This window comes from Oryzias latipes, chromosome 24, assembly GCF_053564925.1.
Source record: "Oryzias latipes strain Hd-rR chromosome 24, Olatipes_Hd-rR_3.1".
NCBI classification, from domain to species: Eukaryota; Metazoa; Chordata; class Actinopteri; order Beloniformes; family Adrianichthyidae; genus Oryzias; species Oryzias latipes.
Genome location: NC_136260.1, coordinates 17,624,945 through 17,913,302, shown reverse-complemented (window position 1 = coordinate 17,913,302; position 288,358 = coordinate 17,624,945). Strand labels below are relative to the sequence as shown.

The window sequence follows — 288,358 nt, the reverse complement described above, 5'->3', positions numbered from 1 at the left end:
TTGCTAAAATGGCTAAAAGTACTAGCATTGGAATCAGCATCATCAACTGACTCCAAAAAACACGTTGTTTGAGAGTGTTATATTGGTAAAAGCTACATGTTCTAAGTTGATAAAAAATCCACTCTATTCAAAATGGCGGCTTTTCTATTGATTTTATCTCCATAGCAACCATTTTATGTTTGGGTCGCCTGGAGATGAGGAACAAATCAACGTCGGTTTCAGATGAATCGGAAAAAGTAAATTTTTGGACGTCCTTAACAACGAGCTTTGTTTGCTAACCACGCCCACATTCCTTATATGTCCAGATCCAGTGAATTTCAATATGTTCAGTTCCAGCCATGGATGAAGTTTATTGCAACATTTGCTTCAGATTTTGTCAAAAAATGCCCACCAAACAGTAGGTTGTGTTGCCATCCCATAATAATTTCAAAACTTATGTTGAAGTCCAAAGCCTTGTGAGCATTTCAATGTTTGAACGGTGCCTCTAGCTGAAAGCTTGTTAAAGTTATAATGCTTGAAAGCAACAAAGGTTTTCAAGGATTCTCCATGTATTTAAATGAAGCAAAAATCTTGGAAAATCCTGGAAAATCTTGGAATATCTCGAAAAGTTCAAAGATTTGAAAGACTAAAAGTCGTAGCTGAAAGGAATAAGCTGAAAGGGTTGAACATTGTAATAGTAGAATGGTAAAAATAGGTGAAAGTTTGAAGAAGTTTAAAATTGCCTCACATTTTGGCACAAAATGGCCGCCAAACTGTAGGTGGTGTTGCCATCCCATAATAATTTTTAATCCTTATGTTGAAGTCCAAAACCTTGTGAAAATTTCAATATTTGAACGGTGTCTCTAGCCAAAAGAATGTTAAAGTTACAATTGTTTAAAGAAGCAAAGGTGTGGCCAATGGAGCAAAAACATTGGAAAATCTGGGAATATCCGGGAATATCTGGAAAAGTTCAAGGATTTGAAGGACCAAAAGTCATAGCTGAAAGGAATAAGCTGAAAGGGTTGAACATTGTAATAGTAGAATGGTAAAAATAGGTGAAAGTTTGAAGAAGTTTAAAATTGCCTCACATTTTGGCACAAAATGGCCGCCAAACTGTAGGTGGTGTTGCCATCCCATAATAATTTTGAGCCTTATGTTGAAGTCCAAAACCTTGTGAACATTTCAATATTTGAACGGTGTCTCTAGCCAAAAGAATGTTAAAGTTACAATTGTTTAAAGAAGCAAAGGTGTGGCCAATGGAGCAAAAAGATTGGAAAATTCAGGAATATCCGGGAATAAATGGAAAAGTTCAAAGATTTGAACGACCAAAATGTCATAGCTTGAATAAGATGAAAGAGCTGAACATTTTCATAGTCGAACGGTTAAAATAGGTGAAAAATTGTAGAAGGAGTTTAACTGTGAACTTCTGAACGAAAAATTCTCCATGTATTTCAATGGAGCAAAAATTCCCGGAAAAACTGGAATATCTTAAAAAGTAAAAGGATTTGAAAAACCAAAAGTCATAGCAGGAATAAGCTGAAAGAGCTGAACATTTTAAAAGTTGAATGGTTAAAATGGGTTAAAAATTGTAGAAGTAGTTAAACGCCAAAAAACGGCGGAAGATACTATAAGATACGATAATAATAACTAGAAGGAGCTGCATTTCCAGAAGAAAATGCAGGGTTGAATGCTGTATTGCTGAAAGAAAGCTTAATTTGTAAAAGAAATGGCTGAACTGAGCTGAAAGAGCTTAACATTTTAAAAGTAAAATGGTTAAAATAGGTGAAAACCTGTAAAAGAGGTTAAGCACAGTGATTCCCTATGTATTTTAATGGAGCAAAAAATCCTGGAACATCTTAAAAAGTTCAATGATTTGAATGACCAAAAGTAATAACTGTAATAAGTTGAAAGATTTGAATATTTTCAAAGTTGAAAGGTAGAAAATTTTGAAGCGTCCGAACCGGGTGTCGAACCGCGAACCTCATGTACCATAAGTTCCCAATGCATTTTAATAGGGCAAAAATTCCCGGAAAAACTGGAATATCTTAAAAAGTACAAGGATTTGAAAAACCAAAAGTCATAGCTGGAATAAGCTGAAGGAGCTGAACATTTTAAAAGTTGAATGGTTAAAATAGGTTAAAAATTGTAGAAGTAGTTAAGTGTCAAAAAACGGCGGAAGATAGTGTAAATAATAATAAAGAAATAAAGAGAAACAGGAAAACAAAGGGTTGAATGCTTTACAGCATTCAACCAAATAAAGAGAAACAGGAAAACAAAGGGTTGAATGCTTTACAGCATTCAACCAACTAGAAGGAGCTGCATTTCCAGAAGAAAATGCAGGGTTGAATGCTGTATTGCTGAAAGAAAACTTAATTTGTAAAAGGAATGGCTGAACTGAGCTGAAGGAGCTCAAAATTTTAGAAGTAAAATGGTTAAAATAGGTGAAAACCTGTAAAAGAGGTTAAGCACAAGAATTCCCTATGTAATTTAATGGAGCAAAAATCCTGGAAAATCTTAAAAAGTTCAATGATTTGAATGACCAAAAGTCATAGCAATAATGAGCTGAAAGAGCTCAAAATTTTAGAAGTAAAATGGTTAAAATAGGTGAAAACCTGTAAAAGAGGTTAAGCACAAGAATTCCCTATGTAATTTAATGGAGCAAAAATCCTGGAAAATCCTGGAATATCTTGAAAAGTTCAAAGATTTGAAAGACCAAAAGTAGTAGCTGAAAGGAATAAGCTGACACGGTTGAACATTGTAATAGTAGAATGATTAAAATAGGTGAAAGTTTGAAGAAGTTTAAAATTGCCTCACATTTTGGCACAAAATGGCCACCAAACTCTAGGTGGTGTTGCCATCCCATAATAGTTTTGAGCCTCATTTTGAAGTCCAAAGCCTTGTGAACATTTCAATGTTTGAACGGTGTCTCTAGCTGAAAGCATGTTGAAGTTACAATGGTTAAAACAAAAAAGGTTTTCAAGGATCATCCTTGTGTTTAAATGGAGCAAAATTCCTGGAAAATCCTGGAATATCTTAAAAAGTTCAATGATTTGAATGACCAAAAGTCATAGCAATAATGAGCTGAAAGAGCTCAAAATTTTAGAAGTAAAATGGTTAAAATAGGTGAAAACCTGTAAAAGAGGTTAAGCACAAGAATTCCCTATGTAATTTAATGGAGCAAAAATCCTGGAAAATCCTGGAATATCTTGAAAAGTTCAAAGATTTGAAAGACCAAAAGTAGTAGCTGAAAGGAATAAGCTGACAGGGTTGAACATTGTAATAGTAGAATGATTAAAATAGGTGAAAGTTTGAAGAAGTATAAAATTGCCTCACATTTTGGCACAAAATGGCCACCAAACTCTAGGTGGTGTTGCCATCCCATAATAGTTTTGAGCCTTATATTGAAGTCCAAAGCCTTGCGAACATTTCAATGTTTGAACTGTGTCTCTACCTACAAGTATGTGGAAGTTATATTGGTTGAAAGAAACTACAGTTTCAAATTTGAAAAACACAAAATGGCTGCCATGCAGTTTCCATCCCATAATGATTTCAAACTTTGATGTAATATTCCAAAGCACTAAGAATTTGACAGTGAAAGTACGGTCACTTCCTCCAGAAAGGGGCATTCTGTCTTATGTTCAACCTCATGACTAATTCTCTCAACTTTGCATGGGTCATGAATCTTAGCATACTCATCCATGTATAATTGAGAGCTGTGCTGATCATCAGCTAGATAGCTGGATGACACAGCATTTTATTGTCTTTGAACAACTAACGTGTGGCGTAACAACATGATAGTCAATTCTCGTAACAGCCACCTAACTCATGGTTTGGGAATCAACACTTCCCATGAGCCTTAGCGGCCGTGGGCGACGCTTGTTCACAAAATGGCTGAAGCACATGTTTGAACTGCAGCTTCCAGCTACGAGGAGGAAAATAAAAAATACATCAAAACTAACTTAGATTTGCTCCCACTGTTTTTTCTAACATACATTGAAACGTCAAAGCTTATGAGTAACCCCACCTCAAAGAAATTTCTTCCATGTAACGAAATATAATTGAGTTAGTGGAACTGAATTTCATCAAGAAAGGCAAGGTAAAAAAACATGCAGAAAAAGTCAGATGCTGGATTCGAACTCAGAACCTCAGTATTGTAAGACCACTTTCTAAGCCATTGAGCTAACATTTCTGTGACGACACAATGCAGCCGGTATCTATTAATCAAGCTTGTCGTATATAGTCTTATTGGGAGAAGCTGAGTTGAAACGATTTCATGCCACAGTTCGTTTTTTACGTGGAAAAAACGAACGAAAATTTTCACTTTTGAAAGGTCAAAGGATTTGAAGGACCAAAAGTGGTGGTAAAAAAATTGTGTAGGTACAAAAATTGTAAAAGGAGTTAAACAAGGCCCTAAATTGTTGAAAAAATGGCTGAATTGTTGAAAATTTGAAGATTTGAAGGAAAGGAATGGTTAGTACAATGGTTAAAGTAGGTAAAAACCTGTAAAAGAAGTTAAGCACAAGGATTCCCTGTGTATTTTAATGGAGCAAAAAATCCTGGAAAATCCTGGAATATCTTAAAAAGTTCAATGATTTGAATGACCAAAAGTAATCACTGTAATAAGTTGAAAGAGCTCAACATTTTAAAAGTAAAATGGTTAAAGTAGGTAAAAAACTGTAAAAGAAGTTAGGCACAAGGATTGCCTGTGTATTTTAATGGAGCAAAAATCCTGGAATATCTTAAAAAGTTGAAGTATTTCAAAAGCCAAAAGTAATAACTGTAATAAGTTGAAAGATTTGAACATTTTAAAAGTAAAATGGTAGAAAAAATATTAAGGGTCCGAACTGGGAGTCGATTCGGCAACCTTGTGCACCATAACTTCCCAATGCATTTTAATAGGGCAAAAATTCCCGGAAAAACTGGAATATCTTAAAAAGTACAAGGATTAAAAGTACCAAAAGTCATAGCAATAATTAGCTGAAAGAGCTGAACATTTTAAAAGTTGAATGGTAAAAATCGGTTAAAAACTGTAGAAGGAGTTAAGTGCCGAAAAACGGCGGAAGATGAGCGTAATAAAGAATAAATAAAGAGAAACAGGAAAACAAAGGGTTGAATGCTTTACAGCATTCAACCAATAAATAAAGAGAAACAGGAAAACAAAGGGTTGAATGCTTTACAGCATTCAACCAAATAGGAATGCTCTAAGGAGCCATGTCGCTGCTGGCTACCACTTGAGCCTTGCTCTGACTACAACTTTGGGCACTGAACGAGTCAAACGTGTTGTCTTCATCAGGAAGAGTGGAACTCAGGATGACTAGTAAACGTTTAGTTACTGGAAGACCTGCACTACCAGCCGTGTTATTACCCAGGCTGTAATAATGTGACTAATATAACCAGTTACTAGCCGGTTTCCTACCTTGGGCTAGCAGAGCCACTGCGCACATTCCAGCAAGTGACGGAGGCGTGTACCAACAAACAGCACGTGCATGTATTTAAGCATGTGCCAGTGTATAATCAATTTACACTTCGTCACTCGAGGTAGGCAAGGCCTACCTGCCATGATCAAAGAAAGCATGCTAGGTTATAAATACTAATCCCTCATGAAAGCGTAAAAATCCAGGTAGGACTGTGTATCTACAAGGTCCAACAGTCAGCAGCTAACAGTTGATAGTCAGCAGACTGTCCTTCAGACAGACTTAGCAAAATCCTGTTGCGACTTTGACCTCATGTGAGGACAAATCAGATAAGCACCTCAGGTAAACACAAACACTGAGAGTAGGGAAAACAAGGCTAAGATGATAAGTGATTCACATGCACACACACATCCTTTTCAGGTGACTTGTGCCCTGAAAAGAATTAAGTGCTCATTAATTGCTAAGATTCCCATATCCGCTCAAACACACACAGAAGGACCTGGAAGGCGTGACCTATCACCTTTGATTGTGGCACGGTGAGTAATGATCTGGGATTTGCTTTGACTAAATATGTTTAGATTTAAAGAGTTCAGTGGAGGTTCAGATGATTAGTCACACACAAACCTAGAGGGATTGATGTTTTCTTGTTCCTACACAAAGGAAGTAAATACGTACACTGATAAACATCCATTTTCAGTCCATTATCTTCAGCTTATCCATTTTTATATTGTAGAGCCAGTAGATTGGGTGGGTTTGAATTGGTTTTCCTGCATTAGACATGCCTACAACCCTACAAGGAAGGGATCAAACATGCATTCTTTTTCATCAGTGGAGAAGCAAAATCTCCAAAACCAAAATCCTTACCCCGCTGTTTAGCTTTGAAAGGATGGTCTTTGTATAGACCTGTACTAAAGTTGTCATTGTTTTATTAACTCAGCTAAATCGTTGTAGTGGTAAATGCTTTTATCCAAAGCAACTTACAAGTGAGAGACTTAACAACGAGAAGCAGTCAACACATTCCAGTTTAGGGTTCTTCAGAAAAGAATGTCTGAACTTTTAAAGAGGTTTTCCCGGAACAAACCCACTGTTGCATGTCTTTGCAACAGTGGGCACGTTTGATAAATCAATATGCTCCTTGATGGACCTGTGCTCTCCAAGCAGACTAGTAAGTGAGATGTCTTGTGTTTGAACAATGAGTGTAGCTGCTAGGCTTCTCTTCTTTTGACAGAGTTACCCAATGTGTTGCCACACATTCTGCACTGGTGACGGCGAGTTCTTCTCATGACGCCGCCGGAGCCACCCATTTAGTTCCGCCTTGGCTCTGTACACGCACAAGTTCATGGGGTCAGAGAGCCAAGAGACTTGACTCTGTGTGTGAGCAGTTATGAAAAGCATAGAGTGTATATGACATTTAACGCTTGTCTTTGATCTGCTCAGCTCATCCTTGTGCAGAGATGTAATGTCTGATATTGGGCACAGTGGCATGCAGTGTCTACCAAGAGAAATATGACTGAATGTGATCTCCAAGACCAGAACACATGAGTTCAAGTCTCCAGAAGCACTGAAGCCCTTCTGTTGACCTTCCTAGAAATCAGCAGATGTAGAAAGAGTTTTGTGTGGGTTTGTGTTTCGATGTGTGTGCTTGCCTGTGGCTGTTCCCTCACCTCCACTGACCCTCAAGAAAAGGCTCAAAGGTGCCCCACACAAAATCCTGTCATGACTTCCCATGGATAACTTGGGAACATGCTCCGAAATCAAGAGCAGGGGGGGGACCTGCTTGGGTTTTAGGTCAGAGATTATTATTCTTTCTTCTTTTACATATGACTGACTCTGTTTGTGTGATGGTTTAGTAAATCACAGAGTGAGGAATTCCTACTCTGTAAAAGGCAGAATCCTTTAATCAAGGCAGTTTTGAATTTGCTGACCTACTTTTTCGGTAGATTTTACAGATGCAAAAACGGTGCAGTTCTTTGACGTTGGGAGGTTAAAAATACAAAGATGATATGGAGGCAAATAAAATTTCAAACTGTCTTTCATAGTTACTGACTTTTTTGCGCAAGATTGTGCCTGCAGCTGCTGAGCCAGCAACACCCAAGAGCCTCTCCTCAGCTGATTACCAGAGAAAACAAGTTGTGTACCTGTGAGACTGTCAGTGAAGACACACTGCTTGCTGTGCTGAGCCTGAGGTCTGGCATGCAGCTCCCAAACTCACTTTTTATGGTGCCTTCAAATCTGGTAACTCATTTATTATGTAAACCTATTGCAAAAGTTGACTTTTTGGCATTTTAAAGATGAAATGTATGTGCCTTTAGGTGTGGCTAAGACTAACTGAAAAAAGGGTAATGTGGGAATGTGGAAATACATAATTGCTTTTGTTTATCTCTTTTTATTATCCCAGATTATGTGGGCGTAATCTGTGCGTCCTTGCTAGTGTATGCATGTTTGCGCTGTCTGGCGAAGGATCTGCACACACAGTGTGGGACTGGAGTTTGGAACGGCAGCCGCAGAGATGGGAATGAAACTGGCACAAGGTCATGTAGTGACGCAGCATGTTGCGTAAAAAGTAGAGAAACAAGCTTCGGGAATCAAAACACACTGAGAGGGTGAAAGAGGGTGTAACGGCACGAGGGAGTGAGAAACACACAGAGGATGCTTTCACACAGTCAAGCTTTTGATTTGCACTTGATGGAATGATATAGCTATCAGCAAAATGTAGTATGGCTTACTTACTGTTATTAGTTAAAAAATACAACATCTCATTTTGTCTCAGAGGTCGTAGCTTCTAGTTCATGTAGTTTATAATAAATAATAATGCTTGGATTTATGAACCTTAATCTTACATGTCAATGTATATAAAAAATCAGGATAGAAATCTAAACAAAGCATCGCTACTCCCATCTATAATAATAATTTAGGGTTGTAGAAAATAAAAGTGCTATTTAGAAAAAAATCTGAGACAGTTTCAATTTAATTTTGAAAGAAAAGCCTAACAAACACTTTGATTAATCAAAACATGAAAAGAGGAGAAGAAGAGCTCATGAGTCACAAGAAGAAAGTGATGAACAGGTAAAACCAAAGGGATAACCTACTGATGAATAATCAAGCATCAGCTGTGTAATTGATCCCAGGTGAGAGTGATCAACAAAACAAAAGAGCAGACAAAACCAAAGCAGAAATACACACAAAAAAGTCAACTTTAAAAAATAATAGCTGGAAAAAAAATAAAGAAAAGCATTCTTAGATCTGTATAACAGTCCAAACAAGTCTTAGATACAAGTTAGAATAATTTTAATTATTTCTATCAAATGCAAAGATTGGTTCTTAATTCAATGGCTGCCATTGAATATATATATATATATATATATATATATATATATATATATATATATATATATATATATATATATATATATATATATATATATATATATATATATATATATATATATATATATATATATATATATATATATATATATATATATATATTTATATTTGAAGATATCAAATAATCCAAAATCCCAGTCTGGCCAAAATTTGTATAAATCTTATTGAGAAGTGATGGAATCCGCTATATATATATATATATATATATATATGTATATATATATATTTGAAGATATCAAATAATCCAAAATCCCAGTCTGGCCAAAATTTGTACAAATCTTATTGAGAAGTGATGGAATCCGCTCAGACTGCACGTCCTGTCCCCTGTCACCCCTTGTGTGCTCCACAGGGCCTCCGCTTCCTTCCAGGGTTAAAGCCCAGGATTTGGCCTTTCACCAGGTGGCTCCTGTCTGGTCACCCGTCTTTCACGACCCACTCTGTCTGGGATACAAGACACCCAAACATGACTCCCCTCAGCTACCTTTTTTCATGTTCTGCAAGACCTTCCGATTCCTGAAGGATAATGTCTTTTTTATGATCATTTTCTTTCATTGTCTTTCCAATAGCAAGTAAGAAAATATGAGACCACTTAAGCTTGATGTTCAAACAGTTAAAAAAGGAAGCTGGGCTGGGCTGTGCAGTGGTCTTAAACCACACCCTTTATTTTGTAAAGGAAAAAACAAAGGCAAGAATTAATTTCAGTCATTCTTGGCTTGGACTTCTGATACTTCCGTTAAATATCCAGCAGTTCTGTCTTCCTGCATCTTTGTTATCACCTCCACTAACTTCCATTCTCCTTCAAACCCAGCCATGGATGTCTGCACATATTTAAATACAGTACTATATCAGGAAATTGTATTCTCTGTGAGAACCTGACTTATGTTTTTCCATTGAACACATACAGGGAATTAGGGCTCCTGTGTCTGCACACGTGTGTTGCATTAAAAGGAAAGGCCAGGGCGGATGTACAATGACTCCTGGTCCAGATACCTCATGAACAATCAGAGGGTTTTCACTCAGTTTCCTGCTTGACTTTTTATTGGTTGTGCAGTCATCACCAAGAGGAAGTGCTGCACTATAGCATGATGGACAAATGGACAGCCAGATTAAAAACATGAGGGGAGAATGAGCGGATACACTCATTGATCTATTTAAGGAACTGAACATAAAACCACAAACACATATAGACTAAAACACACACCCACACACACACTGAGGATGCTTTTCTTCCTGGCTCATGCTATCAGTGGCTGGGGCGTTTTCACTCTTGGCTTGTATTTGTTTTGAATACCTTTCACTTTGCTTTAGATGTTGTGATGGCATAGACTCTGCTTTACGTGACGCACAGCATTTACTCCGTGTACAGAGTTATTCTAACAGATTTCTTTAAGAAAATGTTTGGTTTGAAAGTGAAACAAATGCCAATATTTTAATTTTTACTTGAGCCAATTTAAGTCCAAAAACACTACTCCTTTGTATTGCCATTTAAAGGTGCTAAAATTTCCCCTTATGCATAGAAAAGTTTAACATAAATGCTATTCAAGTATTTTTGAATTATTTCCATGGCTGGGAGGAAGCACAGGACCACACATGACTTCCTGACTTCTTCATCAGCAGAAGATTGTGTCTGAATGAACCTGCAAAGATTAGATTTCCTTTCAGTGTTTCCAAAATGTGTTTATTTTGAAATTCATACTATTATAGTTTAACTTGTTTATGATGTTAGTAAAAATAGTAAAGACCCACTCTGTTGTGTTTTTAACATGTGCTTGTAGCATTTTTCTGATGATGGAGGACATACAATATAGACCAAAAGTTTGGACACACCTTCCCAATCCTTTGAATGAGAAAGTGTGTCCAAACTTTTGGTCTTTACTGTATATCAAGATAATTAAGCATAAAAGTGCATTTTTGAGTACATGTTTTTATTTATTCAAAGCGTTGTAAATCAGAAGCAGACAAAAAATTCTGATGCATTCACTTGTGGACGGGACGACTAGATCTATGTGCGTCTTTGTTTTCCTCGACCGAGCTGGCATCCGGCTCGAAACTGCACGGCTAGATAACTCCAACTAACCCCTAATGTTAGTTTGAGTCTGAGGGGCTGTAAGCTAGTGCTAGAGCAAGTGAACAGAAAGCTCTCAGTAATTGGGGAGGGGAAGCGGGTCGGGATTGTTCCACGCCAACGGTCGCTTTCTTAACTCAGAGGCAAATTTGTAATGAAGCTCTACAGAAACTATTTCCTAGAAAAACCATAATCCTAATTAGACAGCCACAGGGAATGCTTTAAAAATAGCTTCATAGATGATTGGAGTGGGACTAAGTAATTCCTTAACTTTCTGACACAAATTGAGCTCCATCATTTAATGGAGCTGACATTTCATCAAAGCTAACAAAAAAAAAGAAAAATGGATTCAAGCCAATTCTTATAGTTGTGGACCATAGGAAAAATCAGTAGTCTTGGCAAGCTGATCAAATTATTTTAGAGTTTGTTTTGGATTGAGGTTGATGTTGGTGAAAGCTTGTGAATCACTGGACTGTCAGCTTGCATAGTTAAAGACACAAAACTGTGAGAAGAAAATGCACATTTCCTGACAGCTTCGACCTTGCGCAAATGCTCCTCAAGCACCTGAAAAAATTACCTGGAGATCACATACTTGTCACACAAATACGTAAAAAATGCACAGGCTATAATCAGTCAAATGTTTTGTTGCATAGGTCATTGACCCCTCACAAAGATGCCCTGGACTTTTATTGTTGGAAGCTAAATGGAGAAGAATTTGAGAAGCCTGCAAGACTCTGTGATTACCTTGAAAGAATATTTGTTGAGCTAGTAAAATACATCAAAACTCCAAGAACCTGAAATATTTTGAGATCATTTGGAAACTCCATTGTAATTATTATTTGCTATCTGTAACAAACAATTTCAGCCCTGGGCTTAAAATACAATTACATTTTACAGAAACTTTTTTTTGGCATTCAATTCAAAACTTTAAAAGTTTTTTTTTTTTGCTGGTTGTTTGAAAAGACATGCTTTTTGAGTAGAACCAGAGGTGTATTTTGTATTTAAATGAACATTTTGTCTTTGATAACATTTGCTCAGACATTATTTTATTTAGCGCTACATCAGTACTTCCACTCCTGTTTTCTACAAATGTGTTTTCTCAATTCTTTCCACACTTGCCTCCCATCTCCCACTCCTGTTCCCAGCGGAGCTTCAAGTAATCAGTGCTCCTTTGATGAAGAAGGAGCACAAGGAGAGGCACAAGGGATTATGAGTGAAACAGCCGGAGCTTTGGTTGCAGCCGTTTTGTTTTCCAAGCCGGCATAAAGGCAATCTGGGAATTTTCCACTGAATTATAGAAACATGGATGGAAAGGAACAGTTGTAATCACAGAAATGTGCCTGGTGAATTTGTGTTCTTTCATGTGGAAGAAGAAACATGCATGAAGTAAACATTTGAACAGCTGTACAACAATGAAAAAAAAGAGGTCATCTGTAACTCCTTGAAGAGTTTTATCCGTGATGCCTCACTTCCAGTCTGTAATTTTGAGGAAACGCTAAACATAAATGAATGTTCCAAATCAAAACTCTGCACGTTTAACTCGTCAGTCTTCCTTCCTTCAGTCTTCCCTCTTTTCCTCCCTTTTCATGATCATGAGCACATCCTGACAATTCCCACCAAAGCCCTTAATAATAAACATTCCCAACAGGGATGAGTTATTATAGATCTCTCCATCGCATCTTCATTTTGAGCACTTTAATTCCCCCAAAGAGTTCATCTCTCACATAGCCACGCTGGTGTGAGCTGGATATTTCATTACATCATGACCTTTTTTCAGGGGCTCATTAGCCTGCTTGTTTTCTCATTAGCAAACTGCGTGAACCTCGTTAGCACCTGCAAGCTCCGGCAGAGTGGTGCTGGTTAACACTTTTCTATTTGTTAATAAGATTGACTTCTTGGATATGAGAATGATCCAGTTTTTCTTTTTTTTTCATTGAATCAGATGGATTTTTTTCTCTATAGGAAAGTAAACTCAGCTGGAGTTGCACTCATCATCTGGCTAACCCATTGCTGGAGCTTGCTTCCACAAAAGTCAACCACATGCCTGAGTCACTCGTGTTTTGATGGCTAAAAGGTATATTTAACCTAATAGATAGCAGCTCCTCTTGTGTTGGCAACAAGAAAAACGCAAATAAGCTCAGAGCTGCAGGAAGTGAGGTTTCGCCTTCAAAAGCAAAAGAACCAACAACCCAAGATTTCCTTCCAAAGAGCTTGTTTGAATTAGGCTTTTATTTGTGTTAGGTGTGCATGTGTGGAAGTGGACAAACTTGCAGTGGACAGCCTGAGGATAAGAGGAGGTGGGGGTTAATTTGGCCCTGTTCTGTTGGTGGTCATGCTCAAACAGTGGATTGCCCAGAGGGACTTGCTGGTTTGGGGTGATGTGGGGTGCTTTCTTAGTCAGAGGGGACAAAAACGCACAGAGGAAACACTGGTAACACTTAAGCAAAGCCAAATAAACAATTTCAGTCCAAATGATTCACAGGTGTGGTGAGGCCATCTATGGCAGGGCCTGCGGTGGCATGACCTCCCCCTCCCCATGACCCACCAACGCCACCGTGGTGGTACGGTTGGTCTGCTGCAGGACTGTGATTATGTAATTGCTTCAGCTGTCGTCAGAGCTCAAACCTAACCCCAGAATGGGTGCTGTCGACTTTTTAGTGAACTGTGTGTGCATGCATGTGTGGAATTCGTGGAGTCTCACATGTTCAGAGTTCTCACATTTCCTGTGTGTTTCAGGGATCTGCCATGCATATACTGTTCTCGACAACTGCCGAGTGGAAGTTTCACAATTCCTTACCCCGTAACTGTTCTGCTACACCAATGTCTTAACCATGAACATGCTAGAATTTTCACATCAGGGTGAGAATTTTTAAAGAGAGCAAACAAAAAAGGTCAATTTTAAAATCTTTAAAAGTCAGTCTGCAAACATTAGCGGGGTAAAAATCAGCTCAATCGCTTTAGTTCGTTTTGGTGAAATGGTGACCTCGCTGATAATACACACACACACTTAGCAAGCACTAAAACTAAGCTTGGCATGGGCAGCTGCCAAAGCCAATCAAAGTCCTTTGTACATCCCGGGAGCAGCTGTCTCCTCCAGTCATAGCTGTACGTGTGTCATCTGCCTCTGAATTGGAAATAAAGTTCAGCATAAGACTAGAAGGCCATTATCATAACTCCTGTGCAAGGATACTTTTGTAAACATTTTAATGATCAAATTTTTAGGTCTCATTTGGAAAACATGCATTTCTAGGTAAATAAGGTCAAAAAGGATATAAATGGAAACACGTTTCCTGTATGTGGAACATATTTAAAACCTATGCCGGGGATTCATTTAAATACATTTTGACAACAATTCCAGCTCTTTCCTTTCAATTTTCTATTAAAAAAAAATCCAACCTCAGAAATGAAACTGATAACAGATTATTCTCTCTCAGATCCCCAGAAGGCAAGGGAAGTTCATTTTCCTGTTTTACCTGCAGTTACATTCCATCATAAGTCTTCAAAGACCCATCCGTGCTCGCGGGGAGCCAGGCGGACTGCAGTGACCTCAGGTGACCCCTGTGTGGATAAGTTCCCGTGCCCAGAGGCACTCGTGGGCTTACGACTTGCCAAAGGTCACGTTAAAGGGGGGCTGAGACACACACATTCACAGTGAGAGGGTGATGGGAAAAGAGATTTTAAAAAAGATGGAGGTTGCCCCTTCCAACATCCAAATGGAACTCAGTTCAGATTATTTCAGGATAAACAACTGAGGTGGAAGTGTTCTCCAGAGGGAGTTGGGATAGAGAGGAGCCCTGTTTCTTTGGTAGCAGAGCACAAAGTGTGTCTGTGGTGAGGTCTGCTGGTGACAGCTGAACGCTGCAGATCTGTATACCTCAGCCAGCCACTGCTACACATGCTTACTGAAAAGGCTGATTCATGCATTCACGTTGGTGGCACACTGATTCACAGCTAGCCTGCTCACACACACTCAAACACATACTAGCTACAGAAACACACTTGGACCCCAAGCAGGGGAACGAGAGCTCCCAATACAATCACCTTTTCTTCTTTGTTGGAAGGAAGGAAAAACAGTGGTGCGACTTGGCGGCTTCTCTGCCCATGTGGAACGACTCATTGGAGATTATTACAGCGTAGACTGGGCCTGGCCAGAACAAGGCTCCAGCTGTTGAACAGGAAGTCACCTCCGGCATGGCCCTGTGCCTCCAGCAACCCTCCTTGCTGCCTGGTGGGCAGTCGGAAAAGGGAGGAAAGTCAAAACTGACACAGATAAAACAAAATCTCCAGACTCAAGAAAGCTCCCAGTGTGCTCAGGTTGCGAGTGTGTCAATGCAAAAAAAAGGACAGGAGTGGGAGAGTTAGATGCATGAGAGGAGGGGAGGAAGTGTTTCAAGATTGATTATTTCTCAGGTGGAATAAATTCTGTGAAGGTTCTTGGAACCTGTGGCGGCAGAATTATGACTTTACAAGGAGGCATTTAATACTGGTGTGAAATATGAACTCAAGGGGGAAGCTGCACATCTGAGTAAGTGAATGCTTAATCGGAGAAAACGGGGCTGTTTTCCTCCACAGTGCACATCTGATGTCGCATTGATAAAAAGACAGTGACTGTCAGCACTGTGTCACATTCTGCACTCAGCTGAGACATAAGCTGCTTTCGAGCTTTGATGCAGTTTCGCAAGCAGTACCCACGCAAGCGCAACTCTGAGAAAAAAGTAAAAAACGAAGGGAAAAGAAAATCATAAAAAAAAGAACTCTGAGGGGGAAAATGCATCTTCTCCTTGCTGAAGAGAGAAACACAGTCGCTCTGTCATTAGCCTTGCAGATGCTGCAGATAGGAAATGTGAAAAAACCTCATGCATGCAGTTTGAATCCGGGCATTGTCCAAGAAGCGTGCAGCAGTCTTGTTGTGTTCTGGAACGTGGGAGTAGAATTGGGATCCAGAAGTTGGAATTCACTGTGGATATGTGTGGGATTCAAGGCTTTCCTCTTATCACAGCCAAATGTCAAAGTGAGGATGTAGTGGCGTGGAAACAGAATAAAGCATAGCAGGAATACTTCTCAGGCTGTGTCAGCGGGATGCCTCACATTCACTCGCCGACTCAAGTGAGGCACACTCTCTTCTGAACTTTTAGATCTCCAGCTGATATGTTAATATGACAGCAATATGGAGATAAAGCGTGTGAAAACAGATTCTCCCAGTTTCTCTTCCCAGGAGCAAACCTGCATGCACAGAGCTTGCACAACTTCATACTTCCAGAACACTTCTGGTTAATGATTGCTCAACATGACAGTTCAGATATTTACAATTTTCAATTATAAGCATGGCTATTCTTGGGTGATCAAGTCTGATAAGTTGGTAAAAAGCGAGGAAATCCCCTGTAACAAGGTGACAGGACAGGCTGCTCTTTTTCTGGTTGCCTCCCTGATCTCCCATCCGACACGATCAAAAGGAGCCTAACAATGTTAGCTCTGCCCTTCCCACAACCTAAACTCCCTCATGACCCCCATTAAGCGTCCATATCTGTTCATTGCACGGTTCATCAGCTCTGTTTGAAGTGTGTGCGTGTATGTCACTGTCGCCTCCGGCTTTGTGACAGATGACCCAATGACCGTGTCCGTTAGAGGAAAAAGGATCAATAAATACAAGAGCTGCTCCAGCTATCATCAAACACGCTGCATGTGTTTGAATACGCAAATGTGATTACACATGTACACACTGGACTTCTGCTCAATCCAACACAATTGGGATTCTTATCGATCCAGGGGTCTGTGGGTGTGTTTAAACGTTTAGAATTAAACACATTTATTGAACTCAATTGTTTGCGCTCAATATTCCCAAGTGCACAGTGGTAAAGATCCGTGACTGAACTCTAGAATTAATATTGAAATTAACTTAATTATTATAAAGTGAGGAACAGGTTTTTTGTAAGGTTGGCTAGAATTGCTGGTAAACAAAAAAATAAGCAACATACTTTGGGTGGAAGCGCAGCAAATGTGTAAAAAAGTGATTGAAAATCTGAATTTTGTTTATACCTATGGAAATAAATACTATTATGAGTAATAAACATGTAAACATGTTTGGTTTACATGTAAGACGTCTTTCCAGATAATACATCAAATGGGTGAAAATGTGGTATATGTATAACCTACAGTAAGATTTTGGATATTGTATGGTATAAAAACCTAGCATGTGATTAGGAAGAAGCAGAAATACTGTATTTTCTGAGGTTTTAATGAGTATCAATCTGCTAAATTTGCTAAATGAAACTGCCTCTGTCTGTACTTTTGAACTTTGTTCTTTTTCTTCTTTCTCTTTCGGCTTTTCCCATCAGGGGTCGCCACAGCGAATCATCGTTTTCCACCTCACTCTGTCATGGACATCTTCTACCCTAACATTAGCCAACTTCATGTCCTCTGTTAAGACATCCATATATCTCCTCTTTGGCCGTCCTCTTGCCCTCCTGCCAGGCAGCTCCATCTCCAACATCCTTCTACCAATATATCCACTATCCCTCCTCTGAACATGTCCAAACCATCTCAGTCTGGCTTCTCTGACTTTGTCGCTAACACAGGCAACATGAGCCGTCCCTCTGATGTACTCGTTCCTTATCCTGTCTAACCTGGTCACTCCTAAGGAGAACCTCAACATCTTCATCTCCGCTACCTCCATATCAGCCTCTTGTCTCTGTCTCACTGCTACCGTCTCTAACCCATTTGAACTTTGTTAACTTTGCTAATTCTTCCTGAAATTTTCTTTAAAAATTGGGCTTTGGCATTTGTGGACTGCAGAAAACATTTCAAGCTTCAGGCTGATTTAGAACAATGTGAAATATTCACATGTCAAAAGATTGGTCTATGGGAACCACCGCTTGTAGAAACACAAAATAAAAAGGGGTTTTCTTGTATTTGGCAACCAAAAAACAGAGAAGATATGTTTTACACTAAAAATCTGAAAAAAAATTAACTTTTATCATTTGATACTGCTCTGATATTTTTGGAACTATAAGCACAAAAAAAGGAAATGTGAAGTCAGAAGACTTCATTTTAGACCAGAGAAAGGAAGATTTGATGTGAAGGTTTTGTACTTTTTCAGCAGAATGATAGAGTAGATGGAAAGAAAAACATGGGCCTTCCTGACTCTGTTAGAAACTAACTAGAAACTAATACGCAAGATCAGAAAGCTCCCAAATGGACGGACAGACGGGCGGACGGACAGACAGACAGACGTATAGTTCTAAATTTGTCATTGTTACTGGTACAACCAAACAAAAAATTGAATAGATACTTGTTTGCAGTTAAAAGTGAAGTTAAAAGTGTTTTGTCATTTTTTATTTAGAATGTTAATACAAAATCATTTATTTTATTTTATTATGCAGTGTTTGTGTTTGCAAATGCTCTAATTGGATTTCAGTGCAAATAAATGTACACTGTGAATTAATTTATGAACACTTTATTTGCTGTAATCATATCCCTTAGTGATGTTTTTCACTGTAATGAAGCCTATCTTTTTTTTTTTAAATAAAAATACACCTCATATATGGCTTTAATCCTGAAACTTTTATAACTTCCAATGGGGAAAAAAGCCAAAATAACGTTGAATGAAATGCTCAAGCGTAAGTTATTAAAATTACTACGGTGAAATTTTCATTTTTACTTCTTTAAAATAAAGTTGCATGTTTACATATTTGAAAAACTCTGGCTACTGAGAGAAAGAATGTCGCCTCCACCTTCACAACCTGTGTTATGTTTTTCTACTTCCTTTGACCTCAAATATGCAGCCAGCGTCGGACAGTCACAGCAGCTCCCTGAGAGCTTCGGTTGAGCTGCATAACTTGAGGCAAAGGCATGTGTATATTCCATAGATGCACAGCATGGTCTAAGTTTTGCCTTCACATCTCACGGCAATCTGTCAGAGAGCCACAAGCAGCAAGCCAACACACCATAACAGGGGCTCCTTTCTCCTCAAAGTTTTTCAACCTAGATGAGTCACAGTATAACTGGCACTGCTTGAAACAAGCATGTCGGCCCTTCGGTTCCTTGTGGCCGCAACTGAGGGGATAATAAGAGAGCTGGTTGGAACAAGGAGCCTTTCTAAACGTAACCTCGTCACAGACAGCTCTGCTATCAGCCTTGTATTTAAGTTAGATGAAATGCTGCAGTCAAAGTAGGCATCAACAGGATTTCTTTATGGAACCACAGCACAGAGCCAAGGGCTAAGGGTTTTGGGAGAGTTTGGGAGAAAATGCCTTGTTTATAAAGCTCAGAGGCTGACAATCTGTCCTAGTGGTAGCAGTGGAATGGTTTAGTCATGAGGTTATGTTAAACATGGGTGGAGATGCATAAACATGGTCTGTACATGGAAGGATATTTTCATGTATAGCTGGGAAAAAAAACTGGAACATTTAACAAATGTTGTAAATAGGGAGACGTCTGAATTGGATTAAAGGCGGGCTGCCCAACCAATCACTTGACCTTTTATTAATGGTGTAACTTAAACAGCAACATTCATTTCATCAGTATGCCAGGCTTTTGTAACTGATTTTGGAAATTGATGGCTTCAAAGTGATGCATTAGTACCAACCGAGGAAAAAAACGAGCTACTGTAAATTGGTTGTTCCACACAGAGGGAACTCATGCACAAGTTTCTAAAGCTACATGTACACAAACACAATTTACAAGGGTGTTGGATTTCAATGGTCAGCTAGTCTCAGACACAATCAGAGGTCCGGTGGTGTCTTTTGAATGTCAGGAGGGGTGCAGCAGTGTGACAGCAGTGTATTGTGGATCATTTCAGGTGTTGAAGCGCTATGTTTTCAGTTAATTTCTCTGAACTTTGTGGTGAAGAAGAGATGGATCAACCAATCAGGGACCAATCAGGGTGGATGGAGTCCAAAACCCATATGGAGAAGAATCTAATCATTCTCCTCCAAAACTTTGTGATATTTTTCTTATTTGTATTAAGACAATTTAAAAAATACTCTAATTCTATTCTTATTTTTTCCCCAGCAAGTCTTAGAACTCGGTCACAGAGACAGAGGTATCGCTGAAAGCAGCCATCATTCAGATGCAGTCTCTGAATGATCTCATGAACCCAGACATGGAGATAGGATTACTGATGTATTTGTAGATCTCTTTAAAATAAAACTGGTCTCTCAACATCATCCATGTCCACCATACGTTATACTGAGTTGCAGTCAATGCTTCCATTTTGCGATGAGCCCAAAACCTTTGACGAAAACTCCTCCCGCATGTGTCTGGAGCATCAAGTATATAAACACATTTTTGATCAAGCGTCCGGCAAAAAATCTGACGTGTTTCAAAGCAGATGCATGAATCACATTCGATGTGAATGTAGCATGACAGGTTAACTACTATGATGCAAATAACACCTAGATCCAGAAAAAATCAGTGACAATAAAGAGAAAATGAATAAACAAATGTGCAAATGAATATTTCTTTCACCAGCGTGCACAGCAGTGGGTGTGTGGCACTTAGCCTCCCAACTGGGAAATCAGTGGAGACACCTTAAACGCCGTAATGCAGTCAAATTGTTTTCAGGTTTCCTATTGGTGAACAGTTTCCTTTCAAGGCTTTAAATACTTCACAGAAACACACGCTCTTCTGAAGCATTGGTCAGTTACTCCAAGTCTGGACATCGTTACAACGTTCCTTGCTTGACCCATTGACCTGCGACCTGTGATCCCGAAGCGTCATTGCTTCGTGAGCTACCAAGGTGGGCAGGATGGAGGTCTAATCTGAGACAGGAAATCACGGTCAGAAGAGAACGAGAAGGACCGGCGGCGCTTGATTGATATATAACTGAATGTTAAACTAAAGATCAAAGGATTGAAGAAGCTCTAGAAGCTGGTCATACGTGGACTGATTTTTTTTTTCTTTTCGATCAGAAGCAGAAGTCACGAAGTGTGAGGGAAACTAAAAACCCAAAGGCATCCGGTTGGTGCTTCAACTTGTGCTTTACACCTGATTAGGTACAGGAGGTTAACAGATGAGTACAGATTAAATGAAATGGAAAACAAATTAAAGGGAAGGGAGGAGTGAAGTATTCACGTAAAGTCCTCTTATTCTTTCCACATTTTATTTATGTGGAGCTGATCTCCAATTATTTATTCTGGGATTATGTCATCAACTAAATACTGCTCACTGTCTTTTACTTGAGTGTTAAAAACAAGCCCCGTGTATTTGATCTGGACTTTTTTCTTTTTGGCTCAATAAGCCGAATTAGCAGCTCCAAACTTGCAAAACGTTTTGGAAAAAACAGTTTCTTTTGTGATCTCAGTGATTGATTGTAGCAGTGCTTTTTACCATCTTTCAAGCATTTTTCATCATAATATTCCCCAGATCTTGAACCCTTTTATCCTATTCAAGCTCTTGTTTGAAGAATGCCCCATACCAAGCAGAACTGAGAGGCTGAGACATGACCAAACAAGCAACAGGGTTCGGGATGTCAGTCATCTAGGAAGAAGGACATAGAGATCGCAGCTTTGTGGGTGGAAGCTGAGGAAGATGCCATTCTGTTTGGTGGTTAGGGGGCCTATAAGCATCCGTATGCAAATGCAAACCATACTCAGCGAAAAAACACAAGATGGGTTTTATCTTTAGTGTTTCTAGACAAATCCCTTTAAACTAGAGAATGTTTTAGATTTGATAATTTAAACTGTAGGCTGTTTTTTTTTAAGTTATCCACACCTGTATAACCTTTCAATAATTAGGCAATCAAACCACACGCCAAAGCAAAACAAAGGCAAAAAGATTTTATAAAACAAATGTACTCATAAAAAACTTTTGACTATGAGTTTACAAAAAATATTAGAAAAAAACTGTAAAAAAGAAAAATGAAAAAAAAGAAAAGAGATTTTGTTACATTGAAATCTTAGTGGGTCACATCAGTAACCATGTGAAGTGTCTATTTTCTGAAACTATAACCTATTCCCATAACTTTTATGCAGCTTTAAACATATTGTGCACCATTTCAGGACTTAAGCTAAAAAAAATCCCACGCTTAACAGTTTTATTAAAGCATTTAAAGTGTTAATGTCTTCTTCATGACTGCAAACGAAAAGAATTACTTAGGACACACTCCTTATTTTTCTTTAAGCTCATTCCATTAATCACTGAAATAATTCCAGTCATGTTGTCTCTTGCCTCTGACTCAAGGCTGGCTGAGTCATGTTAACTCTGAAGACTGTTAAATAAACAGTCTTAGCACAACATTGGGATTGTTTATATGTACTCCTTTTAGTATTGTGTATTTAAACAGATTTTGTTCTTTTCATAGGTTTACAAATGCATATAATTGTACTTTTTGTGTTATGTTTGCATTAATGTGAAAAAGAGCTTTCTATTTTTTGCGTGTGGGATGGGTAACATTACTATTATTGCGTGCAGGAAGATTTATGAAAAAAGAACAAAACAACATAGACTATTAAAAGTAAATAGAAGTAGTTTCCAATCAAACTTTTATCATAAAACTAAATCTATTTATGAAGCATTGTTGTACATTTAATGCTTATCAACCCTAAAATATTTTTCAAACTTGAAAACAAAACAAAGACATCAAATTTTAAAAAAAGCACATGCAGTTCCCCAACCCCAAACCCCTCAAATTGTAAAACAGAAAATAAACATATAAATATATATAGAAAAAAATGGATATAACTTTTCTTTTTATTAATTCTGTAAATATTTTACAAAATTCATTTAAATTCTATTCCTGAACCTAAGGCAATGTCTAATTACAATTTACGATAAAAGAAAAGAGAGAAATGGATAGGCTCCAGCACCCCTTGTGTAGAACTAAGAGGGCGTTGATGAATCTTACCAAGTGTGAATTATGAAGTTTGTAATTGGATACCATGGTGGAATAACTCATAATATTTCACTAAAGTTGTTAAATCCATAATTTCTATTTATTTATGGCTTTCAGTGTGAAATGAGCTTCAGGTTTACTAGACCTTTAAAATTAAAATATCCTGCCAAACCTATGAGTTTTTTTACGGGTATGTGTTTGGCTCCATTTTGGAAAAAAAACGCAGATTAACCTATCAGAAGTTTGTTGATGAATTGATGTGTGTTTACAGGTTGTGTAAATTTAAGGAGGTCAAATCAGGTAGGCACAGCCCCCTTTGTTGTGAAGAAATTGTTTAATAAGGAGCAGCTAGCTTTTCTATTTAATCTAATAAGTAATCATTGCTTTAGCTGAAGTAATCCTTTTAAAGTCTCAGTGGAAGTACAGGTACTATAAGTAGACACCAATAGTCAGTCAACTAATCATGTATTGATGATTCATTAATATTTTCTCTTGATCAAGCAACAATTTTAAATACTGTTGTTAATAAATAGAAGTCAATGAATAAAAGTTTGCTTTTTATGACCACTTAGATAATAATGTTTTTTTTTTCAGGAAGACAGGACATAATCCTGGTGAGTTGAGGTTAGACCAATGACAACATGGTAAAGATAAAGACTATGAGGGTTTTATATGTTGTACGTATAGACTTTGTCTGAATGGTGGGAGGCTAGACACTAAGTCATTCTTTGTTTAAGATCTGGCAAACTGAGGCATGTTTTATGTAAATATTTGAAGAGATAAGTAGAGGGGAGAAAGAGCACAGATGTATGGCAAGATGTATCAGCTCAATGACCTAGTGGAAGAGTGTCTGCCCTGAGACTGAGAGATCATGGGTTTGAGTCCACAGTCACACCTAAGACCTCAAAAATGGCTTTCCTGCATGACACTCATCATAAAGAGGTTAGATTGGGGGTTAAACCACCAACAGGGCTCCTGAACTGTGACTGCAGCTCACTGCTCCCTGAGGGATGGACCAAATGCAGAGAACGAATTTTGCCGAACTCAGTTGTGTGTGGAGACATTTGGGCTTTAATATTTATCCTCACATGAGCCTACATATAAAATAAATATATTATAATAAAAAATAGACACATATTTTTTAGAAATGTTCTATTTAACAGGGGTTGTTTGAAGTGTGTGCCCCCATTCTTCCAATGAGAGCTGGGAAAGCACCTCTCAATAAAGTCTTAAACAGGACGTTGCATGTTAAAAAAATAGATGTTTTGAAATACAATCCCAATTCACTTTTTATTCTTCCTGTTCTTTGACTTTTTCTTTTACTTTTCTCTCAAGTTTGACTTGTTAATATAAGACTTCAGGCAAAGGGCTTTTTTTGTGCTTTTTTTAGGAGCAATAACTTGCTGCAACCCAGGAAGCACATGCAGGTCTTTGTGCCTTTCTACCACACACACAGCAACATACGTAGGGAAACATCTGCATATGGTGAAGCGGTCAGCGCTCTAGTAAAACTGGATGAGACTTTAAAGACATTCCTTCATTTTACGGCTAGGTGAAAGAGAGACAGCTAAAGGGAAAGAGGAAGCGAGCAGCTCGGGTGTCATTGGTACCACACCACCTCCCTGATCTCTATCACAACTTTGCAGGCCAAACAAACAACCACACAACAGGACAAACAATGCTTAGGTGATTGACATTCCTGATGAGGTGGAACACAATCCCCTGCAGGGTCCTGAATATGCAATTCAGATCTGCAGGGCAATAGAGATTCCAGAGCATCAGTTTCCATGCACAGAAAACTTGGCTGAATTAAAAGTACTTTTCTTGAAATGTTAAAAGAAATCTTTAATACTAATGTTAATGGAGCAGTGTCCTATTAGACTGGCATATCATCAGCAGCTTGTCAGCATCAGTAGAAACACTAACATTAAGTTTAACCTAATTCTACCATTAGATCAAATTTGCCTCTGAGTTGCCGGCAACCCTACCCCTCCTCCCCTACCCGATGCTGAGAGCTCTCTGTTTACGCGGGCCCGCCCAGTGCATATTCTAAGTCACTGTCACAAGAACAGGCAGACGGCTGGTTTCTTAGCTCAGCTAAAAGTCCACAAAGCTAAATTAGGGCCAGGCGGGCAGGAGTCGATAATGGGCATGAGAGCATCAAAGAAGTGACAGGGGTAGTCAGGACCCAGTCAGGATTTGTTCGTCTGCTCCTGATTTACAACAATTTAAATGAAGGAATACTCAGAAATATCATTTTAATTTTCTTTATAGATGTCCTTCACCATCAGAAAAATACCACAAGAACATGTTAAAAACACCAAAAACGTTATTTCCATTAAGATGGGTCTTTTATCTCATACAATTAACATCCTTCTACCTTGATATGAAACAGTGTTTCAATGAACCAGCAGTTGTATTTGGATAGAAATTAGTCAGGAAGGATCTGTGTTTACACATAACGACTGTGCTACTGACCATAATAAACCAGGTAATAAACCACACATCATCGCTTTTCAGAAGAGGATGTACATACAAAAGCTTGAGTGGTTCATTTTGTGGTTTTATAAAAGCTTGTGGCATCCTGGTAATTACTTTGGTAGATTCTAAGTTTTTCTGTAACAGAACAACTCACACCTCCATTTACATGTTCTGATGTTGGGTCAAAAGGGTTTGATGATGTTTGTGTGATTCATAAGTGTCATAAATGAGAAATCAAAGAAACAGTATTGTGAAAGACTAAACTAACAGAAAAAAACCCCACCGATCATAAATAAGATTGAATTTGCACATGTATTTGCATAACAAATATCAGTATTTGCATAAGGCATGCAAATCCATAAGGAAACCTTTCTTGAAAAATATTTTACTCTTCAAACTAAAAGCGGTTGCAGGTTGACAACCCTCACAGTGGTTTCGCCACTCTGCAGATCAGACCCCACCTTCCCAGCCAACTTTTTGGAGTGTTGCGCAAACTCTTCAGTCTAAGACATTGCTGTCCAAACAGTCCTGGTTGAGGAGGGGGAGGAAATTGAATTCCCCCCCTCAAAGACAGACATTCAAATCCCCATCAACAGGAGCTTAGAAAGACTGCAGTCCATCAAGTTTCATCTGCTATGGTGGTCCAGCAAATCAGCTTCCCTTTTTTAAGGTCCTCCTTCTGCAAATGATGCATATCCAAAAACATGCACATGTTCTCAGACACTCTCATGAGCTTAAATGTGCAAATAGAAAAGAAAAATCCCACACATACAACAAATTCTAATACATACACAGCTTTGCGTTTACCCCTCAGCACCAGCCTCAGCATCAACAATCAACAATCTGAGGCATTGTGGAGCCTGTGATCCTGTGACCTTTCACCTCTGGAGTTAACCTCAGAGCAGCCAGTGCTGAGAGGTGAACCAGGCAGTGCTCTGAAAGAAGGAGAAGTTCCCATGAGAAAAGGAACAAGGGAGGTTTAGACATCCAAGACCCTGATGATGGTGATGAGGAATTTGAAGGCCTTTAATGTTTTGACCTGGTTTTGCCTTTCTCAAACGTTGGTGTACAAGATTCTAATAGCTCTAGTTGGTGGGTTTTTATGGATGGAACATCAACAGAAACATTGATCAAGATGTTGCTTAAAAAACACATACAAAGAATGACTCAGGTCTGATTATAAAGTAGTTTTGATTGTTGAGAAGAGGAAATACTTCTCCAACTATCTCAAAAAAGCAGACATTATTGTAACGAGAAGGACTCTTTGTGCTCCGTTTCTTCCCGCCCCCTTTCATTACTGTGTTGACAGTCTAACACATAACAGCTGCTGCAAACAGCACCAGCATCACGTCTCTAGAGGAAAGTCCCAGCTGCAACACCTCTCTCTGGGCATCCAGGTCAGCAACCCCACCACCTCCTGAAGAATCAAGGGATTTGCATGAAAGGAACCTGACTGGCCTTCAAATAAATGTTCCACAAACTTGTATTTTTGTTCCATTTGTATCTGATCTCAATTTAAACAAAGTTTCTTTAAAAGTAAGCTGACTAAGAGACAAGTGCAGACATTTTTGCCTCAAACTTGGGTGTGATTAAGCTAGTGGATTTATTGCAGATCTAATGATGAACTGAATTAAAGGTTAGACATCAATATTGCAGATTACCAACACTTTCATATTATTATTTATTTTTTCTAATAGAAACAAAAAAGCATTGCTGTCCAACTGCTGTTAGGCGTCTGTCCTGTCAGGCCAAAAAGGCAACTGTCTCTCAGCTGATTCGTCAGTGACGGCTTGTTTACAGCAGATCTGCCGCACATCGTTGCATCTCTGTTCGTTTGTCTGATCAGTGAGAGTTTCTGAAAGGAAACAGCACTGGTTTGGAAGAATCCTGTTTAACGTACGTAAACAGCAGGAGAAAAAAGCCTCTGAAAGGGACAATGAAGACAAAACAATGTTCATCTGATTACCGTGTGTGGCAACACATTTTTAATCTTGTTCGACAAGCTCATTTATGCTGTGAAAACCTATTAGCATTAGCATTAGCATGAGGGTAATAAAATTATAAGATTATAGGACTTTATGATAAATTAGATCCCATCCCTTCTTAAAAAGACATTTCTGACAAATAGTTGGAACGTGGACTTGACTTCTCTTTCCCATTCTTATTCACAAAGAGAAAAATAAACCTCCAAACTATTAAAATATGAAAATCACCTCAAACTGTTTCCTAAAAATCACATGGAAATCCATACAATTGCAACTTTTGAGCTTTTGCATTTCAAGGTTTTAGACTAACATGCAGCTTGCACACGGACACACTCCTAACAGTGGTCTATATCCTGTTTGGCGGCGCTCTAATGAACTTTAAACAATGTATCCTTTAGATAAGGATCTGTTTGCTGTGTGTGTCGAGAGCGTGTATGCACTTGTGTGCATGTGCTGGCCATAATCGACAGTATTCATGCGGCTCTGGGCTTACAGCGTTTCTACAGCTGTCGCCTCTTGTACTCTCTGACCTCCACCAACAGTTCCTAAAGCTATAAGTCTTTATTTCAGACCTTCAAATAATCTACTGGATGAGCAGAACTGCAGAGCCTCGTGAAGCAGAACACATTATTTTTTCCTACTTTCCAAATGTATTCAGGTTATTTACTGTTAAGCTAAATAGAAATAAACTATCTATAGGTGTTAACACTCCTTTTATATTGTGACAAACCAAACTTTTCCTGATGGCTTTTCTCCAGCACAGATGTCAAACTCCAGTGCATGACATGTTTTCCAACAAACTCGCCATTGAAGCTCCTCTTTGGGGAAAAACACCTGATCCAGGTAATCAGCAGTGGAAATGGCGGTCTGACACCCCTACTCAACAGCAAAAAGGAGAATTTCATGTTACCCCAGCAGGTGCACCTGTCATGATGTGCAGAGGAAACATGCCTAGCAGTTAACTAAACCATTAAAGTAAAGTAACGAATGCACTTGGACAAGGAATTAGCTAAATAAAACAGGAAGTAACATAAAAAACAGGCCTAACTGCATCCATGTAAATTCCGGCAACAGATAATGTAATAATTTCCTACTTTTGCTCATTTAACCATCCTTTCAAATGTCTTACTGATTAATCACTTTATTCCTAATGTATGCATGTAAACTCCATTTTAAGCCGAAACAGATGGGAACGCATGATGGTCAGGTGGTAAACCCTCTTACAGATGGGTTCCTAGCCACACGCAGATATTTTGTGAACCCACTAATAAAAATATCTGAAGGATTCCTTGGAAATTCAAAATGTGCGATCAGTATCTATGTTTCCCCCGGTGATAAATTGCCTATCTATTGAGGGTGGACTCTGCCTTTTGCACAACTAAGACAGACGCTTGCAAACCTATGCTCGTAAATATACACCTTTATATAAAAACACAGAAGCGATCAGTGTAAAGAGTCAAAGGGGATTCGGGAATTGGCACAATTGAAAAGGATAAAAAAAGATGAGAAGTTCTGAAAGAAAACATATTTGTCTTTACTTGAAAATGGTAGTTAATGGCTGTGGGAAACATTTGAAAATGTAAGGTTTTTTTTTCAACTGTTATAGAATAAAATTTTAAAAATTGCGTACTCATTCATGTCAGAGTTTATCTGAAGGAAATTGTAATAAATTCCAATTATTTTACGTAGTGGATCATAAAATCCAATAATTCTTTAAATATTTTTTTTCGATCTTGTCATGTGGAAAAAAAACAACTTTTTTGTTTCGAACAAAGATTCACTGACACAAATACGTCCACCAAGGGTTGCCTCCGGTGGGTCAAACACCAACTTCCTCCCCACACATTCATAAGTCTTCATTGGTTCTATTTAGGCAGTTTCAGGGGGCCCTGAGATAAACCCCTCTCTGTGGACCCTTATCCTGTCACATGAGTCTCATGAGTATGAGCATCTCCCTCACAACAAGGCAAACACAGACACAGTGTGATATCTATTACCAGGGCTATTCATATTTCACAGCCTCAAGCTCACAGTGGGTCCAAATGTTCACAATCAGAATCATGTGCAGATAGACAAATGGTGGCAGAATGGTGGTGTGTGTCCAGTCAGTCTTCAGCTGAGACGGGGTGATTTTAGGCCGATGTAGGGGGGGGTCATTAGTGCTAACAGAGATCCTTGTTGGTCTTTGCTTCCGCTAAAAAGTTTTTCTTCCATGTACATATGTATACACTCAATCTGTGATGGATGTCCACTTCACAAATGTGAGCACATGAACACTGGGGATTCCCGTTTCCCAGAGGCCATTAGGTGGCTCTGGCGGGAGACAGGACCTCTGTTGCGTAAACAAAGCAGACTGCACTTCCTGCTTGGTCAGAGAAAGACGAGGGGGAGAGCGATAACCGATGCTCTATTTCATTTCTGAGACAAAACATGGACGATGAAGGAGGACATGGGAAGAGCTGGAGCAGGGGGAGACGGGGCACCAGAGGAAGAGCCCTTTCCCTCTCAGCTGCGCCTCCACTTCCTGTGTGGGGAGGAAGTCCCTTGTTGGTTGACCAGTGATCTCATCACACATCGCAGCTTGTGATGTGCCCCCATCCCAGAGAACTGACAGTGCTTTGAGCCACCAACCATAACAACCATAACAGGCAAATGGAGGAGTGAGGCGCACGCACACGCACACACACACACACACACACACGCACACATGCCTGTGCTGATTATTGCAGTGGAAAACAGTCACCCACTCTGTCGCCCCAACAGGAAACAGTGCTATTCGAAACAAACAAGCACTTCCTGTGCAAACTGGGGCCTATTCACAGAGAGACCCCAATCAAAGACCAATGTTCTGCCTACTGCATCATTATCAACATCATTCAGGAGACATTACTGCCCATTTGTGAAAAACCACATGGCCTTATTTATGCTTACAACCCCCAAACCCAAACACCAAATGCATCTCCCTCACTGATGACCCTTGTTGGACTTTCTCTATGCGGAAGTAAGCTTTTCCTTTAAAAGTTGACCACTAATTGAAATACATTAAGCCCAAATTGCCTCTTTTTTCCTTTCACCCATCATGTTGACAGACGACCCAAAATTTAAGTTTGGCTCTATAATTTGTTGTAGGAATACCAAAGCAGCGAGGCAATATTGCTGAAGGGGCTTTTAGGACTCTGAGTTTGCACCACCATTATACTGAGAGATTTCAGGAACAGAACAGCTATTATGTTCCGAGGTCATTTTGTGGTCAGCGGTGGACTCCATTTAACAATAGTTTTTACGATTCAAACAATAAACACAATAACTGGATGGTTTTGATCTCTAACATTTGTTTGGTAATTTCACCATGCAAAATCACATGCATGCAAAACATTACTGAACTACACAAAATTGCCCAGTTTGCTGTGCCATATTTTTTTTTGTTTTGTTATGTTGTAACCCTTGTGCTAACCTAGGAACTTTAACATTGGGAGTTGGGCCATCTAGACCCTACAAGACAGTGTGCTGAACCTTTTTTCTTCAAGGATTTGTGATCTTCACTAGTGTACATGGATTACATGAAATCTTTCCACCTTTATCCACCTTTGTCATGGTAGGGATAACGCGTCAATGTAAGGGTGGGGTCATAAGATAGCACAAGGGTTAAGTGAGCTCTCATCATGTTTTTTTGCTAAATTAACCATAAAAGTTGTCTCTCTACCTCTATCAGGATTTGCCACCAGTAGGTGCATGAGGCAACGCCACATCGGTCACCCACTAGTCAAATAGCATGATTGATTTTTAGACTTTCGAACTAAAGTGCCTTTAAAAAAAAAAAAAGTTTTGAGAGCTAGATCAATTCAATAAATAGATGACTTTTTTTGCAAGCAACCCATAAGTGCAATGTAATCTTATTGAAAGCTTTATTCAGTTATTGACTTTAGTTAGGGTTAATTAATATTCAAAAAAGGAGGAAGGGGGCTCATTTTCAGTAAACATTTACTTACTTTTGAATTGCTTGTTTATTCTTTTTGCCTATTTTTTTAAGAAAGGCTAAATTTGAAGACTTCAAGCTAAAACACAGAGACAAAATATCAATCCAAAATACAAACCAGTGTGTCAAACGACCACATGCTTCATTGTTTATCACAAAATCATCTCTTGTGACTTTAAATCAGCAACTTTGTCAGTTTTTGTAGGGGTCTTTAGCTAGAATAAGTTGTTATCATGAAATAATTTAAGAGAAAATACTATGTTATGCCATTTGTGTACAAAGTATTAATGATAAAATAGTTTAAAATTGATGAAAAACACTTATTTTATGAATCGTTTTATGGTGTGAAGCCTCTAAAGAACAAGATCAAAACTGCAAGATAAAGTATTTTCTAGAAATGTGAAATTGATGGGTCCTTTTTATCTTTTTCAGTAGCCTGGAGAGCACATCAATCAACTAAATAACAACATAACACATACAACCACACACTTTATTTCAAACATGGTCACGTTTCAAACAAACGATACCTGTGATAACAGTTCAATTTGCTGTGCACCCCCCTTTTCTGCTTTTCTTCTTTGCCCTCTTTTTTTTTTCTTCGTGTGTGTTTGAAACAGTCGTCTTATCTGTACACACAAACCTCTGTGAACAGTGGGGCAGCCTGTGGAAGCTCAACACAGGGTAAACTTTGACTTAACTTTGAAGCTGGCTGTGTTAGTGCTTGTCCTCAGGGCTGCCTGCAGCACTCAACAGCGGTGGCTGTCCAAAGAGGAGGTCAATGGGACAGGTAAACAGGAAGTGCCAGTGCTGTGACTGACAGCCTATTTAGACACAAGGAGATGGATATTCTGGGAACGCTGACTCACTGACAAATGACTCCCTGTTTAAAGCCATAGTTCTATTAATTGTTTTCATATTTTTACTTGATTTAGCCGTATGTGATATTAACAGCCAGCAGCCACTCCTAAATTGCATTTTTTTTTATTTAGGTATAAACTCTTTTCCTTTAAGTAATGTCTTAACTGACAATAATTCTGCAGCTTAGTTATGTGCAAGTCAATCTTTTGTCAGAAAGTCTCCTTATCTTTTGCTCATTTAGGATGTGGCATCCAAAGAATAAATGTTTTTTCTGGACTTTCTGGCGTCTTTTGTTGTTTTGCTTTTTTTTACAGCGAGCTATTTGCTTGTTGCTCTTGTTTATTTTCTAACCCAGAATACTGTTTGATAAAATTCTAAATGTTAAAAAATATCTAATTCTAGAACTTGCGGATTCAGTTCAGTCAACAAAGGGATGATGTGAAGCTTTGAAGTTTCCTACACTGTCACCAAGATCGCTCCCATGTAAAGATGCTGAGAGCGCTCTCAGGCCAGCAACAACCTGGGTGGTAAACTGATTTCTGGCTCTGCAGCTTGCTCTAGCTAATCACTTTGATTATTCCGATTACAGGCCATTTCCCTCCCTCAGTGTCATGCTGCAACTTACTGACCTGGATCTAACAGGAAGTCCTGCTTGCCATAGGCGATCTGTCTTCCTGTTCTTGTCCGTCCAAGTCTTCACCACCCACCCTTCTACCCGAAACGCCCACTCCCTCCCCACTTCCCTGCGTTCAAACACAATCGCTCCCTAAGGTAACTCGAGCACTGTTTCCTCGCTGCTTTGCCAAGGGAGTCATGACCAGGAGATTTACTAGAAACTCAAACCCACCCAGTCTTTAAGACCGGGTCTGAAATTCCCTTTTTGGTCAGCTTCCTCTTTTTCATCAAAGGCATTGGAATTGGTAGAATAAAGTTTTCCTTGCTACTGTGTGTGGCCAGCAGACATGCAGATGTTTGTCCCTTTCTCCTTACGCATATGTTTATCAGATCACTGTGCTATTTCATAATCTACATTATAAGCTCGGAGCAGATAACAAACCCTTTGATTTAGACCTGATTTTCCCCTTATCCACCATGTTAAATTTAGCACAGTGATTACCCAGTGTGATTATGGGCCTCCTTGGTCTTATGTAAATCATATGGGAGCCTTTGTACTCATACACAAGTCCAGCTTTGTGGACAGGAACTTTTATTGTGGTAAGGGCTTTGAAAATCCCTTATCTTATATGTTATTCTAACATGCACTCAGGTGTACCAAAACATATTTTCATGACATTGTTATTAATAACAATACAGGCATATTTGTTTATAGCAAAACTTTTCTGTTAGGCAAAATAATCTGAATTTCTACAATTCCACTCCAGCTTCTATGTATGAAAGCTTTCCTCTTATTCACAGCATTTTGATTGCAACTCACTTTTAACACACCTAATGAGTTTAATTCTAAGGTGTCATCTGACAGACAAAACAGCAAACAAATGTGTTGCAACAAGTCTTGTTAAATTGCATTTCACAAGGATATGCTGAAAATGCAAGTCCTTTGTCTGCAGCATCATGTCTCAAACAGAAAATACTTTTATTTTGTAATTCCTTATTGTATCTAGCTGGATTTAAATGCTGCCTCGGAAACTTGCATTCCTTATTTAGGAATGATAGGATGATAAAAATAAGTGTACAATATTTTATACTGTTAAAACTTGCTTATGCAATAAAGTTATCTTTAGTCTGCATCTATTGCTTAATGGGTTATTGTTGGGCGCAGAGAAATTGCATTTTCTCATCCTGTGTAATTTATTAATCAAATGCAATATTTTTATGCAAAACACTTAAAAACATTTTTTATTATTATTTTGAGTACATTTTTCTCATTCAACACTTTTTAAAAGGTTTAATAGAGTATGTGAGAAACATGAACCGTTGAACTTGCCTGTTGAAACCCATACGAGAATTGTTTTTGCTAAATATAAGAAACGTTTTGTTTTAATCAAAGACTATCTGCTTTTCGAACGTTCCTCTTTTTTCTCTTATACAGTCTAAAATATTAGAAGTTGATTTATTTTTACCATATTTTAAATATAGGCCAAATTTTCCTTCTTAAACAGAGAAAACAACCAAAGCTTAAAAATAGGATGCTGCACGGTTTCATTGAAAAAAAAAAAACTCATACTGGTCAAACGATGAAAAAAATAAAGAATTTGGAATCACCATACGGAAAAAAATCCCTGGAGGAAATATTAGCATGAGCTCACAGCAGAAGAATGTAAGATGAGGTTTAATTGATTAAAGGACCACACTATGGAGGTCTTAAGAGAAGATGGGAGACGAGGGGGTGGAGGGCGTTGACCTTGTAAAGGGCAGGTCATAGACCTGTAGGCTATTGATTCCTGTTGGGAATTCATCCACAAAGACTTCCATTCCAATACATTCACATTAATTGACAGCTAAGCGTGATCAACAGTGACAAGACAGAGCCTGTCAGGGACATCTGAAGGAACACTGTGTTATTTTTCATGATATCTTTAAGGGCACTTTCATGTTAGATTGGCTTGGCTTGGTTTGGTCAGATGGGGATTGACTAAAGTTTTCACAACGTAATTCTGTTGTTTATTCTTTTTTTAAGCTTAGTTTCCTTTCACACTGGAGTCTTACCGAAATGGACATTCAATATTGCCCGTTTTTCCAAATCAAAGGTCGTTTCCTGGTATAGTTCTAACTAGCAAACACAGGACAAAAGTCTCCATTAAATTTCTAATGTAATCTGCTGCGATTCACCAGTGCAGACAAATTGTCCAGGAAACCAATGAGGGGAAGCAAAATGTGAATTGGTCGGCTTGTTAACATGAAAACAAAAATCTGAAAACTGGGAAATGACAGATATATGCAATTTGACAATGCAAATGCCACATCATGAAGACAAGTCTGCATATACACATTTAAATGAACATAACTTTTGTCACTTTCAAAACTTCTGTTTTAAGGTCCTGATGGTTGTCGTGTTAGCTTTGCTAATGTGGAGTCTGTCAAGTCTGCAGTAAAAACAACAGGAAGCTACTGTTCTCGGTTTGTACTCAGCTTTGCCTTTGATACACAACCCAAGGTCTTATATGAGATTCCTGTTTCCTGCATAATAAGCATGCTAAAGTCAAACTAAGAAATATTTCAGAAAACGAGGAAACTACAGTAGAAAGTATTGATACTTTCAAGAAGAATTGATGATTATCGGATAAATAAATATTGGATAACCATTGTAATCAGATTAAGCACATCAGATTATTCTGTTTAAATGTTTCTTTATATAGCATTGATAACTATAGAAATCAGATTATTTGTTTGCATGGAAACAGGTATTAAAATGAGTAAAGACTGAATAAAAACTAACCGTAGAAAGCTGAAGAAATGTTTTTTTTTTTTTTTTAAGTAGCGTAAAATGTCTTACGAGGAGAAGCAGCCCCTGATGAATACAGGGTAGTAAAGCTCAATGGTCAAAGGATTTTCTTCGTTTTCAACTTCCTAAGAAGAGATGATTCCTGATTTAAGCTCCAACCAGGTTTAAAACAAAAAAACAGGAAGAAAAAAATCTGCTTGTCTTTTTTTATGCCTCAAGCTCCAATGAATTTGTGGTATGGGATGTTATTATTTCCCAGTAGAAAAGGAACATTTTTTTGGTTTCTAAATTCATTGAATGCCTTCTCTGCATTCATACTGTTGTGAATAGCACCAATATTTACTTGCAAGTGAACCAAGTGGATTGTTTTTAGGTAGACCAGAGTCTGCTTGTTGAGGGAAGGTGACCGTTTACACAAAAGGAGGATAACTATCAAAGTACAGACCAAACAAGGGTGCACTGATACCTGGGTAAGGGTTTTGAATAACACTGAACCACTGTTTGAATCATTGTTTTTACAACCTATCCAGTGGGTGGCAGTATGCATTTTCTGTTGTTTTTGGCTTAGCATCCACCAGTAAACAGTGTTGACCTAAATGAATATTTTATTTTCTACCAATATGGTTTGTTTTTTGGGGGCCCAAAATAGTTTGCAGTTGTGGCTTATGTTGAGCCAATTCAAAGAAGGTTTACTCACACCATGTAGTGACACATAAGTGATGTCACCCAGGTTTGCTTAACAATCACACCACATCTTAACCACATCTAAGTTTGCTGAACCGTACTGCAACAGCATGGCTCACTTAACCATGCCCAAGCATGAAACAGAGCAACAGCACTAGCCAAATAAACAAAACCCAAATTAACCACCTTGCCATCTCTTTCTTCTTTCCAGCAAAATGGAGAGCATGAATTACTGCCTGCACTATGAACAGATGGAACAGCGTGGTTTGTCTGGCAGTTTACTTTGCTGGCGACCAGACTGAACCCAATAGCTGCTTTTGACACCACCAACTGCTCTCTGCAGGGAGAATCAAAGTCACAGATGGGTACACTACACTTTGCCACAACTCTCTTCAGGTATTTACGTCAATGACATTCAGGTCAATCCTCAAATAAATCAAGGCACAACATCCAAACAAAGCATCTGGGTGTTACTTGGGTGACTTAATTTTTGTCCTTAAGAACAATAGTTATTTTCCCTGTTTTTTTCATGCAGCAGAGTGTTTTTTGTTTTCTTTCTTGTGGAAAGCCCATAAGAAAAGAAAAAGGCTGTCACATCCTTGTCAATACTCCAATAACAGGCAATTCTCAGGAGACAGTCAGGGGGGACTAAAGGAAAATCACATTGACAACCTCCAAACCCCCAAATTCAGCACTTCAAAGCTGAAGAGGACTCCCACTGAGCGAGTGGGAGACAACGCCTTCCGTCATTTACATCTCATTAGGGCAAAACTACCATTCAAGTGAGCACACAAACATGCACACACATGATTATACTTTGTTTCCTCTGCTGCTGACTGTGTCTCCTTTATTAGTTTAAAGGTAAACATTTGTGTCTTGCATGCATCTCGTTTTGTATTTCCTCCACTGTTGCTTCAGTTCCTTGAGACTTTCCATTTGTTTCTGAGGTCTTCGGTGAACAGATGGCCAAGTATTTGACTCAAGAATGCTTGGTTTCTAAGAGAGTTAATGGTAAACTCACTGACAAGAGGTGCAGTTTTGATAGCCCTGATCATCACCCATCCCCAACCATGCTGAGCAGTTGGTTTGAAGATTTTATGCAGATATGCTGCAAGACCCACTCCAATGTTTTTGGTGTTTTTGACATGTTCTTGTAGCATTTTCCTCTTGAAAATTAAGATTAAATTTGCATTCCTGTGTATTTCTTTAGTAAAATTGCGGTGAATCCGGAACAGACAAAAGAATGCTGTTGGAAAAAGCCTATAAATATGATTAAGATTTGCACGTGTAAAACAAGTACATTAAAATTTTTCTTCGGCAGCTCTCAAGTCAGGGGGAATTACAGAAGGACAACAAAACAACAAAAAGAGAGACATATTGTCATAACCATATGTTATTGCAGTGTCCAAACCTTTTCATCATTGGACTTTTTGTCATGTTTATGGCATATTGTGGTTGTTCATTGCACTCAGTTTCCCAGCTGCTTAGCATGTTGTGTGGCTCAGTTCAGTCCAGTCTCCCTTCTCTTATGCCCTGTGCTAGTATTCTGACTCCAGCTGGGAAGAAGCTGTTGGGGAAGCGTGTCCTGTGTACATTGACTCTTTCGGGCCTGCGGCTTCTGAGGTTGAAGTATGATGCAGCTGCCTCAGTCGGCAGGCCACAAGCTTCCTGCTCCACTCCATTCTGATGCATCCACTTGCAGACGAATAGATCCATTTACGTTTTCCTCTTCCTCGACCGAGCTGGCATCTCGCTCCAAACTGTTTAGCTTAAAAACTGCTCCTCGTTTTTGTTGTGATGGTAATGTTAGGTTGAGGTTGTGAGGGGCTGTAAAGTAGCAGGAGAAAGTGTAAATAAAGGGATGATGGGAAATGACGAAAGGGTTTACAGTCCTGCTAACAACATAGAGGTGAATTTCTGATGAACTTCTGCAAGTTGCGATATGTGTTGATTAAAGCTGTGTTGTGATAGCCTGCTTCAAAAATAAATAAATACATAAAATCAAAAAACTTTACTTTACTTGTTATGTCTATCTGAAGATTTTCCTTTGTAGAATTCTACCTGAAGCCTCCAGTTTGAAATTCTTTTCTATTTTCATTTCTTTTATCAAGATTTGGGTCCGCCATGGGTACAAAGTTCAGAACTTAAGTAAATGTCAACTGGCATTCAACATCCATAAAAACTTTGTTCTTAACTGTTGAAGCAACACATGTGTGCTCTGAAATTATGAGCTCTGGACGGAACACGAGGCTCCATCCAGCACAGGAGGAAAGAATCACTCATCGCAAAGACAAATGGATCCTTTGACCACTGATAGCTAAACTCTGTTAGGACAGCCATTTTTCAGACTGCTGACTTCCTGTTTAAGCCAGAGATCAACAAGTCACTAATACCATCATTAAAAAAAGTTAGACCCACTTCACCTCATGTCAACACAAAAATTTGCCTAAAACTAACTGCACTTTTATTCTTCCTCATTTCTATGCAAATGACACTTATCCATTTTTTCCCTCCTCTCAACTTTTCTTCTATTTCACGTAAGTCATTCTAATCTGCCTGGAGCAGACTGACGGGACTCAACATGTTTGAAAGGAAGTGAATGCTCCCTTTTTTTTTTTCTCCTCGAAAACTGCACATTGATGATCTCAGGGGTGATGTATCGACCAGGAGGCTGGGAACCCAACCCTGAGGGAGGAATGCATTTAGACACACGCATTCACGTAAAATGCACATGTACAAACACACAGAGGACTTGCCGGAGGTGTTGAAATGCTTGTAAGTCTTGAAATGCCAGTTGAGAAGCTAAACTCCTCTTTCACACACGGTGCAGCCAGAGACAAGAGAGCTGACAAATGGATGCGTTGAAACATATTAACCATCTCCCTTTGTGCACGGACAAACATTTAGTCTGGCTAATGACCCCAGAGGATCAAAACAAATGCAGGGAGATAAAGACGGGTTGAGGGAGGAGGAGGGGAACATGAAAAAGAGCTCATTGAACTCCAAAAGGGCTAAGCTGGGTTCACCAGGGCCTGGGGATTGTTTGGTTCAGCAGGTTATCTGTGAATAAAATAATATGGTGTGGAAGTGAAAGAAAAAATGAAAAAAAAAAAAAAAACAGACAAAAGGCAGGTCTTGGAAATGGGTGCTGCAGAAGATCTTAGTTTCAGACACAGTGTGAGGCAAATCCAAAGACGTCTGCTATCAGAGTGTACATCATGTTCATCACTAAACAAGACACTTAGCGTATGTTTCTAACTCACACTGGCTGTTTATCTTAAGCCACCGATCATGAAAGAAATGCGATTACACAACATGAGTTTGGTGTCATCCATTATCAGCCCTCCAATCAAAACCTGCCAGCAGCTGCAGCAACAAGACAAGGGAAGTCACCTGCAGCCTCAAAACAGATGTGTCACTTTCAAGGCAGCTGCTGCTCTTTGGTGTCATGCAGCACAACATGCACGTGCACATTTCCCAAAATATGTGTGACTTTTTACACAGATATTGCAAGCATATTGAAACTCAAGACAAATACAGACCTACTGAGTTCAGCTCTGAATCACAAATCAAAGCCAAAGAATAAGCTAAATTATGTTTAAAGACCCACTCAAGTGAAAATAATATTTTTGGTGTTTTTAATATGTTCTTTTTTGGCATTTTTCCAATGGTGTGTGTCTGTTTTCTGAGGTACTTACGTTAAGAAAATTACGTTATAATTTGCATTTTTGCATGTTTCTTTATTCAAATTACTGTGAATCAGGACAAAAAAAATGCAGCTTGACAAATAGTTGATAACAGTCCAGCCCACAACTCAAAGGCAAATTTCTAATGAACTAGCGTCCCTCAGCAGAAACTTTGTCGCAGAAAACCAGACAGTTATCATCTTTTTAACAGACTAAATCATTTAAAAGTGTGGCACAGTTTTGATAATATTATCTTAAATATTTGCTTTGTATCAATCTGTTCAGTTAAAAGGCTTTTTGCATGAAAAACATGAGGTGAACTTTGGGGACAGAAAAGGATCCCCACTTAAAACAAATAAGGATCAGTCCTTTGCATAATTAGGGATGTATTTTCTTATCAGTTAAGGGTTAGTTGACGCCCCGTGGTCCTGTCTGTTTAACGTCTGGTTAAAAAAAGCGACCCTTCCCCTGATTCACAACTGCAGAAATTCACCAAAGCCACTCTTTCTTCACAAAGGGCAACAATGGACCTATAAAGCTGTCAAGACAACACGGAATTTACGAGCAACACTTTAAACAGACGTTCCTCCCAAGGCGAGTCTGTGGAGGTTTTTACAAAATGGGTGGAGTGGGGTTGTGGTGCATATTTCAGTGAGATGGGGTCCAGCCAGCTGTGTTCTGGGGGAGTTTTCTGTTTCGTTGGATCTGCATTGGTGATGTTGTCGAATTCATTGTGGAATTGATTTTTAGGTTGGACGCCAGAACTCGTGACGATGCTCACCTTCTGGGCCAAGCTGATTGATTCATGGTCATGGCTTGATCCATAACTGATAATGTGATCCATACAACAACAGTGGTGCATGATTACCTCTAATTTCACACTGCAAGAGCTGCAAAAGATCAATATGAAAAAAACAAGCAAAGCACTGGAAGTAGATGAGCCTAATACCTACTATCTGCAGCAGTGTGCTGGATGTTTGTCGCCCAGCGCAATTATCAATTTTTAATATCTACTTTCCTTTTAACGGAAGGATGAGACAACATGCCTATCTGTCCATATCTAAAAAGCATCCCACACGTAATAGGTTCCTGGTTATCACTTGCATGAAATCTCTTAACGCATTCCTATCCCAGTCCACTGTTATGAAAATAAAGTTATTGTGCACAGCGTGTGCTTCTTTCACAACTGTCACGAATGAAACCAGTCTAGCAAAGTACATCTTGGTTGGCATAAAGTTCTAACAAGAAAGCAGCTTTTATCTTAAATTTTGACCGTGTAAAACAAATCCCTGAGTCATTTTTGCTTCATAACATGAATCACGGTGTAACGAACGCCGCTGGGGATTCTGGAAAAAGCGATATTTATGCGCTCCATTAATCATCTGATATGCCATTTTAATTGTACATTTAGAACTGTGGGCATACTTACACAGTTTACGGGCAAGATCTAACAAGGCACGAGTCACTTCCGTCATGCAGACATGCTTTCAGGACTCCAATATCTAAAGGTCAGAACACTTCCTGAACAAGATTATTCTTTCCAAACAAGAAAAAAAAAGTTCCCAGGTGTCAATAACATTTTTTTCCTAAATTTTAAGACGTTTAATGTTTTTTTTTTTTGTTGGGCCAGGGATTTTCAGTTAAACTTTTCAGAGCATAAATTCCTTTTGGGCTCTGTTAGGACCTGCTCCTTTTTTTCCCCTCAACAAATCCTCATTGAGAATCTCAATGAAGTCACATGCGGTAGCAGCGTTCACAGAGAGAGAGTAGCTTTATTTCCTGACTCATCACCCAAGGCTCCCAAATGATTAGATTTCTAACAGTCAATTTCTGCTTAGTCTGATTGATATGCAGAAACAGGATAAGAACATCCATGACTGATACTATTAAAACATTTTTAAAAAGTAAGTTGCATTTGCATAAAGTCTTCTTGCAAATTTACCACAGTCTGATTTTAAATGTTAAAGTTGACATTAGGCTTGTGCTCGACTTCCTGACAAAGGTGTTGATTGGGGATGACAATAAGCTAGTTTGGGGTGAGCAAACGACAAGAGAGGTGGGCGGTGGCCTAAATATGTGGTCTAAGGGGTAGAGGATTTGCTGGAACTGAAATGCAATGGGGTGGATAATGGGCAAACATGATCTTTTCATGGAAACGGTTTGTTTGAGTATGTCGATAAAGATGAAGGTTTGTTTGAGAAGAAGATGCCACTGTGGAATTTGACTTGACATGATTAAAGAAAAGGAGACTTAAGGCCTTAGACTAACTGTTGTTCAGGTATGGACAGTGCATGATTTATAGAAGGTTTTCCTTAAGCTTTGATCCTGAAAAATGTTTGACTCCACTAAATACACTCAGACATTTTGAATTCTTGAAAACACTTTTTGAAAACGAGGAGAAAAAGAAAAAAGAGAAAAAGTTTTGACAGAAAAAAGTCAAGCAAAAGTTTTTTTTAAGTGTATATGGATACTTTCAATTAGAGGACTTATTATAACCATCATGTATTTGCATTTATGCATTAAAAAATTGGAAGTAAGGATCATTTCCACTAAAATGACTGCATTTTTTGTCTTTTCTGTTAAGACAGCGAAAAGCCCGCCTTTGCATTTGCTCACTTCATTAAACTGCTGCTGATGGTGCAATCATTTTGGTTTTTTCCAGAAGAGTGGAGGTCAAAAGGAAAATATGTTGCAAAAAGGGAAAATTAGCCAAAGGACAAATCTAATCATTTATTTATTCTTAAAAGCAACCATTCTCAATGCCTGTATTTTGAAAATGTAAAAACAACTAAGTTTGTGGCAGGACATGAATATTATATTGTGTTTTGGAACAAATATGGTAATCTTACAGGGGTGTAACAATTCATTTCAACAACAGTTTGATTCATATCTTAATTTGTGGTTGCCACTCCAATTCATTATCGATATTGGTTCAATTTGAACGATCCGATTCACTGACCTAAAATCAATCCAGGACATATTTAGCCAAAAACTCAACCAGTTTGACTCAGAGATAAATACCAGTGTACTGAACAGTGCAGGTGACGTTTTCCGGAGTCCTTGTTTGTCTTGCAAGATAATGAAGAGTAAATTAAATATGTTCACAAAAAAACAAGTCAACATGAATTAATGGCAAATTGATTCCTGTTTTAGTTTAATGTTCAGCCCACTGTTGTTTTTCCACGTCAAAATAATCCAAAACGGAACATTAATAGAACATTCTAGCACACTGTATGGTCATATGTCTTTGCTAAATTCAAATTTTTTCCACGTATTGGACTGGAATGATGGCTTTGCTGCTATCACATGTGTGTTGTCCGCTTTGATGGTTATTTTAATCTTAAAGTAAAAATAAACTTACCATATTTGAATCCAAAAGGTATTTTTCAAAATCACTTATGATCGATTATATCATTCTGAAATGATTTTCTGATGGGATAGGTCGTTTTGATTTGATTAACAACTTGCCTCAGACAGATCGATCTGGTTGGATCGCAGGAAATCGGTTAATATGTTAATCGCTTCATTGTTACACCCCCATGAACTTAAATTTGAGCGTTAAACAAACAACAATTTTGATTTTTCGAAAGATTTTTTTACTTGCATTTCATAAATCATAAATCATGATCATCTGCAACTGAAGATGTTTCTAATTATTTATTTTGATTGTAAACACAAGTTAAGTTTTTAGTTACAACATTGCTTGATAAAAAAGGATTACCAGAATAATAAAAAAACTCATGAACTCTGATATTTATTTTCCTCCTTGAATGGATTTTGCCCCCTAAAACATCCTGCTGGTGAATCAGAGTTTACAGGAAGACAGAATGAAGGGTGTCAGTGTTTGCAAACATCACAATGAACCATGAACTGCATCTGCATCTACTTTCAGCCACATTTGCTGCATCTGAACATCACAGGTGACTTAAGACGAATGCATTTAGAGACCGTGCTGCATAATTCAGGTCGTCTGCGGCACTGATTGTTTCCCCTGAATAAAACATGACATCGGTGCCTCACTTATGCGTGCGCACCAGTCAAACTCAGTATGATGATGTGCGTGCCGCCTGACCCAGCACCGTCCATCCCGATGCTTCTGCCACAGATTTCACCCACAACATGCTTGTGTTTGCTCTATCCGCTGTGGTGACTTATGAATCTTTTATCAAAACTGGCCTAATTGCTTAACCATCCATGTGCTGGTCCAGAGGTTTCTAGTGGTGGGGGAACATAACTGTCATAACAACAAGAACAGAAGCACGCCTGCTTCACCTCAGACAAGGATGTCAAGATTTGTTTCGACCAACTTATGGGACTTTTTATTTTTTACCTAAAAGTCACTATACCTTTCAGAGAAAAGAAAAAGAACTCTGAATGGACTAGTGTGGACCCATCACTACCTTTTTATGTGAACAATCTCTTGCTTTAATCAGCAGCTTTCAGATGGCAAAATTAGCTGGTTTAATCTTTTTTTCACATCCCGTTGTTGCTGGAGGGTCAGAACTTAACAGTAGCTTGAGAAAAAGTTAAAGAATTATACATGTAAGAGCCTGTGGGGAGTTTCTAACTGAAGAGACGTCTCTCCATGTCTCTGGGAGCTCACCATAGAAAGTCCCAGAAAAACTCCCTGCCACTCCTACTCTGTGGACCAAGCAGCTGCAGATTCTCAATTTACTGGCTTTTGTTTAAACTCCACTTGAATAAGTTGAATTATCCTGCAAAAAAAGAGAAATATACTTATAAATGCATGTATAAAAAGTTGATACGTTTTAAAATGGTAATTTTCTGTTATTTATTGGCTTTAAAATAGTTATTCCTGCAACTGGAAAGTGTGTTCAAAACGTTTCCCCCTGCAGAGAGCAAATATCAGGGCTGTGTGTGCGCCTGTGCGTAATTACAGATGCACAGTTCCTCCCAAGCACTCATTAGAAAAGGGAATGGGAATGACTCCAGGCTACAACCACCGCTGGCGGTTACGTAATAAGGCTTTTCTCTTGGATCCTGTTTGATCCCGGAGGCAGCTGAAAGCTCCCCGTCTTGCATGGCTTCCTCACATCCAGGCTGCCGTTTATTATTATTGTTTTTTTTTCTTCTTCTTCTATTTTGATACGATATTAAATAAATATTTTTGGAGAGAGTGGGGAGTTTCAAGAGAAAATAGATCCTCCGTTTCCATCTCTTTGTCCCCCCCTGTTCGCTTCATCATTTTTCAAGCTGCTGTGTTGCGCATGCCCACTGGGGGGCACCTCTGAGTTCTACTTTGTCTCTAATCTAGGGATGCTGGTGGTCCTCAAACAAAAGAGAACATTTGGGAGCTCAATTGGAGAGTAAGAGGTCAGAGGGGGGGTGCTCTGTCAAATGTTTATCAATATAACAGTACAATATTGATATAAACTGAAAAAGCTCTAAAGTGGGATTTAAAAAAAATAGTCAAATGTTGTTGTTTTTGGAAATGCAAGTCAAATCCTTAAAAAAATATTTAATGAAAAACATTTTTTATATAATTTGATAAGAATGCATTGCTAAAATGCCTCACATGTTTGATCAACCTGCTGTAGTGCTCTTAAGCAATCTCAAAAGTAATTCTGTACAATCGGATTACTGACGTTTCTGCTAATTCTTTGATGGACCTGGCTTTGACACCCCATTAGGCACATAAAACCTTCTCTCTGAGTCTATTAATTAATTAATTTTAGTTCCATCCTTTATTTCTAGTTTTTTTTCAACTCTTCTCTTTGTTTCCAAAGAAACCTCTTCCTGTGTTGCTCTCCTAAATCGCTGTTTTTTTTTTTTTTTCATTCACCTTGAAAGAAAGCTTTTCCAGCCAGCTTGTCTCCCGCGCCTCATCACATCCGAAAAAGCCCGTCTGTAGGCGCCACCCCGCCAGCCTCTGTGGGAGGAGCTTACCTTCATCCTGCAGAAGTAAAGGAATAACACTCTGCGACCAGCCACTATGTGTGTCAGAGGACCGTCTGAGCTCCCAAAGTGGATGACTTCTCCGAATCTAGTGTTTGTATTACTGACTGAGATAAAAGAAAATTTGGTTTGCGTCTCCGTCCCAAGTTAGGACGTGGTGAGTGTCTTACTCTGTCCTGCCTAATTATGTCTCGCCTTATTTACAGAATGCATAAGCGGTGTGATAGGTAATGCTGTTTATTTGATTTTCAAGTAAATATGCATTTAGAGTCTACCTGAGAAAGAAGTGCTGCACCGAGTCCTTTGGCTTGTAGTTTGCGCGTCACGGTCACATTTACGCACAGCCTTGTCTGAGATTTGCGCGTGTGCTGCTTTCAATCTCAGACGAGGTAAAATTTGGTGTGGCACACTGTGTGTGGGCTTTGACTTTCTGCAGCGCAGTTTTCAGGTGCGACATATAGAGGAGCGCGGAAGGACAGAGACGCTCCTTCTCCAGCGCGCACTAACAGCTGTCTTTTGTCTCTTGGTAGGTTTTTGTGGGAGAGAATGCCGGCGAGTACGAGTAAAAACTCCGATTTGGAGTTTGACTACTTGCAACCGTGTTTCTACCCGGACGAGGACGACTTCTACTTCTGTGGTCCTGACTCTGCACCACCGGGGGAGGACATCTGGAAGAAATTCGAGTTGTTGCCCACTCCGCCCCTCTCTCCAAGCCGCGCAGCGCTACAGGGAGAGCCGGTGATCGGCTCTCCGGAAGCAGATCCGCTTGGCTTTGGATTGGGGGACCCGCTGGACTGGGCTTCCGAACTGCTGTTCCTGCCCGAGGACGATATTTGGGGAGCATCGGAGGATGGAGACCTGTTTGGGTCCGTTTTGGATACAAACCCCAACAGCATCATTTTACAGGACTGTATGTGGAGCGGCTTCTCTGCCAGGGAAAAACTGGAAAGGGTGGTCACGGAGAAGCTGGGCAAGGTGATTTCTACGTCTTCAACGGGCGGGAGGAACGTGTACATCAAGGCGCAGGAGGAGGCGAGGGGCAGCCCGGTGTCTGAGTGTGTGGACCCCACAGTAGTGTTCCCCTTCCCTGTCAACAAGAAGAACAGCAGCAGGGACACACCTGGGACCGTTATGATTGCCGCAATCACCGCGAGCGCACACAGTGACTCAGGTAAGGATGAAAAGAAAGTCAAAAAGCATTTTTGTTTAATGACAGTCTAATCATTTTTAAATATTTTCGGATAAATATGGATCAGAAGTTCCATCACTCTGACTATCACGCCCCCCTTTCTTCTTCTGGCTGCGCTCACGTGTGAGATCTGCATCCTATCTTGTCACAGTGTCTGGAGCTTGTTCATATGACCAATGGATTAACCCGTTACACGCACAAACACACACACACTTGCTCCCGCGCGCGCACACACGGTAGTAGTGACACAGTGAACTGCTTTATGTAATCAGTGGGCTCTTCATCCGGCAGATGGCAGTAAAATGGGGAATTGTGCGCCTTACTGAACTCAGCTGGCATCTGAGCCAAACAAAAAGACACAACACACTCACACAGACACACACGCCGGCCAAACTGAAGGGGATGAAAGGGTCTTCAGTCATGCCGTGAGCTGATAAAATGTTCGCTTCATCATGTTGCCATGAAGGCTCTTTTACGCATGGGTTGAGGGCCAGTTTGCGCACGGTGGCTGACAAAATTTACACTTTATTTTAGACAGTGAGCTAGTAAAATAAAAGTATTACATCTAAACACAACAAAACACAGACCACACATAATGAATAGGTAATCAGATGTCGGGAATTGCTTCCCTGAAACATCCTCCACCATAGCGGCTATTACTGCTCATGCGTCCCCAAACAAACACTCGCAGCTCCTTATCAGCGTGTTTTTAAAGCCGTGAAACAGCAAAGCCTTCAGTTTGGCAAAGTTTGTCTCTTTTTGTTGCGAGTATCAAGAAATGACGCCTTGAACAAGCCTCCATCTGGACAGCTGTCTTCTTGGCGCAGCTCCAGTCCTGGGGCTCTGCACGGCAGTACTGCCGCCCCCCACCCCCAAAAAAAAGAAAAAAAAGAAAAAAGTCCTTGAAGAGCTTTTTTTCCAGCCTCCAAACGACTGCTGCCTTTTGGGAGTGGAAAAACCAAAGAACTAAATCCTGGCGTCACATGTGGTCGCCACACCCCCGTCCTCCAGCCAGCTGTGCCCAGCTTTGTTTTGGTGTCAGCAGCAGACAGTGGGCGCGATTAGCGTCAGGGTTGAGACAGCATCATGGCGCAGAGGTGTCTGAAGTAGGTTAGCATAAGCTGTAAAATGCCACACTCTTCAGATGCCGCAGAGCTGATAATGAGAGCTATTATCACAAAGGCATTTTAACTGGGTCTCACTCTCTAAGCCTCAGGATTGGTCACTTCCTCTCACCTTCAAAAGTCAGAGATGATAAGCTGCAGCTGCTCTTATCACTTTCAGCTCTGCAGAAGCGTCATAGGAGGTCAAATTAAATTCGAAGTACCGGCTGTCCTTGTTGACACACTCTGTGGGACTGGGCGTAAAAGCAGGCGTTTTCCATCTAACCAGAGGATTTTTGGGAAAGCCTTTGAAGAAAAGAATTGCAATAGAGAGTAGAAATCCAACATGTCTCCACTATACTCATACTGAACATGCCAATGCCTGCAGAGCTGGTGGGAAGTGACTGACGGTCTCTAAGAGGTTTCTGCCTAAACAAACAGCACCAAGCAACATTCCCTCCCACACTCATCTGAATACCTGTTACCTGCTGCTGTGTTTGAGCATTTTCTTTACTCTCTATTTCACAGAGGAGGACGATGATGATGAAGAGGAAGATGATGAAGATGACGAAGAGGAGGAGGAGGAGGAAGAGGAGGAAGAAGAAGAGATAGATGTTGTTACAGTGGAGAAAAGGCGCTCCACAGTCAATAAAGCATCAATGCAATCAGCAGCTTCAGTTCATCTGAAAAGCCAAGATGCAAGAGGAACCAGCCTGGTGAGCCGGTTCAGCAGCCGAGCCCCTCAGGAGCTCATTCTGAAGAGAAGCTCTGTCCACCAGCAGCAACACAACTATGCAGCCCCGTCACCGTATGCCTCAGATGATGACCCTCTCCCACCTCCAAAGAAAGCAAAGACGTCAGACACACCGCGGCCTCCAACTAGAACAGCCTCCTCGTGTTCCTCCTCATCCTACAGTTCAGTAAGCAGCACATCTGGGTCACGAAACAAGCGCAGCAACAGTGGCGACAGCAGCCCACGAGGCAGTTCTGACTCCGAGGACAGTGAGCGCCGACGAAACCACAACATCCTGGAGCGCCAGCGCCGCAATGACCTTCGTTCCAGTTTCCTTACTCTGCGTGACCATGTGCCAGAGCTGGCACACAACGAGAAGGCGGCAAAGGTGCTGATCCTAAAGAAAGCCACAGAGTATGTGAGTTCACTAGAGGTGGAGGAGCTGAGGCTGCAGCAGGAGAAGGACAGACTCCAGTCTCGCAGGCAGCAGCTGATGCGCAGACTGGAGCAGGCTAGGACTCGCTAACAGACATCAGCCACAACAACGAAACACTCACATACACCCCGGATGACCCCACCCACCTACAACTCCTGCCTCAAGTCAGTCTGAAATATGACAGGCTTACATCCCAAAGGACAGGCACAGAGGCCCACACAACTGTTGCACACTCAAACAGACGTCAGAGGATCTTGATGCAGAAATGTCAACAGCTGGAGGAGGAGGGGGGTGGGTAAAGGGAAAAGGGGGGTTTCTGGTGGGTTTACCTGGACTTTCACTGCCGCCACTTTTTTTGCACATTTGTTGACATTAAGAATGTTTAGGGTTTTACTTTACAATCCAGTCACATCGAGGAACGATTAAAAGAGAATGGACGGGGAAAAATAGGTGATGCTTTTTCAGGCGACCTTTCGCCTGCTTTTTATATCATTTCTATTTGTTTTTTATTTTGTACTCACTGTGACACCAGCCTGGAATTTTTTCGATTCCGTACAGGGATGTGTGTTAGAGGGCACTTTGCTTGGAGACTTCATATACAAGAAGCGGTGCACACTTATTTTGCCTTCACCACTGCAAAGACTTTTATGACTGAGGCATTATGGGTCACAGAAGCAATGCCACTACAGGTTGTCTTTGTCTCACTCCTCACACTGGTGCTCAAAACCAAGTCAGTGGATGTATAACTGTGCACCTTGCTACCCGACACTTTTGTATATAACAGTGTACAGACAAAATACATTCATATCTGCCTTGTTTTGTAAGAGTTTGTCCCTGTTTTTACTTTTTTATATATATGAATATACAAGTCAGGAAGCTGCCAATAGACTGGAAGTTTATATACATTTAAAAGTACTGTAAGGCCTCAATTCTGAAGGTCATAAAACTTTGTAATATAACTTTTTTTTCTCTCTTTTTGTATTCTACCCTATTACTAATTCTTCCCATGTTTATGCTTTTAGTGTGAACTTGATACATACTAAATTTAATACTTATATTTTCGTATGAAAATGAGTTTCTGCTAGATATCAGTTTATCTTTTTCTCTCATATCTCTGATAATTCTTTTGTACAACAAATTTGTCCCATCCTCAAATACCTGGACTCTTTTTTTATTGGTTTTGTTTCCCCCTTTTTTGTTTATGTTTGTAACTATTGGGTGCATAGAACTGGGTAAACTGATATAAAACGTTTTCTTCTTTTAATTTTTAAAAATGTACATTTAGTGCTGCAACTCATAGCACTTTGAAATACCTCATTTTTTTGGAAAAATAAATAGAATTCATGAAATCATCACCTAGAGTTTTGTAGACTTTTTGTTGGGAGAAAAAAATGTGTAAATATCACCTTTCACCCTCTCATCCTTTCATATTTCCACATTTGGCCCCACGTTTCTGTATTTGTTTTGTTCCTCTCAAAGACTGGTCCTGACAAAGAAAAAGAGTGTCTTCTGAATTCTCTCTGTCTCAGCACCCTGCGGCTACAGCCGCCTCTATAGCCTCTCACACCCACCCACACACCCATACACACTTCAAGTGAGCCACGCACACATCTCCACACACACACACTTCTCTATTTCCCTCTTGAAGCAACACAGCTCTTCCCACTACATTGTTCAGCATGTTGCCATGGAAACTGAAGCAGCTGCTGAGTAGCAGACACGAGAGCTAGTCTTTTATTTGTCTGTTAGTTGTCTGTGTATTCCTGCCCGCGTGCACGAGCTTGTGTGTGCATGAATGCAAATATGTGTGTCTACCTTTTGTTGTGGTCTGTGTGTGGCCCCGGCCTCTGATATCTTTGGTGTTGTGCACTGCCTGCCACGACTGCAGGGACAAGGCCGGATACTGTTTACCAACATCAGCCACATGCTTCTGCCCTCCTCCTACACCTCTTCTAACCTTTCCTCCGCTCCGTCCCTCTGTGACTGGAGCGCCGGGCCAAAAATGTGGCTGTCAGGAGCCGCGCCAGGTGTTCTCTGGAGACGGCTGAAAGAGAAATCTGTTGCCACGGTCTCCATTCACTCAATGCTCACAGAGGAAAGAAACAAACATGGCGAGAGGGGAATTAACAGTAGAAAATGCAGAGTAGTTGACTTTTTCTTTTAAATCCAGAAACATCACAACAAGCTAATTGATTTTTCTTTGTGCCAAAAAAAAAAAATTTAGCATTTAAAATTGAAGCCAGTCACAGACAAACATCTTCAGGAAAAGAGCTCAAATAATCCAGAAGTATGTTCCTATGGAAAAGACAGCGCCATATGAAGACTGATGACTCTGTTTTGGAGTTGAGACTAAGTCTCTCAGTGGGGGAGTGGAACTGGTGGATTACATAACAGTGGTCTGTTGTCTTTGTGCACACTTACAGTGCATGTGTGTATAGGACAGGAGTCTGGTGTCTTTATTTCTGAGTGTGTGTGTGTGTGTGTGTGTGTTGTCCCCTGGGACTTCCCTTACCATCTGCCTTATGACTTATCCTGCTTAGTGTGGAAGAAAACAAGTTCACGGACAATAACAGCGAGGAGAAAAGAAGGGGAAAAGAAAAGAAGGCGGCAAGTTAGAGGAAAACAAAAAAAGATACAGTTAGGAAAATTCACTGTAAAAAAAGGGAAGTGACTGATAGAAAACACATAATGGAAATATTTTCAGATCCATTTAAAAAAAACAGTGTGTTGTCTGAAAAGCTTTTTACTAAAAAAAAAAAAAAAACATTTTAAATCTGTAAATCAAAATCAAAATGAGGCAAATAATGCTGCAATTTATTCAATGACAAACAGTGTAGTTTCTGAAAGGGGAATCATATTTAAACATGTTGCAGCAAAGATGAAAAGAAGATCCATGAAGATAAATGTGGTTTTAGGCAATGAACTGTGTTTAATGATCCTGTCATGTCTCTGATAGGAGCTACCGAAACACTCAATGTGCTGACGTTAAAGTTCCACATGAGTTAATTCCACATGTTTAGGTGTCATTTCTTTTGAGACCTTCATTATTTATCAGTTGACAAACACTTTCTGCTACAACCCTGTGGAACATCGGATCTGCATTCAACATGTCAACCTTCCCATATGGAGCCAAACAATGCTTCCTGTGTGCGTCCTCATTGAAGAGCCCGACTCAGAACAATGGTATCACCCGTGTGCCACACCAGGTTCTGTTTACCAAGTGGCCCAGCAGATTTGGAGTGTAGAAGGGTGTCGCTGTTTTGGAGTCTTTTTGCAGGTACTCAGAAATGACACCTAAGGTTAGGTAGAGGAGTGGACTTTCATGAAGGGGACAGCAGGAGGTAGTGGGGCAGAAAACATGTGTTTGTGTGTGGACTCGGGGAAGATCCTTGAAGGAACCTTTTGCCCTGGCTGTGTGATATGCAGCCATGACAAAGAGCTGTGGAGCTACAGTAATTGCAGAACACAGAGTGGACAGTGAAGCGAGAAAGGGTGGGAGGGAGGGACTCTGTGAGGAGAAAAGGAGGCCTGAGTGTTTGATCAAAGTTTACCGAAGTCTGAGGAGATTTGCATACAGATGGTACTGTATAGCACAGCCCCCGTAATACCTTTCGCTCTCTTTTTTATTTTTCTTTCCCCCTTTCTCTTTCTCACACACACACACACACTTGCAGACAGATGCAATAGGGTTTCATTGAAGAATGCATGAATAGCCTTTCAAGAGCGTGTTCTAGGAAAGAAACGGCCTTGGCAGGACTACACAGCACCAAGAAAAAGAAAGAAGAGAGACAAAACAGGGCCGATAACATATTTAAGCAATAAAAAGATGAAAGTAAAAGCAGGCAAATGATGAGGGTAGAAAGACGAAGAAGGAAAAAAAAAGTTTCCCCGCAGCAAAAATAAAAAATAAAACAAAGGTAACATTTCAAAATATAGTTTTAAAGAACAACATTGCTTTTTTCTTTTGTATACAACATAATATGTAGTTATGACAGCCACAAACCTGTCCAGAATCAGCCTTAACATGCTGCCTTCTGCCACAATGTTTGCTGTACAAATAATTTCAGAGTGTTGGTTTCTAGAATCACGTCTGATTTATCAGCGACTACCTCAATCACAGCATTGCACAACATAAATTTGGAGATATTCATCTGTCATTGAGTAATTTGTGAAGCACATTGCATAACAGTTGTTTTAAAACGCTTTACAATTGTGGTGAAGCAGAAAAGTAAGATATGAGGAAAACAGCTCAGAGATCACTTAATCGAAAAAAACTTAATGAGACAAAACATACAGTCAAAGGAGGGTAATAAAGGAGTGTAATATTAAGTGTTTACAGTGAACCTCATCATTAGCAGTTGAGCAGGTCTGAATACCTTCAAACACAACAGAAACAGAAAGATTATGATAATGTTTTGTCATATTGTACTATTAATTATTGCAAATGTTTTTTTAAGAAGAGACAAGTGAGATTTGACATACAATGCCTATTAAAAGAAATTAATCATTTAGAAATTTTACATTTTGTTGTTTTTAGGATTTTATTCTGTATTTGAGAACTGGACTAAGAGACCTGTCCCTCCTGGTGTACCAAACAGGAAGTACCTGCTGGTTCCTATAGACTTCTATTGAGAAATAAACAGCTATTACTCAGTTATTCTATTTTATTTTTTTACAGTAAGCATTCTGACACATTTTATAACATGTGCTTGAATATTTTACATTTTTATTTCTTGATATTTCATCTGGAGTGCAAGGTAATCAAGTTAGAAATTCACCAATCAGATGCCTCTATAAAAGTATATGATGTCATGTTGAACGTTTGAAGCCTTTGATTGACAGATTCTCCTGAGCCCACTTTCTAGTGGTAGGGGTGTGGCCTTCCAACAAGCTCACCCCTGATTGGCAAGAGTGGTTCCCATAATAACGATCTGCTGATGACATGTGGCTCCAACGTGGCGGTGTCCGTATTGCAAAAAATTACAACTGAATTGACTTTGTTTCATTGGAGCTGGAAGTAAGTTTTTCTCCATGAGGGATGTCACACCTTTCAATCTAGTTTTTACATACAATCAATGAACAATTTCCTTCCTTTTCAATATAAAACTTAGTGTTATTTGCATAAAGAAAACAGGTGCACTTAACGATCTAAATCAGAATATCTTGATTATTTGTTGGGGCCAACTATGATGGATTCCTCCTCTTTTTAAGCATGTGGGTAATTTTTTCCCAATCTGTGTCCAATTTTATATGTTTAATAAGATTAATTTAAAAGCATTTCTCTTATCATAAACATTAAGAGAATGATGAGTTCCACCTTGGAGTGGAACTTGATGAAGCTACAGAAAGAAGGAACTGTGGAAGTGGAATTTCACCTTCAGGTCTAAAAAAACTGTGCTCAATACATTTATGGAACCGCTCAGTTTACTTTTGAATGTTTTTTTTTTAGTTCACATTACTGTTACCCTTCCTCTAATACTTTCTCTTGTTTCTTCACTATCCCAGGACTCTGAGGTGGTAGAGGTTGTATGCTTTTTTAAGGACATTTGCTACTTCTGGTAGTCGAAAAGTGTTCTTGATGGATTAAGTGGTGCTTCAAAATTGGCTCCATGCAAGTGGAAATGCCCGGTTGTTTGTTTTTGTTGTGGTTCTGTGATTGGGTGATCTCATCAGGATGAAACTCACTTATGGCCTTGGAGAGCTGGGTTAGACCTTAGTCACCTCAACCCTGAGGGGCAACTTACAACAGACGAGCTGCTGTGTGTGGTTTTATTTCAAAGGCACAATGTGACGCTACTATGACACACAGGAAACTTTGCATGTTTAGAGCTCAACTATCACATTTTAAGAGGTCTTCAATTTCAATTATGTTTTATGTAAAAATGACTCATCAGAGTTAAGGGCATGTGTAATATCGTTGAATATCTTCCGCTCTTCCCACAGGAGCGGGTTGGCTGTAATCTATCAGCATCTGGTTATGCTTTACATCTACGCTTGGAGTATTCAGGGACGAGGACAGGGGCCAACAGCGACTTACTAAGACGACCAAGACTGATCTATAATTCACATTTTCTAAAAAAAGAAACGTTTTTTTTTTTTTATTATTGGTGTGAAACATTGTGACAAAATTGGCGAAACAGTAACATAAGAGGATGACTACAATATGATGGAAAACTTGGATAGAATTGATGTTCATCTGGAAAAGTTGAAGGATGAGGCAACTGTGTGAATTTCTTAAGAAATAATGAGTCTGAGTGTTTTGGCAAAGGTCAGATGCCAGAAATATGAGTTGGAGGAATGCAGCTTGTACAGAAAAGTAATAGGACATGGTTTAATGATCGACAGAGTTCAACATAATCGTTCGGATCAAGTCCTGAACCTTGCGTTTGGTCTGCATTCATACGGCCTTTAACCGGACATTTCTGTTTCATGCTAAAGCTTGTAAACAAAACCAAGGAAAATTGAGGGCGGAGTAAAGCAACAAGAGAAGGAATAATGGAAGAAGTCCTGTGCTTTTTACTGGCTACTTTGTTGCAGTGGAGGCAAGAAGGTACTTTGATAAGGGTCTTTGACATATAGATTGTCGGAAAACAGTGGGAGAAGCAATGTGTATAGCTATAAAAGTTGTTTTGATGAGCCTGCATTCAGTGGGTATATTCAGTCTGAAATTTCTTTCTGGATTATTGAGAGAAACAAACTTAGCTTCACTTTTAAATTTGCAAAAAAATAAATAAAATAAAAGTTAATTTGTCGTTAAATAAGGTAACAACTGGCATTTGAAGGAGTTTTGTGAAAAGGTCTTTAATTTTTTTAAACTTACCTTTATTTAATATTTAATGGTCAAAATGTGAAGATCAACAAGAAATGCCAATGCCAACTTTAATCCAACATGCTTAAGCCTTTTAGATGGTCCAAAACATGATGAAAAAGTATCTGTCAAAACCAATTATTACATGAAATTCCTAAATCTAAACTTAAAAGCGTGAAGATCAGACAAGCAATCAAACCATGAGGGGGCATTAGGGTGTGGGGAAGTTGTATGAATGAGTTTGGGGCGACTTGTTCTTTGACAGTTATCTGTCGGATTTGTTGTGATCCGAAGTGCAACAGGGCAGAGGATGGGGCCAGCCGGGGGCAGAAGAATCCTCAACAGCCATCACTGTGACACATGTGGGACAGAGCTCAGTGAAAATTGTGTTAATGAATCTTAAAGAAGGGAAACGGCAGGGTTACTTTCTCTTTCAATGCCCGCACCATCATTATCAGTCGGAGCAGCGCTCATCTACACGACACAAGTGGAGGGGAAAGACAGGGAGGTCAGTAGGTGGCACATCTGAACTTGTGAAAAGGATTTCAAACAATACATCATAGGTATATGAAGAACAAAACAAATGCAATTGATGTGTCACAATCACTTAGCCTTTATAGGGGGACTATTCCTTTTCCTGTAAAACATTCACTTGGGCGTACCAGTTCAATGTCATTGTTCTGTTATTTTTAGTCTATTTTGAGGTTGTGTCTGGACAAATCTCATGTGGTTATCTGGACCAAATTAACTCACCTACAATTTAATAAAAGCATCCTTTAAGAGAAAATAAAACTAATCAACTTAGACTAATTTTGCTACTTCTTATCAGACCCAATAAAGTTTACATATAACTCTTTCCTTTCTGCTGCAGTTTCTATTTCTGGAGGTCTGTTTGGCCAATCGCAAATAAAGTTAAGGCTTGCGCCACTAATCACAAGTTGTGATATTTAACGAAAGAAACCAAATTTAGCTTCTACAAAATCAAAATCATCATATTAGCATACTTGATGAGAGGCTCGTACTGGCTTCTTCTGTTTGTCAGCTGTTGGGTCAGAGGACAACACTATCTGAGTATGAGTCAGTGCACACTAATCTAATCAGGGAACTTTGGCAGAGGATTGAACTTGGATTTTGGAGACCCATCAACACACTCTCAGGACTACACATAAACAGGGCTTTATTTTGTAATGGTAAGGTAATGGAAGTCAAAACATTAGAGTGTTAAAAAAAAAAAAAAAACCTCGTTTGTGTCTTTGGGGCCTCCGGGTCCAGGGCGTTTCTCTTTGACAGTGTCCCAGGGAAACTGGTCCAGGCTGATGGGTCAAACCAAAAGCAGCTCATATTTGACATTAATAATGACCTAGATTTTTCAGTTTGGGTCTTGACCATGGAGCTAAATCTGGTGGAGGCAATCATGGTTGCCTTTTTGCCCTTAGGGCATATTCCAAGTGAACTGGAAAACCATTTTAATAAACAAAATAGTTGTTTTTCTTGGAGGTTTTGGCTGGTTGGAAGCTTAAATGATTCATTTTCACATTAGTTGCTGTAATCATATCAAATGAAACTTAAACCACTTTGCATGAATAGGTAACACAAAGAAGAAATCTTTTTGAACCGAAAAACAAATGCAAAGACCTTCACACTAAAAATAAAAAAAATAAAAACGCACACAATACTCTTCAACACTGTATGCATCATGCTTCAAATGCATCTCTTTTTTTATTGTTTCGCCCAGAAATCTTCTTTCTGCCCTTATTGAACTAACTTTTATTGTAAAAGATGGTTTATGGTGACACCATGAGGGTAGAACTCTCACGAGAAGGTAAATTCAATTGCAGGTTACTGAACTGGTAAGATCTCATCAACTCCATTATCCAATCCGAAAGCAGGAAATTTGAAAGAAAAGTAAGAATGTTTTTTTTTTTTTTTTATGGTTAAATGATTATTTGCATTTGCACTTTACCATTCTCCTGTTTCATCTCTTCTGTATGGTTAAAAAAAAAAGCCCTAATACTCAACACACCATGATTCTGTTGTGGTGTCATCCATCACTGTTAATTGCTGAGAAAACCGCTGTGTCCAGTCCCGCCCACTCTTTGTCGAGGTGAAAGCTGGACGATGAAGGCTGGCAGGGAGAAGGGATCTCCTCATCTCCTCAAAGGGACTCTCATCTTCTGACTGTACACTACCTACCTTCCCTCAGCTGTAAGGAAAACCCCACCTGGGGGCAAAGCCAGATGGTCGGGCCTCGCATTTGCTTCAGTCTGGCTCCAGATCGGCAGCAGTGCTAAAATCAGTGATGACGAGCTGTTGTACAGGGAAACACATGGAGACAAAGATAAATGCCTTCATAGACTGATATGCAGGAATTTCCACCCACTTTCTCGCCAAACAAGGATGTGCCGCTCTTTACTGGAGTAAATGAAGAGATAACAGCTTCTGGGATTGGGTTTCACATGAATGGGGTCTGTTAAAGCTTCATTCTGCATTATAGAGATGTATGTAATTTGTATACATAAGTGGAGTGACACAGTTGCTTACACACTCCACTCACAATAACTCTTCTAATTAAAGACCCACTCAGATCATCTGTATTTCCAGTGGTCTTTTAATTATGATTATGATTTTGAGCCAAAGAAAAATAAAACGGTTGTTTTCTCGTCAAAGAGCAACCCCACCCCCCTTCCCCTCACCATTGCAGAGCAGATCAGGGAGCTTATGGCCTTGTTAGAATATTTCCTAACACAAATAAACTATTTTTAAAACTGCATTTTTTTCGTCTGCTCCTGATTCAGAATGTTTTGAATTAAAAAAAAAAGTTTTAGAAAATTCTATGTCCCCCATCATCAGAAAAATGTCAGAACATGTCAAAAACAGAAAAACTGCTTTTATCAATCAGAGTGGGCTTGTAACGTTTAGGTCAACTACATTTCTGCATTAAGCATTGTTTTTTCTCTTTTCACAATTTGGCTTTAGAGGATTAATTTTTTTTGAATATTTTTTTCCTCGTTTGATTCTGTCAAAAGGCTAATTGTTTTTATTAAATACATACTTTATTTTGAGGCCATCTTGTCATCTTTCATAAGCAAGTCTGATACCACCCTTCTGCATCAATTGGGCTTTTCTTCAAGACACATTTGCTCATATTCTTGCCTAATCTGTACTCCAAACAGCCTACTGAGGTCAGTTCCAGTAAATTTTCACAGATGGCAAGCTAATGTTATTCAATAAGCAACTGATGTGGAAGGGTGGAATTCAATCTCCAACAAAACAGCAGCTAGCACACTCTCTTCTATAAAAGACACCTGTCAGAAACAAGAACCTGCTTTACCCTGGCTGTTAAAGAAAAGCACTATCCTTGTCTCATCATCATTTAGGACTTAGGCACTTCAAAGCTGGCCAGGTACAATAGCAGCAAGCAGGCTACCTTCAAAAGAACAGCACAAGTTATGGTTGGTCAGCAGGGGAGAAGAATAGCCCTGTAAATCATAGTTGAGAGGAAAAAATAAAAGATGAGGCGGAGATACGTAGTTCACCTGTTCTCTGTAACATAATCACTTAACGATCCTCAGGGCACATTGTAAGCAGGGCGCTCATGTAGCTCGCGCCCTCGCTTTGTGCCCGGCTGGAGCGCAGAGATCATTTTCCCCCTCTCTGCAGACCCCCTGACCTCTTCTCTGTTCCACTTACACACACACACCCATCAAAATTGCCCTTACTTCTTAAAGATTAAGATCAATGTCATTCATCGAGTTTAGAGTATCAGCCTTTGATTTGGACCACAGAAATAGGGAAGGGCAAATGGGACGTCTGAGAGCTGGGTGAGAAAGGAGAAAAAAATGTCTTCCATTGATGGGGATGAAAGTGCTTTTTTAAAACTTTCCCTTTGAGTTTGTTCAATGAAAAGGTTCGCTAATCTGTGTAGCGACACGTTCAAATTCAGCTCTTCTGTCAGCAGTTGTAAGGAGAATACTGATTTTTATAAATGAAATTAGACTGAATTAGACTGTGGGCCATGTGAATCAACGTTTTTGAATCATAACCAGATTGATTTAATGCTACATTCACACCGCGGTTAGAAACACAATTTCGAGCAATCCCTTCAAATGAAAAGTCTATCTAAACCAGGGGTGTTAGAATCCAGGCATTGAGAGCTGGTGTCTCAGATGTTTTCCAACCAACCTGCCATTGAAGCTCCCTATTGGTTAAACACACCTGATCCAGGTAATCAGCAGCAGATGAGACAGGAGTTCTGGAAAACCAGCAGGAGGCTAGCTCTCGAGGCCGGGATTTTGACACCCCCGATTTAAACTGACATATAGTTTTTGGGCTTCTGCGTTCAATTGCGGTTTGCGTCCAACTGGAATTCTATCACTCATTTATTTATCAGAATAGAGCTGTGAAAGAAAAACAGCCTGGAGCAAAATTTGCAGGATTTGCACCACTTCGACATTTCGCACCAAACCCCTTCCAACTCTGTGAGTACATGAGCTAATACTGGGTAAGGGCGGACCTATGTGAACACCATAAGCTAAAAGCGCACTCAAGAATGCACATTTAGCACATTTTTGAAAGTGCCACACATGCTCAGTGTATACATAGCCTTAGATTTACTTCCTGTTTTTTCTAAATTTTATTTATTATTTTATTACTCCTGAATGTGATTGGGACAAGTTAACAGATTAAAGGTACTTTTGGGTTCAACATATGTCTGGATGCCACAAATGAACACAAAAATGAATGAATGTTAAACTGGACGGGTTTATATAGGACAGTGTTGTACTGTGCTGCCTGCTCTCCGCCCCTGCTGTGACAGCACAGTGGTCACATTATTATGGGGAGTCCACATTTTTTAAGTTTAGGACATGTTCTGTCTGTCGCTTAGTCATTAAACTCAACTCCCCCATTACCTCCACTTCTCTCAGCATTACCACAGGGACCTCTCTGTATATCTAGTCTCAGACCTTTGACCTGGCCCTTAGGTAAGCTTAGCTTTGGGACAGCGCTGACCCTCCTCTATAGATAGCATTTTCCATTGAAGTTCCAAGCTCCCCTATCTCCACTCTCACTCTGCTTTCCTACCACCCCCAACATCCCTACCCTTGGAGCCACCAGGGTATGTGGTGGTCTAAATGTCCCCTTTTGTTGGCAGAATGGACCTTTTGTCTGCACCCCCTGCATGTGCTGACTAAGGGACATCCAGTGAGCCCACTTTTGAGTCTATGCACAAAGGTATGAGAGGGATGGAAACGAAGGCTCAGCTTAAGCCTCTGCAATTACGCACATTCACACTCAAACATACACAACATCTCAAGTGTGTTTGATGAATTTCCTGATTGAATAACTTTTTAATAGCAGGACCCTTTCCTTTTATATCCCTCGAATAGCAGCCACTCTCATCCTCACACCTCTAACAGCAGACAGACTAAACTGCTCAGGAAATTACCTTAGATTACATGTTAACGGCTTCAGAACACAAAAGCATGTATTCGCCGAGGTTGTTAAGTTTTCATACCAATTTAAACTTAAAAGTGTAACATTTGTGCAGGAAAATACCCACTCAATCCCTCACTCTAATCTGCAGTAAGTCTTTTTCATTATTCTTGAGGCTCTTCAGACACTCTGCTTAAAAGTAAGTCATGAAATAAGTTCTATCACCCCTTCACACAATCCAACCCTACCAAACAAAATCAAGTTGGAATTTAAAACAATCCTGTTTCCACTAGACGTGATGTCATATTTTTTTAAACCAGAATGTAGAGATAAAAAAGGTTACTTTTTGATGTTTCATCAACTTTTCATGATTTTTTAATCATCTTAATAACATGAAAATGTATAACATACAAACATGCTATAAAAATAATGAGAAGCACTTACAGAAACATTTTACAGCTATTTAGTTTAATCTGCAACGGCTCAGACATTGAACTTATGTAAACGCGGTGCCTTAAGTGGAATTCACACAAGCTTTCAACATGCTTTACAGATTTAACAAGGACCACACACTCATTTTACAAAGTTTGCCCATATCAAAATATAATTTGGCTCAAAGCTTTTGCAACTAGAGTACGAGCAACATACAACATGGTTTTTGTGATTTTTCCTGAAATTTTGGAGTTCTTTCAGTGCCACATCCTTTACAGTTCATGACTACGTTTAGAGCTTCAAATAATTTGAGGGAATCTCTCTACACAAGAGGACAAGCTAAAGACCAACATTACGTTCCCCCGGTTTTTTGGACCTGTGAATAAATAGAGAATATTCTGTTTTGGAAGCCACTGCAGATTGCTTTTTTACAAATGAGCATTAAAACTCTTTGCATGCAAAGTCGTGTAAAAAGCCCCGGCTTTCCTGAATCAACTCTATCCTCAGCGTTCCCTAAATCAAATCAAATACAAAAATATATTTTCCAAAGCAACACATTATTGCAATGTGTAGCAATAATTAATGGTTTATTGTGATAATGTGTTCTAATGATAATCAATGATTATTACATATCAGTACTGTTACTGTTTACTGAAATCAAGAATGAATGTTTTCTGAAAATAATCAATCATTACTAGGCACTGGATTTTGTTACTTGAAAAGAATGTTGTCTGATAAGAACCCGATTTCAAAGACTGTAAAACTATATATATATGGGATTATATAAGTTCGCTTCTTCCCACTCTTTTTCAACCAATAAATCAAGCTCTACTTATACTTTAGTTAATGATCACTATATTTAATTAAGCAAATATGATTTAAGTGACTTTTATGTTTAGTTTAATTTTCTGTCTTTTTAATATTTGCATTTCATCATTTCTGTAATGAGTTTGATAAATATGTGTAAATTCTTTATTACTTTGACTTCAATGCTTGAAACAAATCAATAAATCAATCAAAATCAAATCAAAACTTATAAGTAATACACTGAGATGATCTTTGGAAAGATTTCAAACTAAGTGCCTTAAATAGTTCCAAATAACTTATTTGGTTAAATAAAATTATGGTTATTAATAATAATTAGAAGAAAAAAACCCAAATGGAAATATACATGTAAAATGAAGTAAAACAGATCAGAAGGTCTAAAGAAATTACAAAATGCAACATAACATTGTGTACACATTTGAAAAAAAAAAAACTAAATAGGATTTAGATTTTAAAAATTTATCTTTTTACAATCTGAATTTAACCAATCAACCAGGACATACAATCAATTAAAACTCTGTTTTCTATTTATTATTGCCTTGGGTAATAACACATAAAATTAATGTTTTTAAAACTATGCTTTCAAAATGAGCTTAACCATTTGTTTGAGCAGGCAGTTCTTAAAAAAACAACTGCCTGACTACATTTGACACTTTTTGTAGAAACCCATTTTTGTGTTGAACAGGTGAAGGTGCTGATTGGACCATGGAAATTTCAGCACCATGATAGACTGAGATGTCAAGAAATTGCTAAAAATAAGTAAAGTCACAATGTATGTGACTCTTCACTTATGTATATGTTTCTTGTATATGTGTATACAATATGTGATGTCGTATGTGTTGTGTTTCTGTTGTATAAATGTTAAAGGTTTAATGCTAGAAGAAAAAAATAAAAAGAATCACCACTGAAACTCTAAACTATACATACTCTCTTGAAATGCAGGAAAAAAAATCTATTTTAAAACAGTCAAAGGGAAAGTTGTATGGGAATGCACACATGTGATTTAAAGTCTCTGAGATTCCAGTTTTATTTCTGCAGTAAGGTTCTGCACACACAGCATTATGTTGACATTTGTAGACCAATAATTAATCCTCTTAACAACCTTTTTTAATAGACTTCTATTAACATGCTTTTAAAAACGGTGCTTTGTAACCATATCTCATTCAGTGCATAGTTGGGAGTACACATTAGTCCTGAATCAAGTTTACTGGACATCCTTTAAATATTTCACTTTAAAATGTAATCCCCTAATGTCTCCAAACCGCAGGGCTGTATGTCTTAAATTGTACACTTTTTAAAAAGGGTCAGACGCTTGCTAAGGACTCCTCTATACATCAAAAAAGCTGCCGCCCAGCACCTAATATCCTCGGCTGTCACAATGCTGCTGTTTCACCACCCATGTTCATAAAACCTATTCCCCCCCCCCCCCCCCCCCCTTTTCACTTTGATTGGGCTAATTGTGTTTCCTGCTGAATGCAGTAAACTTAAGGGAAGCAAGGAAGTGCATATGCACATACCCTGGAGCCGGCATACAAACCCAAATTCACACTGTGGGCTGCTTTTCTAACAAGAGGCCATTAGAGACAATAGACAGGCTCATTCACTTTCTGAGGGTCCAATTTACACGGCAGTGGAAGGCACTAAAACCTCTTGAGCTCTTGGGAGAACAAACTCCTCTTCTGACACCTCTCCTTGGTCGTACTTTGAAAAATAGGTGGTTTGACCTATAAATCAATTCAACTATGTACATGTATGTCCATAAAAACAAAAAGAATGTTGAATCACTGATAAAAACTGTTTGTAAAAGTTTGTTATAAGTCTAACGTATAACTTTATTGCACAATGGTACAAAGTTTTCAGTCCCTAGAGATCCAACATGTGGCTCAGCTGCTACTGACGACTCATGGTTTTCACCCAGAGAGACGTCACGAAACCAAACCGTGGTTGCTTTTGTTATCATGGGCTGTCACTCTACTCCCTTCATCCCTTTCTTTCTCTTTGTCAATCTGGGCGAGCTCCCGTTGACCTGGGGGTCTCTGTGATGGGTGTCGGCAGCACTGGACCACTTCAGAGCACATCCCCAAAACCACACCAAGCTTCCTGCTTCGTCGAGCAATGTATCTCCCTTTCTCGTCTCTTGCTATGGCTTTCTTGATGTGAAACCTCATCCCCCTGTGAGCTGGTGACTTGGTTTGTGTGCTGCGGCCTTGGCAGTGGCAAACAGCAGACAGTGTGTTACTGAATAGAAGGGAAGTCATATGTTAGCAGTTTGAACCTACAGCCCCAATTAGAGGCAGCTGTTGCTGTGCTATCGCTCCACATCGGAGTAAAAAGGGGGAGGTGAATTTATGGTCTACGTCTCCGTGGTGACCACTGTTTGATGTGGAGATAATTAGGAAGTGAATGCCTTCCTGTGGGTTGCTGCTGGAAAGGGGCAGGTCCATACATTAATAAAAACCAGTAGAGTAACAGTTGAGGACCAAGGGCCTGGACTTACACCATCCGTACCGTACCCAAGTATATTTATCCTGTAAGTCCGGTTCGTTATACCTGTGTGATCACTCTGCTTTGTCTTCAGGTACATTTAGGCACAAAGTGCCAAAGCCTACTCGCAAAGGTCATCTAAAGTGCTAAAAGGTGGTCTTTGACATTGTACAGATGTGGTGTTATGGGGCGGCTGTGGGTGCAGAGGTAGATCGGTTGACCTCTGATGGGAATATATTGGTGCCAGTTTCATGCATCAGTGTGTGAATGGGACTGTGACTGTAAAGCACTATGGTCTTTCAAAGAATGTAGTCAAGTATACACCATTTAGCGTTTGATTTTAGCAATACGCAATTGTCCATACCTATGACACTATAGCCTTGTTTTCATAGAGCGGTCTGGTCAGGTCCAGTTTAGAATGGTCCACGCAATTTATGTGAGTGTTTCCACTCAAAGTTGGACCATCATGGCGTGTACGCGTTGAAGCTAAAAACAACAACAATGGAGGTCATCCAGCAGCTCTTGGTTTTCCACTTGGATTTTGGTACTTTGTATATACATAGCATTTAATATTGTTTGAGAGAAGACCGAAGGCGGCCAAGAAAATACAGTCGCTTCGTTGGCGCCTTCTCATGTCATAATGACCTTCAGCCAATTATCCTCTGTCCTTAGCCAGCCGTTTTAATTTTTCTATCGACCTACAACCAACGGGGACCCAAAAATGGTATGGTTTGGTCTGGCCTAATGGGTGCATTTCATAATGGAAACACTCAATGTATCAGACCGAGCCATACCGGATTGTACAGCTCAGTGGAAACAAGTCTTTTTTGTTGTAATGCAATATAGCTTAGAACCACACATGTAAATAGATTTACAAAGAATGCCAGGCTACAGTAAAAAGGACAAACCATAGTAAAAATTGTACATCTTTAGCTCAAATATTTTTTCTTTAATCAATTTATTGGTGAAGAATGCTCGAAAGAAAGAACTCTCGCTATTGCATTCATGCTCCAGCCACTAAATTTGGAGAGCCTTTTTACATCCCACAAAAAACGGATAACTTGGAATAATCCAGTGTGTGCCAATTCACTACAGAAATGCAGTCATCAGAAAAGCTTGGTTTTCATTATATTCAGTTATCTGATGATATTTTGGAGATTAATCTACAAATGTAATGACATAGATTTTAAACTTTGTATTACCTAGCTCTTTAACAGCAGATATGTCACCATTTACATCTAAATAAACATATTGTAAATCGTTGACCGTTTAGTCATGTTCACCATGACTAAACCGATTCATTATATGCATCGATATTAAAAGCCGCTTTCTATGCAACAGAATCAGTTTACTAATGTTAATTATCAGTAGTGGAAAGTGTTGACCTTTCAAGGGAGGAATCCTCAGGTTTTTCTTTAAAATTTCTGTATCCCATAGCGGCTATTTTTGGGTAAAATACTTTGATTAGTCTGTCTAAATGTCACTTGAAAATCAGATTAGGAGATATGGTGTGCATCGTAATTGGGTTGTTTCAATTGGTGGTCAGGGAAACATCAGACTAAGGAGTGATGCTCTTTCAGGGTTTGATAAAGATTGCCTGGTGTGAATAGCCCCACAGCTCATTTCGCCTGAGAAAGATTAGAAGGTAAATGATACCAGTCAGAATGTTGACAACTCTTTATTGCAGAAAAAGCAGCATTTATATGTTTCAGTGAGAGTGAGCCCACCAAATGGAATTTGCGTGTTGTCCCATAGTTTTAGCCAAATCCACATTCATACACAAAGAATGAATCAGCCAACACATTGACGGAATTTGCCCTTTGTGTCTTTGTATCTTGACTCCCACGAGAACACGTCTGTGCAAGTTAGCACCTCTGTAAAAGTTTACTAATTTGGAAAGACAGGTTAACAGTCTAAGTTCAGAAGAAACAGAAGGGATTGAAAAATGAATCCCACGTCTTTGTAGATTAGGAGAAAAAAATCCACTCTCATCTGTCTGGACTTGTAGTTCATCAAACAATTTAAGTAATCTTCTGTCAAACTGGCCCTGTACAAGTTTCTGTTGAGAAACCTAAATACCATTTAGTTGTTTCATAGCAACCTTTTATTTCTCCTCTTGCTTCATCACTACTATGCATGCCATTTCAACTTTGACCTCATCTGGCAGCAGTCATGACCCTTGTTCATTGTCTTCCCCAAGTTTTTCTGAAGAGGATCTGAATCCAGAATTGTTTTATTGGGGGTAAAAAGCCTCTGGAATCAAAATAGTGATTGATTTACAAAATTTCCCCACCTTCAAGTGTTGAGTCAGTCAATAACTTTCTTACACACTCTGCTAGTCACTGTATGAGCATTAATGAAACCAGATTGTGATGCTCTGCCTCCTTTGTTTCTCTTCAGCTTTCCTTGTGAATGCAACACAATAGGAAGGAATGCATTTCTTTCTGCTTGAGTGATACACCCAATCAGGATGATAACAATGTGCTTTAAAGGACTAAAAAGTCTTTAAGTATCCTCTGTAGTATCAGATTAGCCTGTAACAGTCTAGCCCCCTGTGGATGCCCATTCATGTGCAACGTAGGACTACCTCAGAAAAACAAAAACAACACACAACACCTTCTTTGCAAGTTGTTTGCACCCTGGTAATAAGCAATCTAATTATCGAATTTAGCATGTAATTATTTCTGGCAAAACATCAATGCATTCTGGAAATTGTAGGAAATAAAACATGGTTTTTTTTTGGGGTTCAGGGAAAGAGGACATGCTGATAGTAAATATCAGTGGAGAGAATGTAGACGTTTGGAGGTGGTTAATTCTGTGGGGCAAATAAGGCAAGGGTTTAGTTAATTACAGTACTAAAAATATGTTACAATTATTTGAAATAATTTGACTCCTATAATTGACAACTTTGGTAGATTTCAAATAAAATGTTACGATTTAAAAACTGCCTAAGCATCAAATAGAGTCATCTTATCTCTTGAATATTATCTCAACTTTTAAGAAGGAAAATAACACTAAATATCATCATCGAAAAGTATAATCTGGGAAAAAGAACATAAACTAATAATTTCTTTCTGCATTTTTTTCCCAGTCGCATCAAGTACTTGGCACCTTCACTTGATGATTTATATTATGAATTGTTACATATCCTTTACATTTCGTTCAAGTTACACTTGTATCCCCTTTTGAGCCAATTTAAAAAGCTTTCCCGGTCATCTTTTCAATATGATTATGCTGCTTTAGTCAAAATCATAAATGGATCTAGTTGTCTGCAAATGCATCAGAATGAAGCAGAACAGGGAGCTGTTTCCCTAATGATTGAAGCACCTATGACACTGCTACAAACTTTTTTCAACGGCATTTTCTCCCTGCTCCTGATTCATGATTTAAATAAATCAAATCAAGCAAATGTAAGCTTAATTGAATCTAAATATGTCCTCCATCATGAGAGAAATACAACAAGAACATGTTAAAAACACCAAAAACACAATTTTCAAATCCTCTTTATGTTTTGTTATACAAAGAAGAAATGCTTGAACTTTATTTAAAATGAAAAGATGTTGCTTTTGGTCAAAGATAAGAGAAAAAAACTAGATTTGCCAGTGGATAATCAAACTGCGGGTTCGCAGCAGATTCTGAAGATTCAAGAATGCTCCGCAAACGTATGTGTATCTCCAAGTGCATAACCTTTTTGTTTTTAATCCATTGAAGCCGATAATTTTATTTATTTATTTATTTTCACGTTAGGCTGACGGCACTGTACATCACTTTCTTTAGACTCATCTGGTCATTTAAAGAGGAAACCAGTACAATTCTGTTAAAAAAGCAGGCTTTTAAGGTAAATAAGACAATCTAAGTTCAATAAATTACTATTTTTGGACGTCCACAATGACAAAGGTAATTTGTTGGTAGGACCATGCCATCATTAGAGGTGTTTGATCTCCTCATCACATATTCCACATTCATTTGTTCATTGAAATCAGGCATTACGGTAAGGGAAAAAAATAAGGGCCAAGCCCCGTGGGACACCAATATAAATTGGGCTCTTTATAGACCTAAACTGTTGCCTTGTGTACTGCTTTAAAAGCAGTAATCTTTGGATTACCACTTGTGATATGATATTGGGAATTAAAATTGAAGTTGTGTTGTAGGTATTTTGTATTTATTTGAACAAAAAGCAAAGTTTTCTACCAACACTTCTGATTACAATACTTGGAATTGTATTTATTGAAGTGACAAGCTAAGAAGCTAAGCCTCACATCTTTGCTTTGGTCACAGGAATGCAGAAAAAAGGGAAATATTCCTCTGTGATAAGAAGTTGTTTTCTCACAGGCAGGGGTTTGAGATAACTTTTTTTATGCACTGAACTCGTTTTACTTGAGAGCATGTGATGTGTCAGAGCTGGTGTCTGTTTTTCCATTACAGTATCTGTCTTGATGCCATGCGAAAAGTATGCCTGCCTGTTGCTGATGGAAGAAATTCCAAAGCTTAAAGATGTGGTGGGACAAACTGTTAGAAAGAAAGGCGTATACTCTTATTGTGCCAAACGTCCCTATTTACAATAATACCCCACCATGAAGAAAAAATCCGCATCAAACCCCATTTTACCTCCCCTTTATTTCATTTTCTTTTTTTCTCATGTCATTTTCCATCTCTTTTTTTTCCCTTTAACGCTCAAAAACCACGGCCCTCCACCCCTTCATCCTCCCACCCACCCTTCTGCTGCTTTCCTGCCAGTTTGTGCCGAGGGTTGCTGACAAAAGGAATTGTGCAAACGAGTCTTTAAAATCCCTAAATGGTAGTGGTCTGCTCACAATGGGCCAAAGAATGCAAAGCTGGACAAAGGCCGGCCCTTGCCCCACCATTCCGCCCTGCGGTGATGGATCCGAACGGACGCATGAACGTGGACTGGATTTGAGGCTGCGGGGGCACCACCTCACCCCCCACTGGGCCAACCAAAAGGGAATGGCCTCAGGCATACACTAGAACCACAGCTAAGGGCCTCAAAACAATCACGACCTGTTAACAAGCCTCACCATCCATAGGCCTTGATTGATATGGGAAACGCATACTTGCTTCTCCATACACTGGCCTCTATCACTCTTTATCATCCTCAAAGCTTGAAATTATTCCCCTTTTCAAATCGGACTTTGGAGATTTACAGATCAGATGTGGGCAGCCATTAAATGTTGATTTTATGAACATAAGAGGTTTATATTAGCAGGACATTTTGTTTCATGAGCATCCGATGTGCCTCCCAGGGACATGGGCTGTAACGAATGGCTAATCGATATGAAAGCCTGATGATAGAATCTGTAAATGAATGCGTGGAGAAATTAGAAGTGTTTTTTCAAAGGGTTAATGCACCCTAAAGGCTCTTTACACAATGAAAAAGGTTAATTTGCATGGTTTAAAGATATGGAAAACAGGCTCTGACAAGGCAGATTAAATTTACAGTCCAAGCTGGAGCTTCTAGGAATTGTTGCAGGAAACTGAGAAAAGAGGCTAATATGGGTGATGTGGTGAAGAATTACAAATTTTACAAGATATTTATTGGTTCAAAATTTGGTGGTTTTACAAACAACAAAATGATGACCAGGATTCAATAAAGCTTCTACCTGTTAAAAGAATATGGTGGCCCTCAAGGGCAAATTACACCACCATATCACTAATTAAAAAAGCAAAACAACCAAAAAAAACACCATTACATTTTGGAAATCAAAACAAAATTACAGAAATCAGAACACAATTCCAAAAAAAAACCCAAAATGTTTCAAAAAAAGAATTTCTGGAAATCTAAATGAAATTTTGAAAAATTAAACACAGTAAGAAATCGTAAAAGGTTGGTAGTGTGTGATGATGACTTTTGAGTTTTAAAAAAGGCGCCCTCAATGTCCGCATACTTATAAAGTTTTTGATTAGCATGTAGCATGTCCAATATCGATTGATGCTACATTCGGTTAAATGCACTTTGCTTTACAGGTTTTTTCCTTTTATTTCATTTTTTAAACATTTCATTTTGATTTCTGGAAATGTTGTTTTCCAAAATATTTTCTCTCATTTTTATGAAAAAAGGGAAAAGGTATGGGGCATCGCTGATTGAATGATGTCTTTTGTCCATCATTTTAACCGAATATAGCAAGAAGTGATACTGGATATGCTCCGTAATCATAAAATATGAAATGAAATATGAAATAGGTAGGCAGACATTGGTGATGCATTTGAAAAAACTCAAAAGTCAAAAATGATGTTATAATTAGTCTCAGTCTAATAGAACAGTTATTTTTCTATGGTTTATGGGTTTACCCTCCAACTTATTACATTTTAGATTTCTTCTAATGAAGGAAGGAGTCTATTCTAAATGAGCAACTTGGTTTCAGGTTCATGTTCTCTTCATGTCTTCAAACAGTGGCTGTAAAAAAGAAGGACTTGAGAAATCAAACAGAAGTCTCAAAGATCATTGATGCTGTTCGAATTGTCACTGGAAATGATTAAAAAAATGCACAAGCTAAGGAGCAGTGCAATTCAGTGTATAAAGGAAACCAATATATTTTCATTTTCAAGGATTTTTGGTGTTTATTTAAGTCAGATTACCACATGCAAATGTCTACTTTCCTATACTTTCTTAGTAAAAGTCAAATTGTAACTTTTTTTCTTTTTCTTTCCCTTCTGTATCCCGTCTAATCAGCTACTAAAGTTGCATAAAAGTTATACAGTTCAATTTGAGCTTCCACAGCTGCTTTGTTTGACCTGCAGAGATAAGAGTAAAAAGAATGCCGGCACAATCAAAGTTTTTTCTGAAGGAGGAAGTTAAATGTGAACGTATATCTTGATGTAACTGTTTATCTTTAACATAGTTCTAAACTTTACACCTGAACAACATTAACAAACCCACCTGTGTAAATTTATGGAGACTCCAAGACCAGCATAGCTCAAAGTGAGGGTATTCTTTAAATCCCTGACTTCATATCCTGCTTGGATTTTTCTTTTCTTTTTACTCTATTTGACTGGGGGGGACTCCGATTTCCTTTGCAGAATTACCCCCAACCTATGTACTGTAAATCCCCTACACATACCCCAGCTGCAACTAAAAGCTCAACAATTACATAACTAAAAAAAGCTGCAGGCCAAACAAAAGTACAGTCATAAATCGGAAAAGTGATTCAGTTTTGCTTAATATTTAATTTCAATTCAGTCATTTACAACACACGGAAAAAGACTGTTAAGTCATAAACATCAATGACTTATGTGTTCTTTACTCACTTTTTCTTTCAGTTCCTGTAAAGGACACATGTACACAAAGAAAGAAAAACGCCTTACACTGACTTTATTACTTTTGAGTGGGTGGTGTTAGTGATACCACTCTGATTCATATGGCTGTTTGAAGTAGGATCAGTTTTCTAGCTGTGTACAAGCCATTCAGGTGTCCACCCACGGACACAGGTTTGCTGCTTTCTTCCCACTTTCCCTCTTTGACTTGTAATGGAGTTTGGAATGTGGCATGAAAAGATTGCTACTAGCAACACAAAAAAAAAACAAAATATATGTCATGGGGGAGATAATTTTTGGATTTATTTCAGTTGAGGTGGCAGTTTTGTTAGAGAAGATTGAAGAAAAAAATCACCAGAAATTAAAAATGTTCCGATATTTGTCACATTTATGACTTTTGTTTGATTATGTTGGAAACACACTAAGGGCACTTTGACATTTGGATACTCCCAGAGACTTATCAATGGGTGAGGAATGCAGAAAAATCTTACACCTTTATTTGCTTTCAGACACTGGAGAAAAACCAAAGATTGGACTAAAGATTGAAGTGAAGCTATAAAATAAAATAAAAAAATCAAGATGTTCCTCTAAAGCAAAACCAAGTTCTGACCATGTAGAAAAAAAAGCAAGAATAAAACCTCCAACCTTTTGCTGCACACCTTTGAAAAAAATCCCAACACATCCAGCTTTAATTTTCATGCTTAGTGTTTACCTAAAAGATTTTCTTTGTCTATGTGATTTACTTCTTCTGATTTACTTCTATTCATCGCGCCACTGAAGATTCATTATGAATTCACATTTATCTAACAGTTTCCCTGTACGAGAACAAACACTCAGGTTTTGACGTAAACTTATTGTCGCTTAGACCAGAGTTCAGGTGAGTTTTTGCCTTTTCCAAACAAAGTGCACCTTTGCAGGAAAGAGAGAGAGAGAGAGAGAGAGAGAGAGAGAGAGAGAGAGAGAGAGAGAGAGATAGGTCAGTGGTTTGAAAATCAAAGGATTAAAAAAAAAATCAATGGATTAGATTAAAAATAATTATTATTATTTAAATAATTAAAAATAAAATCAGTGGGTCAAAGGAATTAAAAAGCGATTTTTTTCTTTGATGCTCGGCCAGAGAGTTGTATTGCCTGATGCCACGAGGAACAAAAGATTTCTTCAGTCATCATTCTATCCATTTTCTTCACCCGCTGCATCTATCTGGCTCATGGGGCTACCGTTGGACAAAGGCAGGGTGCACCCTGAACCAGTCGCCAGTCTGTTGTGGGATCACACACTTGAATCCACGTATAAACATGAGGAGAATTTTGAGTCATCAATTAACCTGTGAATCATGTTTTTGGACAGTGGGAGGAAACCATAGTGCCCAGAGAAAATCCATGCATGATGACATACAAACTCCAAACAGAAAGGTTCCAGTTGGGATTCAAACCAGGGCCTTCTCACAGTGAAGTCAGAGCCCTAAAGGCTGACCAGCTTGGTTAGCAGCTTGGCTTAAATAATGCAAAGTGTAAATCCACCTTTACTGGTTTGACTGCTTTGTGGCCTGCTTTGCAAAAAAAGTGAGTGCAAAGAATACAAAAACTTTCAACATCAGAGATGGATGTTGAAAGTTTTTGACTTCAACTGACAGATGTCATTTACCAAAGAAAAACAACTCACAGAAAAAAGCAGCCCTTTTAAGTCAACATTTGTCCTGACAGTCCTACTGCAATGTAGCATTACTCCTTTTGGACATACAATTCACGACTCATTTCCCCTTTTACTTAGTGGATAAACAGTTGTTGCTTGCAGGATCAGAGTTTATTCAACAGGATCAGAGTTGTTACTCTAAAATAATCCCAATCCCAGAATTCCCAGGACATACAGGCCTTCTGGCTGCAAAACATGACAGATCTGCAAAGAAAACTAAGAACACTGCAAAAACATAAAGAAAATAAAGAGGCGATTGAAGGAGAAAAAACACATTTTTTCATTGTGAAGATAAAATATAGGTAAACGTTTATGGAAAATTCAACCACACTTTTGCTATTTCCTTGAAGCAAGTTTTAGCAAGGTTAGTTGTTACACAATCAAGTATTTCCCCAACAGAAAAGTGCCTTAACTTCACAGCAGGAGATTTCACAAGACAAGACATTTTCACTGAGGATGCTATCAATGCATTTAATTGATTAGTGATTCTCAACTTTAGATTGGACATGTTCCAACATTTTTTAGTCATGTTTTTACCACAAAGAATAGAGAGAATAAAGTTGAAAAGACAACACGTCCAACGTGGATTTCCACAAAGCTGAAAAACTATTATTAAATGGACCCCGCACCATACGGTGGATCCACAATAATATTGGCCATTTGAAGCAAAGCGATTGCACTGTACTTCATCATGCTCTCATCTGCATGGGACTTCCTTTTCTTCAGGTGCAGAGTTCTTTCCTCCTTGAATCAGTTTCATATCACTGGCATACTTGTATCGCTGATGTCAGCTGTTCTGCCAGGAGGACTTAAAAATCAATTTTTTGTTTTTGGCCTGGTTATCAACTTGGCACACATGTTGGTGACAGCTGCATCCCTGAAGTGGACTGAACAAGTCCACTTTCTGGTCCAACTGGTCCATATTGCTGTTATAATCAGTTACCACAGTATGTCTAGGTACTCAGATTTGCTTGTTTCCTGTTTTTGATCACCTACAATATATGTCCTGAGACTCAATTACATTGAAAGGTGATGACAAACCTGTTGTGCATCCACTAGGCAATATTGAATGGTCTATTTACACTTCAGAAAGCTCTGTAACATTTTTGCTCAATATCTAGCTAGGAGTGAAGATGCACTCCTCTGGAATCCTTTTTTTTCCAAAAATTTCCAGTAGCAGAGATGCTGCCCTCCAAAAGAGTCTCTGAAAGCTAGATGGTAGTAAAATACTCAAACTCAAAGTACAGGAGTACTCCTCTGGGAATCTTTTTTTTTTTTTAGGGCAGTATCATGATGTGTAACTCTGCATTGTTCCGACACAGACAGCACACATCATAAAATAAAAATAGAACATTCAATTGTGCACACATTTGTATTTACTTTATTGTAAAGAAAAAAAAAATCAAACTTTTCCTCTATGTTTTTCACATTTAGACTGTTTTCTTTGTTTTGTCCACAGTGAACGATTCTGGTTCTGCCTCTGGGTCTTCCATGTCTGAACTTTCACCCTTTTCTGCCACATCCACTCTCTCTGGGCTTTCCTTCTTCCTAAAGCTCTATATCTGAATCACCCTCAGTAATTCTGTAAAGAATCCTCTGTGTCTCTGTTATTGAGCCGTCCACAGAAAAACACAAGAACAAAATCCTGACGTCCAATACAGAGGTTTTGAAAGAGGAGCATTTTACAAAGGAAAATCAAAAACTCTGCCCCGAAAACTCACCCAGATGTTCCTGAGAGGCCAAAGGAAACATCAGTTATATGAGAATAAAAAGTTCAAATGTCAAACAAAGTTAATGAAATTCTTGCTCTTTATTCTACAAAATGTGCTTAATGAAACAAAGACCACTGTGATATGAGAGATACAAGCTTTTCTGAAGCAAAAATGGGGTTTTGTCTTAAAAACAGCTGTGTTTTTTTATCACAACAGAAATATACAGAGTAAAATGTATAATTTATGACTTAAAGCAAAGTTAGTTTATCCACTACAAAAGACAAAAGTGAACTCCTCGATGTCGGCTGCATCCGCTAAAAAGATTCTACAGCACTAAAAACTGCTTCTCTTCATATTTTTGAACTCATTAAAAATAAGACACTAGTTTTCCCTCTAAATATGAGAAAATTGTTTTTGTTTTTTATTTAGCTGATTTAGCTTTGTGGACTTTTTGCTGAGCTAATAAACCTGCTGTACTTGGAACCAGCTCTTTGCCTGTTCTTGTGACAGGAATCTTAGTTTTATTCCCTTGATAATTTTTATGCGAGTGGAAAAAAAATTAAAGTAAAGTAACAAGTAGTGAATTACTTTCTTTAACTGAAGAGTGAGTGAAGTACTGTCATTACAATTTCACCCAGGAATTAAAGTAAAGTAATCAATTACGCTTTAAAGGTAATTTACCCTACACAGGAAATCAATTACGATTCGGCAAAATAAACAAAAAAAAAAACAGGCTGTAATAAAGATGTTGGAATATACACTGCATCTGATATTATTAGTGTACAAATACCTTTGCACTTGGCTTTAGACCATATTTCAACATATGTCACAATTAAGACTCAGATATGACCTAAATAATAATGTCTCTTGTATAAACAACTGATGGTTGGCAGAAAGCAGATAATCAATGTCAGCATAGGCTCTAGAAATTGTGCTATTTTAACAAACTAAGTCTTTTAAAAATGCAGCACCATGCAATTAATGTAAGCCACACTTCTCAACTGAACCTGGAACAAAACCTGCTCAACACCCCACTTGTTTCTTTAGTTAAATTCATGCCAGCAAGGGTGCAGTGCAATAAATTATTGTCCAATTAAAAAAAAAATGTCTGTTTTCCTGCCAAATTGTTAAGCTGCACCACTGATTTAAGCAGCAACACCAGGCACGTCACCAATCATCCTCTTTCTAAGTGAATGACGGATCTAAAACAACATTCCCGAGCAGATCTGTTCTTTATGAGCTGGATGTCAAAAGGGGGGGGTAGAGACGAAAGTTTTAGAATATGTAAAGCAGGGTGCACAGGTCCCAACAAAGGGGTAGAGAGGCAAGGGCCACCCTGACAGTCTTCAGGGAACAGGTTTTTTTAGGGGTGTGGGGTTACTGCAGGGATGCTAGGCAGAAACGGAGAGGGGGTGTTACCCTCTTCAAAGCCTTTCCGCTGGTTCTGGGGCCCTGTAGATGGAGAATGTGGGTGGGAGGTGAGGTGTTGGGGCTGGTTGGTGGAGTTGGGGGGTAAAGTAGAGAAAGGGAGAATTAGGAAACCCTTTCTTTGTCGGTGGGCATCAGGGGGGTCAGTTAGACACTGAACACTTCGGGAAGATTAACCGGCCGGGCCCGGTCGGAAGCTGAAGGGTAGGTGGGAAGGTTGGAGATAGGGATAAAGGGGGCTTGCTTTGTTTCTGGTGCACGATAGGATGCTGGAAAGGAGAGAAGGAATGTACGACACAGAGATTGATTGATCGGTACAGTGATGAAGGGAGGGAGGGAAGGAGGGGTGGAGAAGCTAAGCTTCAGGCCATTGCTTGATTCTTATGCGATGAGAGAAGAGGATAAGACTCTGTCTACAGTTTGAAAGAAAAATAGTGAAAATAGGGATAAATGGTGGGAGTGTGTACGAGTGAAATCTGACAGAAGTCTAAAAAACTGAACGTTTACAAGGTGGAGATACCAGGCGGACTTTTTGTGCTGGTGGGGTTTTATCTCCATTAGGATTAGTGCAGCTTCCCAATGGGGAAAGGGTTGAGATGAGAATGAGGATAGGATGAAAGTTAGGGTTGGGTGGGGAGGGTGAGAATGAAGAATTGCCATTTGCTTCACTCACTTCACTACGCAGGAACAAGGCATGATGGGAGGTACTTGACATAACACTCTTCCAGGCCATGCTTTTGTGTGTGTTTGTCTGAAAAAGAAAGTGTGTGTGCCGCATTCACTGTCTCAAGTATCACTGTCATATGAAATATGAACTTTTATTTTTTAATTTAGGGAAATAACAGGGATATTTTTACTTAATGATTTGTAAATGAACGTTTTTTACGGTATTTTCCTCTTCTCTGAAAAAGCTCAAGGGACTGTTTGAGGAGAGTCAAACATGACTTACCTAAATAAAATATTTGAAAGGCAAAGCTTTATTGAAACACCAAAGTGTCGAATCAGCATGTCTGTCATATGTGATCTACTTGAGGTAAAATTCCAACGTTTTCAGCTTTCATTTATCACTGGAAGGAAGAATTATACACCCACATTCAAACCCTTAATCGGAAACAAGATAACAGACAACATAAATTAAAACTCAGCTTTGACCTGCATTTTTGTCTCCAGTATTCTATATGGAATAAGGCTGTAAATTGTTCAATTGAATGAACAAATATTAAATCATTTGTTTGTTTGTGTACTTATACATCAGATTCAAACAAAAGGCTATTTTTGATCTGTTATGCCCAGAGAGGTGGTAAATCTGTGTCCTTAAAAAATGAAATTAACAACAAATACACAAAATAAACATAAATGATAACTTATAAAGTATATATCATTTTAAAAGGGTAAAGTCAAACATCATTAACGGCTAAAAACGTAAAATGTTATGCAAATCTAGAAGAGCAGTAGTAATTGATAAACATTGTAAGTAGATAAAACCACAATGTAAACCTAAAAGCAGTCGAGATAGATACAAACTTCGTCAAAACAGTCAGAAGACTAATAAAACCATTAATTTAAAACTGAACTTTTATAGTGACCTTTTGGAAAAGGTCATAGGCATTACCTGTATGTGTAGTGACCTATCTGATACACCATGTGCCAGTTCTTAAGATATTTTTTAAAAACACTTTGTGATTTCAGTTCCTTGATGGTTTGAGGAGCAGATTTCATTCCATTAGGTGATAAATCCAAGTTGTAAAATATAAACAGTGAATTTTACAGACAGAGAAATGGAAAATTCATACCTCAACTCCATATAGCCTGTTTGGTTTTTCAGTTGCTGATGGGTCTAAGGGTAGTGTGTCAACTAAACAAATCCACTTCTGACACGTTTTTTTCTTCCTTTTATTTGGTGAGGGTAACAATCAGACTTAGAAATCTTTATATATACAAGCAATTTTATTTTAAAATGAATGTTGAGCACGAGGAGTGTTCTTTCGTCTCTCCCCCCTTTTAACAGTAGAATTACAGAAGTAATCTTGTTAAATTGAGACATTTATTTCATTTAGTTTGAGACTATCATTTTAGATGTTACATGAACTAAAATGCAGTTTTAGAAAAAAAATATAAAGTCCTACAACTCATCATTAAATTGGATAGTAACATAACTTGTTAAATATAAATAAAAACAACAATTAAAAAAAAGTTATTTTTATTGAAATGTCTAATGGTGAGACATGACAATGTGGTTTGTTGATGTAACACTATGCAGTAGAGGGGTTAAGTAAATATGTTTTTTTATTTATATAAATGAATCAAATGACATATGTTATCAGTTTTTGCCTTTTCACAATATTTTGGAAAATGTTCCAAGAATTTGTAGGTTTTTTTTATTCTGGAGGGGAAAAAAAGTAATGCCAGACATTTATGAAGAGGGGAAAAGACCTCTGATCGGTCGTTCTCTTAAAATAAGTTAAGTTAAGTTAAGATCTGTCTCTTAAGTTTTTCAATTAGCTCAAAAATAAACCTTACCCAAACTGTTTTAGCAAATTGGTGGTATTGTTTTGATAACATTCCTCAGAATAGGAATTTTAGAGAAAATAAACAACAGCCCCATATCATCACACTTCTTCCACAAATGTTAATCTTGACACTGAACAGATACTGGTAGATAATATTATAATTTTTTTGGTTGGGATTAATTAGGATTACCTTTACAAACTCGAAAGGGACATTTCGTTTGTGAGAGGCAGAACGGGGATACAGTTTGCCGTTCATCTCTGTGTCTATGATGATCCGTTGGGCCATTTCTGAACTCAAGCAGTGGAGGATTCAGCAACCCTGTGTGCTTTTGCACATTAGGAGACAGGAAGAATTAGAAGCAAAAAAAAGGAAAAAGGTAGAGTTCTGCACTAAAAAAGAGGCCCTTTGAACTTTTGCAACAAGCCTTTTCCTTTGAACAAAACCAATGTCTTCCTCTTATCTCCTTTGCCCTCCCCAGGTCCACCCCCCACCTCTTGTTTCTGTCCTCTGTTGAGTTAGTTGACTCATTCTAAAGCACCTACAGCCCAGAGCCTGCTCTTATTGGTTCTTCCGTGCTCTCCCACACTGAGTGCCCATGGCTCCTGAAGTGATGCTCTTTGTGTGGGGTTCAGGGGTCGTGCCTATTAGCGTGAAGAAAGCCCTGCTGAGTTTTATCCAGACCCGGACCAGGATGCAGGGTTCTTCAGCCCAACCTCAGCTTGGTCAGCCCCCTCCACCGGACGGGGCACTTTCATCCTTTTGTCAGAAGGTCAATGAGCGGACCCCCAAAAGGGAAGGAGGGCCTCCACCAATAATGATATGCATGACAGTCATTGTATGACCCCCATAGGGGGGTCATGGTTGGTTGAGGTGGGTGTGTCAAGGGAAGGATGGGGCAGAACGGGTAACTGCAGACTGTTGAAGTAAATAAATTACATAAAATGAGAAAATAGCTCCTCTGAATCTTGTCATCATTGCAGACAACCCCAATGCAGAGAGATATCCAGCTGAGATTTTGGAACCTGCCAGTTACTTTCTTCATGCCTTTAGTTTATGAATTTTAAAAATAAAAGGAATTGAATGGTTTATTGTGTTTTGTCAAAACAAGAAGGCGCAATATTGGAATTTTAGATATATGTTGATCATTTTAAGTGTTGTATTGCTAAGCTTTATGTTTTATTTAAATATGTCACCAAGTCTCCCTTATTTTTTAGGTAAATATAACTTTTTAGTGTTAAATATTTTTACACAGTCATTTTTTACGCAAACCATTGCAAACAGCACGTTTGTCTAAGATTTGTAATGGGCTCAACTTGTTTGAACAAAACAAGCTGGAAATACATCAGAAATCTTTATACCAGCAGATGCAGACTAGTGTACAGAGGGCATTAACAACAGCAAAAGCAAAAAAAAAAAAAAACAATCAGATAAAAGCAACAGATAGCTGCTGAAGATTGCTGTTTTTTATGCAAGAAGTCCTCTTAAGAAGACAACTTTTTACATGCAGTTTTTTTAGTTAGTTAGTTAAACACTCCACAATCTATCTCCGCTGAGGAAAGAAAACTGATAAACAATTGATACTTTTTTATTACTTATGTCAAAAACAGGCTGCAGGTTGGTGTAGTAGTTAAAGATGTTGCCTCTCCGTGAGGAGGCCCTGGTTTGAATCCAGGCTGGCATCTTTCCATCCGATGTTTGCAGGCTCTTTCTGTGCGTGCATGGGTTTTCTCCAATCACTCCAGCTTCCTCCCTCAGTCCAAAATCATGCTTCATCGGTTAATTGGTATCTCTAAATTCTCCTCAGGTGTGATTGTGCTTGTGTGGCCCTTCAACAGACTGGCAACCTCCAGCAGCCCCCATGACTCTTAATGGGATTCACTCTAAACATTGATGGCTGTCCAAAACATTGTTTCTCATTAAAACGTTTAGTCTAAGTTATCTAAATTAGGACTCTTAAAACAAAACTTTGTGAATTTACTTCTGTTTATCTGTGAGTTATTCCTCACTCAAATACTTCCTATGACCTTTTTTCTTTGCTTTAGAATATCTTTTTTGTGATTGTGAAGGATGTAAATTGCTCCGTTACACATTAGAAACTTGAAAATATCAATTTTAGTGTATAGTATATGTCTGAAATTAGAGCTTCAAATAATGAGTTTGGGAAATATATTTGCCAACACACACTCTGTGTTGACTGAGTTTATTTGGTGAGCCACACAGAATGACAGAGATGGACAGACGTGAGGAGGCAGACAGGAGGACGACGACAGGATTACATTTTCTGCCAGTAAGATATTTTTTCATGGACAAGTGTCAGAGGGACCGCGCTGTCAACTCTGTCTGTCCACTTGCTGCGTGTCACCATCTCAAGACAGATCCAAGATCAGTATGTGTGATGAGGATGAAGAGTATTAGCCAGCTCCCTGCTGCTAGAGCTGTGAGAGTGAGTTTCCAGAAGAGAGGGGGTAATTATGGGACCTGTTGTGTTGAAGGAAAGCCAGGCCACCGTGGAGGGATTAAGACTGCCAATCCTTACTGCCTTCCTTCTCTTTGGCTCCTTTACCCCCTTGATCTTCATTGTACCACGTAAAAACTAACTCTGTTATCGTGCCATAATAACTTATAAAAACTCGAGCTGACTCTTTGAATTGTGACTTTTGTCAGAACTGGTCTAAAAGTCAATATTTACATTGGATTTAAAGTCATTCGTGTTTGAATCTCCAAATATTAAGCAGGTATAAATTTATTTAAAATATTACTTAAAAAACAGAAACTGCCCAAAAATTAGTTGCAACATAACAAAGTCTCTTAATTAATTTTAAATTGAAAAAATCCATTACCCAAGATTATGTTGTCTTAAACATTTTTGTTGGTTTAAAACATTTTTGGCATCCCAGCAACTGTTAACATTAGGAAATTATAATTAAGTTCCTCCAATTCGAGCTTAAAGTAAAACATTCTGAGTTCTTCTGGATCTTTTTTCCTCCATCCCTGTTTTCTTTTAGCATGTTCGCACACAAAAAATCTCAAAGAAACGCCCTTGTGCGGTAGAAACAGAACGCTTTGACGGATCCATTACAAATCCCACACTGGCCAATTATCTATTTTAGCATGATTGTCTGCTCTCCTCCTCTTCCAGACCTCCTTTGATCCCACTCATTTCTCCTTGTGTCACTCTAGATCTCTGCACAGGTATAATATTTCCACCTTAAAGCTTTCCTTGAATCCTTTTTCCAACCTTTAAAGACAGAATTCAGTCCTTCCTGCTAAATCACAGATCATTTCTGCCCTCATCGTGTCTCTTCTTTTTTTTTTTTTATCTTCTTGGCCTTCTTGCATACCAAACCAAAAAATTGGTGGCATCTCAGTGTTGTTGATTGCTTGGGGAAGAGGGCAGAAGAAGAAGGAAACAAAGGAGCCAAAAGCTGTAGGAGGGGACAAAGAGACAGAGAAACAGAGGTGGACAAATAGCTCTGTGAAGAATGAAGTAAGATAATAGAGTGAAAGAAGGAATGACAAAGGGGCTTTGCTTGTGGTTTGTTTGATCAGAGAAGAGCGGTACTTATCGGATCGCTCCCCTGTCTTTCTGACTCAGCCATCAGTGCTGATTCATCTAAATGGATACCAGAAGCAGTAGCTCATAGCACAGAAACCCTCTTATATCCCCTGACGGACCTCTAATATAAAACACACTCACATAATCACTCACATTGCATCGCGCTGCGCATAAAATCAATCTGTCTGCTTGGCCATAACTCCTCAAGCTTGTATGACTGGGCCAACATAAAGGCAACTGAAAAGAAGCAACTGCCAAATATAACTACGCAAACTTGTGGGTTTGCTGCACGTCTGTCCTTCAGCATCAAAGAAAAGTGGTGTGTGTGCTCATGGGCTCATCAAAAGGCACGAGTGAAGACAGTGGAGCGGTAGGGATGGGAGCATCCCCACAGGGATGCAGCGACACCACACAGCATGGCACGAAAACACACATTATAGGAAAAAAGACACAGAGAATATCATGGCTCTTCTATCTGCCTGTAACCCCGGCAACCCTGGCACCGAGACGTCTTAAAGCTCACCAACTTCGCCCCACCCACAGGATCCTTTAGTGTCTATCCAGCCGAACGTCAAGTTCACCCCCCAATGTCCTGCTTCACAGCAAGTTGTTGACTCAAACTGGCGTGCCACATACTCTCAAGGGGGTATTTTCACAACAGATTTACCCCAAAGTGGGGTTTGCCTGCACAGGGTACGTCTTAATCAGCAGGGGCACAGTCCAGAGGGGCCCCTCTTTCCATTCCTGCAGTCGTTCTCACTGGCATAGAAGCCTTCATGGCCTCCCACTGGTGTGCATGAAGCGGGAGATGCATCCCCCTTTCTCCCTCCACCTCGAAAATGTCTTTTCCTTTTGACTGGGTCCAACTGTCCTCGTGCAAAAGCAGAGAATCACACTCTGCTCTTTGAGTCTCCTTCAAATTGAGGAAACAATGCCAAGATGAATCAACACTCCGATAACTAGACAAAGGGGTGAGGAGGACAGGCGACAGAGGGAAAGGCAGGGCCTAACAGGGACACTGATGGCTTTATACAAGCAAGTGGAAGAAAGTGTTCCTTCTCAAACACACTTCTCTCTGTGTCTGTCACTCCACCCGGCTGCTCCTCCCCTGCTGTCGATGATAGAAACAGACCAAGTTAAACCGCAGAAAAACTCAGAGGAGAGGAGGTGGAGATGGGAGAAGAAGTGGATGAGAGCAGACAAGGCAGGACATTATCACAGCAGGGGTTAAGGAGGGGGAGTAGAAAGGGTGATGCACTGTAGTTTCCTTCTCAGGTCCATCTCCTCTCATTACTTTTTCATTCCACCATTTCTTCTCCATTCCTGCTTTTTTTTCTTATAGGTTCAGAGGAACATGGGAAAAATAGTCCAAAAAGCCTGACTGGTATAATTTCTGTAGAATGATCCAAGACACAATTTTAATAGAAAGTTGTTATAAAAGTTTACACACACTGCTGAAAAGTGGAGCCAATTAAAACTCTCTTTAAAAATAATATACAGTAATTAAATAAATCCTGTTCTAATGATTACATGTGATAACCTATAATTTTAATAAAAGCCTGCTGTTGACTTGCCAAAAACATAGCGGAGTGAGTGAGATGAGATGCTGTAAAACTTTTAACTAAAAAAAGTTCATAAAAATAATTTAAAAAGGCAAAAAAAATAAAAAGGCAAATTCACTGACATATTATTGATTTTGGGTTTCCCATTTCACATTCCTTTCCTGTGATAACATTTACGTATTGACATACTACTTCTTTAAAAATAATTAAGTTGTAAAAAGCCAGCATTTATTGATGTCATTTGTTTCCTAAAACTGAAAAGTGTACCTGACATTTGAACTGTATTTGTCATTACCAAACCCTAACCCAATCTGATCTGTTGTGTAGGACTAGATACTATTATCCCTTAGTAAATACTAAGGCACAGATGAGACGCTGTGGCAGGCATATTGAATGGCGACATCTTTTGGATTTTAAAGTGTGCTCCCTCCTTCTTCAGTGTTTTACTGATAGGCCCACGACACCTCCAAAGGGTTCAGCAGTGAATCCCAGCGTCCCAGGTTCACCCCCATCAGCCATCAGACATTCGGAGGCCCAGGTCAGGCTGTTCTTCTTGATCCACAGCCACTGACTCCCTTTCTCAGCTGCCCTGCAGAAGTCTAATTGTCTGCCTTTGAGCCTTTCCTTGGACTCCCATCTCCCCGAGTAGCCTGGGTGTTGAGGTGGCCACAAATACCCCTGCAGCCAACTTTCATTGGGCATACCATCACACTCCAGCTTTGCTCTTTGGCGTCGAGTTCGGCAAACAGCATCTTCCATTCATAGGCCTCCTCTACTGCACCCTCCCAGGGTACCGTGAGCTCTATGGTGTATGTGAGCTTGTGCGAGGATGACGACAACAAATATACTACCTTTCTTTCATTTTTTTGTCCATGGTATTATTCATTTAACATATAGGCTTGACAAAGAACCATAAACAAAGGAGAAAATTGGAGGAACGCTTAGAAGAAGCTGATTCTTCATGTGAAATTCAAAATCTTTTTGCTGACAAGAGGAATTGTGTATATTGAAACTTTGTTGGAGACATTTCTATATCATAGAAGTTAATCGACCAGAAAATGAAGGAACCTCTTCTAAAATTACTGACCCACTTTTGGTTGAACTACAAATCATGGATGGGAAGTTAATTTATAGACTTGATTAAGCTTATTATAAAAAAATGCTTTATAATAAAATGTATCATCTCCACACTACACTAAGCTCAAGTAATGTAATTTCTTTGCCATATATTTCTACAAATGTCAATTCGAAAGTAGTTAAAACGTTGTTTTCCATCAGACCCATTTCCTTCTTCTTAACCTGAACAAAATTTTGATGACAAATTCAAGGCTTGGCTTGTAGGCTAATGTGCATATTTATTACAAAATAAAACGTGAAATTTCAAAATGTATGCAATTCCATGATGGAAGAGTAGAATGAAGGGAATCGTATAGCGAGGGCAGAAATTGATTTGTTTGAATTTACAGGCAATGACACAAGAATGTTTTCTGATTACATTTATCATACATGCTGTGCATTGTAAACAACTGCTTAAAAGTCATGTCTTCTCCCCTGCTTACCCTTGGAGCGTCATTGGCATCACTGCCCCAGCTTTGCTCAGCAGCACAGACTGAGTGCCGCCTGTTCGATGCAGACATGTCAGCAGATTTCCATAGACTAAGTGTTGCTGTGTGTGTGTGTTTGTGTCTGTGTTTTGTGATTGCCCTTGTCAGCCTCAGTGTTTTTTTCTTTGCATTGCATGGAAAATGAAAAGCGCTGCGTCGGTACATTCTGTGATCCAGAGTGTCCATGTGTGGACAGTGAGTTTAACATGCATCACTTGCCCGTGTGTTTCAGCTGAGAGGTCATCAGCAGAGAAAATCATTTCAGGCCACTACCTTGGTTTTTTTTTCATGTCTTCTAATTATTTTCTGCTTGTCCTGTTGAAAGTGATGTTTGGTAAACCGTGCATATCCACATTTTATTATTTGTTTATACAAAATAATGTAAAATCATACTGTAGTAACTGTTAATCTGTTGTCAAATGGATAAACTCTCAACTAGTCTAGCCTTATTAGACTATGTCTAACAGTTTTATAAGCTTAGAGTAAAACATTTTATTATATTTCTCTAGGCCAAAAGGAAAATAAGTCTTGTCACCTTTTTTTCAAATGTCTTGTACAAATTTTTCTGGGTGCCTTTTATATACCATATTTTCCACCCTATGAGGAGCATTTACAAGTCAAATTTCTTTTCAAATAATGATAGTGTGCTTTACAATCTACAGTGCCTAACATATGTATTAATTCTGGTTTTGTTTACGGATGTTGAAGCAATTTTGAGAGGTACTTGGCACTCTATCAAAATTTTTGAGTATTTTTTTCTACACGAGTTGCAAATAAGGTTGTGTTTTTGTAAATACTGTAATGCAGAGGAAGTGTAGTGGTATCGAACAGTTTTTACGTGTTACTTACGAGGTTGGGAGTTAGCGAAGTCACAGTAATGTTTCTTTTTGCTGTATCAGTCTGTGGTTGTTTTTATACGTGTTGCAAACAAGGTTGGGAGTTACAGTTATTGTGAGTATGCTAATATGGATAACGAAAATTATGTCACAAACAATAATTATAATTGCTGTGAACACCATTATTAAATCTTACTGATTGACAAACCGGCCATTTGACACGTGTCCACGAACAAGCTCAATCCGTATTCTTTTGGTGTTTAGTTTTCACACTGAGCAAACAGGGAGGGGCTTCTTTTTTTTTTTTTCTACTGTTTACTAGCACATGTTCGCCACCCACAATTGGCAGAGGCTCGTTTCAAAATGTTGAAGTGGTGCAACTCTCATGAACCAAGCTCCAGGATTTTTCTTTCCCAGCTCTTTTCTGATATAAAACTTCTTGTCATACAATTTTGTTCGGGCACAAAATGCAATTATTACTTTCTCCTCTGTGATCAATTTTCAAACAGTTGGCACTTCTGTGAATTAGAACAGATTCCATTCATTCGCCAATGTAAAAACCTAAGTCTCTTATTGGTTAAAGTTCAACCTGATTTGACTTTTAATGTGCATGCAATGGCTGTGCCTTTTGTGCGTTGAGCCCAAAAACGGCCGCAGAAACATCAGCTGCGTGTGAGAGTAAGAGTTTTGAATTGTGCATTTACATGGACTTTTTTATCAGAATTGGTCGCTTGAACGTGCGTTACTGAAGGCGGTGTTGATGTAGCGTTATAGTTTAGTACGCTTACGTTTGAAAAGACACCATTCATTGATGCTGCGCCCTATAGTGCAGAAAATATGATAATTACATTTTTTAAAGTAAAAATTAGAATGTTCATCCATCCATGTTTGGTGATACATCATACCAACAGATTTTCACAGACTGAAGCCTAAAAATTCAATGTAATTATATAATAAAATATAATTGACTTGTTGCAGAGCTTGTGCAACCGTTTTATATAATCCATAACTGGCAAGCTAATGAAACCAATTTCACACTGTGTCTAAATTCCCCATTCTCCCTCCATCTTGCTCTGCAGTCTGTTAACAGCCCCTCTAGCATTGTGTGTGCTTGTGTGCGCGCTCGTCCTTGTGTGTTCCACCACATTCTGTTCGGTTGCTGCACTGGGTTCTGCCGGAGGAACAAGGCTTGGCGGCCACAGCAACGCTTCACAGCCAAGGACAAAGAATGTTTTGCCAGTTCAGCAAATGTCCTGACAAACTCTAGCATTCCATCTTAACTTGCACAACAACTTCTTTTCGTATCAGCCTTTCTCCTATTTGCCCCTCAGCCATGCTGCCCTGCAAGTCTTCCACAAAAACCCTATTGTTTGGTAATGTTTTTACTTATGCATAAAAGTTTTTACAATGTACCTTGATGATGCACGTTCTTCCTCGGGGTAACTCAGGTGACGTCAGTTGTGGTTTTAGGATGTGAATGAAAGGAGAATTTAAGGTTTATTGGTAAATATCTATTAAGAAATGTTTTACAAGTGGTACTTTAGAAGAAAGATACAATTTGAAAGAATAGGTCAGGAAAGGACATTAAGTTCATCCCAGGTTTCTCTGCAGCCTTTAAACTGTTAATCTATCAGCTCTCTTCACTTTAAAGAAAGTAGTTCTAATCCGCCCCCATCATCATTTTGTCACCCACCCAGCGCAAACCTACACTCACTTACTGGCTTGAAATGCATGCATATCAAGCATCACTGCTTTCTTATGGCTATATCATCCACTCATCCTATCTCTGTCTTTGTCTCCATGTCTGTTAAACCCTTATCCCGGGGATTTGTGATCTTTATCATGGATAAAAACTTCCGATCAGTCGAGTGTGACGCCTGGAAGTTAGAACCTCCAGGTGCAGTGAGGTCTCGGAGTGAGTTTGCAGTTTCTCTACGCATCCCACATCACATGCAGGATACAGTTTCTGCATGAAACTAATCAGTTCAAAGGGGATTATGACACCTCCTCATACAAAGCAGTTTGGGAATGTTGTACAGTTTCGATCAAAAAAAAAAAGAGGAGACAAATTAAAGAAAAGTAAATGCTTACACCCACATGCGCATATGCTGCCACTTGTTTTTAATCTCTAAACAAACGAAGCAGAAAAGACCCAAATATAACAACAGGTATGCAAAATGTTGGATGAAAAATTGCCCAATTCCACCACTCCCTTTCTTAGGTCATTGTGCTTGCAAAGTATCCATCATGTGAATGTCACCGTAGTCGCATTTAACAGCCCTTGAGACAAATCTGTTGAGTAACAACAGTGTAATCAGTTAGTCTGAGGAGCAAATGTGATTCTGTTGCAGAGAGAAAGAGACCTAGACTGGCAGCAGTCTGTGATTTACACCTTGTTGCAGGTTAATGGGGTCTCTGTGGCTGTTTCCCCTCATTTCTCACTCATCCGACTTCCTCTTGATCTCTTCAGCCCCCCCCCCCCCCCCTGTTTTCTTTCTTGTCTCTAAGCCTCTATCCATCTGTCATCTTGCTTTTGAAAAAAAAAAGCTCCCCTTCCAGACTCACCCACTATCCTTATTATACAAGTCTACCTCTTTTCGCTCTTTCCGACTCTTCTTCACTTTTTTTTTTTCTCACACACGCCCACATACCATCCCTGCCGATGGCAAGCACCGGCCTATCCAGCCTGCTGCGTCCTCTCCTCTCCCTTTAGTGGAGCTGAGTAATCAATCACATGATTTGATGGTTCTTATTACAGGCCTGGCTTTCCGGGTCAGGAGGCCTGAATCTTTATGGCAGCAGATAGGGGCAGCCCTGAAACTTCACATCCTCTGAAAGAAGACAACCTCACACAGGTGTGATTTATGATCATTTTTTTTCTTTTTGAAAGAAATGTCAAACACATTTTGGCCTCCTACCTTGGAGTGACAAATGTTTAACATACATGGGGGAGTCAAGCCAGTTTTATTTTTCCTCAAAGGAATGCTTTACCTCATTGTTTTTTCATTAAGACTAGCCTGCCTCACAGCCAGACCCTGACAATGACCCTGCAAAATCTTCACTACAGAAATGCTGAAAATATAATGATTTTTGTGCATGTTTAATTTATGCTGCATTCACATTGTGCTCAGAAACGTGCGTTCCAGCAACTGCTTCCAATAAAAAGTCCATGAAAATGCAAACATGTACATGTTTCAGGCTTCTGCGTTTAAAGTCTTGCATTTGAGCATCGCTCTATGTACAAAACACGCCTCTATTGAACGCGTTCTGAAAGTTGAACCAGTTGAACTTTGACCAATCGGGGACTCTGATTTGTCTCCGTGGCATATGGATGGTGTTGTTGTCAAAACACAGAAGTGCCAACCAATCATTAAGCAGAAATTAATAATTGCAGTTTGTTCTTTATAAGACATAAAGTCTTTCGTATAAAAAGCTGTGAAAGAAAAAGCCTGAAGCAAGTTTTGCAACATTTTGTACCAAGTCTCTTCCAACTTTGAGTACATGTGCAAGTGTAGGGTAGCAAAAGACATGTGTGAACCCCATGAGCTAAACGCGCCACACAAGCCCCGTGTATACAGCATCAGAGAAAAGCAAAGGCCTTCGTTGGCTCATTTCCCAGCACTATAGCATTATCTTTTTATCTTGATTTCCAAACATTCTCTTAGCAAAGATACAGCAGATGTTATCAATGCACAACAATTCTGCTAAATAAACTGTATCGACTTAGCTTTACAAATAGACATAGACTTGTCATGAAGAGAAAGGATTTGCTATGTGGGTCACTCAGTAAGATAAAACACCTTGACCTTTTCCTAAAAAACCTTCTAAAGTGCTTTTATCTTGTGGTTTCTCCAACAGACTCATGCCTCAAAAAAGAGACAGCATGAGGAGAGCTTTCCAAATAAAACTAAAAACATCCTTGTTGCCACTAGCAGCACAGGTGAGAAACGCCTTGGGAATGCAGGACACGATGCAGGCCCATTCAGCTCCTGCAGACTGTGGTAGCACAGATGTGACTGATTTATGCTGCAGCGCTAACAGAGCAGCTTTCATTTACATTGCATTGCTACTACCGTGGCTGCTGCGTGTATCTGTGCCAGCAAACATCTGTCGCTGAGCCTTATGCAAAAAGGGAAGGGCAACTCTTAAGCCACCCTCAAGGATTTTACCAGCACTTTAACAACCTGGCTACCTCTCCTCGCAGCTATTATCACTGGATTCCTGCGGGCTAGCTTAAAATTTCACTCATTTTGTTTTTTTGTGTTTTGAACAATGACTCTGGTATGCACATAGCTGTCATTTACTCGGCTGCACATACTCTAAAGTATACGTATGGGCGTTTTGGAGCTTGTACTTCACTCTTCATTTGAAGAAGACATAACTCATCTCGCCGTTGGACTATAGCTCCCAGCTTTTCCGTGGTTAAAATCACACAGCACCTATTTTTGGCCCCCACCGGAGTGTCAGCATGACCTTTAAACTCTGACCTTTACATGCTGTGACCTCCACAGCCTGTTAATGGAAACAGGAAGGTATTAAGGGTGGGGAGAAGAGAGGAGGAGCTCGTTGGGTGCAAGGGGTCAAGCCCAAAATGATTCATTCAAACCAGTCAGGAGAGATGAAGGCTCCTGCGTTCCGCTTTAGACAATGAGGCCTCAGTTATTGGTCTATAATTTAGCCAATTGATTACCCCAGTAATTGTTACCATAATGAACTGGTGTGGATAGCTGGCTGTTCACATGTATGTTTGCATGTGCAGTTTCATGGCTGAGTGTCTCTGTGAACCATCACAGGTGGGTGTTCTGCACAGGTCATTCTTCACATTTCCAGAGTGTGTTTATGAATGCACATTATTTGTCTTTTCTGCAGTGTTAAATAAAAAAGAAGATTTAAATAATTTATGTTTGAAGATTTATAGTGTCAGTGCCAAAACGGATCTTTTTCAGAAGTTTTTTTATACTCTACTACTCTTGATTCAGAAACCTTTTATGCCATTTTGTTTGTGTTTTCAAAGCACTTTCATACTGGTCTGGCTGGTCCAGAGGTCATTTACTTACACAATGTGGTTTGTTTGTTTGTGAAAGCCCTTCCTGACAATTTTCTCAGTCAAGAGGGGAGAATAGTGAACTTCTTGAGCTGTGATGGGTTTTTCTAACACCAAAGAACTGATGAGAGTGAACTAGACACCACAAATGATATCAGCAATAGTCAGTACAGCAGGGTCAGGCTAGTTATTCATGTGTGTAAGTGTGTCTGTTGATAGAGTGGGTCAGCAGACATGTCAACATCAATAGGATTGTGTGCATAGAGCACTGGTTTTACATGTAGTGATCTTCAGGACTTGGAAACACGTGTTTACTTTCCCAAACAGGTTTCTTAATACTAGAAAGAATGAAAGGCCAACAAAACTCTCCAGATGTTATTTTAAGGTCTCATAAAACCTGTGTGGAAAGTTTATATATTTTTCTAAGTACAAGATAGCCTGCCCAGTGTAAAATCGCATTTCCTCCATGACTGTGGCTCTCTTTGTCTGCTTCCCTGCCTGTCTGAGGTCCAAAAGGATGTAGGAATGCCATCTCATTTCCAGATTTCCTGCTGATAAATCCAGGTGAGTGACAGGGATGACACAGCTTTATCCCAATATTAAAAGAAGCTGCTGGAATTCTGGCTCCACCAAAGCCGTGGGAATCTCCCAAGGAAGAAGGTGCCAGCATTTGAACCTTACAATCATCCAACCCCTGATATATCTATAAGAGGATCAGTTAAGATACTTTCTACCTTATTTCATGCAACATGGCTAAAAAAATTTGTAATGTTCTGTACTGGCTTGTTTTTTCTAAAAATCTAAAATGGCAGAAAGTTTATCCAAATTATGAATAAACTACCAAAAGTGGCATTTGCTAATTTTTTTTAAATCAAAGTTAGAGTTGAGAAACAAACAGAAAAAAATGTTAAAAAGAAATCCCAAACTCTCTTCCTCTTTTTATTGGTAGCAGACTCTAGAAACTTATTTTACATCAAGATCTTTTCCTTTTAAAATAATGTGTTCTGGTTGTTGAATTTCTGCATTACTTCTTCAGAAACAAAAATGCCTACGTTATTATTTCATTCATACAGCCTAATGCAAGACACTTTTTGACTCATTAGTAACCACGGAAACAGTTAATATCTGTCACTTTGAATAATTTCTCACAAGAGATTCCCATTGCTGTGTCTCTTTTGTGAGTCCACTCATTTTGCATTTCTTCATATGAGGTCCAAACACATTTACAGGTGAGGAAATGCTAAATTATTCTCTTCCTCCACGTCTGGGTCTGTCTTTACAGCTTTGGTCAGACACAGAGCAGGCCAGCAAATTGATGTTGGATGTAGAGCTCTTCTGAAAGGCTACTGGATTTTCTCCACTGTGCTAAACCCCCCAACCCTTTTCCCCCCACCCTGTACAATGCTCACAGAAATATATTTCTCCCCCACTACATTTTTTGGTTTCTGCTATTTAAGACACTTCTATCACCTATAGACTGGTGTCCATACCTTTGGACAGAGGCCGAGTCTCCTACTGACCTTAAAGACTGATGAAAAAACCCTAATTCCTCTCCATCCTTCTTACGCCCTAATACCTATAGAAAAGGGTTCTACCGCACCCTCCTCATGCCCTCTTCTACCTCCTTCCCTTCGTCTTTAGCCTCGTTCCTTCTTCAGAAGCACTCCCGCTGCGATGCAGTTGGCTCCTTTGATCTGGCCCAGTGCTCTAATTAGAAGGAAGTGAAGTATAGGCTAGTGAGGTCACCATTACCCGTGACCCCTCTCATCGACCACTCCAAGTGTTGCTGGAGAGCGAGACGTTCTCACGGCGTTGACCTGCTGGCCGCGATCGAGAGAGAATCTGGATCCCGTTAGGGACCCCTGTAAAAATCAGGCACAATTTACATCTAATTTGAGCTGCTGCAGAGGTCAGTGTGCGGCGTCTCGTTAGTGTCCGCCTGGGGAGGGCTGGAGGGGGCCATAATAATGCTCGACCAAAGTGGCAGGACCCTCGTTAGGCCCAAACGACCAGTTTAAGTATAACATAAACAAATCTTCCCAGCCTAAGACTGACAGGTTTTCTTCAAAGTGGGAGTGTCTCTAATCAAAACCCAGATTGGAGATTCAAACTAGGTTTGCTTTAGAAGACTGAAAGTTTTAGACTCATAAAAGCAAGTTTGATCCTTGTGGCTTAATACTGCCTTTGATGGCAGCTGTAAAGTAACGAGAGCTTAGCCTGACTGAGCTGACGAATAATGTGTCATTACCGTAGGGATGTGAGTCACCTGAGCAGGATGGCGAATGCATAAACTAACAGACCTGAGGTACAAAAAAAAAGTGCCCTAATCACAGTTTGACTCTGCTTGTTAAGAGTATTTCCTCATTCAAGCTCCCAGGGTGGTTGAATCTCCCAAAGCCGACGCAATACGCGTTAAAGCACTGATTGAATCGAGAGGTACTGGCAACCTCATCTGCACACATATCTTCACACATGTGTGTAACGGCACACAAACGCATGGACGCAACAGACCACAGTCCCCATGTAAAGTATGTACACCGCCAGAAACCAATGTGAACACATGATCGCCCTCCCACAAGAAAACCGAGACGGGGGGAGGGTCTGAAGGTAACACATCAAAGCTGTTAGGATATTTCACTTTGGAAGGAGTAAGAACACATCAAAAGACAAGACCGTGCTCCTCCTCATCCACCCCCTCCCTGTGCTTCGCTCTGTATTGTATTATGCTAAAATTAAGGGGGCTGGGCAACAAAATCCATATATCTGACTGAAAAATGCTGGCTTCCTGACAGTTCAAAGACAGAAGCAGGATGGGAGGGCGGTGATATAATATGCAATAAAAATATACGTCTCTTTGCATTTCAGTCCTAAATATTACCAAATTGCTGGGTGTTTCTGGTCCTCCCCAAGGTGCTGAGTGAAGTTCAGGTTATGCAGGTGTGCCCACAGAATGATGATTTACAACGCACCTTAAAAGTGAGAAAACAGTTTGTGCAATTATCATGTCAAAGTTTTTCTGGGATAAACGGAGAGGATGGGAAGAGGAGTTGCACTGTTTGCTCATCGCGCCTGGCTGTCATCCAGAAAGTTGATTTAGGTGGATTACGTTAATCCATACCTGCTCTGTCTGTCTCTGGATGATCTTTGAGCCCATTTAGGTTTAATGCGGGGCCACCCTCATCTGTGAGCGGAAGTCCCCGAAAATCAGGGAACAAAGGAGACTAATAGATCTGTGTGAAGTGGGATCAGACGTTAATAATGCTGGTTTTTGTTTAAACAAAATCTCCCACTGACTGATAAAAAAAAAATCTCACCAGAAGGTTTGGTGGATTTTTAAAAAAGGTTTTGGACCAAAAAAGTGTTTTCAAGGTTGTCTCTAGTTTGATCTTTAGTAAAGAAACTCAGCAGGCAGGTTTTTGGGGGATTTAAAGCATGAATGGGTGAATTCCCATCATCAACCTCCCTCCCCTGGTTTATCAGCTTTTTTTCTCTGCCTCCGCTGCTCTTGCCTTCCCCATGAATATCATTATTCACATCCCTAACGGATAAAGGAGCAAGGCTCCGACTCTTGCCTGATCCTGATAGATGATGAACAGAGGAGCTTGATAACAGACGCGGTCGCACACCCTCTTCCATAAACAGGAGGAAGTTACCCATTCATTCTCATAACGAGCCCAGTATTGCCGCGCCCTGCTGTAAGGTATGTGAGAGAAACAAATAACTGTTAAAGAAAAGGGAAATGAAGGGAGTAGATAAAAAATTCTTTGTCTTAATACATAACTTTTGCCTGATTGATGCTTTAGCGGTTCCTTCTGATCTTCATTTATGAGAAAAAAAATATTTGAACTGTGAGAAACTTAAATCTGAGCTAAAATCCTTTATTAGTCTTCTAGTGACATACCTGATCTGGACTTTGAGCGCATGTTTGGAGCTGTTGTGTTCTTCTTTTTTAGCGGAATCCATAAGACTGCTAGCCACCATTTTTCTGACCTTTGAACCCCCTTTCACCTGTCGCCCACAGGCCTCAGCAGCCAATCAGGCCGTTCCCTCAGGGTGCCTGTCACCTGACAGAGGTGAATCCACTCACCTCTGCAATGGTGCCAGAGACCCTCTCAAACTCCCACAGACACACACACTCACACAGTTATGGCTTCTCACCTCTGATCTCCACGTACCCACACCTGAACACCTGATATCGTTGAGTCAAGCTCTCACTTGCTTTTCATCTCAGCATCTGCTCTATTCTTTTTTCTCTTTCGTTTCTCTCTTCATTTTTTTTAAATGCACAGCCTTAAGAAGAGAGAAATAAGGACAGAGTTACTCTTTAGACAGATCTTTTGAGTGATTATATATGGTTTTTATGTGACTTTAACAGAAAGACAAGTAGCTGGGTTTGGAAAGCACACACACACCCACACACGACTTCAAAGATCAAACGGATCTTGATACATCATAAAACTCGCAGCACCTTTTGCAAATCAAGTCTACAGACTTCTTTTGAACAGATAAGCACGCCCATTTAAACATCCGCTCATGGACACACAATAAATGAAATAAAGATAAAGGGATTTGGCGGAGGGCACATTTCTCGAGGTATCCTATAAGGTTTTGATCTTATGAGTCGTTACGCTTTTGTAAAGTGAGTACACAGCACACAATCAATAAACACAAACACACAGGAACGTGGTCCTTTTTTGTGTTAATGATTAGGAGAGGAAACATTTGCTTGCGATGGGAATAGGGGCCATGGTTTCCCAAGTGGTGCTATCTAGGTCACAGGGCCAAGGTTGCCAAGTTTCTATCTGCAAGTGTGACACGATTATCTGCTTCACATGGAGCAGAAGATAATATGGAAATGTGAATATGACCTTCAGCAGCTGCTGCAAGTTTTTGAAAGCAACCTCATTCTGGATCAAACTGAGTACACCTCAATGCAAACACAGCAGTAAAGAAAACAGCTAAGTAGATGTTTTATAGCTTTGTGTTCTGATTGACTTAAACACAAAAATCAATCTATCCATACTTGGGGTTCAGGTTGTGGGGACAGCAGTTTCAGCAAAAAACCCTGGTCCTTTTTCCCCTGGCTCTCGTCCTCCAGCTGTTTTGGTAAGGTATTCAACCTCCAGGTTGTTCTCAGGCTTGATTAAGCAGATGCATTGTGGCTTGCTTAAAGAGGTGCACCCCTGGGTGTCATTTGGTGAGCCATTGTCCTCTACAAGACAGCCCAAAGAGACATATTTGACAAATGCATTCTATTTTATGAGACAAGCTGGGTTTTTTGTATTCAAGGGTTGCGTCATGGAAATGCAAAAACATCCAAGGGCTTCTTCTTATAATTAATTGGCAGATGGTAAATCAACAGACATGTGCGTACTGCCACTTCCTGTATACAAGATAGTGGCGTCCACATCTGGACTGTTGATCCTTATGACGGCACTCACGCATGTGAAGCCAATCAGGAAGGAATAAATGCTGCATTTTCTCAAGTCACCACTGGAGGCAGGCTTCAGAGGGGAACAATTTACCACGAGGTACTTGAACAGTAAAATCGTCTACATGCTGCCTTGATGTGTTACCCACTAGATTTCTAAAGTCTGTCTTGATCAGCGTGTTGCCATCAATTACTCAAATAGTTAACATGTCTCTTCAATCTGGAATATTTCCAGAGGCCTTAAAAACTGCAGTCATTAAACCCCTCCTAATAAAAGAGCGGTCTTGATCCCACTGTACTGAATAATTACAGACCTATCTCTAATCTGCCATTTTTAGGAAAAGTCCTTGAAAAAGTTGTCTACCAACAGCTCACTGACTTTCTCTTATTAAACAATTCGTTTGATGTTTTCCAGTCAGGTTTTAGACCCCATCATAGCACAGAAACTGCTCTTATCAAGGTAACCAATGACATCCGCCTGAACACTGATGATGGAAAAGTCTCTGTCTTAATCCTGCTAGACCTGAGCGCTGCCTTTGATACTGTTGATCATGGGATCCTTTTGCACAGACTCCAAGACTGGGTTGGCATCTCTGGATCTGCCCTAAGTTGGCTCAAGTCTTATCTGGAAGACAGGAAATACTTTGTTGAAATTGGGAGTTGTGTCTCAGACTACATGGGCTTGAATTGTGGTGTGCCCCAGGGATAGATCCTGGGACCCCTTCTGTTCAACCTCTACATGCTGCCACTAGGGCAGTTAATACGCAGTAATAACATATCTTATCACAACTATGCAGATGATACTCAGATCTATGTGTCACTGACAACAGGTGAATATGGGTCGGTGGACTCTCTCAACCACTGCCTCCAACAGATCAGCGCGTGGATGCAGAACAACTTTCTCCAGCTAAACTCAGACAAGACCGAAGTTATTGTTTTTGGCCCACAGAAACAAAGAGAAATTGTCAGCAGCTACCTTCATTCTCTGTCTCTTAAACCCTCAAATCAAGTCAGAAATCTAGGGGTAATCATGGACTCTGACCTGAACTTTAACAGCCATATCAAGTCAGTAACATCAGCGGCATTTTACCACCTGAAAAACATTGCCAAAATCAAAAACATAATCTCAAAGCGAGACCTGGAGATACTTATCCATGCATTTGTCTCCCGTAGGTTAGACTACTGTAACGGCCTGCTCACCAGCCTGTCCAAACGAGCTGTAAAACAGCTTCAGTACATCCAGAATGCTGCTGCTCGAGTCCTGACCAAAACCAGGAAGTATGATCACATTAGTCCTGTGCTCAGGTCTCTGCACTGGCTCCCTGTACCTCAAAGAATAGACTTCAAAGCAGCTCTGCTTGTGTACAAGTCTCTCCATGGCCACGCACCAAAGTACATCTCTGACATGTTAGTGCCATATGAACCATCTCGTACTCTGAGGACCTCAGGGGCCGGCCTCCTGTTGATTCCCAGAGTCAGAACTAAACAAGGGGAATCAGCGTTTCAATATTCTGCAGCTAAAATCTGGAACAGCCTCCCTGAAGGCGTAAGACAGGCCTCTTCTGTGTTCATGTTCAAATCTAGACTTAAAACATTTCTGTTTAGCCGTGTATATGACTGAAAGGTCCTATCTGTACCTTTCTTTCCTTCCTTTCTTTTTAAATCTTTTTTTTTCTTCCTTTTCTTTTAAAGTAAATTTTATGTTGATTATTTCTATGATGTATTGTGATTTTAATGCATTTTTCTGTTTTGTGAAGCACCTTGAATTACTTTGTGTACGAATTGTGCTATACAAATAAACTTGCCTTGCCTTGCCTAAAATGTACATTTTTCAACACGAAAAAACATGTTTTGAAATAAAATACATGTAGTTTTTAAGGAAATAAAAAATCAGTCATCTAATGCAAATAAATGAAACTTTTATACACTTATATACGTGCATTTCATAACTGTAAGAAAAAAAATTATAAACATTCCTGTCTGGTCTAACATACCATTAGGGAGTAAAACAAGTTGTAAAAAGAAAACAATTAAAATCACTTTCTTTTTGACTATGATGCGGTGGAGCTCTTTTAAAATATTTTATCAGAGTACCAACAAAAACTGAATTACGATTAAGGTTCCATCTTGTGGAAATGCATAAAAAAATCAAAATATTAATTAAAAAAAGGCATTAAAAATTGGTTATCAAAAGCGTGGAATTTGTATTCTCTGCTGTCCATAATTTTATTTTTTATAACTATGTTAACAGTCTTTTGCAAGAAAAAAGAAGTGAATCTTCCTGCAAAAATATATTTCTACGCCAAAGAAGAAATGTTATCTGAACATATTTTTACATTTGCAAATGCTAGAAGTGTCAATAGTAATGTGCAAATGATAATTTTATCATCCTATTTCGATGTATTGCAATTTATTGTGACAATGATTCTTCAGAATGAGACTATTTAACCAGCTTCAAGTTTTTTTAAGGGAACATGTAGGAATCTTTGTCCAATGTCTTTTGCAGATGACCAATTACAACTACGACCGGCTACAAACCATGTTACCACTAAAAATATACCTTTTCCAATGGAAGAGTATAAAAAACTAAAAGTTAAGCTCTTCTATCTTTCAAACATTATAAATGTTGAAATTAAAAACCATTGAAAGTTGCTGACTACTTTTGTCGAGACACCAGTGGCAGACATTTGCATTCTTCCGGAAGAACAGAGCGCATTCACAGGCGTGAGAGTGACGGCTGTGTCGGAGCCTAGTGACAGTGACCTGTGTGAGTGGTGAATCGTAGTGACAGTGCAGCGAGGAGAGGGAGCAGGATGGCTCCTGTGGACATGTGACCTCTGACCAACGGGCTGTGAGACCAACAGGCCGTAAAGACGATAAGAAAAAACAGCTTGAGGTCTTCTCTGGCTTCCCCGATCCAGCTGTGGAGCCGTATCTTCGTGTCCATCTCTGACACTAATGCTGTCCTAATGAGACCACTGATAACACCGGCTTAACCACGGGGAAAGGCTGGGAGGGGTGAGGTGACAGGGGTTAATAGGGAGGAGGGAAGAAGGATTTGTGAAACATCAAATGTCACAGAGAAGTAAGCTATAGACACGACCACAGGTGTCAAAGGGAAGATTGTGGTTTGAGCGCATTTTGTGAATTTTGTTCTCGTGCTTCTTCCCCGTTAATTTCCGCATGTAATTGAACTAATTAAAAATACTCGAAATATGTCTAGGACAAAAACAAGCCATTATTAAAGATAAAAAAGGAGTAAATGACACATAAAGGGATCAGATCGAATCCCTTAAATGATTACATTTTAAGAATCTATCTTAAATTTTCTTACTTTCTTACTGTATGGGGTTTGTCTCCTGTCCAGCTCATCTGCTCTTTTGCTGCCAGTACATCCTCTGTTTTAAAGCGGTGTATCGGAATACAGATTGGGCACATATTTTTAGCGCTGCAAAGTGCCAAACCACTTCCAGACCCCTTAGAACCACATCAACTAGGGTTAACATGTTTGATTTTTTTAAATGTAAGACATTAGACCAAAGCATCTCGTTTTTTGAGGAACCGTTTTTCTAAGGAACCAGGAGCTGCTCTCTGACCCATCTTTCGAGGTGTCTCCATTTTTTTCCCAATCTAAGTTTGTTTCCTCACTCTGAACAGGCTTAGCGTTTGAAGCAGAACATCTGAACTAAACTGGCCACTGTAGCTGGGCATTGTAGGATGTAAACAGAGTAGTTCAGGACCAAATTAAGCAAACTTGGTCCAAACCAACAGCTTTTTCAGTCTGAATACACCCTAAGACACTTTCATTTAGTGACTTTAGGTTAATTTGGTTTATATAATTTTAGGTTTTACTATCTTTGTTTTATGTTTTGTACTTTTATAATTTTTTTTACTCTTTTTTTTAACTGCTCTTTTGTATTGGGATGCACGTTGTGATTTATATCTATGAAAGGTGCTTTTCAATTAAACTTACTTGATGCGCTTGGTCCTTTCATTTAGCCATTTCTACTCAAGATTAAGTCATTCTATTCCATTTTTACAATAGATTGAGGGTTCTTGCAGTTGTACCTTCGTATCAGCAGTGTTGAGAAACAGTTTAGCAGAATGAAGGAAAGGTGGATCAGACTCATTCACCGCAGTCATGAGGAAACCAACTAATCTATTTCATTCATCATGTGAGGAGACAACATCGCTACAGTTTTCCACAAGGCACCAAACGTGTCACAAAGCGTAAATGTAGTAATGATAATGAGGAACAGGCTGGTTTGAAATGCACCGCCAAAGTGCTGATGGGAAAACCTACCAGTATGTGATGAGTTGAGGGTGAGTGTGTGAGAGAGAAAAATACAACATCTCAGAGTGTGGAGCTGAAAAATGTGCAGAGTGCATCTTTAGATTTGCTAAACCTGTTGCTTATGTTTTTCTCAAACTTGTAGTTCTCAACCACATTAGTGACAACTTTCATAACACTCCGAAACAGTTCAGTGAACTGTTTGGTGGAGTTTTCCTTCCGGGGATGTGGGAGTCAGGTTGTCTGTAGGAACAATGCATGGCTTTAAAAAATTTCAGCAACATTTTTTTTTTAAAGTCAAGCTTTTATTGAGGCTTTGGCCTCTCAAGTCATTCAGACACAGGCAGATGTAAACGTAAAGCCATATGCTCTTATCTTCTCAAGAGTACATTAAACGTTAAAATCAAACAAGTGCAATTACCCTGTAAATTTCAACATTGTGGCATTACAACCAATAATATTGTGTAAAAGTTTTTGCCACCTGTCTCTCTTGGCCTCAGTGTACCTTAAGCAAACTCATTGCTCAGCCTGGAATCTGCTCTGTCTACACAGAGTCTCTTTAAGCAGGGAGAGGCCCGTGAAGACAGACTCAAGGCTGGAGTATTGACTCACCATTCGGATCGCTATCACGGTGGGAGCCTGCACACATGAAGAATGAGTCTGTGGTGCAGCAGATAAGGCGGCAGGTTAGCGGAAGGGTCACGGATACCTAGAGTTGAATGCTGCACTGTAACTGCTGCAGAATGTATGTATAAGCTGAGCATATATGTCTCCTTTGTCTCACTCCGGTTTAGACGAAGGTCAGCAGGATGACTGACAGTCAAGGATGTAAAGCGGAAGCTCAAACAGGTCAATCTACCTTTAAAAGTACGTTAGCCACATAGAAGTTGTGAAAACACGCTTGGCCACTCTGCAAGAGAGTGAAGAAAAGACATATAAACACAATAGAGCGTTTACACACAAACACACACACACTTATTGAGTTCAAGGGGCCACAGAGTGCAATGTGTTAGGTGTTAGATTACAGCAGCAGAAGCATCCAAAGCGCCGCCTGGTCCTATCTTTATTTAACCGCTGATTAGAGCAGCCCTTTGAAGGCCTCTTTAATTGCTGCAGTAATAGGGCAGTTAAAGGGAGTGTTTTTTTCACTTCTTTTATTGATTTTGCCCCTAAAGCCTATAAAAACGCCCACGCTCAAATCCGAAGGACTTTTAGTTTCTACGGCATCCGCCTCCTTTCTTTCTAACCGCTCTTTTCAGCTGCTCGTTTCCTTGTGATTTCTTTGACCCTATTTCATCACACATGCTTTGAGCCGCTCTTGTCTTTCAACCCCTGTATTGTTGTGCTTTCAAATTTAAATTTCACCAGCAAGGTGGAATTACCACTTACCAGTTTAAAAGCGTGGTCAGTCAAACTAATAAATGTACACTAGATGTTCTGGACATTTCTAATTAGGCACATCAAGGTCAATCATAAGTGAGAAATATTGGAGATTTTCAGGTTTTGCTTCAGTGTATGGGTTGACACTAACAGTCTGCAAGTGGATATTTATAGCGGTTTTCCAACATTAAGCAGCACAAAGATAGTTTTTTATACTTCAGAATCTTCTGGAATTACGTTAAATGCGTAAAACGGTTGTAGAGTTACAGCAATCGAAAGAATGTCAACATAAAAAGGGTTAAAAGGAATTAACGGATGAACAGTATGGTACTCAAAGGAATCTACATTTTTCTCATTATATTTTTCATGTTAACATGATTTTTTTTGTCTCATTCACTCATAATAAAGAGTTTTCATAATTTTTTTTTTCATTCTGTCACAAGATTTAGCTTCATGAAACGAGTGAACGTTTCTATCTGATGTCAACAAGCAATTTTAGGTTGGGCAAGAATAAGGCCGAAAACACACGAAGTGTACTGATATCCCATGCAAAATATAAAACACATAACTACTTTTAATACTTCAAAGATGAAATTATTAATTTTTGCAGGCAAGCAAATTCCTTTGACAACTGAGAATGTCAAAAAATGCTCCACTGACAGTGACTGCCCCCTTGCTCCTTGTCACGTACTGTTTTTGACGGTCATTGCCATAATAGGTCACTCTTGGGGGGCTGCTGACGAAGGGCGCAGTTTATGGCTGTCTGTAGATGGACGACGCTTTGGACAAGGCCTTGATCCTTGACCTTCCACCCTCCTAGTTGAGATCCCAGCTGATTCAGCTGTCCTCTTCCGCATTTGTCCGTGACCCCTGTCAAATTCGAATGCCAGGAACCAAATGCAGTGTCCCTGCCCTTACTACAGACGTGACACTTTCTTTTTCTCATTGATTATTTAATTGAGTTCCAAATGTTCTCATAATCGGTTATTTTAATTAATATAATGGTATTTTTAACTGAAAATGGTCAGAGCCAAGCCAAAGTCATAACCTGGAATTTCGCAGTAGAGGGTTGACTTATCTATTGAATTATTGTAAAAAATATATATATCATTAAATTGCAATAACAACATTCAGACTGCATTGGAATTACAGAAAATGAATGGAAGTGCTCACCAGTTCCAGTCAACTCAAAATGTGATGCTAAGAAACTGTAGGTGATTTTATTTTACTGATTACATTAAGTAGGAATGCGCTTTGCTCGATTTGCAGGCACCAACTCCTGGTTAAATACCACAAACTTTAAATAACTGTGACCTTCTGAAAGCCTTGCATTTCTTCTCCTGCTCATTCTTCCCTGAGTTGAAGGCATGCGACGTGACAGCTAAGTTGGAGACTGGCACCCTGAAACAGATTAGAGGCATGTAATTAGGGATTCCTCATCAACTTATTTACAGCGCAATCCCCTGCACCAAGCAAGACCTCTGACCTGACCCAGAAAAGTCCTGACATGGTCTTTTCAACCCTAAACAGCAAGGGTGTCTAATCGTTGCGGTCATGACGGGGCTGAAGCTGAGGGATAGGAGGGCAATACGGGAGGGGGGATTAAGGGGCAGGACAAAAAAAGATTACGCAAAAAGGAGAAGATGGGGACATCTTCAAAAGGTATGTTGAATATTCTTGTGTTAAAATTCGCTTCAAATGCTGAAAACATAGAAAATTCTACCCGTGTACAGGTGTGAGTAATGTCCAGGTAGGTATGAGGAAAAAGAAAAAAAAACTCAGTTGAGTAATCCTATCAGTGACCTGATAGGTCCTGGTTTTAAGAGGTTGGATAACAATGTTATGGGAACTGAGTGATTCACTGAAGACGGCCAAATCCAAACCTCGTCAGCTGATTGTTCCAACCCCTCCCACAAAAAAATCAGCTGATTTGGTTGTCCCTGAATAGCTGACTACATCCTTTATCCAGTCTGGACCCTCCATTCTCAAAGCCCTCCTTAAGAGAGTCATACAGCTCTGTGACATACAAAAAGATTGTGCACCTAATTAAAAAACATTGAGGATTTTAAATGAAGTTCAAAATACTATTTCCTGAGGTCAACTTAAAATCATCTACTCCAGTCGTAATCACTCCTAACGTGATCCCACCAAGCTCCATGGTGAGACACAACACTTGGTCATCTACTGTTATCCCCGGCTCAGCCATGTTCAAATCCCAAGCGTAGTTTAGAGCATGCAAGGTCCAGCATGCAAAGTGGACATTCTTGCAGCAAAGGCGGGATTAGAGCAATAGAATCTGGGTTACAGACACTATGCTCTCCATCTGTTGTTTTGATCATTCCTTCACATGACCTCACGCAACGTTACCCTCCCCCAACCTTAAGTCGTATCCCCCACTATTTCTGCAGAATAAGCAGGCGGTGTACATGCAGCAGCAATGACGGTGAAAGAAGCGTCAAAGCTGATTAGTGCTGTATTGGTAGGAAATTAGCAAAAATAATAGTAATATTAGTTGCATATTGAAACTTTTTAATCAAAATTTTAAAATAATCATAAATGTAAACACATGACAATGGAAAAATTGTGATGATTATTTTCTTTAGAGACTGTTTGCACATAATTTTCTAAATGCGTGTGCCCAGTGCTGAACTCTCTTCTTGGCCGCATGGACCAGAGGAAGGGTTATGGTTACATTTAGGGTTATGGTTTGGTTAATATGTGCGACCAACAACAACATTTAGCCTTGGAGGCACTTAAAAAACATACGGGCGATGCAACAATGGCCAGGAATTTCCATAACTTTTTGTGCTTGGTTGCACGCAAATACATACAAATAAAATCAACCTTTTTTTTTATTTCTCTTGCTGGTGTCTTATTATAGTAATATTCTAATAGGCCAGTCCTGTCTACTCCTCAGTACCACCAAAACTCTGCAGATGCAATAAATGCACATCTTCAGAATCTAAATATTGTTGCACATATTACCTCCTCTGACATGTTTAATGACTTTGATGTAAACATGACCTAATTAAGCCATTCAGAGGGCGGATTCGGCATATGGGTATGTCGACACAATTAGTTCAATAACTCCAATGTATGCATTCATCACCATTACAATTTACAGAAGAGAACACCTTTTTATATTCCATCTATCACATCACATATGCAATGTAAAATAAATAGTTTTCCATGAATCTTAAAACTAGCAGAATTTACATCAGAATCCATTGAAACCTCACAACAAAACTGGTTTTCAAAGATTTTAGTATTCCATTAAAAGTTACACGATTGTGTTTTTATGACTTGTTTTTGGCAGTATAAGCTTCTTTTAAAGCTGTCAAATAAAGATATTATAAACTGATATATTTATTTAGAACAAAAATAAGTATCTCTCATTGTACAGTCTCATCTTTTGTTGTACAAATGAAATATAATCACAGCACACGTTCCTGATGTAAGGGTGGTATCTCAACGTGTCTAAAAGTGAATGATTATCCTACTGAAAAGGTGTAAAAGAATCAAAGAGATGCAGTAAAGGGGCTGGAGCACCTGCCTCTTTTGCCTTTTTCTACTAAAGTGTTCATTTCCCAAAGACTTTTTTTCTAATTATTTATTTTAGAGCCACAATGTGGCCTTTGGCAAGAACAACGATGTTTGTGTGTCTCTTTTCCTGTGTGGTATAGTTTTGTGACTTTCTGGACACAAGTGAGAATTCAGGACATCTTTGAATTACTTGCAGATTTGCAGGTTTTATAATGACTAGCAGGTGCGGGATTAGAGCGAAAGACGCAAGTAGATAAAATGTTGGGAAAGAGACTCACAGTGTGGATGAACGAAGCTTGGCATGAAATGGACAGCAATGATGGATTGCCCCGATTCAGAAAAAAAAAAAGATCCAGAGGTGATTTTCATCAGCCACATAAGATACAAATGTCAAGTGATCTGAAAGAAAAAGTTGGAAAAAATGTGATATTTTTAGGGTATTTAAGAACATTTATTTTTCGAGTTTGTAAAAAAAATACAAAATACCATGATAAAATAAAATAAAAAACTGTAATTGTGGCAAAGAACAGAATATTTAAAAAAAAAACGAACAGTAAGTAAAAGGAAGTGAAGATGCATGAAAAACTGGAAAATATTCAATAATCATAAATTAGACAAGTAGATCAGGGAAATTTTAAAAGAAACCAGGACTGGATTGGAGCAAGTCACAGAATGTTATCAATGCTTATTAGGTATCAAATCAAAATCAGAGGGTAAATTATGGTGGGTTACGCCAAAAAGCCATTTTTCAAACACCTAGCTTTTTTATACAGTCTCTCTTTTTCGGAATTTATTTAAAAGCTGCAGCGGTGTTCTGGCTACTCTACATTCTGTTAAAAAAGGATTATTGTAAAATAAGTTTTTACAAACTTTCGTAAGCTGAGCCTGAGGTTGGACAGTGAGATTTCATTTTAAATTTGGTTTAAATCAGTATTTGTTCAAAACAGCAGATTTATAACCATGAAAAACAGCTAATTTTTGATCATGCGCTTCACCAAATTTCCTTCTATCATCACGTTAACATGAATTTGGTGAAGGCAGAAATTAAACTGTGATCGGGACAGATCCTGCAGACTCTCAGGTGGAAGAATCAATCGCTGAATCGTTTTACCACAAATGTCATTCAGACTAAGTTCCAAATGTTGGAGAGTATTTGCCTCAGTCTCCCAAGAAAATTCCTTTGCCATTTCTCATCGAGATGGCTCTGAGAAGGCTTTTAAAGACCTTGACATTTCATCAGATGTGTTTTCCTTCAGAAAGTCATAATTTTACTGGGCAGGATTCCTAAGTAAAAGCAAATTCTGTTTTAACATTTTTTGGCGTGAAGAGCCTTTATTGATCCATGAGATAAGACCGAAAGATACAAACACCGATGCTTTTCGTAATGGATGTTTGGCGATGATTAGCTCTCTTGAAATTTGTTTTGTTCTCCAACAAAACTAGTTAATACTGATAAAACTTAAAGTTTAGTCTCTGAATACACAAAAGACATAATATCAAGTATGACAGCAAGAAAAAACAATTCTCTCTTGTGTTTGCACACAAAACAATGGCAAGATTTTTGCCTTGAGCTTTAAGGAAACTACTGAAACATAATACCCGGGAAAAGATAAAGCAAATAAAAGATAAAACAAAGAATTCAAACTGAGGTCAGTGAGAGATACAAACAGTTGTCCCTCTCTGATAGTGAAGTGTTTCTTTTTCCGTCATTTTGCATGATCTGTGTGATCATAGCAGGGCAAAAGACAATATTACACACTCAAAAAAGGACCAATGAGAAAATGATGGATGGAAAGCCAAGCCTGCAGAAAGACAAAAGCAACTGGCCGAAGGGGCCCTAAGTGTCATTTTCCTCCACTTGGGGTGAAAAGAATGGTGTGGAAAAAAAGGGAAGTCTAGAATTTACCAGAGTAAAGTTTTCTTTCTTTTCTTGGACAGCTGAGAGTCTTATTATGGGATTAAATTTAACCAGTGTCCCCCCTCAGGAATGTGGAACAGAGAGCTGGTGGTAACGGGTGGGTGGAAGAATTTTGGGGGGATGATGTGGGTTGGGAGTGTAGCTTGTGGGTGGGTGGGGTGCAAGGTGGTGGTGGTAGTGGTGGGGGATCAGGGAGGCAGTATGAGGGAGAGTTTGGAAGGGTGCCTACAGCAGGAGGGGGATAGCTCACAGGGCCCCGCATGGCCCCTTGCCAACAGTGCAATTACTCCACATTTGAAACAGCTGGCACATAATGGGCATTCGGGCACTTTGGTCCTTTGATAGGACTTGGATTCCAGGTTGTCCCAGCGCACGTGCTTCACCACAACATGGAAACTAGATATCATATCAGCCAGGAGCTGAGGATGCCAACACTGCCAGTCAGAGTACTGTCATGGATAAGACGACGTCACATAAAAAAAAGTAACTTAAAAAAATGTCATCCCCCACCACAGAAGTGGTGACAAAGCAATGGCGAGCACACAATTGGGTGGGAATACAAAGATCCTCCTCGTCTGCGTTTGATCCACAGTAATATGCATGCAGGCTAGGACCCGTGACTCGAGTCTGGGGGAATTCTGTGTTTATAAATTCAGCGTGTTTGAAACTTGGTCCAAGTTTATAATCCACCCACTGTGTGGCGGCTTTGTGCTTTCCCTCAAAGCGCTCACACAATGTAAACACCGTGTTTAAAAAGGAGGTCTTTTTTATATTAGTTCTAAAACAAAGGGAGCACAGGAAATGGGCTCTGTCTTGAAGAGAAAAACAAACAGGCGGCCTGTCACTCAAGCTCATATGGTGCCGTGGTGTCATGGGGCTTTGAGGCTCCAGCACCGGTAGCTCACATATTGAGTGCATGTGACATGTGCTGAATGCTGCATCCGTTAGCAATAAGGCTGACATTCTGTGCGCAGATTCCCTTCTCTCTGTCAGGTGGTGAATGCAAAGACGATGATTGATAACTCGTGTGATCAAGCGCAGAAACCCTCCCAGAACCCAGCCAGCGAGGCCAAAACCACGCAAGTCTCTTTGTGACTTGCAGAATGCCTCATCGCACTTCCTCCCTCTGAAGATCACACACAGGACGCGCGCTGCCATCAAAGAGGATGTGTAGGTTGAGAAATAAAACCAATAGAACTGTGTGCACGCATTTTCAACTTGGCAACAGTGCGGGGTACAAACCAGATGAGCACCGTATGCTAAACATTATAAAACACTCAAGCCATCTGATAGAGTTTAACTTGCATGTTCCACTTCACTAAAGGTGCCGCAAACAAGGGGAGTCTCAACGCACATGCTAAGTCAACAGAGGTTTCCCCTCTTCTAAAAAAAATCTTAATAAAACAATTTTTAGAGTTTACTTATCTGCTTATCTTCTCAGCTGCTGTTCAGTTTGTGTATCAGTGGAATAATAAACAAAAACTGTAGGAGCCTCTCAACTACACGTGTTTGGATTATTTCAATTCATAAATGTTTATCCACAGAGGAGTTTTTTTCTGTGGGTCCATCAGCTGTTACTGCTGTCCTAAAGTGCTGCTTGAAGCTCCTAAATTGAATTAAAATACAATTAATCATTCTTTAAAAGTCTCTCAGTACATGTTTTTAAATTTGGTAAACTCAATATTAGACTTGTTAACTATTTTTGTAAACCACTTCCTTTCGAGAAATGTCTTCTTTTATGGTCAAAATTTAGAAAACTGTGGTAAATGGCATATGGCGTATACTTATATAGCGCTTTTCTACCTACAAGGCCCAAAGTGCTTTACAGTCACAGACACCCAGTCACACACACGTTCACACATCAGCGGCTCCGCTGCTGAACGCTGGCGCCAACCTACCACCAGGGGCAAGGTGGGATTCAGTGTCTTGCCCAAGGACACATTGACTCATGGGCGTGCAAGGTGGGAATCGAACCTGCAAAATTACAATCATGGGTCGACCGCCTTACCGCTGCACCACAGCCGCCCAGAACTATTAATTAATTCATCTTTCAAATAGCAATATTTTTCTCATACATGACACGTTTCAACTTTGAATGAGAAAAATGTAAACATTGTGATGAAGTAGCGTCACAGTTTGCAGAACAGCGCCTAAACACCAGCCTAAATTGTTTGTTTTTTAGTTCTTTTCTCCCAGCCCAGTAGCAGTTGTCAGTTTCACTGCACACACCCAGACAAACAAATCACTCACATTTCATATTTTGTCTATATGTAATGGTGCACACTTTGTTTTGAACAGAATCTTACTCACCATCTTACTCACCAAGTTTCTCTCCACAAACAGCCAAACCAGAGCACTGTACACATCAGCATACATATCCACAGGAAACAGGAAGTGACTTCACATGTCAGAATTGTTGTTTTTTTCCTCTTTGTTCCCTTTTCTGTCTAATTGATTTTGTTTCAAACCTATTTCTGTATTTCAATTGTTTCAATGTTTTTTCTGCTAAATATCTGTAATTTTGGAGTTATTTTTAAGAATCCTCCAGGAACATTTTTAAGGAATTGTTTTGTTAATTGGCCTGTGGGAGGGGCTAAGTCTTTATAAATGGATGAACCTTTCCCAGTTGAGGGAGAGCATTCTTGGTTGCAGTGGTGGCAACAGGCTCGCCTAGAAAATTTGTATTCTTTCTTTGATTATTGTTTTGGAATCAATAAAATCCCATTGTTTCGAGTCTGCTGGCTTGGTCATCTTATTTCAGAGTAATTTATTTATTCACTGCTAAGAAGAACCCCATCATAAACATACATAGGTATCATGAAATTGATCATCTTTCCTAGCAATTTTCTTATTGGCCCTGAAATTAAACACTAACAGCAATTAATCAGTTGAATTGGTAAAATACTAATTACAGTTTAAATAACTGTCATTAAGTTTCCATTGATCAGGGTGATGACATCAATGAAACTCTGATAAAGGGGTGGGTTTAAGCATTGGGGTGTTTGGTAACACACATGTAACTATTTATCCGATCACTCAGATCATCTTTGGATCTATTTTAAAAGTATTTGTAGTGGTTCTTCAATTGTGATAGTTCCTCCAAAGTAGCAGTTCATTAGAAACGCACTGAATTGTGGGCTTGACCCCTGGTTTAGGAGCAAGTCCGCCCCCACTTTCCATCACCCATTTGTTAACACTCTTTCCCGCTAGCTTACAGCCCCTCATACCCGACCTAACATTACCGGTGTAACAAAAATGGTGAGCAATATTGGCCGTACATTTTTTAGCCTGATGTCAGCTTAGTTGAGGAAAACAAAGACTTACATGAATCCAAATTTGTCTACAAGTGGATGCAACAAGGGGAATAGGGAGCTTGTGGCACACCGATTCTAGCTTCTACATCACAACTACAAGCTTTTTCAAACAGCATATTTTTGTCCCAATGATTTTAATACGGACATTTTCAGCAAAATTTTCTTTAAATATGTCCTCCATCATCAGAAATATGCCACAAGAACATGGAAACAACCTGGTTTTCATCAGAATGGGTCTAACAAAGATATAAAAGCAGTGTGGGATGGGTGGGATGACTAAGGCTTGGATGGCTGGGCAGGGATGGGATTCCGTATTGTACATGAACATTACTAGTGTACCCTTGTTCTTTTTCTATTCGTTCATGGTGTAACAGTGTTTGACTAGCCTACAAAGTCACCCAAACTGAAGTCAAGAGCAAAATGATGGGTTGTTGTCAAAAGGACCCGGAGAGACATCAGTCCAAACAAGGGATGAAGTGATACACCTTTTTTCTTGATTCGGTTCAAACCTGGATTTTTTTATAACACACAGTACAGAGTACAGACCAAAATTAATTCCCATTCATTCGAAAGAATGGGAAGGTGTGTCCAAACTTTTGGTCCGTACTGTGTATATATATATATATATATATATATATATATATATATATATATATATATATATATATATATATATATATATATATATATATATATATATATATATATGTACATATATATACAGTTGTTATAGTCAGCTCACTACATGGGAAAAAAAACAATAATCTTTGTTTGTTCATTAGGATTACAGTGATTTATGCATCATTTCAAAGGCAAAGCTTTCCAGCGCACAGTCAAAAATGTTTATCCGCCGACGGCTTTCCAAGAACATCAACTTGCAGCTGACTGTAATGTGATTACATGCAGACAACATAAGTCACTGCCTCACAACCATGGCTCCCATGACTGTGTTGGAATTATGCTAATGTGAGGTAGTTTGTGTGTGTGTGTGTGTGTGTGTATGTGTGTATGCAACAGACTGGTCCGGAAAAAAGCAGCTTATTATAACAGATCAAAACACTAATTTAGTTGACATTTTTCACACATCCTGTTTGAAAATTCCAGTTTTCTTTTCTTTTTTTTGCATGCATTCTCCTTAATCTTTCATTTGCTTTTGGGGTTTTCCTTCAGTTTCAGGTGGCCAGGCCTCAGCATCTGCTCAGTTGGCACAAATTCTGTCAGATGCTGCCAGAAGAGGCTCAGTAGCACCATGATGTCAGAAGAATCTCTTTCATCTAAACTGGCCTCTTTCACCAATTCCACTCTATGGCCTGTACTTGATTCTGAGCCTTCTTTTGTACGTATGGGTGCACGCGAATGTACATATTTACTATTAGCGTCATTTTCTCTATTTGGTGGTCCTCATTTAATTCCTCCATCTATTTGAAGAAAGATGGTAAAGGATAAAAAAGAAGGAAGGAAAAACTGCACTTGCAAAAGTGGACTGTACCGCAAAAAAAAAAAGAACCCAAGAAGAAAATCGGCCAGACCAGCAAGTTGTCAGACTGGGTTCTCTCTCAAGCTTTGTCACCATGCTAAGCATTGTCCAACTTTTGAATGTTTTGTTCTTCTATTGTTTCACATTGCAGGCTATGTTTTCTTTTCCCCGTGCGCAAATCCCTTCTGCACTTCAGTTTGCTAGATAGTCCATTCACCTTCTGACAAGGGTTCACATGTAAGTACAGTGTTCCCTTGCTGTATCGCAGTTTACTCTTTTGCGGTATTGATGTTTTGCTGATTTTTTTAATTTTTCATGCTCTTTTCTTTTATCAAACAGGGAACTAACTGTGTTCTGCATCCTGATTGGCTGGAGACCTTGACAACCAATCTCCTCCATGTCTTGTCTGCTGTACAGATACGCCCAGCTTTCCAAATCTAGATAAATCTTTATTTCATCCCGTAAGACCGTACTTTTCAACAAAGGTTTGAACTTTCAGAGTTCAAACAATCATCAGAGAAGCATTAAAACATCTGTAATTCTACTTTGCGGATTTCCCACCCAAAAAATTGGTAAGAACTGTAAGAGTACCAAATCATCTTTAGTAGCTCAGGAAGTGCAATATGTTCATGTGCAGTACATTTTTTATAATTATTGAAACAGCTGGAGATCTCTGAGATTTTCATTGTGTCATAAGTGTCTTGTGTGACATGACAAAAAAAAAGGATTTCTGATTCATCCATCGCGGCTTATTTATGGAACGTAGCAATAAAGAAGGGAACACTGTAAACCAAGACTGTCATTTTCTAGTTGAAGTTTATTTGTTTAGTACACATAAGACTTTAAAATCTTTTCAATTTTTCACAAAAAAGGGACTACCCAATGGTGCAGATTTTGGCATTAACCAGACAGTTCTAGTGTGTAAGTATCGTAAAGACTCCCTTGGGTCAATATTAACCTACTTCTTATCCTTGAACCCTGTCATTCAAAAACATCTTGAAGTTTAAGGTCAAGTGACATCTAGATAGTTCCTCAAACTTTTTACAGCGTATGTCTGGCCTTTTTTTCTAGGAAAACTGATCTAAAATAAAGCGGCAGTGCTCTTTAAAATGTTCATTCTCTTCAAAAACAAAGCCAGGGAGCTAAAACTCAAACCACCCAGGGGTCAGACAGACCAAGCCCAACACCACTCCTGGTGTCTGGAGACATTTATGACGTCTGGCCTCAGAGTGACTTATAGCACTAATCTGATAGGTTATTCAACCCCTGTGAGCTTACAACAGAGTGAGCTTTGATGTCGTATATTGTTATGGCATCTGAGCGTGCTCCATGGCTCACGGACGTGATTGGGTTGTGTTCTTCATTGCACATCTGTGTGTTTGGATTTAACAGCTTGTTTACCGCAGACCGGCTTGAATGTTTTCAGCTTCCAAACTCGATGTATTTCATATCAAAAGAATCTCTGTCACTCAGACAGAATGAAATCTATACTGAAGGGAGTTTTCTCCCCGATACTCTTAAGATAAGGCTCCACTCTGAGCCAAATTCATCTAACACTCCAACAAATGGATTTATGTTCAGGTGACACATGTGTCTTCCAGATCAGATGGAATGAAAGAGTGTGAGTGATTGGCGCCACAGGTGGCAGGACGCGTTCACCACAAGTTCAGTGTTGACCTCGTCAGCTGTCATGATGTCCCTGGGCGCTTCAGCTGAATTTCTTCTTCGCCTTTATGCGGCTCCCCGCCTGATGGCACAGAAACACGGGAGCTCATTATCATTTCACTCCCTAGGGAATTGTAATTTAGTTTCATAATTACTTTGGGGATCTCAAAGTGCAGTGGGAAAGTAGGCTAATGTGCGAGTAAAGACGACCATGAAGTTCTTCAGCTCTTTTCCTGTTTTTTACACTTCCTCTGTTTCTGTCCACAGAACATAAAGCCAAAGGAGTTTCCATTACTTTACTGTGTGTCTGTTGTGTCATTGCTTTCCATTGTGTGTACTCTCTGCAGGTCAAAGGTCACCACAGGAGGTCACGTTGCAGTGAAAGTGTCCAGACAGCTCACTTTGACGCTTTTTATTGGGGATCCTTGAACTTTTATGGAGCTAATGTCTGAAAACGATACGCATCATTTTGGGATCGGGTGGTTTTATTGGCGTAATGGCTTCAGGAAATGGCTGGACACTTCCTCAACATAAAATTGATATATGAACAAGTGTTTAACAGGAGCAAGTTAAAAAAAAATACAAACATCCCGTTGGTCCTACTGAGCTGAAGCCCTCAGATGTGTGTTTAGACTTTACAGAAGCTGAGGATAATGGACATGGGAAGAGCATGTACTCTCAGCCAAACTCAGCTTGGGACATAAAGATTTGCTTTTGTTGCAGATGGGATTTAACATTGGATTAAAAGTGTGTGAATGGTTAACTTGTCAAAATCCCCAACTGATGTGCAGCTGGTAGCAAGAGGAAGGGGAAGCACTGTCACAGTTGTAGATTTTCCTGCAATGAAGTACAAAGAAAAAGGGAAGTGATATAATCCTCCACTGGACATCGTCCAACATACTCCAAGCTGTTCCTCTGACACCTTCCCTTACTGCACGCGCACGCTCAAGCGTCTGCGATAAGTGCAGGGATCATAGGGGATGTATGGGAGAGATGTAGAATAATTTCATTTGTGGGGGGACTTTGGATGTGTGTGAAACATGTAATCCTGAGACGTTCCAGCATTTTTGTCCCCCACACACATTAAGTCGACAGGTGCTGAGGCAAAAGACCTTCTCCATCCTCCTACATCCACTCGCCTGCCCCCAAAGGAACACCTCCTCTCAACTCAATCTAATCTGAACTCCTTCCTTGGTGTAAAAAACCTCAATTATTTTTGCTTTTTTTTCCCCTCCTTTTTTCTCCTCTTTATATGTTCCACCTTGCCTTCTAGTCTTTGTTTTTGTTTCTTTCGTCTTCCAGGTTCCCTTTCCATTGTCTCTTTTTCATGTGTCACTTTCATCTTTCTTCACATTACTTCCTCCTTTCTCTGGCAGCACAAAATTTTCCTTCGCTCATTCTTTCTTTGTCCTTTTCTTTTTCCTCATCCCTCTACTTCCCCTCCCTCACCCAGTCCTTTCTTTCTCTGTCTTTCTCCCTCATGTGTGTTGGTGCCAGACTGTTGTACAGAGAGACTGCTGGCGGTTGGTGCTCCTGCCATCCGTTAGGCTGAGCACACACACACCCACACAGGCTCACACACATTCACAGAGTCAATGAGGACAATGTGTCTGTGCTAAGGAGAAGTCAAAAATGCATGGCAGGGCTGCCACCCTGAGGCGACTACTGGAATAGATGTAGTGGAGGGGGGGATCAGGACAGGATGATGAAATACTGGCAGTCTTTCAGTAATGGCTGAGCCCGTTGGGGGCCAGGTGGGTGGAGCGAGTGGCTGTGAGCTCACTGCTGCTACAACTCACAGCAGCTATTATGCAAGAGAAAGAGGGGAAGGGAGGGACAGAGGAGCAATGTGAACAACAGGAGCTTCACTGTGATGATGGAGCTCTTGGAGAGATGATGCGCAGACTGTCATCAGTGCCATAAATCCCCGAAACACATTCTCGCTCTCCATTTTTACAGCTCTTTTGTCTCTGAAAATGTTTATCCTTTCAGTGGCATCCCAACGAAGAGCAGTGGCATTTTTCTTCAATAAATAATCACCACAAGACAAATGAGGATGTCTTTAGTCACAGCGTGGACCTCTGGCAGATAAATGACTTCAATTATTCTGGATGAATGGATGAAATCAAATATGACGAAAACCTCTTTAGTTAGATAAATTTGCAAAAATAATCAACTGCAGGTCAAATCCATTTAAATAAGTATGATATTTTTTAAATGAGGGATTTTAAAGATAGGCTTTTGGTCAAAAAGTGCTTTAAGGAATTCTTATATGGCCTCTAATGAATTTATATGGATTTTTTCTTCAAACAACTCAAAATATTAGGAATAAGACGACCACAGCTAAGGGCAGTGGTGTTGCAAAACCTTAAAGAAAAAAGTGCAGCGTGGAGCAACAGACCATGACTGATCTTGATTAACTGCTTGAAGAATTACAAATATGCTCCTTTCTGGACATCAGGTTCTTAATGTTTCAGAGAGATGTTGTTTATTTCTCTTTAAAGATTAAATGCAAAACTGACTCTTGTAAAATCCTGTCCTTCATCCTGGTGCAAAGTTTGCAATTCTTTGCTAATGCTTACACGTCATTTCTGTCACTCTATTTATATCTATTATCACTCCATCCTCCTTCTCCTTATGCAGACACACTCTGTACTGAAGTGACCTTGAAGGGAGCAGAAAAATGTATGGTTTATATTTTCCCTTTATGCACAAAATGCTCTAAAGTCCCATTCTAACAATCTTTTCATCTATTTTTTTCTGAGTAGTCTTTTAATTACAATTATGCCATTTTTAGCCAAAATAAAACTAACTGTTATTTTCTGGGACATAGTTTCTGCAGAGCAGCGATAGTTCATTAGAAATTCAAATTGTAGGTGGGACCGTTAGTGTGGACTAAGCCTGGCCTCATTCCTCGTCCCCCATTTCTTTACATGCTCTCCGGCTAACTTACAGCCCCTCACAACCCCAACCTAAAATGCTACAAAAATGCAATATTAACTATCCAGCTGTACAATTTTGAGCCAGATGCCAGCTCAGAGAAGAAAGATGAAGACACATGGATCTAGTCGTCTACAAGTCGTCCACCCCTGACTGACAAAAAATTTTAATTTTTATATCTGTGTCATGGTTTTGAGTTTGTTGTCTTGTTTTTCGTCTTGGTTCTTGTTCTGTCTTGTTTTCTGTTTCCTGTTTTATTTTGAAAGGTCCTGTCTTGTCTTGTTTCTTGAGTTTTACTTCCTTTGGTCCCCATTAGCCCTGATCGTGTCCACATGTGTCTTGTCTTCCCTGTCTGTATTTAAGTCTTGTCTTTGCCTTCCTCCTATGCTGGTTCATTACCTCTGTTATGGTGTTCATGCTGTCTAGTTCCATGTTCCTCGCCACGTTCTCGTTTTAAGTTCCTTGCCACGTCAAGTAAGTCTTGTTTTGTTCCGAAAACCTGCTCTGCAGCGCTTTGTGTTTGGTTTTTGTTAATTAAATCCTCTAGTCTCTGATCCGCGTGCCTCCGCTTCTGCTTCTGGGTCCAACCGGCTTTCGAGCCACCCCCCAACACATGACAATCTGTCCTCCATCATCAAAAAAAGGCCACAGGAAGATGTTAAAAACACCAAAAATACAATTTTCATTGGAGTGAGTCTTTAAACATTTTCATGGTAACCTTATAAGGGTAAAAAAATTAATTTACTTGGATTTCTGTGCTAACCACACTTCTCTCAGTTGGCTTAGCATCTCTTCTTTTCTCATCACCTTCCTAGGGAATTGTCCATCCAATCAGCACACAGTCGATGAGAGGCATGGGAAAATCAGTGATGAACATAAACCTCAAAGAACCATCAATTACAATGCAATCATGGGTGGTGAGGACAAAAGAGTTAAGACAAAAAAAACGATCTTTTTTTTCTTTTGTAAAGTCCTCTGAGAAGACTGTTTAGATGTGTAACATCTTGTGGAATTGAGGCCGACAGGCCTCTTCGAGCCCAGTGGGGTATTTATAATTTGTTGGGGAGGGAAGGAATTACAGAACAATGGCATTGTCCCTGTTGCACTAGAAGCCTGCCTGCCTGCAGATTGTTAGTGGTAATTTGCTTTATGCTGAGTGGAAGTAGGATTAAGGATGAAGCGAGGCGTGTATTAATTCCTCCGCAGGGATCACATGCTCTTATCATTCTCCAATCACAACTCCATCAGTGGGGGTTACATAACCATTTCAGACAGTCAGGGCGACCACCCAGGGCTTGTGCGCACCTTTGCCAAATTTTTGAGATCACAACTGGCGTACGTGGTAATTCTCCGGTAGAGGATTTTGTTGTCCTGATGAGTTTTAGTTATCCATTTTCTTTTGCTCAGACAAGTGGGGGTGCAGAAAGACAAAGACGTGATGAATTGCACCCAAACAGCCTTCATTGGACATGAGAAGGGCAAAGATGTATTAATTCCTAAAGATAAATCATCTAAATTTTATCCAAATGAGTGCTCTGGTCTACCAGACATCTACAGCAAAAAAATGGGGCTGGGTGGAGGGCAAAATAAAAACTGGACACAGCTAATGCAGCAGGACAGTATCTTTGTACTCGTCATTGTGCGGTCCGCTGTGTGATGGCTTCCCTCAGGCTGCTGCGCTCTTCATTGGTGGTAATTTTGTATTGTCACATACTGCTCACATCAATTCTACTCCACGGGCCTCATCATGTGAAAAGACTTCTACACTTTGCTTTCCTGCTGGTGCTGCTCAGAGGCCCCGCAGAGGAGTTCACGACAAGGAAGCCTGTGGGTGACAGTTTGGAAAAGGGGAAGCTTGGTGAAGCCGCTGAGGGCTCTCAAGCCAAATCCTGGTGCTACAACAGCAGTAAGGGAGCAGAAGACAAGAAAAGAAGAGCCAACGGAGAGGTATCCCATTTTGAATAAAGGATGTATTGTGACCACACATCATTTTTAATTTACCAGTTGAAAAAAGGATTAGTTAGCAGTTCTAACAAAAGAAAAAGGCTCCCGATGTTCTCAACAAATGTGGCAAACATAGTTGAGGTATCGGAGCCTCGTGAGATTCTCCTCTTCCTTCCAAACCTTTTAGGCTCTTCAATGATCTTCCAGGCCAGACGCACTTAAAACTCAGATGTCCACTATCCTGCATCCGGTCAGCTTTGATCTTCCATTCTCTTCAGGGCGGAGGGTGATATTTACATTACATTACTAGTGAAACACATACTCATGAGTGCCCATATGTGCATATAAACATACCCCATCGCAGAGTGGTACTGAGACCTCCCTGAGGGGTCGTAGTGGCAGAAGACATCCTGCACAGCAGACCGCAGGGTCGTCATTATTAGAGCACTAAATGGGAAAAAAGCCCAGCTTCATCGCTCAGAGGGAACTTATCACGGTGTGAGACGGGAAAATGAGGGAAGTATATGTGCAAATGTGTCAGGGGATTCAGACATCAATGTGGAGGGGGTCAGAAAGGAAGAGTGCTGCACAACAAAGACACATCAAGACGAATAAAAGAGACAAAGGGAAATTTTCCTATATGTATGCAGACCGCAAAGTCCATCTGGGCCCCCCTCCCTGAGCAGAGTATGCAAGGCTATTACAGTAATGAATGCAACAGTCTGAGTGACGTCATGCATCCCTACAGCGCATGCTGATGTATGGGACAAAGAGTGTAAAGGAGATAAACCGGGGGGAAAAAAAGACAAGCAATGAGGGGGAGACGGATGAGGGCTGAGAGTGGGAGGACAAAAGGAAGTGCAGAAAATATGAGGGAGACGCAGAAGACAGGGTTCAAGACAAAGAATGCATACATGGGGAAACTGGTTTATCCCTCCCTTGTTTCACTCTCCTGCTTTGTTACAAATGCAGATGCAAAAATCAGCATGAACACATTTTAATTAACTATACACACAATGCACTACCTCCCCCTCTTCATTACATACACAATCCCCTCCACAGCCCAGCTCACAAAAACAATCAAATACACATATAAAGAGTCAGTGGCTCCACCACCTGATATAATTAGGTTAATGAAGGTTGTGACAATACAAGAGAACCACTTATCTGCTTCTTCAATCCTAATTGACTGGAGATCAGTATCAGTCCCTATCGTAATACACAATACCTCTAGAATGCAACGCTCACTTCCAGCGAAAGCTAGCACTCATGGAGCTTCACGCAGAAATTACATGACAAGCTAATCCTGTAACCACGTCAGGGAAGCCAGAAAAAGAGTTGTTTTTTTTTAGATTTTAAATGCGCCAATAACTGGGACTTGTCCTGCAGCGGCGGGCTTAATTTATGGGCCACTGAGCAACCCAGAACGGCTGGTGGTTAAGTGTTTCATTCAAAGGCACCTTGATGACATCCTGTGAATAAATTCTTCCCTCTGAAAAAAAAGAGTATTTTGTTGTTTCTAAAAATGAATGGAAATGAATAAAAGATGTGGAAAGCAAAAACCAAGCATCAATTGACCACAAACATCCTTTAAAACATAGTCTTAAACCACCTGAATTGAAAACTTGTGTAAGACTAAAACAAAGACGTTAGACTCTCAAAATTACCTGCAAAAGAAATTTATATTGGCAGTCAAGCTGAAAAAGCCACATTTTTAAAGTGCAAATGTGTCCCTGAGCCTGGGTTACGATCTTTGTCTGTGATAGTGGGAGAAACTCAAGCCTCTTGGCCAAAGTATATCATTCCCATGTCTGTGGCACAAAAACACAGAAGGTCTTTATTTCAGACAGGAATGGCAGGGGGCGACCTGAAGAGTCAAGGAACAGGGCGCGTCTTGAGTGCGACCACCCCAAAGATAACTTCGCTGCCGGCGCTGTGAGAGCTGCAGAGGAATTTACCGTGACAGCGGAAACAGCTTCTCATCAGGTGGACATTCATAAAGACAGAGCAACATGCGCACACACAGAAACACACAGACATGGATGTGGACCTTAGCAGTGAACCCTGCTGAGGCTCACCTCCCTGCAACCTTGATGGTGGGATTGTGTAGAAAAGTAAGCCTTTCCTCACCTTTGATCCTCAAAATGTTCACAGCTTCCCATGTGGAGGGCTGCCCTGTCAGCACACTGTCAGATTAAACACATTATCATAATTCTTACAAGCTAAACATGTCTACTTATTAAAAACGAGACTGGCTTTCTACTAAATGTAAATGCCTGGACTAGACATTTCTCTATTATGCAGTGGGTTTGATTTCCAACTTTTCAACCAGGTTTTTTAGCTGTTTAAATTTGATGGGAAGAGATAATATTTGGATTTGAATCAAGAAACAGAAAGCTTGACGTGGGGACACATGGGAATGATTATATCCCAGCATCGTTGTCTTTTGAAGCTCTACACAGTATGTCATTAAAATAAAAACAAAAAAGAAAAATCAGTAGAGCTATTACAACGTCCTACTGCTGCCATCAAAGTTAGACCTGCTGTACCAGCAGGACCCCAACCAACCAGGTTGCATTTTAAGTCAATCTGCTGTTCCTAAAGCAGAGCCAGCCCTTGGTTCCAATCCAGGCCAATAATGAAGGGATGCCTGTGAAGAAAGCCTGAACTCTCCTGACCTGGCAGCTCCGGATAAAACAAAATGCATCCTGGCTCTCAGTGCAGGTATTTCCGGAGTCCACCTTTTATTTCTGAGTAAACCCAGGTATCGGCTTTCAGACTGAGAGTAAGGGAGTTTTGTGTGCAGGATCCATGCATGCATGCTTCCCGTGCACAATCTTCACGCATGCACGTATGTTGCTAACATGTGTTTCTGATGAGTCAATATGGATCTGCATTTCAAATAAAGATAATGGAAAGCAGAGCATGGGTGAATGAAAGGGAGAGGGGGTTGGAGAATAGTATCTGTAGGTGGGGAGGGGGACATTCCTCAGGCCTTATGTAGGAGGTAAATTAAAAATATCCATGGCTGCTTGGAGGGGGTCCAGGGAGGCTGACACACAGCGCTCAGTCAGGGAGCTCGCTGGCGATCCGGTAAGCACTCACTCAAGGCCAATTACGCTTCCTGTGATGTGCGTTCAAGTCCCCTCCACACGGTCCTGCCGCCCCACCTTTGGCCCTGCAGCCACACCAGCCAGAGAGAAAAAGCTGTCAAGGAGTCAGGATCAAACCTCCAATCAAGCGCTGGCTGTCACACGCCCAGGTAATGATTAATGGCTTATATTCTTTGACCCAAAGAAGAAAGGAGAACAGAGAGCGCGCTACAGATGGGAGTTTTCAACTCATTACAAAGCACAGTAACATGTGTTGGGGAGACCAAGCATCCTCCCTGTGTTCGTTCAGCTCTGCACCGGGCACTGGAATGCAATTACAGTGCTGAGAGATGAAAGTTCATTCCGCTTAAAAACCAAGTCTGTCAAGAATTTCTTTGCTTCTGGGAATAAATGAGCAAATTAGGCAATGTGAAGATTTCCATTCACCTGATTCCGCTTTCAGATGACGAGATGTTCTCACTTTCCCTCTCATTCCCTCACATTCACACAAAGGCTCTCGCCTCTGGCGCCCAACCGCGTTCTGTGGTGGAAACCAAACACTGGGGTGTTTTAACTGGATGTGATCCTTGTTTCCGGGTAGAACGCTACCAGAAGCCGATTGATGGCTCTCACCTAGAGGGAGATGTTTACAGGAAAATTGTGCTGGCTGGAACTCTCATATTGGATTCAAAACATTGGTACCAAATGGTTCCCCAAGTGATAATGAAGAGAGTGTGGTGGAGGGTATCCCCCCACTACACACACATTTCTATTCAAACAGGCTTTTCTAGCCTTTAACCCTGACCTTAAACTTTACAATCACAAGCATGGTAGTCATCTAACAAAGACCCACTATACCTGAAGAGTGTTTTTGATTTATCAAACTTAGCTCTCTTTCAAATAGATGTAGTTGATATATTTTACTGCAACAAGGCAAGAGAAACTAAATATAGTAAATACTGCATGGGGGGAAATATTTGAATTATATATTTGTTATAATTAAAGTATTGTATAAATTAACAGAATAAGTTTTAGGTGCTATTGAAAATTTGGTGTACTTTTTCTTAGTTGAAGTCCCACTCTGATCATCTTTTGATTTATTTTAATTATGATTATGACATTTTTTAGCCAAAATAAAATAAACCCTGTGTCGTTTTCTGCAGGGTTCATCCAAATTTCACCTCTAAGTTGCGGAAGGAAGTGTTGGCATGGAGTAAGCCTGCCCCCACTTCCCATCATCTAACTGTTTACACATTCTACCTCTTGCTTAATGTCCCTTACAACCGCTCACGCCTCCACCCGCATCCACCCTAACATTACCGGAGCAACAAAAATGGCGAGCAATATTAAAACTATTCAGCCATCAGCTCGGACGAAGAAAACAGAGACGGATCTAGTCGTCTACAAGTGAATTAATCCGAATAGATCGAAGCAGGGTGCTTGTGAACCTCTGTGTTCTTTTGTTTGTTTGTCACAGCTACAAGCATTTTTTTGCCTGCTCCAGATTGAAAAGGACTTGAATAAAGAAATACCCAGAAATACAAATTTGAACTTAATTTAATGGTAATATATGTTCTCCATCGTCAGAAAAATGCCACAAGAACATGTTAAAAACATTAAAAAAAACACTTATTGGAGTGCGTCTTTATATATATTTTCACCACTTAAAATAAGAACTACATAAAATGCCTTTTGCTTTCTGATTGAAAACCAATGATTAATAATTAAAGAATATATAAATAATTGAGTTGCAACCCAACACTTGTGGATATGACTGTAATACAGTGATCAACGCCTAAGATTTCTGTTTTTGGGTGAAATAGAAGCAAAATTCTGCTGTAGGGCACACTCCAAGTAAATGTTTCCTTTTATCTAAATAATTGTTAAGATGAGTTGTGAAGTTCTGATCTGTTCAGAGTGGTTTAACGTCTGAGATGTTTTGCCTTTAAAACAGAAATAAAGGGAGACAATAAATTTTGTCCTAGATCTCTAAGAATCTTGGAAGAACAATTTGTAAAAGAAAGTAGAATTTGATCTTTTGGACAGTTGTTTTCAAAAATGATGATGCCCCAAAGAGTTTTGTACTGGAGTTTAACTTAACACCACCGACAAATAACAATGGAATTTTCCCTGTTTGTACGAATGTGAATATTGTACACACAATCCAAGCTTTTTCCTTATATCACTCTCTGTTTTTGGCTGTTAGCAGCATTAGGAACTGCAGACGAGAGGAAAAGAGGAAGAACTTTTGGGTAAATATGAGCTGGAGATAGTAGATGGGGGGAAGTGGGAGAGAGATGTTGAGTGGTGACAGTGATAGAGAAGGAGCGGACTACTGGGACAGCAGAGGAGGTGAATCCATCGATCCAGGACAGTGAGCTGGCTCATATTTCACCTCCTCAGCAGTATAGTTGGCGCTTCGCTATGGAACTGAGCCTTATATGCAGTCTGGACAGGGTCACCTCCATTCTGTATGCAATCTTTCTTTGCCTGTATGAGTGTTTGAGCCATAAAAACAGATCCACGTGTATTTGTAATAATAAAGTTTAAGGATTAAAAAAGAAAAGCCATGAAGCTATTAGCAGGGGAACTAAAAAAAAAACCTTCTTTCTTGTCAAAAAAGTTAAATACAATCAAAAAAAATGTCTTCTTTGGGTTTTCTGTGTGTCACATGCCGCCCTCATCAAAGACAAGTGATATCCTGAATGAATCGTGTCAATCCATAGACAGAGGCCTGTAAAAGGGTCTAGGCTCAGTTCTCAAAGCCTTCCACTGTCATCCGAGAAGACTAAACCATGTGACAGACGACCGAGCATGTGGCATCTCCGTGACCCTTGACATGGAAAACCTTTCCCCTATCTGCCCCTGCTGTGGCTAACGGATGGCCCATAACCTCTGTGACCACTGACCACTGGGACTCTTTTGTGTCAGTGGTCAAGCACATCAGAAGGGTCAGGCAGGGGTCAAATCCCAAACAGGTGAACTTTGACTCTCCAGTGCGAGCTGTGAGTTGAGGTATTCGGGTAGGGTGTACAGGGCCACTGATAAGATTGGGACCTGTGGATAGATGTCACATAAGGCTGGTACAACATTAGGAATGAGTACATTTATGAAAAACAGACCACACAGACTTGATAAATGATAGCAAAGTGACACCTTTCATCATGCAATTGTCTCCCGATAACCTCATTTCCACCAGAGTGAAGTCATGAGAGGATTGACATTAGGGTAAAAACTGTTTCTCTAATTAATAGATTTTAAATTTTAAAAAGTAAGATATTATATTAACGATTCACTTAAACAAAATTGTGTTTTGGGTGTTTTCAACATGTCTTATAGCCTTACCCTGATGATGGAGGACATATATAAAGAAAAATAAGCTTAAAATTGTATTGTGTTTCTGATTTTCTTCTTATTTAAGTAGCAGATGAAAAACGAGATTTGGTAAAAATTGTAGTTGTTAAACAAGTTCGCTGCTCTGCTCCATTTTGATGTATCCACTTGCAGACAATCCATGTACATCTTGGATTTCCTCGACCAAAGTGGTGTCTGGCTCAAAAGATAGATCCAAAATTGTTCGCTATTTTTTTTGCACCGGTAAAGCTACGTTAGAATTGTGAGGGGCTGTAGGGAGAGATAGTAAACAGATGGATGACAGGAAGTAATGGCAGGCTTATTCTGCACCAACAGACTTGCTCACAACTCAAAAGTGTATTTCTCAAGAACTCTGCAGAACCTAGAACAGTTTTTTTCATTTTGCCTAAAAATGGCACAACTTAATTAAAAGACCACTGGAAGCGCTTTTACAATAGACCAAAAGTCAATCGGAGTAGAACCTTATAGTGCATATATGGAGTTTCGATGTTCTGCTTTCATGTTTAAGTTGTGGTTTTTCCAAAGTAAATGGAAAGTTGTCATGAAAATCTGTTGTATTGTTTAAAGCTTTAACCCAGAACGTTCATTCTGCTACATCATGCAACAACATGTATCCTCTTGCAGGTTTGCCTTTTCAGTTTTGTATTTATTTATACAGCTGTGCAGGTCTCACATTAATGAACGTGTCATGGCTTTTTTTAAACTGATGGTTGTCAAAGATGTTGACATTGTGCAGCCTGGAATGTGTCACTGGTAATAGTTGCCTAAAGAACTGTTTGTTCATCTGTTTGTTTCACCTGCAATTAAGTTGCACATGAGTAGATTTTAGTTTTGCAACAACAGCAGCAGCAGTGTATATGTCATCTGTTACAGTCATTTTTGTCATAGGTGACACTACAAGAACACAATCTATTGTTTGCTTAAAGCAATAAAAATGTATTTTATTAACAGAAGGACACAGACAGGAAGTTTAACCAAATATGACTGAGAGAGAGGCACTCAAAAGATTTTCAAAATAAAACACCCTTCAATGGCTAAAAGGGAAATTTAGATTTTAGAAATTGTGTCAGATAGAAAAAGCCATTAAAACTGAGAATTATAGATTGAACTATCTTGTCTCCTTTAAATAAATGTCTGGTGTATCTTCAGGTAAAAGATGTAATAAAGGATCCTCCAAAAATTCTTTGTCGTTGCACATTTTGAAGGAGACACTCAATTATTTAATTGAGTAAGGATCCATCTTCTTCAAAAAGAGGAACTGACCCCTTGACTGATCTGACTTGAACCTTAATTGGGATTAAAGGAGATATAAACCCTATTTGACAAATTCTCCTTACTTACTCTTTGGAATTAATTTGTTGACCTACCTTTTAGTTAAGATCTGTCACTTCAGTCACATAATACATGGAACAGTCCTTGTTTTTTTTTTTTACTGGAGACAAGTACATTGGGACATTTCTTCAAAAGACTTTCAGCGTCAGTTTGGTTCATATTCAAACTGACAAACATGACCACCCAGCCAGTGACATTTACAGTAAACAGTTTCAGTCCATTAGCAAGCTGTGGTACCTCATGAGCAACATGACCAGTGGGTTAAACCAAACCCCACGTGCCGCCATCACCACCTCAGCTGTCTTTGTGTGAACGAAAACTGCTCTATACTCTAGCACAGGGGTGTCAAACTCATTTTCACCGAGGGCCACATCAGTATAGCAGCTGTCCTCAAAGGGCCGGATATAACTTATACATGTAACTAAATGTAATGAAACATACACGTAACTACTCCTTAATGTTAAACAACTAATTTATTTATTTATTATAACTTTTGAAAGTGACAATTACAGTTGCATAGAAAACATATGTTTGCTTGTTACTCTATCATAAATCCTTTTAAATTTGATTCTGTCAGGTTAGGTTATATGGACAGTGTTTAAGTCCTAATGTATAGTTGCCCAATCTGATATTTCAAGGCAGATTCCCCCTATATATATATATAAATACACACCAATTTTTATTTTTTATTTTAAGAAATCAAAAACTTTTATGCTCTCGGGGGCCACATAAAATGACATGGAGGGCCACATTTGGCCCCCGGGCCTTGAGTTTGACATATGTGCTCTAGCAGGAGGAGGAAATATGGTACCTTAAGGATTCTGCCTTGTTGGTTCTTTAACCAATTAACATAAATTATTTCTGCAAAAAAATGTCAGCATGGTAAGCTGCTTTTGGCAAACTGTGGCAAAAAGTTCACATCATTGTCATGAGAAGCACAAAGAGATACAAAATAACAAATTTAGTTACCTCTTGCATATTTGGAGACAGTTTTGGATTTAATTATATTTTACAAATTAAAAGCAAACACTATGGAATCAAAGATTTCCTAAAACAAAATCTGTAAATCTTTATTACTTTACCATGTGTTGCACGGCACAGGAGACAGCTTTGTAGACTTATTGCCCACACTGCACAGCCTGAACTTCTGAACTCGTGCTGATTCAAAAAAATCATCCCGCTTTTGCCCTTAACTCACATTTTACATGTACCATGTTTAGTTTAAACCTCAAAGGATACATCTAAAGCCTGCTGAACCGCCGTCTTTCTCTTCTCGGGTAATATTATTTTGTTGGCAAAGGCTGTTTGCTGGTAGTTTATTTTTGTTCTGAGCCACACGACTCCCATAGGATCAAAACAACCCAGCACATGTTGAGACATAAAGACCTAAAAAGAACCATTTAAGTCTCTACTTTTATAGTTTTTACATTTTTAATTTGTGGTTGTTGAATCAATTTATTTTACTATGATGATCATTTCATTGCCAGAAATATTTCTAACTTTCTCTTCTGAGTGAAGTTTAATGGGCCTTTTGTCATTCTCTCTGACCATCTGGCTGGTCAAATGGACAGTAGCCTCAGAGGTCACAGCTGTCAGAGCCCATCTTGACCTTGTCAATATTGCAGCTGCGCTTACGGGTAATGGAAGATGCTCTGTGAGGCTGACAGTCATGTGGGAGGTCGTGGACCGTGTGCTTGAGCGTTCCTGTATTCATCTGCATACGTAGGAGAAGTGACTGTACTCAAATGTGATGTGTGAGGGTCTCAGTTAGTCTTGACACCCTCACTAGTCAAGGGTGCATCTGTCAGCAGCATGCAGGTCTGGGTGCCTGAACGTGCGCTGAAAGGCTAAGTGAAGTGTGTCACCTGGTTCTGGGAACGCCCCTTGGCTTTGACACATTGACTAATTAACACAGCGTATACAGGAGTAGTCTGTCCTATAAACAGCCATGCTGGAATGAGAGCAGGGCTGTCCTCACTGCGATAACTAGACGTTTCTGCTCTGGAGCCAGAAAATAATGAAATGCCGGTGTCAGACAGGAGGCAGGGGAAAGAACTGAGCCTGTGGAACAGAAGGCTAATAATAGCAGCTGAAACTGTGCTATTCCCACCACTGACTGAGAATCACCATATTTCTACACACACACGGGGTCAGACAGACACACACTGGTTTGGCAAAAGTTTGAACGGTAACCTGAGCAAGCCACCGCAGAAACCAAAGCAATCAGGAATCAAAGCAAATCCAGCCTGCGTACAGTATGTGCGTGTGCGTGCATGTGCTGAACAAATGTCTGCGCTGGTGAGTCAAAGATAAATGGAAGCAGAGTGTGGTGAAAACCGCTTTTCCCTCAATGAAGCAAGACAGTGCACGTCTCTAATGTGCCCTACCAAAAAGGATAGAGGGCCTTTCATTCGGAGCGTGGAGCTCTGTCTCTTCTCCTGCAGCCCCTCATTTCCTCCATAGTTTTCACCCCAAGAGCATCTTGAGCCCATTGCCCCTCTCTGCTCTCTCCATCACCCACAAATATAACAAAATCCCTCCCCGACAAGACAAAAGGCTTTTTGCTCTTAATTGTATCCAGCTGTGAGGCAGACGAAAGAGGTGAGATCGGGAGAGAAGTGAAGGAAAAGCAGGGTAGGAGAGGAGACATGAGCAACAGGAGTTTTCGCAGAGGAGAGGAAAGTTCGAAATAAAAGATGTGTTTGTTCAGTACCACAGGCTGACATGTCTCTTAAGCTTTGCCCAACAAAACCATATGCCACTTGGCCACAGGCAGAAGGCGGGAGGACAGAAAGATGAGGTGTGGGGGTGTACAGTGAAGGGTAAGCTCATAATATGTCTTTGATGGATGCAGATAGTCATGAAAGAGGCCATACGTGCTGCAAGGATGCTATTCAAGGTAAGCCAGACATTGAGACCGAATCCTACAGATGAATAGAAATGATGCATGAAGAGTGGACAGCGAACAAGGCGCCAACTGAAGGAGCTTCTTGCTCGACCTGCAGCCCTCACGCTCCCCTACAGCCTCTCAGAAGCCCGCTGACCACACACGCCGCCTGGCAGAATACGGACGCCAGCGCCACACGACACAGAGCCGCCGTCAAAATCTCAGACGCCCCAGCAGCGGGGGCCATCAGCTTTGGCTGCATGTAAGAGAAAGTTTCGATTACACACGGGTTTTCGCTCCCTGGAAACAAAAGTGGACACAAATTGCGAATGTCAAACACAGTTTTGACTGCTACTGTACCCAGCTCAGTTTAGTTAGTTTTGTGTTACAGACTACAACCTGAACTCTGTGTAGGTAAAGGCAAGATATGCTTTAGTCCAGTTTAGTAGACCTAACAGGGGCACTTCTTGATTGTATGTGTGACTAGTCCCACATGTTCGACTCTCACTGAACCATAAGCTCGATCTTCTTGTTTATTGACTGGAAACTGATACCTTTAAGTGCCTCATTCATGCTACCTAAAGTGAGTCAAAAGCAGCAGTTCAGACATCGTGGTTGGGTCATTCACCTTCTAGCACTGGGTGGCTTTTACATGTTGGATGTCTGCCGCAATGTTTTCCTTCACAAAAGACTTTGCATTTCCCAGAGCTCAGCGTAGGTTAACACCTCCGGTTATAAGTGCCCAGAGGGCTGGTGAGGTTGGTTTTATTTTATACCGTGTGAGCTTTACGCACTTTTAATAGGGGCTGGAATTTATGCATGTGGGGATTTTATCTGCTAGATTCCAGCGTGTGAGTTCACATTTCAGGGACACCATTAAATATAAAACTCCTGGAAAGTTGGCTGCTTCTAGGAATACAAGTGTCAGACTACCGGCTATCAGGGGCTCACGGTGTGGATTTACGGTGTGCCCCCTGAGAGTACCCACAACCCATCTCAGTCATACATTGCCACTGTTTATCACTCTGACATTTCCATTTAACCTGCAATACAAGAGCTCTTAGATTCACACTTGAGTGTCCAGAACTCCATGATGAAACACAACACTGGTGGATTGGTTATGATCTCTTCTGCTTCCCTTTGCTTCCATATAATTTTTCATCCAAAGTTTCTGGTACGAAAAGCCCCAAACAAATCCCATAAAACAACAAAACCAACTGCAGGTACATTGTTGAATCAGATACCCTCTAGGCATTATTACATCTGATCCCTGCTTCACTTTGTGCTGCAGCAGAGGAAATCATTTGAACCCGAGAATCTCAAATACCTCTGCATCTATTGGCATTGTTTATGATGGAGCTGGTGCAATTTATTTTTGCAAGACATATGAATAGAGATTAAACTTGATTGAGCTTCTTATTTTAGATGGATAATACAAAAGTTAAAATATACAAGGGAAAAAAGGGAAGGACAGCAGACAAGACAAATCATATTTGACTGTCAAAAAATGCAAAAACAATTTCTTTTATATTTAATATCTATTCTTGCTGCCTTCATTTGCAATAATTTGTGTCTTGCATTTGTTTAAATGATATTATACTGTGTCAGTCTTTGGACTTAATGACTTACTTAATCTGTCATTCACCATTCCTGCTTCCTAAAAGGAAATCTCGTGGAAAGCGTGTTAAACTTCTCTTCCTGACAGCATCTCACTTCAGGCTAAATGTGAACCAGATGTGACGGATGATGGTTTCTCTCCACTTTTATTTTGCTACCGACGGATGCTGACCTAGGGCATCGCGGTGGCCCCGGGGTCCCCGTCAGCCTGCCGGCCCCCCACCCCACCTCAGGGACACCCAGCTCCAGTGTTTAACATGATGATTAATCACACACAGCGGCGGACGTGCAGTGCTAAACAAGGCCAATCACCTCCATTAAAGCGGGGGAGCTCCAGCAGACACAGAGAGCACTTTGTGCCGGGAAACACAGGTCATTGTCTGCTGCAACGCCTGGCCCAGTAGGGAGACATGAAGGTGGACTTTGTGTGGATGTTTTGACAACCTCGGCCAGGTTTTTAAAAACCGCATGTGTGCCACATTTCCTATCTTATATCCTGATTGTGGTTTTCAGAACCACACAGGAATGACATTAGTTTCCTTCTTCTTTTTTTATACTCGGTCCTAAACGTCCCTTTAACTGTCTCTGTTTTTATCATCCACTAAAATTAACCAGTGAAGACCATCTTTGTTGTTTGGGGGTTCTTGCTGATTTCACACCAACAGATTGAAGCTCTATTCTCAGGAAAAATGACCAAATTACCACAAGCAAAGTAGTCCCTGGTTTGTTTTTGTTGGCTTCTATTTCCGAGACTCTGATATAAAGAAGACCGTCATAATAGGCACACTTTGTGCCTTGACCTGGGATTTTTCTTTGTCAAATCACATTTGGAGAATGGCCCTGTAAAGGGCTGGCCAAGTGGATAGGCTCCAGCAACCCTGAGACCCAGAACAAGAATAAACGTGTATAGAAAAATGGATGGACGGCTTTAGAGAATACCTATACAAAGAAAAAGTTTAAGACTACAGAGCACTGTGGGGACTGTAGGATACCTATTTTCAATTAGATCCTTTTCCATAAGACATCTGCAAATTTCAATTATGGAAAACATACACCTGTGTGTGATGGTGTACACTGTGATTAAAGCAAAAACAGAAGATAAGAAGTAGACCAAACGATCGGGCCAATCAAGAGAGCTGTCAAAAAGGCTTTTCATTGCCCCAGCAGGAAGTTGGACAACAGCATCCCCAATGGGGACTCCTCAGCCTGGCAGACATACAGGCGGACAGCGCCGGGAGAGCCACTTGGCACCAGAGGAGGAGCTGGCATTCTGGTTCAGTAGCGGCTGGCACCAGGAGCATGCTGGCCTCTCCGGTGGCAAAAAAAACCCCCAAAAGGCTGACACAGACTCTGCCACACTCCTGTTGAGGAGCAAACGGAGCCTGGCAGGGAGGGCAACTCTTCAAAAGCGGCTGTTGTCTGGAGATGGCTTTCATGTGAATGGGAGCGCTAACAAGCGTTGAGTGGAGGCTCTCGCTGCACGCTGGACATCCAGCCATCCTATTCTCCTGGGATTTTTTTAATAAACAATGTTTGAAAGACACAGAGAAGACAGCAAGTCTTTGGTGGCCTCGGTTCTGTTTGTTTTGTACTCCAACTCCTGCTGAGTTGACCACATAAGCTGGGAGGGGCAGACACTTTTTCGGGTCAACCTTACCCCCCTCCAGAAAAGTCCGTGTAACGAGTAAACAAATATACTCACAAACGAATCCTTGACACTTAAAGACTTTTTCTGCATAAAAACTAGCTATTCAAAGAAAACTGAATTTTAAATAACCTTTTTTTTTTGTCTAATGGTAAACCGTAATTTTATCAATACGATAACCTTTTGTTTGCCTGAAAATGTCCTTATAGCAAACAAAATCCTCAATTTATCACCAAAAATTCAATGTTTGATTTTAATAGACGTTGTCAAAACATGTCATTTTAAATTCACCTGTAAGTAAATAAACTCACTTCACCCACTGGACGTGAGTACAATGAGCAAGGAGTATTCTGTGGAACTGGAGCGCCATCTGCTGCAACACAAGAGTACTGATCTTTTATGATGCAGAGCAGGTTTGTTTAACCAGCTGATTGCAAAGAGCATAGAAAATGTGTTTTCATTTTATTTAATTTAGAATTAAACTGCTTTTTCATAAAATAAAAGATTTGGCTTACATTGTAATTCATATTGTTTGCCTGGCTGTTGCACGATCAACACAAAACATACTTCGGAGGGGGGAAAAAAGAACAAAACAGGCAGGTTAAAGAGTAAAAAAAAAAAGAAATCACTACCAGGACAGGTGTGGTAGGACATTTTACAGCAAAGATAAATTTTAATGGTCCCAAATTTTCTGAACAACTAAGTGTACACTCGTGTAAAAGGAAAGAAAAAAAAAAGATATGACAAAATTCATCACATCTAGAATTCCACTCAATCTTTAATCAAGACGGGATTACAAATTCTCCAAAAAATCTGCAGTTTCAAAGGGCAAAAAGGGTAAAACTATCTCACCTACTGAGGTCTTTAAAAACCTGTTCATGTGTGACTGAAAACGTCCTGAACATTTAAAGGCAGGTCTTTTGTTACATTAAAAAAAAAGGAAGAAAATAAAAACAGGTGACAGATTGAGACATACAAAAAACAAAAACAAAAAAAGAATAAGCTGCTGGCTTTTCTTTTTTTTTTTTTTACTCCTCAGAGAATGACCGCCGAGGATGGACGACACATTAAAACAACGAGGACGACTGCCATCTGGTCCTATTTACTAACTTAAAAGTAAAGCAACAGATATAGAGGGGGAGAACAAGCGCACGGATAAAAAGAAGTGGAAAGGAACAGAGAGAAAGTAGATTGGAGGTGGAGATGGTGGTGCGCGCCTTGTGGTTCTGGGTCTGAATTGGCCGACCCATTTGGGCCGAAGTGATGTCCTTCCCTGAGTGGAGGGGCGGGGGGAGGGGGCAGTGGATTATGGTCCGAGCACGTCCGCTCTATGGGTTTTGTACAAGTGTGTACATGTGTATTAGCATGTGTAGTCCGTTTCTCCAGTCGTTTTTGAAATACCCCGACGAGTCCACTGAGATCTTCTGGGAAACCTTTCCTCCCTCTAAGCGGTCAATGGTTTGCTCCACCTCACAGACGGCATTTCCACTCCTGCTCTTCTGATTGGCACTTGTATGAATAATGCGAGTCTGAGGAGGCTTCGTATCCGATAAGAGTCCTCTCCTCTTTGGGGCCGCCCGCCGACCATGACGGGTGACATTTATTCATTCAATTTGTTTACAAGTTTGATCATTCCTGTAAAATATTCCGTCTGGGCTGGCGACAAACTGGACCGCTGAACCTTTACGAGCTCAGTTTGGACTTCTTTGTGGGTGGCACCGTGTCTTCTTTATTCTCCCCGTCCTCCTCCTCCTCTTCTTCCTCCTCCTCCTCCTCATCGTCGACAGGATAGTCCACCAGTCCAACTAAACCTTGCTGATAGACAAAAAAGATATTAAACTATAATTTTATAACAATTTCACAAACAGTTTGATAACATAAACACAAATTACAGAAATATTCCATAGAAAAAAATGCCTTTGTCTCAGAAAATGTGCAAAAATGTATAAATATTCTTCCTTTTTTTACAGTTTTCCCTGGTTTTTGCTTTGATATTTAGCCTATAAGTGATAAATCAGAACAACCCAATACAACATCGACTGTGATGACGACTTTAAACCAAAAAAAGAAAAAACAGCCGAGAAAACTAGCAAAAAAGGTGTGAAGTATTCTAGCTCGCAGTTCTTGTGAAAATATAAAACAGAAAAGATTTTTGGAACAGTCAAAACAGTTTTTCAAATTGACTGGAAAACCAAAGAGATGCAAAAATGACTGAACCGTACAGTTAATCCGTGCGTTAAAAAAATGTTTTATTATTTTTAAGTTATGTTTTATAAGCATTGAAGTCGAGGTGTTTCGAAGTATAAGTGTTAATGTTAACATTACAAACATTCTGTTTAAATGCTTTTCTACAGTATACGCAGTGTTAGTTGAATTTCTCTGAGTGTTTTGGTTTATTTTGCCAAAAATAGCAAAATTGAAAAATTTTATTTGTGAAGTAAAACATTTTTTGTCTTTGGAAAAATATACGTATTAAACGAGGAACGAATTGAAAAAGAAGTAAATTGTATAATTGCACTGACCTTTGTGGTTACAGTCGTGGTCGGGGGTGAACCCCGTGACCCTGAGCCTGGAGATCCCGGTGATCCTGGAGATCCAGGGTTCAACGAGGCAGAGGAAGGAGGGCTGGATATGTTGGTTTTAGTGGATCCAGAGAAGGAAAGCTTGAAGCTTGGACTCTGTCTTCCTGTCAAAGTTGATTTTCCCAAAATATCCTTGTCTTCCGTGTCTTTCACTGGTGTCAGAAGAAGTAAACAAAAAAATTGTAGTCACCCAATAATCGACCCTTTTATCAAGACACTGCAGTTCACCAAGAACACTGAAGAAGTTTTTTTTTAACCAAGACCTGGAGCATATTTAAGTAAAGTAGTTGTAAAAGTTACACAAAAACAATAGTATGTAAAAACAAAATTAACATATGACTTACGTTTAAACAAAACAAATGACTACATTAACAATACACAGATGTATTTATTATAGAAATCCTACACAAATATTACCCGACTAAGAAAAACATGTCTTGATATCACTAGGTCAGAGAAATAAAAATGCTAAAGAGCCGATTTATGAGTTATAAACATTTCTTAAGTGTTTAACATTCTATATATGAGGGAAACAAGTTGCTTTTGCATCAAACATGTCTCTAATCGTGGACATTTATAGTAATAAAATGGACATTGGTAAAAGTCCTGTTATTTTTTTTAACTCTAACAGCTTCAGGAAACAGGAGCAAAAGAAATTTTTAAAAACCAATTTGCAAAATTCTGCAAAAGTCACTGATTTTCTTAACTGCATCTTCACCCTTCTAATGCTGAAATGTTTATATACTAACATTTCTTTCTCTCCATGAACTTGCTTATTGGTTCCATGAGGTCTTCCTCGCTTTTCATCTTGTCAGAAGGTGGAACCACTGCCTCGCCGTCCTCTAGGTCATCCTCATCTGTGTTGAACCACATCTCCTCTTCATCCTCTAGTGTTCGTGCATCACGCCGAAAGCGATGGTTGCGCAGGATAGAACGCATGCTGCAGAGGACGACAACGAGGAAACCACTTTTAGTCTTCACAAAAATATCAACTTTTGCTACAATGAAATGTATAAAGAGATTAGGACGTCTATAAATCCACAAATGTTTGGTGATTTTAGTGATGTTATAGATAAGGCATGCAAGTGTTGAAATCATGATGAAGAGCTTGGAAACCTGAGATGCTTCTTTCGATAATAACAAAAATAAATCATAGACTACAGTTTAATTTTACACTTATTTACATAATTATATATGTAAAATCATATTTTTAAAAGGACTATTCTTAACCCTTGTGCTATCCTAGGCACTTTAACATTTGGAGTTGGGTCATCTAGATCGGTGTTTTTCTACCTTTCTTGAGCCACGGCACACTTTAACCTTGACAAAAATCCCACAGCACACCACCGTCCAAAAAAAAAAAAAAAAAAAGAAAGAAACTCATAGTCTGTATTGATCTACAGCCCCTCTGCAATCTCACATGCATTTTTGTGATAATTGTGGCAGAAAAAGCTGGAAGCTGCAGCTGTTTTTCTAGAAGATGTAATAAAAGTTAAGTTAGAAGATTTAAAAACTTTTTGATGTCTGTTTGCTGTGGTTTCAAGACGTTTAACAAGGACGACTCATTGTGCGCTGAGCCGCTGTCACTTTAACCCAATGCATCATGGGAGATGTAGTGAAAACAGCCGCTGAACGAAAAAAGACTCGCGTCTCTGAGCTTCATTGTTTTGTTCACTTGTTCCACGGTCTGATACCGGATTCTGTGGAAAGCTACATCGCTAAAGACGAGCTTTAGCTGGTACTTTTGTTGGAATTGAGAGACTTACGAGCAGATCAGAACAAGGAAGTGAAGACTTTAACCACTTCTGATGGGTCAGACTGATGACGTATGATTAAGCCTCCAAGAATGATTGGTGGAGACAGTTTCCGAAAACAGAGCTGAAGCTGCAGCTAAATCACGGTACCGTCATTCTTATCAAAATGTCTTTAATTTAATCAAATAAACACAAAGAAAAAAGTGTTTTATGATCTTTTATATTCCTAACTACTCAGTGTTTTATCAGGGCCTGTTTGGATGAACTAAGAGCTGATATCCTGGAGATTGTGAAATGTTTTTAGATCAGTTAATGAGGGCAATATCCCAAGGCACTGGTTGAAAAACATTGATCTAGACCAGGGGTCGGGAACCTATGGCTCGCGAGCCATATATGGCTCTTTTGATGGTCACATGTGGCTCGCAGACAAATCTTTAATTATACTTTTTTTTTTTTTCATTAGACCAGTCCTTCTCGGGCGCAATGCGATGCCAGAGGCGCGCAGTAGTAGCGGTGCTTGGAGAAAAAAATCTGTGCCAGCGCTATCAGTTACTATTATCTATTATTTCACAGAGTTTGTACCAGCCTGAAACCTGTGAATTGCCGTGCCTAAAACTGCGCGCTCCCGTCTCTGAGAAAGAGCGCGCAGATGCGAGGACGGGATGTGTGAGGGAGAAAGCAGAGGGTGGGGCTGAGGTGTTGTGGGGACAGGCAGCAGGTGAATCGCGCAGGGATTGTAAAAACCTAAAACCCGCTGCCCGTCACTCACTGCAGCGTGTAAGTGTGTGTTTGGCTCCGTATCTGCATGTGAGCAGTCTGTCTCACATCTACAGAACATTCATACCTACGATGACGTTTAAAGTCTCAACGCCTGCATGAAGCAGAAACTCACCACGTATCAACCAGACTAGACCATCAGCAAAACTACCACGAGAAATACTCATCATTTATTAGCAACAGCATAACAATGTTATTAAAAAGAATCCTCAGACTTATTGTACTTTAAAAATGTTGAAATTAAATCAAATGCACACATTCACTTGTATATTTAGTTTTAAACAAATTGTCGCGGACTGAGTTGGATGGCTGTTGGGCCGCGTTAAAAGTTCTGGAGTTCATGGAACGCATCGATCAAGCAGTGATCTGATTGGCCCTCAGTTCTGTCGCTCAGCCTGTTGTTTGGTAGTTTGGACCAATGGGGTTCAGCTGTGGGCCGATTAAGGGGAATGGGAGGGGCTGGAGCGGGAGCAGGGGAATATAAAGTTGGGAGAAGCTCTCTCGTCTCGGCGGGAGAGATTCAGGAGCTGCTGAATTAATTGTAGGGCGTTTGTTACGGTCTGCAGTAATCAGAATAAAGAACTTTAAAAGAGGTTAAGTCTCCGTGCCTCAGTGTGGGAAAAGGACACTACATAATGGTATGGCTCTTTCGAAATTACATTTCAAAATATGTGGCGTTTTTGGCTCTCTTGGCCAAAAAGGTTCCCGACCCCTGATCTAGACCCACTAGACAGTGCACTGAACCTTTTTTCTTCAATGATTTGTGATCTTCACTGGTGTCCATGGATTACATGAAATCTTTCCACCTTTATCCACTTTTGTCATGGTAGGTAGAACATGTCAATGTAAGGGTGGGGTCATCTAAGATAGCACAAGGGTTAAGTCTTTTATAGTAAACAATATCCATGTATATGAAATAAACTTTGGCACACAATAGAACACATTTTTAGAGAAAGTGTGTGTGTTCACCTGGGGCGATAGATCTACGTCACAATGTGAGGACCCACTCGTTTACGTGGATTGGGTGAATTGCGTAAACGGATCAAAATACCACTTTGGGGTTTCTTTTCGTGAGGAATGAATATTAGAATACAATTTAAAGCTTAAACAAAATACTTAGCATAATATAGCCCCTTTAAGTTCAAATCTTCCTAAAAGGGAGTTATTTACAAGAAAAACAAACAAATAACATTCTGCTAGTTTCAAAGTCACAGCAATCTAAATTATTTTAATACAATCTTCTCTTTCGGCTTTTCCCATCAGGGGTCGCCACAGCGAATCATCCTTTTCCATCTCACTATCATGAACATCTTCTACCCTAACATTAGCCAACTTCATGTCCTCTGTTAAGACATCCATATATCTCCTCTTTGGCCGTCCTCTTGCCCTCCTGCCAGGCAGCTCCATCTCCAACATCCTTCTACCAATATATCCACTATCCCTCCTCTGAACATGTCCAAACCATCTCAGTCTGGCTTCTCTGACTTTGTCGCTAACACAGGCAACATGAGCCGTCCCTCTGATGTACTCGTTCCTTATCCTGTCTAACCTGGTCACTCCTAAGGAGAACCTCAACATCTTCATCTCCGCTACCTCCATCTCAGCCTCTTGTCTCTGTCTCACTGCTACCGTCTCTAACCCATAGAGCAGAGCTGGTCTCACCACTGTCTTGTACACCTTTCCTTTGAGTCTTGCTGACACTCTTCTGTCACACAACACTCCTGACACTTTCCTCCACTCGCTCCAACCTCCCTGCACTCGCCTCATCACCTCTTTTCCACACTCCCCATCACACTGAACTGTTGATCCCAAGTACTTAAACTCCTGCACCTTCTTCACCTCAGCCCCCTGTAACCTAACGCTTCTACTTTGATCCCTCTCGTTCAGACACATGTATTCTGTCTTACCACACCTGACCTTGTATTTTAACACAATACATGTATTAAAACACACATTTTGCTTTTAGCTATGTCATGCAACATTAGGACCGGGTCTTTGCCCTCTCACCTGTCCAGCTTGGGGTTGTCTTGCCGCTCTCGCTGCTGCTCATACCGGAGCTTAAGGCCTTTGAAGGTCTGGACGTAGTCCACATCTTCCAAAGCCTTCCAGTAGTTTTCAACTATATGAGCTGTTAGAGATTTCACATCCTCCTTGAAGGAAAAAGCAGATAAAGAACAAGTGCAGCTTGATGAGAAAGAAGCATTGAAAAAGATTGGTTTGGGACACAAACTAAACTAAAAAGAAAATGGGTGTAACGAAAAGTTTAAGAATATTTTAAAGTTTAGGCTTTGTTTTTGCTTTTTTAGAGACCAATGGGAAAAGTTACTTTTACCTGGAACAACAAAACAAAAATGTTGCTGATGTCTCAGCATTACACATTTGACTTTAAGAAAACATTTAACAGATCAAGTCATCGGTGCTCTGCAGAAACAAACAAATGAAAAACTATAAAAAATTGTTTTTCCAACCATAACAAAAGGAAGAAGTTTTTCTTAGAGTCCGTTTTGAGAGATATCTTAGTATCGTTTTCTAGTCTATAACATCTACAATTACTAAAAACTTTTCTGTAACTTTTTTTTTTAATTTGTATTTGAAGCATTTGAGTTTCAGAAAGTGAAAACAACGGGGAACACTCACTACGCGGACATATTCAAACATCTCAATGATGGCAGAGTTCATCAGATTGTAGCGGGAGCCGTTTTTGAGGAAAGCTTTGACGACAGGCTCAAAGAGAAAGTTTCTCATGATGTATCGATTGTAGAATTCATCCTTCAGACCAATGATCCTTCGCATGAAGCGTAGGGCACCTGTGAATACAGAAATAGGTCCTTTTGTAACCTATTTTATGTCAACATTAACAAGGAATTGAAAGTGTGGAGTGATTTGAAAATGAACACATCTTGAAAGTAGAATTTGAAGACGTAAAACTTACAAAGTGCCAGGAAGGCATGCTGAGAGGCAGTGAGCACTAGTACCCTCCTGAGAATATCTTTGTTGATGATGTAGTTCTTTATGTGATACGTGTGATGCTCAACACAAAATGTTAACAGCTCCAAAATCAATGCCAATAACTGCGATGTTTGAAAATCATCTACAAAGGGAAGAAGAAAAAAAAAGAACATTTCATAAAGCGTTTAACAAAGTATGATAACCAAAGACATCTTGAACTTTAATACCTTTGCTGGGTTTTTCTTCTGTGGTGTTGGCTAGTAGTGGAGCGGAGAGGACATGCATACAATGTTTGTAGAAAAAGCTCAAGAACTCTGTCTTTTCTGTTTTCTGCAAAGAAAAAGAAAGCAACATTTTTTTTGAATTAGTTGCACACCTTCTAAAAATACACAGAACATAATGTTCCCACCCTTAGCAGTTTACTTGGGAAGGTACAGATCTCTGGCCCAACCTGTTAAACTGGGGGCCCTGATATTGTTTCTTCCCAGGCAGAGAAACTTGATCAGCAGGAAAATCAAACTGCTATCGGGAAATTCTGTCACAAGTGATTAGAAGTACAAGAGCAAACTCACGTTAGCAGTTGCCAGCATGTTCTCTGGATCCAGCAGAGTCCGTAGCAACCCCATAAGCTGAACTGCACCACCAAGTTCTGGGTCTGAGTCACAGATCATGTGCTCTATGATCAAGTTGATTAATAGAATGTCCTGAAAACAAAATAAATGTGTTTGTATCAACCTAAGAAACAATTAGGGCCACCTTTCATTTAAGCCTGTCATTTGCTGTATACTCACATCATCATTCTGCTGAGATTCCTGCATGACAAACTCTCTTACCATGGAGGGGTTGTACTCCACCAGATACGAGAAGATATCTGTGGCTGCCCCGCGCACTTGAACATCATCCATTCCCTATTCAGCATAAAAGAATGTCAGCCATTAAAACTTATTTTTTAATCTACCAAAAAAAACAAAAAAACATTCCAACTTTAGTAACAGTTAAGGAGGGGGGCAATATTTAATTACATTTTATAAATTTACCATAAGGCAAAGTCAATAAAATATTGTTTTGTTGTATAATTATTAGAAAACCTTAACTATGTTCATGAAAGTCAAAGTAAAGGAACCCTAACCCTAAGTAAATTCATCTAAAATTTGAACTATTATAAAGGTTACAATTTGCAGCAGATATCCATTTTCTATGAGAAAAATAGTCCTGCCAATTCTAGTATGAGAAATAATTTACTCCTCATTTGGAACAATATGGCCAAAATCTAATTTTAAAGTTTTACGCCAAAACAAAACAAGCATATTCATAGCAAAGTAAAAGTGACAAATTTAAGAGAAGGAACAATGTAGAAATCAGGAGTCCTGCACACTGGTTAATAAAAATAGCCTCCATTGAAAGGAAAAAAAATCTCTATTGTGTTTACCAGTTTGGTTATTAATTTCTGTTTTATGTTACAAAGAGAAAACCAATGTTTGCTTAGTTTTATTTTGGTATAAAATGTACCAACATATCGATGAGGAAAAATCTGATCATAAAACATGGTCTATATGATAACATCCTGTACAAAAACCACAGGCTGGAGACCGACAAGTTCTACAATTCTAAAGCAACACAGCAGAAATATCTATAATATCAACAAAAGGAGCCAATTTCTTTGTATCTCTGACTCATAATTTGTCCTAATCCCAACGCCAATCACTCACCAGTATGACCTCCAGTGCAGGTAAAATGCCCATGTTTGACAATGTCTTAAAGAAGGCGTCTCTGTTTTGAGGTTGTAACGTTTGTGAAAATGCGCAGAACTCCTTTAGGAAGCTTACCTGATAAGACAAAGAAATTCGATGAAACAAGGTAAAAAAAAAATTATATATCAACTAATGTGGAGAAGATTAACACTTTAAATAAATGATATCAGTATATTGTAAAATAATACCAGTTCATGTCTTTTGTCGTCATCTGTGGACTCATCTGTTAGCTGTGCAAAGAGGTCCGTCAGGAATTTTTCATCGTCCTGACACCAAACAAGAAACAAATAAAGAATGAAATATCCAGTAAACCAGTAGAAAATTGAAGCACAACAGAAATGAATTTTCTAATGCTAATGTGCTGCATTTCATGTTTACAGTAACAGAAGAATAAAATTATGCAACATAATTAACCAAAAACAATAACATAATTCAAATATTTCTTTTTAGGTTCAATCTATGAAGGATATGCATGTTCATAATAATAAAAAAGAAAAAAATTGTATAATAATCTCTAACACTCTGAATGAAAAACTCTGATCATATTTGCATAAAGAGTTTTTAGAATATAAAAAGGGAAGAAATATACAGCACTGGTTGATTACACACAGCACAGTGTACCAAAAGTGTTTGAGTTTCACTTTTCCTCCTGGACAGCACAACGGATTTACACAACACTTCTCCATCTCCATGGGGACAGCAATACATAAACACTGCTGAGCTGACAGTACAAAACACAAAGGTCACATGACCATAAACGACTGTCAAAAGAGCCTCACCCATTTCCATTTTAAGTGTGACGGGGAAAAAATATAAATATACTACTTCCACATGAGGTTTGTTCATTTAAAAACATCCATTCATCCCCCAACTAGTATTTTTTTTTCAAACATGCATTTACATTCACAACCTTAAGGGGAAAAAAAGGGGGTCTCACCTGTAGCATGCCCACAATCTCCACCTTATTGAAGAAGATGAAGGAGTGCAGGGTGGACAGCATATTTTCCTCAAAAACAGAGGGAGTAGGCAGCACCATATCCTGAATATACTGCACTCGATATGTCTGGTGTATTTTCTGACGCAGTTCAGGATCAGAAATTGGAATCACCTCCTTAAAACGAGCCGTCTTAGTCAGGAACTCCCGATGCCGCCGTGGCTGCAGCAGTGAGGGGTCAAACTCTAAACAGCCAATGACGTCCATGATGCACTCGTCAGAGAACATAACTTCGAAGAGAGCAGTGCGATTCAGCAGGAAGATGCCTTTAATTATTTCATATAGGTGGTGCAGTCCCTCTCTGTTGTCCAAATCCTCACATATACGAAAAAGTTCCAGAAGCTTGCGAATATACCCTTCATTCTCCACGGCCAGTGCAAGTTTCTCACGTCGTAGCGGCGACGGGAGAGAGGAGGCCACCAGCTCAGCCAGGTCCTCCAAACGATTTAGTTCACAAGGTGGCAACTCCAGACCCGGTGATGACATGTCATCAAAGCGCTCCTCCTCAGACTCGTCCACCACATCTTGAGTAATGTCCACTGATGGATCCTTTCCCTGCACCTAAACAGTCACAAAATATAGGTGAAGAGAGCTGAACACAATGACATCACACACATTTGAGGAGCAAACACACAACTACAGAGACACAAACACCCCAGGAAAAAAGAATTTTCCCTTACTTGGCATATTTTCTCCCAAATTTCATCACATCCCGCCTTTTCCTGGAAACTGAGTGCTAAGTCGTAGTTTTCGCCTTCTGACCATACAATCAATGTATCCTGCACGAGACAAAAATATTACTTAGAGTATTAAGAAATTGCGCACAACTGAAAAATAACTTGATTCTGTGCAAATACATTGCAACATTCCATGTGCTGACCTGTTGTTTCTGGTAGGCTGTGTTTGGGTTGATTTTTGACTCCAACAGTAGTGAACCTGTCATGTTAAAACAGAGCATATATCAACTACAAACCAGTGCTAATTACTGTGCATCACAACTAAAACAGCAGGCAAATCAACAATGTGTAAAATTATGTTTTTAATTAAATTGAAAGTACCCTTTTAAGGCCGCTAAGAACAGAGTGTAACGCATGTTTCACAGCTTTACAGGTAAAACGTGCAGTCTCACTTAGGGTTCTATATATCTCACTGGGGATTTAAAAGTTTGCAATATTTGGTTCCTTCTTAAAATAAAAATGTGGGGCTGAAATCAGTAGAACCAAGTAGGCTGTGTTTACATTGTTCTATTCCTCACTCACCGTCGCTCTCAGCTCGCACCAGCAAAGAAGTGCCTTTCAACCGTTCCACATAGGCTGAAGAGACATGCCCAGTCCCACGATCATCCCACTGTCTGTCCTCATTGAGGGTATACACTTTAACTCGTCGACGAGTGTCAGTCATCCTGGCAGGCGATTGTAGCCGATGTCCCACTCCAGGACGTGCTTGGCTCTCACAGGATGGTGCCTCACCTGTAACAGAAAACGTCCCTTAACACCTGCTTACTTCTGTGAAGTTATTACGACTTTTCAGAGAGTTAGAATAATAGATCGTTTCACCTTCACCATATTACACATAGATTAGTTATTCTGTTCTAGTTTGGATCTGAAAGCACCATTAATGAACATTTGAGACGCCCAGGCCAGGGAAAGCATAGTCTATTGTGGCATCAATACCGGTTAACTAACACACTGGCATTTGCTTGTATCATCACAACAGCTGCCGTGAGCCTTTGCTATTTCTTTTTACACACGCAGCAGAAATAGAAGTATACCCTGTACACTCCATTGGCAGAATGTTTGAACAAACCACATCTGAGAACTGGTACAGTTTGTTCGAAGCAGGTAATGCTAGCTTCACACCAAACATGCTAACTAGTCCGCTATCGACTAACACCCCGGGCATTCATTAATGAACACATGCTCAAATGATTTGTATTTAGTCTGTTAATATTTATTTTCTGACACAAAACACCGTTTTAATCTAAACATGGCCGGGGTGTTTTCGTAATAAACAATGTGCGAGCTAACTAGCGTTAGCCGCTAATTTTTTTTTTCCTCCAAGTGTTCCGCCATGTTCTGGCTCGGGGCCGCGTTAAGAACACACTCTCGCTACATATACTTACATAACCCTCAAAAAATATGCAAACGAACAAACAAATGTATCGCAATAACTGCAAAGTTGCGCTTTACATTATATTGCTATTCGCCATTCATTCCAGACGTCTTGCTCGGATAAATGCTAAGTGTCCCCCGTGAGTATTCAGCCATCTTGGGTCCCTTCAGTCAATACACGGGGTTTCCAGCACAGCGAAAACAGGGCAACCGCGACATTTAAAGAGACAGTAACACAAAACGTGTTTTCCTGATAACTGCGACGAAAAAACACTTTGAGAAGATTGATGTTTTAAGTTTCAGCTTTCTACGCAATTTAAGTTAGATTTTGGCACAAATTTTTTTTAGCTAGATTATTTCTTGGTTGTTGCACAACTAATTTGCAAGAGTTGGAAATCCTACAACTATAAGGTACTTTATTTTGTAGAACCTTAAAACTCCACAGTCATTACTTCTAATAAACAATCAATGGCTTTGTAAAATAAAAAAAGATAAAATTAACATATCCAGGAGCAAAATTACAAATGCACGTTTCATACAGACCACTTTTTTGTGCTATGTTGATGTATAAAGTTCTCAGTCATGAATCAGATTATGTTGTGTTTGTTAGCACCATCATTGTTTTAACCATTTAACCTTTTTCCATGGCAACAAAAAAACTACTGGAATAATCAGATAAGTTTTGACATGCATATTAAAAATCTGATATTAAAAAAAACCTTTGTTAGATGCTTCTATTCTTTTGTGAATGTAGACATTTAGATTTCCAAGTGTTGATCTTAAACATATCAATTCATTTTTTTAATTAACGTAGCTTCCGGTCCTTTTTCCCCTAGATGTCAGAGGTTTACCTTGTGTCCTTATAATTATAGTCTATAAGGACAAAGACAATTGGATTTTGTGCAAAGGCAGCTCGTTTTCCACTTACACTGTAACAAACAGATTTTTCCAATGTGTTACACATTCTGATGTTAAAAGAACAGAATTAAGATAAATGGGCTAACATGAAAGGGGGAAAAATCAGAGTACTTAAGTTGTATTAAATCAGATTTCTTAAAAGAAAACACCATTACCAGATAATTTATATCATATTACATAATTATTGAAATTTTCTGGCATTTTAAGATTTCATAAAATTTTTGCTAAACATCTTAATGAGCAGTTTACAAAAATCATCATGTGGTGTGAAAATGTTGAACACTCAAATTGAGAAGTCAGAAAACAGTTTATTTTGTAAAAATCAAAAGCAATATGGAAAAAGTTGCGTGGCAAGTAAAACAAAGGGGTTTACAAAACACCATTTTACAACACTGTTCAGGGTTTAATGGTAATAATGAAAACAAATTCTTCTGTCCTGTATGACATAAATAAAGCAAAAGTGTCCATTCTTCTAAAGTAAATCAGACGCATTTAAGGCCTGTAGAACGTTTACAAAGGAAACTCTTTTTAACCAAATTTTTAGCATTTTCTATGCTTTTATTATTGATGGTTAGTGGTGATCATCAGTCTTATCCTACCAATTTATTAGAATGGGTCTTAGAAAGTCGACAAGGAAGATCCAGTTCAAACTGGGGAACATAGCTTCTTATTTCTACTCTATTTTTCAAACCTACTACTTTCTTTTTCTTTTCTTTTTTTAATATTACAATACAAAAACCCCTCTCCATTTGACTTGTCAGATCCACACACATTAAAGAAACCTTTATTTTGCTGCCTGTTGAGCCTGACGTCGCAGCAGGACATATATCTTCTCTTTAATCCAGTCTTTGTTGTATGGTTGGTATGTCTGCGTGTCAGCTCTGTACCTGCATTAGACAATAAGTCTGTTTTTATGGGAACACAACATCAAACGGGAAATTGGCTTTTATTTAAACTCATACTTACACAAGACAGCTCAGATCTGCCAGGTCATCAATGAAATCAAACAACTGACTAATGTCATACGTAATGGAGGGACTGTTTGGATTCATCCGCTTTAGATGCTCTTCATACATCTTGCAAACTCCTAAAAAGAAGAACGATGAGCTGAGTATGACTGGTAAAGTGCCACAGATATTTTTAAAAAATGTGCATTCGATAAAAACAAGACTGTACAATTAAAAATAAAAAAACTATTCTGGTGAAAGAGGACAGCACAAATGCCTAAGAACTACCTAAAGAAATCTGCATGTAGATCTATTATAAAGCTAAAACAAAACATTTAGATAAGAAACCTTGACAAAAAAGGAGCTAGAGAAAAAACATTTGGCCAAGTATTTGTGCAAAAGGTGAGGTTATGTGTATGCAAACACATATGACACGAATTTCTTGACATAATGACATTAGCTGACCAAATTACATGTACTCTAATGATTTTTAAAGTAATCGAATGGTGTGAAAACATGTGCCACATGGGAATCTTGGAGTTTTGAAGAGTGACTGAGGCCAAACAGGAGTTTTTAGTGTGGCTAAAAATAGAACAAGTGGTTTCGCCCTGTCACTGTAATAGAGCTATGCCCTCAGCAAAATGTATGTAGAAGACAAACGCAGGCGTGCTAAAATGTTGGCATTAATATTATTATTATTATTATTTAAATTAAGAATAAAAAGGGAAAAAGTCTTAAGGTATTCCAAATTACAAAACTTCTTTGTTTAATGAATATTGCCAAAACTCTGGAGGGTTTAAAAAAGTACTCACAATAAAGTTCAGAGGTACAGAAATAATGTAATATGCAAATGTATTTTTCATTAAACTAAATATAAATGATTTGATCTTTTTTTGTTGTTGTTTAAAACTAAAAGATAGATCCACCAAGGCAGGAAACGATCAACTTGTATTTAATAATAATAATAACAATAAAGTTATGCAGTAATGCTAAGTAAATAAGGATAATGATGGACTGATCGACTTCACCTTCCATGCATTCGTTCACTGACTCGTAGTCAGCATATGTGCGGCCCTCTGGTCTCTTTGTGGGCTGGACAAGCAAAATAGTGTGCGACTGCAAAACAAAAATAATTCTTAGAATAATTATGAAAGAATAAGTTTCATTTTCTCCCGAATAAACAATTACCACAAACTGCATTTAAATAGGTCTGTCTTTGCAGAGAAATGTTACAGAATCGCGAGAGACGACTGAGAGTTCCAGTAACTTCTCTAGTAACAAATCTAAAAATATTCTAAATGAATGTTTCAGCGTTCTACAAAAATTCAAACATTTGACAGGCGAAAATTGGTTAAACAGAAGCTCAAATGACCAAAATTAACTGTAATAATGACAAAAACTAAATGTATTTGAAGTAACAAACGCTTCCACGTCGTTAGCCTAGCGACTTGTTTAGCTTAGCTTTGAGAGACAGACTTAAGATAATATTATGCCAATTTTATCTACAAAAAAATAAGAACGTAACCCTTACCATGTTTCTTGACTGCAGCCCCTTTTACTTTAGAGGGATTGCAAAATGAAAAGGGAAATCGTTAATTTCGACAAGTAAACCAGCGTGAAATTTCAGTGTTCGTTGTGGGGGGAGAAATAAAATACACTCACCGGAAACTACGTGAACCTCTTCCGTTTTCCTTCAAAATAAAACTCTTTCTCCATTGAAACGACCTAACATTTTTTTGTTGTTGTTTAAAATAATACTGGTTTTGTATTTGATGTGCAAAATATTGGATGGTTTAAATGTCTAAGTATGTAATGATTTAGGGAACAAAATACAGTCTAAATCCAGAAGATTTTCTTTTGTAAAGTTGCAGTTTGTTATAAAACTACCAGTGAATTTGGTTAATAGATTTAGTAGAACCATTAATTTAGGTAAATGGATTGAGCTGTGAGAAATGTCCACAAATCAATCACATTTTTAAATGTTCCAAATTTACTTTAATCTTGTATATAAGAAACAGCCTGTACCTCACCCTACCACCTTACCTTAAAAATGTAAATAATTGTTTAATAGACACTAAAATAATAGTAGTCCTGGTCAGACAAATATATCAATAAAAACTCCAACACGCTCACACTCATAAATAACAACACAACAGCTGCAGTGTAACCAAGGGTTGAATGATTTATTACATTTAATGTTTAGCAACTGTAGTCACTTCAAAGTTTTTTGTGATGCTGATTCCTGCCCAGAATTCACAATAAATAAATGAATATGGGAAGCATCATGGAAAATATTACAAAATTAAGAAAAGTTTGGAAAGTCTGAGTAAAATGTTGCAATTTAGTAAAGAATAAAGAAGATAATTAATATTCTAAAATCAAGATAAGTGTTAAAACTCTGAATGTGGTTAGTTATGATGCATGCTTCATGTGTTGACACTAATATTTGTTAAAAAGTGTGAAATTAGAGAAAAATCTGTTGGATGTTGGCATCAGAACAGCGTAACTTGGAAGAACCGCGTAACTTGAAACAAAGTTAAAATTTATTCAGAACACATTTTTTATAGAAATGTGTAGCACTTTTACAGAAATACTTTTCCAACTTCCAGAGTCCAAATTTGTCTTTTCTTAATTTACCACCAATCTATGCATAAGTATGTACCATTTGCCTTATGCCCTGTAATAGACTCCAACATGGTTAGGCCTGACTCGTACAGATCTTAGAAAACCTCTCCTGTAGATCCATCTGCGACGTACAGGGACAGGTACTGTCCTGGAAGCCCCACATTGTTTCTGGCAATCATGCTCAGATGCAAAATTATTGGCATTGCCATGGCAGCCTCCGTACCAAAACTCCTTGCATTTGCCAACAGCAGCATCATAGGCAAATCGGGCAACCCACTTTTCACAAGGGCCTTCATCACGAGGCAGGGAGCATGCAGAGGCGTGATCAACAGGGACAGGTGGATGTTCCTGTTTTCGTAAAGGGAAGCAGAAATAGTTGTAAAACGTCTTATTGATTTGACAAAATATGACAGAAAGAGCTTTTATGGAGATGATGGGTCCTCAATACCTAAACAGAAGGGTTAACCAGCTTGGTAAAAAAAAAACTCTAAATTGAAATATTAAACATTTGGTTTAAACATGTTTCACTTTTTTTCTTGTGTGGTGCCCAAAAACAGGCTTGGGCAGAAAAACAAACTAAAATGTTTAGTTGTTAGTCCAGGTTAGCTTATTGATCGCAAAATGACCTAAAACGGTCTCTTACCTCAGCTGTCTGATGTTCAGGACATCCGAGCTGTCCATCCCCTTCAGCTGCAGTCACTCCATCCTTACAACATCCAAACCTAAGAACCATTTAGCTGTGGGTTACTTTAAGCTTTTCCATCAGAACTAGATTAAGTCCAAGAATGGATGCTACCTGCTAAAAGAGCAGTCTTCAGTAGGACAGCCGTCGTTTTCGGGGCCAGTGGCTGTAGAGTAGCCATCAGGGCAGCATCCATGCACTGACTGTGCACAGTCGGGGTCTGTCACAGCAGGTTCGAGGTCATCGGCATTGTTTGTGTCGGGAGATGGTGCTGAAATGAAATCAAAGAACTGTTTCATGTTGAAATATTTTTTAATGTTAAAAAAAACAAAAAACTAATGCTGACCTGATCATTCTAATGGTTTTGATTGGCTAAGCAATACTCACATTGACCATGAGATTTTATTAAAAGACAAAAAAACTTGTTATAAAACAAAAGCTAGATTCTTGAGATGTGCATTTATAATTACTGGGAGATTCCTCTGGAACATGAGGCACAAATCTTCGTGTGGTACCCTCTTCTGTCCCTGGATCTTGAACACTTGGAACACCTGCAAAATGAGTACATGAATATGTATTACGACAGTCATCGGATCACATCAGAATTTGTTAATATTTTTGCTCACTTTGTGCCTCATGACACGGTTGAGTGTTGCACGACTCAACAGAGTTGGGTTTGCTTTCTAGTCCGCACTGGTCCTCAGAGTATGGATGCAGATCAGTGTCGAAACAGCTGACCTGCCTCTCCCTCACACCTCCACCACAGCTCCTGGAGCACTGCAAAGACAAAAAAGGAGATTCTGCAGCCTCGGAGCCTTTTTCTTTTAAAAGACAACAGACAAACATTTTTTTCACTTACGAGTTCATATTCTGTCACGTGCCATGTTATCTGTGTGTAGCAGGCTGGTCTGCGGCAGGCCTGGACAGAAGCAGGTCGGACCAAACCTCTGCAGGCGCGGTCAGACAGGTGCTCTCCTCTTGGGCCCACACAAATCACCTCCCTCATCTGATGCCCTTCACCACAGGTCACTGAGCACTGAGGAAAAAATGCAGCAATAAGTTCTGGTTCACTTGCTTTGAAACACAACAGTTTACAGCCGGATGACACACACCTCACTGAAACTAGAGACGCTGTACTCTACACATGGAATCACATTGCACTCCTGCTGAACTTGTGGCTTCTGCAAATGTTGGGTGGTGCAGTAGGACTCATCCACCACCTCGGGGTTTGATAAATCCTGAAACACACATTCCACCCTGCGATGCTGCACGCCGCCATTGCAGGATGCAGAGCACTCGCTGTAGACTCCGGTCCTGTAGACGTACGTGGAGTGAACGGAGTTACTGTCATAATCCACAACCACAGATTCTGGATGGAACGATACCTGCAAAAGAAGAAATGGCAACAGTGGGATTTAAACAGTTAAAGGAAACAAATGCATTTAAAAAGTTATAATTAAACACAAGAGGGAGAGTTCTCCTTAAGTATTTTTTTAACTCTCCTAACACCTATTGATAAAAATATGCAGCAGAAGACTTTTGGAAAATCATTAGTGATTTTTTTCATAGCTGCAAAGAAATTCAGGTGTCAAGGGGTTTTAAGAGGCCTGTGTACTAACTTTGGATGGGAGGCACACATCACCAGTAGGTGAATTAACAGCAAAACCTTGAGAATTGCTGGAATTCATAAAAGATACAGAAAAATCTTTGTATAACATTCTCACAAGTAAAGTCGGATAGTTATTTAAATGTATATATAATATATGTTCAACACTGTAACAAGAAAAAAATTGTGATTCCTACGTCTGATACTGTCTGATACTCTGGACATCCAGCTCTTCCAAATCCTTGAGCTAAAGTCACTCCATCCAGACAACAGCCATACCTGAAATGAAACATTTTTTCACATGATTGAAATTAAAAGGTTTGACAAAAAAACAAAAACAAACTCATTTTGGAATTGAAAGGGGTTTTACCTGCTGTGAACACAGTCTTCTGGAGGACAGAGAGGAGAGGAATGATGAAAAATCCAATACAGACATTCATATTTTTTAAAAACTGCACCAATAATTTCAGGTTCATGCATTTAAATTTTCTCCACTGACCTAAATGTTCTTCCAACACATGAGGCACATATCCTTCGAAAGTGCTTTCAATTGCACTTGGATTTTGAAAGCTTGGAACCGCTGTAGAGGAAACATTTTAGTGGAAAAGCACTAAGTTTTATATCATAGCATTTTTTCAGTCATATTTTGCTTACTTTGTGGCTCGTGACATGACTGCGTGTTGCATGACTCAACAGAGGAGGGTTTGCTTCCTAATCCACACTGCTCCTCGGGGTATGGATGCAGATCAGTATCAAAACAGCTGACCTGCCTCTCTCTTACACCTCCGCTGCAGCTTCTCGAGCACTACGTGACACAGTGGCCATGAGTGTGACGAGCATTGTTTATCAAAAAAATTATCCATTTTTTATTTACTTACGAGTCCAAACTCTGTCACATGCCATGTTATTTGTGTGTAACAGGCAGGTCTACGGCAGGCCTGGACAGATGCAGGTGGGACTAATCCTGAGCAGGCATGGTCAGGCAGACGTTCTCCTCTTGGTCCCACACAGACCACCTCTCTTGTCTGCTGCCCTTCTCCACAGGTCACTGAGCACTGACGGTCAATGCAAAAACCAGCAAAGTTACCGCTAAACCGCTCCTTAGTTCATGCATTGTACTGCCAGCCTGTATTAGAGTAAAAACACACCACGCTGAAGCTGGAGACGCTATATTCTGCCCTGTGCTCTCCACAGGAATGCATATTGCAGGATTTCTGACTCAGTGGCTTATGCAAGTGTTGGATGATGCAGTAAGACTCGTCCACCACTCGGGGGTGTACAGGATCCTCAATCACACACTCCACGCTGCGATACTGCAGGCCTCCATTGCAGGATGCAGAGCACTCGCTGTAGAGACCCGTCCTGTAGGTGCACGGGTGGGTCTCTCTTAGATGAGGCACAGAAGGCAAAGTGAAATGTAGAGTTTCTGTGTCGTTGTCTAGTCCCATAAACTCCTCGTGGGTCAATGCCTGAAGAAAAAGAAGATACCAACACAGAGATTGTGCTTCCATTTTTGTTTTATAACTTCAATCTAGCTCTGCAGCCATGTGACTTTTGGAATATATTAGAAAATGTTAAAGGATTGTCCTTTTTTTTTACCCGGCAGACCCCTTCAACACAGATATCAGTGTGTCCCTCGTTACAAGGAGTACCATCAGTCACTTGAAGTCGATGTTGAGTTCTGTAGAAGACGTTTTGCCCACTTGGTACACAGTTCACCTCGCAGGGGTTGGATGCTACAGCGTTTAAAGCATAAAAAAAAGAGATCATGTTTGTCAGCAGTGCATCATGGGTAAGAAGTGACAACTAGATCAATTTTTTTGTCTTTTTGTACAGAACAGAGGTCTGCAACCTGAGGCTCTGCAGCCACATGTGGCACTTTTATCCCTCCATTATGACTCTTTGGGTTTGAAGAAAAATGATAAAGTCTTGAACAAATAATCTTTTTTTTTGTATTTTTAATTAATTAACTTAGTTAGTAAAGTTTAGTCATTTTTGTTTAGATTTTTAACATGACAAGTAACTGAACACAATAATATTAAAAAGGTTCGGGTTTCACAGCCTGGGTTACAGGGGCATGACCTGAGTCAACTTCTTGAAATGTATATGTATTTGTTGTTTGTGTGATCTTGTTTGAGATGTATTGGAACTAAATTTCCCTCTAAGGGATTACTAAAGTATGTTTCAATTTGAGTATAATTTAAATATATATTTATATAGATTTTTTTTAAATGGATATATGGATTCATACGTTTAATAGTAGTAGGAAAAAGGGATGATGGTGCATCTTAATTTTCTTTATAGATGTAAATCTGCTGCAGCAGGTCAATCCTTTTTGACATAGGGTTTATTTTATTCAGAAAGGAACTTGTATGTACTGCTATCAAAAGTTAAATATATATATATCTGTTATAAGTCAAGTGTAAATATTTGGACACTAAATGTTTTACTGGAATGGTCACGAAAAATAAATTGAGTGTATTTCTCTAAATGGTGAGGTGGGGCTTTGCGTCTCTCACTGGGTTTTGGTCAGTAAGAAGACCCGATTGGCTCTGTAAGCATTAAAGGTTTTAGACCCTTGGTATGGAAGATTACAAACCCTCGTAGTGCGGCACCCAGCTAAGACGGTTTCCATGGTAGTCCACCGTGTCAAACTCAGAACACTGCACCTCTCTAAAATCCTTCAAACCAACTGGACATGGCTGTTAAGACAAAATAGTAATTAAGCAGCATATAAAGCAAAAACTTGTGGATCTTTTAAGAAAAAGATAATTACCTGCGTACTACAGGTGCGGTAGGACTTGGAAGATCCTACACAATTGTGCCCTCCATCTGTCCTGTAAGCGATTGAAACTTATAATGTATATTTATGTTTCCCATTTCTCTTTATGCATTTATTTTATGTCTTACCTGGAAGTAATGCATTTCCTGGTTCTCATTGCAACTCCAGTGCCGCAAGTACGGCTGCAGGGCCCGAAGGCCCCAAATTCTCCCCAGTAATCATAGACGGGTGTATTCAGCTAAGATTGAAAAAAACAAACCGTGCAGTAAACAACATAAAAATAAATTCAATGATATGGGAGAAACCTTCCTGCATTCAGCCAGTGGATAAACCAGTCTGCCCAAATGAACAGCCAGCCAGAGCATGCAACGTGAAAACTGGAGCAGCGAGCCACAAACCAACCCATTATTGCTTCATGATGACCTGCCTCTTTGATATATGAAGAGCATCACTGCTGGCACAAGTGTCAGGACACGTCATGAAACCTTTATGGAAATGTACGGCGGAGACGTAAAAGTTATGGAAACAGCTTTGCAAGTAGAGATGAACAAAGTCTCACAGCACTTTCAAAGAATTTGAGCTAAACTTTAGTTCAAAATTTAGACAATTGGATAGAAAAAATTTATTTGTATTTATGTTATTATGGTTTTCCTAGACATGTGTATTAGGTTACATCAAATGAAAGTTGTATTTAGTTCTGTCTGTTTGGGTTTTTTCTTTTCTTTTGTTTTGTCGGAGCGTTCTGGCAGGATGCTTTGAAGCCCTTTATTCCAAAAAGTGCCACTTCTTGACATGTTGATGACAGATTTGACCACAAGTTTTTGACTCATGCAGCAATAAAACCAGGGAGCAGACAGTCTCCTCTTGCAAAACAGTCACGGTCTGATAAAATCAACCAACTTCAGTTCTGTTTGTCAGATGAAGACATTTATATTTGCAAAAAACAGCACAACAAAGAGAAAACACTCTGAAAAACCAATTCTTGTTTTACATCTCTAAGACTATTTCCAACAGTTTTGGCCCAGGAAAAATCCATATAAATAAATATTATTTCCAAGTAAAAGTACAATTGTCTGTGGAGACATGGATTGTCGATTACTTACTGAAAATTTAAATCTTTATATTTTACAAAACTCTTTTTCACCTGTAAGAAATATGAAAAATATAACATAGATAATACTTAAAGAGACATGCATTTTAAACAATATTATCAATCGAACTTACAGTCAAAGCAGGTATAGTTAGCAGGTGAAGAAGGCCCAGGACTTGCAGGATATTCATGATCACCAAAAACCACCACTGGACTGGCAACACCTGCTCAAATTATAATACAGCAAATTCTATCTGTTGTATTATTTATCACAGCTTTTAAAGACTGGAGTAAATATGCATAACAGATGAAAAACACATACAAAAAAAAACAAATCAGAAACATTTGCTCGTCTCACCTTTTCTTTGGACTCACCAGCAGCACTAAAAGGATGTGCAACTGGGAGGAGAGGTTGAGCCCTGACAGCCAGCTTTCTATACTCTGACCTGCTCCACTCCCTGAAACCCTAGCCCATATAGTGTCAGATTACAGCCACACACACACACACACATATGCCTTTTCAGTTTCCAAAGATAGTTTTTATTCTGTTTTTCAAACTATAATGCAGAGGTTCATGGGGCAGAATGTTTAAGGAAAAAAAAACATATAACTTTTCTGCACAAATTCCATCAAGTGACACTTCAAACCCTCCTCACTCATCTAATGGGATGCAGTAACCTGCATCATCTGGAAAATCAGTGTCCACCACATGTTCTGATGTTTTATCACACATGCTATAATGAAAACCAGTTCCTAAGAACCTGACTAAAAACCAAGCAAGCATAAAAACTCTTCAAACTTCGTAACGAATGAGCTTTTATTTTTACAGCCGTCTGACCACTGATTGCTCCTCTTGCACATCCCATAGCCACTAAGTACAGGCCGATAAGTCACAGCAGAGGAGCTTGCAGGAGGTAATCATCGCCTTCAGCCTCAGTTTAGGTTAAATTTAGGGAGAAAACCTCAGGGAAGCATGCTTGGATAAGAGGAGAGAATGGAAGATGGACAAAAGGTAACCAGAGGCAGCTGGAGGAGCATCGAGGCAGATAAGAGGCCATGATGTGGTCTTAATATCTACTCAAAGTGCTTGACTGCAAAAAGTCAAGACGTTTATATATTAAAAAATACCATAAAGACATGAATCAGCATTTGTGCATATTTTCTAAGATTTCATAATTTTTTTATTAACTTCAAAATTCTGAAGTTCATTATATTCTCCTATAAAATTCTGTTTAAGTTTTAGAGCATATGGGGTCTCAGATTAAGATAAAAAATAAGAAAGCATAATCTTCTGCATGTCAAACACAATTCCAAAATCTCACAAAGCTTCCTTTGCAAATCAAAACTCAGCTCTTTCAAAGTGCAACTCACAAACCCCAAAGCTAAAACCACCTGCCCACAGTGTTTTACAAACAAAGTCTCGCCGTCTGTCTCTCAGAGTTGCCGGTTCAGCTTTTGTGCTTGCTTCTCTTTGGCTTCAAAGGCGCTCTTGGTGCTGAACAGGTCCTCCACTGATTCCACTATCTCCTGCATTTCCTTGGAAAGCTCAGCGTAACTCTCCTTCAGCTCGTCCTGCTGGTGCCTTAGCTCCACCGCCGCACGCATCAGTTCGCCGGCCTGGTGGCTGCAGTGGCTCCGGAGCTGCTCCACGTCCGACAGGAGCACCTCCATGCTCTTCATCAGCTGCTCCAGACGGTCTGCTGTCACCTCAAACTCTGAGGCATCCAGGTTCTTCATCTTTGAGTTGTCTGGTTCCTGGATGTCAGCTTTTTCTTCAGTGGTGTCTGTCATCTTCATGAAGGAACTAAAAGCACCTCAGTACTGCAGAAATCTGAAAGTAAACAAAATCATTTATCTGTTAAAGGTGTAAAAGTTAAAAATAATTAAAACCCTCAATTTTAAAGTTATTTTGCAGCTTTAACTCTGACTATGTGCCTCTCAGCTGGTGAGGAGTTTAATCTCCCAGTAGGGGGTGAAAAATGCACTTCAGACTAATCTCCACCACTGATGCACCTGTGTGTGTGCGTAGGTGTGTGTGTGTGTGTGCATGTGTGTGTGTGCATGGGTGTTTGCGTCCAGGTGCCCTTTCACTGGCATGTGCTGTTCTGTAATCCTGCGTGGACATCAGTCCCAGGCAGTGCTCTCCCTCAGATGACCATGGCTGGCTCAGATGAGCAGCAGGCGGGATGTCAGATTACGTGGCTCTCCCTCCAGTGCTTTGGCTGTGCGAGTGGACAGATTAACCCCGTCCTTGTGAAGACCTCAGCGGTTAGCCGTGACACAAGCATTGTAAACCGGAAATCTATGCGATGGTATTTCTTGTGTTTTTTAGAATACATGATGCCTAAGCTGTGTTTGAATTTTCATTTTGAAAAAAATATGAATGAAATATGGTTAAAAAAAACTCAAGTAAATTAAAAGGTTTGTGCAGCAAACAGACTTACAGGACAAAAACTCCTAAATTGGATAAAAAAAAATTATTATTAGGAAAAAATTCTTAACCTTGAGTCAAAATTTATGTTAAAAAGAATTTATGTGAAAAAGGACCTAGTCACATTTTTTTGTCTTGGATCACTAAAACAATGAGGAAGGATGATGACGTTTTATATCTCATGATATAATCATTAAAACTTACAGTCTCAACAAGTTTTAACACATTTTAGTGATTTGACCTATGTATTTTCATGGTACTGACATGTTTTTATATTTCCGTTTGCCAAAATTGTTATTGTGAGTTTTGCGTTGTGTTCATGTTCTGCTTTGTGTTCAACCTGAACAACAGCGAGAAAATTGTTCTGGTTGCAATTTGATTTCCTTTTTATTTGTGTGTAAGCTCTTTGGGACTTGACAGAAAGGTCAAGAACCGACAACAAAAACTACACACATTTATTAAGAATGCTGAACAATTTTTTTTTTTAGCAAAAATAAAATTAATTCAGGACGTGGTAATATAAAAAACATACATTTTTGTAAAAACTGTAAATTATTTGTATCATTTTATAAAATAATATATGTTTTTCAACTGCTTCAAGTTGAATATGGTAAATTAAAGCACCAATAACAAATAGCAACATGGTGTGCAGCATATTAAAGAGCTGGTGAAGGCTTCTGCCCTTTAAATGGCCTAAGAGATAAAGAGTCCCCATGATGACCTCACCACCCTCACTTCTTATCAATGGGAGACAACCTGTTTAGGGGGAGGCCAACGTCAGGGGACACAGAAGTGCATGTAAGCAAAAGTAACTATACTTTAGAAAGAAATGAACTAAGACAGTTTTTTAAAAAGAATAACTGAAGCTTTTATAATTTTTTTAAAATTTAAATTAATTGATTAATTTAATTTAGTCCGAAAAATGCATTTTATGCAACAATGTCAAAAAACGATCTCGTGTAAAAGTCAGTCTTTTATAAGTATGAAAATTTAGAATGATATGAAAGAGATTGTTAAAACAAAAAAGGTAAAAACTAAAAAAATATATAAATAAAATATATAGCTATTCTTAGGAGTAAAATAAAAAGTATAAAAACCATATATGAAGCAAATATAAGTACAGATTTACCGACATGTCAGGCGTAAGAGATTAACTAATAAGTATAATTTTAGACAAAAAAAGAACAACGACAAATGTAAAAATTCTTACGTTTTCTTGTGGTTATTTTCTGAGAGCATTCAGGATGTTTTCCACTCACAAGCTGAAGATTATCTGGATGAGTATGAGGGATGGAGCTTTTCTGCACCACTGAGGGTCTGCCCCCTGTGTCTGATTCCATGTTCCCTTTAAGAGCATTCGATCACAGAAAAAGAGAACCCTGAGCAGACATTCAGATTTCTATCAATATGAAAGGCAATTTTTGACAAACAGCTCCAAGTTTAGCCAGAGAATTTCCCAAACGTGTCCACATGGGGGCAGCCTTACAGTATCCAACCGTCCTCAATCATATCCACACTCCAAACTTTTTTTTCTTTTCTTCAGACAACAGTTGTTGTTTAATTACTTCTGTGTATGCAATCCGTGTCTTTTTTTTTTTCTTTGATATTTCAAAGTTTAGTCTCCCAAAGATGCCTCACCATTTAAATCATCAACTTGTTGATCTTTGCACGTTCTATAATGTGTGTGAGTGCTGCTTGGGGGGTTTCATGGGGTATGGATTATTTCTCTCTGGGCCTTTTTCAGAGCGTCCAATCAGGCGTGAGGCAGAGAGGAGAAAGGGGGCTTTGTTGTGGCCTCAAAAAATAGATTCCCTCACGGGGGTTTAAAAGAAACATGCTCGCAACAACTGCCCGACCCTTTCAATCTGCACAACCATACTTGAACCCATTTCAAAGAAAGCATAGAGTGAAAAAAGCGTCAATTAGGGCACGTCTGGAATTCATCTCTTCTTCTTTGCTGGATGGGTGGTAATTTACAAGAACACACGAGAAGACTTTATAATAAAATACACAACAACTGGAAGAAAAGTAAATTCTTTGAGGTAAAAGTGATTGATAAGGCAAAATAGTTCAATTTGCTTAGTGATTCATTAAAAAAAAACTCCTAAATTTGAACTCAAAGAAAAGCAGTTTAAAAAAATTTAGTTTCCATTGGAAAATTGTGGAGTTTTGGGGGGGGTTTCACCCAAGTATTTTGCACACTCGGGCTCAGGATTTATGGCTCCCTGGCTGGAGTTATGGAGCAATTGTTGTTGATACTTGAGACAAAACGGTATGGATGGAGTCTCTGTAGCAATCTGTGGTTAAAAGGGGCCGTTTGTGGGGGCATGTGGGCATGAGGCGGACAGTTTGGATCATACACAAATTCAGGAACAATAGAATTGAATAAACACAGAGAGATCTTTTTCAATTTTGAAAAATATTATTTTAAATTTACATTTTACAATAAAACAATATTGTTTTAGGACATCTTTGGTCCTAATTTCCAATGATTTGTTGGAATTGGATTATTGGTTTATTTCATGCAATCAAAACAAAACAAATACTAAAAAATAGGAACAAATATATCAAACTTTGGATGATTAAGGGTGACTTGAATGGAAAAAAATAATAAAAGTAAAAGATTTTCCACATATACATACCTCCATTTCCATATGGAAATGATGCCATTATAATTTCTCTTAGGCTGCAGGGTGGGACAGTGGTTAGCACTTATTTATACTTATGTATGCAATAAATTATTTCATTAAATGTAAAGTTAGTCAAAAATAGTTTACATGTTTGCTTGAATCCCACCCCTATTGTACATATGTTACTGATTTATTGATTGAAAAGGAGGGGTTCAAAGCCATTTGATATAATCCCATATACTGTTTCACCAATTTACCATACTTATTTTTAACATAGTTTTCATAATCTGGTTCCTAACGCCTAACTAGAGTAATTTAAACTTGAGCTGTTCAAGTGCAGATCATTTATCAAATCAATAAGTGTTAATAATATCAAATAACATAGATACGGTGCTTACTGATTAAATTAAAAGATATTAAATTGTAATTATACATATTTCATTATAAAACTGTTTACTGTGCTACAAATGTACAGTTTCACATTTATTTTCATTAAAAACTGCTTGTAAAAAAGAAAAAAATGTTAAAAAAAGAAACATACGAATATTCAACCAAAGCAAATTTTTTTACAGAGAAAGTAAAATGTATAAACACATTTTGTAATGTTATTTTTGTTAAATTGTTGAAATTTTTATGTATGACTACCTTAAAAAAAGATTTGTTTCAGGACAAATAGCTGAGCTGCTCCAATCGTTTCTTACATTTCTGGATTCATTTCTTGGAACTGTTTTTCTTGTTTGGTAAACGAGAGGAATTCCCGATCCTGCTCCTCCAGGAGAATTAGAGAGCATGAATGATCCAGGCAGACCTCTCAGTGCTTTTATTTGATGCCAGAGAAATAACAATAAGAAGCTTCTTCTCCGAAGGAAACCAGATTCTTAATAATGTCTGTGAGCTTTAAATATTTAGCTCAAGAGCAGCCAGATTGTGGAAAACTTGGTTTATCAGACCTTTCTTTTTTCAAGGAACTTGAGATGAGTCATTTAACTGCATGGTGCTGGTTAAGTTGGATGCCGTTAAAGCCTTTCTTGACCTGAGCACTGGACTGTAACCGAAAAGAAGAGGACACGGTGATGAACCAGGAGGATAAGCAGGGGTATCCTCCTCTGATTGTGGGCTGACCCCCCCACGACTCCCACCCATTGTGGGAGTCTAATGTGTCCAGAGTGTCTGTCGACTGAATCATTTGGAACGCTTCATGAGAAGTTAAACATCTGACATCGATCTGCTCACCAGCTCAGTTTTCGGCTCTCTTGCTGCACCTGATGGGAGTCGCTTGCCAAAACCGTTAACAGAACTTGCATTGTTTTATATTCTTTCAACATTCTTGAGTTTATAGTTTCACCTTAGTGTGCACTCCCATACACGTGCACAAAGACAGACACTGAAGAGATGGGACATCATTTTTCATTCCAGGAAGGACCTGGGCGAGAGCTCTGACAATACAGGCGGTAATGTGGTCTTTAGCAACACAGAACTAAAACCCCTTCCCCTCTTACCACGTTTTTGGTGGTCAGAGCTGCTGCAGTTTTTCCTTTTACCCTTTTTGTAGATATGCTCCTGCCAGGACCTCATTTACTCAGTTCATGCTGGGATATGGCTGTGGGACACTGGGGAAATCTGGTGTGCCTCTGCCCCTCTCGCAGCTAATTAGTTTGTGAACTAATTGCACAGCTAACTTTAGCAAAGCAACAGCCTAGTTCCATCCGTCTGCTATCTATAAAGTAGGTAAGGTGGATGGTGTGGAGCTTTCTGGTAACATCTTTTGGTTATGGAAGCCTGTAAAAGACATTTGATGGGCCTGCAGCAGAAGCAAGAGATTAAAGATGTATTTAGTGAGAATAAGGAAAGTAAAATATGGCAACGATGTAGTATTTTTATGTGTACAAATTGGCATTTTATTACAAAATAGTATTTTATCATCATCAATTCCAACTACTAATTTCTGCCCAGAAAATACTAATTTGTGGCCATAAAAGGCTAATTTTTGCACATTAAATACTAATTCTTGACCAGAAATGATTACATATAAAGAACAATTTCGTTTTTGGGTTTTTTAATGTCATGTCCTGGGTTCGGTACAGTTGATGTGAATCAATGATGAACATTACAGGCTTTTCCGGTCTGAATTGATGACTACCAAATCCTGTTTGTTCCAGTGCAGATAATCTTTTAACAAACAACAAAGTGCTTCTCATTTTGGTTCCTTTTGACATTAAAAATCTGGATGATTCAACAGCAGAACATGAAAAATAATACAGGTAAACATATAAACTGACAGCAAGTTGTCCGAACATCTCCTCAAACAGGTACTCATGGACATAAGGGGTCACTGCACCTCAGTTTATGACATAACATCCAAACCTGGGAACTTTTTCCATTATCTCTTATGCAAGAAGGAAACACATTCCTGATATCAAATGCGATGGAAATGACTGAATCATAAAGAGGGAAACTGAGCATAGAAGATTCACATAACATGTTTTTATCACAGTTGAATCCATCACCTGATATGTATCGTGACTCCACTTTTATCTTCAACAGCATCAGACATGCTGGTGCACCTGACTGCTCAATGCTATTGTTCAGAGTCGTTCACAGTGTGCTAGAAGGAATAAAGATGTTAATTAGTTCATTGTAGAGAATAATAGATAATAAATTGGGAGGCTTTTCTAGTGCAGGTGATGACATACACAGAGGTTTAAACTTGTTTCGATTAGATTTGTCTCCTCCTTATTTGACTAAATGTGAATGCAGCTGATTCTACAGCATTGAGACAACTGAGAAATAAAGACACATTTCTCTAATGGATTGGTTGATGTTACACAGCATACAAGTACCTCTGTTTCTTTTGTTTTCATGGCTCTCGACTTAATAAAATACAATAAAAAAGATTTTTGGCCAAGAACAATTCTGTTAAATCATCAACTCAAACAAGAATCACATAGAAAAAATTATACATTTAAAGAATTTAAAGAATTAACAGTAAATTAAAAACATGGAAAAACTTTTGTAACAGGTACCAAAAAATTTGTGTTTTCAGAGTCATTTGAAACAGTACTGCACCATTGCAAAGATATTCCTTTATGTCAGACATGTGTCACATACATAGAAATCTACAGATTATTTTTACTCTTTTTGTACTATCAATAACTAATCTAATTTTCATGTTTTAACATTTTTTAAATATACTTCAGGATTAAAGACACTAACTTGATCCAATTCCTCTGACCCAGATTGCTTTTTGTGAGCCTTTTCTTAGTTATAGATTATTATTTACTTATATAATTTGAGTTTCTGTCATGCTTTTCTTAATAAACAAAGATGCTTAATTTTGTGGTAAACATGCAACTTTCTGTGCATGATGCAAATACAGAACAATAAAAAAGTGTCTAAGTGTATAATTACAACTTTTTTTGGAGGAAAAAAAGTATATATACACTGTATATTTTTAAGACTTCTTGCATTTTATCACCTCATTTGCACCCCCCCCCCCCCCCCCCCCCACAGTTTTCCCACTGCATCAACTTCCACAGTGTTTGTGCCAAATGGGCAGTGATCGGAGATGGCATTACACACCCTCTTTGGTATTTCCTCTGCATTTCCTGCTTCCTTCATGACTTCTTGTGCTAATGTTCACTAATCCTGGCAGACTCTGCAGCTTTTGCTGTCTCTAATATCACTAAAGCGTTCTCTTTGTCCTACAGTCATCACTCTGGACCCAAAGCAGCTGAAGGGGGCTTCCAGTATTTCCCAGGCGATGGGGAAGATAAGCTTTCTCCTGGGTTTGTAGGTGCAGCCATGTCGTGTGTGAGCAAAGAAAACATTTAGCACAAATTGCCAGTGGGGACAGACTGTCTGTGAGTCATCCTAATGGCTGTCCCAGAGTGATGGACGCAACATTTTCAAACAGCTCCTTATAATAAACGACAAGTTATTGCATATCTGGATGAGGTTAAGCATTCCCCTCATGGTACAAATGAGACAAATAAACCATAACCCATAATGGGGCTTTGTTTTGGCTGCATTCATGTTCTTCTCAACCTTTTGTCTGTGGGAGAGGAAAACGACTGAACCTATTTTTGGCTTCTCATTTGTCAAACCGCCCTTTGACACTACAAACACCAGACGTCATTTTTCTTCGAGGGCCCGACTCAGAGCGACAGAAGTCTCCTCTGAGAACCACACATCAACCACTACATTGAGAATTACACTTTTTGCCTGACTCCTGCACCAGTCCGAGTGTGGGCCAGAAGAAACACAGAAAAGAAGACCAACTTATTAGGAAGAATAATTGGGGCACTTTAGCCTAAATCTGCGTTTGTTAGTGTTTTTTTTTTTTTTTTCCTTTTTAAATGAGTTTCTTCCTCTGATTATTGTGTGGCCAATGATGTACAAAACTGTTCTAGGTGCTATAAAGTTCACATGCACACTTGCCCTTATTTGATAACCTTTGACCTAAACATATCTTTATGCTCTGCTGGATTTGAACAAACTGAAGGAACAAGAAAGAGCAATGAAGGGAAAACTCAAGGGTTGGTTCTGTTTCTTAGTTTTTTAAGCCATTTATTGTTCAAATGTATTTATTCCATTGATTATTTTCTTTTTAATGCATATTTTTATGTTATATTTAGTCATAAATGGAAGTATGAAAGAGATGAATTGCTCTTATTCTGTTTTTTGTCCCACTGTAAGTCATGGTTTATTGCTGTTTTGTCAATAAAATTGGTAAGTGCTTATGATCAGAAAATAACTTTTGCTCCACCTTTTTAAAGTCCTACAAATTGAATTCAGATTCTTACATATGTATTCTGTCGTTCTTACTTTTTTTAACATGTTTTTTTTAATTAGTTTAATATTTGGTACTTCCAGCAGAATGTGCAAATTTCTCCAAGGATGTAAATACTGTGAAAGCAGAGCTCCCATGTTTACATGCAATCAGACAAAGTTAAATGCAGGAAATCTTTATCTGAATGGCAGGAAGTTATTTTGTGTCCGAGAGCCGTTTAAGATGAAAGCTTGTTAAGAATAGCACACACTTCCTTTTGTAGTAATGTCACATACTGTGCATCTTGAGTTTCCAAAAATTGGATTTTCTTCTTCTATCTTTTTCAAAGATATAAGTTAAAGTCATCCAGGCGAAGAGCCCAACAACATCCCCGCTCTGAAGCCAGATTTTCAAGACTTACATATGGTAGTAGTACATAGGCAATAGTGAAAACTGGCTCAAAGACGGGACTTCCACTAACTTAACAACAATATTAAACCTGTGTAAATAAAGTAAAAAAACAGCTATTAACAAGCTATCATGTCTTTAATTTAAAACTAGACAATAAAAAAACAGAAATGAGAAAGTTGATGATTACAGAAGCTACTTGAAAGAAAAATTCTGCTCCAAATGACATCATGTCGGCTGAGGGAACCATGAAAATCATGGTTGTGATTATATGAAGAGTATGGGCTCTGGGTGAGGCTTTTCCTCTGTGGTACATGAACACAGGTATGAACTTATTGTTTTAAAATGACATTATCTCTCCGGAAGAATTATTTGGTTACCAGAAAAATCCAAAACTCAAATTGTGATTTTATTAGTAGTAATTTTTAATTTGCTTTTAGAAAGTGAATCGATGTTGCTCCATAACACAATCTTTAGGATACATTTATTTTGATTTGATTTGATTTTCCCGATTCTTGACAAATTTATTCACTTAAGTTTGATAACAGGAAACACGTCAAATATAACATATTTTCTTTTAATGTATATTTTAAAAAACTTAAATCACTAACAACAAGATCTATCAAAGAGAAACTGAACTGTTGAGCAGCAATGCTCAAACAGAAAATAAAAAATAAAAAAATCTTTTAGAGAAATCAAAAACAAAAGACCATCACTAGCCTTGCTTCCATTGACTACGAAACTGCGCAGATCAATAATACATTTTCCTATAATGGAAACAGGACAATTAAAAAAACTTGGATTTATAGAAGAAAGGCTTTTGCGCTTGGAGGAGGTGGTTTTTGAAATTGACATATTTCGCAAAACTGCAATGGAAAAATGTGAATCACAGGAACAACACCTCTGCACAGGTAGCCAGTTTGTAGATATCTGCTGAAAATAATAAATAATAATAATTAAATAATACTTTATTTATCCCACAATGGGGAAAGTCTACTCCGCATTTGACCCGTCCCCTAGGGGAGTGAGGCAGTAGCGTTGCAGGTCTTGCCCAAGGACCCCCACTGGGTGATGTTGAGTGCTCACCATTGATATGGTAATTGCCCCCAAGTACCATTATTTATTCCCCTCTGGGAATCAAACCCTGGATTTCTGCATGGCAGCCCTTTGCCTCACCAACCGAGCTACACAGCCTAAATCATTGTCCACATCTGTGTACATGCTTTTGATTGACCTATTTTGTGTGTTGGTTTGTGTTTTTTTTTCTTCATTATTATGATGTAATGGAAACTGTGTTCTTGCGAAATTGTGTTTTTTTAATCATTTATAGAATTTCAATACAGTTTTGTGCATATATGTAATGGAAACACAGGTACTGACAGTAAGTTGGAAGTCATTCCTGTGGTGGTTGCATAAATCATTTTACAGTAAAAATCCACACTTTTAGCCTAAACTATGTCTGGATTATATATATTTTTAATAATATTTACAAGAGAACGCCTTGTAACTCAAATCTTAAGCAACACAGTGTTGGACAATATTAAACAAAAATCAACTCAACTGTAGTGGACACTATTAGTGAAAAACTGCTGCACAACTATCTATACAACAAATTTGACCCACAAGTGAGAAATAAATGTAGAAAAAAATAGAAATATGTCTCTTTTCAAAAGTCAGTTATAAATTGAGTTCAGGTGGATTCTTTTTCACTTCAGAAAAATACAAAAACATCATCTTAGATTTGCTCTTGAAACATAAACGCAAAACAGTTACTAAGTGGAAAAAATTGGCACTAGAGATTTACATTTAGTCTTGTATTCTTTCTTTATCTTGAAGTACAAACTCAGGTCAAAGATGAGCAAAAAGTTTTAAAAGTTTAAATTCCCCTTGCGCAAAAAATCACAATACTTGGAAGAATTTCTTTTTTAAATGAATCAATATTTGTCTAAAGAGGTGATAAGACTGCAAAGAAAACTGTAATTTAAAGCACTTTAATTGCTGGTATTATCTTGATTTTCTTGGAAAATGTACTGTGAATTTGCAGGAGGTGAAGAAAGAATGAGTCTGGTGTTATCTGATCCCAGAAACAGGTGTGTAGGGCAGGTACAGCCCAGGACCACAAAGAGAAAGCTGGCAGATGAATGCCGATGCAAGATAATGAAAAGGTTGGTGCAGGGGCAGGCTGCATGATTGCTTTTAGATCTCAAACATTATTTGATAAACTGAAGTTCTACCCTTTAAGAAAAAGAAAACTTATATAACTGAGACATCATCTGACAGAAAAACTGTTCATCTCAAATTGATAGACCTGGCGGGGTGTTTGAGATTTTTCTTCCTGTCAAAGTCATACTTTAAATCTGGACTGGCTGATTATGTAACAGCAGCAGATGGATGAAGGCAGGGATACTGCACTGTTTTTTGGCACAGGCAGGTGAGTTTCACACTGAATAAATTTTGTAATTACTGTTGACAAGTACCAAACAAAATGCAAATTTGTTCCTCTGTGACTGACTAGCCGACTGCCATGCAAGTGCTGTTGAGCACCAAATCAGAGTCATGCTTGGACATTTTTTTTTTTTTTTTGGCAAGACTTTATACAGAATGCTCTAAACCTCTGTTATATAGAAAATGAAGCCAGCGTAGCACAGAAACAATAACACTTTTGGTCCAATCTTGTTAAAAAAATCATAGCTTTTTGTTTTTTTTTAGATTCAGATCAAGCAAATTTCGACTTTATAAGTTCTGAGTATTTGACAGTAACCAGCTGTTTTGTCAACTTTATCCATTCTCTTGGGAACATTCGGCTAGGTACAAAACGACTTCTGCAAGATGTTTTTTTTTAAGTCTTTGCACTCGTTTCTGGTGACAGCATAATGTGCGACATGTGAACTACCCTAACTTACATTACAATAATAACATGATGTAATTCTAACACGCAGAGACACAGAGAAAAGTGGCTTTGCACCAACATGCAACCCATTTCAAAGTGTTGCATAACAGCACAAATCAGCTTTTCTCTCATCAGAATCTGCATTGATCGTAAAGCACTTTACTATTATAAAGTTTACACTTTACTAAAGTGTTGCAAGCCTGCTTTTCTCCACTCTTCTGCTCTTGGCCTTCTGTGTAGCAATGACAAAGTGTAATTCAGTCTTTGCATCTTTTTCTTTCACATGGTCAGTTTGAAGGACAGAGGTGAACAGAAAGGCAATGTGCTCGCTAAACAGATTTGGAACATATTACAGCAAAGGAGCAGCTCTGCTCCTCAGATACCCAACTGTTAGCCTCTGAGATTTTTGAGAGGTGCTCAGGGAGACAGACAGACGCTGTGAGGAAATGTACAGTTTAAAAAGAAAACAATAGGGAGCAAGAAGGGCTGTAGGAGAGAACTGGAATGTAAGCTTCAAAAACATTCAACATGTGGTCAGGGTTTAAAAACACTCTTCTCAGTAAGTAGACAGAAAATTTGTGAGGGAATTGTTTTTTCTTTGTCTAAGGGCCTGTAACATCTCTCAATCGTTAGGCCGCATACTTCATACCCTCACATTTCACATTATAAAAGTCATGCAGTGAGTTTTACTTCAAAAAGTAAAACTTTCAGATGGCTATTATACTTCTCTTTCGACCAACCTGTCCTTGACTACTACCAACCTTTTTATTTTGCTCTACCTGTTGCTAATTAAGTGGATCAAGTTATTCCAGGTTCTGACTGAGCACACCAGATCCAGGTGATCAAACTCAAGTAGGGCAGAGATAACTGGAAGACAAATGGTAGGAAATTCCGAAAACCATATTTGGAAAACCCTACTTTATCATCTTTGGCCATCAACATCAACAACAGCGTAGGAAGCACTGCAGGAAATGCTTCTTGATTTCTTAACCATATTTAGAAAAATTCAGTTTGAACTATTTCAAGACATACTTTGATTACTTGAACAACACAAAAGTATTCTGTCAATGGCTTTGGATTAAAGTGACATGCAAGGTAATGAACACTCAGTTCATCTTGAATGTCAAGAAAAGGCAATTTTGGGTCATTATAGCCAACCTATGAATCTGCAGAAGGAAGACAGATTCCCTAGAGAAAATCCACGCATGCACGAGGAGAAAACAAAAACTCCACACAGAAAAGACCCAGCTGAGATTTAAATCTGGGCCTTCTAGCTGGGCCAGTGAGAGTATTGAGCACACCACCATGCAGCCCTCAAAATCTCTCACAATCCTTGAAACCTGTGTCATCAGTACTGTTCTATTCACAATTAAAAAAACAACAAAAATATAAATGTAAATATTTGAAAATATTATTCAAAGGAATCATTGTCTTTAAAATCCAACTCTGATCAACTTTTGATCTATTTTAATTATGATTTTGCCGTTTTTAGCCAAAATAAAAAAAAACCTGTGTCTGCAGAGTGGCAGGAGTTCATTCGAATTTTACCTCAGAGTTTTGGGACTGTTGGTGTGGAGCAAGCCCGCCCCCACTTCCTGTCTCCCATCTATACTCTCTTCTGGTAGCTTACAGCCCCTCACATCCCCTAACCTAACATTACCGCTGCAACAAAGTTGCCGAGAAATATCGGAGCTATCCGGCCGTACAGTTTTGAGCCAGATTCCAGCTCAGATGGGAAAAACAAATCGTTAATGGATCCATTTGTCTCCAGGTGGATGCATCAGAATGGAGTGGAGAAGGGAGCTTGTGGCCCACCTGTTGTAGCTTCTACGTCAGAGCTACACGCTTTTTCAAACTGCATTTTTACATCCTCTGCTGATTTACAACAATTTTAAAAAAGACATATTCAGAAATTCAATTATGAGCTTTTTTTCCCCCACCTATCATGAGACAAATGCCACAAGAACATGTTAAAAGCACCAAAAACAGTTTTCATCGGAGTGGGTCTTTAAATAATATCTTGTTGCCTTGCTAGCTGTAGTCAAAATAGGAACTTAAAGCTGAACAATTTACAACTAAACAAGTTAGCAACAAAGTCAGATATATACTGACACCCAACATTATTGAATCTTCTGTGTTGAAATGGATGACAGGTGCTATTCTAAATCTCTAAAGGATGTCATGTGAAATTTGACAACCATACCCCCTCCTCCACACCCTCATCCCCTTGGGTGTCGCCGTGTAACGTTAGACCCTGTCTCTTCTAATGTCCTGTCAGTGGTTTGGTCCTAGAGATTTACTGTCTTCCGGTACATTTCTGATGAGAAGATATGCCGCTGTGGGACTTTTTTTTTTAAGCTTGGCTCCACCAATAGAACATTGCTTATCTTAAAATACTATAACCAACTGCTGACTACATTGGACTGGATATACTCTGTAGATATGTAGGTCAGACATTGAGATGGATATATTTTGAAGCTGAAAAACGAAAGAATCCAATTTACTAGCTTTTTTTTAAATTTATAATTTATAATAAAGCTCGACTGTCAAATAATAGGAATATTCCTAAAACAAATGTCTTGATATCTATGCTAAAACAACACAGTCTTGCTTAAATTTATGATTAGCTGCACCTGTCTAGAAGCCTTCCATCTGTTTGCTGATTGATGTTTTCACGGGACAACTTTTCAGAATTCAAGGCTTCACGGGATGCATTTGCTCCAGTGCCATATCATGTTTCTCTCCCTCGAAAAGTATTTCAAAGTTGTTTCTTTTCCTGTGTTCGAGTGTAAGAGGTTTCCTTTCTGTCAGCTGACTTAAAGGAAAAACTGTTACATTTGAATCTTGCTGTGTGCTGTGATAATATAACCTGCCTTCCTGATGTCCACCAACACTTTTATCTCGTTTTGCCTGAAGGATTTCCAGATAGCACGTGGAGTTCAAACACTCTGCAGGCGGAACAGACTCTCCGCAGGAGGCCGGGCACATATGTGGAATATTATGGATAAGAAAAGCAGAGCTGGTATAAAAAGATAAAAGCATTGCAGCTTGATGATGACATTTGTTGAAAGTCTAGTATCTAAGTGCAGATATTTAGAAAAATTGTGTTGAAAGTTCAGATTGTTTGTTTCTGCTTTATGTCTCAGACGGAAGAGGGCAGGGAAATGTTTGGGAAGAGGGGTCATGAATTTTTAACCTTCTGCCTGCAGACATCCCTGCCAGGAAAACGCAAAATGAGGAGGCGTGAACTTGTCAACAGTTGATAAGGTCGGTAAACCCTGAGTTTTGGTACATTTGGTGATGCTTTTGCAAAGATTAACAAAAAAATGGTTGGGCTCTAGCAGATGTGTGACCTTTCTGTATAGTCAAACAGGAAAAAGGATGTAAGCTGTGCTAACAAGCCACTTTAAATTGTTGCTTCCTTGCAGACAGAAGCCGGGAAGACACTTCTTAACCAAATAAGCTTTTAGTTGTCGAACTTTAAAGGAAATGTGTGAAGCTTCAGCTCCACGTTGAAAAGCTGTTTTATCTTTATTTTTCCGGTGCGAGTATCTCTGCTTCACCCAGAGAATGTGATGTCTGTGATTTTGGTTAACCTGCCATGAGAAAAGATGCAAATGAGGCAGGTGGCAAGGACTGACATGCAAAGTGTGCCCTTTTATATGCAAAGTTGGATGGGAAAAGCACAAGCTGATAAGCACAAAGACAAACTCACATTTTTGTGTTTCAAGTTATCTTGCATTGAATGAATATGTTTTTTTTTATTTGTTTTAAACCTCTTGTACAGCCTTGAACATTAATATTGTTCTGCTCCACCTCCTGCAACTTCCTATTTCAATTTCCAAATTGTGTCCTTGAATGTGAACATGTGAGCCTGCAGGACTCGAAAGGCTGATGGATAAAAACATGTGCTTCCTGACAGGCACGAGCGTGCGTGCATGACTTGTCGACTTTGCACTGAACTAGAGTATTTTTGAAAAGTTCTGTTGCTGTGACACTGACTTTTGAACAAATGCTCTTATTTAAAAAATAAATAAACAAAAAGTTTTGATTTTTTTTTTGAAGAATGTCAATTCTTTAAAAACAGTTTCTGCAAATTACTTTTGACGGGTCACGCATTTTTTTTACCATAATGACCAAAATAAGTAGGATGAAATTGAATAAACACAGAAAGTTACTTAAATTATGTGGTCTTTTTCTCCTTTTTGCTATTCAATTTCCAGTTAAAAGTTTTTCAAAATGTTACAAAATTCTTTTCATTTCTAACCCGTTATTCCTGCAAGGTTTTCTTTTTTTTAATCTAACTTAAATCACATTCCTATGCATTCCTTTACACTGCATATTGTAGTGTAAAGGAATTCTGATTTTTGAGTAGCTGATGTTAGAGTAGAGGGTTCCGAAGGTTAGATGATGAAAGCTGAGAATAAAATTCTCAAATCAGAAAAGGATAAATTATATCTGATGATAGTGTGGCAACACGAGTGGTTCAGGCACACTAATCAAAGGGGATTTAACCAAGTGGAGACATGATTCCAACTTTTAAAAATTAATAGAATAAAAGACAAGATTAAAACAATAAAACATGAGGGGCCTTAAGCCCACCTGCAAGCAGAGCTGGTACACAACCAAACCAAAACAAAACACACCATTCACATGCAAGGTGTACATTGTGAAAATTAAAGCAAAGAAAAATAAACAACAAACAATTGAATTCCCACTTGTGTACCAAAGTCACTACTGCAGGTGGCCAGGGAAGGGTAGGTGGTGACGAGTCCCAACAGGCCTCCAAGTCCTAGGAGCACCTAGTGCACTCGTGGTCGGCCGCAAGAGAGGTGGGAAAGGAGACGCCGCTGTCAGCAGCTAACCCGTAGGACCAGCGGAGTGGATGAGAGGGACCCGTGAAAAACTACTGTTAAAACACTCCCAAACGAAGCCAAAAAACTGTCCCAGCAGCAGAGGGTTCCACCTAAACACCCTGCGGAGGCAAACCAGAAGACGGGCAGCAGGGAATTACCTCAGGAGCCAGAGGACATGCAGTGTGAAGAGGCACACATCACACACATACCAGTCAGTGTGGGATATCACAGGGATGGACCATGGAGCGATGCTCCCCATTCCCATTTCACCTTCACTCCAGTCACAAGCCAACCCGCTGTGTGACATGGAGTGGTGATATCATGCACTAAAAACAAAAAAGGACACCACAAATGCAGCAAAACAGAGGGAGAATGTACAGGCAGCAAGACCGGCCACCATACCTGCACTGACAGTTGCAGGAACCCAGCCAGCGAGGCAGTCTCAGGCAGGAATGAGCAAAATCCAGCTCATTCCCCTTTTACAAGTGGCCTGGTGCTCATTAGCAGCACCAGGATGGGAGTGCCTGTACCTGGGAGCCCAATTAACTCATCCTGCCACAGTAGCAGACAACAGGAATATTTTTTGATGAATATTAGTTGTGTGACCGACTGCTTTAACGTGTCACGTTTAATGGGGTAACGCAGATCTCTATCTACTTCTGATTTTTATGCCCTTTAATAGAACTGAAACAAAGCCAGAAAGCAAGCATACCTCTTTTTAAGTCAGCGTGTGCGTAAACGAGAGACTGCTCATTGCGCTTGATGTGTCAGAGCACATCAAGCTAGAACTCTTTAGATTCTGCTCAGCAGGCCAAAAACCTGTACATTCGGGTTTTATAATTGCTGTTGGCTTCAAGTCAGAAGAAATGTATTGACATTCTATTCACAGAAAATCCTAAAGTATGGACAACTGTTAACACTTACCATACTTATTTTAGAGATTAAAGTTCAACTTGATTTTTATGTAAAACTCAAAAAACCTGATGGTTTTGGATCCTTTAAAAGTTTCACAAGAACAGATGCTTCACTTTACAAATGTATGACATGTACAATAATGCATCTTGTACTTGCTGATATGTCCTACTTTTAGGTTTGTCTTCAGATACTTTCATTAGACGATTTTATGGTTGTTCAAACAGAGACGGACAAACCTGCAGCCTTCAACTTCTGTGTCTACTTGAGTCTGGACTTTAAAGATCAGCTGTGAAAACATGCTGCAACTAATTACAAGCTCCATGATGTGTAGGTCTGGCTCACAGTCAAACATCATACAAAGTTAAAACGAACTATTAGAATATCACCAAAAAGGATTACAAACGATGTAACAAAAAGACAGACTGCAAATATGCATAGTGGAAAAATGAGGAGTTATATAAATGTCTGCTCTTTGTGAAGGTCTACCCTGTGCACATCTGCTGTAAAAGAAGAATGGCCCTGCTGCCTTGTCATTTTGGCCCTTTATTGTTTCTAGATGTCACTAAATCCATTGGATGGACCATAATTATTTTAAATGTCTCTCTTGGGCTCCAAAGAATAAACCCCACACATTCTGTGTTTACCATTTCCACATCAGTGAAGAATAGAGGAATACTTTTATGGCAACTATGCTAAATTCTACTACTTTCTGATTTGATTTCTCAGGTAAAAAACTATTAAAGACATCCTATGTTGCGATTTTGTTTTTACAGGAAACAAAAGTGTTTAATGAAAGGGTGAGATGACAAGTAGAAACCAGGTCTTTTCAAATAGCAGGTATTTTTAAAAGTCTAAAAAACTTGTACTTAGTTGGGGAAAAAACGTGATTGCACTGTAAAAAAAAACAAAAAAAAAACAAAAGCCCCCTAAAAACAGGTAAAAATTCATACAATTTGGAAAAAAAGCCCAAGAACAATTCTGCCAAAGGGATAAAAAAAGGTGCCTCATGAAGAATTCTTATTTTAAAAATAATAATAAAAATTTAGCGTTACGTGTTCTATTAAACTACGATTATTTTTCTATTGAAAAAACGTTTCTTGCAAGACAGAAAATTAAGATAATTTTTTACTTCCTAAAATACAATATTTGCGATGTAGAATTGGAAATAATGCAATTTTTGCATGATAAATTAGCTGTACTTTGCAGGACAAGTTTCTACAGAATTTGGGAAATAAAGTAAGAATAACTTTAAGTGTTGTCTAGCTCAAAAATAAACCAGAAACTGGGCTTTACCAGATTACAAATGCATGCCAGTGTTGGTCTCAGGGCTTCCCCAAGGACCCTTCAGTGCGGCTGGCTGTTTTTCTGTCTGTCGTTGTTATGTCTGCAGTTTCTTCAAATACCCTGCTCTATTTCAGGCATCCATTTATTTTAATGCACATGTGAAAAGTGGTGCCCACTGGAAGACAGAGGTTAGCCAAAGAATTGACTTCAGAAGTGAAAAGCTTGCTTAGCTCTTCCAGCATGAGTGGTTTTTCCAATTTTCCAACAATCAAATTTATCTACTTTATTATTGTTGATCAGATTTTGTTTTAAAAATGTTGCTCTTAGTGTCAATCTTCTTTTATTTCTTCCTTTCTCTTAGTCTGATTTAGCATCTTTATTTTGAGATTTCATGAGTTTTCAGCCAATACAATCATCCTGTTGCCTGAAGCTTCTGCACTCAAATTCGGTTTGTTTGTTGGAAACAGTTAGGTAACTAAAGCAGACAGTCAGCAGAATTTGGAAATGAATTATGGCTGTGAAATGATGTTCCCTGCTTCTGTCTGCAAAAATCCAAAGTGGTAAAAGGATAATAATAAGGCTGTTAGATTTATGAGGTTAACTTCCTCATGTAAAATTGCCCTCAACCATGACTAGACATGTTGTTTGACATGATGTTACTTTTAAAGTGTACAAAAAAGACTTTCTTTACTGTGACTCTGGTTCAACTTCATTTATAAATAGGCGAATTTAAAAAAAGACACAAAGTGAGAGCTATATTTCCGCAGTCACTCCTGCACAAAGGCCTTTCTCCACTTCACCCGGCACACTCACCCGCCTCCCCTTGCAGGTCCAGCATGGACCTTTGTTATATTGTGGAGCAGCGGTTGGCCAGGCAGCCCCTGTCTGAAGAGGGGCAGGGGTTCGGCTCGCTCTGAATGCTGCGGTTTAGCAAAGAAGGTGACCAGATAATCAGAGGATTAGTGGACGCCGCTGGACGTTTGGTTGTTAAATGAGCCTTATTATCTTTTAAGGCTGCAAGCTTTGGCTGTCTCCACTTGCCACTTTGAATATGTTTTTCAGTGGGAAATTATTGAAACCTTAGAAAGTGACTCAGCTGTCATAAACTAAGGTTTACACAGTTTCATGTCTTTTGTTTATGTTTTTGACATGTGGTCAGCTCATATTTGCCGATCTTGGAACAGTTGGCACAAACTTATTTTGTGATATTTGCCATGAAGCTTTAATGCTGAAAATACACACTATAATTTTTGGATTCTGTGGTGGTCTGTGGTAAAATACACAATTTTATTTGCAAGAAAAAGTAGGTTTAGGTTCGTGTTAGGGCTTTAATTAATATCCTTTCATTTTTTTGGATGTAAAAAAAAGGCCTTACAGATTTTAATTCTCATGCAAATGGACCATAACATTTCCTGTGAAGAAAGATAAACATTACACAACAAATGTTGCGTAATGTAATGGAAAAATAAATTTACTTAGTCCTTAATCCTGTAGTCCCAGCTAACCCAAAGCTCATGAGAACATTTGGAGTTTGTGTTTCTTCTTAAAATCGTATTGCATCATTTTGCATTTTGATGCACTTATTCAAAGTCAAAAGTTAGCTTATCTTTTTATACCAAATTATAACATTCGTATTTCTTATCATTGTATGCATCAAGAAGCTGTGACGTTCGGTTTAAATAATTAATATTAGCATTGGCTTTTGTTCTGTTGTGTAAAAAAAAGAAAGATAGCACAACTTCACTCTTCTGGCACACAAAGATACTGGTCTAAACAGTTTTCCTTTAAAGGGTCATCTAGAAACGGCTTCTTTTTTACAAAATAAAAAAACACAAAAGCAATGTCCCATTATGTTGTTTTTAGAAATTCACAGATGGATATTTCTCCCTTTTTATGATCAAATTATTTCATCCAGTCAAACAACACTGGCAGCCTCCTTTGTTGACGATATGAAACACAGAGGTTTCTTGAAAATACATTTGAAAAGTAAAATAAAGACGTTTTTTATTTTATTTTGTAGGGTCTGAAAAATATAAGTTTATATAAATATAAATAAGCTCCAGATAAACCGTGTATTTTTAGGGACATTTCCATTCATGGCTTTGGGCAGCCAATGTTCACCAGATTGAATCAAGATTGCACTACTCTAAAAGTAAATCATTGATTGATAGATCTGTGTTGATAACAATGATGAACTTTGGGAAACTTGAGAGTTTCTTAGCTTAATCTTCAGCAGCTGTCATGTCTGCTTACTGAAACTCTTTTAGTAATTTAGGTTACTGGATTTCTGGAAACTTCTTAAACTCTCTAACTAATTTCCTGTTAAAGGGGAGCTGACATGAATGTGGCTTTAATGACCTGTCATCTCCACCACTTATCTAAAAGTCCAACTGTGCCAGTAGAGCCCACACACTGCAACACTTTCATGATTTAATGCACTTGAGGGTGTGTGACTCAGTCGGTCTGTGGGCATGAATGAGAGTGCAAGAATGTCGCTCTGTGTAACAGGTGGTATCGATGTTTAGACTTTGTCAGCCGGACTCGGAACAAAAGCTGTGGAGGTCTCTGAATGCTGCCTGTCTGGCTGCTTCCACAGGCTTTGTGCTGCAAACTTATCTATGTATGTGTGTGAGTGTGTGTGAGAGTGTGTGGTCAGCTACATATGTGCACCAGCCATTGTGCCCTTGGCCCTCAGCAGATGTGGTCTGAACAATGAGCTGGGTAAATAAAAGGAAGTGATGTATAAATAGCCTATTACGTCTGCATGAGTGGAGTTCACGAGTGTGTGTGCGAGTGTGTGTGTTTGTGACAGAGTGATCCTGTTTGATCTTCATGAATTGTACTTCAGGAAGTTACTGTGCTGAGCTCTACAGGTGATGTTTGCTAAACTTCCAAATAGGCATACATACCCGGCTCTCTAACATGTGTTATCGCATTGATCCTTCAGGTCAATTTTCTTTCCTTGTTGTTTTTTTTTAACTGACTTGTAATACATAGAACTTGCGTCACATACTTTCTTTGGTTTGCTTCCACTCTTTGGTCTGTAGAAACGCCCTGTGCATTCACGTTACACTAAAATGCACCATCAAGTGAACCGAGACCTTTGTTGTCAACCGCACCATGTTATGTTTGTTCAGTCCACTTCAGAGTTCAGGTAAGGACGCACACCTGTCAGACAAAGTATACTATCCATGAAAAGGAATTCTGTGGGGTGTCAAACAATGTAAGTGCACCCTCGATCGCTTCTTCAAGCCTTTTACATTTTGGTCAACAAGGCAATTTGAAGGCCTTCATGAGTTCCTCTTAATGAGCTGTGAAGCTCGGTTAAAAATCTGTCTGAAAGTCACATCCTGTTGAGGATTGTGCATCGGGGCTACTGCTATAAATAAGAGCCTCCTCCCTGCTCCAACCAGCTCTGCTTGACTCCCTTGTATCCAGGCCACATAAAGGCCAGAATCTTGATCCATCTCCTCTTATATCACACATGGCGATGCTGGATAGAAGTGCTGATTTAATTATAATTGGTTTAGGTTGTTTATTTTAACAGACAAACTAAGAAAATGTTCAAATGCATCCACGTTTTTTTAGTCCTATTTTTCTGTAAATGGTGCCAGTGACACTTCAGTTTCCACTCTTAGAGGTTAAATGGACTTCTAACTGATCACATGCCTTGATCATTTGTGCTGAATTAGCCACATTTTAACAGGTCTCGCAGATCCACTCCAATCCTCTTCTAAACTATTTTCAAAGCATACCAAGTGGTGTTTTAATTATGATTATGCAATTTTTAACCAAAATGCTAAAACCTGTGTAATTTTCTTGGTCATAGTTTCTGCAGAGTGGCAGTAGTTTATCAGAAATACACCTCTGAGGTGTGAGCAGAACCGTTGGCATGGAGCAACTTTGGTCCTTTCTCCTTGGAGGACCTTGTTGCCCATGCAGCACATTTTCTGTGTCATAAATAAGCTCTGCATTTTTTTTGTCTGCTCCTGATTCACAACAATTTGGATACAGAAATACCCAGAAATGCAATTTTGAGCTTAAATTTCTTATATGTCTTCCATCATGGCAAAAAGGCCTCAATAACATTTTAAAAACACCAATTTCATTGGAGTCGGTCCAAACAATCTACTCATAAATTTTACAATTAAATAAATAGATTAAAATTGTCTACAAAGAAAGCGTAGTAACTGAATTTACAAAACAACATTCATTAATCTTATAAACCTGTTTTGTCCCTTTTGGGGTCATGGGGCTGCTGGAGCCCATCCTGGTCACTCATGGGTAAGGATGGAGGACATCCTGGGAAGGTTGCCACAAATTACACCTAGAATAACTAATTAACCTGGTTTGTGGGAGGAAGCAGAATCCCCAGAGAAAACCCACACATGGACAGGGAGAACATGCAAACTCCACACAGAAGGGTCCCCCATTGGTGTTCTGTTTCAGGTCCCCCAGCTGGGACTTGAACTGGGAGCCTTCTTGCTGTGAGGCAAGAGTGCTAACCACTGTGTCACCGTGCAACCCCTTACATGACAACAGTGGATCATAATAATGCTGACTCACCTGAACACCTTAGTGAGTCTGATAATCTCTGATTATCTTTAATCCACAAAATTTTCACAAATTACTAGAACTCCTAATTTATAAAACCTGTAGCACACATTTTTTGAAAAAAAAAAAAAAAGAACCTTGAGTGTTGAGGAGCGGATGGCTTGGTGGTGTAGTGATTAACACTCTCACCTCACAACAAGAAAGTCCTGGTTCAAATACAAGCCGTGAAGTTGATACCTGGAGTGTGCGTGTGTCAATTTTCTTCTTCCCACAGTCAAAAAACATTTATCTTAGGTTAATTGATGACTCTATCATCACTAGGCCTAATTGTGAGTGTGTGGGTGAAATTTTGTGAAAGCCTGGCCACCTGTCAAGGGTGCACCCCACCTTCACCCATCAGAAGGTGGGTTAGGCTCCCGCTACCCCACCATCCTGAAAAGGGATAAAGCAGGTTTGGAAAATGAATGGAGGGAGCGGCTGACTACAACAACTAGCAGAAACACCTAAACCTCTTTTCACAGAAGCATGGGCCCATCTTGATTATTGAAAAGAATAAAATGGACATGTTCTTAAATCTGATCATATTCAATCTACGTACTAAATCTAGAATTTATTTCAAAGTACTGCAGCCTGTTTGTGAATCACTCAAAGGGACTACACAAAAGAAGCTGTCTTTGGTTGTTTTAGGATCAGAAGTTGGGCTTCTTTCCAAATAAAGTCAAGTTGTATTTTTGTTCGTTAAGTCATATAATCTATATAATGTTAAATAATATTTTCTCTTTCATCTATTCATGTTTACTCACAAGATTCATCCAACATTCATGTAGCATCATTAAGATTAATTTCAGGTTACATTTAGATATACATAGTTGTTCCCCGTTTTTTCTTAACTGTTAAACCCTGTTTTTGTGGTTTTGCAGCACGCTGCTATTTGATCAGTAACGTCCAAGCCAGCAGTACATAAAATGTGTGTAAAGTCGTAAATATTTGTTTTTCTGGTTTCAGTTGAGGGGCATATTTTCCTCTCTTTGTGCATGTTCTTCCTGCTGTCCCAGATCCTGGGTTCTGTTACAGCTCCTTGGGGATTTGTATGGGTGTGTGCGTGTGTGTGTGTGTGCGTGTGTGTGTGTGTGGGCAGTTGGGTGTTGTCATTGAAGTCACTCATGGCCTATATTAGCAGCACACTTCAGTGAAACATGATACAGGTGGGGATCTCTGCAGTGAATCGAAAGAAAAAAAACAGAAAAACACACTCCAGTTTCTGCAGTCAGTCTCCATGTGTGTATCACATGACAATGTGGGGTTTTGACTGTCCTCAGGACCTTCTCTTCCTTCCTTTATGCGTAAAAAGTGCTTCGTCAGGACATCTGTGGCTGCCTCAGTGTTTATGGGGCCCATCTTTTGCTTGACCACATCTGGGTCGAGTTTAGATATTACAAACATCTGCACGAGTAAGTTTAGAAATTCTTTGTGACTCCACATCCTTTGTGTGTTGCACTCACATTTGTGGACTCTGTGTTTTTCCTTTTTTGGGAGGTTCTGCATTTTTTTCTTGAGTTTAATTGATACACTTTTTAACCAATGAGCACAGATGAGATAGCAGTTTTATTAAATTAGTTGGTAGATAAACTTAGGATGTGATTTTTGAGGGTAGTATTAATTTGCTTGTATTTGAAATGCAAGAAAAGTCTGGAAGTTAAACGGTATACTGTGTTAGTTTTTGCTCGCTCGCAGCCTATATTATTAAATCCTATGCACATCTTGACATTTATTCCTTCTGCTCATTTTGAAACCTTTTTTATTTGCATTCACCTCTGGAATTACTAATTTGCATCTCGTGTAAACACCAGCAATGGAACTACACTTCCTGCCAGTAGAGGGTGCCAAAAAGCTCTTCGCCATTTACTGTTGTTTTGCATAAAATTGAAATGAAAAGGGATGATCTAATGTATTAATTGCCCGTGTTGGCACATATTTCAAACTGTCATTAGACTTGGTAACTTTTTAAGGTAATAAATACCCTAATCCACCTCACTGTCAGGTGCCATGTTTGAGTTATTGGTTCACTTTGAAGTCCAGAACTGTTTAAATATTGTTATTTGTTTTCGCCTGCGCCTCGAGTTTCCACCATTTGTGGGATTAATATGATCAGTGGGGATATTTTTGCATGTTTTGAATGGCTCACAGAAGATTAGAAAAACCTCGGTTTGGGGCTTACACCTAATCTTGGGTTTACTGGTAACAAAACCTGCAATTTACTTTATTACGGTGACGGGGGGAGGTGTGGTATGAATAGGGAGAGTTATGATAGAGGAGGAGTGGAGGCAGACAAAGCACTGAAAAGTAAATTAAAAGGGACTATAGGAAAGAGTGAAACAGGGAAGCATTACGAGGAGACAGGCGGCTGATGGTCCGAGGGAGGGTTTGGGTTTTTTGGGGAGAAGAGCGGTTTTCTTCTGGTACTGTAAATAATTGCCGCTGCTTGAGTTGGACAGCTTTCATGGCTCCTTTTGTGTGGACTGATAATCTTGGGTTCTCTAAAAGAGAAGAGGGCCAGCAAGGGATCAGCTTCCATGGTTTTCAGCAGCATGGGAGAGGCAGAGCATTAGTTGCAATATAAATATAAGGGAAAATAAAGGGTCAAAAGGAGCCTGTTGGTGCTGCCGCTTTATAAAAACCCAAATAATTGGATTTCAGATGGAAAAAATTAAGTTTTTCTCTTGATATCCAGAAGCTTAATATTATGAATCTTTAAGAGGTCAAGAAAAGACAAAATCTCTCAGCTCAACTTATGAACGTTTCCTTTGATGGGTGACAACATTTGTGGTGATGCTGGTATGACAAAGCCATCACACGAGCATGATTCACCTTCATAATGATGTCACATCCTGTTTCACTCTCATTTGTAAACAGGCTTCTGAAGATAAGTGGGAAATGGGAGGTAGGGGTGGGGGTTCTTCCTGTTGTTTCTGTATTTTCCCCCTGCATCTTTATTCCTGTTGGAGAAAAACATCTGTCAACAGTTTATGATCCTCTGGATCTTTACTTGCCGTTATGGATCCAAGTTTGACCCTGGTTTTTTCTTTTCTTTTTTCAGTGTCAGGGAGATACTTCTAATTGTTGAGATTCTTTGTAAATTGATTTTCCTAATAAGGTCTGTTTTCTTTTTCAAATTCACCTACATTTATTTAGTCTGTAACAGCCCTGCAGGCTTTGCTTTTGAGCAAAACTTGGACCAGGGAAACACAGCAGATTCGGTTCAGTTGATGAAGAAGTAGATCTAGTAAACACTTCTCTGGGCAAACACTGATTTGGTCCTACTTTTCCTTACTACTTCAAATCCGATTTATTCACTCTTTTCTCTTGTATACTAATTTTTTTTTATTTTATTTTGAAAGGACATCACTCAACTCTACAATTACCAAGTCATCTAACTGACGTGCAGCAAGGAAATTATTTCATCTTAGTCCTGTAACCTCAAATTTGGAGCTTTTGCAGCTTGTTTCGGATACATTCCTTTATCTGAACTTTATTTTTTCCAGTCCAAATACTACTGTCTGATTGGTTAAACATTTAAAGTGGCTACCATTAACAGGTCTTGTGGTAGACTGTCCCCGAAGGTTGTGAGCTCAAATCCATGGTTGACTCATGAGGGCTCCTCAGCACTAAGAGGTTGGATTTGGGGGTTAAACCACCAAATGTTTCCTGAGTGTGTCTGTGTCTTCAGCTCACTGCTGCCCTAGGGGAAGGTTCAAATCCAGAAATTTTTTTTTACACATCTAGGTGTGAAAACTAACGTGACTTTAATTTTTGTAAAGTGCTGTAAAATAGAATGCTGAAAAAGAGAAGCATTGAACAGCAGAATCTAACGTGGACATCTGCATTCACTTATATTTTTTATTTTCTCATATTGGACTCTTTTAATTTCACTTTGAAGAAATTAAAGACCCACTCCAATGAAAATTGTGTTTTTTGTGTATTTAACATGTTCTTGTAGCATTTTTCTGATGATGGAAGATACACATAAAGAAAGTTAAGCTTAAAATTGCATTTCTGAATATTTGTTTGTGCAAATCATTGTGAATCAGGAGCAGACAAAAAAAAGCAGTTTGAAAAAGCTTGTGGTTATGATGTGCTTGAATCTGGCTCAAGATATGGCTAGATAGCTCCAATATTGATCACCACTTTTGTTGCACCGGTAATGTCAGGTTGGGGTTGTTAGGAGCTGTAAGTGTGTAAGCATGTAAACAAAGGGATGATGGGACATGAAGGCAGGCTCCATGTGAATTTCTAAAGAACTACTGGCACTCTGCAGAAACTATGTTCTTTGCTTTTTTTAATTTTGCCCTAAAAACCGAACAATCATATTGAAATACTATTGAGAACACTTTTAAAATAGATCAAAAGATGATTGAAGAGGGACTTTAAGAGTAATGCTTTTCCTGGACCCGTGTTTGCTTGTTTGATCCAAAGTTTAGAAAAACTTTTTCACCTTTTCCAACAAAGCAGGCCTTTCCAAGGAAACAAACTTTGATCCAAATGAATCAGTTCAAGTCAATTGCAATTTGGCTGTTTGGCTGTTTGTCGCTGTTTTCAGTGCAACGTGGAGCGCAGTTACAAGGCCCATCATGATTTTACAGATGTCTCTGATACGCTGGGGTAACAAAACTGTATTCATTCACTAGCTTGTATCATTTTCCTTTCTTCTTAGGCGCTTTTTAAAGAAAAAAAAGAGTGTGAAATGTGTTGTTGTTTGCCATCATGTCTTCAACATTAAATGTGTTTTCAATCAAATGTGAATCAAAGGCCAGGCTTTGACACCATCTGGGATTGCTGCTGTTGCTCGCAGTTTTGTTTTCCTCGGAAAAGCCTCGAACTGGCGAAAACAGGCCAGTGAGAAAGTGTGTGTGTGCTGACAGGGCCAGGAGCTGCCTTATCAATCCCAGGAAGCTTTGCTACCATGAAGCAGGAACAACAGCCACTGGCTCCAGTGCAAGGGACTTTCCTCCATCCTGCTCGGCTAGGATGCAGAACAATGGTCGAATAACCTGTGCATACACAATGATCACTTGATATTTGCTGTGTGTGCTCAGAAAGGTTCACAGCAGGCTGCACTTTCAGGAACAAAACCATTAGTTCTTTCACTTTTAGTTTTTAATCACCCTCCTACACTCCTTGAAACTTTGACATTGAACAATGTCTTAAACCTGGAAAACATCCACTTAGTGATGAGTCTGAGCTTTTCAACAAGACAGCCCATCTTTGTCTTCTCTTTTATCCATTTTCTTCGCTTTATCGTTTCTGTCTGACTCACCTAAACGTTACTTCCCATTAACTCACGCTAATTGTCCCTCATCTTCCGTTCCACGTCTAGGTGTGACCTCACAGTTTCAGTGACAGCTCATCTCGCCTTCTCCAATGTCACTCGTGTCGCCTGAGGTGCTGGCAGCCCTCCAGCTCTTATGGCGATCCCACACTGCAAAGTGAAGAGCAGATACTCCGTGTGGAGAGAGGGGGAGAGAGACCAGTCTTCCAGAAGTAATTGGTCAGGAAGTGGGCTACTTGGATGTGCAAGCTCTCCGCTCCTCGTCTCTCCCCCTCCCATTTCAGTGGGCAGTCAGTTCTGTTGCATTTTGGTTCCATCTGTCCCTCTTCTGCCTCTTCTCAGTGTCTCTTCTCCTCTGCGCTGACCTCATACTGTAGAGGTGTGGATCTAGTCATACCTATCTCTGAGTCATTGTATAGTTCTTAAATTTTCCTACGCTCTGACAAGGATCTAACCTGTGGACGCAAACTGAGATGTGAACTTTTGAGGAAAGGCTAATGATGGGACTGGTCTCTCTGAGGTGAGTTACAGGTTTGGGTGCTACTTTATACTTTTTTGCCACAAGAGACTTTTAATTTTTATTATTTTGAAAAAAAGAATTTGCATTAATACTTCTCCAACCCATCTCTGATCAGTATTGACAAAGTAGAGATTCAGTTTGGCTTGTCTGGTATAATTTAAGTGGTATAAAAATCGGATTGATGATGGATTCTGCTAAAACCAGGACATTATTTTTTATGCGTTGTTAGAGATTGGAAAAGCCAGATTTACGGATTTCACAGCTGCATCCTGTTTTCAAGGACTGAAAAAAAACACTGAGACTTTTCCTTTTGTCCTCTTTGCCACTTTACACCTAAAATATAGTCGGGTTTTCATCAGCCCACTATTTTCGTCTGCAGTTTGTGCTATGAGACTGTACTTATATTTGTGATGTCCTTTGTGGTGTGTCCTCATTTGAAGAGTCCTAAATGGAGCACCCAGTTTCTGAGGGACAAGGACTCTCAGACGTTGTGGGACAAACTTATTTGTGGTAAAATGAGTGCTTGCTGCCTGCTTAGCTTTGATTGTTTATTTACACCGAAGAGTTTGTGGCATTTCAGTTCTCAGGTTTATGAAAGCAAAACATTTAGAAAAAATGTAGAAAAAAAAAGTATGAAATGCTGCATTTGATTTTCCTACAAACTCAATAACCTTTCTTCTGTTTATTGTGAATCATTGTATGTCTGTGTGTGGGAAAAGCTTCTCTTTTAGTCTTAGCTGTCGTGAATTTTAATCTAAAGCCAAACACAACTTCCTACTGATTTCCGTCCCTTGATGCACAATAGACGTACAAATGGATCAACTTTATTGCAGGTTAACCTCCAATTATGAGAAAATCACTCTGCACTACAAATGAGAGAGAAAATATTCTTCTGTAAAAGCCACAGTGCCCCTCTTACATTTTGTGCTCATTTTCTGATGATCTTGATTTTATTTTTTATTTTTTTATTATTAGAGCAGAAAATGCTTTTCTGGTTACAGCTTTAACCAATTTAAGGAGATTTGTGTTTTTTAAAAAGATCTTCAAATGTTGCCTCTGTTAGATTTTCCTTTTTTTCCTTTCCTTGGAAAATGTGAAATTCCTGGACTTGTTCTGGCATTGCAAGTAAATTGCTGCTCTAGCTAGGAGGAAGAAAAAAGTATTTGACAGAAAAACTTTTCTTCTATTATAGTTTTTAAAAGTTTTTGAGAAGTCAGTCCTTTTTTTTAACTTAAACTGACAAGCAGCAACATTGCATTTATTATTCATGACCTCAAATAGACAAAGTTAGCTTGAAATTAATTTACTGATGCGCTGAACTTTAATAAAACAAAAAATGTATGGCATAATTAACCAGGACCAGTCAATAATGTATTTAAAGTGGCTTCTAACCAGACGGTAAGGTGGTCATTATAGCGTTTTAGCCTGGTTAGATGGTTCTGCTCATCCAACTTCAGTGCTAACTTTGCCATTGAGTGTCCAAAGACTTTTATTATCGTTAAGATTTGCTCCAACAGAGCAACTCCAGAACTTGATTATTGTAAATGTTTGTTTTGGGTCATTTTCATGTTGAAAGACCCACCAGAGGATTGAAACTATGCAGGCAAAACTGTCTATTCACTTTTTTTTTTACTTCTGACTTTAAACAACAACAAATAAGCTTTTTTTTTCTATCACAGTGCAAAGTTTGGCCCCAGTGTTAAAAAAAAAAAAACTTCTAAAACTAATGTTTGCAGCTTTTATACTTGAGTCTACCTTTAAAGCTGCTGCTTGTGGATATGAATCGAGACTGAATATGGGCATTGGTGCCGTGACTGACCACCCAAATGTGATGGCCAACAAGAATTCAACAACTGAAAAGTCTAAAATTATTCACAAATAAACCTGAAATTAAATTAACAAACATAAAAACCCAACAACAAAATACAAAAATTCAATAAAAGACAAAAAAACATACGTTTTTTTCTTTCATTCCTAAAACATCAGAGTCACATATGCAAAAAGGAAAATTCTTTAGAGTGACTGTGATTTGAAACTGAGACAGTGTAGAGGAGGAGGAAGCAATAACAACTCTAACTTATTTTAGTCACCTTTCAGGTAACACAAGGACATGAAAAGCCTTTCAAAAGGGAATAAATATGAATTATAAGTTTAAAAAAAAGGAGGAAAAGTAAAGCCTGAAACGTGTGAGAGGACTGTGTGCGCTCATGATCTGTCTCTTTAAAGTCGGTACATGGAGGGAGGGGGAACCCCCCCAGCAAAGCTCACAATCCCCTCACTCACTGGATTCATCTCTTTCTATGCTCTCAGTCAAGTCCTGGGTGTTACCACAGAAACAGCAGACAGCTGAGAAAATGAAAAATCTGTTGGACTGCCTGAGCTAGAGATGGACCTCATATCACACACTTAGTAAAAACACACACCCACCCACACACACACACACACACATACTCTGCTCCAATAACAAGCGCATCGTTTACAGCACAAATGGTCGGTGAACCCTCCTTCAGGATTTGCACCGCCTGGATGTTCTGAAGCAGTTTATTGACAGAGACATGTCTTTCCTTTTTTCTATCCTGTCTGTTTCTCGTTGTCTCACCCATGGAAATGACTGCCTTGCTGTTGTCATAGTGACCTCTGTAGCGCCCTGCCTCGGAGATCTTGGCAACCTCACCAGCCCTCAAACCATCATTTCTTCCTCTAGCTGCATGAAGGGAATGTGAGAGAGCTTCATGAAATGGGGTGTGGTGGCCTTGTTCTGGGGGTATTTCTTTTTGATTTTGTTCATCTTTAACTTTTTAGTGCAGCTGCTACCACAATGCAAGGGTTACACCGTAGATTGTGGCCCGCCCATTGTATTATCTACATCACAAATGCGCTCTTTTTCAGATGGCATTTATCATCTGCTCCTGATTCACAATAATTTCAATAAAGAAATACTCAGAAAGGATTTATTACACCTAACTATTTTAATGTGTGTCCTCCATCACCAAGAGAAAATGCCAAAAGTACACCATTTTCATCTGAGTAAAGAAATCTAACTTTGTTTGAAGCTGAAATATTGTTTTAGCATCCTTAATGATGCTCAGAAGTTTGGAGAATAGATTTTAGAATTTAAATGAATGTAAATATATAATGGGTATCTGATGTGTGAATGTATCTACTGAAAGTTTAAAGTATGTTTTCCTTTTTTCTACTAAAACAAAGGTGAACAGAAATAATTGTTCAAATCCTGAGTTTTCTTCTAATTATTAAATCTGTGAATTTGGCAAAGTGCAGGATTCTTTTTTGAGCAAGATGAGTCGAGGTGAAGCTCTGGGAGCACGCAGAGGCCATCAGATAAGAAAGCCTGCTGGAAGTTATTGTCATCAACAAGTCATGCTTGGCTGAACTGATGACTTTAGGAGTTTCTTTCTGCAAGTTTGTCGAGTTAAAGGTGCTCATTATAGAGCAGTTGCGTGCGTTAGAGGTGGAAGTCAGCAGGGAGGGGGGCTGCAGGTGAAGGGTTCAGATTGAGATTGGAGCTTCAGGGCCTTCATGGGTCAACGGCCCCTCGAGCCATTAAAGAAAGAAGTTTGGAGACTTAGGGGTCTGTTCAATTTGTGTGTGTTTGTGAGAGAAGACCAGGGGGTCTTCATTTTTGCGCCGCTCAGGAGAAAAGGGGGACCTCATGCTGCTGGGAGCAGTGCTGGTGTCAGAAAAAAGGACCAAAAATTGTCGACACGTTTGCTTTCGAGCATGAGACTAAGGGCTGATGGGCTCAAGTGTCACGCTGACCAGACACAAGCCCCGCCGTGGATTCTATTTATTTGTCCCGCCACGGACATGCTGTGTCATACACCATGCAATCAAGCTGAACCCACAAACTACATTAAAATTTCAAAACTAAGTTAACTAAAGAATTATTAATTACCCTGACAAAAAAAAGACAACAATTTTACATCTATAAAATTCTACTTTCTGCTATTTTGCAAACCAGTTTTGTTGGTTGTTTTGTTAAAATAATTACGTTTAGGGTTAATTTGGAAAGCTAAAAAAGTAAAATAAAGTCATTGCTTAAATGTTTTCATTTGAGTTAATCCTTGAGCAGCTTTGTTGGACAATCTGGTCCTGAAAAACAAGGATTTTTATGAGCAATTAAACTAAATTTAGTCTGGAATTGTGTTCAAGCATCTGTTTTAACACTTTTGGACCAAAAAGTTCAATAAATCTAATGACTGGAAGAAAGAAAAGCTGAAAAACACTACACATTTAAAAGTAATTTTCAGATTTATCTTTATCTTTCATGAAACCCAAAAGCACTTTTTTTGAGATTATATCATACATGGGTGGTGACAAATAAAATTGGTGACCTCTTTTCTCTTTCTTTTCGTTTTGCTCATTCTATCCAGCCTTTAATCTGCGACACAATGAACAGTGCAGCGTCTCGCACTTGACGAGGAGCTTTTGTCTGAGTCGGCTCTTGGCCTATTGATCATCCATAACCCCCTTTTTCCTTCAGATAAAGTGTGCGTCAGTGTGTGATCTCTGGAGCTGTGTGCAACCAGCTGCCTGCTGAGCGTGCAAGAGGCACAATAATGCTGCCCTGACCTGCAAAGTGCCAAAAATGTGTTTAATTCGTGGAAGACAAGAGAAAAAGACACAACAAATTAAAAGCATTTGATTTAATAAAAGTGATTTTTTTTAAAGGAAAGCTGGTGTGCATCTTCTGGTTTCTTGTAATCTGGTGCAGGAGAGTGGGAGGAGTCAGGGGGAGGGGAATACCGACTGCAGGGAGGGCGCAGGAGAGTAGAGGCCAGTCACTTTGACACACACTCATGCGAACACACACTTGCATGCACACATTGAATATGGAAGAGAGGTAGGGAAGCATTCAGAATGAGAAACAGACAGAGGAGATCTTCGACAAACTGAAGGCAGGGACAGAAAAGTGAGTTAGGGAGAAAACTCTGGGCTCTCCTGAATGTGTTGAAGCCCTCTGGAAAAACAAAAAAAGTCTTAACATTTCCAAGAGTTTTTGGAGATCTAAGGATGTATTTTCCCCTCAGTTTTTGTTGGAAATCTTTTTTGGAATACTCTGAACATGCAACCCTGTGAGGTTTCTCCTTAAAGCTGTTTACACAGTTTGTGTGTAAATTGGGTCAGGTCACAATGCCAACAGGTAAGGAAAATCGGTTTAGGTCAGTTTCTTTCTTTTTTGTCATCTCTCTTTAAAAGCAACAAGTTTCCCCATAGATGGAGTGACGTCTGCATGAGAATCGTTTGTATTATTTCAACCACAGAGCATCAAGAAGCTAAAATAGGGGTTCTGGCAACGGGAAAAAAAGTGCATTTTTTGCAACAGAAATAAACAGAAATTTGTGTTTCAAGTGGTCAGCAACATGTCAACTTGAGTTGCCTTTGTACTCTTTTGATGACTTTAGTGTTTGTGTTATGTGCGGTATGTTGCCCCACTCCAAATGTGTTTGCAACCCTTCTTTGGAAGCACTGCAGAATGAGCAGCTACTTGCTTGTTTTGTCACCTCTGGTGTTGATTGGCTCCTGTTTGCCTTCTCACAGTTAAATCTCGGGTGATGCCGACGTGATGTATCACACCGCTGCTCCTCTGCACTCCCACCGGTTGTAAATCTCGTCGACAGATGTAGTTATAATCAAGAGCGAGGATGAATGCTTCCAACTTTATGGTCCGCAACAACTTCATTTGTGTTATAACTCAGTTTCTCCAGGGACTGCTCGTGTGTTTGCTTCCTGTGGTTGAGTGTGGGTTAGACTGAGTATTGAAATGCCATTCTGCAGCCTGTGACCCAAATTAGAGCCTTGAGGGCAGCAGCTGGGGGAGACTACAAAATGGGATAGAGTGGAGAAGAGAGGAGGGGGAATAATTACTTTTTAGCGCGTAGTCTTTGGTTTGGAGATGAAGGAGACAATAGAGTCCTCCTCCTCCAACTCTGTGTCCAGCCCTATAAGAGGGGAGGGCATCAGCTGCCTATCCTTAGCAAAAAAAAAGGTTGCACGGTGGGGGCATTGCAGCTAACAACCAGTAAGAAACACTATTTTTGTGTGTGATTGTGCATCGATTGCAGACGGAGTCAGGCCTTTAGCTTGAAATCCATAAGAGGGTTAGGGTGTGCACCAAGGGTCATACGGGTGTCTGGAGGGTGGGTGTGAGACCTTGCGCGTCTGAAAATAGGGACGGCTTGTGGCCACATGCTTTTCCCATAGCTACACACCGGCGCTGTCAGCTGAAACGACACTGCCCTCCTCACAAATGTGTACACTGGTAATTACAAAGACTGCCAATGAGAAGCTTTGATCTAAAAGTCCCAAGGGGGACATGTTGGTTGGGTGCTCACCGGTCCCTGCAAAAGCTATAAATGTTTATACCTCATTAAGTTAAAGAAGCTATTTGTTATCAATTAGTGTAGCAGCTGGAGACATTAGCTCTTGTTGGTGAGGCTGTGAAAGTCGTGACGTTTAAACCCCTTTATGAAGATTGACTGGATAAGGGCAGCTTTCTTTTACCTCTATGTAGACTTCATATGCATAAAAAAAACAGCCACAATGTCACACAGGTTCAATGAAATCCCGCCTCATGCCTCCAGTCCTTCTGGCTCTCTCCACGTCTGCAACCTCTGCCCCCTTTCTTCTTCAGCTCCTGCTCCCCACATTTGTTTGGCTCTGGTGTGAAATCCAGAGCGACACTTTAAGGTCCTTAGTGTCAGTTGAGATCAAGCTTGTGTCTCTATCAGAAAGGGGGATCTCTCCTATGTCATCATACTCAGCAGAAAATGGGAAACTTAGTAAAATAAACTAAAAGATAGTTTTAAAGTTCAATTCCCGTTGCTTCTAAGACACAACGCAGTATTCAAAATGCAATAAGAAGATGGAAGGGGAAAAGAACAAGAGTGGGTGGTGTTTGACCCTTGGCCTGCCTTCCCATCTTTTCTTCCTACTTTCATTCCTCTGGGATATCCCCTCTTCATTCCTCACTCTCTTGCATATCCCTCAGCTTAAAACCGCTGCCAAAGAAAAGACAAAGACAACTGAGCTGCAGGTCACTGAATGCTCCGTCTTCCATCTTTTAATTTAACTCTCATTGTCATCACTTGAGTCAAAACAAACCCTTGGTTTGTTTTTTTCAGATGTTTAGAGCTCCCTGGTGTGCGCTTCTGGCTGCAAGCTGAACAGATGGTCTTAAACCCAGGTCCTGCATCATAAGACTACAGGAAAATCAACTTGTGTATTCTGATTCAGAATTTCTGCTTTTCTCTCTGTTTTTTTTTAAAGTCTTCAGGCTTTCAGTACCAATTATTGATGAAAAACCTAAAATATTTTACAAAAAAATGTGGGGATTTGGGTTTCATTTTTCAAACATACTGCGATGATCCAAAACCTATGATGCTGATTAAAGTAAACGTTCCTTCTATTTTTGAAAGTGTGCGGACAGAAACATGGTTTGAGCCTTCAGGATTGTCCCAAGTTGGGAAAAATTCTGACTGACCTGCCAAAAGTTTGATGAGATTCAATGTGAAATGCAGAGAAGAAAGGCAGAAGGAAAAATATTCAGAAACAGGAAAAAGGGATTTCTACTTACCTAGGAATTCATCAACACGATAAAAGTTCAAGCAAAAGTAAAAGACTGAAAGTTAAAAATCATAGATAGTTTCCTAACTGACTGTCCTTTGGCTCTTTGGTTTTTCAAAGATTTCTCAATGTAAATGATGGGCAACATTTTCCCATAATGCTTCATCACACCAGTGAACACCATATAAGGGATTTCGAGGATTTTTATATAAAATCCTTGATATTTTTTTTCATCTTTGATTTGTCCATAATAATGTCAATTATGGATGTAGCCTCCAAACCAAATGGGTATTTTCCAAAAATGTTTCTTTATTCTATTAAGCAACAGTTTTTTGTACTCATTTGTGTTTTTCTGCCATAAAATCTTAAAATTAGCAAGAATCATAAATGATCAGTAGTTATTCTCACTTGTAACACAGATTATTTAAAAAAAAACTCAATTTAAAATATTTGAAACGTGGTGAGGTTTGGTCTTGTTCTGCTTGAATTTCTATTGAGGGGACTCCTGCCTTCCTAAAAAGGTGACATGAGATGTTCGCATGTCCATTATAGGACTCTTAAAAGCTGTCGAAGCTACTTGTGAGGCTCATCGTGGCTGTAAAGTGACTGCAGTGTTCACGGCTGTTTGCTGACCTCTCCACAACGAGGAGCACTTCAGGTGACCATAAAGTGCAGCTGAAGTGGACCAGTTAAGTTCAGCGCGAGTCATTAAATCTGGCAGGAAGTGAGGTTTATCAGGCTGATTTGCATCAGAGGGAGAAAAGCAAAAAGCTTCTGTTGAAGCAGCAACAGGACCCTGGGTGCTTTTGTCATGTAGTCACAGACTTTTTCAAAAAATGGAAATAGCTGGTCTTTAAAAGCTTTGATTTATCAAATATTACAATATTGAAGAATTGTCTTGATTTTTCACATTAAAAAGTTTTTTTTTAATGTAAGAATTCATTATTTTACTGATAAAAGGTCCAAAATTCAGTTTTAATCAAGGTTTTCTGTTGAAAACACTATTGTGATCCCCCCAAAAAAATGTTTTGGAATGTAAACTTGTCAAAAAAAAAAGGACTGAATCAATTAAGACTCCAAAAAAAGTTCCTTCAGCTTACAAATAAGAGTTTCTTGAGTTCTAAAAGTTACAGTGGCCCTGAATTTTATCTTTTAAAGTATTGCGCCTACCTTTTTATATTTTTGGAAAAACATCTTAAAAAAATCAGAACAGCTTGTTCAGTGTGTTTATTGTCTTATTGTAGCCGGTCTGGTTCTTTCTGGTTGTTGCCGTTTGCCCTGCAGCTGGGTCTGACACTAAACATATTAAATCCCTGCTTCTTTGTATGAAGTTCAATGAAAGCCAGAGTTTGAGGCCAGGTTGCTCAGACACTTGATGTATTCACTCTCCCTCTGGCGTGGAACACAGCCCTCACACATTAAACTAATCCTCCAACGCACAAGCAGTGACAAGCAAAACACACGCAGCGGGGAGAAACGGTCCTGGGCCGCATGCTGAGGACCATAATTACAGCTCGTTTACAAGGATCATGTTGAACATAATCTGGACAGTAGGTATAACTGAAGTTTGGTCATCTTTGCTCTCAGCGTGCGTACATGTATGTACAAAGAGCCAGTTCACCCAGGAAACGGACAGGGTGTGCCCCAAACACGGTGCTGGAAGGTGGGAAGGAGGGGCTGGGCAAACACAAGATGGGGCAATCTCCCAGTGATGTTTGGGTTTGGTGTTTGCTCTTCGTGTATGTTTGTTGCACACGCATGACCTCTGCGTGCTCACATCATTAAATAATCAGCAGGGTTTGTCTTATCATTTGAAAATTAAACAGTGTGCATTCCGTTTCAAATATGACAGCTAACTGTGGCGATAATAAAGACTTATCAAAGCGTAGAAAGCAGCTGGTGATTGATGATATATACAGCCTATTGTGCATTGTGTAAATGAGAAACAATATGTTGTACACTTTTTAAACCAAAGCTATAAGTCCTTAAGCCCATTTAAAAAAAAAGTTTTCTTCAAAACATGGACTTTTGCCTGAAACAAAAGTTTGACATGCATGCTAATAAGTTCCGGCTGCAGAGACAGTGACCATCCATCAACATGTCTGATCTCAGCTTATTACCTAAAGCTGCTTTACTCGTCTTGTCTTTTCATCATCCTGCAATCACAGACACTCAAACAAAAATGTCCTTTCTTTTTAAAGCTAGCCCTCATCTTTATGTGAGATTCCATGGATGTGAAAAGTGATCCAGCTGATGCTGATGGCTGCTGCATGTGCTATGTTTGTGCTCAGTCCCCTCTTTTTTCTGATCTCTAATTGTAAAAAAAAAGTGGGTCAGTTCTCGGAATGCAAACATTTGGATCACTGCTCTAATGCACTGGCAATCACTTCCAAACTTGTTGGAGGAAAAAGGCTTTTCAAGCCTCTTGAGTGATTACTGTAGCCCTTTCCTGCTTTTCTTGGCATGGATTGATCAACATTAAAAGCAGAAAAGGCTATTATGGTGGATGTACATGTCTTTTAAAGATGCATCTTTTCTAAGAGTTGATGTGTGTGAAGAGGGGAGTGACGGTTCTTTAAAGACCCACTCTGATAATCTTTTAAGCTCTTTTAAAAGTGTTTCCAGTGCTCTATTACCGTAGTTATAATTGTGTCGTTTTTAGCCAAAGTCAACAACCAAGTTTCTACAGAGCGGCAGTAGTTTATTAAAAATATGCCTCTGAGTTACTGTTGGGGGAGCAGAAGCCTTCCACCTTCACCATCATCCATCTGTCTACACACTCCCCAGCTATCTTACGGCCCCCCACAACCCCAACCTAACACTACAACAACAATGGTGAGCAATATTTGAGCTATCCAGCTGTAGAGTTTTGAGCCAGATGCCAGGAAAACTAAGGCGTGCATCGGATCTTTGTCTGCAAGTGGATGCATCAGAATGCAGCTTGCCATAGTAACTTCTACATCACACCTACAGGCTTTTTCCAACACCATTTTCTCATCTGCTACTGATTCACAATGATTGGAATAAATAAATACTCAGACATGCAATTTTAGGCTTAGTTTTCTTTATATATATCTTCCATCATGACAAAGATGTAACAAGACAAAACCCCAAAACATAATTTTCATTGGACTGGGTCTATAATGAAACTCTCTTTGTTGCTAGAGTTTAAAACCAGACTCACTCAGACCTATAAAGGGATTCCAGCAGACCCAAAAGACCGTCAAGGTGTCCCTTTGCAAAGAATGAGTTTTTACATACCAGGGTCCTTTGAGTTTGAGCTCAGCTTCATGCATTTCAATCAGAACCTGTGAACTTGGGGTTTTTGAAGCGAGACCAGTTTAAGGTGAACTGCTGCTACTGCCGCTGCTGCTGGCAGCGTGAGAGTCTCACCCTTGTACAGATGCTGGATATCACTGTTGCCACAACATGGCAGCTGCTGCTTCAACTGAGAGTTTGTCTTTGATGATAAAGACGAGTGTCAGGCTCCTGCTGAGGTGGTATGAGCCTCTCTCATGTAATTCCACCCGTGCTTCATCATTCTGCCTGTTTGCTTTCTGTTCCCATCAAAGCTTTCCTGTGAAGGGGACTTTGAGAAATGTTGAGGGAAACTCTGGCGGCATGTGTCCGACTCGCCGCATGTGTGGTTTTACTTCAGTTGGCCTGACTGTAAGGCCTTGAAAGCTAATCATATCTTAACAGATTTCCACACACAGAGTGTCGGCCAGTTTGGCAGTGGCTCGATGCCAGAAAACCCCTGTAAGTGCACACAAACTTGTCTGTCGTCTAGAAAGAAAAAGCCTTCATTCATAACTCTCGCTAGATTGCTCTCAACTGGTAAATCTTGTTCCACTCCAATCAACTTTTTATCTATTTTCAAAGTGTTCCCAGTGGTCTTTTAATTATAATTATGTTGTTTTCAGTCAAAATCAAAAAACTTGTGTCATTTTCTAGGAAATAGTTCCTCGGAGTGGCAGCAGTTATGGGCGGGGCCGTTGGCACAGAGCAACTCCAACCCCCTTTTCCGTCACCCATAAATGAGCTGTCTGTTTATATGCTCTCCCATCAGCTTACAGCTTCTGACAGCCCCAACCGAGCATTATCAGTTGAATCAAAAATGGCGAGCAATATTGGAGCTTGCCATTTTTGGTGCACCGAGAACCAGTTTTGAGCCAGATGCCAGTTTGGATGAGGAAAATAAAAACGTTAACGGATTGATTTTTCTGCAAGTGGTTGCATTAGAATGAAGCAGAGCATGGAGATTGCGGCCCACGAATAGTATTTTCTATATCTTAAATATGAATTTTTTCAAAAAGAATTTTTTTGTCTGCTCCTGACTCACAACGATTAGAATAAAAAAATACCTAGAGATGCAATTTTGAGCTAAATTTTCTTTATACATGTCCACAAGAACATGTTAAAAACAAAATTTTAATCAGAGTACGTCTTTAAATCACTTTTGCATGAATTCTTACATAACAGTATAAATCCTCTGCCTCTTTTTTGCGTTTGGGTGGAACTGAGGACAAAATTGTTTTTAAAAAAAGTGTCCGTTGAGCGGTTGGTGATTAGTGAGTCGGACTGTGGTCAGCAGGAATGTCAGGAATATTCAACAGACTGTAAAAATGTTTGCGCCTGTAAACAGAAGCTCTATTCTGTGGCGTAATATGAATTTCAGCATCTCTGCTCGTGATGCATTTCACTCACAAAGCAGCATATAGTCGTTTGGGGAGTTTTGTGCCAAACTACTGTAATAGAAAGCCTTAAATATACAGTACAAGTAACCCCATGTGGAGAGACTATGTATTAGCAGTGAGAACATGTGTTTAGATGCAGAGGCAAAGCTGTTGCCTAAGCTGTAGTGCTACATTAAAACACTCAGTTGCATTGATGAATCAGTGGAGAAGTAAACTGTAAGGAGGTCAGAAAATGACTCTGTTTTAGCTCATTTATTATTATAATGTACATATTCAATGCAGGTATTTATTTTTAGATGTTATGGTCCTTCTGAGAGACATAAAAAAGTAGAGGATGATTAGAAGGTTCCCTTTGATACATTTCGGAGGTCAAAATGCTGAAATCAAAGCCAGTCTTCACAAATTACTGGGTAGCATCACAGTGACCATCGTTTTACCAAGTCATTGGTTTCAGGCTTTGACAGAGTTGTCCGGCTTGTCTAGATTAGTTGATAGGTTTTCCTGGCATACAAGAAACATTTTCCATGTTTGCTTGTTTTTATAGCATGAGGAAATCTCTAAGGCGACCATCATTTTTTACATTCAGATTTCAGATTCTTTATTTGTCATTCTTGCTCAGCACCAAACTTAATAATCTTGCTTTGGTCACAGCAAAACAGCATCTAGACATCACAGTAACAGAAGGAGCACATAGGCAGGTCAAAGCTGGTGAGTAAGGTGGATGTAATTCAAATTAAACAGAAACTGTACAAGAGATTTTGTGCAAAATGAGATTTGTGCAAAATGGCAAACACAAGGTAAAGAACAAAGAACAAAAGGCTACTGGTTTCATTATAACTAATGAGGACGTTGGTGTTTGAATGGGTTTTATAGTTTTATTTATTTTCAGATTTGTCAGATTGTCATTCAGATGACATTGTTTTGGAAATGACTGAAATGATTGATTATTGCCAACCTTCATCCGTTTTGTCTTCAGACGACTACAGCTACCTGCCAGATGTGTTGCCTCCTCTTCCCGAAGTCCCGGACTCCGGCTCAGCCCTGAGCTCTGTTGACGTATCAGCCCGCTGCCTCCGCAACTCGTCTTTCCGCCACGCTTCTTTGCGGTACTGCTCAGCCATCAGCATGGACTCCTCACCTGACAGCACCGAGAGGCCCATCAGCTACGGGTCCACCTCATCCTCAGCTTCCTCCAGAGACAGTCACTGTTCACTGGGCAGCCGCTCCACTCTTGTCTCCTCCCCACACTGTAACCCTGTGACCTCGGACTGTGACTCTGGGGCGATTCGGCTGGAGCTGGTTCCAGCCAGGCAGCTGGGATGCAGGGAGGATGATGAGGGAGAGGATAAGCAGCACAGTGGACAGAAAGCGACAGAACATTCTGAGCCTGAGATGAGTCCTGAAGGAGGAGAGAGGACGGTTCAGGTGCAGGGACCCAAAACGTACGTGGACCGAGTGGTGCAGGAGATACTGGACACAGAGAGGACGTATGTGCAGGACCTTCGCAGCATCGTAGAGGTATTGAACAAAAATCCAAAATCTTTGGAATAAAAAGATATTTAGGAAGAATGATGGGAGCTCATATATTCTTAAATTGTACTTTTATGAGTTTTACTAAACAATAAAGTCCTTAGACTTCGGGAAATGGCCGTTCTGCAATCTCTTGCTCGTATTTCATCTGAAAAGATGACATTTGCGTACAATATAAATCCATCTGGCACACTAAATAAAGTAAATATTTTTTTTTTACCTGTAGGAGCAGAAATCTTTTAAAATCACAGTTGAAGCCAATGAAGAGGCTGCGGTCAGCTCTCTAAAAATTACAGTTTTTCTCAGCCTTTCTACAGAAAGAGTCAATTTTGACAAAAGTTGAAGAATATTCCAACAGAGTCATGTGTCTTTGGAGAAATCTCTAAGTATGCTTATCTCAAAGAGACACAAAGCTGCAAAAAACAATCACAATTATCTTTTTTTTTAACACGTGATCATGTTAATTTGTAGTTTCATACTATAAAATTATCACATATGATTGAAATTACTCACCTATTGTGGAATGAGAAAAAACACTGAATCACACATTCCATAGAGGTTCTTCTGGCCTTTTTGTTTATTTCTTCACATGCACATTTAGTTGCTATCAGTATTTGTTTTTTAAAATAGGTGCTAAAAAGGTCCTCATCAGAGCCGATTTCACTGGGACTACACTAAAAACACTGTACCCACTTTGTAATGCAGCCGGTTGCAGAATGAAGGCCTATTCCCAAACATTTGTTTTTTATCTTATCCACATCATTTGATTTAAAAACAATAAAAAACCTATGGTTGCAGAACCACAGCAGACCTCAAAGTCACCAAGTTCCCACACATGGAGATATAAAGTAATCTTGACACAGCATTGCCTCCTTAGGAAGTTCCTTTCTCTTACTAATCTATGGCCTACAGGCTGCATTCATACAATAATAGCCGGAAACTGAAACAAGAATATGTTGCTTCCAATGTCAAATATCTCCTTTTTACCGTAAAAAGAAAAACGGTGTCGTATTTTATACCTGACTCTTTACCGTCATTGAAGGTGTGTCAGCCTGCAGGACCATGATCTTTTCAAGGGGGCATCAGAGCTTCAAAGTTCAAGATTTAAAAAAAAAACATCTTTTTTTTTCCTCTCACATGTTAGGCTAACTGCTCATTGCTTGCTGAAAAACCTTAAACACAATACGGTCACTTGTGCTTGCAGGTGGGGTTTGATCGAGTTACAAAACACCAGTGTCTTAATGTTACCAACACAGGCACACAAACGCATACACACTCCAACAAATGCAATTGTTTAGTGATGTTAGCTTTGAACTGCAGGAGAACAAATTGCCTTTAGCCAGTGGCTTTGTTAAGAACTGAGCTTGTTCTTCTTCTAACCTCTTTTTTCTCATTTTTTGTGAAAGTTACACTAAGCCGAAAACCCTGAGCTATAATTTTCGTTATAAACCTTAATTATTAAAACTGCAGCTTAAAGGAGGAAAGTGATGAGATGATTATTAGTAGCACGTTATTTTTGTGGCTTTGGAGTGCCAAAATGATTTATGTCCCACCACCCTCCTCTCCGTCTTGGCCTCATCTGTGGAGACACAGAGGTCAGGAGATTGAGCGCAGAAAGAAAAGTAGGAAGTGGGGTTTAGCTCAGAGATAACAACGCCCAAACTCGGCCAGAAAAACACTGAACAGAGCTTAAGAGTTGCACTTAATGACCCGTTACTGCTTCGGCTCGGCAGACTTCCATTACCATTAGTGGGTCAGACCACCCAGCCCCTGGACAGCCGCACTTGGAGCAAAATCTTCAGCAGGACACACGTTTAGTCTGTCCTCGCTCCTCTAAAGTTCCAGAGAACATCATGGAGGGATTTGAAAAACATTTTAACTTCACAATTAGGCAATCATGAAAACAAAACTGCAGAAACTATAAATGCAGCGTCCTGTATCCTGCAACCTCCGTTTAGTTAGTTCTGCTGCCCAGGCTGCTTCCATGCAAGAGAAAAGGGTGTGACTGCCCAAACACAAATATTTACCCAGACTCCCCCCTCTGCTCACCTGAGTTTCATCTGTCAGCAGCTCTCTTGTTGTTTTTGCTATCTTTGTATGGCTTTTTTCTGTTCATTGCTATATTTACAGAACCTGCTTTACTATTGTCCATTCCCATGTGCTTTCTGAGGTCTGCATGTGTTTGTGCCTTTAGTTTGTGTTGCCTCTGGAGGACCACCCTTCTTTACCTCCATCAGAGTGCTCAGCCCAATCCATCATCCACAAACCACATTAAATAGAAGGCTTTCCTCTATCCTCTGCTCTCAAATCTGGAACCAATGAACCGACTGTTTGAAGTTGACCAGGAATCAGGGAATTCTCTGGAAACTTCACTTTTTCTGTAGAAATCCTCAAGCAGCGAGATTTGATTGTTTACACTCCGCATGACCTGCCATGATCGCTTCCTACTGCAGGGCAGAGTTTTGGCTGTGTTTGGTGTCCGAGAGGTTAATGGTTAACACATGAAAGTATCCAGTTTGGACTTGTTGTGTTTGATGCTGAGGGAAGGAGTGGACCCTTAGGTGTGTGTGTGCAAATCAGCCCATTGTTGCTCTCAGCGACGTGGAGTGTGATGAGTGAACGGGTCAGGCAAGGTCGGATCTCAAGCATCACCTTACATTTTTAACAACAGTCAACAAATTCTAAACATAAACAAACGCCTGTCTTGGAGCACCTTTTTCCAGTCAGTCCTTTTGTAATTTAAACCCTAAAACCAAAACTCGTTGGACGGTTTTACGTGTCAAGTCATCCAGAACGGATTAGCTCTTCTCGTGTGCCAATCAAGGATAAGAGATTAAACAAAACATTCCTTGTTCAAGCTGCAGAATAAAAAAGAAAAACATAAAGTATTACCTAAATCCGTTTGTAACAGCAACTAAACAATACCAAAAGAGATTGTCTGAGATAAGTGTTGTATTTCAATGGATTGCAGCAGTGTTAAGAGAAAAACTTTGCTGAAATTGGCAACAAATTTGCATTTTTTGACACACAGAATGTAGGAGCCAAAGGGCTTGAAACTGTTTAGCAAAGTTCTATCTTCTTTGATACACTGAGACGTGCGACGGCAGACTTGACTGACGCGCCAAGCGGGCTGTCGTTTTCCTGTTCGACGAAAAAAATGAGTCTTTCACTCCGATCAACTTTGCAAATAGTTTGTTTCTTTTAATATTTACACTACTGAACGAATTAAACTTCCCTTTTGCTTCATTTCCCGCAAAAGCAGTCAAAAACCCTTTCTCCATCTGGCTCATGCACACCTGTCTGAGGTCAGGTAATCAATCAATTTATAATTAACGGCAAAAAATGAAAACAGCGACACCCACAGGACAATTTCTCAATGGGGCTCCTACACACAATGTTCTGGCAGTTTTAATTATCGTCTTCAATCAGTCAAAAATTATTTAATCCTCACAAAGTCCAGTTTAATTTCTCCCACTTTTTGCCCTCTCGAAACTAGCTTTAGGACTGTCGACATATTTATTTTGAGAGAGTTTTTTTTTCTTCATGAGGTCAAAAGATTCAAAGAAATATGCAATTTAGCATCAATTTACTCAAATTTGCACTGAGATTGTGTGGAATAACAGGTTCTGTGAGGGAGTTTCTAGTATGAAACTACAAATTGTTTGGGGATCATCAGAAAAATCTATGAAACAAACTAGTTTTTCTTCAGAATATGATTCATCACATGAAAGTTGTTGTTTTTTTCAATTTTTGCATTTTTTCAGGCAATTTTAGGATTATAATTCATAATTCTATAAATGTAGGATTCACCTTTAACTAATCCTTTTTTAATCGTACATAAACAAGCAGAACGTTTCTGCTTCTCAGGTCCTGTAGTTAAAAAAGCCGGTTCGTCCTTGTGGAAAACTGGTGGATTTTAATCGGTTCCAGTGTTATGTGCATGTTTGCCTCCCGTCATGAGGCCGATGTGCTTGGATGGTCGGTTTAATCGCCTCCAGTAAAAGTTGTTATCAGAACTTAATTCACAGATCAGAAGATGTAACTTTCTCCATTTCACTCGTTCCATTTCACTTGTGATTGAAAATAAAAGTGATCAGGTTTTTATGCAAACTCTGAAACCTAAAGCTATTGCATAATCTTTCAAGTGAAACAACCATTTACAGCTTTATCTCAACCGATAGACCTTGACTAGATTGACATTGTAACTGCCAGCAATGGCATTTGCAAGTTGTTTTAATCTTAAGTTTATTTATTAATTTCAGTTATAACCGAAAGACCTTGACTAGATTTACATGCATATCAATATTCCAGTGTTAATTTAAATATGCTCACATTCTAAATTTGACATGGTCTTGTGAACCAGCCTATGGCAATATTGAGGAGAATACAGGTCAACTAAGCTTTAAATTTCAACAATTTGTCCACATTTCTACTAAAACTAAGTCATTACACTTGAGATGAGAAAGCAAATCCATTAAAATGACTCATTTTTAGAAAGATTGAATTTTTTTCAGTTGTTTCTGCCAGCTTATTAAGATGCTCTTCTAATAAAATAAAATTCATCCCGGTAGCATTTTACCATTAGATAAAACATGTAATGCCATGATTGAATTTGATTAATAATTAGACAAATGTACTCGGCGAGATTTAAAGTTTTGCTATTTCCATTTGGAAGACTCTAGAGTTAACAGTTGATGTTCAACAAACAGTTTGATGGCTTCTTTCATCAGCTGCCAGAGTTGACTGAATACAGCGTTTCATCCAGTCTGTCATTTAGTAAACTTTTATCAAATCCCTGGAAGATCTGGACTCAAACAAATGGATTATATTTTTAAGTCTACTTGTAGAAAAATACTAATAAAGTGTTTGAACTTGTAGTATTTGACCAAAAATATCTGTAAATAACTCTGAAATGAGAGTCTGTAGCAGAAATAAAGCTGTCTTATGACAGCATAGGCATTGGGGTTTTTATACTTTAAACACAATACCAGGAATATTTCTGTTCTTGTGTAACGTGTGCAAAACACTCTTTGTTCTCCTACTTTTGTCTTGTTTAAGAAAGCGACATAAAGGCTTTTAATTTTGTTATTTTCTTTTTATTGCCAACAGCACTGATGTCAGCAGTGATAAGATCTGTAAAGTGAAATCCTCCACAGCAAACAATAATTCTTATTAGGTCTCTTCATCCCAGCAACCATCTGATGAAGAACTAGATTGCTATCACAACAAAAACAGTGGGTAATATTAACCCTAAATAACAATCAATGGCTCTAGATTGGTGGTAAAGAAAATGAAAGGCTAGAATAGTTGGATGTTTCATTGTGAAAGGACGATGAGACGTAACAGAATTGATTTGAATATTTGTCTACATTCCTTTTTAATCAATTTAGATTGGATTTTAGCTGCAGAGAAGCAAAAGTCGGTCAATTTTTTTCCTTCTAAAAAATGAAAAAGAAAGGCGTGAACAGATTATTTGAGTTTTCATGGTTGTTGCAGAACTATTCCAGTCACTTCAACAGTCTCCAGAGCTTTGGCGGACTTTGATGATATTTATATCTACTTAGTTACCTAGTAAATAACTCATCATTGTCCACTGTGGAGAAAATAAAAACGTTCTAAAGTGCTCACTGTTATTTCTAGTTTTGATCAGACTGGGTCAACAGGGCTGTAATCTGTAGGTAAAGTGGAAAAACATTGTGAAAAATGAAGGTGATGATTATTTCAACACTATAATACAGTCACATGCAATTAACAGTTTTAGAAATTTCAGGTAAGCCACTTCTATAGTTAAAATGAGAACCAACTCACAACCTTTTCTATGTTTTAAGTAAATGTTAACAAATGGAAATAATATTTTTATTGAATTACACAAGATTTAAAGCCATTTTTATTTTATCATTTGCAATTTGCCTGTTGCAGATGATGGTTTTATCTGCCCTCCTCTGTAAGCTTGTGGCTTTTAAAATGAAAGTCTACAATCTACATAATCTTTGTCAAAAACAAAAGTTCTGCTCCACCTTCTCTGCATCCAATTGCACAACAACTGTTTTTAATTTCGTTTTTTTTAAACAGAGCATGTCTAACCCTAAAAAATCTGGCAGGCAGTAGATAACTGTAGCCTTCTGCTCTCCAGAGGTATTTTCTGGAAATCTAAGCATCATTTGCTGCAAATGTTGAGTTGTTGGTGACTTATTTCACAGCCTTTATGCTGCGTTTTAGTGACTGCAGGCAAGTAAAAGAAAGCCTTTCAAATCAGATGACTGTCGAGATGTTCCCAAAGCCTTCTAACTTTTTTTTCCCTGCAGGATTACTTGGAGTGCATCAGTAAACAGTCTCGACTGGCCTTAAGCTCACAGGATAAAAGTTCACTTTTTGGCAACATCCGAGACATCTACCACTTTAACAGGTACCTTTTCTCCCAGCAGAATATTGTTCCAAAATAGAGAATTAAGAATTTCACAGAGATTCTTTGTTTATCCTGTAATTTGACTTATTTGGAGTGTTTGGAGATGGAATCATTTTATAAATGAGACTTAAAAAGTGATCAATATAAATTCCAATGATAATTTGGTCTTTTATAAAGTCTTGAAAACTATGTGCTTCAAAATGTTGTTCAAAAGGGACGAGAAACCTGACCTAGACTGAGATGGAAATAAGCATTTGAGACAGCGACAGACTTTGTCTCTCTGGCTCCACAAACAGTGCCTGTTACAGTGAAACTTGGCTGAACCACCTGTTGATTTCCACTCAGGTGTGCAGCATGTTTTCCTCTGGCACCACTCAGCCTGTGTGTTTGTGAGTCCGGGCCAGCTGAGCGTCCTCCATGGTGGTCCGCAGACACAAACGCTTGTTTTTCTAAGTCTCAGCTGCTACACACAGACACACTGGCTAATCTAAGGAAGTGTAACAGCGGTCTGAAACTGCGACATGACCTCACCTTATAGCCATGACACATTATTGTTATCTGTTTCCCGTAGATGAACGCATTCTGTGACCCACATAGGAGCTGACTGTTTGAAAACATAAAAGTTGTCTTTGTAGGGAGACTTTTATTTGTTAAACCCTCACAACTTCCTTTAAATTATGGGAGCACACATATACATATATAAATAATTGATTTTGCTAACTTTTTTGTTTTAGGGACCTCCTTCATCACCTGGAGAAGTGTAACTCAGACCCTGTGGCCATCGCAGAGTGCTTTGTCTGTAAGGTAAATTTCTCGGCGCTGTAAACCCTCCACCATAGCAATCATTGTTTCCAGGGAAGGAAATTAAGAACCAAACGTCACGTACGGAGGCTTTTTGACTTACTGGTTAAGTAAAAGCTCTTTTCCTGCTCCTCTGATTTCATGCACTTTTGTTCAGTTCTTGTTGAAACCTGCTCATATAACTGGTCCGAACACATGCACACATACACACACCCAAACAAAAGAAATACAAATTGCAGCTGGGAATGACTGCGTTGGGTGCTTTAGTCACGGTCTAATTGCTTAGAGGACAAACTCAACACGATGCCATTATGAATACAGGCTATTTCAGTGAACGTGAGGCATGAAATTAATATTCTTCAACCGCTGAAGGCTTTTGATGCTCTCATGGAATCAAAAGACTTCTGCAAACAGAACAGAAGTAGCTTAAATTAATGTTTGTTTGTTAAGGGTAATTTAATAACACAAACCAGGTTTAAGGTATTTAATCATAGTTTCAGAAATTACCTGCAGTTGCCAGTGAGAAAACATCTAAATGCTGAAATTATGGCTGAAAATCCCAAGAATCTTTCTGAGTCTGCACCTGGTTAAAGAACATGTAAACCATTGAAACTTTTTCAGTCATGCATGCCCTTAACTCTTGTGCTATCTTAGATGACCCGACCCTTACATTGACGTGTTCTCCCTACCATGATATAGGTGGAAAGATTTCATGTAATCCATGGACACCAGTGAGGTGTCCATGGATTACAGAGGTTCAGAGCACTGTCTAGTGGGTCTAGATGACCCAACTCCCAATGTTAAAGTGCCTAGGATAGCACAAGGGTTACAAAAGTCCATTCCAGGCCCTCCTTCATTTCTCAATTGACTGTCTACGAGAACTGGACCGCTTGACCCCTCCCCCCGACGGTCCAAACAGGAAGTACCCACCAGCTCCAAGAAGCCAGAATCTCATAAACTTCTATTGAGAAATGAACAACTATTACTTCATCATTATATATGTGAGAATCACAATTATTGCTCTCATTGTGTTTATTTATTTTTTACATGTTCTTGCTAAACCGTTTTTTTTCTGTAGTGCAAGTCATTCAAGTTATAAACTGGCCAATCAGATACCTCAATAAAAGTATGTGGTTTCACATCAAACGTTGAAAACATTTGATTGACATATTTCATGTAACTCAGTCCTGATTGGCGAGAGTGGTTGCCATAGAAATTGTGACTCAGACCAATTCAGTTCAATCATTGCTTAGTGATGCTGTCTGGCTCCAACATGCTGGCCTCCATTTCAGGGAAAAATGGCGATTTTGTTAGAGGCAAAAGTGAGCCATTTTATATGGGTTAGGCCATACCAGCTCAGTCCAGGTCTCATATACAGTTAATGAATAATGTCTTTTATGTTCAAAATTTGAAAAAAAAATCAACAACCCATTTAATAGTTTTAAGTAAACTGATTTACTCAATTTTCTCAGTTTCATAAAACTCTGTTTTTTAAATAATTTCTAGTGTCCAAATGAAGGTAAACAGAGTGGATAAAGTTGGATTAACTAATTGGTTGAAAAATAAGGGTGCAAAGGTAAACAATTAAGGTTGGTTTGTGTAAAAAAATAATTCAAAGTAATATATTAAAAAGTGTGTAGGAAGTCTATGTCTGTATTTTCAACTGTTACTCCACAAAAAAAACTGCATTAAACTGTGCTGCATTAACACTTACTCCTCAACACTTTTACATTCCTTCCCCACCATACTGCAATTACACCCACTACCACAGAGCAACTGTCTGACCATTTACGCTCCCAAAAAGTCTCAGACTAAATACAGCTGTCGTTGTTGTTCAGACATACAGATTCCTTTGCAGCTCACACCACAACTCTGCAATTAACCATGAGCCAGAAATAAGCATGTTTAGGAGCAAATTGCAATCAGCTGATTAATGTTATGATGATGCAAGAAGAGGCTGTATCTCTGAATGCTGATGACTGCATGATGTGGTAGTCTTGATATACAGGGGTCAGATTAGGTTATCAAGCAGATTCAATCTATTAGTTAAATGAACGTCTCTGAAGTTCCATCTTCATTGGAAGTACAGTAATTAAGTATAAATGTAAGTTTGGGGGAAACAAAAATTGAAACGGTAAAGGTTTAGATACAGAAAGTGCCGTCATAAATGTTTATTAGCATTTTCGATTTGTTTTGTCAAATCACCCATGAAATGGGTGTGTGCTGAAACTTCAGAAAGCCAACCCTTGTCGGGAAAAAGCAGCTCTTTGATTTCTCCACATGACCCAGCCTGCCTGACAGTACAAGGAGCTCCATGTGCGGCTTTTAACTGCCTGGATAGTCCAGACACTCCTGTCATCTACGGTTTCAGTCAAAGGACTGCAGATTGGAAGGAAGAATGGATAGCTTTTGAGTACATCAGAGATATTACCTTGAGATTTTACTGTTAAAGCCTAATTAAAGCTGCAGGTTTGCTGAAAAGTTTGCGACTGGAGCGTCTTTAATCACTGCATACGTGAGTCATTGTTGCTGAAAACGCACAAAGCCACCACAAAATCTGTCCTTTATTAAAAACTGACATGTGTGCATCCACAGACACATTTTCATCAGTGTGTCATCAGCCAAGAATCACAGCATTTGAAAAAAAATAGAGTTAGCTGTAAATCTTTGCCATTTAGATAATTGCCCATTCATCCCCATGTTCTTCTGTCCGTACCCTTGCCGTGCTGTGTGTTGAGTAAGCTTTTTTTAAGTGTTTTATGAGTTTCAACATGCTGACTAAAGAGCAGAGTGCAATTACAGTAAGAGCTGAAAGTTGGTTGGGCTCCCCGTGATCTGCCACACTCCGTTCCTGCATGCTGACTCAGTGTCACTAATCCAAACTTATTTTAAAAGTGTTTTGTTGTAGTGATGAAGTGATTCAGATCAATCCAGAAATAATTTCTTTTTGAGTTTTTTTTAGAAATTAGCTGCTGGAGGAAAGTATTTTTTTTATTGCATCCCACTTTCATGGGAGCTTCAGAGTTGAAAGCTTACTTTTAGAAGTTGGATATGAAAATTATATGATGCAGATCTCGTATATTTCTAAAAGGAAAGTGTATTATAGACATGAGGTCTGATGGTTAGAACCAAAGGCTGCTGTACTGCAGAGTCTGTATTCCAGCTTAAGTTCTTGCGGCCTTGACTTTTTGGTGCACAACGATATTAGTGTGTTTCATCAAAAATCGATGGTGGCACATCTGGTTGTGTTTAGGTCTGTGGAGGCAGACGGCTGGAGACGAGGCGGAGGAGGAGGAGGAGGAGAGCTCTGCTCTTCAATTTAGGAAAGTTCCCACGGAGCACCTCAGGCGAACCGTTTCTGTGTGTGTGCGTATATTTTGCTGCGATACACTGTTTGTAATCACTTAGCTGTGTGGACGTAGATGTTGTCTTTGCTCAAAGATAAAAGAGGACCAAAACCAGAACTGACTTCTGTGATTTGCTCTTTGTGTTTACGACGTTGCTTCCTGTGAACGCTTTCCGCATCCGAGACATCCCCCACCAAAACCTCTTCCACTGTTTATGGACTCCTGTTTGACTTTCATGTTATGCAACAAGAGGTTAATCTTGAGGCCAAAGAAACCAGACAGAAATGTCCAAAAATTATCAATAAAGATGAAAACATGTGTTTAGGAATTCTAAAAAAAATCCTGGATGATATGAGATCAAAGAGGTTAATTCCAGCTTTGATAAGTCACGCTGGCTTTGATGTTGAAGGAAGTATGCAAGGTGGGGAGTGTGTCTCAGTACAGGGGCAGCTGTGTGGTATGAAGGTATATTTAATCCCAGAGCGAAGGGCTGTTTGGATAAACGGAGAATTAAAGACCAGGGCTCCAGTAATCATAAGTTACAGTGATGATTTTCAATTAGGATCGGAGGAGAGAGGATGCCTTGTCTGTGGGCTCAGACTGTGCAACAGTAAAAATGAAGTGCATGACTCACTGCAGTGGAACCTGCATGACAAGAATGGTCTTTTACTCTATATGGAGCTTCCAGAAAGTTTAAGTTCATTAAAGTCTCAACATTTTTATGCAAGAAAATACAAGAGAAGCAGAGAGGGCTTAGAAAAGCTGGTTCACTGAAGGGTATGGTTGATTTGACAGAAACAGCTGTTTGAATCTTTGAAGATTTTGAAGCTTATAAAAAAACAATTACGGATAATTTTTGCATTTGTGAGACTTCACCTTCCACTTGTTCCCAAACAAAAAATATATGACTGCACTCTTAGATGGAACCAACCTCTTTCTCTTCTCGCTGTTCTTGTTCTTCTAGCCATCCCTCTTTTATGTCTTTTTTTTTTCTTGTATGGAAAGCTTAACAGCAATCATCAGATTACATCTCAAACATGTGACAAATAGCAGTTAATTTTGCAACACATCTCAGCTACTTTCCCACACTTGACTCTGTTTTTCGTGTTCTTCCAGAGTGAAGAGTTCCACATTTATACCCAGTACTGCACCAACTACCCACGGTAAGAGCGCTGTCAGTGTTCATATCTGAGACGTTGCCTTATCTGTCCAGTTGTGGTCCCATCATGAGCTCATCCCCACACACTGCCTTCCCAGCGTCTCACATAGCTCCATTGTGCACGTCGATCAAAGCGTTACCTTTCTGCCCGCCCTGACAGCCTGACATGCTCTATGGAGAGCTCCTCAGCAGGAGTCGAAGCGTCTACTGTCAGTTGTGCCTCAGGGTCCCTGTGCTTCCTTTTTCTGCTTTGTGCTCCCATTTTTTTTTGTCCTCCACTCTTTTGTACTTCCAGCTTTCACGCTGACAGACAAGCTATTAAAACTGTCACCTTATCATACCTAATGCTGTTAATGTTTTATTCTGCTCAGTCTGAGCAGTGTGGACTCCTGGAAGGAGTAATATCAGGAATTATTGTGTCAGTCTGTACACTGTGTGATGAAAGAAGGTTATACATTTACATCAAAGTGACCTGGAACTCTCTCTATCTGCAGTGTTTGATTAGACAGTCACTTCTCAGGACAGTGGGTTCATCATGACTGCATTAATGTAGATTTCATGAGTAAAAGAAGACATTGTCAGCTGTTTGTGGAAGTCGTTCTTCCACAGCTGGTGACCTCCACCAAGGTCACACATAGGAAGATAGTTGCATATAAGCACACAGTCACAGAGGCCGTAGATGCATCATGGTCATACTGAGCTCTAAGGTCGGGTTTCCTCCAGAACAATGTGAGGCCTGTGTGGAACCGCGCTGGAATCCAGACACACACAAGACACAGAAGAATGATTCAAGTTCACAACTGTCTTTTTCTGTCTTGCTCAGCTCTGCACGCACTCACTGCCTCTAAGCTTCGTATAAAAGCTCTTTATTCTTCAGTAGGTCACACAGCAAACCAGCTCCACTGAGCCAGTTCTAAAAAGGCTGTAAAGGACTGCTGTTTTTTTTAAATGCATTTAATGTACAGAGATGTGTGGGTGATCAATATCATTATTGACCATTACTAAAATTGGTTCTGAAAATGATTTTTGAGTTGAAACTACAGAAGTTAGCTGCCAATCAGTGTAAATTAAATGCATTTGCACATCCTAAAGTTTTATAAACTGATTTAAAACCAAACTATATGAATTCAAAAAAAGCACAATGCACAATTGTCCGAATATAAACATTGTTTATGCAAAAAGCATAGCAATTTCTGAACCAATAACATGAAACTTTTCCTTTCTAGAACTGGTAAAAGCTTACATTACAAGCCTTTTTTATAGCTGTCAGATAATAATTTACTGCACATCCTTGACATTTCTTTGACTGTGTTTTGTCTTCGCAGGTCAGTGGCTGTGCTCACAGAATGCATGAGGAACAAGGCGTTGGCCAAGTTTTTCCGCGAGCGCCAAGAATCCCTGAGACACGCCCTACCCTTGGGTTCTTACTTGCTCAAGCCGGTGCAACGGATCCTCAAGTACCACCTTTTGCTGCATGTATGTTAGCCCGCTGGCTGTTTTGCATGCAAATGCTGACACAGAGAAAATTTACCTTTTACTGTGCAAAAGGCAGACGCATTCCTGTTAGACCCTGCTAATGATTTTGTCCATATCAGTGTGATACACCTCCAACTCAAGCCAGAATGGAGTAGTCAAATGCACAGACATATGGTGCACAGTATGTCTGTTCAATGTTTCCTACCTATGTTTCTGAGTGTATGCATGGTCCTTTGTGAACACTTTAATTTTTTGAAACAGGATAGCAAGTGTGTCTGCATGCAGAGCACAAATGTGGATTGTCTGTGCAGGAGATAGCCAACCACATGGAGAAGGACACAGAGACCCATGAGGTTGTGCAGGAAGCCATTGACACCATGCAGAGAGTGGCCTGGCACATCAACGACATGAAGAGGAAACATGAGCATGCAGTTAGACTGCAGGTGCAAAAAGCGCTCCCACACTCTCATCAAGTCTTTTATTAGTCAAAACAGAAACTGACATTTTTTTTCCATACAGCCAGTTCTTAGAACGGTCGTGTGAACTCTCTCAAGCGTCTGACTCAGGCAACATTTCAATGGCTCAATATCATTTGCTGGTTTCTAGATTTTAAACAAATGTTAGCCATGCACAAAGAAGATGTATAAAAGCAAAAAACTTAATTTAGCTGCACTGAAAACTATTTGATACATGCAAAAATGTGAAACTTGTTTTTAGACATTCAAAGAAATGCAAAAGATTTTAAATTGTTTTCCATTTGCGCTGCAGTTATCTTTTTTTTTTTTTAACCAGACTAAAAATCCTCTCATTTACATTTCATTCTTAGATTTCTTGTCCTCAATCAAACTGGGGTTAACTAGCTCTTCTTTCTTAATGTCATTGTGCAGGAAATCCAGAGTCTTCTGACCAACTGGAAAGGGCCCGATCTGATTGGATACGGGGAGTTGGTTCTTGAAGGAACGTTTCGTCTGCAGCGAGCCAAAAATGAAAGGACCCTTTTTCTGTTTGACAAGCTGTTGTTGATTACAAAGAAGCGAGAAGAAACATATACATACAAGGCTCACATCTTGGTCAGTCATACATTTTAAGGTGCCACATAGTTTAAAAAAGTTCTGGAACCAAATTTCTTTAACATAATTTCCAACCTTCCTCCTGCAGTGCTGCAATTTGATGCTTGTTGAAGTTATTCCAAAAGAGCCGCTTAGTTTCAGCGTGTTTCACTACAAGAATCCTAAACTACAGCACACAGTGCAGGTGAGACCGTGCACAAATGTTAAACAATGTTTGAACTAATTACAGGGTTAAACGGTTCTGTAGCTACCAGCAGCATTGAGCAAGAGTCAGAAAGTGTTCTGATTGTTTGCAGGTGTTTTATTGTTTTGCAGCCCATCTAGGCTCACCTTACTGAGCTGTTCGGACATGTTGGGTGTTTTAAAGCCAAAGGCACTCATTGTTGCTACCTAGCCACCATGTTTTCAGGAAGCATTAAAAAGGAAAATCTAATATGTTCGATGTACAAAAGCCATATTTTAAAGGATTTAGCCCAATCCTCTGAGCTGCAGTAAAAGTGCACGTATGACATAATCCTCACTGTGATGTCTTGCTCTGATCCCAGGCCAAATCACAGCAAGACAAGCGCATGTGGATCTTACACCTCAAAAGGCTCATACTTGAAAACCATCCTGCAAAAATTCCTGCCAAGGTAAGTGGATCTTATCCCAAAGTTTGAGTGGGATGCTGTGAACATGTCACTCCTTTAGAATCCTTTTTTAAGAATCCAGTTTAGGACGTTTACTCAAAACATACTTAAAAATGAGGAAAAAAAGCAAAACTATTTTATTGCAGGTGTATTTTGGGATGAAAATGTAAACATCCAAATATATTTAAAGAAAATGAATCTCGATCAGACATCAGAATTTTTTTTATTTGACCCAAAAGGTTGTACAGCTGATGGGATAAAAGCACAAATCAAATAAGGTGCATCATCTCCAAATTGAACCTCAATGTGATGTATTTCTCCAGCAATAGTACAGATGGAGACTGTAGCACAGCACCACCCAGTGTTGAGATGTATCCTCACCTGAAATTCCATCAAGCTCACTTTTGTTTTTGTTTTTTTTGCACTGCAGGCTAAACAGGCAATTTTAGAAATGGATGCAATACGTAAGTGCTGATTTATTTAATTTTATATAAATGTATTGACTTTATACAATAATTATACAAATGGATTAAATAACTGTTGTGATCTGTTGTGATTCTGCTTCAGATCACCCTGGATTTCATTACAGCCCTGATGGAGACAAGAAGGACTCTCCTCAAACCAAAGAAGGCCCCACTCCTCGTAGAGGACGCAGGAAAGGTGAGAAATACCCAAATCTCTTGTCAATATATATATATATATATATATATATATATATATATATATATATATATATATATATATATATATATATATATATATATATACACACACACATCAGGTCACAATGGCTTATTAAGATAAAGGTGGAACTATGGTGACCTTAACATGTTATGTTCCCAGAACCCCTCAGCAAATTACTGAAGAACGCAAAGCACAATGCTGTCAACAACGACACTGAAAAAGTAAGTCACAATCCCCCAAAAATTCTTTCAATTACCGGTAATTGAAATTATAGTCTTGCTTATCCCCCCCAAATCTATTTATTCTTTTCTTTTTCCCAGCGAACAAGCTTAGGAGTTAGCCTACTTTCTCCGGTGTCCCAGCTGGCTCTGGGCACTATAGGCCGCAGTCGAAGCCTTATCAACCAATCTCAGGAGTCCCTCGATCCCGGAGATCACTATGAGCACAGTGACAGGGAGGAAGGGGAGGAGCCACATCAACAGGATGCTGACGATGAAGATGAAAGTGGTCCTGTGAGTCCTTGGATTGTGTTCCAACACTTACACCGCTGGCAGGAAAACATTTTCAAATAAAGTCCTCTGTTTTCCTGCTGCTGATCATACAAAAATGTTTTTTTAGGGTGGTGGAAAGAGGCTACGCATTCCTGGCAAAAGCAGCAGAAAGAGGCTGAACCCTCAAGCATCTGTTGACAGCATTGACCAATGGAAAACTTTCAACATGAGTCCCTCAGACCTTCAGGTGTGCAGTCATTCACAGCCGTTTTGTGGCAGTTTAGAAGTATAGTAAAGTTTTAAAGAGTCTAAATGTTTTGAAGGATGACAGCCACACATAACTTCTGCTGTCGTTCTATTCAGAGAGCCAGGGAATCTTTGGTAAGAGAAGTAAGTCATCACCCACCACTCCTGAGGACGCAGCATGTGACAGAGGAACCTCCGGAGTCACCGATCCCATCTGTAATAGTCACAGAAAGTGACCATTCAGTGAAGAATATCTGGGCTGACCATCGAGCTCGCCGGGCCATGTTCCCTACGCGCCAGAGAACAATGCAGCCTGATGATGAGGATGAAGACATATATCAGATGTTTGTTCCTACGGAGCAAAGTGCACCAGAACCGGAGCCCCCTGCAGAAAGGTCCGAAACTTCCTCGTCTCCTCGGACAGCTCGGCCCTGCAGTTGGCATGTTGAGCAGGTGCCCACTGTGCAAGTTGACCCTCCGCCTGATAGCAGCAGAGTCCTGCGGAGAGCCAGCAGCGTAGGAGAAAAGGCAACAGAGACTCGAAGACCTGAAGAAGAACGGGCAGACAGGTGCAATTTAGAAGTGATTAACACAGAATCATCCAGCAATGAAATGTCTGGATCCTCTTCAGCCGAGCAACTGACCATAGATGATATAGAGAATGTATATGACAATATCAGTTATGAGGACCTGAGGAGTATGGGCCTCATCAGAAGGGACCCTGAAGAAATTCAGAAACAGAAAGAAACTTCTGCAATCACACAAGCAGAAACAGTGCAAAGTCCTTCGAGCATCAAAGAGCCATTGAATGAAGCGGACTCCTCATCGGAGAGCAATCGGTCTTCTGCGCCGGAGGTGAAGTCATATGAGTCATGTGAGCTGAAAATTGTGGAAGAGGATATCTACGACACCATCTGTTTTAGGGAACCTCCATCAATAGAACTTAAAGGAATGAATGAAGGTAACACAAGTCTACTGTCTTTGGAACAAGATCCGAAAACTAAAACTTGTGCGGGGACTTTGTCAGAGGAGAGTCTCCATTTAGGTGACAGTGAAGGACCAGAAGGTTCCCGTTCTTTTTCAAGCTCTTCTCAGCCAGATCATTGTTACGCCTCCTCCCCAGAGATCTTTGCAAAGCCAGCGCAGAAAGGAGACAAGATGTCTGAGGAAGTTGATGAAATCTGGAGTGACTTGGAAAACTACATCAAAACCAATGAGAAAAAGGCTGACCGACTTCCTGCTGCCTTTCCTGTGAGTGCCAGTGAGTCATCCAAGGTTTCACCGAGTAAAAATAGCCCCAAAAAGAACCCCCCTGTAGAAACTTCTAAAGCTAGCAGCCCTCCAGCCAAGAATAGCCCAACTCATCAGTCCAAACCCCCTTCTGTCACCTCCACGCCATCATTTACCATCCCTGTTCTCAGGCTCCCAGACCTCCAAAATGAAGGCTCCACTGAAGAAGAAAGCCACAACTCAACGCCAGCATCCCGCCCCCTTCCAGTCCCCCCAGAGCCCCCACCAGGCACAGTGAAAAGCATTCGGAACAGACTAGCCCGTCTAAGCAGCGGCAGCTTCCGCCTGGAGGATGATGATCTGGTGGAACTTCCACAGCATAGCCCTTCCCAAAGAGACAGCACCATCAGGGACATTCATAGTCTGTTTCCGGGGGAGTTAGCAGGTCTGGACTCACCTTTAGCCTCTTCCTCTCTCCTGCTGGGTGAGTCTATAGACTTTCCTCTGGAAATGATGGACAAAACCAAGAGTCGTGTCTTCCTAATGGCAAGGCAGTACAGCCAGAAGATCAAGAAAGCCAACCAGCTTCTACGCATGAGGAGCATGGACCCTGGGGACTCATGCAGTCGAGCCAGAATGGAGAAAAAACAGAAAGACCTCGCAGACATATTGGAGGAAAAGAAACAAGGAGGTGCAGCTATCGGTAACCCTACATTTTTTCTCGTTATGCTTTAAGAGTACTTTTCCAGGTTTATCTCATCAGTATCTAAAGTCTGAATCTCATTGTACATAACAGATAACGATTTGAGATATACTTTAACTATATCTAGTGAAGACATGTAAGGCTGTTTAAATTAGTTTCCTAAAAAGAGAACTGGGTTAGGTCACAAGTGGCCTGTACCCAAACCACATATCAAGGGCAGTATCTGTGTCAGATTCTTGAGAAATGAGGGTGGCCTATGGTATCAGCTATATTAATTACAGATCGACTTGTTTGCTTTCTCTTCTCAGGAGCAAGAATAGCTGAGTACTCCCAGCTTTATGACCAGGTGATGTTCAAGGACTCTGCTGGACAAGCTGTTCAAACCTCTTCCACTCAGCCTATCGGTAATTCAGGACCATCGTTGTCACTATCTGTGACTCAGAGTTCCTTGGATGAGGACTGGCTCCACTCCACCTACAGCAATGGGGAGCTGGCAAGCTTTGTGTCTTCGTCCAGCGACGGGATGGACGATCAAACATCTACAAGCCCTCAGCGTAGGATTGTCTCCTCCTGCTCCATCCCTTCTCTGAAAACCATTCCTTCTTCTCCAAGTGCTCCAACGCCTCAAAGGTGGAGCTCATGCTTGTCAGCACCAAGTGAGAAGGAGGAGCATGTGTACAGTTCCATCAAGAGACATCCTTCCTTTAATGGAACGTCTTCCCAGCCCATACAGTGCCACTCAACCAGCTCTCTGGTCAGCCAGCAGCAAGAGACCCAGCCTGGACTTGGATGTAATGGACTATCCATGCATAGAACCACAGACAGATCTCGCAGTCCCAGTTTGGGCCACACCGGTCGACAGAGCAGCCTTCCAGACCAGCTGACCCTGGGACGCTCAGATCTCACTTTACACGACGGCCAACAGGTGGTGGTCCTGAACCGTGCTTCTGCTCTCAGCATACTCAACGCCACCCAAAACTACCTGGCCAACTTCAAAGACAATGGGGAAGATGATGATGACTATGTAGAGATCCGCTCAGAGGATGAAAGCGAAGCAGAGAGGAACCGGTGTAATGCTGGCTCGGCGGCCCTTCCCAATCAAAATCGGAGTCTTGTCCAGTCTTTGAGTCTGCCGTCCACACCTGTCCGAACCTGCGACCCATTAAAACCGCTAGAGAAGTACCTGTGGAGCGAGCCGCAGCAGAACCAACCGAACATTGTTCAGTCTCTGAGGGAGAAGTTTCAGTGTCTGAGCTCCAGCAGCTTTGCATGAAGATGTCCAAAATACATGTTAACAGCACATAGCAACAAAGGGACAAAGCAAGAAAAGCACATTTTAAGAAACAACTCCTGAGCATTTCTTAGCCATATTTGCAGTGCACAGGCCTAAGCATGAGCTTTCTTAGCACTACTAACCAAGATGACAAGATCTTTACAAACAATAGTTGAAGTGACTGAGCTATCTTTATTATCAGAAGTTTAGACACTGCTTTATGTGTGAGACTGGTAAAGATAATTGGCTTGAGAACTGGTTTTGTTGAATTGGTCTGTCTCTTCCTGTGCTCAGCATTTCACATTGATATGCAAGCATCCAACATCATTAAAATAGATCTGCAGGAGAATTGACTGTCAATAGTTTGAGTTTTCCCAAAGGTTTTGCTCTTAAGGTGTTTTAACTGTACTTTCACTTGTAGTTAATATGGTTAGAAGATGTACTTTTTTGTGAATACAAGCAGCTTTAAAGTGTAAAACCTGCAGCCTTCAGACATTCTGCTTGGTTTAGTTTGTCACTTGACAAAAGAGTGCAGCTCTAGTAGGAATCCAGTTAGACCTCAGTATGTTAGTTGTGTGATTTAAGTCATTTTTCCCAACAACTGTGTCACCAATAGGTTTAAAAGAGCTTTAAAAAATGCAAAACATGCTGATTTGCTGCAGCGCTGCTGTTTAGGAGTTGTATTTGTTTAAAATCTGTGAATAAATTTCAAATGTTTTACATGCAATGACATGTGGGCAAAATGTTCATCTTAACAAACAGAACCCCTTTTTCTATGTGATTATTTTTTTTTATTTTATTTTTAAAGGACCACAAAGGAGAGCTGTAGTTACAGTACTGTATCAGGTGCACTTTTTTTTCCTTGGACGCAAATTAGAAATCGGTTGAAAATGTTAAATTCTCAAACGCTACTGACTCATCTTGATCACACAAAATAAGCTGCATTGGTTTAAAATAAAAACATTCAATACTGTTTCAGTTTTTCTCGAATCAACTTCAGGGATCTACAGACGCTAATGTGACACACTAAATTGAAAACATTGTCAAACGACAATGGCAATGAGCCAAAACTGACTGTAAATGAAAATACAATGTCTTTATTCAAACTTAGAGAATATTTTTCCCCAAAAAGTAAATAAAATACTGTGAATGTTTGAAAAAAAATAGATTTTCCTTTTGCTCACTGCTTGAAAAAACCTTATAAACGTATCAAAACATGAGAAAATGTCGGGAGATGGCAGCAAACCCGGGATGAGAATATGAAGTATATTTGTTTTTGGTTTGATGTGTTTTCAATTTTGTTTCACTGGTGGGGAACTGTTTTTCCGTCTTCGTTGACTTTTTTTTTTGGTTTTTTTGCACTTTTCTTTCAGTTTTTGCATATATTTGTAAACACTTTGTAGAGATGTACATTTTAGGAAAGTTATTCTTGTATGCCATAGAAATGCTTTATGACGTTTAAGTTAAATGTACTGTATTTTTTTAACTAGCTAGTCAACATTGCTCAAAAACAATGTAATGCAGATAATAAATTCAGATTCAACTCTGGTTTTGGTACTGTTTGTTTATTTATTTACATTTTTTTAATGGTATATGTTGAAGGTGCGCTTATATGTTATATGGTATCCTGGCATCTGATTTTGATGTTATATTACAGCAAAACACAAAGCAATGGGCATGCTGATCCAAGCTTAATTAGTCCAACCATTAAAAATAAACTTACAGCTATGTCTTTACACCTAAACTACAAAAAAAATGACCATACATGTCGAGTATTCTAAAATTCCAGGATAATAAGACATACTGAGTCAGAAAAGAAGAACCCCTGGTAAGACCATGACCCGGGGATCACATCACATCTGAGCATGGGGGTGTCCGTGTCCTTGTGGGTTCTGGTCCTTGCCGTCTAGCGCCGGCTTTCTCCAATAGTTCAACTGTGGGTGAGCCTGGTCGGGCCATATTTGCAACACTCCTTGTGGACCCCCACTTCTCTTGGGTGCCCTACTCCGGAGCATGGGTGGCCGGCCCCTGCCTTGCTCTCTTCTGGACCAACTGTGGACTTGGTGAGAGGCTGCCTGGAGCGTGGGGCGGGTCTCCCTTGGGGGGCTCTGGCGCGTGCCTGGGGTTGGGGAGGGGGGATGCTCAGAACTCCTGGGTGGTGATGGGATGCTTGTCTGGGGCTGGGGGTGCTCTACTTGGGCCCCTGTGGCAGTTGTGCTGGGTAGCGGATGTGATCACCCAGCGGATGGCTTTTCTCTATCTGCCACTGTGCGGGTGTTGGGGGGATCTGGCTGCCGCTGCTGCTGCAGCAGGGTCTTGGTACGGGGATGATGGGCCCTCTCCCTCCTTCTTTTTACATTCCATCATCCACCTCAGAATAACATAAACACTCACTTGAGCACAGGTGTTAGCTCACCTTTGCACTAATATTTAGCATGACTAAATGCATGCAAACTCTTAGCCTGAATGCATTTGTATGCGTGTGTGAACATCAGTTGTGTTATGCCCATGTTTACCTGTTTATATGTGAACATTATTGGAGCCAAAAGGTATGTTTGTAACATTTGAGTGTGTGTGTGGACAGCCCCTTCCCTTTTAGATTTATTATACATCAAAACTTCCAGCAAGTTTTGATGTTTAATTATTCCCCCCCCCCACTCTAACATTCATCTTTCTTCCCTCATTTGTTTTTCTTTCAAATCCAACAAAAAAAAATGTTACAAATATATGTTTAATATGAATATAGTTTAGTATAAATTACAAAAGGGGTTAATTCAAATATATACCATGTGTGTCAGAAGATTCATAACCCCATGTTGCAAAAAAAAATATGTCCAACACAAGAGGGCTTCAGCTCTCATCTGTTTCCTCAGTTGTTGGACAGGAGAAGTTAATAAAAAAAAGAAGGAAAAGAACTCCAAGAAGCAGGAGATGTGGACAATATTAGATACAGCTAATAATTGACAATTAGACTTCACTCAAACCACTTTTTGAACTTTGAAAGTCTAATTTAGTGTTTAACATGCATACATGTATCATTTCAGTTTGTTTAGAAAAATAATTAGTTAAAGAAAACATTGTTGCATTTGGTAACAAGAATAACTTTTATTGTCAACTAAAAGACAGAACAAATGTGCAAAAGAATAATATTTATTTTTGCTCATTTTACCTTTAGAAGTGTAAAACACTTTTATTTTGATTGCTGTTTCCAAAAAACAAATTTATCAATATGGCAAAAATATTTTTTGTGAGCAGAGGTGCATTAGCTTCAGAGAATCATTTGTCAGAGGTGACAGATGGTCAAAAAGACATTTTCATTATGGGAATCAATGTATCTAATGTATCTTAAAATTTAAAGAACAAAAGCAAATACATCAAGGAAAAACTAATTTTAAAAAAGCATAATGTAAGAAACTTGTTTTAGTTTTTTGCAAAAGTGTGTTTCGTCAGTAGGGGGCGCAAACCTTCAAGCCAGTTCTTTCAATCGAAAGCATTCTGGGAAATGTAGTTATAAATATCAGTTTAAAAAAGTGTATACTTTTCTAAGTCGTTCTTCTTGTTTCGATACGACATATGTCACATTTCAAAACTTAAAGTAGATAAGGTTGTTTTGTGTAAAACTATATTCTTTACTTTTTTTAACACGTTTTAATTCTCGAACCTTCCGTCATTTTGCCGGTTTACCCATAATGCACCCGGGTTGATTCTTTCTTCTCGGTGTGGTGCTCCAAAATGTCGCTTTTGGAAGGTCCGCTAAATGTCTTCGGCCAGAGAAGCACTGGGGAATCTGTTCGCACTCAAAATGGTGAACTGCTATTCATTTCATTTTGTAATTTTGTTTTATTTACAGTATTTATAGACTGCAGAGCGGTACTTGTGTCAATGAGGTTTCCGCATGTAGCACACACGTGCAGTCATGCTAGTGCTAGTTATCGTTACGACGATGTGTTAACTAGCTCGCATTGCTTTTAACCAGCACGGATGCGCGTTCTTTCCACAGAATTATAGCAATATCCATACTTTTATTTGGATATATGAATATACGGCTAAGTTTTGCGATTTAGCTTTAACGGATTAGCGGTTTAGCTCATGAGCCTCATCTCATGATGTAGTAGGAAGGTGTGGTCCGTTATTTGCCTGTTGCTATATAAAATATTACGTGCATCTCAAAAAACGAGAGTTTGTTGTTTTCAATTTGTAGTTAGCTGTTTCAAAGCGCACTTGATGACTTTATACTTCCGTGTTGTTGCAGTCATGGCCGCAGCTTCCATCGCGAACATCGTCAAGAGTTCTCTCGGACCCTACGGCCTCGACAAGATGCTGGTGGACGACATTGGGGTTTGTCTCGTGATTAAGTAAAACCAACAAACAATTCTGCGTCCTGTATTTGATTATATGGTTCCCATCCTGAAATTGACAGGACGTGACCATCACCAACGACGGAGCAACCATCCTGAAGATGCTGGAGGTAGAACATCCTGCTGCCAAAGTCCTGTGCGAGCTTGCTGACCTCCAGGACAAGGAGGTTGGAGATGGAACTACATCTGTTGTAAGTCTTGGCTGACAGCTCCTCTCAAATCCACCGAAAGAGGAAGTGTTGGGGATTTTAGTTCTCTTTCCGTGTGTTGAATCTTAGAACAAAATCCTGTTCTAGTACCATGCATCTGCTTTTATTACGGATGTGTGGCTATGCTAACAGGATAGAGAAACTATCCCTCAGTGTCTGAAGGGGTTCTGCAGCCTCATTTCTGCCACTCCTAATGAAACGATGGTACAAAATTTAAATGTGTAAATTGTTAAAATGTCATTTTGATCACTGTAATACTTTCTGGCAGGTGATTCTCGCTGCAGAGCTACTGAAAAGTGCAGACGAGCTGGTAAAGCAGAAGATTCATCCAACCTCAGTCATCAATGGATACCGCCTGGCTTGCAAGTGAGATGGGTTAATAATAACTAGGGATGTCCTGATCACTGTTTTTATTTTTCTCTTTTTTTTTTTTTTTTTTTTAGTTTTGCCCGATTTGATTGCGAATCATTACATTTTGTGTCCCAATCCAATGCTTAAACGATCTTAGACAATGAGGTAATTTGACCAATCAAGCAAAGATAGTGCTACTATCAACAAGAAAAAAATGTTAACTATTGACTAGTAAAAATGGATGATTAGTCATGTGAGAAAGTTTGACTGTTGCTTTAGTGTCTTCAGAATTATTTAACTTTTTTGATCAGATGTGATTCATATCTCTTCAATATTCTTTAAAAAAAAAGGTTAAATAGTTGTTGTAGCATAAATATGATTCATGACTAGTTATTCAACCATTTAATAGTTTCGGTTGTTTTTGGGACATGGATTTTTTTTTCTTTTCCCTTTGCTGGAAAAACTCAACTGAGTTTTTCACTTAGCAGATGGTCTCTTGGTCTCACTGCTGTCTCTGTCAGCACCACGGATAGAGCCATTTTCATTAAAGGAAACCAAAACACAACCTTTTTCTTTTGAAATGCCGTTGTAGGTCATTGTTCGAGTTAAGACAAAACGCAAAAGACATTTGTGTTTTAAAAGGTTATTAAAAGAATTTTTTAGCCTAGAAGTCTGAATCTTTAAATATCTTGCTAACTTTCCTGAACTGTTTTTGCTCAAACAAGTGCCGTATTCTGCTGCGCTTTACAGCAATATAATGTCGTAGTCTGTTCATGATTTAAAGACTTCTAGTATAGTATTTATTTGTAATAGTAAGCTTGAAACATATAACTCTGATGTTAAAGACAAAATAAACATCTGATCCAGATTAAGGCTCAAATTACAGTGGCGTGATCAGATTGGGACATCCCTAACAGTAACCGTTGTGAAAGATGAATTCTAAGTCTAACAAAACCTCTGAGTCATTTTTTTTCTTTCCTGTAGAGAGGCAGTGCGCTACATAAATGAGAACCTCACCATTGGGACTGATGATCTGGGAAGAGAATGCCTGATCAACGCAGCCAAGACCTCCATGTCTTCAAAAATCATAAAAGTGTATCCTGACCGACAATGTGTCAAATCTTCCTGGAAAATTACGTCGTCTCAGTCAAGTGTTTGTGCTTGTGCTAAAAGTGAATACTGAGCGCTTGTTTACCTTGACTTCAGTCTTCAGTGATTCAGACTTCTTTGCAAACATGGTGGTTGATGCTGCCCTGGCTGTGAAGTTTGTGGACAGCAAAGGAGTGGCCAAATACCCGATCAACTCTGTCAATGTGCTGAAAGCTCACGGTCGCAGCCAGGAGGAGAGTTTTTTGGTTAACGGATACGCCCTGAACTGCACAGTTGGTTCACAAGGTGTGTTTTTCAATGTTTTTCAAAAAGCTGTTAGTTTGAAATGTGTGGACTTTCACACGTTTTTTTTTTCCATACCTTTCTGTAAAGTTACTGTTGTTTAAAGTCCCATTTTTTTTTGCTGCTATACCTTGCTCGGTGGTATACGCAGTGATACGCGTGGGAAATAGTAAACTGGTTGAAGAGAAGTCTAGTGGCAGTGATATTTAAACTCTGGCACTTCTTTTGGCCAAACAGGATTTACTTTTTTGTCTTTTTGGAGCACTATTCTGTAATGTCTTCAGACACCTTCAGCTAAAGACGAGCTGGTTTCTCTGCAGGAATGGTGAAACGTATTGTAAATGCGAAGATCGCCTGCCTGGACTTCAGCTTGCAGAAGGCCAAAATGAAAATGGGAGTCCAAGTTATCATCAGCGACCCAGAGAAGCTTGATCAGATCAGACAGAGGTAAGTGACGTTTTGTTTTTGTCAGCCATTTAAGTCATCTTGATTCTTAAAGACCAACTCCCATGATGATTGTGAACATAATCTTATAGCAATAGCATTTTTTTCCTCACGATGGAAGACATCTATGAGACGGTTAGTAAGGTCTGTAAGCTAGCTGTAGAGCTGGTAAACGGAGGGGGGGCAGGCTTATTCCACACCAACACCTCAGAGGGGAAAGTCTAATGAATTCATGCCGCTATGCAGAACCTATTTCCTAATTACCGTTTTTTATGAGTTTGGCTAAAAACAGCATAATCATATATTTAAAACCACTGGGAACACTTTGAAAATAGACCAAAAGATGATTGGAGTGGGTCTTTGAGGAGAAACCATTACTCAGAACATTTTACAGTTTTTCAAGGATGAAGGGATGTCTGGAAGTAATCGTATCTTTTTTTCTATATATAAACTTTAAGCCCAGTCCTAGTATCAGTCTCCATATAACTGGGCATCACAAGTTGCAATGAACTTAAATGATTCATATATAAAAAATGTAGCTATGTAGTTACCCAGTTCTTTAGCTTAAATGTGTTGAGGCTAGATCGGTTTATCTACAGTACTATGACTCTTTAACCCTTGTGCTATCCTATGACCCCACCCTTACATTGTTGTTACATGTTATCCCTACATGACAAAAGTGGATAAAGGTGAAGAGGATTTCATTTATTTAAAGGACACCAGTGAAGATCACAAATCATTGCAGAAAAAAGGTTCAGTGCACTGTCTAGTGGGTCTAGATGACCCAACTCCCAATGTTAAAGTGCCTAGGATAGCACAAGGGTTACAGTGCCTACACTACGCTTAAGCCTTTTTTTAGTAAACATGGATATGATAATATATTGCCTTTGGCACACTAAAGAACGACTTCTTTATCAAATATGAGTTATTTGTACGATTTTTTTATCTGAAAGTAAGACTGCTCGATCTCTGAGGCACCAGCTTTTCGCCCATTTCGTGATGGCAAACTAGAGCCAGCCTCAGTAGCGTGTCTGCGTCTCGCCCACAAAAGCAAACAATATGCAAACTTTTGCAAAGATGGATGTGCATATTGTGCGTATAAAAGGAAAGCGTTTTTGCAGATCACTGCTAGCTCCACAGAGAAAGTGGGCGTATGTGTAAGCCTGGGGGCGGTGCTTCCTGGAAGGGGCTGTTCTCACAGGTCAACGTCATAGTGTGAGAACCTGCTAGGTTTTGTGTGTTGGGAGAGGCTGGTGCTCAAATACTCAAAAATGTGAGAATGGATTAAAATACCACTTAGGGGTTTCTTTTCATGAGGAATGAACATAATACACTTATAAGCTAAAAAAAGTTGATTTTTGCATCATATAGACCATTTATTGTGACTCTGACAGAAGACGTGTAGAGAAAATGTGGGCTCAGTATTTTTCAATATCCCAGCTAAAACAATCTCAGCTAAATGTGCCAATATTTAAAGTGACGACCAAAAATTGAAGTGTTTATTTTTTAGGGAGTCTGATATTACCAAAGAAAGAATCCAGAAGATTCTGGCTGCAGGAGCAAATGTCGTACTGACCACTGGAGGCATTGACGACATGTGTCTGAAGTACTTTGTGGACTCAGGAGCCATGGCCGTGAGGAGGGTTCTTAAGAGGGACCTCAAACGCATCGCTAAGGCAACTGGAGGTAAGAATGGAGTACAACTGAGGGCTGTACATTGATTCATTCCTTTATCTTCGTCTCAATGTAACATTTTTTAAATTTATTCTCAGCCATTGTCTGCCCCTCTCTGTCCAACCTGGAGGGAGAGGAAACCTTTGAGACCACCATGCTAGGTCAGGCTGAAGAGGTTGTACAGGAGCGCATCTGCGATGATGAGCTCATCTTGGTCAAGAAGTAAGAACTAATTAAATATTCAATCGAGACAATTTCATGCAACGTTGTCTTTTATAAACTGCTCTGAACGTTTCTTTCCCCTTCAGTACCAAAGTACGTTCTTCAGCCTCCATCATTTTGCGAGGAGCTAATGACTTCATGTGCGATGAGATGGAGCGCTCTGTGCATGACGCACTGTGTGTGGTGAAGAGGGTGCTCGAGTCAAAGTCTGTAGTACCAGGAGGGGGAGCTGTGGAGGCAGCTTTGTCCATTTACCTGGAGAACTATGCCACCAGCATGGTGAGTTTACTCTACTCGTCTTTTTTGAAGTGTGAGTTTACTCTACTCTTCATGTTCTGAAGTGAAGCTTCGAAGCTGATGTGTGGTCTCCTCTCCAGGGTTCAAGAGAGCAGCTCGCCATTGCAGAGTTTGCTCGTTCTCTTCTGGTCATCCCCAAGACCCTGGCAGTGAACGCAGCACAGGACTCCACTGACCTGGTGGCCAAGCTTCGCGCCTTCCACAACGAAGCTCAGGTCAACCCGGAACGCAAGAACCTCAAATGGTAAGCCGGGTTTTGAGGCTGCTTCTGTTCTTCAGCTTTAGTTTACATAAATGAAATGGCATTTTCCTTCCCACAGGATTGGCTTGGACTTGTTGAATGGCAAACCCAGAGACAACCGTCAGGCTGGTGTGTACGAACCCACCATGGTTAAAACAAAAAGCCTGAAGTTCGCCACTGAAGCTGCCATCACCATCCTCCGCATCGATGACCTTATCAAACTCTTCCCAGAGCCTAAAGAAGGTGGGCAGTCCTACAGTGACGCCGTACAGTCTGGGTCTCTGGAGGGTTAGGCCCTGTTTACTCCCACAAATACTTGTATTTATAACCAGTTCATCATGGCCGTTCTTAGTGTAGCCTGGTCACTATGCCTGTTTCCCATTGTTCCCTCTTGGGGGCTGCTGATTCCAGAGGAAGTGTAATGTTTTTTTTGCAGACGTAATAAAATTCCAATGGTTGCAAAGAATTACCAAGTCTGAATTTCTTTTGATATGGTCATAACTCTTTAGTAAGAAAAAAGGTAATATATGAAGCTGCAAGCACTGTCAGAAAGATGGCTTTCTGTTTCTTTTTAAAGTTAATCATTCCACAAGAACATACTGGAATGTTCATCAGGTGCACTAGTTAGTGCTTTACATAAGAAAATATCCCTTTCCCCCCAAAACTTGGTTAAAAGCTTTTTTCCTGTTTCACTAACAATGACTGGAGGCTGCATTACAAGCCAGACTGCTGCCTTTAACATGCTAGTTACTGGTTAGGAACTTTTACCACTTAAAGCTGTTAAACTGAGTGACTCTAGAACATAACCAGCTGCCACAGCAAAAACCTGAGGAACTTAAACTCAGTGAGAACTGTAAACTGTTAGTGGATACAATTGACAGCAAAATACTTCATTTTAAGCAGACATGAGTCTGAAGCTGATCTCTTACATGTCAATGTAAACAACAGGTCTTTTTAAAATCTTGATTAAGGAGATGAAATTAAGTGCAACACATTAAGGATCCTACGCTCTTATGTTAAACCCTCTCCACACACATGGCGATGCCCATCCCCCCTCCAATGCAAAGGGACGCCACTCCTCTCTTTCCTCCAGTCCTCTGGAGTCCATGCAGTAAGGTCACCAGCACCCTGCAGCCCGACATGCCGATGGGATGTCCCAGAGAAATGGCACCACCGCTCACATTGACCTAAGAAATGACAGAACAAAGTTCTTTTATCTATTCAAGAATATTACAAACCTGGTCACACTTTTCTGGTGGCAAACATTAAGGTACCTTATCTTTATTTAAAGAGAGTTCTTTGACGACAGCGACTGACTGAGCAGCAAAAGCTTCGTTAATCTCAAATAAATCCACCTGATCCAGCTGCCAAGCGGCTTTCTCAATCTGAGGTGGTAAAAAACAAAATGTTGAAAGAATAGCATTTTATTATGTTCCATATTATCACTGCTGACTTCTTACCGCCTTCTTGATAGCTGGTATCGGCCCAGTTCCCATTATAGAAGGGTCAAGGCCAGCTTGAGCCCAAGATATTATTTTAGCCATGGGTTTGATGCCTCTCCTCTCAGCCTCTGACAGACCCATCAGGACTGCGGCTGCCGCTCCATCATTAATTCCTGCAACAACAACAAAGGAATGCCTTAAAAAAAACTCCAGAGATGAACCACTACATGCACACAAGTCGCTGTTCACCTGAAGCGTTTCCAGCAGTGACCGTCCCACTGTCCTTGATGAAGCAAGGTTTGAGTTTGGCCATGCTCTCCATGTTGCTGCCATGTCGAGGAAACTCATCCACCTTCACCTCCACTGGCCCTGGTAGTGACATATATATAGTGAACTCCATCTGTTCACTTAAAAGAGTGCAGAAAAGCCTCACTGAGGGGCCTACCTTTTCTGGACGGAACCATGATGGGGACGATCTCCTGATCGAAATGCCCTGCTTTCTGCGCAGCCTCCGTTTTGTTCTGAGACTGAACAGCGAAGCGGTCCTGCTCCTCTCGGCTGATGCCCCACTGCTTCGCCACGTTCTCAGCTTAAGGATTCATCACAACGCATTTATTTAGATTAAACTCCAGCACACACACACACCGACTGTCCTGCAGAACTGCTCTATTGATCGAGACCTGTAATGCCCATGTGGTATCCCTGGAAGGCATCTGTTAGTCCATCAGCAACCATGGAGTCCTGGAGAGAAACGTCTCCCATCTTCACGCCTGCTCTCATTTGCACTGTATGAGGAACCTAAAAAGAAACAAAAAATATTGTTGAGAAGGCTTCCTAAACTTTTATCAACACTGCTATTAGTGCGTACCCTGCTCATGCTCTCCATGCCTCCTGCGACAACTACAGTGGACTCTCCTGCTTGGATGGATTGAGCTCCCAGACACACAGATTTCAGCCCAGAACCACACACCATCTGGCAGCTCCATGCTGGGACAAGATATGGGATACCGGCCTTGACACTGGCTTGTCGTGCAGGGTTCTGCCCTTGCCCTGAAACAAAGAAAAGTTTGGAATTTGTCTCCAGTCTGAAACTCTACAGACTTTTCAAGTATTTACCTGCAGTTAAGACTTGGCCCAAAACAACCTCAGAGACCTCTTCTGGTTTCACTCCAGCTCGCTTTAGAACATCCTTAATGACTTCTGAACACAGGTCACTTGCAGACAGTGTGGACAGAGCACCGTTCAGACATCCTTCATTAAACAAAGAAGTGATGACAATAGGCTATAAGGAGTATTGTCTGTTTTAAAACATAAACGCCTTTAGTCAACACCAAATACAAGTTCACTGAGAAATACTAACCTTAGGAATAGCATTGACCAAATAAAAGCACAACTAACAAACCAATACAAACACACAATTTTGTTTTTTAATTAACTATTTTAGTTAAATTATTGCATTGAATTATTTACACTGTAGCAAGTTCTTTATCACATTGCCTTAGAATGAATCTTTTGAACTTTACTTCAAAAAAATAACATGACTAAAGAAGATTCACTTGTTCACATTCCTTCATCATGTTTGTCCTCTGTCTGTCCAGGCTGAACTTTAAAAATAAATTAAATGAGAAAAAGGCGATGGAACTAGTGTGTAAAAATAATAACAATATTTAAACTTTATGTTGTTATAAACTTACAGTTTAACGGCTCTATCTTTTTTTTCCAAATTATCGTGATTCAATAAAAGGAGTAAAGATTAGAGCCCTACGTCACACAGACGTTCAGTGAACAGCCAATCATAGCAAACTTGTGTTCCGTGGCCCTATGACTGCCAGCCAATCAGAAACAAGAGAAAACTGCGGACACAGGAGCTAGCCAATCGTAACTTTGCAAATACACAGCGCGTTGGACACAACCACCTTCCTATTTACAAAAGACACCTTTAACATGAAGGAAAGTACCACAAAAAAGTACATGATAAGCGTAAAACCAATTCAGTTAGAAATGCAAAATGTTTTCATGTTGTGTTGGCTTGACAAAATATTCGAAATATGATTCACGGGACTATGAAATGAAAGAAATCATGGTAAATATATATGAGCTACGTTACCAATTGGAGTACGTGCAGCAGAAACAATAACAACAGGCTCGGCGTTCATCTTGTTCAGAATGCTGGAGTAGCTTTAGTCTTCAGGAAATCTTTCTGTCAGTTCACTTACACACGACTCAGTTGATACTGAACTGAATGAACGAACGCATGAATGGTATTTATGCAAGTCCCTTGATATGAGAAACAGCGCCACCAACTGGTCTGGAGGATTCATAGCAAGTCTTTGAAAATGAACTTCCGTAAATACTATTTACAATACTGTTTTCATTCTTCAGGGATGTTTAAACAACCCAAATGGTGCATAAAAAAAGTTTATTAGCTTTGCGTTCATATTTTTCTCTCATAAAAATAACTACTTGAATGTGTTTAATTTATACTTATGTAATTTTGTACTTCATGATAGGTGCCAGTGACAAATATAACGAGTTCCCCCATCAAAGTATTAGAAATCTTTATTGTTTTTGGTCAGTACATAAAAGGGTTGAAGTCAGAATATGAATGACACATATGAACTCACATTTTAGAAGTCTATCAAACATAACTTTTTCCAATTTAAAACAAAAATTGTATTTAAAAAAACCAACCAAGTAAAAAAAAAAAAAAAAAAAAAGAGGCCAACATAAAAATGACGTTCTTGCTTTCTTTGTATTGGTGAAACTACTGTCATTCAAACACCTTTTGAAATGATTAACAACACCAGATGCTGGATTTCAGTGTCATGAGCTTAACGGCATAGATGATGTGCCCAAATAAACACCAGTGAAACCTCAAGTTTTTTTAAACATAAATCCCACACAATTCAAATTGAACATTTAGTGTTTGTTGTTATATCCCTGTTAAGCTACACAAATGTAACAAAGGCATCAAGATACACAATGGGACAAGAGTGAAAAAACTTCTTGGACAGCAGTGCTGCATCACATACTATTTAGCTTTTGTCTTGTTTGTAGATTGTATAAAAAAAAGACAAAAAAAGACAGTACTTTCTAAAGTACATTACAAATCGGCACCAGCGTTCGTGTTGCCCTCCAGGCCATTCTGAGTGTTCCTTGACCCTGCAGTCCTAGCGCCTTTGGTCACCAAGGCAGTCTTGTCTTCATGGGGATCAGTGGTCGAGTCTGTGTCATTCGAGTGCTGAGTTAATGACGTCTCGCTGCCTGTTGGAGAGTCCACGCTCTCGTAGCCCGCACTCAGCTGGTTTCCGAAACCCACAGGTCCTCCAGCTCTCCTGGAAGCAGTCTGACTGCCGGGGACCTCCGATGAGTGGTTGGAGAGTTTGGTCTCAGCGTCACCAGGGCTGGACACCATGGGGGACATTGGGAAATCTTCCTCAGTGCTACTGACTTCCCGGTATAAGTTGGGTGGGGTGGTGGTCTCCCTCCTCTGAGATGACTTACCATTGCTTGGACCATTGGACACCCTCCCGTAGTCTCTGCTTGTTGCTTCAGAGGCAGCGCTGGGCTCCTGTATTGTGGACAGCTCAGCAGATGAGTTGGAAGCAGCGGGTGAAGTCCTGCTGGGCTCTGCTCCGGCTGAGAGCCCCTGAGACTGAGAAATCAGCTGACGGGATTCTTTCAACTGTTGCTGCAGGACAAGGATGGTACTCTGCATCCCCTCCACCTCCTCGTCAAGCTGGATGATAAAATCATTCAGCTCTGAAAGTAAGAATAAGCTTAGTTTAATCTATGCACAGAGGACATTTGGGTACGGGAGCTTTTCGTTTCCTCACCATCTTGACTGCTCTTGAGCTCCTCGCTGTACTTTTTCTGCAGGGCCAGCTCAGCCTCCAGCTGGGCAATTCGTCCCTGCGATAGCTGCCGCCCCAGCTCCTGGTTTTCCTGAATCAGCATTCGACATTTGGCCATCAGTTTCTTCCCTGTTTGGCTGTAAGGGAAACAAGTCTCACATCACACAGTGAACCAAGTGAAAACAGGCAGAATGTTAGCATGGACCTGTTCCTCTTCACTCTCCAGCTGTCCAAGGGTTTACCAGGAACTCCTCAATGTCATTAACAGCTATTATTAAGCATTTTCATTCCATCAGTTAGACGTCTGAAGTAACCTAAACATGCCGTCTGATGCCTGTTCAATACAGACATATGAAACCATGAACCTAAATGATGCTCTGACTTTTAAGGCATTTCGATTCTATCGTTTTACTCTAAACTACGTTATTGTGTTATACATAGAAAACGGTTAATACTAAAAAATAAAGGCATGAGAAAATTAGAATCGGAAATATTTCAGGATGTGGAAAAAAAGTTATAAACAAAGCACAGTCAAATCTTGATTTAAAAAAAAACCCACAAAAGAACCTTCAAACTTGAAATCTTTGTTGAAAAGGTCATGCAATCCTTTTTTTTTTTAAAAACATAAAGAGCAGTTTTTTTCACAGTACAGTTAGCTCTTGATACTGCTGGCTTCACAAAAAGTCTGAAACAGTACGGTGACATGTCATTGTGCCCTACTCAAGAAGCCAAAGTGAATCCAAAAATGACATGTAGACCATAATTAAATGTCTTCCATTCCCTTTATATTAAATTAAGTCACCCATACCAAGTACAGAGCCTTAATGTTATATCAACAACAAAATAAAAACTTCCAAAGTTTTTTATCATCATTTTCAGTAATTCTAACTTTCATCATACTGGTTTGAATTTGAAGTTTTCTCTTTCCTGTGTTGAAAGAAAATGTTTGTAAAACCCCTATAAATGTCAAACATTTCTTATCTCACCTGGTGAGAACCGTGACTTAATTATTTTAGTGTACAAACAAAAAGTCCACAAGTATCTCACCACACTGGCGATGAAAAAAAATAAAAATAAAGAGTAACTCTTTTGTTATTAAGCTGTGGGGAAAATGATTAGGTCAATCAAAAACAGTACACAGAATGAATAAATACATCTCGGTCAACTCGTAACACAATGTGCCAAGGACATTTGCAGTTTACAACTCAGTTACTGGACTCAACACACCTACGGCAATAACTGGATATGCGATCATCCCAAAGTGTCACTTGTGCAAAAAAAAAAAAACATTCACAACAAAGTCAAAGAAGATCGTCGTGCTGCAGGATTCACACACTGCAGTAAGAGTCTAAGGGAAACAAGAAGGATCAAATGGAATGTCAATCAAAGAAAAAAGAAAAGAAACAAAAAACACATTACAAGGTTAAAACAAAAGTACACTACCGTGTGCAGGCCCGTGTTCAAAGACAGCAGACCCTCACGCCTGAACGTGGTTCTTCTGTCAACTTGCTCCGCTCAGTCTTACTGTCATTTCTAATGTCTCTGACTTTTAAATTCTAGAGACTTTCCTGGTGTTACTCAAATGTATCTGAGAGTCCAAAAAGTCTTTCAAATTCTCAGGACAGCTACTGTTTATGTGAAGCAATCCACAGTTTAAATGTCTTTTTTCTTTTTAAATGTCTTTTAAATGTTCGATTGCCGCTTTAGGCTAGGGATGCTCCCTGCCGGACACAACTTCTCCCATGACCCCCTACTTAATATGTGAACTGTCTGAGGGGGCATGGAAGGCAGTTCCATGTGGAGAAATGAGAGACCACCTCTTCAGAGCAGTCCGGACTCCATCGGGCCCTTTGGACGGCGGGGGGATATAAGAGGAGAGAGCCGAAACAAGTGTCACCTGACCATACTGTCTTTTCTCTTTAAATTGTGTGATGTGTAGCTGGCACGGTGCGAGAGTGCAAAAGCAGTTTGGTTTGGGAGTGTCTGGATTTCTGTCAAGTCTGAGCCTCGCGGTGAGCACAGCTTTTGTCAGCCTCTCCCCCCCCCCACCATTGCTCCTGCATGCCTGCAGTGAGAGTGAGGTTGGGGGACGTGAGGAAGTCTTGACTTTTTTTTTGTTTTGTTTTTTTTTTAGGTGGGGGGAGATATTTTGATTGTCTTTACCTATCAGGTGTAAATTTCCAGGCACTCAGTTCATTTTGGGCCTGCTCCAGTTTGTCTTTAGTCTGTTCCAGTTCAGCCTTCATTTTGAGGAAAAACAAGTTGATGGCTGGATCCACCATGGACGACCGCAGCTGGGCTGCACTCGGCTGCTGGACTTGCTTCAGGTACTGGATCTGTGTCTGTAGGAGGCAACAGGCAGGTGTTAGAGTCCAGTCACACACATTATGAAGCTGCTTTTAACACCTAAACATCTTCCCTTTAAAAATGTAACAAAACTGCTTTCAAATAGATCAAAATCTAGGCTAATCTGCGTCTAGACGCTTAGTTTTAAGTCCCACTTCGATCCTCTTTTGAGTGATTTTAAAAACTTTCCCAGTGGTCTTGTAATTACGCTTATGTTGTTTTTAGAATCAGAATCACTTTATTGATCCCACACATGGGAAATTTGTGTGTTACAATAGCATTGTAATCTTAAAAGGAAATAGAATATAAAAACAAAGTAATTGTAGAAAAAAATTATGTAAAAAATATCTTTATTTTAAAGGACATATTTTCTGCAGAAAGGCAGTTGTTCGTTAGAAATTTGCCTCTGCTTCTCCACCCATTTGTTATCGCTCTCTCCTGCTAGCTTACAGCCCTTCACAGACTCAACCTAACATTACCAGCGCAACAAAAATCGTGAGCAATACTGGAGCCTTCCAGACGAGTTCTGAGCCTGATGCCAGCTCAGGCGAGGAAAACAAAGACGCACGTGGATCTGCCTACAAGTGGATGGATCAGAATGCAGCAGATCAGAGATCAGTCTATTTTCCTATGTAGCAGAATTTTACCAACCACTCCTGATTCATGATTTGAATAAAGAAATACTTAGAAATGCAACTTTAAGCCTAACTGTCTTTAAATATGTCCTCTTCCATTAGAAAAACCCCACAAGAACATGTCAAAAACACAATTTTCATCCGAGGCTTTAAGTAAAAGCTGCTTTCACTCTAGTGTCGTTTTAAAATAGCAAACAGGCGATTCAGTATCCACATCTAAAAAGTGATAAGAAAGAAAATACTTTAAATATTTGGATGTAAAAGCTTGCAAACCACCACAACTTGTTCTCATCTAGAATGATTACAAACCAAGATGTGTTCTCATTAACACACATTCCCTTTCATGCAATTTATAAATCCTTAACATGTGTCTTGGTAAATTGATAGACTCCAAAATAAAAAACAACCCCCACCTTGTAGGCAATTTGAAAAGAAATATTAATTAAAAAGAATCTAATATTTTGGTGTTTTTATCCCCTAAAGACAGATGCTTTCAGGTTTGTCAAGTTTTTTTAGTGATTCTTATGCTTTTAACATTTTATCTTCAAACTTTCTATCTAATAAAGGCAGAAAAATGTTTAGAAATTATACTGTAACGATACAGAAAGCATTAAATATTTCTTCCAGGTGCTGCAACTTTAGAACAACTCATCTTTTTAGTGTTGCATATTAAAAACCTGAGCGAGAGACTTACTGTGCACTCCTGCATCTCCTGCTCCTTGGTGGCAAGTCGCATGACCAGGATGTTTTCCCTCCGAGCCGACTCCTGCTGCTGCTGCTTTAGCTTTTCCTCAGACTCCTTCAGGCCCGGGACGTCGTTGGCTGAGGGGGGTGGATGATGGGAGGGAAGAGAAACAAACTCATCAGCCGACACTCTGCGATGCAACGGGCTAGATCTATTTTTTAAGTGAACTTACAACACAGCTCTGCATATTTAGTCTCCAAGACCTGGACATATGATTCATGCTGCTTCCACCTGAGGAGAATGAGATCCATGTAAACAGCTCAACATCATCAGAAGACAGGAGGGGACAGGGGCTGTTGTTTACCGTGTACACAGCTCCTCTCTGGTCAAGGTCTTCAAATCAGATTCAGTGAGGCGAACCTGTAAAATAAAATAAAAATAGAATAAACAAAAAGCTGCTTAGACATCCATTACCAACCAACAGCACCCTTAAAGAGTAGTTTTAATCTGGATCAGACTCACCTTCTTGGGCAGAGGTTCTTCGTTGGTCATTGTGCTCTCTAGGAATGAAAATAAGCAGAAAACGTGTTATTTTTTTTGTTGGGCATCCTGTCCTCGCGCTGGCCGTCACGCAGTTAAATATTAGACGTCACGTTTGATCACAGACGCCCTCAAAAATTATTATAAACGGGCCTTCCCGACAAAACTGAAGTGTCAACAGTGAACTGCCATTGCTATATTCAACAAACCCGCGAAACTAAAGTGAACATAACCCGATAATAGGGTATGTCGTGCCGAGTACTACTAACGACTGTTGCAGTCAGCGGCGGAGGGTTTCCTTTAAAAAGTACTCAAGGTTAACCCCTCACTGCTAATAATCGTTTAGCATTTCGGCGACGTAAACACATTTTAGAGACCTGCGATGTTATCTTTCAACGTGTCGTTTATCTAAGCATCAAGTGTATAATTACTTAGCTATGTTCGGCTTCTTGTTATAACAAAATGGCGGTGAAGGAAATGACTCCCACCCCTGCGCTTCTTTTCCTGAAACTAGCGGGCTCTTAGCTGCAGTCACGCGGCCTACGCGATCATAACACTCACCGGGCCCGTTCGCTTCAATGTTTCGAAAAACCTTCGAGGTTTACAGATTCTCTGTAACTGTTTTTAAATGCGTAAAGAGTGGTGGTTGATTAAAAGTTGTGGCCTCGTCTTTAAGTGTTCAGAATCATCCCCTTTACCGAGAGAAGAACAGGACGGCTCTGGAGGATGAGGTGCTGCACTGCACTTGAGTTTCTGCGGAGTAATACCAGCAGTGGACAGGAGAGAAAAGTCTGCTCACTACGCTCACATTTTCCGATCCTAAAATTCCGGACAATCAAAATGGTTGTGATCAAATGTTTTAAGATTTAAAACTGCATTTAGTTCTGTGTTTTTCCTTGAATGTTTCTGGGTTTGCGATGTATTACATTATTAGTTTATCTAAAGAAAACGATCCAAAGCTGTTGACCCAATACTATTCTCAAATGTTGTAATGACTAAGAAAGGGAAATTAATTTATTTCCTTGCTGATGTGACATAACCTTACGCGTCTTTTCATCTTTTTTGCATTGCAAACCAAAAAACTGGATTTACTTTGATCACAAAATTTACAATCACAACAGATCGCATTTAAATTATGTAGAGTGGTTCGTTGTAGATATAGACGATCTTTGGTATCCATTTCAACACAGTGACGCAAAGACCACGTGATTCCAATGGTTACATAGTTATTTTTTAATCGTGACGCAAAGTTGTTACAAATTTTCAACCTTACAAATATTGTATAGTTTAATATGATTAAATTTTGAGTACAATAAACGAAAAGGGCTTAAAAAAATTTTTTTCGCACACATGTGGCCCCATGTTACAATAAATCTTCGGTATCTACCAAAAGACAGGGCTAAGGAAAAGTGGTAAGACCGAGAAATAAATCTCAAAATTTAAAAGATGACGTTGGTTGCAATTGAATTGCCGAAAATATAATTATTATCTTATAAATATATATAAAAATAGTATATATTGCCTTTCAAGCTTATATGAATTTAAGCCATTTTCGATAACATCCCCATATTCTGATAATGGTACGGTCGACTCCGCTGTCAAGTTGAAATTGCCCATTTCAAGGGCAGTAATACCGCCTTGTTTTCACTTTTCTTGGCTCTCTAACCTTTAAGCAAACATGCTTTGCAAAGTCTGGCAAATGCGCAGGTAAGATGTGTCTACGTTATATTTTTATGTAAAGTTCAAAAACTAAAAGAAAATACTTGTATCAGCAGCGTGGAAAACTGTTTGCTTTGTTGTGCTAACTGTTAGCTAACTTCAATGCTAATCTGGTTTAGCTGCTTAGTTAAAAACTTGTGACGTACAACGAAAACAACTCTTAGTATAGTGTAAGCGTTTAAGTATTATTGCATGTACAAATTCGTTCATGTTTTCTATTTCTTACTTTAATTGGTTGGTAAATGTCACTGGCTTGTTGAGCTAAAATCACAAGCTAAAAAAAGGTTATTTGCCACAACGATGTTGAGTTTTTTGCCTTTTCTCCCCCTTCTCAGTTGTGCATCAATCCTGCACCAAACTGTTTCTTGGAAAGTCGGATCATCAAGGCAGAAACACACACTTCCTGACCTGACCTATGATTACGGCGCCCTGGAGCCCCACATCTGTGCAGAGATAATGCAGCTGCACCACAGCAAACATCATGCTACATATGTCAACAACCTCAATGTTACAGAGGAGAAGTATCAGGAGGCACTTGCAAAGGGTACAAACACTAATATTAAAGTGTCAGCCAATATAATCTCTATCCAGCATTAAAGGCCCTTTGGCTTGTGTTTTTAGGAGATGTGACTGCACAGGTTACCCTTCAGCCTGCTCTGAAGTTTAATGGAGGAGGTCACATTAACCACACTATCTTCTGGACAAACCTTTCTCCCAATGGTGGAGGCGAGCCGCAAGGTGAAATTTTTAAGGTTTTTTCAAATCCATATTTTATATGTTTCACTATATGTTTTACTTAAAATCACCAACTATCGTGCAATGAGCAAGACTCTCACTCTGCATGTTGCATCGTTTCACTTGAGTAGATCAAAAGTTACTGATGCCCATATGTTTATCATTGCAGGGGAGCTGATGGAGGCCATCAAACGAGACTTTGGCTCCTTCCAAAAGATGCAAGAGAAGCTCTCTGCTGCTACTGTGGCTGTGCAGGGCTCAGGATGGGGATGGCTGGGCTATGACAAAGAGAGTGGGAGGTTACGCGTTGCTGCTTGTGCTAACCAAGACCCCCTGCAGGGAACAACAGGTCAGTTAGAAGTTACATCAAGGAAAATGTGGGCTCCTTCAGTGAATGAAATGTTTTTCTTATAAACCTTGTTGTTTTTGTCTCTCAGGTCTCATCCCTCTCCTCGGTATTGACGTTTGGGAGCATGCTTACTATCTTCAGTATAAAAATGTGCGTCCTGACTATGTAAAGGCTATTTGGAATGTAGTTAACTGGGAAAATGTGAGTGAGCGTCTTCAGATAGCCAAAAAGTAGACGCTAAAGCCCTCAAAGCTCTCACAACACCTTTAACTTACGACTTTAATGAAAAAGTGGTTGCAAATAACACATTTAATCAGACTTGTGGTTAAAATTGTCTCATGATCAATAGCATCAAAACAAACAAGTGTCAGTTGTTACAGACATTCTGGAGGATGCACATTGTGTGAATAAACTTTCAAGTTGTATGCAATCGCTTTTAACCGGCTGTCAACCACCACACTTGTCAGAACGCACAAAAAAAGCCACCTTTATGTCGAAGCTGGCTTTTGTTTTTGATGATGAAAGAACAAATTCTGTGAGCTGTATCGTTGTCTGACTTACATGACACTAAAACCAGATGGCGTGGCTCTAGTTCATGTTTTTGATGTAATAAATTCAAGGACTTTAAATAAAAAAGTTGTTTGGTTTCACATTCTTCTCTTAGAAAATGTTATTTCAAGATGTCTTAAAATGTTTAATTGGTTCAAAACATTTTTTTCAAGACATCAGAGCACCAGTTCAATTGTGTAAACAGTTAGACTTGATCATTTTGGGGAAGAAATATTCCTGGTAGTCATTCGCTTTGTTAAAGATAAATAATTTGAGACAAAGTCGACGTGAGCCTCCAGGTCTCCTTTCAGAAAACTGCAATGATTGTTCGTATTCATTCAAGCTGGCAGTTATTTTAACACTGCAGCCAATCATTTGTGAAATTTCAAGTTTCAGAAAATTGAGCCGTTGAATTTTTCCTGAAAAAATAAATATTGAAACATGAGTGAAAATACAACTTTAGTTGGTTAATGCAGAGTTTTGATTTCTGTTAGCTCTTAACACCAGAACAGCTTAAATTATTGCTCAATTTCTGTAAGATTTTAAAAGCTTCACAATTCACTTAAGACGAGAAGCTTGGCAAATTTAATGTGAAAAGCAAAATGCCTGTGAAACCACACTACTGCACCAAAATGTAATGTTCCTGGAAAAAGAACAAGTGGGGTCTGCTATGAACCATGGGGATCCGTTTTATTTTTATACCACCAGGGGGCAGTGTTTTTCAAGATTTGATGTTCTGCCTCTTTCATCTTGAGATGCACAAACTATGATATTTACATGAAAGCAGTCGAACTGTTAAGATACTTTTTTACTTCAGCAGGATTTCATGTTGAGGAAAAGACATTTTTATGCTAAAAACTCCCAATCCATATGATTTGCTTATTGGAGCTTTGAATTTATTTTTAAAACGTAACTTATTTTTATTTAGAAAGTGTTGACGTATCTTCCGTTATAGGGTATTAAATGGGGACAAATCAGGAAGAAACAGAAGTCTACAGTCATGCGAATGACTTGTCTACATTTAGCCTAGCCCTGTGAAAAGTCCAAATGTCCCTGAAAGCATGTATTTCCTCTGAAGCTCGTAAAAAAAGTCACACAGGATGGAGTTTCTTTAGCTCCTGGAAAGAGAGATGGAAAACTCTCAGCAGATGTGTTCATTCTTCAAATCTGTCTTTCCTCACAACCTTCTACTTCCAATATTTGTTAGGCTCTCTTCCAACATGTGCAGACACATTTCACTGGAAACACATCCCCTGTTCCTGGTTGGATGTCTGAAACACAAAAGTGCTATTGGAGACTTATTTATTTTGCTTTTTTCTTCTTCATTGAGTGTTAGATCACAACCCGTCATCACAGATATTGCTCGTTCTTTTATATGGTATGAGTGTAAGGCAAAATAAATGTAACGTAATGTAATGTAATGGATTTTTCTGTATCATTTGAATTTTTAGGGTATTTTTAGGATATTTCGACTGGTCACATTTGGTCCACTTATAGTGAACCAGAGTTTGTTTCCCGCGATATTCTGGAACAGATTTTCAATATGAATAAACCCAAGAGGACCCTGGTCCGGGACCAGGAGCCGCTCTCAGACCCATCTTTTGAGGTTAGTTTCCAATCGGACTGAGCTTCTGTTTGCTCTGAGATTTCTCAGTCTAAATGCAACCCATTCCCGGAGCGGAACAACTGGACCAAAACAGCCACCGTAGGTGACATAAACAGAGTTGGAATGAAGCAACAAATGAACCGTGGACAAATACAAAGCAACGATTGTTAAAACGTTTTATTTTAACACAGCTGAAAATGCTTTTTACACGCTTTTCCTCAACAGGTGCTGCTGTGACATCATCCTAAAAGCTACCTTGTAGTTCCTTACGATTTCTCTTACAACAATGCCATAACACCACAACGACGAAACACAGCAACTCACTGAAATGTGATTGGATGAATTCAGACTCACCAAAACAACTTTTAGTGTGATAGACTTTGCTTCTTATCACAGTTTTCCTAACAATCTATATGTCATGAACACTTAGCAGTGTACCTTTTTAGCTGTCTCCTTGCCAGTAACCTTCCTGCAGCATACCTCCAGCAGACCAAAGCGAGTAAACTGTTCAGCCTGAAGTTAATGCAGACGTTTAAAATTTGTGAGTGAAACATAAAGTTTGAATGAACTAAAAGCGCAGGATTTCCATAATTTCTGCCTCTACTTGCTTTGCCATGCCCTAGTAATTTTTGGCCAATGAGTGAAGAGATTTTTAGTCACATGGTTTTGTATACAAGCATTTGTCCAGAACTGGAACGTCCCCTTGATGGTAGTCTGAATACAGAGAAAAGGCAAGGTTAAGGACTTGATCCGGACCAAATTAAACGGACTGGGTCTGGATCAAACGGTTTTCCCTGTCTGAATACACCCTTATCCAAAACTTCTGCTCTATATTTCACCCTCAAGTTGTCCCATTTGGAAAAATGAAATGTCAACCTAAGAGGTAAAACTTTCCAGGGTTCTTATCCTCTGTTCCTGGTTTGGGCCTGAGCCTGAATCTCTGCACTCCAGTAGGTACCGTGTGCCAGGAAGCAGACAGTAGTCCTGAGACTGCGGCACTTTGATACCTCAGCCTGTGGGGGATCGATTCTTTACGGCTGCTGGAAATACCAGAGACATGAGCGCAAGAGCCTCTATGAAGTAAAGGTGCACTCTGTAAATTTCCCAAACTGTCCTCTGCAAGCCTCTCCCTGAGAAAGTCTGCTTGAAAGACAAGAGAGGAAAAGACTGCTTTAGCTAAAGGGTGTAACTGTGCCTGTAAAATGGTTTGCAGTTATGTAACAGCAGCTCTTTCCTTCAGTAACTCCAAAGACTCGTGGACATCGTTCAAGTAGCAGAGTGTGATAAATCACTGCAGGACTCCGGTCATTTGGGTTCACTTTGGAATGCTTCAAGCCTTGAAAACCCACACTTTTCATTCTGAACTTGTGAAAAGTTGTTGTCACTTCCAATGAGGACTCATTACCTGACTACTTATTTATTCATTCCACGAATGGATCTAATGAGTTCATAAACAAAGGATCAAAATGTAAATGTAAATTCCATTACCAAAAGATTTGTTCATCCAAATTGGCTTCTTTTCTTCCTGTTTCCTGTCGTTTTCTGTTTTGATTTTAAAACTGGACATAATCAAAGGAACAGCTAGGACTTGCTGCCAAACCCTGGCTTTCCTTCGTTGCTGAGAGTCAGCACTTAGCAGACCTTTTTGGCCGGCCGATCGGGAAGTCGGAGTAGAAGAGAGAAGAGGGGAGCAAAGAGGACCTGGATGATGCCCAGGGACTTCTGTACTATCATATAGTATTAAGCTCTTCATGCACGACAGACTCTTCCTCCTGGGATGGAGCGGTTACCGCTCATCAGACTTGAAATGAAGCATCCGTTTCTCCAGGTGGTTCCTTACAACAATAATGAAGAAAGAAGCTTCCGTAGACAAAAAAAAAAGGAATTGATGTAGAAAACAGGCAACTTCTTTTATTTCTTGAAAACTGCAACATTACCTTGTTCTGTGTCATTGAGCAAAGCTTTATCTTTTTTATAGGGTGAGTCTTGAAGGAAAATTTCTGACGCTTGATAAGCTCTAAGAAATTATCTCATTATGGGATTTTTCCTCAGCAAAACGGAACATCTGGGATAGAAAGCTGGAAACCGAGCCGAGTCATAATAATGTGACACGTGGAGAAGACGGCTGTAAAAGAGTGCTAGCCTTGCTGTTGGGAGTGCTGGTAATAGGATTTGACTTTTTGAACTCCTTGAATGACTTAAAAATCCACTCCGGAGAAAATAGGTGTTTTTAACATGCTCATGTGGCTTTTTTATGATGATATTAAGAAAATAAGGCTTAAAATGGCCTTTCTGAGGATTTTCAAATTCAAATTGTTGTGAATCAGGGGCAGATAAAAACATGCAGGTTGAAAAAAGCTGCATAAAAAGCTCCCTTCTCCATTCACACCATTTTTGTTGCACCGGTAAAGTTAGGTTGGGGGTGTGAGGGGCTGTAAATTGGAGGGAGAGTGGTTAAATAGATGGGTAATGGGAAATGGGGGTGTGCTTGCTCCACCCTAACAGTACCGCCCACAACTCAGAGGTGAATTTCTGCAGACCTCCTGCCGCTCTGCAGAAACTATGTCCCAAAAAGCAACAAAGGTTGTTTGATTTTGGCTGAAAATGGCATAATCATAATTAAAAGACCACTGGGAATGCTTTTGAAATCAATCAACAGAGTAGTGGGACTGTAGACAACAATCAGAAAACTTTTAACATCTTAAATTTCAAACGGCTCCACCCTTTCTAATAACTAAACATTTATTTTCCCCAAATTAAGAAAACAAAAGCCCGGAAAGCTTTGAATGAATAAAAAACGCTTAACCTTTTTGAAAATAATATCAATAAAAATGATTTGAAATGGCTGTAAATGCAATTGAAATGTTCAGGCAGCAAATAGCAGACACAGATGGTGAGCTAACAAAATAAAATGCAGTGCAAATATAAAAACATATCACAAGATTTTCTGCAGAGTTTTTTGTCTTAATTATTATAAATACATGAAAACTGAGCATGTTGGTGGCAAAAAAACAAACAGCTGCCCAACACAGGTTTTCCAAAGTTAAGCTAATTTCTGGTTACCTGAATCTTGTAGACCCCACAGGATTGTGCCGAGAACGTAAAAACGTCAGAATGTCTGAAATAATGAATTGAATCATTGGCTTCCTGTGGCGGAAGGGAGAAGGTTTGACCTTTATGGCACACACTACATATAATTGAAACTCATCTCTTTAAAGAAAGAATAGAAATTATATGATGAGTAGAGCAACACTGTAAATCTTGAATCTAACAGGCTAATTGTTCAGTGGGATTCAGTAAAAACTACAACAAATTGGTCTCTGCTGACTTCAAATGTCATACACAATGAGATCATGTAACAAGAGAAGGTATCAGGGATTTTTCTTAATTACTCGTTATTCCTGTCTGTTATATTTTATTATCTGTCCAAACACTTTCCCACATGGAAAAAGTGGGAGCAGAAAGCTGCATGGAAAGAATGAGCGAGGAGCTCTTCTGAACAGAGAAGAAAATGCACCCAAAGCAACTGAATGTCACAAAAGTTGTTGTTTTGCCTTGAAAGCAGTTGTGGTGACTATAAAGACGTCTTGAAGCAAAAATCAAAACCTGTTGATCGTCAAGTAAAAGATCAGGTCCAGATCAGGTGACATGAAAGGGAAACTGAGGTAGCAAATGTCAAAGTGAGAGATTTTGTGAAAGGGAAACTGGCTGAAACAAGTAAAGTCATAGTTCATGCATTTGTGTGTGTGATGGAGTCTCCCTGCCAGGGGATTTTCCACAGTCTCAGCTGTATTCAGAAACAGATGCAACATTGGCAGTCAAAGCAGAGGTCGGGGTTGAAGCCCGTCGAGAAAGAGGCCCTCAAAGCATTCTTCGTACTGTCGCGGCCAATTTCTCACAAAGCCACTTTCTCGCTGTTGATCTTTCACTGTCTGGATTTGTGGGTTTTGTGCCCGCCGCTGTTTCTATTGTCAGCTTTTCAAATTAGATCAAATGATTCTGAGCAGCTTCTTTTCCACTTAAGCAGCCAAGCTTGAAGCAAACAGCTGAGAGAGTTTTCTTGCATATGGGTTTGTTATGTGTAAACTAAAAGTCTGCAAAACCTTTCTCAAGGCAGGATGGATCACACTAACAAGTTCTGTCTGTGACCCCCCCCCCCCCCACTCACACACACACACTCCCTGCTGACCATGAGAGGTGATTTAGTGAAAGTCCTTCAGTCAGCAAGCGAGTGACTTCATCTCCCACATCATGGTTGGTTGCCAGCGTTGGCAGTGAGGAAGGTCTCAGTAACTCTCCAGGGCTATTTTGAACGCATTTACATCCAAACATGTGCAAAAAAACGTTGAAAAACGTTTGGGTGCTGTGTGAACTATTCCTTAAAACAGAGTATAATTTAAAAAAAAAATCAGGAAAAATATTTATTTGACAGAAAACAGAAAATGAACAAAAGGCAACATTTGAAACAATTACGGAAATAACTGGGGAAGTATCCAATGTCCAACTCTGATCACCTTTTGAACATTAAAGTGTTCTCAGTGGTCTTTTATTTCTGGTTATGCTGTTTTTAGCCAAAATCATAACATTTGTGTCCATTTCTAAGACACAGATTCTGCAGAGCAGCAGGAGTTCATTAGAAATCTGCCTCTGAGTTGTAGGCGGGACCGTTGGCACATAAAAAGTCTGCCCCTACTTCCCAAAATCCATCTGTTTACACTCTTTCCCGGTATTTACAGCCCCTCACACCCCCAACCTAACATAAATGGTGCAACAAAAATGGAGAGCGATATTGGAGCTTTCAGTTTTGAGCCAGATTCCAGCTCAGAAAGGGGAAACGAAGACGTACATAGTGCTATTTGTCTGCAAGTGGATCATCCGAACGGAGCGGAGCAGGGAGCTAGAGGATGTAGGTTCTACATCACACATACAAGCTTTTTCCAACGGCATTTTTCCATCACACAATGATCCTTCTAACCGTCCATTTTCTTCCTCTCATCTGGGATCACAATGATTTGATTTGATTTTAATTTAAACCCTTTTTTCAAACAGCTTTTTTTGTTTGTCTGCTTTTTTGTCATTTGTGATATGAATAAAAAATTCTCAGAAATGTAACTGTATGTCTGATTTTCTTTACACATCCATCATGAAAGATCATGTTAAAAACACCAATAACGTGATTTTCATCCGAGTGGGTTTTTAGAGGTGACCGCTATTGTATTACAGCTCAGATGAGTAAAGTGTTAAAGATGATTTTACAAAAAATATTTTTTGCGAATAAAATCAGAAGCTTCCCTGTCAGCAAAACTTTGATACATTTTTAGACAAACAATTCTCTGCATTGCTTGACTTAAAATGTCAGTCCTTTAAATGTTTATGTCAAAATATGCAGAAAGACCACACACATAATCCAGAAGAAAAGTTGTTTTGTGTTTTGCCTTTTTTTTATTCCCCAAAACTGAAAGCCACAAAAAGCTTTTCTTCAAGTGATTCAAAAAGAAAACTTTTGTATGACAGCCCTGAATTGCAAACCACATCAACCAATCGCTCAATGCAAAAACGTATTAACGATCCCAACAATGAAAATAAAAAACTACTTTAAAAAACACATCACATTTTAGAAATCAAAACAAAATTCCAGAAATTAAAATGTAAAGAAAATTTAAAAAATTGAAAACAAAAGTAATCTCCAGAAATTAAAACAAAATGCAATAGAAAATTAGAACAGAATAGATGCTTCATGGAACGTTACTGATTGGATGATGACATTTGATGACTTTATGTTCTTTATGATTCATGTTTATTACACAACTACCGGTTTAAAGCCAATTCAGATGACTGTTGTTGTAATGTTAAGCTATAGAAAAAAATTGTATTGAATTGAATTGAGTCATGAAGAAAAGTGAAAGCAGAAAGATGTTTTGCTTGAATGTGGTAAAAAGTTTTCAGTGGCTGTGGTCAGAAGCCTAAAGAAACATTTTTTTTGGAGGATATTGCTATGCCTAAAAATGTATGTTTGAAAATGTAAATAACTGATGTCCATTGACATTCCATAGTACCTACCTTTCCCAGTTTCTTATTTGTTTTATTTTTTAACATTTGATTTTGATTCCTGGAAATTTTTACTTTTATTTTCTGAAATGTTCTTTTAGGGGAGCCAGTTTAGCTCGTGCTGGTTTGCGGCGCCTTCCGTCCATGAATCCAGGGTTCAAATCCGGGCTGCTCCCTGTTCCCTTCTCTACCTCTGTGCCAGTCCCAAACCCAGTTGCTTTGAGAAGGTTGCATCAGGAAGGGCATCCAGTGTAAAACATTGCCAAGTTTACCATGCAACTTGTTCGCTGTTTTGTCATGTAGTATTTTTATTTTTAATCATCTTTTATGTGTTTTTGTGCTGAGTGATTTGTTGATGTGATTTGCACTTTAGGGGCCACCGGACTTTTGACTAAGGTCTGTATAGAAAATGTTGTTCATGACAGCATTTACCGGTATATACAGACCAAATTGCTATTCAGGAAAAGTAAAAAAAAAAAAGAAAAGAAAAACATTGCCGTTTGTGCTCAATTTGTCACAATTTGTTCTTCTGTTTCTAACATTTTGTGTATTGGGCAGGTGTCTGCATTTCCTCTGTTCAATGAAGGAATGATGGTAATAGAATAAGACAACAACTTGTATTGCTACTGTGAAAAATAAAATGTTCTAATCCTTTGTGGCAAATTCTGCAAAAACACAAATTCAGTTTTCCATCAAGATCTGCAGCGGTCTGAGGATGAAAGTCATTTTAATCGGGTGTGTTTGCATGCACTTCCCCTGCACTTTTTCCTTTGGCTTCAGAGTTCTAAAATGTAAATATGTTAACTGAAAACACTGTTTTACAAAGGACACACATTTGTAAATTCCCTTTGACTTATGTCTGTGCCTCCAAACTGTTAACATAGTGTCTACAAAGATCCCATGGTGTGTTCTCTCATCCATTCCACGTGCTTCCGCTTGTTGGCCGACGTATATCTGCACCCAGCCAGCTTTTTCTGTTGCTGTTGTAAGAGAGGAACTTGTGTTCTTTCACAGTATCTCCCATTGAGGGTGCTTTTTTATTTTTTTATGCAGAGTGATTAGTTAGGCTTAAAGGCTTGAAATATTGACTTGGAAACCGCAAGAGGAAGTAACATTGTAAATTTTCCATGCAGAATATTTTTGAAATGGTTTTTCAAGATGCGATTTTTTTAAAAACTTTTTTCAGAGCCTAAAAAATCGAAGTGCAGTCAGTACACATGTTGAAAACTGAAGGAGGGTGGTGATTCAGTTCAGAACACAGACTTGTTTTTTTACATTTTCTTTCCTTGATCTATTGCAAACAATCATTTACAAGTAAATTCTCCAGTAAACACTTTCTCTGATCTCTGTTTTTTGGTGTGAGGGAATTAATTTTCAAAGAATACTTTACATATTTTGACCTTCTGTTAAATTTGTTTGACATGCACAAGACCATATTTGACTCACTCCAATAATGTGCAGGTCATTGAAATAATAAAAGTCTTTGTGTCAGCAGAAGTTCCAAACAATCTAGATGCACAGAATAAATTTCCAACTGAGTAATGCAATATTTCCATCGAGATGTGGAGCGAAGAGCACAGTGGAAGAAGCCAGCTTGGTTCTGTAAATGAGCTGAGGGAAGACACAACAAACCCCTTCAGTTTCTGTCACACTTTCTGTTGTCTGCTTTATATTAAACAGCAGTTTGACTTTTATGCCATGCTTAAATGGTAAGCAATTACTTCATTCTTACAGTTTCCTGGAAAGCTTCCTCTTAAAACCTTGAAACGTTTTTACACAAATTCAACAGTTTCGGACAATCATTTGTAGTCATTTGCAGTTGTTAAAATATTGTTCGTTGAAGATGCGTGGAATGTGACATCGCATCATATGTAAGAATAGTCTTAATAGCTGGAATGACTACAAATAAGAACAGAAACGCAGTTATTTTCCAGAAAGGACATTAGTAACATAGTTCTCAGTTATCTGTAGAGCAAACGTGTTTTGATAAAGACATTTTGGCATTGTTCACACATTTGGGTTACACTGAACTTGTGTTTTTAAAAGGAACAATAGGAGCCAACATGCCAAAAAATCAACATGGAAAGATATACCTTCCAAAACAATAAACTTGTCAAAAATAAGATCTTCCAGCCAAGTTTGTGTTTTGATTATCAAGGAAAAGTACGCCTGGCACTGCCTTCCACTGGCACAGACTTTCCGATGATGTATTCGTATCTGCTGCAGAAGGGAGGTGTAGTAATGAAGTAATAGAAAATTTGAGGGGCTGGCATTTGACAAAAGGCTGAGGTGGTTAAATGAACTTTACAGGTCTGCATTATTGAAACATGCACATATGAGTTCACTTTAATACAGTTTAGTGTCTTATGTCTTATTTGTTGCATGCTAAATTCCCAATACAGTTTCAAAAATACATATTTCCAGGAAATATCGTAATTTATGTAATTTTTTTTAACCAAATTGCGATGCAGATTTTATTTTGCATTTTGTAGAAAATAATCAAATCTAGATATTTGTCTTACATGATTAAGTACATCAAATAGGCTATCATGTTCATTTTATCTTATTTTTTCCTGCTAAGTATTTGCTCTTTATTGATCATTTCAGTTGATGCTAAACTGCTAATGCACAAAAGAAATTATTGCAAGTGCTTTGCATATTACTAAGAAGTTTTAGGCTTCTGTGAAGCATTCATGCATTAAAAATTATTTTAAAAAATGGATGTTCATACAAAGGAAATACTCTGAGAAAATGCACAAAAGTAAAGTTTAGAACTGAAAGAAGACAAAGAAGGAAGATTCTTGAGTGGAAAAGAAATTCAAAAACAGTTTTACAAAGACAACTTATGTGCAAGAAAAGAGTTTTGAAAAATAAAGTTTTGTTCAAGAAAAGTTGAGTGCTCCAAAATAACTTTTGGGCGGCAACACGCTGATGTGACTAATAACCTTTATCAAACAACCCTTAGTGCACCCAGTGGCCAGGAGAGCAAATACCACTCGCTAGCCTGAATTGACAGATAGCAAATTTCAAACGAATAAAGACAGCAAACCACCAGAACATGTGCACAAAATCTAGAGATACATTCGCGATGAGCCAAACAATGAAGGTAGAGTCTACGTTCTAAGACAGGGCAATGGCGGAGTATGTGCTATTATATGCATGATTGCAGGGAGGTCTCAAAGCCATAGTTCGCCTCACACTTTAACGTGAGAAATAAATCAGAATACTTTAACCCTTGAGCTATCTTAGATGACCCCACCCTGACATTGACGTGTTCTCCCTACCATGACAAAGGTGGATAAAGGTGGAAAGATTTCATGTAATCCATGGACACCATTGAAGATCACAAATCATTGAAGAAAAAAGGTTCAGAGCACTGTCTAGTGGGTCTAGATGACCCAACTCCCAATGGTGAAGTGCCTAGGATAGCACAAGTGTTACAGAAGAACAGAAGCTTTGTGATCCTTTTTCTCTTGGCTAGGCCAAGAGAAAAAGGATTATTTTATTTTGTGCTAATAGTGTGATACAAAGTGTACACAGACTGAGTCTACAACCTATTATAACAAAATCCCCCCCAAAAAATAAAAGCTCTTATTTTTATCCCAGACTTGCTAAAAACAGCAAGTCTTTGTCACTGCCGCCTGAAGGTTACATCCTTGTAGAGTTTAGTTGATTGTTTTGGGATGCTGATGCTGTTTTGTTATGTGCAGGCCTCACCACTGCCAGTATTTATGCTGTCTTTCTTTTCCATCATAAAAACATTTCCAAGAACTGAACATGATGTCACATGCTATATTTGAAAAGCATGTAAAATCATATTTTAATGCTCCAACACAGATAGTTGTGCAAATCTTTTACAAATTGAAAAAGGAATTTCCACATAAGTTGCATGTATTTATTACCTGTAAATAGTTTTCAGCTGTTTTTTTTTTTTTTTTTTTTTTGCAAAACCCAAAAATGTTTTCCCAACAAAGAGAGATTTACTGCCATAAACTAAACTGACAGTGTCTTTTACTGCTGAGTTTTATGATCTTGTAGAGCTTGCCTTGGAGACTCCTGCCTCCACTCACTGTTCAAAAGTGTGCACGGTACATAAAAAACTGCAATATTTGGGTAAAATCCAAGCTGTGTAGATGTTACAAGCCGAAAAAAAGAAAAGGAAAAACACGTTTTTAAGTCATTTTTTCCCTTTGCAGCAACCCCAAACATGTACTGTTAACATGATCTTAACCAACATAATGAGCTGGAAAAGCATGCAGCTCTAGTTTTAGGAATATATTTCATTATTGTATCATATTACTAATTATGCAATAATAAAAATTATGTAATTAATAGCAAAAGTGCCTTTCACACTGCTAGCAAAATGCTGATTTCACACAGTGAATGTCTGATTTTATACTTAAATTTGATTTTGTACTGTAAGTGTTTGATTTCTTACACCCAATATTTGATTTTATAAAGTAAAATGACTGGCTGCCTGGCCGACTGGGCTTCAGGTTGGTAGCAGGCAGTCAGGTGTTGCACATGAACTTGGTGAGTCTCAAAGTATCATCAGCAAACTTGCATCAAGACACAGAACCACTGACAGAGTTTGTGACAGAACCAGGACTGGAGCCCTGTGAGTGACAGACTGCAGCAGAGACCAGTACCGAATGGAAGAGGATGTCCTGTGTTCCAATTTTTCCCAACATTATGTACAATAATATAAATGATTGAATAATATTGATTGTAGAATGTTTTTTTGTATAAAAAACAATTATTTGTGTTCTAAACCATAATCACTGGCCATAACTCTTAGAAAATCACAACCACCCTCACCTTGCTACAAATGACAATTTCCATTATTTCCAAATAATGATTTACATTCTGTCAGTAAGAAGAAAAATCCCCTCTCTCTTTTGCAAATGATTTCTCACACACAAGCTCAGGGCCTTTACCAGAGGCCTGGGAGCTTGAGAGTCCTGCACAGTATCTTAACTGTTCCTAGCACTGCACTTCTCTGGATTGAGCTGTCAGAGGTTTTTCCAGGGATATGCTGTAGCCACTCCTCCATTTTTGAGGATACCGCCTCAAGCGCAACCATTACCATGGGCACAACTGTCGCTTTTATCTTCCAAGCGTTCTTCAGTTCCTTCCTAAGACACTGGTATATCAGTTTGAGTCCACTCAATAAGCTGCGTGCAAGCTTTGAGGGAATTAAGCCAAAAGTTTTGGCTTTGCAGATTCACCTGCTTTAGTATTGTAAATGCAAACAAAAAAGGAAGCATTACAGCAGGAATACTTCACATAGATCTTAGTGTCTATGGGGAATTTTTGTTTTGAAGAGTTTCTTCTAATACATGTCTGTGGGTTTCATTCACATTCGTTCATTCAGAAAGGAGAACATTTCTCCTGGCAACTGTCAAACTTGTGCAGTTGTCCTCCGACTGTACTCTCGGCCTCACTTTCTTTGTCTGACCCTGAGGCCAATCTTGTGAAATGTCCACTCCAGGGAAGATTGGCACTATTATGAGCTTTGACCATCTTGCAACAATCTTTTTCAATGCATGCCAACGAGTTTCATGACTTGGTCTAAATCGATGTGCAGCAAGCAGTTGCTTGGCTGTGTTCTCAGCCGATGTCTTTCTCTGCAAGCAATATATCTGAAAACACAAAGCTTATCAAAAAACTGACATCTCTGCTTTTTAACAAATCTGCTCACCTGCCGATGATTAGTTTAGCAATCAGTCTCAAGTTTCAATTTCATCTGATTGTTTGGACATATTTTCTGAACCGTTTTGACTTTGGAGTCTGTTTTATTGGGCTCCGTCTTCTGTAATTTTTTGTATGATTATGTTGTCCCATCGGGCTCAGATCGATCTTACTGTACCTGTTATCTCAGATTTTCCATTACATTCACAAATCTGGATCTGCCGAAGCTTTTCCATGAAGAAAAAAGAGACTACAGAGAAAAGCACGCTGTGATTAATGCTTTTAAACTACTGTGATTTTTGAAGCATCTTTATTCAATCTTCCACAGCTCCTGAGCAAATATTTGTTCTCTTATATTTACCTTTGATTCAAAAGTGATGATCACTAAAATGTTGGTAAAAAAAAAGAAAAGAAAAGAAAAAGAAAATGTATTGATTGAAAAACACAAATAAACAAACTTTAACCCATAAGAACCTTTCTTAAAAATAAACATACCGGTATGTGTATTTTACCACAAACCAAGTGGACCACAGAATCCATTTTAACCCTTGTGCTATCCTAGGCACTTTACCATTGGGAGTTGGGTCATCTAGACCCACTAGACAGTGCGTTAAAGCTTTTTTTGTGATCTGTGATTTGTGATCTTCACTGGTTTCCATGGATTACATGAAATCTTTCCACCTTTATCCACCTTTCTCATGGAAGGAATAACACGTCAATGCAAGGGTGGGGCCATCTAAGATAGCACAAGGGGTTAATGATGTCATCATAGGTTCCTAAAAGCAACACAATATAAAACGAGATTATGCCTTATAGGTAACATATTCCAAAATGATTATATTTTTATTTGAGCACTTTTATTTGTGTAGTGGTTTTTTGTTTTAAAGCTCCACTTTTCCCTTTTTTATCCACTATTTGACAATTTTACTTGACATTTTTAAATTTTAGTTCTACACTTTTAACCTCACATAATGATATTTCTAACAACCAGAGTTGGTTTTGGTGTGGGATTTTGTCTGAGCTGAGTTTATAAGCACAATGAAACTTCATTATAGAAAAACCATGCAGTATAAATACTTATCCAGAATCTATAAACAGATGTGATAAACAAGAGATGGGCTGACAGTAGAATCCAACTTTTATTAAAGTTTTCTCGGTGCACTAAAAAGGGCACCAACTCTTTAAATAGAGGGATGCCCATTTTGACGGTTTTCATCAAAAGGTAAACCCAATATTAATAGTTTGACCACATGACCATCCATATTATTGATGACATAAATAACACTGGATAAAGATCAGTTTATATAATAGGTACAAATAATACAAGATGACAAGCAGTTAGGTTTTAGGATGAGCCAAAGCACACATGCCACTTTTTTCCCCTCATATACAGATTGCTTTACATAAAAGTGCATTGTAGTGAAATACACTGGAATACCATTTTCTCTTTGACGAAGCTGCAACACGTTCTTAGTGGCATCCTTGTTTGCTCTGGTCAGTCTGCGTTTAGGGGAAAGGAGTGAACCGATGACAGATGTCCCTTCTTCCTCCAGTGTTACCACTTCCCAGGAATAGGCACCCCACATTCATACCAGCCGACAACTGAATGGGGGGTACGGGGACCAATAGCTCCAAATTTAACTGGTTCCTGTCTGTAGGCTCTGTAATATCCTGCAATACAAAAAAACATGAAATGCATAGTGTTAGCCAAAATCAGGTAAGCCACTGTTTGACAGACATTTTAGTCCTATGCTGTTATTGGATTAATGAGTGATTGCAGGATGAGTAATGTAGAACATTTGGCAAGCAACTAAATCTCAGTTGTCTTCGGTAATATGTCTAATCACTGGATCATCCAATGTAGTAAATAAAAGTAATAAGAAAAACTACAATGGTATCTTTATACAGGTAAAACTGAAAATGAGAAAGGCCACTGGAAAAAAAAAATATTGATAGCAAGCTTCGATTTAAAAGAGTGAATTTTACAAATAGGTAAGATTTCAGTTCTTAAAGGTAAAATACTGATTAAAAAAAGGTTAAGAGAAGAGTCATTTCTGAAAAAAAAAGATCTGAAATCGTGGCCCCAATCATTTTCTGTACAAAAGTGTGTTTTCATAATATTAAGTTTGTGCAAAAAGTAGTATAAAAAGTAAATAAAAGGAAAATGATGAATACTTGACTATTAAACATTCAAAACTCAATTATTATTAAGGTGGAGTTTGATTATTTTCAGCCAATTTCGTATGAAAATCAAAACAAACTGACTTTTTTGTTTTTGCTATTGAGAGGGTTAAAATCCTAAAGCAAAAGTTACTTTATATCTTTGCAATAAATAAATAACGCGTTTTTGATCACGAAACTGTCAAACAAACTCTTTAATTGAGCCAATAATATCCATATACCGGTAGTTAAAGCATCAATCTGATCAGTTATGATCATTAAAACTGGGTTTGCAGTGATGAAAAGCATGTGGCGTTTAGTTTAAATCTTTTACACAAATGTTTAACAGCTGTTCCAACACAGAGCTACAGAGACTGCAGTAACAGAGATGTGCAGTATTTTATTTGCAAAAAACAAAATGTTTGACATGTGTCTGTTTTTGTTTACCCTGCGTTGAGGGCAGATTGTTCAAGACTGAGATCGGGCCGGTTCTTCCATCCCTGTAGGAGTCAACAAACTGGCAGTGATCTTCACCCTGGCCGACTGTATCTCCTATACTGTGAAATAGCTCTGCAGAGAAACGACAGCGGCGTTGCTTCAAATGTTCAAGTGTTTCTAAAACACAAAAGCTTGCGTGCGTTATCTCACCTCTTAGACCGTCGCCCATGAAGATTTTATACCTCAGTGAATTACACAAAACCACGCCCACAAACTTCCTGTACCAGGTCCGTTTGACGTACTGGCTGCCTTTGCAGCTACTGTGACCTGGGTTGTATTTGAAGGTGAAAGGGATCCAGATTGGTTCTCCACCTGCAAAGGGCAGGAGAGGAGCGGGAAACTGTAGCTTTAAGAACAACACAGGTTTTACCTTCACAAACATTTGAAAGCAAAAGAGAATCTGGGCAAGCTCTTTTTTTGTTTTGTCAAGTGTAAATAAAAAAACGGTTAATTTCCAAACTTTGCAGAGGTTAGGTGCACCTTTTCCCCAAACTACCAAAAAATACATTTATTTTGAAGTATTTGTAAAAACTTTATTCAAAGAAATGATGGCGCTAAATGAAGAAATGATCTCACAGAACACAGACTCACTTACCAGGTGGCCTTTCAATGAGAAGAGGATCGTCTGAAAAAAGGAATGTGGACATTTTATCAAGAAGAGAGAAGACAGCTCTGCAGTTAAATGTAATCTCTTGGGGGGTGGGGGGGACCACCAGACTGCATGATGCAATGCACATCTGTTCGGCCGAGCACCACGCACTTCATCAAAGTAAATGCAGTTTCAGTTTCAGGGCTCTTACACATGTTTACTTGCAGAAAATTTTAGTTAATTATTTGCAGACAAACCTGATTCAGTGACATAAGTGAGCGTCTCACTGACTGGTCCCAAACCAAACACATTCTTGGCCTGTACTTTGAAGTAGTACCTGGAAGTTCAGAAACATCAATGTCAATGCTTAATCAAAGATTAATTGTAAGGGTCTCTCTACCACTTTTGCAATGACTGACGGTTTCTTTTGTATGCCTACTTCAAGTGCTAATCCCTTTTCCATGGCTTTTCCTGTGGACTGGAGGAAAACAAGTTGTCTGAAAGTAAAAATACTTCCAAAAGATGCTAAAAAATATTGGGGGGGAAAAAGAAATTCAACTTAAAAAAAGTAGATGTTTTTAAGTATCAGGAACTGGTGGACATAGGAAAAAAATGCATAAGACTAGGCTTGATGGCAGGTTTTTAAAGTATAGGATACACAGAATACTACCACATACATGTCTTTTGTACTTCTTCTAGTTTGCTGACAGTTTTATTCACAGGTTTTTAGCAAACTGCCAGTCATTTCAAATTTACATCAACTGATATTTTTCCATCCATTAAATTTCCTACCACACCAAACAAAGCTTCAAAAAGCTTTGGGCTGGAGTGAACCAACTGGAGGAAGGCTTCAATGCAGCATGAAGCATCTGTCAATCACTAATCATAACTTTATTTGATAAACTTAAAGCTTGCTAAAACTGTAAACCGTTAAGTCAAACAAATAGGGTGACAAAGCACATGACCTGACAAGGATGAACTAATAAGCACACACTTTAATACACTGAGGATAATTAACTTTATTTAAGACACCTGGGATCAATTAGCAAATGAAACCAGGTAAGCTATGATAAACAAAAAAACCTGAAAAACGGAACATTACAAGAAACCAAGAAAACAAAGTCCAGAATTCTTACAGGTAGACTTTTTTCCACCAATCAAAGGTCAAAATTTGACACCAATACTCATTAATCTTTTAACACCAGAGTTTCAGCTCCAATGTTCTTTTAAAAATCTGTTTACACAATTTAAATAACTCCAACAGATTCTGATGTGGAGAAAAGCAACCTCTCACTGATATCCAACACTTTACAGTAGAGAAGTGCCTGGGGAGAAAAGTAACGTGCCTTTACTAACGTAAAGTATTGCACACTGATGCAAAGCTGCTTTTCTCCGCGTCAGATTTAGCTGATTTACGTTGATCCCGTTATCTATTAAAGCTTTACTGTATGTCGAAGAGCGCGTGTTATTTAGATGTTGCTGGCAAAATATCTAGATTTAAAGGGCTAAATGCAGCCACAAGGCTTGGATTTAATCCCAGCCACCAAGTGACAACATGAAACCAACAATTGTGCTGCAGATAGAAGCCACTACAGTGAGGGGAAAAAAAATAACGTCAGCTTCATGCAGACAACATTTTCTTGTGGGGGCAGATGCTCCAACTCAACCATATGTTTCTTATTATTTATGACAGCTGAACATAAAATCTAATTAACCTCAAATCAGAGCCTTCAAATTAACAACACACTTCTTTTTAAGAGAAACTTTCTGCAATGGAACAAAGCTGCAAGTAACAATTGTTTGATTTTGGTTTCCTAATTAACAGTAGTCAATTTCCTATGAAGATCGTGTAAAAAGCTGCATTAGATCTGCCTGAAGCTTGAGTATATGGACGCAAAAACATGTTTAGTAGACATAGACAATGGACCAAAGACATAGACAGTGGACGCAAAAACATATTTTTATATTTTTGGCACAAACGGAACCCCATATGAGTAATCTATTCCAGTATTTTGTCCATTGTAATAAAATAGAGTCAGTTCACATTAAAATAATAAAGTAGAGTCAGTTCACATTAAATTGTTTATTTGGAATGCTGCAGCTCTTGACATTTGCAAAAAAAAAAGCTTTTGAAGTTTTGTTCAGCCTTTTATATTTGTAATTTTTTAAGCTGACTTGTATTTCTTGGCAGGTAAAATCACAGTAGCTGCAACAGTGTGCAATGCCAAACCAGTTTAATCGGGTGATCAAACATTTGAGACGTGTAAACTACAGAATAATCCCTCATATTTTATCACATGAAGTGTTTATTAATCCCCAAGTTAAAAGACTTAAAGTGGGAAATTAATTAGTGAGTTGAGCCATTTTACCTTTACAACAAAAATTACTAAAATAATTTGAAGAAGTTCTGGTACCAAAATAGTGCAACAACATTGCCAACCTGGACATTTAGGTTAGTACGATCGCTCACGTGCCTCTGTGTCAAATTAAAGGCATTATATTATTGGCTGCACGTAGAATTGCATTTAGGACATTTTCTGACTTTTTTTAAATAAAGCATCCAGGATGATACAGTGACTTTTAATTTTAAAACAGGTTTTCACAAGCTCACATATTAGAAACAGAGAAAGAATGAAGAATTCTCAACTAAAGTTCTTTTTTTGCCCGTACTCTCATATGATCTCAAGGACTTTAAGTGCTGCAGATAATATTATGAAGGGGTAGTAAGGCGCTTTAGTAATCTGCAACAGTACAGGGCCCAGAGGTTTAATTACTGATATTCAGACACCTCCTTTGTCCATTCCCAGACAAGAAACAACATTGTTGCCAGCAACTCTGAAACCTGGCATGCATTTATCAGTAATAAATAAAGGTGCTTTGTTCCACACCAGCCAATTATGCTAGTTAAACAATCCAAAATGTAAATTATGAATAAATAACCTAGCATAGCACAGCTATTTACACGTACCTTACATTGTTAAAATCTTAGGTCTATGGTTGAAGGAATGTGTTTTTGAACACTGAAAACCTACAGCCGGGTTTTAAAGGACAAGGTGGTGGAAAATCTCACTCAAACACCCTAAAATGGCCCAAACATAGAAGTGTAAAAAAAAGTGCTGTATTTACATTGCACTATGTTTTTCCAAAATCCCAACATAGTTTTACAGCATTCATAAGATTTAAAACAGCTTCTTTGCCCACTACTTAACCAAAAAGACTTTACTTTAACCTTTTTAACCACTGCAGTGTCTAAGACTCAATCTACTTTGACTACTGGTGTGGACTGGTATGTGTCGATATTTCTGATACAAAAACACGTTAAATTAAGCTTTTCATGCATATTCTGCATGAGACAATAAACAATGTGCAAACACAAACAAGTTACCTAGAGTTGGGTTTGAGATTCTCCACTGGCAAATGTGTCCCGTTGGAGAGTCTGGAGGACCACTTGTTTTTGATGACATCATCATATGAAGCACTGTAGACCATGTAGCCTAAAGGAAATGAAGCAAAACCCACAAGAATGAAAATGAGACTCCCCCACTGAAGGATCAATAACAAAGGGCAACATTTTTCCATCCAAATAACATTTGTTTCCTGCAGCTGATGCTAATTGTTCCCAATTTGCCTGCTTTGTGTCTTTTTTCCCCTTATCTATGCCTCCTTCTTGAATTCTCATGTGATTACCCTAAAGTTGCATCATACTCTATCATTTTGAGCTTAGCCCATGGTGTTCACACTGGACAACCTGTGAAGGACTTCTTCTTTTTGGAAGCAAGCTTGGTGTAAAATGTCGAAGCGGTGCAAATCTCTCAAATCTCACTCCGGGCTTTTTCGTTCACAGCTTTATTCCGATACATGAAGACTTTGTGTCTTATACTGTTGGCCAGGCAAAAACCACAATTTTCGTTTTTTCCTTCATGATCAATGTGTGGCACTGTGAATTAAAACCGTAAATTGGTCAAAGTTCAACCTGGTTTCAATTTTTTAAACGCACGTTCAATGGCTGCAAATTTTGTAGGTAGAGCCTGAAAAAGTAGTAGAAACTTGCCCAGGTATGCGTGAACGCGAGAGTTTTGAACATGGAAGCCTGAAAAGTTCTTTGGAAGTGGCCACTTGAAGGTGCGTTGTCAAGGGTGTTGTGAACGTAGCTTGACACCAAACTATACTTCTTCACAATTTTCATTACTAAACCAATAATGCAGGTCCAAAAGAAAGCAGAGATGTTAAATACAAGCTCTATTTCTCTCATGCTTTGTAGCTAATCTGTGAGTCTCTTCAAATGTCCTGCATTTGCATCGTTCCATATGTTTGGAGGTAAATTCACCAGATGAAGTAAAGCGTTAAATATAAAAACACATGTTTAGTAATAAATTGTTCTTGAAACCTTTTGAAAAATTCCACAGTAAATGCAACCTGATGTTGGTTTTAAGTTAAAAAAACACACAAATAAAAGGATTTTTCCACAAACTTTTTTTTTTAAAACTAAAAAGTCACATAAAGTACAAAGTGAGATTATCATGATTTTGTGTGAGCAAAGATGAAAAGCAAGAAGGAAAAAAGGAGAAAGCAAAAGGAGAAAAAAATTGTGACCATCTGTTCTACACATCAGAGGATGAAATTGTTTGCTGCACGGCCAGAAGCTCATGTTTGTGAATCAAAAGAAACACTGTGTGGCAAGACTATGACTTGTGATAATTTACAGACAAACAAAATTTTCAAACAATCTTGTGTTCGTTTTAAGATTTAATAGGAGACAAAAAATCATGTCCCCTGCAAAAAAAAAATCTTTTCAGTTACAATAGACAAGTAAAATTTGTTTTTTAAAGATATTTCTAAAGATATTTTCAAAAACTAAATCACAATGTTTTTTCATCAGATAGTACTTAATTCATAATATTGATGTGTGTAAAAGCTCCTGTTTTTCCATGAACGTCTCACCTGACACCATGTCGCCCTTCAGGGGCCGGGCCCAGTCCAGAATAATGAAAGAGTGGCAGCCTTCCATGGCAACCACTGTGAGGTTATGGGGTTTATGTTTCGGAGCCTCCCCCTGACTGGCTGCCTGGCGGTCTTTTTTCATCAAGTCTTCCAGGACGTCCACCTGAAGAAACTCAAGGGCTTCGGTTAGAGAGCAAGGCGCACCTGGATCCTTCCGGATGTAGTTCACGTAAGGAGCTGAGGGCAGAAAAAGTTCTTTACTGCAGTTATGTGACAAAAGAGAGAAACACATAATTTGAATGTACATAGAAGTAACTTGTGCCATGAACAGTTAAAACAAACCTAGACTGTATTGGACAATTAATTCAAGAATGTTAGCTGACTGGCAGACTGCTGAGGTGAACTGAAAATATATGAAATCCATAAAAAAAGGAAGAGGAAGTCTCCCCAGTGAGCCAAAAGACTCGTCTCCTTTAGCTGAAGTCAGCATCTTAAACTTTTATGATTTCCTTTTCTGACTTTAAAAAACTGATTGCTTTCAGATGGTTGTGCGACGTGTTTTTACCAAGATGAATGACGTACTCAGGGAGTTGTGATGTGGCCTTATTGTTGTCTCTTAAAACAGGTTATTTCAACAATCTCCCAGAGCTGGTTCAAAATAATGTTTCAAATGTCCCTAATAGTGGAGAGAATAAAAGTTAAATCAACCTGCATTTACTCGTCAGCAAATACTCTTTGGTGAAAAGCTGAAAAAGCAGCAGAGCATCAACTCCAACCAGTCTAAATGATAAACTCTGACCGGATGCAGTCTGAAATACTTTATGACAGCTTTATGTTTCTGAAGGAGATGTCTCATTATGATCCAAAATCAACAGGGTGCTCCAGCAATTCAACTTGTCAGACTCAATAATCTTCACAAAGAGCTTTGCTGAGCCAATGAAAACTCTTGTGGAGTTGCTTCCTCTGCTTAGCAAGGACACTGTAAGATCTGCAACAGGCTAAACAAGAGAAATCAATTGCATCCCAGACTGGAAGCACATGTTTAAACTGAGATCAACAACAAAAAACCCAAACCAGTTCTCACTGTGTCCCAGAGTATGGATTTAATAAAGCTACACATGCCAGACAGCAGAAAAATGTGGCTTTTATTGAAAATAGATTAAATAGATGAATCGAATGAAGTGTCTAAAACGTTTTCAATTGTGATGTTTATTATACTGTATAGATTATAAAAAGGAAAAACTTGTTAAAAGACTGCAGGATTATCACAAACTTAATAAAAAGTTTACCTAAAAAGAGATTAAAAAATAACTATATACTAAAAAATGGCTGTGTTAAAAAGGATACTGGTGTGCAACTTTTAAATGTTGTTCCTCCATTAGTATGAGATTGTTGGATTTGCTGGGAAACCAACAATGCGAAAAAATTCACAGAGGAAAAACATAAAACCGGCGGGAGACTAAAAGTCTTTCTAAAGATCCAAGTTTGGACATCAAAATGTGCTTTCTGAAGATTGTTAAGATGCAAAAAAAAGTGAAAATGTTGATCTATGAAGCATTTTTAGCTGTTTCTTTTGTTCATTAGTTGCAGCAAAGATTGCCAAAATCCTGCTCCATAAAACAAAACTGCAATAAAAGACAACACTAAACTCAAAAAAACTCACTACCATCAGTCTTCACCCTTGTAAAATAAAGTGTTTTTTTTTAGTAATTCTTTAGCTTTCTTTAATTCAATGATTCAAAAGAAATGTTTGTTTTGTTTTGGTTCTGTTAAACAGAACTCCAACCCCTCATTTTGCATCCACATGAGGGATGGAATCTAAATGTCCAAAAAGCAACTCATGACAAATGAAGAATCTGAACTTAACATGACATAATCAATGGAGACCAGAGGAAAACTGACAGAAAACTCTGGACTTAAACATACTAATTAGCACAAACGGAAAACACTGGTTAATTGGGGTCAAAGAAAACATAACAGAATAAAGAAACCCCAGCATGGCTAAGGTAAAAAAAACAGGAAAACTGAACATAAAACACCAATCCTCACATTTTCCAAAATATTGAAAGACATTATGACCTCATTAAAGAGGAGTAACCTTCAAAAATATACTTCTATTTTGTTTTTTTTTAACTGCTAAGACTGAACTGTATAAGCAATTTTTAAGACTTTCCATGCTTTAAATTAAAGTAAAACCTGAAAAAGGCTCAGTTTTTTTTTATTAATGGATGATGAATTTTTATTTTGTTTGTGACATGTTTATGACAGATCGGAAAGAACAATTCCATTGAGAGCTCTCCTTCATAATGGAAGTCTCTGGGTTCAGTGGATGAAGGCTTGTAGAAAAGATTACATTATACTAACAATAATTGGTTTATTTGTGATTGTATGGCTGCAGAAAAGTGACAATCATGTGCCTCTGACCACAAAATAAACTCAGTGTATTACTTCAAAATCACATTCTTGTCTGAATTTCATTTTTTTTTTAAATATAATGCTATCATGCTCCCAAGTCCATTAGTTTTGCATGAGCAGACTAATTTCCAGTCATCTGTTACTATGCTGTAAAGAGTTTGACTACTGTGCCTTATTAATTCAGACTCAGTGGAAAAACCTTGGGATTGTGTGTATTTTTACTAAAATCAAGACAGTTTTTTTTTTGCTACAGCCCTGCATTCAAAGTAAAGATAGAAATAAAAGAAAAAAGTGAGACTTTCATGATCAATACAATTCCAGTCCAAATCTTTAAAGAACTTTAAATACATTTGGTCAAGTCAACAGCAAATCTATTAAGTGTTTTTTCTTTTAAATATAGTGGAAATAGTGTGTTGAATACATTTTAGGAGTTTTCTTATTTTGCACCCACTTGAGTTTTTAAATACCTGTGAATCGCTTCTTCCCGCTGAGATCAAACGCAGCTGAAGGACCTCTGTTGATCGGTCTGTTTGGCTCTGGAGTTGGGATCTCTGTGGTGGTTCTGGTGGTGGTGGTCGGCACCAATGTTGTTTGGACAAATATCTCATCTGAAATCACACTTGACAATGAGTTTTTGATTCGCCAAATCGTAAGAAATACACTCAAACTTAAAACGGGCCTCCTTTGCTTTTTCAAGCTTTATTTAATGACCACAGAAACCATTAAATAGGAGTCAACACAACAAATTTACTTTGATTTTAAATGATTGTGAGCATAAGTGTTAGGTTTGCTTCAGAAACTTGTCCACTATTTTGCAATTTCCAGTTTTTTCAAAGTTTAAAAAAAACAATTTTAAGGATAATTTTGGTAAACCGGAGATTTTATCATGACAATAAACAGTTGTCATTGGAGGCAAACGGTAAACAGAGAGAAAAAAAGTTTTACAAATTGTTCATTTAAATGCTTAAAATAAGAAGCAGCAGTAAAAAACAAAAAAACAAAAACAAAACAAAAACAAAGTTTGAACATTGCTTTTGAGTAAAGTCAAAAACAATAAAACCTTGTTTTATTTTTTCTGTTATTGTTAGTTTTTGGCTAAAACCTATACATTTATGAAGCACTGAATCATAATTTTCCGGACAAATTGTTTGTAATGTTATAAAAAAAAGAAAAATTGGTAATCCCCAAGGAAAAAGCCAAGTGCAAAGCAAAAGTTAAGGAAAAGGATCGAAAAGGCCACAGTGATCAAGGTTAATTGAAATTTTGTAGCATTCAGTGCATTTCAGTAAATGACAGCCCTGCAGCGGTGAGCTGATCCAAAGCATGACCCCCAGCCAATACCTTTCTCAAGAGCTAAAGCATCAGGCAGCATGGACACAGTAAGCATGTGGTCCAATTCCATTCCTGAGGCGTCCTCTGTCAGAGAAGTAGACAAAATGAACGTCACAGAACACAAATATTTTAAAGAAAAAAGAAAACACGCGTAGTTGAGCATTATTTATAAATAATACCCAGGACACCTGGGATTATTCAATATGCTCAAGTATGTGTGCAGGCATTTGAGCTTCGTGTTTTTATTACAAAGACAATGCGTAGACCAGTTTGAACACTGCTAAAATGCACACATGCCCGATGTGAATGTAACATAGCACAGACGAACAAACAATAAACAATAATACATAATAGATTTCATGCTTGTCTACTTTCACTCCTCATCACATAAAGAGAACTTCAGATGTATAGTAAAGTAACTCATTACCAATATTTTAGTTGTGGTCCTGCTCTTTAAGATCCTATTTTAATACCATTTTGTTTCTATAGTGTTTTTGGTTTACCTTCTGGATAACAGTCCAAAATTCCCTCTTGGTCCAAAAGTGGATATCCAAATTCATCTGTTTTGGAGAAAGTTCCAGGTGGGCAGGTTGGGAAGGGCAGTGCTGTTGTAAACTCCTCAGAGCTCCATTCAGTGGTGGTGGGTGCTGCTGTGGTTGGAAGAGCTGTGGTGGTGGTGGTTGTGCTGCTGAAAGACCTGGGACGAAAGACATCTAAACCAAGAACTGGTTTTCCTCCAACCATGAGAACTTTGTCCTTGGGGTTGACCACCGGTTGACTGCCTCTGCCATGGCCAAAAAGAGCAAGACCTTCCTGATTTAGGAGTGGACTTCCCATGTGATCTAGTGATCATTGATTGGAAAGCATGAAGAAAGAAAATGATTTTTTTTTTTGGTATATTTAAAGTAAAAAACACATGTACATTCCAGTAAACAAGTCACATTTAAACAGTACTAGAACATGCTTACACAAAATCAGGTTTATACATTTTGAACTAGAACATTTTTACCACCTTTCTGAATAATTTATTTAATATTTAAAACCAAAAGTAACTTGTCACCAAAAATGGTGCGTCCATCCTCTCCAAGGACCACCCTCTTCGGTTTTCCTTGGGAGTCCTGGAGGACTTGTCCATCCTGGTTCATGAGAACCCCTCGCTCAAAGTCAATCATCTTAAAATAGATCATAAAAGTTATTGCTTCTACAAAGTAAAATTCTTATGTTTGGCATCTGGAATGTGGATGTTTTATTCAAACAGTTGAAATTTATTTACTAAAATTATTAGATTTTTAATTTGGTAAAAAGTTCTTACCCATTTAGTTCCATCAGGTCCAATGATTGACTTTTGACTGGCAGCCTTGCTACTTCCAAGCGAAGTCAAAGAGTCTTTTTGGATGCTTGCTGTCAAATTTAGTTGTCCATTTCTACCTAAATATTAAAGATTTGAAGAAGAGTTTATGCACGTCACACGTCATTATCTAATCAAATTATCTATGCATTTTGAATATAATTGTACTTTTCATCAAGTCATGATTCTCATGAACATACATTACCGTTTCCTCCGTTTGGTTTCCTGTTAATGGTTGGTAAACGACGTCTGCTTCCGTGATTTCTGAAACTGTTTCTCAACAAAGACGAAGACATCGAGGATTGCGAATTGCTGCCCGTTAGTCCACCTGTCCTAGTTATAGTAGCTGAGCCACCTACATTGCGGGCTGACGATGGGTCTGGCAAGGGTAAGTTTGAAGAAGAGAAGTCAGCTGATTCAGGTGATGAACCATCTAACCTGGAGTTCTGCGCTGCGTGTGGTCTGATGGGTAGTCTTGATCCAGCAAACAGCCCGGTATTCAGATGAGAAGAGCGCTCATTCCCTGTAATCCTTACACCAGAGCGGCGGGGACTTTGACTCACTCTGGAGAAAAGACTAGGCTTAGTTCTGGACAAAGCTTCCCCTCTGTCTGCATTCTCTCCATTTTTTGCATTTCCTTCACTGACAAATGTGATGGCAGGGTCTTCATAACTTTCTGCAAGGTCATTTCCATCCTCTCCACTCCTCTCTTGGAGTTGGTCTCCATTGTGATTATGAGTTTTCTTTTTAATGATTTCTTTTTCAGTGTGTTCACTGGAAGGTCTCTTTGCACTTAAGAAATGGAGAGAGTCAGAGTTTAATTTAGTAGAAGCTGAAGGATAGACTGAGGTAAGTGCTTTTTTAGTGTCACTAGTCGTGTTTTGGTTAGACTGAACTAAGCTAGATCCAAGTCTGTTCTTCTGTGTATCATGACCTGGTGAAATTCTCAGGTCTTCTTTGGTCTCTTGTATTGATGACCCAGCAGCCCCTGAGAGTCTGGTTTGAGTCTCTGTTAAAAGTGGTTTGCCAGCCCCCACAGAGGAGGAAACGTGAGTTATCGGCATCCTACTGCTCTTCCTGGGGAGTGAGGCCCTTGACCTTGAGTTAAATCTGCCTGGGTATTGACTCGCTTGCCAAGGGGATCTTTCAGCAAACGAAGGGTTAAGTCTATTGCGAGAGTGTACTCTCTTTCCATTTCTGCTTTGGTGTCCTCTTTCCTCCTCTCTTTTGCCTGTTTCTATTGTTTCTCTTTCTGAACCTACAGATGGTTCATCCAGTTTAGTGACTTCTGCTTCATTTGGATTTTTGTCTGTTGTTAAATATGTTGTTTGCTTGTATGTTGTGTCTTGATCGGTAGAATCCTTTGAACCTTGTAAAATTTGGTTTGCATTTAAAGTTGCAGAATTAGGAGATACTCCTTGTGGAGCTGAGAAAATAGAACCTGAATCGAATGGCTTAATACCTTGTCTTGCTGTTGAACCACGAACCGCAGTGCCCGTTGTTAACTGTGGTTTGTCAAATACATTTGTATCTAATGTTGCTAAAATGTCTGTAATGCTTGTAAGAGTTGTCTGTGATGCTTTTGGATTGAAAACATTTTGCGTTTCTTGGTTTTCAGCTCCTTCTTGTGACGCCGACAGAGTTTTTGATGGACTTTTTGAGTTTGAGGCTTGTCTGCTTGGTAAGTTCAAGTGCGAAGCCACAGCAGGTTGGTAGCTCCGGGAAATTTGGAAAGAATTCCCTTTGACAAACAGTCCCGGATGTTTTCGACCGAAACGAACTCCAAAGCCAGAACTGCTGTTGCGCCCCGCCAGAGAACCTCTACCTGTGGTTAAAATATTTATCTTTGGGGAGTTTGCTCCATTTAAAATAGCAGTGGAAGGCTTTGCTTCGGTTCTATTGGATTTAATGTAGATTTTTGGACTGTGTGGATATGTTGCGGCAACATTTACTTTTCTGTTAGCCTCTGGGTTTTGAATGTGCGAAGAGGAGGAGGATGCAGAAGAAGATGATGATGCAGAAGAGGGCAATGACATAGACAAAGAAGGCAGTGATGAGGAGGAATTTAGAGAACTGGAAGAGATTGAGGATTTGGCAGAAAATGTAGATGCTGAATCCGCAGTTGCTACAAATGAGTCTTTAGGTGAGGAGGGAGAGGAAATCATCTTTGATCCACTTTTTTGATGCACCCTAATCTTAACCGGCCTTCTGTTTGGTCGAAATGCATTTTTGTGAACAGGCTTAGTTGGAGAAGGTGTTAAAACTTTGAGGCTTGGTGGGTTTGTAGGTTTGGGTTCGTCATCATATCCTAGTTTCTCATCAGACACAGGATCAACATTATTGTCAATTTTTTTTGTCTCTGGGATGATTTCTACAGTAGTTGTCTCCTCTATTGAAGGTGTTGTTGGGGTGATTTTGTCTTCTTCTTCTACCTCATCATCTCTAGCTTTTACTCTGTTGGAGACATGCCTGAAAGAACCTCTAAGGGCAGAGAAAACACTGTGATAGGAGCGTGTTTGGGAAAGTGGACGGAGTCGCCTGCTGGCAGGGTGTAGCTGAGGCGTCGTAGCTGGTGGCACCTCAGTGGACTGGATTCTGGATTTGGCTCCAGAACTGATGGTCTGCTGGCTGTGCAGCTTGGCTTTTGAAGATGATGAGGCACCACTGCTAGCTGGCAGAAAGGACAGATTATATTGATAACAGCAAGATTTTCAGGTCCAGGATCATACACATAGTGGGTCCAGTTAAGCTTGCTTACACTGTGGCATGGCCACACTGAAGGTCTTGCTCTGGGGACCCATTCCTTTCCTGTTGGTGGCCCTGATCTTGAAAATGTAGCGTTCTCCTGGGGTCAAACCATCTACAGTGGCTGTTGTAGTGCTTCCACTGTAAGTAATGCTTTTCATTCCAAATGGCTTCATTGCAGGCGCATAAGATAAGATGTACTCTGCGTGGAAATAAAAATGTCCAATAAATGAATAAGCTTTTTATTCATAAGGGTCATGTAAACTTCAAAAAATACTAACCAAAATTAGATGATATAAAAATTATATTTAGAATACTTTTTTCACTAGTAGCAGGTTGGCATTAGCATCATTTTTCTCCCTTTCTCTGATTCACAAGGGAATAGCTCCCCCTGACCAGACTCCTAAAGTTGTTCTCTTTTTCCTAACACTAAGATCTCAATTTTATTTCTGATCTTTCCTGTTAGTTTCATCTGTCAAAACATGAATTTTTATTGAAACTCTAGACAGTTTAATACTTGCTAAGTTTGAAAAGGAGAATCTTAAAAGGCAACTTAGGGGTTTGATTTCACCTATGAGGATTCTGATTGATTCATAGAGCTTATAAAGTTTGATCTAAATGTTATTGTTGTGTAGAGCTCACACAATGGGGCCAGTTAGAAACCGCGGCCCAGGACAGGAGAGGCTGGAGAGACCTAGTAGACGCCCTATGCCCCGACAGGGGTGAAGAGGATATAAGCTAAGAGCTCACACAATGCTTCTTTGATTGGAAGCACTGGAAGTTATGCCTATTTCTGTTCAGTTTTTCAAACTGGATGAGCTAATGTTGGGCGTGTGGATGCAGGTAAAGACAGGGAGGTATTGGGATGTTAAAATTGATGTTGAGCCTTGTATCATTAAATCTTCATGGCCACAAAGGTTCCTGTGACACAGAGTGGAAAAATGTAAGAAAACAAATCACTTAGCCTCATTGATTTATGATTTATGTCTGATCTTGTTCTCACTTTGAAGCATTTTGAAAGGTCAGGGTATTTTTATAACTGTTAAACCTTTTTAAAAAAATGATCAATATCTGGAAATTGTACTTGTCCCTTTTGTCAGCACCTTGATGGCCGTTTTATAGTTGACGTGTTTGTAGGTCAGTGGGTCTTCAGGTAAGAAGATTACCTCCACATTGCCCTTATTTGTACAAAAACTTTAAGTTGTTTTGGATTGCTTGATAATTAAATTTGATGTGATGATAGAAAAATAATTTTGCTCTGTTTTGCACCTCTTATTCTTCCATTTGGTTCTTCAGGGGGATCCCATGTTGCAGTAACGACTGTCCCTTTTCCTCTTAGCGGCTTGACCTCAAAGTTTTCAGGTGGTCCAGATGGTGCTGTGAAGGCAGAAGGAAAATGAGAGCTGAAAGATTAGGGTGATGAAAGAGCAGCTGGAACTGACCAACATAAAAAAAAAACAACAATAGGAAAGTTGAGAAAATTGCTCCTTTAAGTGTTTAAAATCAGTTAGGACGCCTGTTCTTGAGTGAAATGTAGCTGCTATACACTGACAGGAACCGGCCTTTGGGAAACTGTATGAAGCTGCAGATGGAGAGCTGATCTGCGAGCCAGGCAGTAAATGCTGGCATTCCAATGAACCACAGCTCAGGAGCTCCTGTGAAAAAAAATATAAGGACTGCTGCCATAACAGAGCTGCAGCCTAATGTAAAAATCAGATGGTTATAGGCGTGAATGTAATGTGGTGAGGAATGAGGAAATAACTATAAAAGGGTTAACAGAAAGAGTTAGGAATTTACATTTTAAGAGGAAAAAATGTTGGGGATTTTTACATATTGTAAGGGAAATTAAGTGTTACAGCTTTCATGACTGTGTACCTTTCAATAATTTTTCTCACCTATTTTGCAGAATATTCATTATTGAGCAACCCTGAGGGTAGGGACACACAGAGCATGTCACATGCGTACTTAATTTTCTTTTTCTACTGTTTACCAGGACATGCCTGTCACCTACAGTCGAAAGAAGCTTGGTGCGAAATGTTAAAGGGGTGCGATTCTTCCAGGCTTATTCTTTCACAGCTCTCTCTATTCCGATATATGAAAGATTTGGTGTCACATAAATCTGGCAGCGCACAAACTGCAACTATTAGATTCTGCTCCAAGATCAATTTTTAAGTGGTTGGCACTTCTGTGAATTAGAATGGGGCACCATCCATATCTTCCACTTTCGGCTTCTCCCATCAGGGGTCGCCACAGCGAACGAGTCGCATGGTAGATTTGGCAATGTTTTACGCCGGATGCCCTTCCTGACGCAACCTTCTCAAACCGGGCTTGGAACCGGCAGAGGTAGAGAAGGGAACAGGGAGCAGCCCGGAGTCGAACCCTGGTTTCACGAACGGAAGGCGCCGCAAACCAGCACGAGCTAAACCGGCTCCCAATGGGGCACCATCCATATGTCACTACTAAATTTGAGTCCCTGATTGGTTCAAGATGGTTTAACTTGCCACACGCGTTCATTGGTGGGATGTTTGTGCATAGAGCAGGAAAACGGTCATAGAAACTAGTGTAGCGACATGTGAACGTGAGGGTTTGGAATGCAGAAGCCTGAAATGCAAGTTTGCATAAACTTTTCATTTGAAGTGGTTGCTCAAAAGTGCATTGCAGAGAGTGGAGTGAACGTAGCTTAAGTGAAAAGAGTGGAGGTATACCTGATTCAGGGGTCCTTTGGAAAACAGAAGCACTCCACGTGCTGTGTTTTTCTCCTTCAGAGATCCGGACAGAGAACTCATACATCCCGTCAGCAGACAGCGTTTCTATCATCACTCTCCTTTGGGAGCTCTCCTGGTACTCCCAGCGTGCTGACTCACCCTTCTCCCTGAACCTGACTGTGTATGACCTGAGTTAAGAGTAAATGAAATATAATTCCTTGTCTTAAATAATCTCTGTCATTTTGACAGATGCATGCACTGACATATATTTTTAAAAAAAAAAGCCCACCTGGATGCCTCAGGGGCAACTTTCCCCATTTCGACAGCAGGGTCAACCCAGGAGATTAGGACTGATTTAGGGGACATGACCCTCACGTTGATGTCCCGGGCTTCATTTATAGGCGGCTCTGGAGAACACACATGCAAACATAAAGCTAAAGCTAGACGTACTGTGTGAACACCAAATGTGCAGCAGTAGGTTCCTTTATTTTATTTTTGTACCTGGTGTTGTTTTGACTGCGACAGCTCTGTTTGGGGGTGCCCTCTGGCCCTGGGCCGTCTGTGCCTGCAGTGACACCACATGAACGGACTCAGATGCTATGAACAGAAAGGGATACCAGGCACAGCCAGGGTTTACACTAAAGTCAGCCTAAAGTCATAAAGAATACTGGAGATGGGGCCTCTTACTTAGTTTTGGTCTGCGGCGATTTCTTTGATCAGCTTGAGGCTTGGTGTTGTGTTGGCGTCTGTGTTCCAGCATCGGGGCCCCTGCAGCAGCTCTTTCTGGCTGTCTGGGCCCCGATGAGGACTGAGGTGCCCGCCTTTGAATCACGCTGCTAGTACCACCTCCCAGGCGAGCCGTTCTGTCCAATTTGGCGTTCCGCCCTGCAGAGGAGTAATTTCTGACACCGGTTTGTGAGGATCTGACTGAACCTGCAGGTCAAAGATAATCAACAGTCAGAGTTCATTCAGGTTCATGATACCTTTAGGACTTCATATTTCACTTAGCATCTGTGAGTTTTTCTGGATCTGCCTTTGGGGCTTGTTGAAACCGACATGGAAAATATTAGCCCATAACCTTTCCACCTATAATAACTGTGCTTATTGCAAAAACAAGGTAATTTATGAAATGTCAAATCCTTAAAAAATTTGCTCTATCTGGTATTGTTCAATATTTCACTCAGAAATTCACAGTTACCGATCCATCAACAATGTCCTTTCCACTTTTCTGCCTGCAGCACTAAATGATATCACTGCTTTTATAACAGAAATCAATCCAGTTTCCTTCAGAACCTCCTGATCTTTTGTTTTTCTTTACCTTCCTTCCTCAGCCTCCCTTGTCTGTTTTTCAGATTAGCTGTCAGGTAAAAATAAGATTCCCTGTTTCCCACGAAAGTCTCAGTCCACATTGGGTCAAACACAAAAGTGATTTTAAAAAGTGAATAATGAAATTCAAGAGCGCTTGAACAGACGTACACACTATTTTGTTTTGCCACAAGCTATACAGTACCTGAAACTCTATCCTGTCCACTAATGCAGCATTTATCGCTCAACAGGAAAGCGCCTACTTTGTTTTTAATCAGTGAACTTCTCATTTTCCTTCCTCTTTCCTTTTATCCTTTAAAAAAATCTGTTTTGCCCAGGTAACCACCACCAGACCATTAAGCCATTAACTCCATAGAGGTCTTAAAGCCTGATTTAACCTGAACACAACTGTCTTTGTCATTTCACCGTCTGGACTTCACAGTCGTCCAATTGATGGGTTTGGAGACCACGGCTGATAGAAAGGCCACTTCACCATCAACTTTATTTTCACAAACAATTGCTAGAGTTAAACTTTTCCTGCAGGCTTGGATTAATATTTCAGCCCTGGCAAGCCAGAGCACAGAAAATCTGGACAGCAAAGAAACCAGCTGTGCTCAAAATGCCCCAATGCTGTAATTCCTTCACTGACTTTACAAGTTATCACTTCATGCTGCACATAATTTAAAATGTTGGTGAGCACACAACTATGTCTTAATAACAGCATGCAGATGGTTTATGATCAAATTAATGAACATTGTGTTTTCCACGTTCAAGTCTTAGTGACAACCTCATTCAGAGCTGCATTTGCTTTTTCGCTCAAATCAGATTTATAGAACCTTTTTTGTTTTTCATGCATCTTCACTGCATGCAACTTCAAAACCAGGATGCCGTGATGGGTTAATTTAGCTGCACCTCAACTTGATCAAATAGTTGTTCCATCTGGTGCTTTCACTTCCCAACAACCGTTCCTTCAGAGTGATGTAAAGCTAATCTTTCAGTCTTAGCTGCAGTTTTTGTGGTTGGTTTTCATTACACAAAATATAAATAATCAAAAGACTGTAAAAACGAAGGAGAAAATGACATGAAATCACTGTACTAAAGCTAGAAAAGGACTGCTTTACATCAATATAGATGAGCCAGTTAAAATGAGCGGCTGCTTGATGAATGACACATTTATTGCTGGGCCGAGCCGTTCAGAAAAAAATGGGTTGTGTTTCTAAAAAGACTTATTCATGGCAAAGGATGGTAATAATGATGTCTGTAATTTTCAATATCTTCTTCTGGGGCTTAGAACAAGTAATTAAAAAGTAGGTGGCTGTTTGGTTTTGGTCACCATAGCAGCTCTGCCTCAGACAAACAAAAGCGTAACCACAGAGCACCGCGGTAGGATATGGTTTTCATTACTGCTTTAAGGGAAGGTTCACCTGCTGGTTCTACTCTTATCAGAGGGAAATTTTAAATGGATTTTCTTAACGATCGGCTACGCCAAGCAATCGGCTTGAATAATTGTCAACAGCATGGACAGGAAAATGTTAGTCTTGTAATAGTGAGTCTTTGCAAAGCTACGTTCACACTGCTCTCAGCAACGTGCATTCAAGTGATCACATTCAATGAAAAGTCTATGTAAACGCAATTTAATGTGGTTTCGAGCTCATGTGTTTAAAAGTCCCATTCACACGTAGCTATACAAGTTTCTACGACTGTTTTTTGTCTTTAGGTACAAAACATGCGGGCACTGAACACACGGTGAAAGTTAAATCAGGAGAGACTTTGACCAATCAGAGACTAGGATTTGACACCAACGTTTGGATGGTATCTCTTTTAATTCAAGGAAGTGCCAAGTGTTTGAAAATTGGTCATGAGGGAGAAATTAGTAATTGCGGTGTGAGCGCGTCCAGAATTGCATGACACCAAGTTGTATATTGGAACAGAGCTATCATCGACATTTTGCACAAGTCTTCTCCGATTGCAGGTGGCGGACATGTGCTAGTATCGTTCAAAAATACAGGTTTGGTACATTTTTGAACGCACGTCGCATCTCCAGTATGAATGTAGCTTAAGGGCTGAGTTTGCAGAAATTCTACAAATGCACAGATAAAAATCAAATTTATTTACACAATGAACAATGTGAGTTTGTTCCTGTCTTATTATTGAACCATTTCTTGAAAACATTTTAATCTAAACCAGCAAAGACCTTAAATGACCCAACAGCAGGTGAAAAGAGAAAATCAGCTCATGAGCCGTACAAAGTTAAGGTTTAAATCTGCTGCTTTTTGGATATGACAGTAGATCAGATTTACCTGCGGATGAGTTCCTGACGGGTGCATTGCCTAGCACAGCAAAGCCATCCAGGTCAACCCAATCAGGGTCTAAAACAAAAAGCAATCTGTCTTAATTGTGTTGTTTGTTGCAATTTTACTTTCAATCTTTAGTCTTCTTTAGTCACAAAGCAGAAAAAGTCTATCTCTGAATGCTCCGATTATTCTTACCATTTTATTTCTTGCTCAAACTCAAGAAAAATGTTCATAATCTGCAGAAAAAGAGTGTGGTGTTATGATGACTGATGCACTCCCCATGCTGATGGGGAACAACTTACAGAGCATGAAGAATTTTTGGAAGAGTAACTCTGAAACTGGCTCAGTTGCCACAGATTAATGACAAACTAAAAGTCAGAAGGCAAGACGTCCGCGGAACGGCAGGCTCAAACCCAGAAACGTTTTATGACCACTCCTAGACACAATGCATGACAATGCTTGACTGAATTGCTTTGCACCACCCTATCCAACACCACAACCACACACTGACATAATAGGTAACCACAACACAGAGAATGGGGTTATAGAACCAAAACAGGGTCTGGAGCAGGGTTTACTCCAGACTTTTAGTCGCTGATGAAGTATGGCTCTAAGATGCCAAAGTTGGAGGCAAATGGAATAATGACAAAAGCAGATTCTGCCGTCTCAACAACACAGCCTGTGCGTGCAATGAGACATTAACATTCACTATGCTCTCACAAGACGAGCAGAAAACTGTTATTAAAGCTACCAGCACCTACAATGTGTGAATTTATGTGTAAATCTAACAATAGAACATTCAATTATAAACCAAATCTCTGGTAACAAACGCTTCAAACATGCACCCATACTTGTTACCTTCCTTCTTACAATCCCACTTGTCACTGGATCTAGAATAACTGCAGAACTCAGATTCGTTGTTGAAATTTAGGCCAGACTTTCAGACACTGAATAACTTCTTCTCCATAGTCCGAGTTTCTTTTTTGGCAGCTCAATCCGAACTCACATTCCTGCTTGGTCTCAGTTGAATCGTAGCATTAAGTGAGCACAGCCAAACACTCCCAGGGTTTTTGCTTTAAGCTTTCCACTTAGTATGTACCTTACCTAAATCCTCCAGCAGATGAGCCCGGCTGTCCCTGCTCACTTTGGAGAAGCGGTGCAGTCTGGTGGGTTTGCTGGAGCTTGTGAAGAAGCGATCAACCGGTCTTCCATCCAGATGAATAGAAGGCTCCCAGATGTCCCTCAAGACCTCATCCAGAGATGTCTGTTTCCCATTTTGTGGCCGCAGGAGTTTGTCTGCTGAAAAACCAATTATGTAAAAATAATTTTTGTTGTATAAAATTTTGTCTATGCAGGGCTAATTTTGCTTTACTTCTGAACTAATTGAGAAAATGTATCCATATTTTGTCTAAATGTAGGGATAAAATCTATGAATTATTAGTCTATCTCATTTTTGGTGGCAAAAAAGTAGTTTATTTTCCCTCCATGGTACACTCCCCTTTTATTTTTAATGTGGCATTTTCTTTCTAATGAAACACATGCCTTTAAATAATTGATAAATGAAGATTTGGTCAAGAACTAACAATGCCTGCCATTGATTTAGATTATTACGGTACAGAAATACTGAAAAAATTGCTACTCTGTGTTTGCATAGAAACCTAAATTAAGCTAATTCAAACAATATAATCTGCTGCAGGTTACAAGAGTGGAAAAACAATGGGAAACAATGATACCAAGTTTAAAAAAATCCAAAATATTGTTTAACCTTTTAAGACTTGAGCTCTTGCTTGGCATGCCTTTTTTATTTGTCGTTGACAGGGTCCCAGTAAAGCAGAATTAACTACTGTGGTGATAAAACCTAAAATGTGATGTCCATGTGGACGCCAGGTCTTAAGAGGTTAAAACAGAACTAGTCAATAGAAATTTAACTTAAAAAAACGTATTTTGGAAGCATAAAGCATGCACAACAATTCCTTATACGTGCGTGTTATTTTATCTAACAAACTGCTAACTAATGTGTAGGAAAATCCTAATTCTTATTTATCATACAACAAAGATTATAGTAATCTTTTGCACAAAAAGGCTGACACTACATTAACACTTTGAATTTGCAAAAGACTAAAAAAATGTTTAAATTCCAAGGACGACACTGAGGTGGAAAAACTGAGCTGCTTCCAGTTCAGCCAGAGGTTGTAATCTCCAAAGAGATTACATAAACCCGTCCTTCTGGTCAGCCATGTCCAAATCCCATTTGGTCATGTTTGGATTCCTCCTGACCAGATCTAAACCATCAAGAAGGAACCCAAGAAGCTCCCTTCAACCGTCCAAATCTGTTCTTTGAGCATTGCAGACTCTGCTCACAACTACAGATGGAGGCTGGAACATATCAGCTTTTGTTTTTAACTGCTTTGTTTTTTAAATAACAGACCCGTGCAACATTTGGATCATTGTGCACACTGACCCAATTCTTCTGTCAGTTTCCAGGAGGGCTTTATCTTTGCTTTACAGCTTTACTCCACAGTCCTTTAAAATACTTCAACTAATTCTACTTTGATAAAAAAAAAATGTGTCTCTTTCCAGCAGATGATGATGACATTAGAACTGACGGTGGAAACTGTTTTTAACACTGGTTTTACATTTAACTACAAACTTCCCCAGAGCACAATGAAGGTCTCAATTCAGTGAGCCAACACGGAAATTTGAAGAGAAAAAGGAGGTTTTATCCATCTGCTGTCTAAACCAGAGCTCTCTAAAGTTTTTTAGGCCATGGACCGGTTTAGCATCAGATGATATTTTCACTGACGTATCTGTACGAGACTAAAAAGTGCATCCAATACTTTTTTAGCTTCCAGTTTCCCGTATCTTTTCAGGGTAAAGTGTACTGTCATTCTTTGTAAAATATTTGCAGCTGCTTTAAACTTTATCTGAACACTAGATTTAGTGCAGGAATCATTAAAATGTGATATAGATTTTTCTTTTATGCGAAAAATTTCAGTGGAAGCTAAAAATTAGACACCAACTTCAGCCTTACCTGACTTTACATATGATGGATAAATACAAAACATACGATACAATGGTCACTAAAACTGGTATTTTCTAAATCTAGGCTAATAAAAAATGTGAATCCACCACTTAATCAACTTTGTATGAGCAACTTTGTTACATTGTAACATTAGACAGTCATGGCTGAATACTATGTATTGTTATTATGGTGTGTAGGAACAACTGTCCAAATAAATCCCTATTTGGAGTAAAGACCCCTTGTTTTGGTCTGTTAAATGAAGTTTTCTTTTATTTTGAAGTCAAAAGCTCTTCTTATGTTTCCTCACAGGCTTTTTTCTGTGAAAAAATGAACTTTCCAAATACGTTTGGCTTTTGTTAACCTTAGCTTCTAGACTTCAACTTTGCTGGTCAGCTGGTTTAAGAAAGCAGCGGATGTAATTTCTAGACACGAGCGAGCGACTTGCATCAAGAATGAGTCGGGGGACAGAATCCAGCAGTTTTCCAAAATAAAACTTCCTTTAGAATCAGCTAAATTGGAAAAAATGTATGTCGTGTTTGCTTTCAGACCACTGCTGGAATCTACTTGGTCCTGTTTGGGTTGCTGGAGCAAACCTGTTTGGGTAAAGGTGAGGTACACCCTGGACTTGTTGGTAGTCCATCAAAGGGCCACACAAAGACAAACAATGTTATACACTCAAATCTAAGTGAGAATTTAGAGTCATCAATTAACTTACAAAGGAGGTTTTTGTACTGTAGGAAGCTGGAGTGCTCCAGAAGCCCACACATGCATAGAGAGAACATTCAAACTCAACGCAGCAAGGAACTGGCTGGGATTTGAACCTTCTCACTGTGCCACTTCACCACTTTTTATCCATCAATATGTGAAAATTAACCCCTATTGAAACCCTAAAATAAAATGTAGTTCTTTTGCAGGCTTATCTGTAATTGCTGCAACACAAACGCTCCCCACCTTGGCTTAGGCGTGCACACGCTCTCTGATGTTTAATCTACAGTAAATTCCATATGGAAACATTCGCATTAGATTTTCCATCATGCTTAGAAGCTCACTGCTGACTTCATCCGTCTGCAGTCTGATCTTGTGCAGGTGGGCTACATGGAGCTTTTGGAGTAGAATCAGCTGCCTGGAAACCACACCGAATAAAGCATTGAAGGGAAACGAAGAACTGCCTAAGATAATCCAGAACAGTAAAAAAAAAAAAGTTTAAGGATATGTTATTTTAAGATAACGGTCAGTTCACAAAAACAAACGACAACCAGGATTGGTGAAATGACGCTGACTGAAACCAGAATGGGGGCTTTTTCCTCATTAAAAAAAAGAGAGAAAAAAGAAGACCACAAAACAAAGAAAAAAATCCTTTTATAAAACCTTCAGTGAAGAGTTGCCTAAAGTGTTAAAAACACTTCCTTTAATCTAATTAAAACAAAAACCTAAAGCAGTTTTGTTGTGAAAAAATCATTTAAAGGCAAACAGAAGCTTCCTCGGATTTCCAGCGTTGGTTCCTGATCGATGGTCTCTCAGGAAGGAAATTGTCTGAATGCAGTAAGTAAAATACTTGGACCCCTTTCATCCACAAAGTTTCAGAACAGTGACATGTGACCACAAACCCACCGCAAAACCATTGACTGTCAGACTTCTCAAAGGGATTGAGTGTAGCCCAAACCATCCGATCTAATTTAAACGTTGAATGGCAACAAATGCTGATTGATTGGGATTTAACCTTAAAAAAGTGTTCTAAACAAGGATATCCTCTAACATAGAGCTGAACCTAAAAAAAAACTAAAAAAAAACGAAATCCCTCATGATTTCAAAAGCCCACGATTAAACATGAGGAATAAATTTGCATCCTTGGCTTTTTTTATGCTTCAAAACATTTGGAAAAGAAATCTCAGTAGAGTATCTTCACTAAATCATTCTCTTACTGTGTTTTCTGCAGGCTCACTTCCAGTTGGAACTGCAGTTTCCCATTTAGAGGCAAATGCCAACCCAACCTCCTGACTCAACAGGTGGTCCTGTCTCCTCAAAGTTTACCTGTGTGAAGTGTTCTCTCATCATTGTCACCACCTCAGCAACATTTCATGAGCGCCTGAGGCTTTCTGGGTAAAAAAAAATCCAAACCTATGTTGTAATTATTCCCTCATTAGAGTAGGGTTGCCTTTGGAGTTACTTTTGCGTTGATCTGAGCTGAATTCACATTTGGCAACACTTCAGTCACCCTTTCCCATTAGATTTACGTTATTACACAAAAACAGATTCTCTATTTAAATACCAGTCTGTGCTGGTCTATTTGGAAATGCATGATCCTAAGGCACATTTTGAGACTCTCTTTGGCCATCGCAGAGCAGTTTGGGAAGCAGCAAATGAGTTTGGTGGTTAGAAAACAACAATCCCACAAGTCAGAAGTGGCTTTTGGTTTGTCTTTGCATGTATAAATCTAAAAGAAATGCCAAAAAAACAACAACATTTGAATCTGAAAAAAAAAGTCATCTGAATTAAAGTGAGAACAACCTAACTGACCCCTGCCAGTTACAAGCATTCATGTGTGTGTGCATGTAAAGACTAGAACAGGAATAAAATGCAGGCAAAGCCCCGCGGTCAAATGACTGTAGTAAAAGTAAAAGTGTCGAGAGAAAAAAAAGAAAACGCTGCATTCATGCACCTGCAGAGGTGATCTGCTTGTACAAGAAAAGGCTCTTGTATCACTGCAGCCTTTGAAAATTCAACTTTAGTCATCCCTGAGGAATTTTCCACCAACAAAAGCGCAACAAAATGCTTTATTCTCAAAACGTCTGCTATCAAGAAGGCAAAAGTTTTACGTCTTCAACATACATGTTAGAAAATTATTCTTTTGAAACTGAAACTTTTTGTTCCTAACTGTTTTCACAAACATCTTCCCACAACTGTTTGGTTTTAGTCATTTTTAAGGATTTATTCTTTAGTTTCCTATAAAAAATTTGTTTTAAATGTTTTTTATTTTTAGTTTTGCTGTTTTACTTTACAGATAATGGTTTTGGAAAGCCGCTGGCTTTTGCAATTTATAATAAACACCGAACACTTACAATTATGAATATTTAGAACCTGAAATTATCAGAAATCTGTGTGATTGGAGTGATTAAAAAAGATCAACAAAAATAAAAAAGACTGTTTAGGTGTTATCTTTTTCTGTTTTTGTTTTGGGGGACTTTTTTATAGAGATAAATAACTCTCACCTCATTTGTGTGAAGCAGAAACTTAATGCAGAAAAAAAAACAGCAAACCATATTCTTTGAAATCGGAAAGCTTTGGGATTTGCTCACAGAAGAAATTTATGACATTTATATTTGCTGTGTTATAAAAAACACAAGTACTGGTTTTTATAGTGAATATTTTCTCAGCTTTAGATTTTCCACTCATGTCTTCTTGAAAAGCAGAACTTTAAGAGTTGTACTTTCAGTAGTCCCAACTTTTTCACTGAAGACTTGTGATATAGAATGTCTTTATTTAGAGATTCCTTTTAGTTCAAGCCTTGAGTAAAAAGAAAAAGAACAACCAAAGAAAAAAACCTTTGCTTTTGGCATCAATCCTATAATCAGCCATTGAAGACCAGCTCTGGTGAAAATTGTGTTTTTTTCTGTTCTTAGCATTTTTCTCATGTGGGAGGACAACTGTGAAGAAAATTTAGCTTATTACTGATGTGAGGTTGGGGGTGAGGGCTGTATGCTAGCGGGAGAGCAAGTAAGCAGACGGACCAGTCCCAACCCAAAATTGTGTTTAATTTGCATATTTACGGCAAAGTTCCTTCATCAGTGAAAGATAACGCACTACAGTGTAAATCATGCTTCGCCTCTGTTCTCAGCATGTTGACCTTTTCTGCGCCGTGACAGGTGTGTTCATGGAGCAGGTGCTGTTCTGTTTTTAATGCTGAAAAGACACATGCAGAAATGACTTCAGCTCAAGAAAGCTGTCACGCTGGTCGGATGGGTGCGGTTACCCCCGTCCAAACGTGACTGTGAGTAAACCTACCTGATATAGTGGAAAATATCAACAATAAAGACATATTCCATGTCTGCAGAAAGTCTGAAAGAAGCTGTTTCGTCTCAGAACACAGACATTTGGTTTATTGAAAGCCTAAACTGCAGCAGGAATATTTCTCACATTCTCACTGTGATCTGCGAAGTCAGTTTTTACTGTTTTCCTTCACTTCTTGTCACAGTTTCAAAGGTCTTTCCAACAAATATTTCATTGTGCACAACTTTTGTTGTGGGCTTTATTTTAATAAGTGATGACATGCGAGTAAGGGGAGTTGATTAGTAACACTCTCCTCACAACACCCAAGAGGACATCATTTGCCTCCACGCTGCTGCTCAAGTGCTGCAGTGGGACCAGGTGTGAAAGCAGAGATTGTTGAAATGATTGAGTACTTTAAGAAGACTCCCCCCAAGGACCGAAACAAATTAACTCAAGGAAAAGATTGCAAAAAAAAGCATTGAACTGATTCAGAGAAGGTATGATCTCATGCCTTCATTTTTACCAAATGAGACAGAGGAATATAGGATCAACTGACATTATGAAGACATACAGATGGAGGAGGAAAAGTCTGCATGAGATCTTTGAACTCAGCCAAAATGATCTCTCCTTTTCCAGGACTTTTGAGGTTTTATGGTACTTTTTTTATTATTTCTGAACTGTGTGGAGAATGCGATATTCCCTCACTGAAAATGGGTTTGACAGAGTTTCAGAAATGAAAAAAATATATGTACTGAGCTGGTCTGCAGTCTATTTGTCAATAAAATGCTCAACATAAACCAGTGAAATCGCACTGCCTGCATGGAAATATTTCTAAACATGCATCCACATACGGATTTCTATTTACAACAGTCAAAATCCTTTAGCTTGACTCTTATTCCAAGCTTTTTCCCCAGTCTGGCTGAATGCATGGATGGTGTGAAGGCAGATGAAAAGTCAGACAAAAGCCCCTTTAACTGAATTTCAGGAGCAGGTCATTAATCACCACTTTAGGCCACATTAGTCATCAGTTTGGCTCAAAGGCACCAAAAGGAAAATGTTCTCTTATTGCATTTTTCGGGACAAATAAGCTGAAAGTTGTCATCATCTTTTTCTGTAATTAATTATAGCGTGAATAACTGCAGTCCCGCATCCTTTCTCCACAAAGTCCCACTGGTCAACTGTTAGACCCCTTTTAGTTTGGCAAAGTAAATCTCATAAAGCAAAAAAATACACACTTTGCTATTATCTCTTTGAAAACAAAAGTTTCACTGTTACCATGTTTGAACAGCGAATTTCATGTAAATGTGCTCAATGTTCCTGCAGAACACAGGTTAAAGGTACCACCACTCTAAAATCTTTAGAAAAAGGAATAAACACCTGAGAAAAAAAGCAAAAACGTGCACCTGTTGTTAAAAGGTGACGAGCATTACCTGTCCATCCACATCCTGGGGCGCAAAATGTGAGGAACAGCACCAAAAGCGTCCTGCTTGCGGCTAAAACCATGGTGCAAGTGAAGCAGTGCTGCTGTGGAGCTGCAAAAACAGCTGGATGCGGAGGGCTGGGTCTGGACCACCAGCCCTCCCTGCAACACCCCCCTGCCTGTACCCCCTCCCAAAAATATGTTTGTTTTTTATATTTCAGGTCAGAAAAATACAGTTTTTTAAATTCTCATTTGTTTTTTTAAGTAACTTTAGTTCGGCAGGTATGATTGAGAGTGTAGCCAGGTGACACTTTAGATTTATTTATTTAGGTGTTTTTAAGACTAACATATAAGTGAAGGACATATCTTTACATTTTTTGTTTAAAAAAAAGCATTTTTTTTTACTTGTATGTTTGTAGACATTTACAACTGTCTTGGTCTCTGCTTCAACTGAGTCCACGTGTTTCCAGTCGTTCAACTGCAAAACATTTGCACCACTAGAGGGCGCCCCAAGACCTCCTTGAATGTTTTTCATGCATGCAAAATTCAAAATCACAGTTAA

General features: G+C 39.3%; 10 protein-coding genes and 3 long non-coding RNA genes across 22 annotated transcripts; 6 read left to right on the top strand and 7 right to left on the bottom strand.

Moving 5' to 3' along the window:
- The first annotated feature begins 45,559 nt into the window (after positions 1-45,559).
- Positions 45,560-50,480, top strand: mycn (MYCN proto-oncogene, bHLH transcription factor). Its single transcript, XM_011491592.3, has 3 exons — positions 45,560-45,821; positions 46,195-46,835; positions 48,485-50,480. Exons 2-3 carry the CDS (start codon positions 46,211-46,213, stop codon positions 49,213-49,215), a joined length of 1,356 nt encoding a protein of 451 aa, XP_011489894.1. The 5' UTR covers positions 45,560-45,821; positions 46,195-46,210; the 3' UTR covers positions 49,216-50,480.
- Positions 50,481-124,365: 73,885 nt separating this feature from the next.
- Positions 124,366-134,797, top strand: LOC144990028 (uncharacterized). 2 transcript variants are annotated; one of them, XR_013653957.1, is made up of 3 exons: positions 124,366-130,922; positions 131,029-131,172; positions 132,616-134,797. It is a non-coding gene; the product is annotated as an uncharacterized LOC144990028 (long non-coding RNA). The 2 variants fall into 2 exon arrangements; XR_013653956.1 differs by having other exon boundaries at positions 124,366-131,172.
- Positions 134,798-134,815: 18 nt separating this feature from the next.
- smek1 (SMEK homolog 1, suppressor of mek1 (Dictyostelium)) lies at positions 134,816-147,326 on the bottom strand. 2 transcript variants are annotated; one of them, XM_004083465.5, is made up of 16 exons: positions 147,169-147,326; positions 146,239-146,448; positions 145,860-145,915; positions 145,660-145,758; positions 144,923-145,540; positions 144,174-144,251; positions 143,944-144,060; positions 143,026-143,142; positions 142,807-142,938; positions 142,462-142,564; positions 142,218-142,376; positions 141,923-142,092; positions 141,293-141,435; positions 137,504-137,694; positions 136,695-136,906; positions 134,816-135,987 (listed from the first exon to the last, which is right to left on the bottom strand). In XM_004083465.5, exons 2-16 carry the CDS (start codon positions 146,378-146,380, stop codon positions 135,856-135,858), a joined length of 2,469 nt encoding a protein of 822 aa, XP_004083513.1. In that variant the 5' UTR covers positions 146,381-146,448; positions 147,169-147,326; the 3' UTR covers positions 134,816-135,855. The 2 variants fall into 2 exon arrangements, with proteins under 2 accessions (XP_004083513.1, XP_078798570.1); XM_078942444.1 differs by having other exon boundaries at positions 147,102-147,264.
- Positions 147,327-148,296: 970 nt separating this feature from the next.
- On the bottom strand, positions 148,297-150,646 carry erh (ERH mRNA splicing and mitosis factor). Its single transcript, XM_004083466.5, has 4 exons — positions 150,487-150,646; positions 149,984-150,071; positions 148,975-149,095; positions 148,297-148,895 (listed from the first exon to the last, which is right to left on the bottom strand). Exons 1-4 carry the CDS (start codon positions 150,487-150,489, stop codon positions 148,793-148,795), a joined length of 315 nt encoding a protein of 104 aa, XP_004083514.1. The 5' UTR covers positions 150,490-150,646; the 3' UTR covers positions 148,297-148,792.
- A 466-nt stretch (positions 150,647-151,112) lies between these two features.
- Positions 151,113-161,938, bottom strand: paplnb (papilin b, proteoglycan-like sulfated glycoprotein). 2 transcript variants are annotated; one of them, XM_011491596.4, is made up of 20 exons: positions 161,382-161,938; positions 158,099-159,571; positions 157,875-157,964; positions 156,779-156,888; positions 156,645-156,705; positions 156,468-156,570; positions 155,468-155,604; positions 155,017-155,337; positions 154,747-154,923; positions 154,523-154,673; positions 154,368-154,448; positions 154,239-154,257; positions 154,066-154,147; positions 153,375-153,647; positions 153,122-153,298; positions 152,889-153,039; positions 152,733-152,813; positions 152,377-152,533; positions 152,224-152,302; positions 151,113-151,928 (listed from the first exon to the last, which is right to left on the bottom strand). In XM_011491596.4, exons 3-20 carry the CDS (start codon positions 157,929-157,931, stop codon positions 151,626-151,628), a joined length of 2,520 nt encoding a protein of 839 aa, XP_011489898.1. In that variant the 5' UTR covers positions 157,932-157,964; positions 158,099-159,571; positions 161,382-161,938; the 3' UTR covers positions 151,113-151,625. The 2 variants fall into 2 exon arrangements, with proteins under 2 accessions (XP_011489898.1, XP_078798569.1); XM_078942443.1 differs by having other exon boundaries at positions 154,239-154,254.
- A 9,284-nt stretch (positions 161,939-171,222) lies between these two features.
- On the top strand, positions 171,223-174,621 carry LOC105357148 (uncharacterized). The gene is made up of 4 exons (XR_013653954.1): positions 171,223-173,620; positions 173,784-173,889; positions 174,077-174,134; positions 174,296-174,621. It is a non-coding gene; the product is annotated as an uncharacterized LOC105357148 (long non-coding RNA).
- Positions 174,622-175,026: 405 nt separating this feature from the next.
- On the bottom strand, positions 175,027-178,061 carry LOC144990026 (uncharacterized). Its single transcript, XR_013653955.1, has 3 exons — positions 176,126-178,061; positions 175,933-176,049; positions 175,027-175,842 (listed from the first exon to the last, which is right to left on the bottom strand). It is a non-coding gene; the product is annotated as an uncharacterized LOC144990026 (long non-coding RNA).
- Positions 178,062-188,078: 10,017 nt separating this feature from the next.
- On the top strand, positions 188,079-223,196 carry LOC101161938 (pleckstrin homology domain-containing family G member 1). 2 transcript variants are annotated; one of them, XM_011491597.4, is made up of 17 exons: positions 188,079-188,322; positions 201,580-202,121; positions 208,439-208,539; positions 209,274-209,343; positions 213,804-213,850; positions 215,172-215,322; positions 215,634-215,765; positions 216,210-216,392; positions 216,481-216,576; positions 216,938-217,024; positions 217,452-217,485; positions 217,589-217,681; positions 217,865-217,926; positions 218,026-218,217; positions 218,324-218,443; positions 218,560-220,375; positions 220,684-223,196. In XM_011491597.4, exons 2-17 carry the CDS (start codon positions 201,729-201,731, stop codon positions 221,646-221,648), a joined length of 4,542 nt encoding a protein of 1,513 aa, XP_011489899.1. In that variant the 5' UTR covers positions 188,079-188,322; positions 201,580-201,728; the 3' UTR covers positions 221,649-223,196. The 2 variants fall into 2 exon arrangements, with proteins under 2 accessions (XP_011489899.1, XP_004083632.1); XM_004083584.5 differs by lacking the exon at positions 188,079-188,322 and adding an exon at positions 193,124-193,483.
- Positions 223,197-225,126: 1,930 nt separating this feature from the next.
- tcp1 (t-complex 1) lies at positions 225,127-231,302 on the top strand. Its single transcript, XM_004083468.5, has 12 exons — positions 225,127-225,453; positions 225,901-225,986; positions 226,069-226,197; positions 226,484-226,581; positions 227,551-227,661; positions 227,780-227,961; positions 228,279-228,405; positions 229,913-230,088; positions 230,175-230,298; positions 230,385-230,577; positions 230,676-230,839; positions 230,916-231,302. The coding sequence occupies exons 1-12, from the start codon at positions 225,381-225,383 to the stop codon at positions 231,127-231,129; spliced, it is 1,677 nt and encodes a 558-aa protein (XP_004083516.1). The 5' UTR covers positions 225,127-225,380; the 3' UTR covers positions 231,130-231,302.
- Positions 231,303-231,316: 14 nt separating this feature from the next.
- acat2 (acetyl-CoA acetyltransferase 2) lies at positions 231,317-234,558 on the bottom strand. Its single transcript, XM_004083469.4, has 9 exons — positions 234,386-234,558; positions 233,395-233,529; positions 233,147-233,328; positions 232,959-233,076; positions 232,724-232,867; positions 232,528-232,647; positions 232,297-232,451; positions 232,111-232,221; positions 231,317-232,023 (listed from the first exon to the last, which is right to left on the bottom strand). The coding sequence occupies exons 1-9, from the start codon at positions 234,432-234,434 to the stop codon at positions 231,853-231,855; spliced, it is 1,185 nt and encodes a 394-aa protein (XP_004083517.1). The 5' UTR covers positions 234,435-234,558; the 3' UTR covers positions 231,317-231,852.
- Positions 234,559-234,819: 261 nt separating this feature from the next.
- wtap (WT1 associated protein) lies at positions 234,820-241,157 on the bottom strand. Of its 3 annotated transcripts, none has more exons than XM_004083470.5 (8): positions 241,037-241,157; positions 240,321-240,358; positions 240,163-240,218; positions 240,031-240,089; positions 239,808-239,935; positions 238,296-238,474; positions 236,115-236,269; positions 234,820-236,040 (listed from the first exon to the last, which is right to left on the bottom strand). In XM_004083470.5, the coding sequence occupies exons 2-8, from the start codon at positions 240,348-240,350 to the stop codon at positions 235,382-235,384; spliced, it is 1,266 nt and encodes a 421-aa protein (XP_004083518.1). In that variant the 5' UTR covers positions 240,351-240,358; positions 241,037-241,157; the 3' UTR covers positions 234,820-235,381. The 3 variants fall into 3 exon arrangements, with proteins under 3 accessions (XP_004083518.1, XP_011489900.1, XP_020570249.1); XM_011491598.3 differs by having other exon boundaries at positions 240,900-241,101; XM_020714590.3 differs by lacking the exon at positions 241,037-241,157 and adding an exon at positions 240,770-240,882.
- Positions 241,158-241,888: 731 nt separating this feature from the next.
- sod2 (superoxide dismutase 2, mitochondrial) lies at positions 241,889-243,777 on the top strand. The gene is made up of 5 exons (XM_004083471.5): positions 241,889-242,045; positions 242,393-242,601; positions 242,679-242,795; positions 242,962-243,141; positions 243,230-243,777. Exons 1-5 carry the CDS (start codon positions 242,017-242,019, stop codon positions 243,373-243,375), a joined length of 681 nt encoding a protein of 226 aa, XP_004083519.1. The 5' UTR covers positions 241,889-242,016; the 3' UTR covers positions 243,376-243,777.
- Positions 243,778-258,155: 14,378 nt separating this feature from the next.
- Positions 258,156-287,914, bottom strand: fndc1 (fibronectin type III domain containing 1). Of its 4 annotated transcripts, none has more exons than XM_020714592.2 (22): positions 287,807-287,914; positions 280,472-280,663; positions 279,374-279,442; positions 276,456-276,701; positions 276,270-276,365; positions 276,058-276,175; positions 275,769-275,956; positions 274,333-274,440; positions 273,077-273,265; positions 270,524-272,989; positions 270,283-270,398; positions 270,031-270,142; positions 269,474-269,812; positions 268,980-269,054; positions 268,106-268,246; positions 265,224-265,460; positions 263,668-263,776; positions 260,540-260,619; positions 260,289-260,318; positions 259,844-260,005; positions 259,643-259,765; positions 258,156-258,706 (listed from the first exon to the last, which is right to left on the bottom strand). In XM_020714592.2, the coding sequence occupies exons 1-22, from the start codon at positions 287,877-287,879 to the stop codon at positions 258,591-258,593; spliced, it is 5,385 nt and encodes a 1,794-aa protein (XP_020570251.1). In that variant the 5' UTR covers positions 287,880-287,914; the 3' UTR covers positions 258,156-258,590. The 4 variants fall into 4 exon arrangements, with proteins under 4 accessions (XP_020570251.1, XP_011489902.1, XP_078798566.1 ...); XM_011491600.3 differs by having other exon boundaries at positions 280,472-280,666; positions 287,807-287,913; XM_078942440.1 differs by having other exon boundaries at positions 276,456-276,653; positions 280,472-280,666; positions 287,807-287,913.
- Between the last annotated feature and the right edge of the window lie 444 nt (positions 287,915-288,358).

What these genes read in the sequence shown, in the direction of transcription:
- mycn (XM_011491592.3), top strand. Translation starts at nt 46,211, where the DNA reads ATGCCGGCGAGTACGAGTAAAAACTCCGATTTGGAGTTTGACTACTTG. An exon ending in GAGCGCACACAGTGACTCAG is followed by an intron (nt 46,836 to 48,484) that starts GTAAGGATGAAA and finishes TCTATTTCACAG; the next exon opens with AGGAGGACGATGATGATGAA.
- smek1 (XM_004083465.5), bottom strand. Translation starts at nt 146,380, where the DNA reads ATGACTGACACTCGTCGACGAGTTAAAGTGTATACCCTCAATGAGGAC. An exon ending in ACATGCTGGCAACTGCTAAC is followed by an intron (nt 142,565 to 142,806) that starts GTGAGTTTGCTC and finishes TTTTCTTTGCAG; the next exon opens with AAAACAGAAAAGACAGAGTT. An exon ending in CCACGACTGTAACCACAAAG is followed by an intron (nt 135,988 to 136,694) that starts GTCAGTGCAATT and finishes TTTGTCTATCAG; the next exon opens with CAAGGTTTAGTTGGACTGGT.
- erh (XM_004083466.5), bottom strand. An exon ending in AGTGAACGAATGCATGGAAG is followed by an intron (nt 149,096 to 149,983) that starts GTGAAGTCGATC and finishes TCTTCTTTTTAG; the next exon opens with GAGTTTGCAAGATGTATGAA. An exon ending in GCAGATCTGAGCTGTCTTGT is followed by an intron (nt 148,896 to 148,974) that starts GTAAGTATGAGT and finishes TGTCTAATGCAG; the next exon opens with GTACAGAGCTGACACGCAGA.
- paplnb (XM_011491596.4), bottom strand. Translation starts at nt 157,931, where the DNA reads ATGAATATCCTGCAAGTCCTGGGCCTTCTTCACCTGCTAACTATACCT. An exon ending in GTCATGTCACGAGCCACAAA is followed by an intron (nt 154,449 to 154,522) that starts GTAAGCAAAATA and finishes TTTCCTCTACAG; the next exon opens with CGGTTCCAAGCTTTCAAAAT. An exon ending in ACGTGACAGAATATGAACTC is followed by an intron (nt 153,040 to 153,121) that starts GTAAGTGAAAAA and finishes TTGTCTTTGCAG; the next exon opens with TGCTCCAGGAGCTGTGGTGG.
- LOC101161938 (XM_004083584.5), top strand. An exon ending in AGTACCACCTTTTGCTGCAT is followed by an intron (nt 215,323 to 215,633) that starts GTATGTTAGCCC and finishes TTGTCTGTGCAG; the next exon opens with GAGATAGCCAACCACATGGA. An exon ending in ACAAGGAGGTGCAGCTATCG is followed by an intron (nt 220,376 to 220,683) that starts GTAACCCTACAT and finishes TTCTCTTCTCAG; the next exon opens with GAGCAAGAATAGCTGAGTAC.
- tcp1 (XM_004083468.5), top strand. Translation starts at nt 225,381, where the DNA reads ATGTCGCTTTTGGAAGGTCCGCTAAATGTCTTCGGCCAGAGAAGCACT. An exon ending in CATCGCTAAGGCAACTGGAG is followed by an intron (nt 230,089 to 230,174) that starts GTAAGAATGGAG and finishes ATTTATTCTCAG; the next exon opens with CCATTGTCTGCCCCTCTCTG. An exon ending in AGAACTATGCCACCAGCATG is followed by an intron (nt 230,578 to 230,675) that starts GTGAGTTTACTC and finishes TCTCCTCTCCAG; the next exon opens with GGTTCAAGAGAGCAGCTCGC.
- acat2 (XM_004083469.4), bottom strand. Translation starts at nt 234,434, where the DNA reads ATGAACGCCGAGCCTGTTGTTATTGTTTCTGCTGCACGTACTCCAATT. An exon ending in TGCTGCACGTACTCCAATTG is followed by an intron (nt 233,530 to 234,385) that starts GTAACGTAGCTC and finishes TGTTTAATGAAG; the next exon opens with GATGTCTGAACGGTGCTCTG. An exon ending in CATGGTTCCGTCCAGAAAAG is followed by an intron (nt 232,648 to 232,723) that starts GTAGGCCCCTCA and finishes TGTCACTACCAG; the next exon opens with GGCCAGTGGAGGTGAAGGTG.
- wtap (XM_004083470.5), bottom strand. Translation starts at nt 240,350, where the DNA reads ATGACCAACGAAGAACCTCTGCCCAAGAAG. An exon ending in AGAGAGGAGCTGTGTACACG is followed by an intron (nt 240,090 to 240,162) that starts GTAAACAACAGC and finishes CATTCTCCTCAG; the next exon opens with GTGGAAGCAGCATGAATCAT. An exon ending in TAAATATGCAGAGCTGTGTT is followed by an intron (nt 239,936 to 240,030) that starts GTAAGTTCACTT and finishes CACCCCCCTCAG; the next exon opens with CCAACGACGTCCCGGGCCTG.
- sod2 (XM_004083471.5), top strand. Translation starts at nt 242,017, where the DNA reads ATGCTTTGCAAAGTCTGGCAAATGCGCAG. An exon ending in AAAGTCTGGCAAATGCGCAG is followed by an intron (nt 242,046 to 242,392) that starts GTAAGATGTGTC and finishes CCCCCTTCTCAG; the next exon opens with TTGTGCATCAATCCTGCACC. An exon ending in TCAGGAGGCACTTGCAAAGG is followed by an intron (nt 242,602 to 242,678) that starts GTACAAACACTA and finishes TTGTGTTTTTAG; the next exon opens with GAGATGTGACTGCACAGGTT.
- fndc1 (XM_011491600.3), bottom strand. Translation starts at nt 287,879, where the DNA reads ATGGTTTTAGCCGCAAGCAGGACGCTTTTGGTGCTGTTCCTCACATTT. An exon ending in CGCAGTCAAAACAACACCAG is followed by an intron (nt 276,176 to 276,269) that starts GTACAAAAATAA and finishes TGTGTTCTCCAG; the next exon opens with AGCCGCCTATAAATGAAGCC. An exon ending in TCTCATTGAAAGGCCACCTG is followed by an intron (nt 260,006 to 260,288) that starts GTAAGTGAGTCT and finishes TGCCCTTTGCAG; the next exon opens with GTGGAGAACCAATCTGGATC.